Source organism: Gopherus flavomarginatus, chromosome 5 (assembly GCF_025201925.1).
Source record: "Gopherus flavomarginatus isolate rGopFla2 chromosome 5, rGopFla2.mat.asm, whole genome shotgun sequence".
Taxonomy (NCBI): Eukaryota; Metazoa; Chordata; order Testudines; family Testudinidae; genus Gopherus; species Gopherus flavomarginatus.
In genome coordinates, this window is record NC_066621.1 from 92,496,470 (window position 1) to 92,784,827 (window position 288,358).

At 45.1% G+C, this 288,358-nt stretch overlaps 5 protein-coding genes, 1 long non-coding RNA gene and 1 pseudogene across 11 annotated transcripts; 2 read left to right on the plus strand and 5 right to left on the minus strand.

Annotated features, from left to right (window-relative positions):
- Positions 1–9,686: 9,686 nt before the first annotated feature.
- LOC127051361 (deubiquitinase DESI2-like) lies at positions 9,687–92,052 on the minus strand. 2 transcript variants are annotated; one of them, XM_050953625.1, is made up of 6 exons: positions 91,680–92,052; positions 43,729–43,801; positions 39,919–40,012; positions 38,686–38,827; positions 12,870–13,092; positions 9,687–12,464 (listed from the first exon to the last, which is right to left on the minus strand). In XM_050953625.1, exons 1-6 carry the CDS (start codon positions 91,716–91,718, stop codon positions 12,412–12,414), a joined length of 624 nt encoding a protein of 207 aa, XP_050809582.1. In that variant the 5' UTR covers positions 91,719–92,052; the 3' UTR covers positions 9,687–12,411. The 2 variants fall into 2 exon arrangements, with proteins under 2 accessions (XP_050809582.1, XP_050809583.1); XM_050953626.1 differs by having other exon boundaries at positions 9,687–13,092.
- Positions 92,053–101,733: 9,681 nt separating this feature from the next.
- On the minus strand, positions 101,734–152,337 carry SYNJ2BP (synaptojanin 2 binding protein). Of its 3 annotated transcripts, none has more exons than XM_050953642.1 (5): positions 152,137–152,337; positions 145,109–145,245; positions 142,895–142,990; positions 141,361–141,515; positions 101,734–101,751 (listed from the first exon to the last, which is right to left on the minus strand). In XM_050953642.1, exons 1-4 carry the CDS (start codon positions 152,198–152,200, stop codon positions 141,375–141,377), a joined length of 438 nt encoding a protein of 145 aa, XP_050809599.1. In that variant the 5' UTR covers positions 152,201–152,337; the 3' UTR covers positions 101,734–101,751; positions 141,361–141,374. The 3 variants fall into 3 exon arrangements, with proteins under 3 accessions (XP_050809599.1, XP_050809598.1, XP_050809597.1); XM_050953641.1 differs by lacking the exon at positions 101,734–101,751 and adding an exon at positions 131,139–139,281; XM_050953640.1 differs by lacking the exon at positions 101,734–101,751 and having other exon boundaries at positions 139,341–141,515.
- Positions 112,320–119,939, plus strand: LOC127051378 (uncharacterized). The gene is made up of 3 exons (XR_007774488.1): positions 112,320–112,769; positions 118,238–119,048; positions 119,085–119,939. It is a non-coding gene; the product is annotated as an uncharacterized LOC127051378 (long non-coding RNA).
- LOC127051372 (non-structural maintenance of chromosomes element 3 homolog) lies at positions 123,214–128,884 on the minus strand (annotated as a pseudogene).
- A 6,804-nt stretch (positions 152,338–159,141) lies between the features above and the next one.
- Positions 159,142–161,496, minus strand: LOC127051311 (disintegrin and metalloproteinase domain-containing protein 20-like). Its single transcript, XM_050953505.1, has one exon. The coding sequence runs from the start codon at positions 161,494–161,496 to the stop codon at positions 159,229–159,231; it is 2,268 nt and encodes a 755-aa protein (XP_050809462.1). The 3' UTR covers positions 159,142–159,228.
- An 11,061-nt stretch (positions 161,497–172,557) lies between these two features.
- On the minus strand, positions 172,558–197,535 carry MED6 (mediator complex subunit 6). Of its 3 annotated transcripts, XM_050953608.1 has the most exons (8): positions 197,402–197,494; positions 191,166–191,325; positions 189,768–189,859; positions 180,781–180,863; positions 179,289–179,397; positions 178,486–178,601; positions 173,713–173,740; positions 172,558–173,055 (listed from the first exon to the last, which is right to left on the minus strand). In XM_050953608.1, the coding sequence occupies exons 1-8, from the start codon at positions 197,481–197,483 to the stop codon at positions 172,925–172,927; spliced, it is 801 nt and encodes a 266-aa protein (XP_050809565.1). In that variant the 5' UTR covers positions 197,484–197,494; the 3' UTR covers positions 172,558–172,924. The 3 variants fall into 3 exon arrangements, with proteins under 3 accessions (XP_050809565.1, XP_050809566.1, XP_050809567.1); XM_050953609.1 differs by lacking the exon at positions 191,166–191,325 and having other exon boundaries at positions 197,402–197,535; XM_050953610.1 differs by lacking the exons at positions 172,558–173,055; positions 173,713–173,740; positions 178,486–178,601; positions 179,289–179,397; positions 180,781–180,863 and adding an exon at positions 180,870–183,520 and having other exon boundaries at positions 197,402–197,495.
- A 39,818-nt stretch (positions 197,536–237,353) lies between these two features.
- Positions 237,354–274,119, plus strand: TTC9 (tetratricopeptide repeat domain 9). Its single transcript, XM_050953639.1, has 3 exons — positions 237,354–237,693; positions 265,249–265,431; positions 272,154–274,119. Exons 1-3 carry the CDS (start codon positions 237,393–237,395, stop codon positions 272,231–272,233), a joined length of 564 nt encoding a protein of 187 aa, XP_050809596.1. The 5' UTR covers positions 237,354–237,392; the 3' UTR covers positions 272,234–274,119.
- The last annotated feature ends 14,239 nt before the right edge of the window (positions 274,120–288,358 follow it).

Below are 288,358 nucleotides of genomic sequence, written 5' to 3' on the forward strand. Positions count from 1 at the left end.
ATGAGGTTAGTTCAGTCAGGGAGGGTGAGGCCCTCTTCTAGCAGTTGAGGTGTGAACACCAAGGGAGGAGCTAAGGACTGTAGATGATGGCCCGTGGAGTTCCGCTGGTTTCTTTCTTGGGCTTGTCTTGTAGCAGGAGGCTTCTGGGTACTCATCTGGCTCTGTTGATTTGTTTCCTGATCTGCCAACAGTGACAAAGGTGATCCCCATTGGCAGATCAAAAGAAACTGAAGAAGTTTTGATATCAACTCAGGCAATCAGTCAGCCTTTGTATGTATATGAGCCTGAAGAATAAATTTATGTCATAAAATAAAGAAAAAAATAGAATTAAAAATGTAAATTACAAAAGTGTGTGAGATGTGATTGCTGACGCTACTGGCAACTATTTAAATATGAATTACTATTTGCTAATAAAAAGCACAATGACATCTGCACAATGATAATGAAGGAACATGATGACATGCCAAGAGTAATAAAAATAGCATTTTAAAAACTAAATAATTTAAAGGAATGAAACTACATTTACAGTGCATTGCCTGAACTGGACTGCCTTTTTCTTGTAATCTGAACAGCAGCCAAGACAAATTTGTGAACTGCCATGAGGGTTCATATAAACAGATTAGGGCAGGAGCACCAGAAGCTTCCTAGAAGTGGGAGGGCAACTGTCACCCTGACCCCTGCTCTGCCCCTTCCCCTGAGGCTCTACCTCCACTCGCTCCTCTCCTCACCCCGTTGCTCGACCTTAAGGCAGATAAAAAGTGATGGGGTCATGGCCCCCTGGCCCATCCTGTTCCAGTTGTTTTGTTTTTTTTTAAGAAAAAACACTAACACCATGTATGACAATTATGATTTTTAGGGGTGGTGTTCCTGTAAAATATTTCACTGAGTCCAGTCTCTTTTAGCACCTCAATACGTCATTTCAGATAAAGAAGTGCAGTTTTATCTAGGCATTGGGATGCACTGTGCCCTTGAGAACCCATCCCTGGGAAGCAAGTGCTGAGATGTATCTTCCTGAAAGGGAGGAAAAAGCCCCTCTTTCCCCCAACATCCTATTTTTGCAACCACTGCAAAGGGCTCACTTCATTTGAGGTAACTTTTATCCCTTCTACCCTTCTCTATCCCTGGAGTTTTCCCTTCTGCCATTGTCTGGCAGGGCGATGACTAACCGTCATGGCACCTCCTTCTGGCCATCTCGGGAATTAGCTCTTTCCAACCCAGCACGCCCTCCACAGGCCGGTGTCTCATCTGCCACTAGCCCCGTGTCCCTCCCACACCCCAGTGCCCTTTGCCCAGGAATTTTGCCTACCACAGTACCCCCTCTCTCTGGGTCTCCCCTCCCAGGGGAACCCCCAACCCTCTAAACCCACCTTGCCTACTGTTTAAAAGAAAAAGGAAAGCCCTCTGTGAAAATATCTTGTTTTTCCCAGTTTACAGAAGATATCCAGAATGTCACATCACAAATACCAGTAGTCTTACTAATTATAAATCAGAAGTCTTAGTAATTAATTGAAACCACAATATGTGTAATGTCATAGAATTATGCCTTCTGGAATATTGTCAGTGAAGCTAGAAATACCAAATGCAGGGTTAGTTGAAATTTGCTTTGGTGCTGACTTCTCTTTCATAGCCAATTTGGTGAGGACATGTAGTACACCAATTTGAGCTAGATTATGGTGCTAGGCACAGCATTGTGTAAACGGGAAGGAGTTTTCCTCCAGGGCAGATTGGCAGAAGCCCTGGGGGGTTTTTTTGCCTTCCTTTGCAGCATGGGGCACGGGTCACTTGCTGGAAGATTCTCTGAACCTTGAAGTCTTTAAACTATGATTTGAGGACTTCAGTGGCTCAGACACAGGTTTAATACAGGAGTGGGTGGGTGAAATTCTGTGGCCTGCATTGTGCAGGAGGTCAGACTAGATGATCAAAATGGTCCCTTCTGACCTTAAAGTCTATGAATCTATTAGGAAAACTTTCTAACTGTCAGGGTGGTTAAGCCTAGGGAGGTTGTGGAATCTCCACCATTGGAGGTTGTTAAGAGCAGGTTAGACAATCATCTGTCAGAGATGATCTAGATAATACTTAGTCCTTCCATGAGTGCAGGGAACTGGACTAGATGACCTCTCAAGGTCCCTTCCAGTCCTATGATTATCTCTATTTGAAGATTATGTCATGTGATGAAACCTCCAGGAATATGGCCAACCAAAATTGGCAACCCTACCTGTGATGGGGGGATCCACTCACCACACTGGCACCTCCTGATGGCTGTCTTGGGGATTAATACTGCAGGTCGGTACATCTTCTCCCAATGGTGTCTCGCCCACCATCATGTCTGCTCCCAAACCCACATCACTCCAAGGACCACAGCATCCTCTTCATGACAGCCCTCCAGCCATGTCACAATCTCTGCTCCCCACCTTCCAGGGGCCTTGCAGTCAACTCTCCAGCCACTTCCCCAGTGGCGAGTGGGGTGGACCCAGGCCTGCCCGCTACTCTGGCTCCCAGCCTAGGGATCCTGTAGATGGCAGACACATATTGCATCCTCTTCAACTCCTCAATACATTTTCCTGGGCCACTTCCCCATGGTCCCAGCACCTTCTTCACCCTTGCATCAGGATGCCAGTCCTAGCAGCGAGCCAGGAGCTCCCTCTACTCCCCATTCCTGCCCAGCACGGCTCTTCCCAGGGAACTAGCTTCTCTCTATCTGCAAGGCACTTAGTCCACCCTTCTTAAGCTCCAAGGAGTAACTGGCCTTGTCCTGCCTGGGTCTCTTTTTATATGGCCTGTTGGGCCCTGATTGGCTGCTTCTCATAGCCCCTCTCTTATTGGCTGCTTCCTGCGCAGGCTCTTTAGGGTTCTATAAACCCATTGCATGTCAGTATGGGGCAGACACCCCATCACACTACCCATCCCTGATTTTGCACCTCTTCTTCCCCTGCCTCTAACTGCTTGACCCTCCTGTGTATTCAGGTTTTCCCTACACACAGATTCTGCCCATTTCTTGCTTCTGATTTGCCCCCAGTGAACAGCATGGAATACATTGTCATCCCAAGTGAGGATGCTGCAGAAGATATTTGCATGCTCAGTAACAGCAAATCAGCAAATTATTATGCTGGGGAGCAGACTGTGAAGCAGGGCCCTCTACAGGCCCGGTTCACTCACATTAGTGGAAATGCCCTGATGGAGAAGCTGGTTGCACAGAGAATGAACTTCAGCAATCTTCATCAAACTTCTGAGGGTGTGTGGAGCTGCCCCATTGTCTCTTGGGTTCATGCTGCACCTTCACCAACACAGGAGCAGGCTCCCCTATGAATCATTACAGACCTAACTTCCCAGCAACTCCAATGATGGGATTCACTCATAATAATAACAAAAGAATGTGGTGCCACCATGCATCCAGCTCCACCATATGGCCATGCAGAGCTTTGAGTGTTTTGTTTGCTTTCCTTCTTACTTTATTACTATTTGGGGAGCCAGAGAACATTTCTCCTGTGCTCTGTACCATGCTAATTGCACTGATGGTGTTCAGGTAGATACTAACAATACTAAAGGGGTATGAGCATGTTAAAAATGGTATTGTAAACAGCCTTTACCTTCGTTACAAGTATTGCCCTATTACAACTAAACAGATTTTGTAAATTCTGCTTTGCTTTTCAATGCTAATGCTATTTTGTTGATGTGTTTTCATTTCAGTTAATGGATATGAGTGATTCCAATAGCTTTTTAAGTACACAGTCTGAAAAGCCTGTGTGCCTCAAACTGGCAAAGAATTCACTGTCTTAACTCCACAACCCTGGGCCTCCTTCCCTATCGCAGCTCTCTAGGATGGGCACTCAGGTAGCTCAGGGTGGGAGCCATGAGGGAACATATTCTTAGATAACACCACCACATCTGGACATTTCATGTAGCTTAGGACTCACAAGAGTGGATGTGCATGGTTCACTCCGCTGCAATGGAGCATTTCAGTAGCTAAATTTGGGACTTTAGGAACAGAACAAATTAGACTGTTTATTGTACTAGTATACTTCCTGTTTCTCCACTAGATGGCATCAAACATCTGAACATAAGAATGGCCATACTGGGCCAGCCCAATGGCTCATCTAACCCAATAGCCTGTCTTCCAACAATGGCCAGTGCCAGATGCTTCAAACAGAATGAACAGAACAGGGCAATTATCGAGTGATCCATCCCCTGGCATACAGTCTCAGTTTCTGGCAGGCAAATGTTTAGGGATACTGTGAGCGTGGTGTTGCATCCCTGACATCTTGGTTAATACCCATGGGTGGACCTATCCTCCAGTAGCAAAATTTGGGACTTTAGGAACTGGGCAAAGTAACCTGTTGATTGTACTAGTATACTTCCTGTTTCGCCACTAGATGGTCTCAAACATTAGTGTAGTCACTTCACATTGTCTCCTTAGAAAGCTGCAGAAAATTTCTGCCAACTGTGGCAAGGGAGTACCAGAGAGTAAATAAGTCCCTGTCCACACAAATCTTTAATTAAGTTTGTAGCCACTTACTGGCATGGTCAGCTTTTAAACGTGGGTTGTGTCTGGACACCAGGAGGTTAAATCTCAGTGGCTGTAACAGCTAACACTGGGTCTCTGCATCCCTGCCTGGTCTGGCACAGGGGTGCCTTTCTGTAACCAAATTAGCACACTTGGTTGTTTAGGGCTTTTTGTTTGTTTGTTTTGCAATGCAGATAAGGACACCCCCCCCCCCAACTGTATAACAGTATTGGCCAGTCCTCCTTTCTCCCAGCAATCTTGGCTGGTGGACAGCCTAGAATGCATTGCCCTATGCACTTCTGCTTCTGCTCTGTAGTCAAGTTTTCTGGACCTGGAATATCCTACTGAGATCCCATGGGATAACTGCCTGGATTTTCCCAGAATGCACTAATACAAACATTGTTAGGCAGCACAGAAAATTTGTCAGCGTTGCTTATCACCTGTTAAAATGCCTGTTGCCTCCAACCAGCTGCAAAATCACAACTACAGTTATGGTATGGAGGGATTCAGTGATGCAGCAATTTGCAGCCACTTTCTGATCTTCCCCTCTGCCTCCAACTGAGAGAGACTGAAGATGGTCCCAAACCAAAATCCTCAATCCAAATACCCCCAAACCATTTGGATTGCATTATGGTCCTGAGCTCCAAATTCCCAGCTCGACTCCCCATAGTGTGCAAAACTCTGAGGCCACTTTAGTGCTGCTAAATACTGGTGGGACGGAGGGCATACAGGCTGATACTCTTTCACTTAGGGCCTCGCCTTTTTGTGCTTCTGTAGGAAATATGTGATAGTGAGACTTGGGTAGGACGAAGTGAGGTTCAAACACAAAGTCAGCGTCTTCTGGAGGGCTGAGTTCAAATGCCTACCAGGTCACAGATTAAATGCATTTAATCTCATCCTAATTCTCAGTGATTTTTTTCCACTTCCCCAGACCCACCCTGCACTTCAGTTTGATTTACAGTCTGAGTCAAACTGGGCCAAGAGGACTGAGACTCCTGACAAAGCTAGAAGAGGGCAACATGATGGGATTAGGAGGTGCTGTAGCTCAGGAGGAAGGTGATGCACTGGCAGAGCTGTGATGGAGAACAGGACTGGAATAGCAGAGCGTGTTCCAGTTCAGGATTGATGTGCACTGGGATACCCAAGGAGGAGAAACGTACAGCACCTGCCTGCACTATTTATAACTGAAATCAACACTATTAGTCCCTCATTTGATGTTCAAAACAGCAGCTTTTTCAATCAGATAAGGACAAGTTACAGGTGTGTTGTCAATTGGCCAAACATTGCTTTAAACTGTGCATGTGCAGTCCCAGCTGGCTTTCATGGGCGGATCTTCTTGCCTCTGAGGGCAGAATTTCTCCCATAATGTTTAACTGTCTATTAAAGCTCATTGACTAATCCAGTCCTCAGACTCCAGCTGCCACCAGTTTTTCATTTTAGCCACGCGAATCAACACAGCCTTGAGTAATAAAACAAGAGGTGCGTAACTTTCTGTAGGCTCTACAAAAATGAAAGTGTAGAGCTTGAACCATCTGTTATCATGGCACGAGTGTGCATTTTAGTTTAGATTAAGAACCACAGTGAATTTCTACTAGTAACTACTTGTGTGCGCCACACAGCACCAGGCAGTTGGTGCAAAATGTGTCAGGTGCTGCCACCCATGGAGTTGTATCACCATAAGGTGTTCACAAAATGTCAGCATTTCCCAGGAACACGATTGTGTTGTGCATGCTACTGCAGCAAAGGGGTTCAGTATACGCCAATGGATTTGAAAAGGGAATGAGTGGAAGTGGGAGATTAAAAGCTTCCTTAGTAATCAAATGAGACCTGCACAGCCTGAACATCTGGACAGCATCACAGCAAATCTAGATCACTGGTTCCCTGCATCATTTAATGAATTAATTACAAAGAATTGCTAAGTGCTTCAAACACAGGGCCAGCTCTAGCCACACGTAGCAGACATGAGTACAGTTGACAGTAAGAAGAGATGGTGGGATGGCATAGGGAAGAAGCTGCTGAAGGGGAGAGGCTGCAACCAGGAGGTGCATAGGGAAAAAGCAGAGGAGCTGCTGCATGGGGGTTGTTGAAGGGGTGCGGTGTGCACAAAAGGAACAGCTGCCTTTGAAGTTCTACATCAGGTCATGGCAGCGAGGAAGATGATGTGTCAACCCCCATTGACACTTAAGAACCTACTAAAATGCTAATCTAAATTTCAAGCGGATAGTTCAAGGAATTTAATGTCTCATATGAAGGGTCCCGGACAGCTTGGAGACCTGACTAAATACAGAGTGAAGAAGAAGAGAATACTATTGGGTGGAATCATAGCAGGGAGATGGACAGATCTATTGTAACCACTGAGTCCATCCCCAGGCTTGAAGTCAGGACTCTGGAATTCGACTCCCCCTTCTCTCACTTGTGTGACCTCAGGCCACTGACTTAGGCCAACATTTTCAGAAGTCGATATCTAAAATCAGGCATCTCAGTCCATGTTTTGGTGCCTAATTTGCCTGATTATCAGAGGTGTTGAGGACCCTCAGTTCTCCTGGCAGTCTGTCACTATTTATATTAGTAGGATTTTTACAACAACATAGGTGAGAATGGGGCTTTCTAGACAGATAAAAGTCACATTCCCTGTCCCAAGCAGGTGATAAGCTATGGGTTGCAGGATGAAGCCCTTATGACCCAGTCTTGTTCCCAAGGAACTCATGGTACAGCCCCCAAGGACTGCTAACGTGCATGACTGGACCCTTAGATTGTTAATGCCACAGGGCAAAGATTTTGGACCAAATTCGACACTGTTAAAGGAGAAGAGTGGGAGCAGCTATGCCAGAATTGAATTTGGCCCCTTGTCTACCTATGTGCTCACTAAGTACCATACACATCAATGGTACTATCTAAATAATAATTGTAAGAAGGATCCTGATTCATTGAAGCAACACTGAGCTGTAATAACAGTTCTGCACTTCAGTGGTGATTCCCCTTTTATTAAAGCCCTGATTGCTTTTCCATGTTAGACAGGCCAGGAGGCGGAGCATAAACAAACAATGCATGATGATCAAATATACAATCATAAGTAAACTGTAGCACATCTGGTGAAGATGTTCTATGCCGGGGTGGCCAGCCTGTGGCTCTGGAGCCACATGCGGCTCTTCAGAAGTTAATATGCGGCTCCTTGTATAGGCACCGACTCCGGGGATGGAGCTACAGGCGCCCACTTTCCAATGTGCTGGGGGTGCTCACTGCTCAATCCCTGACTCTGCCACAGGTCCTGCCCCCACTCTACCCCTTCCTGCCCCCTCCATTGAGCCTGCCATGCCCTCGCTCCTCCCTCTCCACCCCCCCGCCCAGAGCCTCCTGCACACTACAAAACAGCTGATCAGAAGGTGCAGGAGGGAGGGATAAGTTTATGGAGGGATACGTTTATGGAAGGGATGGTATGATGGGATAGCTTAATTTTGGCAATTGATCTTTGATTATCAGCAGATAAGTATGCCCAGTGGTCTGTGATGGGATGTTGAATGGGATGGGATCTGAGTTACTGCAGAGAATTGTTTCCTGAGTGCCGGCTGGTGAGTCTTGCCCACATGCTCAGGGTTTAGCTGATCGCCATATTTGGGGTCGGGAAGGAATTTTACTCCGGGGCAGATTGGCAGAGGCTCTGGAGGTTTTTCGCCTTCCTCTGCAGCGTGGGGCATGGGTCACTTGCTGGTGGATTCTCTGCAGCTTGAGGTCTTCAAACCACAATTTGAAGACTTCAATAACTCGGACATAGGTTAGGGGTTTGTTATAGAAGTGGATGGGTAGGGTTCTGTGGCCTGCTTTGCCCCCACTACTCCCCTTGGAAGGCTGTTCCAGAAGTTATTACGGCAAATAACTAGATGTGATGGGATGAAATTAAGAAAAGGAAAGAATTTAGGCTGAATACTAAAAAAAACTTCCTGACAACGAGACAGATGGAATCATGTCCTATGGGAAATGATGGAAGTCACATAACTTGGGTCTTTTAAACCAGACAAAGCCTTGGAAAGTATACTGTAGGGAACAATGCTGCCCTAAGCTGGATGGCCTATGAGATATTTCCAACTCTAGTATCAGGGATGCTGTTCTTTTTTAGCAGGCTAAAATCTTGAAAATTAAAGGTCATCAAGTCACTTACCATAAATGCCACATGTACCCCATTTCTCAACTGCAGAAGATGCAGGGCTGCTTAGCTGGGACTGATATCTTCACAAATGCTATTGCTTCTTGAAGTTACTGGCTATGCAAGAGAAATATGGGCCTGATTTTCAGAGGTCTTGAACGCTTACAACTCCAACTGAAAGTATGCTGGGGGAGAGAAAGGAGCCCCTCTGCAGCCAGGCCCTATGTGGTGCTGGGACTGGCACTTTGCACTGTGTTGTCCCAGTGCAGTGGTACAAAATTCAGGGAATTAACTGACAAAGACTCTAAAAGCAGAGCTACTGTTTTCTATGACCTTTAAGCATTTCAGAGCTGGGGGTCCCGAAATCCTGGATCAGGAGAGGGAAGTAGCCAAGTGACAAGGGCCTTCTGAAAGAAATGTGTCCCCAAATCAGGAGAGCTGGCATTATTGAAATATAGATTCTGAGAGCAGATTCTGTTTATTGCTTACCTCTCTTTCTCTTGTCCTACACTTTCCTAGAGGAGAAGTGTCCTCTTGGATGAAGCTAGTGTTCCAGCATTAGTATAACCATGCCTGAACTCTTATCACCTCATCTTTGCAAGGCCAGGCCCTCTATAAGAAAAATCATTCTCAGCTGTTAGTCTCAAGGTGCCAAGATGGCTCCTCTGAGTCTCCTTTTAAAAGGACATTGTCAAGTATTTTTGGCCCCAACTTTAGGTTTTGTAATTAAGTGAAAAAAGAGGTTGGAAGCAACAAAACATTATGAATTAAAATATTTTCCAAATGTACACAAACATATATTTTTTCTAGTGGAAAATGTTTGTATTTGCAACTTCCCTGGCAGTGTTAGGAGCCCAAAGAACAGCACAGAGCAGTGCGGGAGAAATAGGAAGTAAGAGTGACTAGAACCAGAAAGTGAAATCAACCAATCTAATTTCACTCTCTGAAGGGTAAGCAAAATGCCCAAAATAAACAAACTGCACCAGTAGGGTCCAATACATTAGATTTTAAAAACTCCATTTTAATCATTAAAATGTGGTTAATTACACAGGTAACAATATTGTTACTATACTTTTTGATTTCCACAGTGTTGTTTTTCTTTATTCTGGTCACCGTTGGTCAGGTAGCTTGGCCAGCGTGGAGAGGTAAGCAGCAGTCTTGAGGACTAGAACACATTTTGAGCTATGAATTAGCCATAATGATGGTTTGATTCTCTTTCACCTCCTTGTCCCCACTGCAAAAAAAATTTATCTTTTTATAGTGCTAAGAAGCTTGCACCAAAGGAGTGTCCTGCAACCTCAAGAATGTCTCCTCTCCCCAAAGGCTTGAATGGAGGAAGAATGCAGCTTGCCTGGATTAAAATAAAGCTGGTTATGTATGCTGTTTAGTAAAACATTTCGAGGAAGCATTTTCCTTAGGAAAGGTATGTCACTGGAGCCTTGATTCCACCTGGGACTTCCAATGTGATGCTTCATATGAGATCAGATGCAAGATGGCAGGCTGGGGTGATGGATGGATGGCAGTCGATCAGGGACTATTTGCTGTTACCGCTTAACCTGACTGCAATGTTCCCTCGCCAAATGAAAGCTCTGGGAGACCTCCACTCAGTTCCTTCCAGTCACTGCACATACCTGTGGTCACAATGCTGGTTTTTGGCAGCGACCTTGGGAACTTCAAAAAAATGGAGATTGCATGGCTGGTTTAGGCAGTGACACAAGTCACTGCAGGGCAACTTGAGTGTGCAGTACTGTATTGTGTAATGTTGTGTTTGGGTGGCAGCATCTCTGGCAACTTCATAATAATGGAGACAGGCCTGGCTCCAGCTTTTTTGCTACCTCAAGCAGGGAAGAAAAGGAAAAAAAGCTGGAATCGGTGGCACTTCGGCGGCAGCTGTACCGCACCACTTCATTCTTTCCTATTGGCTGCCCCAAGCACCTGCTTCCTGCGCTGGTGCCTGGAGCCGGCCCTGAATGGAGAATATGATGCTGATACTAGTATATCATCGTGGAACAAACCAGGGTAATAGAGAATGTGATGCTGACTCTGTACCAACTACACCAGGAACCCAGGATAATAGAGTGTGGTGCTGGTTCTGGTAGCTATGCCAAGAGCAGTGGAATAATTGACAAGGCGGTACTGATTGTGGGTACCAGCCAGGGGTAGCCAATGTTAACAGAGAATGTGACTTTGGATCTGGGCAGGGATACTAGGAACTACAGCTCTTTAATATTCATTGTAGAGATTATGAAACATTAGAAGCATGTTGTAAAAGTTTCATTGTACACATGTGCATCATTGTAGAGGGATGCGGTTAGACCACACTGTAAGGATTGAATTTCTGGCCATCAAAAGCCCCTAGAGTCTGCTACCATGCCAAGAATGCAGCAGTTGTCCCAACCTCTTCACAGGGTTCTAATTATTCCTTCATCTCTCTGGGCATATAGATACACACACGTACCAAACTGAGGCCATGTATGTACAGACACTAAGCATATCAGTGGGGATCAAACCCAGGACTTTCAATACCAAGCCCACAATTTCTATAAACTTGAGATAATGGAGTAGCTTGCATAGCAGGTTGAAATTAGCAGGCTGTTATTCTCACTGTGGCTGACCACCAGCAGGAGACAGTATTATCCACATTAACAGCCTGATTTTCAAAGGCACTGAGCACCCAGAGCTCCTCCTGTCTTCAACTGGGGCAGCTGGTGCGCAGCACTTCCAAGAATCAGGCCCTAAGTCAATACATTACACATGCATCTTCAGGCTATTTTGTCTTCCTCTTCTGCACAGTTGGTAGGGGAAGAGGGACCTGGATTTTCCTTTTCCATGCTGGTGTAGCCTCTGAACATAATTCCTGGTCAGGTGATTGAATAATGGAATTGGCGTACCTGCTCCCTTTTCCACCTTCCCTCCACCACAGAAACCATCACTGTGGGCATAATACATCTATGAACCAATGCTGGGGTGGTTGGTCAACCAGCTTTGCCCTTTTCTGTCTGAAACGACTGAAATAAAGAGAGTGTTACGTAACAAAAGATTCCATGGGGATGTACATGGTGCAGCATCCTCTACTTCCTGACAGAATTCCAAGCTGCCCTCTCCCTCTCAAAACAGCCTCTGAGGCAGGGGAACAAATGTCAATTCTTCTGATTTATTCTCCATCTAGATAGTTTTTGCCTTCCTGGCTTGGCTTTAAATTTAGACTGGGTGGATGGCTGCCAAGGGACCCATATGTTGGGTTCTGTGGTTCTGGGAAGAAAGACTGCAGGAAATAGCAATCTGCCCAAGGGATTCCCTCTCACCACCCTCTCACTCCAAAAGTCCCTCCCCAAAACACATGGTGCCAGAGGCAGCTGGCTAGCCAGCCAGAAGACAGATTTAACACCCCACTGAAAAGGAAGGGAAACAGCAAACAAGGGATGCAAAACTGGTGACTTGAGTAGGGGAACTAAGAGAACCAATCCACCAGAGGCCACCCCTGCATCTACTTAGTAGCTACCCCCAAGCATTAGCCCCCACCTCCTGTTGTAACCAAATAAAAATCACCATTACACATTTGTTTTCTAGGTAAATTTGGTATTGTTGTTGGGGGGAGGGCAGTCCTCTGATCTCTTAAATTCTAACACAGAAAACTGGTGGTCGTAGAACAGCAGTACCTTTCACTTGTCCTTTGAATGATTTAGAAACCTGGTAATTACAAAAAAGATCAGTAGGACCTTGTTGCTGGTCTTAGAGATGAGAAAGTCAAGCTGAGGTTCTGCTTCCTTCATTTGGTACGTCCAGGAGGAACGCTGTAGGTGGGGGGCAGCCTTGACAGAACTGGAGAGGAGAGAGAGGGGGAGATAAAAGAATAAAAACAGTTCCAGCCAAGGAACTTCACAGTATGGTTCCCCTCCAGTCCCATGCTCTTGTGCCCAGAAAGTTAACAGTTCTCTGTGTATCAAGGAGCACAGGGGGCCTTGGGAGGAGAATCCAGGTTAGCCACCACACTCGTCAGCACAATGCTGTAGTTCAGCATCATTTTGCCAAGCAACAGTAGTGACAACCCTTCAAGAAGGATCAGGAGCTCGTCTTCTCATTAAAGTGGGTTTCCCCCAATGTTCTTGGGCGAAGAAAAGGAGAAAGAAAGGTGCTGTAAGAGAGGAAATTAGGAAGAAATAGAAGAAACCCAGAGAGTGAGAGAAGGGAGCATGTTGGGCACAACTTAGACCCGGGTATGCCTACAGGTTCGCGAGGTGCCTGAGGCTGAGGCAGCCGCAGAAGTGGATGGGGACTCTTCATCTGTCGTGTCTCCCTGCTCTTCCTTGTGGAGGCCGAGGTTGATGTGGCTCTGCAAGGCTGCTGGGGTCAGCCACTTCTTGGGGAGGCAACTTTGGAGGAAAGGGATGCACGAGCTGAAGTAGGCTAGGCGATTCACCCAACGGGGGATCTCCTTCCCACACAGGATCTGCAGAGCAAACAGAAAAGGAACATGGTTACCAGCACCAAGGCATATGTATCACGAGGCTGCTACAAAGACCACCACCTCCTCCTCCCCAGTCAGTCAATGGCCTGGATTCCTCAGTGCTCAGAAGATTCCTGTTTGATTACAAGGGCTATCTTTTGAGGTCACAGCCCGCCTTAAACTCAAACAATGTAAGCTTCTTCTTGGGGTGCCTTAGGCAAACTCCCAAGTGACTGGCCAACCCAACCTGTCCCTCAATCAGCAGGTTTGGGGAAGGTGTGGAAAACTACTCCTGTCCTCTCTCTCTCCTCTGGCTTTTTGAGACCTTGTTCTTATTTGGGGCTCATAGATCAGTCCTGCAGGTAGCTCTCAGAATACAGTTGATGTCATTTTCACTCTGTAATGCCAAAAGATTTGGACTGACATTGCCCTGAGCTTCATTACGCTGACGGTTGGCCATAACCAGGTGAATGGATGATTGTGAGGAACTATTTTGTCTGCTCTCCACTTTCTGTAACATTGATGCAGTCAGGTTGATTAATCTACAAAGTAGATTTATGCCACAGCACCTTAAGTCCTTTTCTTATTGTAACTCTTAACCCCTCCTTTCTTCCCTATTCCTACTGAAATAGGAAAAAGAAAGCACCAAGAACAAATCTCAGTATCTTGGGGGTCCTACACATACCACATGCATTGTTTTGTGTATGCTCTCATGGCATGTATACTGCCATGTTTTGCTTTGCTTTGCTAAGAACCACACAAAATCTGACGTGATGGCATGGGATGGTTCAGGGGATTGTTTTTGTGACATAGACCCTTTCTCCCTTAGGCCATAAGTCCAAATACATTTTTACTGAACCACAGTAGCATGTGGAACTACTTTAAAGTTTAGAGATAAGTGTATGAAACCCAGGGCATTGGTACTGAGCATCAGAGAAGTGAATAGAACCATGTCCCTTGAGTAGCTCTTTTGCTGCCAAAATTACTTGTAAACATCCAAGTTATGTAGGAATCAGTAATGTTCTACATTTTCATTTTGGGAACAAATTCCTACATCAGTGACTTTCTGATGGAGTCACTACTCCTCCCAAATTTCTAAACACCACTGCCAGATCTTCTCATGGACCATACCCCTACTATATGGGTTTAAGAATAGTTAACAGGAAAGGATCTGTAGCCCAGACTGATCCACAAATCACAGTTTGAGAACCACTGAATAAGACTTTGTCAGCAGTCATTTTAGTTCCATCCAGGATCTTAAGAAAATTCATTTTTTTAATTATATTGTATAAATTTAGCCCAACATTCACCTTTGAAAAGCAAATATTTTACACATCTATCTCCTTGAAGCCTGACCAGTACCTCCAAACCTAGTACCATTGCCTCCATTTTTGGTTGCATTTCCCCTCAATCCCTTTTCCAGCCCCAGTAGCTCTGGTAACAGACCGCCTCCTTGGAAAATGAATATATAAAATAAGGTGCCGTTTTTTAAAGTATGCATTTAATTCTGGGGGAAGGCACTGGATCAAAGCTACAAAGGAATCATAAAAATACCATTAGAACAATGAACATGGTAGTGGAGCTTTTGGAGAATTAGTGCTAGGAAAAGAGCTGCAGAAGGAAGGAGTGGTTGGAGTGGCTGAATTGTTTGATTCCTTTCACTAAGCAGCTCAGAAAACTGTGATAATTGCTCCTGCCATTCTCTATGTGGAAATGATGCTGAGGGATTTGCTTTTATTACCTTTTTCACAGGGCAAATCAATTAAGCCAGGAGGATCTGTAAAACGTACTTCAGGACATGTGAGCATCAGGCCATCACTCACCAATTAGGACAGTTTATGGAGCTCGAGGGCAATGATGATACCTAAGATCACGTCTATACTAGAGGTGCTACAGTGGTACAGCTACAGCAGCTCTGTAGTGTAGATGCTTCCTACAATGACAGGAAAGTGTCACGGGGCAATCCACTGAGAGACCTTTCAAGCTTTAATCACAAACCAAAACCACTCTAGATCTCCTTTGCCCCCACCATATTGTACAGTACTGTGTTTTTCCAGCAGGCCACAGCCTGCAGGGTTATTTACATACATTTACAGTCCAGAGCCAGCTTCCCCACTTGCTTCAAGGGCAGGGACTAGTACTAGCAGCAGCCAGTCTTGCCTGTCTCTGCGTTCCTTCAGCTCCCTGCTCTTCCCCAGCACTGCCTTTCTGTCTGCTTATCTTATCCCAGGAGTAGGAGTTGCTTCCCCCTCAATCAGACCCTCAGCTGTAGCTCTCCTCAATGAAGTGGCACCCTCAGTCAACTACCCGCCTTCCAGTGAGGTCTCCATTAGTATATACTGGTGGGGACTTGAGTGACAGGGAGCCAAGTTAGCTCCTGACTCAGCACACCCTGTTACCAAGGGGTTTTTCCATAGCCGTAGGTAATCCACCTTCCCAAGTGATGGTCGCCAGGGCAGTGGAAGAATCCTTTCATCAACCTAGCCTTGTCTACACCGGGGGCTAGGCCTGTCTAACTACAGCACTCAGGGATGTGAAATTTTCATACCCTGAGTGCTTTACCTATGTCAACCTAGCTTTTAAGTGTAGACCAGGCCTGAGTAGTTCCCTTCCCTCAGACACACGTCTGTCTGAGTCTTCTCCATCACCAAAGCCACCTTGTTACTACTCCACAGTGGAATAGAAATCTCAACAAGGTAGCAAAAATGAACTTCAGGAAATCCTAACAGTAGTACAACCTTTTCCTTAGGTTTGAGCTGTCTGCTTTGCAATGTATTGTTGCGGAAGTAGTACACACCAGTCCAGAGGTAATAGAGAAAACCAGATTTTAATGAGATTAGACCAAGGGAACTTAATTAAAGCCATACAAGGAAAATGAAGAGGGAGAATTCCAATAATATCGGAATCCCTGGAAGCTCTGCCCATTGTAGCTCCCCAGGCAGAAAAATCAGTTAGAAACATTACATCAGGAGAACAACTCACCTACCCTGATGGCCAGACACTGTTTCCAGCAGTGTAACCTTTTCATGGGTGTCACGCATGCCAGACAATGAGGCATACTTTCCCACTCCCCCAACCCTGAGAGGGGCATTCCCTTCTGTGGAGAGATGTGTACATGTCCTTTTGAGACACAACAGGTAAACTGTCTTGGATCAGAAACACTGGTCTTGATTTCTAGATCAAAATAAACACCCATCATGCTTTCAAAAGGTACCTACTGGCTGCCCTAGGAAACTTTAAAGAGCTGTAGTGAATCCTCATCTGGATTGCTGTCAGGCTTTGCAGAGTCCCTGGGAGCAGGACAACTGTACTGAAATGTAGATGGAATAAGGAATGCTGTCTTCTCCCAGTTTGTCTGAGACTTTGAGAAGGCAGTTGAGGCTCCTAGCTGATTCTGCTAATTGGGACAGGGAGCCTTTTGCACTAAACAAGCCCTTTAAGTTGACTGTAAAGATGCTTATCCCCCCTTTGAAAATGAAGACAGGGAGCTATGAGGGCTGGACTAGGCTGCATCACACTGAACTCTGACAAGGAGCATGAGGATGCTTAGGCATCTATTTGAGGAAGATTACAGCTTGCATAATACAAATGTACCTCTCAAATGTGCCTCGATTTAAGGAATATTACACGAAGGCTTTGTCTACACTACCAAGTTTTGTCACTAAAACTGCCATTTGTCAACCCAAACAGTGAGTGCATACACATTGTGAGGCAACTTTTGCCTGGGAAAATGTCTGGTTTTGGTGACCTAATACATTCATACTCATGATAGATTTATGTCTTTTTCCTCTACATTTTTTTTGACAAAGTGCAAGTGTAGACACCATGCTTCATTGGGCCTCCAGGAGATGTCCCACAATGCCCATCCTGATTGCTTTGGGCAGCAGTTTGCACTCCACTGCCCTGCAGCCAGGTAAACAACCATCATAGAATATCAGGGTTGGAAGGGACCTCAGGAGGTCATCTAGTCCAACCCCCTGCTCAAAGCTAGACCAATTCCCAGACAGATTTTTGCCCCAGATCCCTAAATGGCCCCCTCAAGGATTGAACTCACAACCCTGGGTTTAGCAGGCTAATGCTCAAACCACTGAGCTATCCCTCTCTCCCCAATCCACCCTTCCCTCATAGATGCCTTGGGAATTTTTGAAATTCCATTTCCTGTTAGGGCTCAGCATGGAGAGGTCTCATCACATCTTCCCCAGTGACCATGCAAATGCTCTCCCGCCTGGACCACTGTGGAGCTGTTGGATCTGCTCAGTATATGGGGACAGGAGGCTGTGCAGTCCCAGCTGTGCTTGAGCCATAGGAACTGGGATACCTACGGGCAGATTTATCGAGGCGTCTGCGAAAAGGGCCATGATCAGGACATGCTGCAGTGCAGAGCGAAGATTAAGGAGCTGAGGCAGATGTACCATAAGGTGAGGGAGACAACCGTTGCTCTGCTGCTTCACCTAAGACCTGCAGGTTCTATAAGGAGCTGGATGCTATCCTCAGTGGTGACCCCATCTCCACTGCCAAGAGCCCCGTGGATACTTTGGAGGGCACGGAGATGGCGGAAAGACGACCTAACCCAGAGGACAAAGTTACTGATGAAGAAGTGGAGTTAGATGAGGATATGCAGCTCCCGGCGGGGTTGTCTCATGGGGCAGGGAGCCAGGAATTGTACTCCACTCCAGAGGTACCTAGTCAGCCTCAGCAGTTGCTGTCAGCAGTGAGCATGAAGCAGGAGATGAGACTCCTGGCAAGTGGCTGTGGCTTGTGTAGTGCAGAGGTGGATTCAGGGCAAAGAAATGTGGGAGGCTGGCTGTGTTTCTGTGAGCTGGACATTTCCCTGTGAGCTAATCAATACAGCAGAACAGGGTGTTGATGCATGCCACGATTTCATGGGAATCCTCTAGAGAGATCTCCAAGGAAGTTTCCTGAAGGTACTCAGTAATCCTCTGCTGAAGGTTCCCTGGCAGAGCAACTTTGTTCCTTCCCTCATTGTAGGAAATTTTCTCCATGCCATATGGAAATCACTTGTGTGAGGACCAAAGTTACACATAGATGAGCAGCATAGGGAGCAGGGCAGAAGCCACAAGCATGTAGTAGATGTACCCTCATTTCCCTGCTTACCTTTAGCAGTGAGATGTCTGCTAGAATTACCCCACGTGTGGAAAAGTGTTGGAGAATTTTAGAATTTGTTCCCTAGAATGCTGCACCATGACCCTTGCAAAGAGTGTGTGCTCTTTTCCCCATGTGGAGCTCCCCTTCCTCCCCACGCCAACACTCACCATGCTTTGGGTGTTCGCAGAGATGTGTGTCTGACTAGGGTCAGTGAGAAAGTGATAACAATGTTGCAAAAGGTGTATTTAATTAAAATGTTTCAATGCTGTGCATAAATTTAACAATCTCGCTTCTGTGCATTGTCCCCTGTGCTTTACCAGATGTGGCCTTCTGGAACACCCCATATACCCCTGCCAAGTGTCTGCACAAGAAAGTGCCCAAAACTCAGCAGAGAAAAGACAAGTTCCAGGACATCCTGCAATGCTCCAATGCAGAAAAAAGAGAATGAAAGGAGTGCTGGGAAGCAGGGCTGGTGCAACCATTTAGGCTACCTAGGCAGTCGCCTAGGGCACTGGGATTTGGGGGGCACCATTTTCTTCGGCAGCGACTGTGGTGGCCAGATCTTTGGCCGCCCCGGTCGCCACCGGCATTTAGGTGGAGGGAGCTGGGGCAGGGGAGCGCGGGGAGGACCACCTGCAGCAAGTAAGGGGGGAGAGGCGACACACAGGGGAACTCCCCGGCCCAGCTCACCCCTGCCCTGCCTCCACCCCGAGCATGCTGTGGCTGCTTCACTTCTCCCACCTCCCAGGCTTGCGGCGCCTAAGCTGATTGGCGCTGCAAGCCTGAGACGTGGGAAAAGTGAGGCAGCGATAGCGTGCTTGGGGAGGAGGCAGGGCAGGGGTGAACTGCTTCACTTCTCCTGCCTCTCAGGCTTGCGGCGCCAATCAGCTTAGGCGCCACAAGCCTGGGAGGTGGGAGAAGTGAAGCAGCCACGGTGTGCTTGGGGTGCTCGTGCTCCGAGCAGGGGTGAGCTGGGGCGGGGGGGGTGCCTCAGGGCGGAGGGGGGTAGCTGTCATGCGGAGGGCGGCGCAAGGTGGAAGTTTCGCCTAGGGCACAAAACATCCTTACACCGACGCTGCTGGGAAGCCAAATAGCATGACAGAAAAGAGAATCACGTGTTTGTTAAGGACACTACTGAGCAGATGATTAAAGTAATGGAGGAGCAAATGCAGATGCTGAAGTCCTTAATAATGCAGCAGACTGAGCAGATCAGTGCTTGACCTTCACTGCAGCACATTCAGAACTCTTTTCTGTGCCCCTCAAACTCCTCCCGCACATTTCTTTCCACCTTCCAGGACTTCTTGGTTTCCTCTTTACTCCACCCCCTTGGACAACTTCCACAATGATAGCTGAACCTATACACAGTTGTGAAAGTCTGCCCTTCCCTGGTTCCTCCTTTCCCACTAAGCATCTGTGTGTTTGTGTGTGCTTTTTCTTGTGCAATAAAAGCAAACTTTTATAACGGTAAATCATCTCTTTTTTTAATACAAGGTGAGATTATAGGCACTGCCAATACATGCATATGCCTTTTAATCACTTTATTACAGGAATATAATGCCCCAAATGTCACCATTGCCCCCTAGGAAAACTACATGTAATGTAACATTAAACCAACTCACACAGAGATATACGTTACTGGTGGTCATTGTCAAAGTGCTGCCTCAAAGCCTCCTTGATTCAAATAGCTCCCCTCTGGGCTCCTCTGTCAGCCCTGGTATCTGGCTGCTCAAAATCAGTGGCCAAGAAGTCTGCCTCAGCACTCCACCCTGAGCAAACCTTTCACCTTTAGCTTCACAGAGATTACGCAATGTATGACACGTGGCTATGACCATGGGAATATTATCCTCAGTGAGGTCCAATCTGCCATAAAGGCATCACCAGTGCACCTTTAATCTGCCAAAGGCACATTCAACTGTCATCTGGCACCTACTGAGCCTGTTATTGAACTGCTCCTTATTGCTGTCCAGGTGTCCCATGTAAGGTTTCATGAACCACAGTTGTAAGGGGTACACAGGGTCTCCAAGGATCACTATGGGCATTTCGACCCTCCACCCTCCCCGTAATCTTCTGGTTAGGAAAGGAAGTCCCCACTTGCACTTTCTGTACAAGCTGGTGATTCTGAAGATGCGTGCGTCACACGCTTTCCCAGACCATCCCATGTCGATGTCAGTAAAATGCCCACGGTGATCCACAAGCGCCTGCAACACCATGGAGAAGTACCCCTTCCTATTGATGTATTCCATCTCAAGGTGGTCTGGTGCCAAAATTGGAATGTGTGTGCCATCTATCGCCCCTCCACAGTTAGGGAAACCCATTTCTGCAAAGCCATCCACTATTTCACACACATTTCCCAGAGTCATGGTCCTTCATAGCAGGATGTGATTTATTGCCCTGCATACTTGCATCAACACAGCCCCAACGGTCGACTTCCCCATTCCAAATTGATTTGCGACTGACCAGTAGCAGTCTGGAGTTGCCAGCTTCCACACAGCGATTGCTACACGCTTCTCTACTGAGAAGGCAGCTCTCATTCTGATGTCCTTGTGCCACAGGTCTGGGGCCAGCTCCGCGCACAGTTCCAGGAGGATGCTTTCCGCATCTGAAAGTTCTGTAGCCACTGCTCGTCATCCCACACCTGCATGACGATGTGACCCCACCATTCAGTGCTTGTTTCATGAGCCCAAAAGTGACGATCTATCCTATGCACTTGCTCTGTGAATGCCAAAAGCTATCTAAAGTTGCTCCTATTTATATCGTGCAGAATGTCAAGCACCTGCGAGTCTTCCTCAGTTAGGGACTTCACAATTAACTGCACTGGCCTCTGCAATGTCTTCATGACAGTTAACAGAGCATAGGAGAGCAGTGCAGGATCCATCCCTTCTCACCAAGATGCCGGGGTGCACAGCAAAGAAGGGCCGCTGAAAAAATGCCACAAAAGAAAGCCGGAAGCCCATGGAGTTCTGGGACAGAAAGCAGTGCATCATGGGACATATAGCACTGTCCCAAGATGCGCCGCAATCCACTCCATCATCCCACAAGACCTAGCGACAGAAGGACTGTGGGATAGGTACCCACAGTGCATTGCTCACATTGTCAATGACAGTGCCCCCACTGTGAAAGCAATCTGCCGACAGAGGGAACGAGTGTGAACACGAAATTGCTATTTTTATTAAGTCAAATTTTGGGTGTTGACATCACTTTTGTTGACACAAACTGGCAGTGTAGACAGTGGCCATCAGAGAAGTACAGCTGCTAGAGAAAAAGTCCGAAATACACATCCCAGGAACAGTTTTTCTTGTTCATACAAACCCCCTGTGACTTGTATCCATTCACTGCTGTTGGTCCTAGACCTTCCACAGCTTCTGTATTCAAGTCTGAGCTATTCGTCTTGCCCCACTACATTTTGGTGCCATGGGGGTTGTCACTGCTCCTACAGACAGAGATTCAACACTTTGGGCTAGCAAGAGTGGGGATTGAGAGTCACTGCTTATCCCCATGTACATCCATGATATTCCTGCATCTTCCCCCAGCTCCCTTCTGGGAGAACGGCTCACACTAAAACCTGCATGTTTCATGCATTGCCCCCATTTGAGGCAGAAAACTTCTGCAGCAGCTATGCGTACTTACTGCCACCACTAGGGGGCATTTTACAGCCGAGAAGTTGGCTTTCCTTTACTAGAAGTTCTTCTGGGAGGGTTGGCTAAGAGCTGCAAATGCCCCCGCTGCTGTCTGGGGAGCCAAGTGGAAACACAGTTCAGACATATAGAGCAGAAGCCAAAAGTGAAGGAGAGATGGGAACTGACAGTCTGGGATCTAGTTCTGGAGAGCTGTCAAGTCCACACCAGTGCTTCAGCTCACCAATTTACAAGTGACGCAGAAAACAGAGAAAGCCTCAGAGCCCCTGAAGTCAGACCCATTTCCCATTCCCATCCTCCAATGTATCTGAGAGTTGAATTCATTTAAATGAAGGAAAATAGCAGAAATTTATAACATCCACCATATGCTTAAAGCACATGTTATTGCTGGCAACCGCATCCTTTACTACTGCTGAAACTGACAGCTGGGTAATCTGACCCACATATGCCAGAAATGCTACTTCACAGGCAATAGGAGAGTGACAAAAGGTGTGATAAAAAAATTTGGAATAATGCAACAGGAAACTATTGTCCCTAACTGGTGCTATGCAGCCACCTGAATAGTTCCCTAAATATCACTGGTATTTAGGTTTAGCCCAATATCCCCAAATACCCCTGTGATATTTGGGATACCTAGAAATGTATTGGAGACTTAAACATGAGAATGGGGATGAGGAAGTACCTCAGTTAGCAGGAAGGTGAGAGAAGAGCCACACGAATGATTAAAGGATTAGAAAACCTGCCTTTTAGAGATAGACTCAAGATACTCAATCTATTTAGCTTAACAAAGAGAAGGTTAAGCGGTGAGTCTATTACAGTCCATAAGTGCCTACATGAGAAACAAATATTTAATAAAGGGATCTTCAGTCTAGCAAAGAAGGTATAATATGATCCAATGGCTGGAAGCTGAAGCCAGACAAATTAAGCCTGGAAGTACATTTTGAACAGTGAGGGTGATTAACTATTGGAACAACTTATCGAGGTTCCTGGTGGATTCTCCATCACTGGCAATTTTTAAATCAAGACTGGTAGTGTTTCTAAAAGCTTGGCTCTAGGAATTATTGTAGAGAAGCTCTATGGCCTGTGTTATACAGGAGGGCAGACTAGATGATCACAATGCTCCATTCTGGCCTTGGAATCTATGAATCAGTGGCAAATAACAGACCACAGGATCTTCTGCTAAATTACTGATCAAAGCTTCATAGACTGAGAGAACATAGTAGAGGAATAAAGCTGACTTCACTGGAGTCACCTAGCTGAGATCTAGTGCCATGGACCACATTTTTGAACAATAATCTCACCTACCTAAAGTTAAGTTCTCTTTTAGTGACTACAGGGAACATCAGCCTCAGCAAGATTACTATAGCATGTCAATGAACCCTTCAATGGAAAAAATAAGTCTCTGGTCCTTTCCTCTGCAGCGATACCACTTAAAGTGAAACCTCATGGTTAGAGAGGCTTGTTAATGAAAAAAAGAACTTCACCAGTGCAAGGAGGTTCTATCCTGCAAATCCCAGGAGGAATGTCTCCCTCATCTACTCTCCTCCCATCCTATCCCCTCTCACCTTACACCCCCCCCTCCAATTTTCATATGCTCCTCCCTCTGCAGACCTTCAAGGTCTGCAGGAAGGGAGTCCTTGTCCTGCAAACCTTAGGACACCTGCAGGGGGATGGGACTGCAGACAACAGGAGGCCTGAGCCTTTTCAGAACCTGACAGACTTACGTTGGGGTTGTTGGAGGCCCAACAAACTCTCTAGACTCACTTGAGGCAGGCACTTCTTAGCAGTTTGGGTGTGTATTACCTTTCAAGAATGAGAGCTTTTAAGAACAACACTGTACAATCCCCACACATTATAAAATGCAGAGTGAAGGTTACACTTCTCAAACACGACCCCCAAACCATCTTAACTCTGTCTCCATACGTGGGCCCTGCAAAATCAGAAACTTCTACTTCTTAATCCAAGCACTACAGAATTTCCTTTTATCAGTGACCACAAAGACTAGAAAGCCTCAACATTAAGTATATAAGTGTTGTGCTGCTTCACAACCTTCTTAAGGATCATACTTAGAATGCACACAGAATTTTACAAATTTCTGATTAGACAAATAACACAGTGAAGGCAATCATTTCCCACACCTCATTAAGGGCCTGATCCAAAGCCTCATGAAGTCAATGTGAGTCTTCCCAAGGGCTTTGGCTCTGACGCTAAGGGCAGAATCCTGCAAAGAGTTGAAGGTATTCAGTACATTGTAGATGGTGTTCATCAAGCCCTCAGAACCAGGCTCTGTGATTCAATGTGGCAACCAGTTCTACAGATGCCAGGAAACACAGGCTAGCAGGTCTCCTTTTACAAACATATGCCCAGATTATGCTATTGTGCAAATGTCATGTGAAAAGAGAAAGATTTACTGTGTTGACAATGCAGCACAATTAGCAGTAGGGCATTCATAGTTTAAATTTTAGAATCTATGCTCTGTGGTGCGTGCTTTTAACGGTCTGCATGCAAAGGAGGGAAGATGGCAGCCTGGCATCTCTACGAAGGCAGAGTTACAGGAGCCTGGGTACCTTGTGGAGAAGTGCAACTTGAATTCCTCATTTCCTGGTTGTCTAATCTGAGGTTTGTTTGTTTCAAATAACATTCCTGAAAGGTAATGTACTCAAGCATGAAACCATAATTTGAGATGTAGTGAAAAATAATTTCACATAAGAGCAGCCATAATGGGTCAGCCTAATGTCCATCTAGCCCAGTATCCTGTCTCTGACAGCGGCCAAACCTAGAGCTTCAGAGGAAGTGTATAAAACAGGGCAATTTTTGAGAGATCAATCCCATCTTCCCCAGAGCTTCTGGCAGAGGTTTAGGGTTACCCCAAGCACGGAGTTACATCCCTGATTATCTTAGCTAATACTCATTGATGGACCTATCCTCCATGAACTTACCTACCTCCTTTTTGAACTCAGTTATACTTTTGGCCTTCACAACATCCCCTGGCAATGAGTTCTATAGGTCAATTGTGCACTATGTGGAAAAAATATTTCCTTTTGTTTCTACAGTAGTACCTCAGAGTTATGAATACCTTGGGAACAGGGCCGACTGGCTTTTTTGTCACCCCAAGCAAAAAACCACTGGGCTGGCCAGAGCAGCGAAGGGGAGGGAGGGACAAACAAACCTGCGAGCCAGCCAGAGCCGCAAAAGGTGAAAACAAACAAACCTGCAGAGCTGCAAAGGGAGGAAAAAAAACAAAAACAAAACCTGCGAGGCGGACGGAGCACAGGTGCAGGGGGACTCCCGGCCCTGCAGACGTGCCCTGGGCAGTGGGGGCGAGAGAGAGAAGGGGGGCAGCCAGGGCTTTCTTCAGTGGGGGGCTCGCCACACCGCCTGCCAGGAGGGCTCCACACCGCTCCAGTCGGCGGGCAGGGAAGGACACAGGCTGCCCTGCTGGGCTTGTTACAGACCTGGCACTACTCCCAAAAGGGCGCTCCCCTCCTCTGTGCTGCTGCCCCCTACAGAGCGGCCAAAGCAGCAAACCAAAAAGAAAAAACAAAAAAACCTGCAGGGGCGGCAGAAGCAGCAAAGCAAAAAAAAAAAAAAAGTGATTGGGTGGAATGCCGCCCCTTGGAATCTGCCGCTCCAAGCACGAGCTTGCTTGGCTGGTGCCTGGAGCCAGCCCTGCTTGGGAATGGAAGTTGTTTGTAACTCTGAAATGTTTGTTACTGAACAAAACATTTTGGTTGTTGTTTCAAAAGTTTACAATTGAACATTGACTTAATACAGCTTTGAAACTTTACAATGCAGAAGAAAAATGCTGCTTTTGTCCCTCTTAATTTAAATGAAACAAGCACAGAAACAGTTTCCTTGCCTTGTCAAATCGTTTTTTAAAACTTCCCCTTTTATTTTTTAGTAGTTTACATTTAACACAGTACTGGACTGTATTTGCTTTTTTTTTCGGTCTCTGCTGCTGCCTGATTGCATTCTTCCAGTTCCAAATGAGGTGTGTGGTTGACCAGTCAGTTTGTAACTCTGATGTTTGTAATCTGAGGTTCTACTGTATTAAACTTGCTGATTATTAATTTTTTGTTTGTGGAGAAAGCAAATAAAACTTCTCTATTCACTTTTTCCATCTCATTTATGACTTTATCTCTATCAATTTCTTCTTTTGTCTCTTTTCTAAACTGAACAGCCCTAGCCTTTTGAGTCTCTCAACATATGGAAGCCGTTCCGTACCCTGGATCATCCTTGTTGCCCTCCTCTGAACCTTTTCCAGTTCCATTATATCCTTTTAGATATGGTGTGTCTGGTTCTGGTCACCCTACACCATGGATTTATATTGTGGCGCATGAGATTTTTGGTCTTATTTTCTATCTCTTTCCATTTAGTTCCTAACATTTTGTTAGTCTTTTTGACCACTGCTGCACATTGAACTGATGTTTTCAGAGAAGTATTCATGACATCTCCAAGATCTCTTTCCTGAGTGATAACAGCTAATTTAGAGCCCTTCGTTATATATTGTATTTTTTCCAAAGTGCATAACTTTGCACTTATCAGTGTTGAATTTCATCTGCCATTTTGTTGCCCAGTCACCCAGTTTTGTGATATCCCTCTGCAACTCTTCACAGTCAGCTTTGGACTTAACTATCTTGAATAATTTTGAATACGCAAGCGTTGCCATTTCACTTTTCCAGATCATTAAATAATACGTTGAACAGTACAGGTCCCAGTACAGACCATTGGAGAATCTTGCTGTTTACCTCCTTCCATTGTGAAAACTGACCATTTACTTCTGCCCTTTGCTTTCTATCTTTTAACTAGTTACTGGTCCATGAGAAGACCTCCCCCGTTATCCCATGACTGCTTAGTTTCCTTAAAAGCCTTACTAAAGTTTTCATGTTGGAATTAATTGTAGTTGTTTTATAGTTACTGTGTGAACTTTCACCCCAGGGAGCGTAACTAGCCTGCAGAGATCAACAAAATAGACTGAGTGGCAACATGCTATAAAGTTCGGGCCAGACAACATTCAGTGTGCATGCACTAAAGGAGCAGTACTGTGAATGGCCTTCATCTCACAGCGTAGAGAACAGCTGAGACTAGTAAATGAGGATGAATGGACTCAGGAGTTAGGTTGTTTTCAGGGAATTGGTATCCTAAGGCCAGTGGAGAAAGGGTGAGAAGCTTTAAAATTAGTTCAAGCAGAGCTGTCCAGGATGTACAGATTCCCTCATGCAATCACTTTCTGGTCCACCCTAGGTATGAGATGGTCACTCATGGAGATTCTCTCTGGAATCCCAGTATCAGAGGGGTTGCCGTGTTAGTCTGGATCTGTAAAAAGTGACAAAGAGTCCTGTGGCACCTTATAGGCCTTGGCTACATTGGCGCTTTAGGCATTTCTCACTTTTCCCCTACACTTTCTGACCTCCAAGAGGTAGCTTTCCTTGCTGATGCATCCTTTCTTCTATTCCTTAGAGGCTTTCTACTTTCTTTTGATAACCTATTTGAGATACTTCTTCATCCAGTTTGGTCTGGAACCATTCCCTACAATTTTTCCTCCTTGCTTTGGATGCAGGGTTCTGATAGTTTCTTCAACTTTGACTTAAAGTAATTCCAAGTCTCCTCCACATTCAGATCCTTGAGTTCTTCAGTCTAGTCCACTTCCCTAACTAATTCCTTTAATTTTTTTTAATTTGGTCTTTTGAAATCAAGGATCCTAGTAGCAGACCTCTTACAAAAGAGATGATTAAGGGGGGAAGGGATATGACAGAGGTATATAAAATCGTGACAGATATATAAAAAATGACAGAGGTATATAAAATCGTGAATGATGTGGAAAATGTGAATAGAGAAGTAACTTCAGTAACTCAGCCAGAGGTTATGGGCCTATTACAGGAGTGGGTGGGTGAGGTTGTGTGGCCTGTGATGTGCAGGTCTGGCCAGGTGACCATCATAGTCCATTCTGGCCTTCATGTCTATGACTAAATTGAACAGCTCTAATATTTTTAGTCTTTCCTTATATGTCAGCTGATCCATACCCTTAATCATCTTTGTTGCCCTCTCTGAACCATTTATCTGTTAATCATTTTCATTGAGCTGAGAGAATCACTCAGTGCAGCCAAGAGTGGAAAGGTTAGTGATGAAAGAATAATCTCTTAGACTTTTATATAGCATCTTTCATCCCAAGAATCCTAAAATGCTTTATAAACTTAAACTGATGTAGAAGCTATTCCTAGAAATCTGCTCATTTCACTGCCTTAATGTAGCCAAACCTGAAATAAAACAGCTGCTGTATTCAACAGCAAAACTACACAACCTTATGGCAGGAAATAAAGAAAAATCACTTCCAATTGAAACTGCAGGAGGATTTGTGGATACAGAATGTCGTTATTAATGAGCTTCTGTGGAATGCTGTAAATCATCATGGTACTTAAACTGAGAAAAAATATACAGCCCCTGCCCCCAGCTAGCCACATTCAAAGCCCCCTGAAGTCAGTTGGAGTTTTTCCATTCACTTCAGGGATATTGGACCAGGAACAAAACAAGCAAACACTTGCTGATGATCTTTGTTTCCCTGTTATTTCTTCCTGCTGCCCATCCTGTCTCCTACCTGTCTCTGCCCCCTGCCAACCATTAACCAAAATAGCTCATATGTGTTTGCTGAACAAAATGCCATTCCCACAAACACATCCCATGGGCCTCATCTTTGGAGAACAAACCAACAGTAATCACCAGCTGAAGAAACCTTGGATACTATTTGACTAGGATATGCTCAAGTTCAGCTTCCAAAAGCAGCTGCATCTTCAAAATCGGACACCAGTGCATTCAGCTTTGGAGCTGAATTATTCACTGATAGCTAAAAAGCAGCTTTCTTGTTTGACCATTCCTTGATGCAGCAGACCTGCCTTGCTGACAATCAAACATTTTTAAAGAAAAATCAGAACACTGGGGTGAGTTTGTTGCACACATCAGCAGGTTTGCCTTGATTTAGAAAGGAAATACAGATTGCAAGAGGCCAATTAGTATGCTCCAGCCAGCAGCTCCTCAGCACAGCTCTACCCTCCACCTGACAATAGAACAAATTGTCCCATCTCGACATGGCTCCAACTGCCCTTATGAAGGATGACCCATTTACCCACCACATTGAAAGCAAAAAACATAACTCCGCCTGTCCACATAACAGGCATCTTAAGACTCCTTAAGCCCCACTCCACCATGACTTCAATTACACAGGACACAAACCTGTCCAGCATGATTCTATCAACCAGTGACAGACCTACACCCCCCTCCCTGCCACACACCACCACCGATCAATAGGGAGACCTTTGCCCAGAATGATAGGTGTGGGGTGGGGGACAAAATCTTGTATCCTGTCTGGATATGGCTCCACCTGCAAATCTTGTAGCATCAGGAATCACCAGATACTTCTCAGAGACAAGGTAATTGAGGAAATATCTTTTATTTACCCAATCTCTGTTGGGGAGAGAGACATGCTTTCCAGCTACACAGATGAAACCTGCACAACACTTTGAAAAGATGACCCTGGGAGCTTAAATTCATAACTTAGCTAGACACTAAAAATCATGATCTTAATACAGACACAATGTATGGTTTATTATAACAATCTGTAACCCCTTTCTGTGCTATGATTCCACGGGCGTTAACAGGCCGCTTCACCTTGAATGGTCCCTTAGAACAGAGGCGGGCAAACTTTTTGGCGTGAGGGCCACACTAGGTTTCTGAAATTGTATGGAGGGCCAGTTAGGGGAGGCTGTGCCTCCCCAAACAGCTAGGCGTGGTCCGGCCCCTGCTCCCTATCCGATCCCCCCTGCTTCTCACACCCTGACGGCTCCCACCGGGACTCCTGCCCCATCCACCCCTCCCTGTTCCCTGACGGCCCCCCCGGAACTCCTGCCCCATCCACCCATCCCCCGTTCACTGTCCCCTGACCAACCCTGGAATCCCCACCCCTGACTGACCCCCGCCACCCCATCCAATCCCTCCTCTCCTTCCTGACCACTCCCCCGGGATCCCTGTCCCCATTCAACCCCCCTTTTCTCTGCCCTCTGACTGCCCCGACCCCTCGCCCCCTGACCACACCCCTGAACTCCCCTGCCCTCTATCCAACTCCCCGCCCTGCTCCCTGCACCCTTACTGTGCTGTCTGGAGTACCAGTGGCTGGTGGCGCTGTCTGGAGCACCAGTGGCTGGTGCGCCGCCCAGAGCACCAGAACAGACAGCCGTGCTGCCCGGCTGGAGCCAGCCATGCCACCGCGCAGCACAGAGCACCAGGTCATGCTGTGGCTCTGCAGCTGCACTGCCCCAGGAGCTCACAGCCCCGCCACCCAGAGCATTGCGCCAGCAGCTCAGTAAGCTGAGGCTGCATGGGAGGGGGAACAGCAGGGGAGGAGCCAGGTGCTAGCCTCCCGGGCCAGGAGCTCAGGGACTGGGCAGGAGGGTCCCGTGGGCCGGATGTGGCCCGCGGGCCGTAGTTTGCCCACCTCTGCCTTAGAATATGTGATAACTACTTATGCTAAACTATCTGTCCAACCTTGTACTTAGCTATGATGCTCTGAGTACCTTTCCCAGACCTGAAGAAGAGCTCTGTGTAGCTCAAAAGCTTGTTTCTCTCATCAACAGAAGTTGGTCCAATAAAAGATATTACCTCATCCACCCTGTCTCTCTCATATCCCGGGACTGACTTGGCTACAACATACAGATACAACTGCATAGAGATACCTCCCACTAGATTCTATTTGCATGGTTTCATCAGGTGTGCCTGCCCAAGCCAGCTCCATCCGCCCCCATAATCTTGATAATCTTAACATGGTGCCAGCCACCAGCACCCTGTCTACTAGACTGCTAATTTAGCTCCTGCATGCTAACACTCACACTAGCCCTCAGGTTGCAATACCCTGCATAATCCCTCACTCAGACTCCATCTGACGCAATCTTAGCAATTTCAAAATAAGTGTTACTGAGGATGACAACCCCAAAGAATCTGGGGTTTGGATGTTTATCAAAGTTCAGAGAACCCAACTGCCTTTGAGAGTTTCTGGGCTAACCCTCATAGCAGGATGCTCTGAGTGAAGTGATGCTCAATCTTTTGAACCAGAACTCACAAAAGATTTCCAGCTACAAAGCTCAGTGGTAACTGGTTCTGACAAGCTTGGAATCTCACAGTTCAGCCCTAGTAAGGACATTTAAGTATTTTACTGCAGATTGAACTAAACCAGCTCAGGGGTTTAGGAGCCTCTCTCTTTTTCTTCTGGCAGCCAACTGAGGCCATCTAATAAAAAATATATATACTTTGCCCCTTAAAGCACCTGTCCTCAGAGGATCTGATGCACTTTGCAGATGTTAATTAGGCCTCACACTATGCCCAGGAAAGAGGGAAGTATTATTATCACCATTTTACAGACGGGAAAACGGAGACAGAAGTTTAGCAAATCTGTCCATTGTCACACAGTGAATCAGTGGCAGAGGCAATGGAACACAGGAATCCTAGCTCATAATCTCACGTTCTAACTGCTGACCTCATACGCACTCGCCTTCCATTCCTGTTGGTGTTGGTAGCTGCCAGCAAAGCATGTCTTTGATCTGTGGGCAATCACAGACCTAGCTGGGGCTGATAAATGTGCTAGCCTCCCCTCGTTCTGACTAAATAGGAGAAGCAATTAAGTTCCTTTATGGAGTAAGACAGATAAAACAAAAGAAGCTACCACCCAAAGGCTGGCAGATAAGCAGCCAAGCTTTTGAATGCTTCTCTAAATCAGACCTCTGAACTCTAGGTATTGGCTCATTACCAATTAATAGTGAGAATCCAGAGTCTGTATGAGCCAGTAGCTATGGCCCCAAGCATGTCTGAGCAGCATTGGTCTTGTGAAATTATGAGAACTGCCTAGTAGGACACAAGTTTCTTCAGTCACCTTCCTTTTATTCTCCCCAAGGAGACACTCCTCACCCTTTTTTTCCCTTAAGTAACTATTGCCACTACTCTTAGTCCCAGAGCTTTGGTCACCAAAGTGGGCACCATGTTCACCATCCCTAGAACCAGCTCCATATATGTACCCATGACCCACCAGCCAAAGTATCTTTCTAAATTCCCTCTCCATGATCCCGTCCAACTCCAGAGGCATCAGCAGAGAACTAATTCCTCAATACCATTCCCCACTGCCCATTTAGGAAACTGCTCTTTGGCTCCACTTCCTGACCCAATTTGGGTGTGAGGAAGGTGTGATCACATGATGAAGAATTTCAGATAGGGAGGGGAGGATTAACACTGCCCATAGACTGGCGAGAGGTGGCCAAGGGGGGGTGTGTGTGTGTGTGTGTGTGTGTGTGTGTGTGTGTGTGTGTGTGTGTGTGTGTGTGTGTGTGTGTGTGTGTGTGTGTGTGTGTGTGTCAGTCATAGATATGCATAGGTGGGAAGATCTTTCCACATCCCCACTCTACTTTTCCATTTGGCCAATTTTGGAACAAAGCAAAGCAGCTCTTTGGTCTGCTGGTTCCTAGATTTCCAAAGAAATCCAGCAGAGACAGAAGGAAGAGCATTTGGAAATTTTCAGTGGAGCATACTGGAATTTTTGCTAAGGATAGAATCAGGAAGTGCAACATCACTGAAGTCTGTGAAGGTGCATGAATTTGTCCCAACATGTTTAGATAATCAGTTCAGACTCAAGGTGCTAATCCAAACCAAACTTCTGAACCTTGCCAGGTTCCACTTGATCATTCCTCTAGCCCACACAGTGATGATGCTGGACAGATGGGGAAACTACTGGCTTGTGAGTGGAGGAATAAATGAGGAAAAAGGCAGCAGCAGGTGCAAAAGGAAGAGAAAAACTAGCCTGGTAAGAAGGGAATCGGTCACTGGGATGATTCTGCTTCCCACAAGTGATTTTTACCAATCAAATCTAAAGAGATAGTCTTAGAAATATAATTGCATAGGCGTTTGAACCTAATGTGCTAACTTCAGGATCAGTTTCAGTCTATTTAAATAGTCTCTCTAGGTTTAAAAAAATATGATGTGATAATTTAGGAGGCAATTTGGGATGCTTAACTCTCACCTCAGCATCCCAGAGATCTCTTTCAGAACAAAAACAACAAGGAGTCCTTGAGGCACCTTAAGACAAACAAATTTGTTAGTCTCTAAGGTGCCACAAGGACTCCTCATTGTGTTTGCTGATACAGACTAACACAGCTATCACTCGGAAACCTTTCAGAACAAGTTTCTCAATCACGCAGCTGAATTCTGCTATCATTGATGTAAGCAGAATTATTGCCCATTCACACAGGCATATGTGAGCATTGTTTGGCCCAATAGCTGTCAGGGATTCTCTGTCTGTGCCCCAGGAGATCTGACCTGGTTGGATTGACTGATTCAGCCTTTTTCCACTTGCCCCCATTATATAAAAAAAGCAGCAGCAGGAGGGTTTCACAGCAACTATAAGACAGATAAATAACTACAGGCTGGGAGGCTGCTACAAGATGCAGAAGGTTGTGACCTTTTCTGTGGCGCTTCAGATAAATTATGCATATAAATCTGAAAGAAAATCATTCTCCTTTCAAGAGCAAGGAGCAAAGAACCAATAAATGAACCAACTACTGGCCTTTCTGTCACTGCAGCCCTGCAGTGTATTTCCAACATGAATGTCCTTTAAGATTAAAACCAGTTTGTGGTTCTCAATCCAGTACCTAATTATAGGGACATCAGCTTGAGGATGCATCATCAAAAGAGACAGTTTGGAGCAATCATGCATGATCTATCATAAGGATCACAGAACACACTTTTCTACAGTTTAAGACTTGCCTCTGCCTGAGAAGAATTTGAAAGGACACCAGGTTATTCTTGCACATTCACATCTGAAAATCCCTGCTGGAGGCTGCCACATTCACTAATTTCCCACTCCCTTCCCAGATGAACCATTAAGGTACCACTAGGGGCAGCTAGGAGGGATCTGGGTTGCAGCTAGAATCATTTAGATGCCTAATATGTGGGTGCAGTCCAGCAGTTAGACATCTAAATGACATCAACTGCAACCACAGTTATTTGCATCCACAAACAATGGTGGGCATGAAAAGGCAAGGCAAGCCAAGCTGAGGCCTTGTTAAAAATAAATCTGTCCTACTGTAATAAGAGAGAGGTTGAAATCAACGCCTTTATACCCAACTTTACCCCTCAACTATCAAGTGTTCAGAAACTGGATCCAAATCTGAATGTTGTAGCTCAAATTCCTGTCTCAGATTGTAACTGGGCTTCTGTCTGAGGGAGCTCAATCAATCAGCTGAGCCCGAACAATGGGAAAAGTGGGTGTTTTATTAAGATTGGACTCAGAACCTAACCCATTCCCCATGGGGAGAACAGAGCTCCTACGCCTTTCTGTCCTCTTTCTGTGGCAACATGATCTCTGTCTGCTTAACATGCCACAGAGTCTGCCTTCAGACCATGTGACCAGATGGTAGCCTCCAAACTTCCAGCCAATCAGCCAATTGAGTAACATCTGTATTGACACTAATTAACAGGGCCACAGCCAAATGAGAAATTAAGAAGGCCAAACACAGTCAGCTAGCACACAGCTGTCCATCTAACTCTTGAGGCCCACCAGCCATATTTGTGAAAACTAAATGTTAACTCTTACATTGCCAGCTGGCTTTTGGGCTGTCTCAGCTCAGTCTTTCTGGCTGAGATAGTTCTTTCCCTAGCTTCATAGTGCCACCCCTGATTTTATCTGCACTGAGAGCACTACAGGCTGTGATCTCAAATATCCCAAGTAGTATTGGCCTGACAGATAGTAATAATAATAGTAGTAGAAGCAGGAGTAATACCTAGTTCTTATCTAGCACTTCTAATAAGTAGATCTCAAAGTGCCAGTATCATTATTCCCATTTTATACATGTGGAAACTGAGGCATACAGCAGTGAAGAGACTCCTCTAAGGTCACCCAACAAGTCAGCAGCAGCACCAGGAATAGAACCCAGGTCTCTAGAATCCGAGTCCAATGCACTATCCACTAGGCCACACTACCTCCAAGGAATGCTAGAGTGCTGTAGGAAGTGGCATTGATGATTCAGTAGGTAGCACTCTTGCTTCCATGTCAGAAGTGAGTCAAAGCCAAGCATGGTATAAGGGCACAGTAGTCTTGAAAGTGACATCTCTTGGATGAGAGGTAGCAAGACAGGTCCTGACCACATGTACCCACTTGAGCTCCCTGGGGATTTTTTGCATGGGGCTGTGTGTTCAACCTGGTGTCCCTAATCAAATCCCAGTCTGAACCAGTAATTACATTCTGCTGATCTAAATTCCCACCTCGATTTTTTTCTTGGATATTCTTCTTTACTTCCAGTTCTTCACTTTTGCATAATGTAGCTATGCATTATTAAAGAGATGCTGTGATCTGCCTCAGATGAAGAGGAGCCTCTGTGGGGGTGAGGTTGGATAAGAACAGAAGGGGAGAGGGATGGATAGAAGCAAAAGGGATGAATAAATTGGAGGGTACATAGTCTCAGAGGAGTGGGGGGACAGAAGTCAGGGGATAGGGGCTTGAATAAGGGGAGGAGAGCTGGAGGCAAAGTGCAGTAGGAGCATGGAAGGAAGGTGGGTGGAGAATTGGGGGTGGATAAGAGCAGAAGGATGAGAGCTGGGCTGTGATGGATAGGAGTACGGTGGAAAGAGACAGGCTGGGGGCATAAAGGTTTATAACAACTAGATTACATACCCCTTCAGAACCTGAAATTGAACTGAGGAGTCCTGAGTCTCTAAATGGTCTGCTCCCAGCCAATATCTGTGAAGCCTGACAGCAAAGCGTGTTTCTCTGCCACCCTCCACTAACTCTCTCTATAGAGAAGATAACAGCCTACTGTTGCTACTAGTTACAGCACTTTACTGTGAATGCAAAGATCCAAACCCTGCTGATGACTCCGGTGGGTGGTCAATATGGTTCCACGTGATAGAATTTGTTTTTTCAGTTTGTTTGTTTGTTTAATAGGAAGTAACATTAAAACCCACATGAAAAGAATATTACATCAAGCAGTCAAGCAAAGTTAAGCAGTCAAAAATTAGGAAATGCCAAAATTAAAGTTGCCTGCACAACCTTAATTTGGCCCCCTTGTGTGGGTGTGATTTGAGAGAGAAAGAACATATATGAAAATACAGACTTTATATAAACTTTGATTATTTTTAGTTTAAATTGGATTTATAATAAGAAGCTTTAAAGTCTTTCCCCTAGACAACTGAAATTTCCAAAGAGATAAGCGGCATGACCTGTCACCCATTTAAAAATAGGAAGATTGCCAAATTATCATGTTTACCAAAAAAGTCAGAGACATCTGTCAGAAGATGTTCACATGTAATTTTAATGTTGCTGATGGATGTTGAGAGGCTGGCATTTTTGCTAGGGTCTTTGCAACCAGCTATTTTTACTGAATTTTGAGCCCTCATTTTTGGTAAGTTGGTGCAAGATATCAGCGAAGGCTTTCTCCCCCAAAGGGACGGGGAAGAGAGAGAGAGAGGTTAACTTCCTCAAAAGGGGTCTTGCGCCTCTTTCATTTTGGATATTTTTGGGGGTGACAAACTAACCCCCACAGTGCTTGTAGTATGCAACAATAAATATTTTTAAAACTGCTCGCTTAAGCAGTGCTTTTTCAAACTGATGCTGACCTAAAAATTATCTAACCTCTGATCGAGGTGTACTTCAGCCTGATTTGCCCAAAGACCTCAGGGGAAGGTGCTGTAAGGTGGAGTGAACAAGAATAACAAACTATAAAAAAGGAGGTTAAAGCCATGGGCCTTTGTTCATCTGCTCAACGAACCAGCCGAGGGAAGATTGACACTCCTGGTATACAAAGCAGGCCACCTTTGGGGAAAGGAAGTGAAGACAACAAAAAACAGATGACACCAACTTTTGCCCAGTCTCCCAGCACCAAGCACTGTACCAGCTACACCATCATCTGGTTCCTTGACTGCAGCTCCAGCTCCTATTCCACGTTATCTTATGTATTTTATTTTTTCCTTTTTCTTTTTTTGTCTTATTTTATTAATTGGAAGATGTCCCAGCCTTTTAGCAGCATTTTAGAAGACAAAAGCGTGGCTGTGTGTGTGCATATGAGTGCCTAGAAAGTTCACATGGAGAAGGAACTGGAAAGAAAGTTTAAACAACCCTGAACTCAATCTCTTGAAAGCTACTGATTGAATGCACGTTCCATGTTCTGTGTAGAGAACTAAAACACTTTAAAACTGTCAGCTGTAAATTGGCAAATACGAGTTGTCAAATTTCGTCTTTTGCACTGCCTTGGATGAAGTTCTTTAGTTGGAACTTATAACCAGACAGCCACCTCCTGAGATGCCTTTTTATGATTTATAAGATTATCTGTTGTATAAAATAAATCTGATGATTTGACTCCCATCCAATATTGCTGTTAACTTGTTGATTTGGAAATTGTATTTCTTAATTCAGTGTTAAAAGAAGATTCCTTTTAGCGATATGCTTTCTTGATTTTATTTTTGTTTAATAACACTAATAAAATTTATATAACGGATACTGAATCTTCTTTCTTTCAATAGGCAACATGGACCAGAACCATTGAAAATCTGGGTGTATGTCAGCCAGTCATCAGCTCCTTCCTAAATTACCCTTTGGTTCTCACAATTATGACACTGCTTTTAATTACATGAGCACATACCATTTTCCCACAAGACCTCTGCCTCATTCGGTGCACAGGATGGACCTGCTGTGGGGATCAATCAAGACTGTGTAGTGACAGAGGCTTTTGTCTATAGGACTTCTGCTTCGTCTGTTTCAAAAGTTGGAAAGTGTATAGTGAATCAGGCAGGGGATTGCAGGAAGAGAAAGAGCATTCTCACGGTTAAGGCAATTGACTGGAGAACTGGAGTCTATCTCTGCCACAGCGATCCTGTGTGGCATTGGGCAAGTCAGTTAAACCAAACTTTACACAGATGGGCACTCACTGTGTGTTTCTCATTTTCTGGGTACCTGACTTGGACCCTGGGTCCGATTTGCAGAAGTGCTGAGTACTCACAGCCGTAACTGAAGCTGTGCTTTGAATGTATGAAGCACTCTATAATGCTAAGCACTCTGAAAAATCAAGTCCTGGGTGTCTCAAAGTGGGCATCCAAAATTAGGGGAAGCTTTTTTACCTTAATCTCTCTGTGCCTCAGCTCCCCACCTGTAAAATGGAGATAAAGGTGTTGTGAACATAAATTAATTAATATGCGTGAAGCACTCAGATACTACATGTTGTGCACCATAGAAAAGTCCGTAAGAAATTAGTAAGTCAGTCTTCAGTGCAGGGTACGATGGTGTGTGGGAAATAAGACCTGGGGTCACATACAGAATGCGGAGGATAAAAAGAGGTATCGAATAACTACCCATTCACTGAATGAGACTTGGGTCCTGTGGTAAAAAACAGGCTTTAATTGCATGATCACATACTATCATGAAGCATATGCACAAGGGGGCTGAATTAAGGTTGCATGAGCAGTTTAAGATTGCTTTAAAAAATTATGTACATTTTACATGCTACTTAAATATAGCCTTCCAGTTCCTGTTGAATGGCCAGGTACCCCTGCCCTACAGCACTATTCAGGTCCCTTCTCTTTACCACAGATACATAAGTTATAGGTGAGAAATACAGAAAATACCTACTTGCGATTAACCTGCTATATTGGAGCTCACTACCATCCTGATTGCATGCTTTGGAAAGCTTAAGAACATCAAAGGACTTTTGCAATATCACAAGGAAGATTAAAGCCAGAGATCAGAGGTTTGGTTATGGCTGTGCTGGCCCCAGTTCCCACATGAGCATTGTTGTGGGTCTTGAAGCAGTAAAGATAAGTAGAAAATAGCAATGCCAACCTCTGCTAGAGCGGTGGAGAAGTGATTGCAGTTCTTGTGCATAAGATGGTATGCATTGCCCTTGTACTCCTTGCCCAGCTCCTCCATAATCTTATCCACATCCTCTTCTGTGAAGTCAGTGGTGCCCAAGGCAACGGACTCTCTAGTTTAAAAACAAAACAGGAAACATGGGAAGACAGTGAAAAAGACTGAACGAACACAGGCTAAAGAGAGAGAAAACAAGACACTGGCAAATCATTTAGGCTTTACATTTGGCAGGATTGGTTTACATGTGCATAGTGCTGGTGAAAAGTTCCTACATGACAACACTGCAGGCTAATGTCCTTTATTTATCCACAAAAACAGATACAGTGCAAGCAGTGGCACTGAGACCTTGCCTACACACTACCCTGTAAAACTGCCTTAACTGTGAGTTGCAGAGACCACTTCTCCATCCATTAAGTCCTGGGTCCATCAGCTGAGACTGCCAAGAAGTGTACCCGTTATGGTGGTGGTTTCTATGATGTGGACTTCTGACAGTAGGAATTTGATTTAAAATTCTCCGCCCCCACCAAGCTCATTTGACATAGGCCATGGATCTCAGGGGGTAAAATCCTCTAGTCAGCCACTTTCTTCTGAGCCAAATTTGAATCAGTGATCTAGGGAAGACAGGCTCCATCTTCCATTAACTAAGCCACAGTCCCAGAATCTGATCACCTTGAATATTTTATAACGGGGCATCTAAAATCCTCCCACTTCTGCTCTAGAAAGTAATGTATTCCCACTCTGTCAATAGGGAACAGATAAAAGAGAAAACTTCCAATAGCCCCTGGTTTTTTGGAAAGCATAAAAAGCAACGTGTGATGTTCTTGTGCTCCTTCTACTGGCTCTGCAGCAGCTACCAAGGTACTAGTCTCAGAATTTTGCTGTATGGCAAAACTGGAGCACAAAAAGAAAACAACCAAGTTACAAAAAAAAAAAACTGTGTTCACATCAAACTGTACTTGACAACAGAGGAGGAAAACGCTCTGAGCACTCTCTCAGATATACTGCCCCACATCCTCGTGCACAACCTTCACCCACTTCAAGAGTCCTGTTGAACTGCTTTTGAGTCAGGAGCAGGTGGAAACATGGTGGGGGTAGGAGCAGGTAATGGGAATATGAGTCAAAATGGCAAGACAGGACTGATTTGTTGACCCTAAATAGGCTCACTGATAACTGCAAGATGAAGGGTCTGTGGAGAAGGGCCCTTACTTGAACTTAAAGGTCTCGCCAAGTTCTACCGCACTGCCAGGTGTGATCTCGAAAATCCCACTGAAAGGATAAGGATGCCCTCCATAGGCAAATTCTGACAAGGAAAGAAAGAGACTGTGAGTAATCAAATGAAGGCTGTATCGGGGAAAGTCCACAGCAGCTGTCTGTATGGCTTAACATCAGCAAGGGTGTTAGGGCCATTGCTAGAGTCAGTTTCAGTCAGGCACTAAAATTCATCCTCCTAGTCCAGTTACATATCAGCCCCAGGATACCCTCACAACCCCAATTCCCAATCATGCTCCATCTCTGCTAATGCTATTAGTTGGCCATAGTCCTAAACAATCTCTGTGTGGGGCTCTCTGAGCCTGCCTGAATGGACTTGGTCAGCAAGCCAAGGTGGCAGCAAAGCTTATTACTAAGGTGAAGAAATCCAAGTCTGCACCTGATTTTTAGAAAACTGAGCTAATTGCAGCTGCACTCATCTTTATGCAGGTCAGACATATGGAAACTATAGGACCCATCATGTCATGCTCCATCTTGAGTCAACTGTAAAAGCTTCTTGGTTCAAGGTGGACCATTGTATACTGGAACATGTAATCTGTCATGTGGCAATGGTAAAAGAAAAAAAATCACAGAAAGACAGACATTCTCTTCTAACACTGAACAAGGAGCTTTATTCATAGAAGAAAAAACAAAATTACCCCTAAAGCTATTCTCTCTCTCTCTCTCTGCTTCACTGAAGAGCTCCAGTCTAGAACCTTCCTTCCAACCAGCTAAAGGTGCTGCCTCTTTCTTCTGTACTGAGTACTTTTATCAGTTTCAGTCATGTAGGATCTCAGGCTACGGCTACGTCCAGTGACAACAGTTGGTGTTGTTCAACATTCTTCCTCATGTGGTTTTACCAGGATTGGGTCTCCTGGTTTAAGACTGGATAAGCTTTGGGCTGCATTCTAACAATTAGAGAAGAAAGCCTCTTAGATTTGGCACCTCTCAGCCACCACAAAGGATTTCTGTGGTACATATTCTACAATAGGTTTAATTCTCAAACAATGCATGAGAAAACTCTAGCATGTAAGGGGCACCTTTCCTAGATCTTTGCTGTTTATTAAAGGTCTCAGTGGTTTGTGGTTCATCTCGAGCATGAAACTGCCAAGACCCTACATGTACCATTTGATCTTCTCACATGCCCATATGCTTGCCAAATGTTCTCTCTCTGTTTTGGTTTTAGGATCTGAAAGCCATCTGGAACAATATGCTAAAGGCTCCTATCAGCACCCCACAGTAGCAGCTGAAATCTGTGGAGTCTGTAAACTTGGAAACATCATACCATATCAGTACCTGAGATGTGGTCAATAGATTCTTTAGATCCTCAAAAGCTTGTTTTTATGCTTGGTTCCAGATTCACTTAGAGATGGTTGTTTTAAGGAGTTCATAAAGAGCTTAGCCTTTTGAGAGTGGGTTAGATCTGAATTTTCTCCAGTTTGTTTTCCAAAATTTTCTCAGACCAAGAAACCACATCACTTTTGGTATATTTTAGGTGGCAACCTTTCAATTATAGCTTTAGCTTTTTCTGGATCTGCTCTCCCCTCTCTTCTAGCAATCAGAACTGTTGCTGGGTTTGTTGTAACATTGCCATCAGAAATTGTTGCAATACTGTATTATGCTATGTTCTTTCTCTGATTTCCTAGGAGTTCTAGTATCATCCAGAAAAGCCTCCACTCTCTTCAGGCCTTGCAGTATCCCAGTCCTTTTCCATGGGAAGATTTCTGGGTACTTGTGACCTTGACTGGGAAGCAGCAAAGAGCAATTCCTTCTCGTTAGTTTTGCAGAAAAGTTGGAACTGTTGGGGTAGAGAAGAACTTGTCTGAAACCTAGTGAAGAAAGCATTGTTGCACCCATTAACTTGGGGGTAGTATCTTCTGGGGTGAGACAAATATCCCTTTCACTCCTTACTGTTCCATTGAGCCACTTCAGATCTGTGCTAATAGTTTTCCCCCTTGCCTCATGACACTACTGGGGCACATCACTCCCGTGGTTCATTACTGCTCTTTATTGTGCCATTTCTCTCCTTCCTATCCAGTTCTTCATTCACTTTCAGGAGCAGTGGGATGGGCACTCTCCAGGTGGTACTGTGCACATAGGGTACATCCCCTCTTCCAGTAGGATCTGGAATGGTTCTGTTTTAAGCAGGCTCTCTGTTGAATACCATGCCAATGTCCAGTTTTAAGAGGGCCATCTTAATGATTGTGGTTTGGTCTAGTTTACTTGCAGTAGTCTCATTAACACCACATGCTCCTTGCCTCTGTAGGTAAATCTGAATTGACTGAGACAATGGATCTGTTCCCCAAGGCTATTGAACATTGTCCTGGGCTACTCCAAGTTAGGACTAAGGAGTATCTTCTTAAGTCTCTTTACAAGATAGTCATCTCTACCCCTGAAATCAATTTTAAATTTAACAAATGTTGCAAATCTTGAGATTAGATCTAAATCTATTCATAAATGATGCCTTTGGACACAGACCTGAGAAACATGAATTATTCACTCTTGCTTGTACTCCTTCCTTCCTTTGCTTTGATAGCTGCTCTGCTAATATCCCTGTTTCTTGCACTACCTGTATGTATCTCCATCAGTGGCTCCTAAGCATTACAATAATAAATAATAAAATAAATAATAATAAATAATAATAATAATAATAATAATCTGTCCTGTGCTCTCCCGGGACACACCTGCCACAGTTCTGTCCAGGAACTCAGCATTCTTAAGAGCCATTGCTATGAGGCTTCTTTCCCCCTCTCCCCGATGGGACCTTTTTCATTGCTACTTCTTGCACATTGCTCTACTGTTATCTTGCTGGGTGACTTGCATTTTCACTAGTTCAGATGGCCACATCTGTTGTACCACCTTGTTCCAGAGGACCTCAGGCCTGACTTTTTTGAAAGCTCCTTGTTTAAAATCCCATCTACTAGATATTCTCTTACGTGCTCTCCCTGACAGATACCAAAGTCATGATGCTCTGCTTGTTCATAAAAGACCTTTAGAAATGCCATAAAAGCATAGCCGTTCATATGGTACTTTCCTTTTTGGAATTAAATTACCACCCTTTTAAAAGGCAATGTAATAGTTATTCTTATTGATTCCTCATTGAAGGCAAGTCATTTCTAAACATTTTTAGCCTCATTTCCCACTGCATAAAATAATGAGCTCACTTGTATTTTACCACAAACTGTGTGGTAAGCTTCAATATCTAGTAAAGTACTCCTTCCCCTTAGGCCATTCCAGGGGCTTATGAAACTGAAAGTCTTGGGCAGGGTTGAATTTTGACATTTTATTTTTCTCACTGATGCAAAATGACTGAATTTCTGAGACCATGGCATTGGACAGTGAGAATGCCACTTTTCTGGGATTCTTTCTTCTAACACTGAACTAGGAAATGTATTAAAATAAGGGAACTGTATTATCCTTAAAGCTACTCTCTTTGTGTCTCTCGCTTTGCTTCACTTTGCCTATAATGTTCCCCAGCCCCTTCTTGCCTAACTTCCTGCTACAGCTTTGAAGAAACAGTACTCTAGCTTTGCAGACAGCACATCTATTTTGAAGAGGAGATTATTTGCAAGGTCCATGATAGAACTGCATGAGCTGCATACCATACTTTGGACATCCCGGTCTAAAAATAATTGACTGAATTTCTACTCCTCAGAGCCCCCTCACCCCAAAAGGAACAAACCTGGGCACCCCTTTCTTATAAAAGATCATAAGATCAGTAGGATTGTCCCTCCAGACTCAGATGTAACTAAAAAGAAAGCTTCATACCTCTGCCGTAGATCTCGATGCCGGAATGGAAGACCCCAATCCCCAAGGTAGAGGTGTATTCATTTATCCAGTACTACAGTAGGAAGAAAGGTAGATTTGGAAGCATTAGTGGAGCATAAACTAAACACAGGACCTTGGTCTATTATATATCTGGGTGTTAGGGCCAGCTCTGGCTTTTTTGCCGCCCCAAGCAAAAAAACTCAAAACCTGCAGCACGGGCGGAGCAGCAAAGTAGGGAAAAAAAACAAACAAAAAAACCTGCGGCAAGGCCAGAGCAGCAAAGCAGGAAAAAAAAAAAAACCTGCAGGGCGGCCAGAGCCAGGCTGCAGGGTGACTCCCTGCACTGCAGATGCGCCCCGGCTAGTAGGGGGGAAGAGGGCAGGGGAGAGAGCGGGGGGAGAGAGAGAAGGTGAGCAGCCAGGGCTTCAGCAGGGCGCTCGACATGTGGCCCTGCCCGCCACGCTGCCTGCTGGGCAGGCTCCACGCCGCTCCAGTCGGCAGGGAGGGAAGGACGTGGGCTACCAGGCTTGCTGCAGACCTGGCACCAACTGGGGCAGACGGAGCACGCAGCCCGCTCCCAGCAGCACGCAGCCCGCTCCCCTTCCTCCATGCCGCTGCCCCCTACAGGGCGACCAGATCAGTGAACCAAAAACAAAAAACAAAAACCACACGGATTGGGCAGAATGCCGACCCATAGAATCTACCACCCCAAGCACGAGCTTGCTTGGCTGGTGCCTGGAGCCGACCCTGCCTGCTGTCTTTTCCTCAAGGCTATTTCTCTGGAGCCTGGCAAGGACCAAAACAAACAAACTCTCCAACCGCTTTGGATGTGGGAGCTGTGCTTGCCCAACTGACGGGGTGATGTCCAAGCAAACTGTTCATCTGGACTTCATAGTGTGCGACTTTCCCCTGCATTTAGATGTAAATATACCCTCTGTACTATGAACCCACCAAGAACAGCTGCTGCAGTAGGGGATATGGAGTGGAGGAATGCATATTTATCTGTCTCTGCATTTTAATAACATTAGTTAACATAGAGTTAAGTTTGTTAACAACAATTTTTAAACCATCCATCCATCTGAAGATTTCAAAGCACTTTACAAACACCAATTTATTTAAGCTCACAACACCCATGTGAGTTAGGTAAATACTCTCCCCATTTCAGATTTTTTGTATTAAGGCATTTTGTGTGTGTTTACTTAGGTAGCAAGCTTTTTGGAGCAGGGAACATCTCTTCTCACATGTCTATAAAACACCATTCCCCACTATCTGTGCTACATAGGTAATAATTTTGCAGAACAGATGAGGAAACAAAAACACAGTGAGATGGCAAACTGCGGCCAGCGGAAGCTGTGATCAGCCGAACCTGCCGAAGCGGCAGGTAAACAAACTAGCCTGGCCCGCCACGGTGCTTACCCTTGCGAGCCGCGTTCCAGAGGTTGCCGACCCCTGATGTGACTATATTGAAAGTTATTTCCTTACGGTCTTGGAGTAACAGTGAGTCATCAGGGAATCATATATTTAAGATGGGCCATTCGGGTGAGAGGCAGTTGTCACCCCTGCCTGGTAAGTCAATTACATAATGTATTGCTCAGTTATCCACTATTACAACAACCAGTGCTTAATTTGTAATGAAAGAGGTGCCAGGGCTCAAGCAATTTTTTTACATTCATAACTGATGCAGCAAGCCTAGAGGTGCTGGGCCAGCTCAGTCCTGGCAAGTCTTAGCACAAATTAAGCACTGATAACAACCCAGAAAAGTCAATGGAGAACCATCAAAGATGAACTAAACCTCAAAACCACTTGGGAATGAAAAGGAAAAATATGACAGCAAGGGGATGGCCTTGCCTGAGAATAAAGATAAAAGACTGATTTAGCATATAACAGAGTGGAGAAAGACTCTCTGGATCCATTCACTGAGGAGGCACCTTGAATGAGCAGGGGTTGCTTCATGAAAGGTCCTAGCTACTTGGGGCCAGTAAATGCTGCGAAAGGCTGAACTTTGGAGTGAGAATGTACTTCATTAGCCAGAAAAGGTAATTTAGTAAGTGTAGGCCCCAGTTTGTGTTTTATGATTTGTTTTGTATGTAACCTCTTGTTTCCATCACTCACACTTTTTTCTATTTGAATCTCTGTTTTTTTAAAATAAATTTCCTTTTGTTTTATAATTGAACTCAAGGGCTTGGTGTAAAGCAGGAGTACTGGTCTAAGGTAAGACTGAGTCACTCTGTTCCTTTGGGCATGGATTTCTGTGGATCCAGTGATCAGGAGCTGGATACCACAAGTGGACACTGTGAAGGGATTCAGAGGCTGGGGTACCTCTATTGTCACCAGCAGGGTTGGTATAGCCCAGAGAAGAGTGCTTGAGTGGCTGACAGGCTGGTTGTTTAGGGAACTAATACTGGAGGAAGGTGACATCAAGGTGACTAAGAGCCCTGAGTGTCCAGAGAAGCATCACAGTAACCTCACCCCAGGTCAAGGAATAATGTTCATTGGTCTCTGACTAGCACATTGCTGTCTCATAGTTCTATTACATGGTGTCTGCAAAATTGGGCAGTAAATCCCAAGCAAATGGATTTAGGCAGTTCTGTCTCAGTCTCATCTGGAACTAAGACACACAGAAAAACCTGAAAATGAACAACTGAGGCAGTGGAGAAAGCTAACCAAACTCTAAATTTAGTCTATGGATCCAGATTCAGATTCCAAAAACTGTCCAAATTCAGGGATTTTTTGGGTTCCAGAGACTGGGTTTGAGACCAGTTCTAGCCAAAAACCTTGTAGTGTGGTTTGGTTTAGTAAGATAAATTTGGGGAGAAAGTTCAGACTGGTTCTTATTCTGATCCTATCCTCGTACCCATCTCTAGTCTTGCAGATACAGAAGTGAAGTGGAAATCTGAACAAGACATGATTTGAACTACGTTAGGCATCTCAGAAAAGTACAAGACTGAGAAACACCAACATTTTGATCGCTGCAGACAAGACTGGTCTGGAGAAGTAGAGGAGAATGCGAGTACAGATTACCTCATTTTGCAAGGTGTCAGGAAATGCGAGCACCCATGGGCTCCTATCAAAGATAAAGGTCCCAAGAGTAATTGCCCATTAACACCATTGCTCACATCTGCCAGCAATTCAATTTTCCATCACTGACTCTAACCCCGCTTTTTTAACTCAGACCACTATTCCCATCTGGCATCGAATGTTCAACAACGAGTCACAGAAATATTTCCTCCCCTCCTATGCTGGATGGTCTGGCTAGCTAACCTTTAGGGCAGGGATGCGGCCCATCAGGGTAATATGCTGATGGGCCACAAGACATTTTGTTTACATTGACCGTCCGCAGGCACGCTCCCCCGCAGCTCCCAGTGGCTGCAGTCCACCATTCCCAGCCAATGGGAGCTGCGAGAAGCAGCAGCCAGCACGTCTCTGTGGCCTGCGGCTTCCCACAGTTCCCGCAGCTGGGAACAGCAAACCACGGCCACTGGGAGCTGCAGGGGGCTGTGCCTGCAGATGGTCAACATAAACAAAATGTCTCACGGCCCGCCAGCAGGTTATCCTGATGGGCCACGTGCTGAAGGTTGCCGACCCCTTCTTTAGGGTATGTCTATACTGCAATATAAACCAAGGGTTCAAACTCAGGCTGAAGTCTAATCCCCCTTCTGTCTACATTCAAATTGTGCTAACCCAGGGCTCGGTCCCAGGTTGCCCTGGGGGTGGAGGGTGCAAACCTGAGTCAAATTGGGACCCAGGGTTCAAGCTCTATTGCTTTACAGCGTAGATGCAGCCCCAGTAGACTCATGCTCTGGGAGTCCACCAAAAATATCCCACAATCCCATGTGCTGAATTTCTCTGTCCTCTGGAGAGTCACGTTTGGTGGACAGTCAAATTATCCCACACTGCATCACAAATAAATGGTTAGAGCAGCCACATTTGGGAAGGGAGCTAGGAAGTCTGAGTTATGGGTGTGTCATAAACAGATAAGTAAGAGTTAATAGAACAAAACTGCTTCATATCTCTTTTGCCTGGAAACGGTTAACAAGAACAGTGAGCCTGGCTGTCACCTGACCCGAGGACCCATCAGAGGACAGGATACTTTCAAATCTTGAGGGAAGGAAGTTTTTGTGCTGTGCTGTTAGTTTTGGTTGTTGTTCACTCTGGGGGCTCAGAGGGACCAAACGTGCAACCAGGTTTCTCTCCAATCTCCCTGCTACAGGTTCTTATAAGTTCAGAATAGTGAGTACTAGGTAGATAAAGCGAGTTAGGCTTATGTTTGTTTTCTTTATTTGCAAATGTGTATTTGGTTGGAAGAAGTTCAAATGTGTATTTGGCTGAAAGGAGTTCAAATTGGTATTTTGCTGAAAAGATTTTAATTTGTATTTATATACTTAGGCTGGGAGGGTGTTCCCAGTGTCTACAGCTGAAAGACCCTGTATCTATTCCATTTTAAATTTACAAAGATAATTTTTACTGTTTTTTTCTTTCTTTAATTAAAAGCTTTTCTTGTTTAACAACCTGATTGTTTTTTTATTCTGGTGAGACCCCAGGGGACTGGGTCTGGATTCACCAGGGAATTGGTGGGGAGAAAGGAGGGAAGAGGGAGAGAGAGGCTGATTTCTCTCTGTGCCAGGATTACTTTCTCTCTCAGGAAGAGTCTGGGAGGGGGAAAGAGAAGGAGGGAGAAAGGTGAATTGTCCTCTCTGTTTTGTGATTCAAGGAGTTTGAATCACAGTAATCTTCCAGGGTAACCCAGGGAGGGGAAGCCTGGGAGAGGCAACGGTGAGGGAAAGGGTTTACTTTCCTTGTGCTAAGATCCAGAGGGTCTGGGTCTTGGGGGTCCCCGGGCAAGGTTTTGTGGGGACCAGAGTGTACCAGGCACTGGAATTCCTGGTTGGTGGCAGCGCTACAGGTTCTAAGCTGGTAATTGAGCTTAGAGGAATTCATGCTGGTACCCCATCTTTTGGACGCTAAGGTTCAGAGTGGGGAATTGTACCATGACAGGGTGGGTGGACTCAGGCCCATATAGTGCAGTGTAGACACTGGAGCCCCAAGTTGGGATCAGGGTTCAGACCCAGGGTTCAACAATTCCTAACCTGGGGTTACAAATGAATGTAGATGCTCAAGGCCTAGGATAACAAACCCGGGGACTGCTAATTCAAGTTTACTAACCCTGGTCTTACATTGCAACGTAGACAAACCCTTAGAGGCTGCAGTCCACACTGTGGACACGCATTGTGACTATACTTCACATATTTGCTCCTCTAAGTGGTCCATATACTAAACCCTATTCCCATCCAATACCCCACCATAGCTTGGATACCCCACTTTACCACATTCATCCTCCCATTATTGGTCAGCAACCCTACCTCTGCCCTTCCCCAGATCCATCTGAACATGCAGGCCACAAACCTGTTGCATGATATAAATGAGACCCTTTGCTTGATATAGGTTGGAAGAGGAGTGCATATTAGTGTAAACCCACTGAAGTCAAGATGAAGTCAATGAAGTGGAGGATCCATCTGGCCCTATATCACACTAAAGAGACAATACAAATGTAATTCAGCAAGGTTGCCTTTACTTTCTTTCATGTGGCAAGTGGAGAATAAGAAAGGGCAAAGGGGAGCAGAGCTAAGGCTGAGATCTGGATGTTGGAGGGGAGTAGGGAGCATGTAGAGGTACAAGGGGCCTGGCCAGACCACCTTGCACTCCAGTGATCCTCAGCCTCTGGAGTCTTCCTGCTAAGTGTCACAAGCTTCTAAAATGGATTGCACCTGTGCAACTGTTTGTGGTTTGTTTTAGAGCCATTTTTATTGGGAGCCAAATCACACAGAGCCAAATGCTGAGCCTTCCTCCTTTGCAGGCATAGATAGTCTAATACAATTCCACAGTGCATTGGCAGCACAGAGAGGGTCAGGCTGAGAAGAATGGGGGAGTCAGTGGCATAATAAAGGCAAACTGAGAAAGGACCTATCAATATGTGATACAAAGGTTCAACCTCTCCCCCATAGGGACCACACAAGGGTCCCTAGCTGCTATCACAGTTCATCGGCTTCACAGATGTTCCACAAAAGGTACCAGGTTGACAGGGAGATTTTCTCCCCACACCAGACCCTCTTAGATCCTCCATGCAAAGCTCACTTGCTTAGGCTTTGTGCAGGGATGGGAGGACATTTAGCGCACGCTGTGATATACACGGGGAGAAGTGTGTATATACACACTTGCATGTCTGATTGCATGTATGTAGTCACAAACACACCACAAGCATGGGGAAATCCATTAATGACATGAAGGAGAAAACCAGAAGCCATTATGAGAGGCAGCACCAGTTTGATTTAGCAGGCCAGTCAAGGGAGTGCTAAAGTAATGTCTTGACATTCAGTTCTTAGGCTGTATTGATCCAGATGTGAAATGTGATAGCATGAAAAAGGAAGACAGAGGGGAAACCAGGGAATACCACTTCAGGAATTCACTGAGTGAAATCCTGGCCCCATTGACATTGATGGCAAAACTCCCATTGATTTCAGCAGAGCCACGATTTCACCCAGTGTGTTTTTCCAGCATAGGTTAATGGCTTCCAGAACCTTTGCTTAGATCTGTGAAGGAGGAAACAGAGAGAGAAAAGCAAAGAAAATATTTTACTTCTTTGATATAAATGGAATGCTTCCGAAGAAGAGGCAAGATTACCCTGATTATAAGTAGGCATGACACACACTACCTCACAAACTTCTGCCAAAACACCTCAGCCCTGATGTGCTTCATCCACTAATTGTCCAGTCCTGGGCTTGCACATAGTTCTGTCAATATGCCTCAATCCTACTATTATTTCTATTCCAGTCCTGAAGCCCTAGGAGCAGAAATGTACCATCATGTGAAATGACATCAAATTACATAGCAGGTCTGATGTTAGCAAGTTCTCTCTAGCCATTGGATGAGATCCACGGCTTATTTCATCTGTGACTTATATCATTTTATACTCAGATTTCCAACGGTACAAAGCTTGTGAAATAACCATGTATAAAACCTTGCTTTTCCTAATGGTTTGGAAAACAGGAACAGATTGTAAGACACTATTAATAGCTGCTGTCAAAAAAGGATATTTCAGGAGGGAGTAGACAACTGAGATCTCCTTTTGGTATTTTTACCTGGGAAAAAAATATTTATGTTTTCACAATGCAACAGCTACATGTGATTTGCCTGGGTGGAGGATAGCTTCCAACATTAGGTCTTCAACATGGTTCCCAGTGTGTACTCTACAGTGCCTTTGCTTCATGGCATAGACATGTCATCCCTCAGTGGAGCATTCCAACTGGGGATTATTTAATCTCCTGAAATCCCATAAGTGAATTATACTTTTTTAAATCTGTTACAATGACTTTCATTGGATCAGAACATCAAACCACAACAAATAAATAAATATGTGGGTCCTTATTTACAAGTTACATCCACAGCTGTGTTCTTGAGTTCAGCTTCCAAAACAACTGCAGTCATAACAGCTACCAGTAAACAGGTCTTTAGAACTCTGCTACACAGAATGCACCACACAAACAGGCACCATCTCTGCTCTTAAAACTTCATACGCTACAGGAATTCACCAAAATGGTCTTTCACACGAGAACAGAAATGCCTGTCCTACTATACTAGAAGCCATGGGGAGTTCCAGTGTTAAGTCAGGTGACAAGTCAGGAAAGTTCATTGTTCCATATCAAGACCCCATTTTCAGGATCTCTACTATTATATGATCTCTTTCTCTGTAAACAAAAGGTGAACGCATGAAATCTGGTTGCCGGTGGCCAGAAACATTGTTTCTCTACTGCTGTCCTTGGGAACCACACTTTCAGAATGTCAGAAGTTGAAGTCAACAGGCAACTGGGGCAGCATTGTTAATGGGCTGCAGAGCCTTTCATCTCAGGTTCAAGTGGTGAATCAAAGTCAATGACATCTGATAGGTAGTTGGTGGCATATGCAGTATAGCTGATGGCTTCAGTCCAGTCTTCTAGTGGAGACAATTCCACCTCATAAAAACCACCACAGTTCACACTAATTTGGCTCTGACTGTTGGCCCAATTAGTCCTTGGCCTCTCTGCTGAGAATCCCATGGATGCTGAATTCCCTTTGCAGCCCTGGAAGGCGGACTTCTCAAGTTTGGGTTGAAGCATATTGGTAGGCTTTGTGGATAAATCGATAAGACTTCAGTCTGAAGGGCTCTCAATCCTGTACCTTTCACTCAATTCACTTTAGAAATATAATAAAAGAGGCTACTCATAACATTTTAATGCAAAAAAACTGGTTTAATATAGCAGTAACAGGTTTAACATAAGTAAAGGTTTTAATCCTACTAGGAGACAAGGTACAGAAAAGGAAAAGCTGCAAGAGGGTCAGTAGTTATAAACAAAGAATCAGATTCTCTAACTCATTTATGAGAAGGTTTTGTAGATATCAATGAGGGAAGAGAAATAATGCAAAGGGACCTGAAAAGTTTAGAAACCTAGGCAGAAAATTTAAAATGGCCTCGTCTACACTTAACTTCCACAGTACAGGAAATAAGATGGAATTTTGCATTGTAACAAAAAGCAATGCAGTTTTGGGCTACATATGCAAAGGAATCACAATCTAGATCTGAAATGATAGAGCAAAAATTAGTCAACTGGATTTGAGAATTATATGAAAGGAGAAATATATGCGCTTTTGTGGTTTGTAAAAAAAAAAACATTTGCAACTTGTTTGGGAATAGCTTTAGCGCCTGTGCAGGTGGTAGCACAAACTTGGCATTAGGCACAGCTATTATGGAGTCTCCAACAGCAGCAAGCATTTGGTCTTTAGTGAGATATTCACAACTCTGTGCCACTCAGCACTGGGGAGCTCTCAGGATACCTTGGATTTTTGAGGGTATTTGGAGCACTGAGTAATGCTCCTAGAACAGACTATAACACCTCACAAATCAACTTTTTCAAAAATTTAACTTAAGGTGTCATCTTTTTTCAGCATCATAGAGTCAACCAACCAACCAACTCCTCTCCTTACACTCATTCCCCATGCGGAAAAACTTTTAAAAAATTAAGGACTTGAAGTAAGGCAAAAATTCTGATTAACTCAATCAGTGCAAAGCTGCACATGGGCATTTAGGGGTCAGTATCAGCACCAATGCATTTACACTCACTGATGAATCAGAGCTATTGACAGCTAGAGACAAGGCCTTGGTCTACAAGAAACTTGGATGGGGCAATGGAGGTGGCAGTAGACAAGGAAGAGATTGGGGAAAACAAGAGGTCCCTCCTTAAGGTTTAGAGCAGAGGATAAAGACTTTTCATGGTTACCAGTTGGGGGTGTCAAGAATGGAGCTAATGAGATACAAAGGACAGGGATAGTGGTGAAACAGTCATATTGGCTCTACTTAAAACTTTACATTCCTGATGAAAGATGCTTTAATTCCTCAGCTTGCCTTTCTGTCCACGCTCTCAACCAGTCGCCAACCCAGATTCCTCAACCCTTATGTTCACATAGAGGGCTGGGGGGCGTGTTCTTTAAATAAACTGGGAAATTCCCAGACAAAATTCTTTGTTAACTTACAGTTAGGGCTGCACAAGAACATTCCCCTCACAAAACCACAACCACTAAAAAGACATAATAAGGCAAGACAATATTAACAAACGAGGGTTGCCAACTTTCTAAGCACACAAAACTGAACACTCTTCCCCACCGTGGCCCCACCCCTTCTCCAGGGCCCTGCTCCCCACTCATTCCATCTCTTCTCCCTCTGTTGATCGCTCTCCCCCACCCTCACTCACTTTCACCTGGCTGGGGCAGGGGGTTCAGGTGCAGCAGTGAGTGAGGGTTCCAGCTGAGGGTGCGGGCTCTGGGGTGGGGCCAGAAATGAGGGGTTTGGGTGCAGGAAGGGGCACAGAGCTTGGGCAGAGGGTTGGGGTGTGGGCTCTAGGACGATGCTTGGGTGCAGGAGAGGGCTCAGGGTTGGGGCAGGGGATTAGGGTGCGGGCTTTGGGAGGGAGTTATGGTGCGGGAGGGGGTTCTGACCTGGGGTAGGGGGTTGAGATGTGGGAGATGGTTTGGGATGCAGGCTCCAGCCAGGCAGCACTTACCTCAGACATGTCCTGGTTGGCAGCACAGTGGGGCTAAGGCAGGCTCCCTGCCTGCCCTGGCTCCATGTGGCTCCCAGAAGCTGCAACATGTCCAGCTTCTAGTCAGAGGGGCCGGGGGGCTCTGCGTACTGCCTGCAGCTGTAGGCACCTCCCCTGCAGCTCCCATTGACCGTGATTCCTGGCCAATGGGAGATGCGGAGCAGGCACTCAGGGCAGGGGCAGCACACAGAGCCCCCATGGCCACCTCTGCACCTAGGAGCCGGCCATGCCAGCCGCTTCCAGGAGCGGTGCGGAACCAGGGCAAGCAGGGAGCCTGCCTTAGAACCTGCTGCGCTGCCAACTGGACTTTTACCTGCCCAGTCAGAGTGCTGGCCAGAGCCACCAGTGTCTCTTTTCAACTGAGCAGTCTGGTAAAAAACTGAATGTCTAGCAACCATATTAACAATCCCGATGAAGCCAGTTCACCGCCATGGTACTCAACCATTCCAAACTAAGGGAGGCCCATAACCATGAGGTCTGCATGATTATAAAGGCCAGCTCTGACTACTTTGTTTTCCATCTATTAGCTGGTTTCTGATCTACACCAGCTCTTTTACACTCACTCGATAGTGACTCAGATTCCTTAATTGCCTCTTATGAGGGACTTTGTCTCAGGCTTTTGACATTCCTCATTTTATTATTCCTATATACTTGAGAACTCACAGTTGGATGATCCTATGTCAAAATAAAGGGCTTATTACCATGGCATATAAACTTTGTACATGGATTAAAAAACAGCAAGGCTGCCTGCAGGCAGCAAGAAATCTACTTATGTTTTGAATGTTGTGATGTGAATATTTTATTGGGCTGAAAAGGGGTCACAAAGAAACATTAAACACTTCACCCAAAGGGGACATTTGTGTGTTTTAATATCAAAATGACTGATTCCGTTGATTCAGAAATTTTCAGAATACATTCTAGATGTGAAGGAAACTTGACCCTAAAAATGTGAAAGCATGAGATTTTGGTTTGTTTTAACTTACAAGGGGGTAGGGTCAAAAATCAGCCTCATAATGAGATAGTGTTTGCACCCTTATCTGTGACGAGCTGACCATTCACAATAAGAATTTTGTTCTACCAGTTTAGGAGGTGCATATTAGCATAGCACCTCTCCTGTGGATCACCTCAGGTGTGCAAGTGGAGCAGTTCTCCAGTCTTTGCCTCAGGCCACATGTGCCATTAGCCTACCATTCAGAATGTAGTTAACTAGCTACACTCTGTGACTGCATGGGACACTCTGGCTGAATGGGTCTCCCCTGCTTGTTGCTGGATCACACAGAGGATATGGGCATGCTATTACTCACAGCTAAAGGAGCTACTCTTTAGCTCAGAAGTTTTGGGTTCTGAAGGTCTTTGTTTCTATGCTTACTGATGAACCATCTTGGGTTATTACACATGCAACACCTACCATTGTGGTAACTGCAGGATATTATTTGGGCATTATGAGAAGTGATAAGCCAGACTGTCAGCCCTATCTTCTTCGTCAGTCAGAACCAGGGCATAATGGCCAAGCCTACTGGTTAGCACAGAGCAGGGGGCCAGGTCCCCACACCAGCTGGGGTTCAGAATTAGGAGGTCAGTAACCAAGAGTCTGACACCTGGAATCAGGATGAGTCAAGAAACCAGGGGATCAGACAGAGATGGGTAAGCATTACAAAGCAGGGTGAAAGCCACTTGTACAGACAACTTCCTGTTCCTCCTTCCTGTTGTAATAGGGGAAGCAGGCCAATCAGAAGCTCAGGTGTTCAACCAAGTGGGGCCCTGGGGTGGAGTCTGCTATCTAAGATGGGCTTCAAAGAGTCCAGGTAATGCCAGTAAGCTACTGGGTGGAGGCCTGGAGTGTGATGACTTCCCAGGAACACCTGGAGACATGGGTTTGAGACCCAAGGTTCGTGACAACATTGCCTTGGCCATAATGCCACCCTAAATAGGCAGCTGATGATTCCCTCTATAAATCTTTTTCATCTGTGAGTATAGGGCTGTAAGATGCTTCCTGAGCTGTAGGACAAAGTACTAACAAGAAGCAACAAATCACTCTAGCTCCTGCTCCCTGTTCCCCACAGCTAGCACAGGAGTTTATAACATTCCCTCCCATTCTGTTAAGGGTCTTTGCTGGCTTGGATAAACCCTACCTATGCTTTTCACCTAGGCTGCAATTATCCAGTGTAATAGGACAGCATAAAGAATAGTGGCACAAATGTATTTTGCTTTATATTAATTAGCACGATATTTGGCTCACCTTTTACCCAAATTGCAACTCGTTTGACTAACTGCTCGTTAACATATATTAAAGGTGGAAGTAAAATAAAAGGAGTGATTACTATAGGGTAGATTTTTGCAGGCACTCAGATCCCTCATGCAGAATGGGACACAGACAGAGTCTCCTAGTGATCAGCCCCTGGCCACTCACCTCTTATTTGGGGCATGTTAGCAAAGAGAAAGGTGTCAGACTACTTCCCTGGAACCTGACATAATAAACACGGAAACTCCTTGGAGAGAACAGGGATGACAGATGCAAGATGAGAAAAGCTTTCCTCTGCCTTTGCTTAGATAGACTGCACTTGCTGGCCTAATATAGTGGTGGATTTGACACAGGTTAGGTGTCCTAGCAGGTTATTCAGTAACACTTTCAGAACCTTAACCCAAGGTAAAGATAAATTAATCCTTTCCAAGCCAACAGATTCATAGATTTTTAAGGCTGGAAGGGATCTCGAGAGGTCATCAAGTCCAGTCCCCTGCCCTCATGGCAGGACCAAATACTGTATAGACCATCCCTGATAGACATTTATCTAACCTACTCTTAAGTATCTCCAGAGATGGAGATTCCACAACCTCCCTAGACAGTTTATTCCAGTGTTTAACCACCCTGACAGTTAGGAACTTTTTCCTAATGTCCAACCTAAACTGCCCTTGCTGCAGTTTGAGCCCATTGCTTCTGGTTCTATACTTAGAGGCTAAGATGAACACATTTCCTCCCTCCTCCTTATGACACCCTTTTAGATACCCAAAATCTGCTATCATGTCCCCTCTCAGTCTTCTCTTTTCCAAACTAAACAAACCCAGTTCTTTCAGCCTTCCTTCATAGGTCATGTTCTCTAGACCTTTAATCATTCTTGTTGCTCTTCTCTGGACCCTCTCCAATTTCTCCACATCTTTCTTGAAATGCGGTGTCCAGAACTGGACACAATACTCCAGTTGAGGCCTAACCAGCGCAGAGTAGAGCGGAAGAATGACTTCTCGTGTTTTGCTCACAACACACCTGTTAATGCATTCCAGAATCATGTTTGCTTTTTTGCAACAGCATCACACTGTTGACTCATTTAGCTTGTGGTCCACTTTAACCCCTAGATCCCTTTCTGCTATACACCTTTCTAGACAGTCTCCTCCCATTCTGTATGTGTGAAATTGATTGTTCCTTCCTAAGTGGAGCACTTTGCATTTGTCTTTATTAAACTTCATCCTGTTTACCTCAGACCATTTCTCCAATTTGTCCAGATCATTTTGAATTATGACCCTATTCTCCAAAGCAGTTGCGATCCCTCCCAGTTTGGTATCATCTGCAAACTTAATAAGCGTACTTTCTATGCCAATATCTAAATCGTTGATGAAGATATTGAACAGAGCCGGTCCCAAAACAGACCCCTGCAGAACCCCACTTGTTATACCTTTCCAGCAGGATTGGGAACCATTAATAACTACTCTCTAAGTATGGTTATCCAGCCAGTTATGTACCCACCTTATAGTAGCCCCATCTAAGTTGTATTTGCCTAGTTTATTGATAAGAATATCACACAATACTGTATCAAACCCCTTACTAAAGTCTAGGTATACCACATCCACCACTTCTCCCTTATCCACAAGGCTCATTATCCTATCAAAGAAAGTTATCAGATTGGTTTGACATGATTTGTTCTTTACAAATCCATTCTGGCTATTCCCTATCACCTTACCACCTTCCAAGTGTTTGCAGATGATTTCCTTAATTACTTGCTCCATTATCTTCCCTTGCACAGAAGTTAAACTAACTGGTCTGTAGTTCCCTGGGTTGTTTTTATTTCCTTTTTAATAGATGGGCATTATATTTGCCCTTTTCCAGTCTTCTGGAATCTCTCCTGTCTCCCATGATTTTCCAAAGATAATAACTAGAGGCTCAGATACCTCTTCTATTAGCTCCTTGAGTATTCTAGGATGCATTTCATCAGGCCCTGGTGACTTGCAGGCATCTAACTTTTCTAAGTGATTTTTAACTTGTTCTTTTTTTATTTTATCTCCAAACCTACCGCCTTCCCATTAGCATTCACTATGTTAGGCATTCCTTCAGACTTCTTGGTGAAGACGGAAACAAAGAAGTCATTGAGCATCTCTGCCATTTCCAAGTTTCCTGTTACTGTTTCTCCCTCCGCACTGAGCAGTGGGCCTACCCTGTCCTTGGTCTTCCTCTTGCTTCTAATATATTGGTAAAAAGTTTTCTTGTTTCCCTTTATTCCTGTAGCTAGTTTGAACTCATTTTGTGCCTTTGTCTTTCTAATCTTGCCCCTGCATTCCTGTGTTGTTTGCCTATATTTATCCTTTGTAATTTGTTCTAGTTTCCATTTTTTATATGACTCCTCTTTATTTTTTAGATCATGCAAGATCTCGTGGTTAAGCCAAGCTGGTCTTTTGCCACATTTTCTATCTTTCCTACCCAGCGGAATAGTTTGCTTTTGGGCCCTTAATAGTGTCCCTTTGAAATACTGCCAATTCTCCTCAGTTGTTTTTCCCCTCAGTCTTGATTCCCATGGGACCTTACCTATAAGCTCTTTGAGCTTACCAAAATCCACCTTCCTGAAATCCATTGTCTTTATTTTGCTGTACTCCCTTCTACCCTTCCTTAGAATTGTGAACTCTATGATTTCATGATCACTTTCACTCAAGCTGCCTTCTACTTCCAAATTCTCAACGAGTTCCTCCCTATTCGTTAAAACCAAATCTAGAACAACTTCCCCCCAGTAGCTTTTTCAGCCTTCTGAAATAAAAAGTCTGCAATGCAGTCCAAGAACTTATTGGATAGTCTGTGCCCCGGTGTGTTATTTTCCTGACATATATCTGGATAGTTGAAGTCCCCCATCACCACCAAATCTTGGGCTTTGGATGATTTTGTTAGTTTAAAAAAAGCCTCATCCACCTCGTTAGGTGGCCTGTAGTAGACTCCTAGCATGACATCACCCTTGGTTTTTACCCCTTTTAGCCTAACCCAGAGTCTCTCAACACTTCCATCTCCTATGTCCATCTTCACCTCAGTCCAAGTGTGTACATTATTAATATATAAGGCAACACCTCCTCCCTGTTTCCCCTGTCTATCCTTCCTGAGCAAGCTGTACCCATCCATACCAACATTCCAATCAAGTGTATTATCCCACCAAGTTTCGGTGATGACAACAATGTCATAGTTGTATTTATTTATTAGCACTTCCAGTTCTTCCTGCTTATTACCCATACTTCTCGCATTTGTATATAGGCATTTAAGATACTGATTTGATCTTGCCTCCCAGTTTTTCCCTGACCCTCCTTTCTCTCTGCCATTATAGCCCACGTTCCCTCCTATTTCCGACCCATCTCCTAAGTCTCCATGTTCTCCACTTACCTGTGGGCTTTGCTCACCTGTCCCTGGCGAACCTAGTTTAAAGCCCTCCTCACTGGGTTAAACAGTCTGCGTCCAAATAGCAAGAAGCATTTAGTGATGATGCAGGTTTGGCCACCTTGACACTAGTTTGGTATCACATTAGTTTAAGATCTCATTCTGTTACAACAAAACACACCCAGCACCTTCCTACACCCCAAACCCCTCATCCCCAACCCCACTCCAGAGTCTGCATCCCCAGCCAGAGCCCTCACCCCACCAACACACACACACCAGAACCCACTACCCCGGTCCTGAGCCTCTCATCCCTGGCCTCACCCCAGAGCCTGTACCCCCAGCCGAAGTCCTCACACCCCAACCCTCTGCCCCAGCCCTGAGCCTCCTCCCACACTCAGAACCCCCTCTGTCCCACCCCCCCACATGAATTTTGTTGTGTGTCACACATCACTTCCATATTGGTGTATATAACAAAATTAATTCTGCACATGTGTGGGAAAAATTAGAGGGAACACTGGTCAGCAATGGTCTACTTATCACATAGCCCTGCCTTGAGTGCAGGGGACTGAACTAGATGGCCTACTGAGGTCCCTTCCAGTCTTACAGTTCTATGATTCTACCAGAAGTACTGCTTAACAGGGCCATTGTGTGCACCCTGAACAGTCTCTGTGATAGAAGGGGCAATGTCCCAAGGCTCAGGGACACTGGGACTCAGGCTTAATGCCTCTTGTTGTACACCACGGTTATCAATCTCAGTCGCTCCAAAAGGGAGTGTTTACCACTGTGCAGAGCAGCAGTATTTTTAAAAACATGGGATACCTGGGTGCTTTAAAAATGAGATAGAAAATAACACAATACCCTCAGCCCTGACTTTGCCTGGGTCCTGGCCCCATTTGCTGTGAAACTGAGCTATGCTCTGCACAGAGTCTAAATCCCCTGCATGAAAGGTGCCCTCCTCCCTGAAGAACACAACTGTACTTATTCTGCTGCCAAGGGAGAATCCATAACCGCAGAGTCCAGGGCAGAATTACCTCCTATTGAATAAAATGCTATTTTTGCCTTCATTTGGAGCCCTGTGTCCAGGACTCATGGTCACTTCATCTTAAGAAAGATACAGCAAAGACTGAAAAGGTCCAGAGAAGAACAACAACGAGTAGCACTAGGATGAGATTTACATGGGAAGAGAGATTTCAAACCCCCAGGACTGAAGAAGAGGAGAGTTAGAGGGGACTTGATAAAGGTATTCAAGGGCAGAGTGAAAACTACCTTGAACCCTCCTTTTTATGCTCCCCTAAAAAGGGACAAAAAAAGAGTCACCTAAAGAAATTTAAGGTCAGTAAACTTAGACCAAGTGAAAGGAAATACCCCTGTTTTGTACAGAAATGGAATCAACCTCTGGAACTGTAGGCCACAGAAGTGGGCTTGGGTTTTAAAAGAATTAGCATATTTCATGACTGCCACCACCACCATTTGTGGTTATGCATTATAACGAGGGTAATCAAATACCATGCTTCAGGGTGTAGGCTGATCAACAATGGGGGTCAGGACTGAATTTTCCCTGTCACTCACCATGCATTTACATAGGTACATGATAGGGCCTTCTGGTCTTCCTCTGGAGCATCAGTCAAAAATAGGATGCTGAACTAAATGGCACCAATGGTCTGATTCAATGACAAAGCAGGCCCACCTGAGACATTAGCTATTCAGAGGGTAGCTCTCTCCTTCAAAGCTATGGACACTGAACAGGTCCAGCTGAGGGAAGCCAGGAACTCTGCACAGTCATGGTGGTGGGTGGAGGTGAAAACTTCCCTCTCAACCTCAGGTTGTTCACTCAGGAGCCCTTGAGCAATAGCATTTGTTGCAATTATGAGCAGTTTCTCATTCCCCTGACCAGGATGAGCAGTGCCAGCAGATGATGGGTCCTGCCTACCATTATTAGATGCCACTACATTACCTTTGCAGTTCGAGGAAGACAGGAGAATAATGTGACCAGCCAAAGAGGGAATTTATAGCTGGCATAGGCTGATTATCCATCATGTAATTGCCACACAGCACCCCCATCTTTACACAGCACAGAGATACTGGACTCAAGGGACTGAATTATTCACAGTTACTGTCAGCTAAGCTGTCATCTGATCAGCATTTTACAATTAATGTAACTTCTTATCAGTAGGGCCTATCTCATGGGCAGGCAAACTTTTTTGGGTTTCTGAAATTGTATGGAGGGCTGGTTAGCGGAGGCTGTGTCTCCCCAAACAGCCAAGCGTGGCCCAGCCCTGCTCCCTCTTCAACCCCTCCTATTTCTCACCCCATGATGGCCCACTGGGACTCCTGCACCCCGCCCTTCCCTGTCCCCTGGCTGCCCCCCCTCCTTCCTTACTGCCCCCTAGGGACCTCTGCCCCCATTCAACCACCCTGTTCCCCACCCTGTGACTGCCCCAACCCCTATCCACGCCCCTGCCCCCTGACCACCACCTCGAACTCCCCTGCCCTCTATCCAACTCCCCCACTCCCTGCCCCTTACCATACTGCCTGGAGCAGTCGTGCCGCCCGGCTGGAGCCAGCCACACCACTGTGCAGCACAGAGCACCGGGTCAGGCCCTGGTTCTGCAGCTGCGCTGCCTCAGGAACTCACAGCCCCGCTGCCCAAAGCATTGCACCAGTGGTGGAGTGAGGGAGCTGAGGCTGCAGGGGAGCGGGGAAAGCAGGGAAGGGGCTGGTGGCAAGCTTCCTGGGCAGGAGGATCCCGTGGGCTGGATGTGGCCTACGGGCCGTAGTTTGCCCACCTCTGGCCTATCTATTTTTAAAGCAAGTTGAAATCTCCCTCTAAGAGAAGATTTCTTCACCTTCCTCCTCAGCTATTTCTTATGACAGCAGCCTGTTCCTCTGCAGTCCCATTGACATCTAGATTTAGTTTCATGGCTTGGAGTAATTGAAAACCTGCTCAGCTTCCTGCTTCTTTCAGTCACACTCTGACCTCTGTTTACTCTGTACTAAGGGAAGTGTAATCAAATTTCACACTTCAGAGCATCAGCCACTCACCTGCCAGGATCAGAAGGGAATGTCCCCCAAAACATCCACAAAAACAGTTATGTAATTAGTCAAGTGTTTGTGGTGGAGGGAGGAAGGCAGCACTTTCATGCATCAGGCCGTGACCAGTGCTAGGGGATGGGACTTGGCAGACATATGGTGTGATCTGCTACAGCAAAGTCTGTCTTTCTGAGGAGTGAGTGGGTAAAAGCAGATTCACTGTGGACAAGTCCCTGTCAGCATTATTTTGCAGAGACGCTGTCTGAAGAGCCTCACTCTGAAGAACCGCTGCACTGGGCCTGTGAGAGGATTAGGAGAGAATTTCTGAAAGTGAGGTGAGTCACAAAAAAGAGACCAGCTAAACTGAGGGAATTCAGCAACAAGTGACTCAGAGCTACAAATACCTAAAAAAGAAAAACAGATAAAAAGATAAAGAGTGCGCTAAGGACAGGAGGTGCAGGTTCATCCTCATCTGGATTGTTGCCTCTCTCTAGAGGAGGAGCAGAGCTCTCTGATTCAGTCCCTCAGGAGAAAGACACTAAAGAAAGGCTACTCCAGGGTAGATACTGAGAAATCATAAAGAGGAGGAGAATTCCCAGCCTGGACAGAAAAGAGGAATGTTGAGGTAAATGCTCCTTTATAAATTCTGAGAGAGAGAGTCAGTGGTTCCTTTCGTTCAGAATAGGGGATTAAATAACACTTTGCATCTTTATTTGGCAGTCCATCTGTGGGTTTTAAAGCACTTTGCAAGCATTAAACTGTTAAGCCTTGCAACATTCACATAAGGCAAGAAAACATTATAATCTCCATTTTAAAAACAAGAAAATGCTGGCACAGAGAGACTGCAACTTGATCAAGGTCTCCTAGTGAGTCAGGAGCAGATCTGGGGACAGAATGCAGACATCCTGACTCAAAGGCCTGTGTTTACCTACACATTCATACTATCTGTCAAAAGGGAACTTGCCTCAGCAAGGGAAAGTGTTTACATGGACACATGATGAGGTTCTATAAAGTTCAAAAGAATGAAGTCCTTCTACTGCAGTTACCCTTTCAAAAAGGGACGCCATACTGGCCTCCTTTGCCAAGAATAACATGATCCCATTGAAAGGGGACTTGCCTCCCTCAAATGGCAAGAGTAAAAGAGTGTAGGAGTAAAAAGCAAAAAACTCAATTTCATCAACTGTGTTGAGATTGTCAATTACATCAGTGGAATACTAGCCTTAAAAGAGCTAGTCAAGAAGAAAAGAAAGATTCATGCCTCTCACCAACAAGACTGCATTAGCCTCAGCATTCCTCTTGCATGCCTTACTAGATTCACTGAGATTTTCATCGGGGACAATAGTCTCTCAAAGTCTCAAAAAGGCAGCACCTGTCAACACCATGGAAAGAAGATAACCTGATAAAGCAACTCCCTAAGGACTCAGCAGAAGTCAGGAGTGACTACTTGGAAAAAGTTTAGATAGCAACCAAAAGGTATAGATAGCAACTATACTCATCACAAAAGGATAAGAAATCCCTTCCTTCATCATATGAGTCAAAGAAAGGGATAAAAATTGCACAGGCAATTGAATAAATAGTGTGTCTTTAGGGAAGTCACTTAATCTCTGTGTCTCAGTTCCCCATCTGTAAAATGGGGATAGCACTTCCCTACTCCACAGTGTTGCAAGGATATGTACATTTGAGATTGCCTGGTGTTCAGATACTTCAGTAATGGGGCCAGATAAGTACCTCAGATAGACAGAGGTCAAGAAAATGGGAGCAATTCCAGTGTGTGGCTACCCCAAGGAGATTTCTGCACCCTATGAAAGGCCAAAGGTTATCCACAGGAGTCTGCCATTTTAAAATGAGATGCATTCAACAAATGGTAGCTGAGAGTGAAAGGACTAGATGGAGCAGTCAAAGTGGACATGGTTCCAAATCTTCACTTCACACTTACAATCTCTTAAAAGAAGATGGAAAAATGGAATCTATTAGAACAGTTGTTTTCAATCTTTTTTTATTTGCGGACCCCTAAAAATTTTCAAATGGAGGTCAGACCCTTCTAGGAATCTTAGACAGAATCCCCCAAAGGTCCATGGACCACAGGCTGAAAAACCACTGTATTAAAAATCAACCATCAGACACAGGCAGGAGATGCACTCAGTAATCTCGGAGTGCTTGACCAGCTTTGATTACATTCTGCTTTGATCTTTTAGACATAGAAACAATGGGATCAGTCCCAAAACAAGAGCAATTTGGTGGTGTATACTCCAGGTTTCTTGTAGTACCAAAAGAGAAAGGAGGATTAATGGCAGTGCACTCTCTGCCTGAAGTCCCTGGGAGAAGGATGTCCAAGGCACCAAATTGCTTTTTAGGACTTTGGAAATCTCTCCCAGTGTTATCAGTCTCAGCAATCTTTGAAAGAGCTAAAACAAGCTTATTTACCTAGATAAGGCCCAGCCATCAGAGATTCCTGACAGGTTTCAGAGTAGCAGCCGTGTTAGTCTGTATCCACAAAAAGAACAGGAGTACTTGTGGCACCTTAGAGACTAACAAATTTATTTGAGCATAAGCTTTTGTGGGCTACAGCCCACTTCATCGGATGCATAGAATGGAACATATGTGAGAAGATATATATACACATACAGAGAACATGAAAAGGTGGGAGTTGTCCTAGCAACTCTAACAGGCTAATTAATTAAGAGAAAAAAAAATTCCTCAGAGTCACATACCAGACCTATCACTTGTATTCGAGATTCCATGCCATCATACTGATGCACAGAGATCATAACAGCAGAGATAGATAGAGCCAGGTCCCCAAGGCCTACACATTTTTGTTATTGAATGACATTTTGATAAAAGCCAGATCCCTACAGTCAGCACAGGACACAATAAAAAAGGGCCCAATTCTCCTCTCACATTGGTTTTACACCAGCATTACTCAGCAAGCCCAAATGCTTAAATTTCACAGAGACATCTCATCCTCTTTAGTTTTCTAGGTCCACTTTCTCTTGGCATGAGCATGTGCACCTGTGCAGATGGTGTTGAGGGCAACAGTCTTGGGGAAAGCCGAGAGTGGAAATGTACTCAGAAAGAATTCTGAAGGTCTGTCTTCTGTCCTGGACTCATGCCTGAGAAAGATATTCTCCATGCTGGCTTGGGTGGCTCACATTCAAAATGCCTCAGCAGTGACTCTGAAGGGGTTGGATGGGCGCCATTGTATGGAGTACACTACTGCAAAATCAGTATCCATCGCTAAGCTTCCAAAGAGGGAATCATTTTTCAGAATGGAAGGGGAAACCCAGCTCCAGTGTGAATTGTGATTCTTACTAGGAAGCATCTAAAAGCTGTGTTGATTTGCAGTGTCTGATCAGTTTAGCTTAGAAAGATATATGGGCATATAGATTTCCTCAAATACTAGTTTCTCCTTCATCTCCGTTTTCTGTCTTGTGTAAAGCTCCCCCCAACGCAGTCCCCATTGCTGCCAGCCTTGAATCTCCTTCTATTGTACTATATTTCCTATGAAGTTAAGTGAATACATTTTGTCATGACCACACATTCTCTCCTTCCCATATCACCCAATTACTGCATGACTGATTACAGCTAGACTGCTAAAATTCCAAACTGGATGACATTGGTTGGAAGGTGGCAACGATAAAATATTTCTGTGACATGGGAATGTAGATCCACCATGAGTGTTTTCCCAATTCTACACACACAAGCCACCTGAGTTGGCTGTTGGCAGTCTCAAAATGAAACTGCAAATTAAGCAAGAACACAAGTCACAGAATGTGGTTTTACTGGGTACAGTAACATTTGGTTAACTGGGAACAGGTTTGGTTTTTGTTTTTTGTTTTTTAATAAATGCTCCTTTGCAGCATTTGTGACCCTAACATTTCAGCACTGGGCTGGTGCATGAAAGCTGACACAAGAATGCCTCACAGGGGAGTAGTCGCATGTGGGGGAGAACTGAGCAGCAACTCTTCAAAAGGTGTGGCATGCGCTCCCCCAGCACAAAAGTAACAAGAAAGCAATCAGGGTGGGACTCTGGCCACACTGTGAAAATGGATTGGTCATACCTCCTTATGGCCTTGGAGTGCTACCGAGTCCATTAGGCCATGGCTACACTTGCAGATGTAGAGCACTTTAGGTTAAACCAGCCTTCGGAGAGCGCACCAGGGAAAGCGCTGCAATCTGTCCACACTGACAGCTGCAAGTGCACTGGCGAGGCCACATTTGCAGCACTTGAAGCGGCATTTGGAGTGGTGCTTTACGGGCAGCTATCTTACAGAGCACCTCTTCCCATTCTGGCGCCGTGGGTTGTGGGAAGGGAGCATGGGGTGCGGGGCATTCTGGATCCTGTCCCAACGCCCCATGATGCATTGCTTCACATCCCAGTAATCCGTGTTTCCATCCACATTTGGCACCATCTTTCAACGGTTTCTGTGCAAAGCGCACTTTGTCTTCTCTTTCGGGCTGTGGGAAATGGAGCCTGAACTGCTGCGGAACATGCTGACGAGTCTCGCCAACACGTCTCATTTGGCAGTTGAGTTACTGCTTAAGATCCAAAGTGACAGTGAGGAGTCCGACGATGATATCGAGTCATGTAATGCATACGACATGAAATTGCTTGTCTCATTACAGACATGCTTTCCACTGTGGAATGCCGCTTTTGGGCTTGGGAAACAAGCACTGAGTGGTGGAATCACACCATCCTGCAAGTCTGGGATGACGATCAGTGGCTGCAGAATTTTCAGATGAGAAAAGCCACTTTCATGGGACTGTGTGCTGAGCTCGCCTCCACCCTGCGGCGCAAGGACACGAGATTGAGAGCTGCCCTGCTGGTGGAGAAGCAGGTGGCTAGTGCAATCTGGAAGCTGGCAACTCCAGACAGCTTCCAATCGGTCACTAACCAGTTTGGAGTGGAAAAGTCAATGATTGGAATTGCACTGATGCAAGTTTGCAGGGCCATTAATTGCATCCAGCTCAGAAGAACCGTGACTCCAGGTAACGTGCATGACGACGTGGCTGGCTTTGAACAAATGGGTTTCCCAAACTGCGAAGGATCAATAGATGGGATGCATATTCCTATTCTGGCACCAGCCCACCTAGCCTCCGAATATGTTAACCAAAAGAGGTATTTCTCCATGGTGCTCCAGGCGCTTGCAGATCACCGTGGTCATTTCATTGACATTGATGCAGGCCGGCCCAGACACAAGCATCTTTCGGAACACTGGCCTGTTCAAGAAGTGGCAAGCTGGGACTTTTTTCCCCAGACCAGAGGATCACCGAAGGGGAAGTCAAAATGCCCATTGTGATCCTTGGAGACCCCACTTACCCTTTAATGCCATGGCTCACGAAAACCTACACAGGGAGCCTGGACAGCAGCCAGGAACAGTTCAACTACAGGCTGAGCCGGTGCCAAATGACTGTGGAGTGTGCTTTTGGCCGTTTGAAGGGCCACTGGTGCTCTCTTTAGGGGAAGCTGGACTTGGCCAAAGACTGTCTCCCCACGGTTATAGCCGCATGCTGTACCTTCCATAATATTTGTGAAGGGAAGGGTGAAAGTTTCACTCAGGCATGGGCCTTGGAGGTTCAACACCTGGAGGCTGAATTTGCACAGCCAGAGAGCAGGGCTATTAGAGGGGCCCAGTGTGCGGCTGCAAGGATTAGGGATGCCTTGAGGGAGCAATGTGAGACTGAAAGCCACCAGTAATGTCTGGTGCTCTGCACAGGAACTAAGTGCAGTGGCTGTGCTTGGTACACTGACTTGCAGTGCTTGTTGCTTTCCTGGGCTTTGGTATATTTTGCTTTATGCACTAAAAGTATATTTTCAAAGTAAAAAACTCCGTTTATTGAAAAGAAAATTCGTTTATTGAAAAAAACCAAAGTAACACAGAAATACCAAAAGAGCAAGTGGGTGGGGTGGGGACTGGTACACTCAGGCTTGAGTATGTCCTGATTTCATACTCTTGAATCCTGTCTGGAGTGCTGTGCACTGAGTGCTGCACTTCAGGATGGCTATAAGGCATGTTGAGAGGGGCTGAGTGCAGTGGATAAGGGTCGTAGTTTTCATGGGTGGGTGGGTGTAGGAGGCAGATGGGAGTGTAGGAGCTACGGGTGTAGGAGGCAGATGGGAGTGATAAGAATCCAGATGCTGGGGAAAGTGGGTTGGAGGGGACATGGGGCACAAGGTGAAGAGTTTTGGGACAAGTACTGCGGGGGGCGGGGAGGGCGGGTGAGCACAGTAGTGCTCCACCTGCATGGCGACGAGTGCCTGGATAGAGTCCGCTTGGCACTCCATTATGCTAATCAGCAGTTCCAGTGCTTTGCTGCTGGTGCATCGTGTTTTCCTGGCGGATCCTCCTTTCGCTCGCCTCCACTTCTGTGCCTTTCGATTCTCATTTACAAACTGCTGTGAGACTTCTTGCAACATGCCTTCTTCGCTTTTACGCGGCCTCTTCTGGAGTCTTCTCAGTCTGTCGGCCCATGAGAAGAATGATAGCTGAGATCTCAAGGTTCCACCTAGACAGGCAAAATGCAATACTTAACAGAGGCAGCATTGTACACACCAGACAGCAATGATTCCCCTGTACTTAAGGAGGGCAATCATAAAAACTATACTTTGCCTGTCCCAAAGGAAGAGCACATAACCCACAGGAGCACCAGAAATGGTGAGTAAGCACAGGGTCCATGGAGACAGATTGTTTCATGGCTGTACTGTCCTCTGGGTTTCTGTGCCTTGGGGAAAACCAACAGCTGCAGGGGGCACCTACACTGAACACTGTCCCAACATTCTCCACAGGAGTTCGTCCTGGAAGATCTCTCGCTGCCAAGGGTGACCAGAGAAGCAAGTGAGGGTCTTCTCCTACAATGCAGCTTCTGCCCTGGCCCATACACAGCTTGCCTGTGTGCAGCAATGGTCCCCCTGCCTTTCACAGCACAGTGGCACGGACATGTTGGCCTGACTGGGACAAGAACCACACTGGCTCTCCCAATAAACCTGCACAGGCACATTGCCCACATTCTGAGACTTTTGAAGAGATCACCGATGCCGATTACCAGAATGTGATAGACCACATCAATGCACTATTCCGCATCTAGGCATGCATGCAGCCCTTACCCTCCTCGCCCAGAAAGCCTGTACCTAAAAACTTCCTTCCCAAAAAGAAAGCCAGCCACTTACCAGGAACCTCCTCTGTTCGTCCTTCCCCAAGCACCGGATGCCATGATTGGCTGCCTTCCTCCTGGCTCAAGAAGAGGTCTTGGCTGCATGCATCTAGGGATTCCGGGGTGTCTCCCCCCACCTCTGCACCATCACTCGGCGCTTTCCTCCTCCCCCCCCCAACCCTTGCTGTGCTGGGCTCCAAAGTGTCCATGTTGGTTGTTGCAGTGGAGGTGGGATCGCCCCCAAGTATCACGTTCAGCTCTTTGCAGAATTTGCAGGTCGTGAGGTTAGCACCGGAGCAGCCATTTGCCTTGCGGGCTCTGCGGTAGGCATTCTGTAGCTCCTTCACTTTAACCCGACACTGCACCGCATCCTGGTCATGGCCTCTGTCCATCATGGCCCTTGATGTGTGCCCGAAGGTATCATAATTCCTATGGCTGGAGCACAGCTGGGACTGCACAGCTTCCTCCCCACAAGCACTGATGAGGTCAAGCACCTCGCCATTGCTCTATACTGGGGCTCATGGAGGCATGGCCACCTGGAAAGATACACTGAGAGCACTCCATGCCTGGCTGAGCAAACAGGAAGGGGATTTTGAAAATTCCCAGGGAATTTAAAGGGCGGGTCTGACACTTGGTCACCTGAGGACAGGGCAGCAGAGTTCAAAAGTGATGACCAGAGTGGCTAGAACAGGCATTGTGGGACACTTCTGGAGGCCAATCAGAGCCACTCAGAGCACATTAGGTGTCCACACTAGCACCGTAGAGCTCCAGAGAGAGTACAAACATTATTCTTCTCAGGGAGGTGGAGTACCAGGAGCACGGAGTCAGAGCACTCTACGTGCCTTGCCAGTATGGACGGGGAGTGAGGTAGAGCACTCTTGGCGGCTTTATTGCACTATAATGCACAAGTGTAGCCAAGGCCTTAGTCTGTCCTTCTAGTGCCCAGGAAGTGCTCTGGGCAACATTCTGCCTGGGACCAGAGTGAATATGCAAGAGGGAATGAGGGAGATGCTCCCTGCTACCCATGGTGCACTGGTCTCTCACACTGCTCTTCATTCCCCTGCACAGGACTAACCAGAATTTAAACTGTCCTCTTTCCTTTGTGACTATGGCTCTTTTTGGAGAGAGAGAGAAAGTGATGGGAAGAGGCCAGAGACTATTTCCTTTTTATTTAAAAGTGCACATTGGACTAAAAACCAACTAAAACCGTATCCTGCAAGTTCAACTGTTGACCAGATAGCAAGTGTCAAAGATTGGGACGAGTGGTGAGTGTGTGTGGGGGGTGTAAATAGGTGTCTGTGTGTGAAAAAGACCCAAAAATCAGGACTGTCCCTATAAAATCAGGACATTTGGTCACCCTAAACCATTGTAAGTGCCATTAAAGCCAATGACATTATGCCAGGGGGGATTTTGGTCCCCGGTACGTGTATGTCTCTCTTCTCTGTAGGAAGATTTCATAATATGGCACACTACGATCCACTTCAAGATGTCACTTTGTAATATGTAATTACTTGGCAATATGTAATTCCACGCTTATTGTCTCAATTTGTATAAATTTAGATGTCGGTAAAGCTGTTACTGGATCAAACTTATGCAGATGGAAATTTTAAAAGTTCGTGTAAAGAATAATTTCATAGCCTCTAACATGCCTCTAACAGGGACTCCACCCCTTCCCCCAAGCCCCCACCCTGCCTCTTCCTGCCCCCATGCCACCCCTTCCTGCCTCCATTCCACCACTTCCTCCAAGGCCCCACTCCACCTCTTTCCACCCGCTCTCCCAAGCGCATCCCATCCCTGCTCATCCCCCTCTCTCCCTCCCTCGCTGATCTGCAGTGGGCAGGAGGCACTGGGAGGGAGGGAGCTTGGCTACCGGTGGGTACAAAGCACCTGCTAATTTTTCTCTGTTCAATCGTCACTATACAAGCAGCTTTCCCCCATCCCTCCCTCATTCACACCATTTTTGCTAAAACCAGCGCTGGACATCACCAACATTCAGAGTTGGGTAGCCGGAGAGCAGCGGCTACTGGTCAGGTGCCCAGCACTGGAGGCAGCACCAACAGCAGAGAAGTAAGGATGGCAATACCATACCATGCCATGCCACTCTTACTTCTGCATCATGTTTGACCTTTGCACTGGCAGGGCTGGCTATAGAGGGGGCTAAGGCAAATTTTGGGGTGACTATAGTCCCCAAGTCCCCCTGCCAGGTGCCTTTGGCAGCAATGCTGTCTCCAGCACTGGACCATTCCATTATAACTAGAGATGGGCCCAAGCCAGAAACTTCAGATCCAGATATGGATCTAAAAAGTTCCTGGAGTTCAGATTCAGGTTCTGGTTGAGCCCACTATAGAGACAGGGATTCAGCAGAGGTGGGCAATTTAGTAAACTCTAAAATAAAGAATAACCACAATGTTTGCACTGAGATCTAAACTTCCTCAAACTTTGGGTGTTCTTTGATGCAGTGGTTTGGTTTTGGTTCAGGCTCAGCTCTAATTAGGATGATTCTGAAGGAGTGGAGAAAGAGGGAAAGAAGATACACCACCATGGTGTATGGAAGCATATATAAAAACAGACTAAAATCCTATGCTTTTATCCCTGGGGCAAGCCATCCTAGGGATGAATTTGTTCTCCTGGTCTGTCTCTGTAGGATCATTTCATAACATGGTACATTTTTAAGCACTCTAAAATGGGAAGGTATACCATACTCCTAGATCGGGGTTGGCAACCTCTGGAATGCAGCTCACTAGGGTAAGCACCCTGGTGGGCCAGGCCAGTTTGTTTACCAGCCACATCGGCAGGTTCGGCCAATCACGGCTCCCACTGGCCGCGGTTCACCATCCCAGGCTAATGGGGACAGCAGGAAGCGGCGTGGGCCGAGGGATATGCTGGATGCAGCTTCCCGCCACCCCCATTGGCCTGGAGCAGCGAACCGCAGCCAGTGAGAGCCTTGATCAGCTGAACCTGCCAACGCGGCAGGTAAACAAACTGGCCCAGCCCGCCAAGGTTGTGTGCCAGAGGTTGCCGACCCCTGTCCTAGATGATACAGAAGGACAGAACTACTCACCTTTATTATTCAAACAGTCTTAATCTGAAGTCTGCACTTGTCACAGCAGAAACGCCAATTAAACAAATTTATCCTCTGACCCATTTATAAAAGTTTGCCAGAACACCTCAAAAGGCGGTCTCTGTTAAGAGCCAGATTTTAAGTGAGAGTAAAAAGATTCTCCTTGTTAACTACTTGAGTGATCCATCAAGTACTGTACATAAAATGATCACACTGCATATAAGGCTGTGCACAGAATTTAGGTTTCACTCTATTGTTCCCATGGCGTTATTAGGATCCCAAGATGTAGTCTCCAGTTAGCTGTATGCTACACCGTATGTATCATCATGTATAAAAAAAAAACATGATAGATGATGTCTGATAGGACATTTATCTTTGTGAGTGAGGAGATGACAGATATCCAATGACTGGCATAGTCATAAATGAGCACTCATATTTCCTCTCCAGTCAAGATGAATGTCATAATCAGAGATCTGCCTTCATTTGTGTGTAATGACAGACAGAGCCATATACACAAGCTATATATGTTTTTCCTCCCACCATTTCAAATACAAAATTGTCTTTAATGGCTGTTGGAGAAAAATACAAGTACTTGGATTGTGTGTGAATCAATGGCTCTGAATACCACTAATCTTTATTAGATTGTGTCAGCCCACTGATGAAACTCATACTTGGGCCTTAATCTAAAATAAATGAAACCTGGGGCCCTACAAACTCCTGAGTTTTAATCCAGGCTGGCTTCAACTTAGTCTATGCCTTTAGCAAAACAAGTAAAGTTCTCTGCCTCAGTTTCCCCACCTGTAAAATTGGAAGGAAAACACTTTCCTCCCTTATGGTATGGGCATTCGTAAAATGCTTTAAAGATTAAAAGTGCTACCTGAATACTAGCTATTATTACATATAAAATATACACCTGCATAAATCCATGTAATTCTCATAAGAGTCAGGTGTTACAGCTGCCTGCCACGCAAGGTAGTGGCTCTTCTCCTCCCTCTTTTTTCAGAGATTCTGCGAATGCAAAGCATGTTAGTTTTCCAGTGCATACCACCAGTTCTTACCAGACTGGAGAATAGATGTGTTCTTAATTAAACCTCATTCTGAGGGCCAGTCCTGCTCCAGCTGAATTTAATGAGAGCAGAATCAGGCCCTTAAAACTCTACTCCAACTCTGTGACATGGGAGCAAGCTCTCTAATTAGCAATTACCACTCATTCTTTGGCTAGAGCTCACCACCCCACCCTCAGTTTTGCTGAGAGGTAGAAAGATTGGCAGGGGTCGGCCACCTCTGGCACATGGCTCACCAGGGTAAGCACCCTGGTGGGTCAGGCCAGTTTGTTTACCTACTGCGTCAGCAGGTTTGGCCGATCGCGGCTCCCACTGGCCATGATTCACTACTCCAGGCCAATAGGGGCGGCGGGAAGCCATGGCCAGCACATCACTCGGCCCACGCCACTTCCCACAGCCCCCATTGGCCTGGGATGGCAAACTATGGCCAGTGGGAACCACAATTGGCCAAACCTGCCAATGCAGCAGGTAAACAAACCAGCCCCGCCCACCAGGGTGCTTACTCTGGTGAGCCACATACCAAAGGTTGCCAACCCCTGATATATCGCCACTTGCTAAAGTGCAGCGTGGGATTCTCATTTCCTTTGGCATTGCCACTTTGATCTCTTTCACTAGAGCTTCCTTTTATCACTATCAAATAAGCTTTTCTGAGAGGCAACCCACACACCTGCTCCTGGCCCTTGTTTTCATTAGCCTTTGGCCACATATGTCAGATGAAGCATTTAGCTGCAGCCTCTATTTCTTTCACTAGCAGAGAGATTCACTGGGGCATGGGGATGGCTGGCTTTGTGACAGCTGAAGTTTGATTTCAGGGGGAGCTTTTTACTTCATTACACCAAGATGAGATGGGGTAGAGGAAGTGGGAGGAAACAGCTTCACCTCACTGCATATTTCATTTCATTAGCAAAGCCCAAGTAACTATAGATGGCTACTTGCAAATTTTAAATATATTTATGTTTTACATACATACACACACACACACACACTCACTCTCTAAAATACTCATTCATATGGTGATGAATTTCAAAGCTCTGTGGTCAGGAAATATCCTGACTATGGAGATAAATCATTGAAGAAAACAACACAGAGTTCTAGCTATCCCTGTACACCACAGGGCTTGAGCACCTCACAGTCGTCAATATATTTGTCTTCACAACATCCCTGTGAGATAGGAAAATGCTACTATCCCCATTGTACAGATGGGGAACTAACACCCAGAGATACTAAGATCCACAGATGGGACTAGACTTGCATTGCAACACCTAACTTTCATATTAGGTCTAGGCTGTTACTGGAAGATATGAATGTAACACGTGTAGACATACCCGTAGGCACCTACGACCTGGTGGAACCTGCAGCCGTGAGTTAGGTTCCCAGGTTCCCTATATAACACATCAGGAGAGTTAAGTGCCTAAGAATGGGATTTTAAAAGGCCAGCACACTGAGCCAGGAGCCACCTAAGCCAGCCAATAGAAAATACTGAGGAGAGGAGTAAGGCCTATGCCCCATTCCTCAAAGGGACTTAGGCACTTCAAGAGAGGTATCTTCCTCTGCCAAGGGCAGTGAAGAGGGGGATCCAGGCCCCACATTGTCCAGCTCTGAGCAGAAACTCAGCTGCCATTCCCTGCCCTCTTGGCTGTGCCCAAGACAGCAATGTGGGACAACCCCACATCCAGGGAGCTGCAACCCCCCACAGGAGGTAATGGGCTGGGGTGCCTGCATCCCCATCCAACAGAGGAGCTCCTGCCAGAGTCCTGGCCCTGAAGGCTGTGAGGGGAGGCCCCAATGCTTCCCTGAGCCCTCTGCCCCAGGCAGGGCAGTAGCAGGGAGGGGAGCTGCAACCCAGATGCTGGGACTTTCCACAGGGACAGAAGCACTTCGGGCTGTGCCCTGCCCTGGCAACAGAGGCCCAGACTTGGCATATCTGAGCATTTCTTCCCTAGCTGCAGCCTCTCAAATCTACCTGTGGCTGGCTCTGCTCTCTGTAAGCTGTGCACTGAGCCAAGCCTGTTGGGACTGGAGTGGGGTTCTCTCTTTGGGCACCCTCCTTAAAAATATTCTAGTTGTGTCCCCTGCCCAGTGAACTCTGTCCTCAAATCAGCATACATGCCAAACCCATGAAAAGACACAGAAACTAGGCTTGGTTTTGGCTTAATTGGCTTGTGAGTAGTTTTCAGGGGGAAGGCAGGGCCAGAGAGACTCAACATGTTCAGTGGCGGGGGGGGGGGGCAATAAGGAGACCCTCTGGAAGATGTTTGGAGGGGTGCTGCGTGCTGTCGTGCACTAAAAGTTCCCTAAGGTACTTTGATCTACCCCACTTTCAAATGGGAGTAGATCAAAATGGACTAGTGAACTTTCAGTATGCAGCAGCAGCATCCATATGGACAGTTAGTGCGCTGTCGGTTGGCACGGGACAGATTTACCTGGCAGTCTGCTGGGAACCAAGATGTTTGTATAGACAAGCCCTTACATAGTGGCATTACAGGGTGGGACTTACTGGAGGTGTCCAATGGCCAAGGCTACATGCAGACACATGCTCTGGAAACAGCAACCCGAGTGCACCCTTTGGGAAGGAAGTACTATAATGAAAAAAATTGAACTGTCAGTACACAGTGATATGGATAAAGATGCTTCTGCACTGCCACTAGGAAGCACCAATCATCTTTATAACCTTAGCATGTGGCAACAGGGAAAAATTGGTCCTGAGAATTATGTGGGTGGTGGAAAAAAAATATAATCCTAACAAACTGGAAGAGCAAATCCACAGCAGGCAAAGAGATTTGGATTTCCGCTCTGCTGGATGTGGATAATTGCAAGAAAATCCCTTTTGCAAGCAAGAGCTAATTGGTCAATTATGATTTCATCTAGAAACCTTTGCTTAAAATGTATCCTGGCTACTTGATGACAGGGACAGCTTCCTTCCCAACCACCCACAGAACACACATTGTCTACCAGATGGGAGCTTGAAATTAATGCTTTTCTTGCCCATTCCTTTCTGGGGGGGAATCCTCCTGCCATTTTCTCCACAGGTGTAGATGGTCCAAGATCAGGGAATTCATTTGCCTAAAATTATATATTTTTGCATGGGTTACACATAATACTTGAATGACAGCAAGCCCCCTTTTTAATGTTTTCACTGAACATCTCAACTCTCTAACTATAAGAAATGCCAGAGAGGCCATTCTTACTTTGTCTCTTGTATGCCTTCTGATCACTGCAGAGATAGTGTCCTCAGGAGATTCCCAGGCTTCTTGCCCAGTTTTGTAGACCCAAACACTTGGGCGAGGTCAGACAAATATCCCAGACATGCACTGTCTCTCTGAATTGAACCTTCAAACACGTGGAGGTTTGCCCATCCTTATTTTTTAGGTCACACTATTTAACACATCTCTTAACCTTTTTTGGCCTTATGCTCAAGTGGAGGCCTGCTGTCATGGCAAACTTGCTCACAATCCAAAATGTACAGAAGTGCTTCAGCATCCCCAAAAGGCCTGAGGTATAGAAACCTTTACACTCTCTCCAAAGGGTTCCCCTCAACACCCTCCAAACATCTTCCAAAGGGTCTCCTTATTGACTCCCCTCCACTGAAGATGTTGAGTCTCCCTGGCCCTTCCTTTCCCTGAAAACAAGCATTTTTTTTTAATGAATTAGCACCACAATTGTATAGAACACACATGCCTTCCCCAACCAGTTAATTCAGATTTGGCCTCCTTGCACTTATTTCACATTAGCTTTCTTCCCTCCCATCTTGCAAAGAGGAAGCCTCTGAACATACTATATCTTCAGTAAGAAAGGAGGAAAGAGGGGAGTGAGTTGAAGAGGCAGCAAGACAATGTCCACATAACACATGCCCACAAATTGCAGTGCAGATCAGTACCTCCCTTGAACACTAACGTAACGATGAGATAAGCACGTTAAAAAGGAAGATGAGATCATCATTTGCCAAAGAGAGAAATGCAACTTGGTAGGCGGCTGGTATTTATATATTCAGCAATCTCTCTTCATGTCTAGTTACAAGGAGATTTGTGCTGATGCAGGGGCAGGTCCTGCTGCTGCACCTGTTCTCACTGGCTCACATCTTACAAACAAGGAGGAAAGGAAAGATAATACAAAGCAAAGGAGATGAACCAAGAGGAGGATGGGAAATTCGCTTCCCTTTTGCATTCACTTCTCCTAACGACACTGCCTTCCACAGAAGCTATTGAGAGAGACAGGCTTGATGATTCCAATGTATTTCCATTGTTGCTGTGCAGATGAGTGGCTACGCTGGGAGGAAGGGAAGGGTTGTGGGAAAGTTGTTTCCATAAAGATATTTGCAGAGTTAAAAAAAGTGGCATTGCACCTTTCTAAACCTCTTTCACTCACAGCTTTGGGCCTGATTCTGGAGTCAGTTACACCAGTGTAATTCAGGAACAACTTCACTAATGTCCAGGGAGCTACTCCAGAAGTGTGGGGAGGGGAGGAGTGGGGGGGGACAAACAGGTGTATGAGATCAGACCTGTTGTCCAAGTCATTCTTGCCCATATAGCCTCAACACCCTGCTTATCATTAGTTGGACACCATGTTATACAATAGAAAGCTATGAAAACAGATATTGTCCAAAGCTAAATTATACAATCACATGATATATATATATATATATGCACACACAAATATTATGTACAATCTTCGTCTAAGTGTATCTGCTCCCAGAGGACAAGATACCTCACTCCTACTCACAGCATGCAAGAAATGCTGTACTCTGATACCTCTCTTATGTAACTTTCACTATCTCTATTACCATAGCATCTGGAATCCCCAAGGTATTGCCTAGGGCCCCATTGTGCTAGGTGCTGTACAAACCAGAACTAAAAGATGGTCCTTGCCCCAAAAAGCTTACAGTCTAATTTCTTTCAACCAATGGCTAAGCCTGTTGAATTGTCAGAAGAATGCAAAGAGGGAGAAGCTCATGTAACAACATTTTCTACCAACTTCCACTTTTCACAAGAAGGATGTGCCTCACAGATGCAGAGATAGGAGTTTGTCCTGAACGTATTATCCCGTATATAGTCTATTCTCTCTGAAGAGACAGATAAATTGATTTTACATGTCAGTGGCTGTGTACACTAGTGTTTATCTTTCACTGGAAGAGAGGCTGAGCAGGGCTGTGAGGTATTAATAGGTAGTACAATCAGAGAAATTTCACAAAGTACCAAATGCAAAATTGGTAGCACAAGAAAAAGTGTCTAGAAAGATGCAATCCAGTAATCAGGGGAGCTGATCTTATTTGTATGATAAATTGTTTATCTCCAGCAAACATTCATCTAACTCAGACTGAGACAGAAACATAGTGTGGGTAGAGAGACCAATCACAGATCTATCCATCTCACTAGGTACTTACATGGCTCCCACTGCTGCTTTGTCACCTCTCAACTATATAAAAATAGAAATACTCTCTCTCTTTCTTCCCTCCCACTCTGTAGGTTAAGTAGTTTAATTAGTTTATAGATTGTGTTTGTCTCTCACGCACAAATAAGCAAGTATACACAAACAGAGAGTGGGTGGGTGTGAACTCCCTGAGGGAAAGCTTAGTGGAAGAAATTAGAAATAACTGCAAAACTATGGCCATTCTTATCTCTTCTAGGGGTGAATTCCATAGTTTATGTCCAGCCCTTATATTATTACATGAAAGTTTTGTCTCCCATGCTCAGGACCTTCTCCTACTGGTTGACAAATTCATAGTGCCCATGAAGACCATGATTATGGAAAGAGATTGGTGATCTCTCAGGGAGCTAGGGCCAGCCCACAGAGGCCTTTGAACATCATGGCAGAGACCATTCAACAGGGAACCAGCATCAAGAGCAGAGCACTGGGCTTATGTGTGCCTGGTAACCTGTTCCTAAGCAAATGGGCTACTGTGTTTTGTATCAACAAGAGTGGGATCTTTTTCAGGGTGTGCAGCACCATCCCTAGACCTGAGTTGCAGTAATCATGTCTGGGAGCGGCGGTCACATATTCATGGATCACTGTGGGTCGGTCTGCCCCGGCTCATAAGATGAGGTGCCGTTGCCTGGCCAGATACAGTCGAGGTGGGCATCCATTTCCTGACATGGCCATTTGGGAATTCAGAAGCACTAAGAAGGCCAAAAAGACTCCAAGGCAGTGGACTGACTTTGAGGGTAGATGTCTTCAATAATGGGGAATGGTCTAGAGGAGACAAGGTTTCCCAAGGCCTTCTCGCTTCCTACTGCCACCACTGAAGTCTCCCTAGGGTTCAATTTAGCCATTTACTCTGCACACACATGCTGGTTTTGGCCAGGCATTTAGAGTGCTGGCAGATGGGGCAATTTACATATCATAATGAATATAAGGCCAACCCCTTTACACTAATATAAACAGGAGCTAAGATATATCTACAGTATGTAACGTAACAGTTTATATATATAAAATCATGTTACACTGTGAAACAAAATGATGAGAGAGGAAGAGAAAGTCACAGTGAAATTTATACAAAGGTACCACATTTATTAAGCAACCTCCTGTCTTCTGAAGTCACACCAAAGTATCCCCCAAAATAATGAGTATGTTCTGCTGTATCTTTATTAGATGAACCCGTTCTTGAAGAAACTGATTGACCACTCCTAGGGGAGTCATTTCAGACATGTTTCTAAGTATTTACACTTAGAGAATATACAGCGGTTTGCACGGCCAGTGCAAGGATGTTTTGTGCCCTAGGCAAAACTTTCACCTTGCGCCCCCACCCCCCGATACCAGCTCTGAGGCATCCCCCCTGCGACAGCTCCCCCCTGCAGCAGCTCCCCACGCCTCACTCTCTGCCCTGAGGCACCCCCCACCCCAGCTCACCCTGTCCCACCTCCTCCCTGAACATGCCGTGGCTGCTTCCCTTCCCCCGCCTCCCAGGCTTGCAGCACCTAAGCTGATTGGCGCTGCAAGCCTAGGAGGTGGGAGAAGTGAAGTGGCCACAGCATGCTCAGGGAGGAGGCGGGGCAGGGGTGAGCTGGGGCTGGGAGTTCCCCTGCATGTCCCCCCCTTACTTGCTGCAGGTGGCCCTCCCTGCGCTCCCCTGCAACAGCTCCCTCCGCCTAAATGCCGGCAGCGACCAGGGTGGCTGAAGATCCAGCCGCCGTGGTCGCTGCTGAAAAAAATGGTGCCCCTCCCAATGCCAACGCCCTAGGCGACCGACCAGGTCGCCTATATGGTTGCACCGGCCCTGGTGGTTTGGTTTGGAAGCTGTATTAGTATGAGTTTGGAATAGCTGCATTACTCAAGATAAATTGCTAATCCAGCAGGGAGTTGCATAGGTCAGCCCAAATGATGATCAAATATCTGTTTCACTCACACACACTTAAAAAAAAAGTCTCTACGTCTGCCTTATGGAAATTACACACACATCATTTGTTTGTGCACAACTTATTTTTACACATGTGGTACATGGCTTGTGCAATTTTGCGAGAGCCAGTACATAGGCTGTATATTTGAAAGAGTCCTCCCCATTTGATTTTAAATATCAAATTATTTTAAGCAGAAGTGACATTTCCATAGTACACAATGCTGCTAATTTGTTGCCAAGCAATGTTGCTAAGCATAATCTCTCTTTCAGTGATGGACGGGACACTGAATGGCATTGCAGTGTCACCCACGCCATAACACTCATTCAAGAAAGACTGAGAATTCTTTAAGTAAAGGAGGAAAAACCCACTTCTACACAATAAATTACAGCAAACTGCGTCACAATCACAAAGACTCTCCCACAGTTTTTAAGTTTTCCCAACCATCATGACATACTGTGCATATTAGTCACTCTATTGCAACTTCACATGATTAAGCACCCGTAAGGCAGCTCGTCATCATCCAACAGTCATATGGCAACTTATGCAACCAAGTAGAAAGGATGATTTAGGTTTGGCATTGGCTTCATTAATCTTAAACTGAGCAAGTATATATACACACACACAAGGCCAGCTTCTTGGCTGGGGTAAATTGGAGTTGCTCCATTTTGCATCCCAAGTGGCTACCAAAAGGAAAACTGCCAACTGTCTTGGCTAATGGATATCCATCAAAATTAAAATGAACAGCATAGCGGATGACGTTACAGCCAAGAACATTGAGCATTAAAACCAAAACTAAACTCAGCAAGCATGCTGGCGGGGGGGGGGAGGGTGAAGAGCAGGGGAGCGGGGAGGGATTATCTGGGATATAAACTATGTAGCTCTTTGCCTTTACAATTCCACTTGCATTGGCTTAAAAAGGCAGGGAAAAAACATTATTTGCCCATGTCCAGAGAGTTTCTCAGAGCTGGGATTGGAACTCAGAAGTGCCTAGCTCCCAGGCCTGTTCTCATACCACTAGAATATGTAGGAACTATATCCCAGGGCATGAACTGTACAAGGTCACACAGGGTCAGAAGACAGAACTTCTTGGCTTCCTGTCCCATCTCTCTCAGGAAGCCATCAAATTCAATGTTCTAATGCGTGGGGGAGGAAATAAGTACAGAGAAATGAAAATGGAGGGTCTTAAGTGTTTGCCCCATCCAAGAACTACCAGAAGTTCCTAAAAACAGACCAGGTTCAAACTCTCTGGCCTTGGGCAAATAACTGAGTCTGGTAGTATACAACTAGGAGTTATTTTCTCTCACAAATCCCAAGGAAATTCTCTTTATTGATCTATTGAGCTGCAGGTCATGCTATATTCTAAGAAGAGTTTCTGGCCAATTGTTCATACACTCAAAATCCTATGGCGATGATTAGTACTAGTAATGAAATCTTTTTTCTTAGAACACCAATATCTTATAAAAACTGCATGCAGAAGGTGTTGAGGAGAGAAACAAAGGAAATCTTATATCCCAGGGGAGCTGCTGATAAGACTGCAGAGAAAGAAGAGTGGCAGATCTGGGGTTAAAGGCCAGGAAGCCATGTTACACACAGTTCACAGCATGCTCTCGTTACTTTGCAGATCTGCTCCAGCCTACTCCCAATGACAGATTTGTCATAGCTATCTGGTAAGTGCCCTGTATTTTGGACTGAGGGAGTGGGCCACTTAAAAGCATTGCAGCCTGTCTGGTGTCATTCTGAGCACCCTGAACCTTGCTTTTCTCCAGAATGAAATGGGGCTCTAGGAAAACATTTTAACATGGCACTTTGCCCTTCCCTAATACTGCTTTCCCTTGTTCAATCTATACATCAATGAACCTGCCACCAACCCAGTAATGGAAGTTTATCTATACAGACAACATCTGCTGTGGGCTACAGACTCCAACTTCCTCTGGGCTGGAGAAGACCCTGAGTGATGATGCTGCAAAGCTAACTGACTACTGCAAGACATGGCATCTTCAACCTAGCACCAGCAAGACAGTCTCTAGCACATTTCACCTTCACCATGCCAATTCTAAGAGAGAACTAAGCATCATAATGAATGGCCAGAGGCTAAAGCGTGAAGCCTGTCCAGTTTACTTAAGCGTAACTCCCAACTGAACACTGACGTACAAAAGCCACCTGAGCAAGATAGCAGCAAAGATCAAGACTCGCCACAACCTTCTCAGCAAACTGGCAGGTTTTTCATGGGGAGCAAATGCTCTAACCCTAAGGACATCAGCCCTTGCCATCTTATACTCAATAGCAGAGTACTGTGTGCCAGTATGGAGTCAGTCGGCACACACCAAAACTTGTTGATATGTAATTCAACTCAGTGTGTATCATCACAGGAACTGTCCAACCGACTCATCTTTCAGGGCTTCCAGTTCTGAGCCACATTGCTCCCCCTTACATCAGGAAGGAGATTGCAACAGGCAAGCTGCTTGAGAAGACATGCTGACCCAAATCTGCCTTTTTCAAAGACCTTTTAAACCCACCAGCTACACATCTTTCATCACAACACTCATTGTGGTTGAGGTTGCCATGCCAGAACGTGATAGCGGAGTCTCTCTGGCCGGAAGACTGGTGTTTATCACCAACCACCAATCAGTTCCTTGTCATAGACCCTACTGCTAACCCGCCCAGTTTCGACCTGCCATGTCTTCAGTGGACCGTTCTTAACCCATTCCAAATTGGGCGAGGCCTCCGTGCAGCCAACTAGCACTGTTGGGATCTTTGAGCAGCTGTGGCGCAGATCAAACAAACAATGACACGTTGTCAAGGAACCAAATTCAGTAGTGGGCTCCAAGAGTTCCACTTGGCCACTAAGAACGCTATTGCTTGGCTCGGTGAAACGCAAAATGTTAAATAAATAAATATTGCTTTCCCAGCAGTGAACCCTAGATTACCAGCTAACAGTTTTCCACTCTTAGAAAAAAGCCCATGCTGTGTACACCTATAGAGTTTGCTGTGGCATAAGGAATGCCATTGATTCACAGACTTGCTATGTGAACCCACAAAAGGGAGTGTCTGCCTTCACTCCGCTAATAGTTTATCAGCCTCATGAACACGTGATTTGCATAGGATACGTCAATCTTTTTTCCAGCAATATAGGCTAGCTCAGTAATAAAATGATACAAAAACACAGGAACTTTACTTCTCTCTTTCCCCTTCCTAAACAGACAAATAAGTCCATTTTGGTGGCTGATTCTCCCCCTTGGCCCCCAAACCATCTCTCAAGATTCAGACATTTGCATCATCCTGATGAGCGCAAGAAGGTCAAAAAATCCAACCTTGATCAAACAAGAGAAAATTGGATGATTGAGGGCTAGCTAATCACAATTGGATGATTGAGGGCTAGGACACCAGTTTAAATTCAGCCCAGGTCACTTGTGACCCAATGTAGTTATCTGATAATATGGTGATGTGTGGTAACCTGAGGATTAACAGATACACCTGATGGATTGTTCAGAGACCCGGGGCAATGAGTTGGTGGCTTCATTTCAGTTGCTAGTGGGCAGGTAACCATTCTGCAGAATACTACAAGTTGCTGAATAGCACAGAAGCTAAGGACTGAATGGAGTATGAGCAAGTCTGTCTTGCTTTCATGGATTTGTCTCATATGTTCAGAGAATCTCTGCCTTCCCAGATGCTGATATAAATGAAAGTAACTATTGTAGGGTGATCCAAACCATAACCCCAGGCTGAATATTTCATCTGGAGCTGAACTTTGTGGGCCAGATGCTCAGGTTGTGTATGTTTAATACAAGCTCTATGTTATACATGGGGCCCAAATCAAACCCCTGGATCTGGATCCCCACCTGAACCCCACCCTCTCTAACATGCCAAATCCAAACACCCCAAACTTTGTGAAAGTTCAGAGCTGAGTTCTCTTCTTCCCATCAAAGAGATATGGGATCAGATCTTCAGCTGGGGTAAACTAATATAACTCCTTTATGGAGCTATGCTGATTTACACAACCTATGGCCCAGGGTTAGGGTGCTCTCCTAAGGTGTGGGAGACTTGGGATCAAGTCCCAGTTCCACATCAGGCAGAGTGAGGATTGGAACCTGGCTCGCCTACATCCTGGGTGAATGCTCTAACCACTGTTTAGTGCAAGTCCTGGTGATATAGGTAGAGGTAACACTTAGTTTGAGTATTCTGCCAGGAATTAGGTGCTGGGCATCAGCACTGAGATGGCTTTGCACATGCCCACTAGAAGATATTTAAGCACTTACAGGGTTAGGTGGTGGGAGCAGGGTGGTATGAGGATCTAACTTTTGGATTTAGGCCTGATGTGGTAGTTAGATGCCTAAATCCCTTTGTGGATCTAGCTTGTGTGTGTCCAAACAAGCTGAATGGTTGAAAGAAATTAAACAGCTGGTGTAAAAGCTTAGGGCAGTCAGCTAGAAGATATGGGCATAACTGGATATACCATGTACAGGTAGTTAACTTGTCACTCTGACGACAAAGCAGATTGTTACATTGATAATTGGCACATTTTCTGGCAGTTGCTAAGACAACAAAAATCCATTTATTATGCACAAAGGGACACATTTTGCTGTTGGACTCATTAACACAGACCATGACACTTACTCTTTTAGCCTTCTAACTGGTTTATTATTGTGCAGTTTAGATCAGATACTCAGCATGCTAATGGACTCAGTTTAACTGCTTTCTCTTTACTTTCCTTGATTGATTTCCTCTCTCAAATATACAAGAGATGAGGGATGTCTAGTTCCATTTCATCATTTTATCCAATGCCAAACCATGAAGAATATCTGGCTGAAATTGAATGGTGGAAAGACTAAAATGGTAAGCATAGCATGGAAAGAACTTACCACCTCTAGAATATCACCCTCCACTGGAGGCATCTGCCTTCAGATCATTAAGACAGTCTCCACCCTCAGTCTCCACCTGCACTCTTCAGGGCTTCTGAAGACACAAATAGCCATAGCTGTGAAAAATGCCTTTTTCCACCTACAGCTGGCCAGAAGACTGCACCCCATGCTGTCAGCTTCAGATTATAGAATCTAGCCAGAGTAGTTGATGCATTTGTGGCCTCTAGGATTGATTGCTGCAGTTTTCTGTGCCTACATATGAAACCAACAGCCTTAAAAAAGTGGCAACTGATATAGAACAGCAGCTCCTTACTCAGTAACAGGACACAGAGACTACATCAACCCAGAGTTAATCTCTTAACTATATTTCCTTTGAATACCACATCACTCAAAGTTTTGGCTCTCATCTGCAAGTCTAACCTGACAAACTGCCTCCCCCTGCACAATCATAACTTCCTACAACAGCTATGTTTCATGGGAGCAATGGAACGTAAGAGTGAGATTCATATGTACAGAAGACAGATTTCTTGGCAACCAACCTGTGCTTCTGGAACGGACTCCTGGAAAGGAGGATGATGACCACAAACCTCAGCACTTTCAGAGCAATATGCAATCCCTTCTTCAGCGTTGGCTTCCCACAATAATACCACGTTATATAAACAGACACACACACACACACACCCCTATCTAGGCCTGATTGACTGCAGTGGAGAGAAAAAATGTGTGTGTTCGCTTTGCGATTTCATGAGCCACTCAAATAGAGTGATGGGTGCCATATAAGAATCTAGATAAAAGACTCTGAAATTCTAGAATCAGCTAAGCAAATGAGAGACTTATGCATGGATTTTCAGAGTCAGCCCCTTGTTATCAATTATTGACTATCAGCCACTTGGATTACAATTGATTAAAGGATACCTGGAAAATGCAGAGAAGCCAATGGCTCCCCAAAGTGAAATAATTACATTCTGGCTATCATTTTGAATGTTGTGATCATGGGGAAAATGTAAGATCAAGTTTGCCTAGAACACACTAGATTCACATTTACTTCCATGAAAATCAGGAATAAATCCATTGAAAAAAGAGGAATGACACTAGTGTAACTGAGAGGAAACTCAGGCCCATACTTTCAGGAAATATAGAGATCAAGCATTACAGCTCTACATTTACTGCAGCCATCACACTGCACTTGGTGTAATCATTGGCACCAGGGCACAGTGGGTACCAAATGCCATCAGGCCAGTTGGTAGCACTTTTCTGCTAGACACAAGGTGCAAGGCAGTGGAGAATCATGACAATTTTAAAGATAAAGTAAGAGAGCAATGATATACATAGACAGCTGTTAATTTAACAGCAGACATGTGCCATGTAACTGACTGAAAACATTAAGGTCATCAGACAATCTCAATCTGTGCAAAACTGACTATTCTTTAGAGAAATGTTTTGGCATGTCAATGTAGTTAGCCTGTCAGAGTTAAATACTTTCAAATATTTGCAATCTTACAGCTTTGATTTAGTATCTTGATCGTTATTAAAAGTTAATTATGTTGATTTAGCTGATCATCCCAAAATAAGCCACAAATACTTAAAAGGAAATTCCCAGACATTCAATAGACCCAGAGATGGACTGGTTGAAGCAAGTTATCTTACAATCTCACTAATGTTTGGGCTGCACCAAGTAGTTTAATTTCCCCCTCCATCTTAATCTGAAAGGTGCCCTGATTTACCCTTTTAAAGGAGCAGTACTGTCCAGGCAGCAGCCATCCCCTTCAGAACTTGCAGAACTCATTTCATGTATCCATCAACTACACTCTCGAACAGATTCAAACTGGGCATGTGGCAGTTAAACGATTCTGAACCCCATGACCAGCTGCTGAGCCATGCAACCACTTCAGATTCACGTTTTGAAATCAGTAGGTTAACAGCCCATCTATTCTATTTTTAAAGTTTTCTGTCTCAATAGGTAAATTCTCCATCCTCCTATTTTTTTGTGCTCTTTAGAGTCATAGACTTTAGGCAGAAACAATATACAATACAATCCCCATCTATATTGTAGGTGGGTAGAATTTCTTTTACTGATAGTAAGTTGAGTACTTGGAAACACTGAACAATTCTTGCTCAATTATTTTGTGCTGGAAAAAAATAAGGCTTCTAAGTGTAGCTACCCACCACAGCTATTTGCCAAAGCACCTCATTAAATACCAGCATTACTTTCAAAAGAAACCCTGTATATATCCAATGGGTAAAAGATAAATGGCCATAATCGTTCAATACTCAAGACTGCACAAAGTGGATATTTCGTATCTGCGCAGAGGGTTCTTAACTGAACTTTTGCCCCAAAGCTAAGCTTTCTTGTAGCTAAAGTGCTCTCCGATGCCATGCTGGGGTCATGTTCTTTGTCAAGAAAGCAGAGCTTTAAATTCTAGTAAATTGTTATCCCCAGCTGCTTTTCGCCCCCTTTTATTAATGTCACTTTTAAAACAGTTATTTATGTGTGCAATTGTTTTCCTGCTGCCCCATAACTCCCCACCACAATGTAATGAACTGCATGGCTATATCCCATGCTGTGTGGCATTACAATCATAGCACCAGTTAAAAGAATGTAGCTCCAGCAGTTATAATATAGAAACTGAATTGTATGTGACTCGGTAATAAGGCAAACAGTCGGAACATGAAACCAGAATGGTTTCTATGTACAGTCATTAAGTTAGGGGTAATCCGGGGGTTAATAATGAGGTATGGAGACTTTCACAGTTTGGTGAAGATCAAAAATGTGTTTAGTCTAAATTAAATTTGTGGCCTCAGTGCAGTTCCCTGTTGACAGGCATACACATCACAACACAAAACTGGCAGAGAGAAAAAAGCTCTTAATAGGCATCTTTGGTGACAATCACAGAAGAATAGTCAAGGACTGAATGGGCCATGGAAACTGGGTTCCCCCCACCTTTGGAGGGGATTCTTTTAGCTCAGGTTTGAGGCATATTGAGAATGGGGCACCAAAGGAAAGCTTACACAGCTGCCCAAGCTATAACATTGGGAAGGAGAATCAGCAGAATTTACCCTGCAGGGCTGTCAAGCTGACACGCTTCTCAGGGAATTCACTTACTAAAAAATGAAGGAACCAAATGGAGGTGGTGTTGGTCTGAATCGAACCATCCTCTGAGACTTCACCATTCCAAGGCATTAGATAGAATGATTCTTACTACAGTCTCACAAATAAGGCACTGTTTTGGGCTGCCAACCAATTAAACATGGACTACAGCAGAGTGCATTCCAAAAGAAATGAATTTATGTCAGCGTGGTTCATAAAACAGAGAGAGCCTTCAGGTGACGCTCAGTATTGTATATGCCAAGTTAGTCTAGCTGGATTCCTCTGTGTCCTTAGATCTAGGTGTTACAGTTTAAATAGCACTTTTCTCCTCCAACAGGAGTCCTTTAAGTGATTCTCTGTCAGCTGGGAAGTCTTAATCTTTGCTGTAAATGCCAACACTTCATTTAAAGTGTCCCATTATTACTATTTTTGGCATTCATTATGAACCTCATCATAATTCATTTGGCATGTGAGTGTTATGTGTTCCATGGACTGTGTTAAAAGTTAGTATTAATTACCACTGTATGGAGTTAAAATGAAGTGTCACACCATAAATTCTTAAAGTGTGGGATTGGATAGTTATGATCAAGTCAGATGCTGGCCCTAATAAAGTGGTATATTCCACAGAAAAGTTAATTATAATAAATAATAATAAGAGATACCAATCTCCTAGAACTGGAAGGGACCTTGAAAGGTCATCAAGTCCAGTCCCCTGCCTTCATTAGCAGGACCAGTTTTTTTTGCCCTGATCCCTAAGTGGCCCCCTCAAGGACTGAACTCACAACCCTGGGTTTAGCAGGCCAATGCTCAAACCACTGAGCTATCCCTCCCCCCCCCCAATTAAAAATTGTGGGACTGATGGAATTTCATGTTCTTGGCTTATAAAGGACAAATGGGGTGAAATGCTGTCATAAACAGATAGTTAAGAGTTAATGTCTCTCTTACCTGTAAAGGGTTAACAAACAGGGACCCCAAACATCTGACCAGAGGACCAATCAGAAGACAAGATACTTTCAAATCTCATGGGAGGGAAGCCTTTGTTTGTGGGTTTGGCTTTGTTCTCTCTGGGTCCTGGACAGGACTAGAGGTGCAACCAGGTTTCTGCCAATCTCCCTGCTACAGTCTCTTATCTATTTAGAATTGTGAGTAAGAACAAAGGTGGTTATAGTCTTTTAATTTGCTTTTTTTTTCCCATTTGCATATGTGTACTTGCTGGAAGTAGCTTAAATTGTGTTTCTGCTGGAGAAAGTATCTTTCTATTGTTTATAGTTGAAAGACCCTGTAACTTTTACCATCTAAAGTGCAGAGAAACTTTTTACTTTTTCTTTCTTTCTTATTAAAAGTTTTGCTTTTAAGACCTGTTTAATTTTTTTTCTCCTAGTTAAGGTTCAAGGGAATTGGTGGGGAGAAGGGAAGGATAAATCTTCTCTTTGTGTTATATTCACGCAGCTTGTATTGCCTCTGGGTGAGGGGGAAGGTAACACTCCCCTGGGTGTGGTGATTCAAAAAGTTGAATCAGGCGATCTCCTAGTGTTCCCAGAGCGGGAAGGAGCTGGGAGGAAGAAGGGAGGGGGGAGGGAATGGCTTATTTCCCTTTGTTGTGAGACTCAAGGAATCTGGGTCTTGGGGTCCCCTGGGAAGGTTTTGGGGGGACCAGAGGGTATCAGGCCCTAAAAATTCCTGATTGGTGGCAGCCTATCAGATCTAAGCTGGTAATTAAGCTTAGGGGAATTCATGCTAGTACCCATATTTTGGACACTAAGGTCCAGAATTGGGAATTATACTTGACAAATGCTTCCCCATCAAAATGTCCCCACTCTGAATGCTACTCAATGCCTATCGTTTAAGAGGGAGCTGGGTACAACTCTCATGAGTGTATGGGGGAACCATAAATAAAATGGTTTGTTCAAAGCCCTCTTATGGTTTTGAGTTGTAGCATGAGTTTTGAGATTTCTGCTTTGTTTATTGATGTTAACGCAAATAATTCCTCCCCCCTCCTCCCCCCTCCAAAGGAATGGTAAGGGGAGCTGTTAAATATGCTGTGAACTTTAAGAGAACATTCACAGGTATGATCATGGAGTGCAGAATACTTCACTTCCCATGCCCCTTGCAGAAGCTTTATCAGTTAAGATTGCTTATTACTCAAGCAATTACTATTCACCTTAAAAAAAATTACCCAGGTCATTTCGTCAAGCCTTTCCCTAATGACAGCCTCTGTTCAACTGTTCCAAACATGTGAGATTCGGATTTGGGTTGTTAGTTTTAACAACATTAAAGGGATATTTTGGAAACTGTTTTTCCTCCCCCCAGGGCTCACTCTCCAGCCTGATGCTTGATAGCCTTGAAAGTCAAGGGCATCTAGCTCTAGGAATAGGAGAGGCAATCGCCTCTTTCTCTCTCTCTAGCTGCGACTTCATAAATTGAAAAGTCAATTTCACTAATCTACAGAAAATCCAGCAGAGTTTTACCTTTAATCCGCTGTGATGTGCTACAAAAAAGCCAGAGCCAGCACCACCCCCGTCAGCCAGAACAAGAAAAGCTTGGAAAATTCAGCCTCTCCGGGACTAGATGCCAGGTTCTGCTGTCACCCACACACCCCCCCCCATCATATTGTTTCATACTCACCATATCATACACATTCAGAATCACCGCTTCATTTGCCATTGTTGATTGCGGCGGACACTGGATTTAAACCCCCAGATCCTTGTCAGATGTGGCGCTGCCCCCAGGTACGCTTTTACCCTCAGCTACATAGGATGGGAAATTTCTTTCTGTGGTCGCCGACGAAAGCAGCTTGGCTGGGGTAGGGTAGGGGGCACACGCTTTTCCTGGATGCCAAAGTTGGGGGGTGTTTTTTCACCCCCCAACAGCGAAGTCAATCCTGGGGTTCCTTCTAACGCTGTCGCTCATCGGGGTTGCTGCATTGGTACAATACACTGCCCAGGCACCCTCCAGCCTTGTAACTGCCAATCCAGCCGACAGCCGGAGCGGGCTCTTCGCACAGAAAACATGCGTGGGGGGGTGACTCACTGGGCGAGGGGAAGCCTCCCAGGCAAAGCAGGCTTTCAAATGGAGCATCCGAATAGGTGGCAGCACCGCCGAGGGAGGCAGGTCAGCTGCCCATCGCTGGGCTGGCGCGGGTAGAATCAGGTCCAGATCGCTGCCCTCATCCTCCCGGGGTCACCGCTCCCGCCTGGGCCGGGCGCGGCGCGGCTTGACACGCCCGCGGGGCGGGGGAGCAGAGCCCGCGGCGGTGCTGCCGGCCCCGCGGCTCCAGGGGAGCTGTCCGGGTGCTGAAGTTCCTCTCCGGGGAACCCTACGGAGCCGAAAGGGCATCGGAAGCCGCACCGGGGAGCTGCGGCGGGACTCCGGCTGCCGCCTGGCTCGACTCTCCGGAGGGGAGAGGGACGCGCCGCAGGCCAGGCCAGCCACCGGGCTGCTCAGCGAGCCCTGGAGTTACTCTGCCATCGCACCCGGCCGGCGGGGAGCTGCCCGAGCGCTGCAGGACGGGCTGGAGCGCGCCCAGCGCGGGAAGCCTTTGCTCTTCCCGCCACTCGGAGCAAGCTGCAAACCCTACTTCGGGCTCCGCTTGTCCCGCAGGAGCCAGTCTGCAGGGACCGAGAGCTGCTGGAGCCCGCGCCGCTCTCTGCGGGGCCGCTGCATCCCCGCCCCGGGGGCGGGGGTACGAATTGGGGAGCGGGCTGAGCGAGCAGTGTCACTGCTGGCAGCGGCCAGCTGAGTCGGGAGTTGCCTCAGCCCTGGCCCTAGTTAGGCGGGCGCCGGGCACTGGCAGCTCCGCAATGCCTTGCGAGCGACTTGCAAACAGCGTTCAAATCCGAGCAAACGAGAACATCCATTGCGGTCAATCCCCCCTGCTCCTCCTTTCGCTTTAAGGGAGTCGCCAGGTCTGGGCTGGGGGGATGGGCGGCGGGGGGCTTCCTAGAGGCATCCGTTTCTCCGGGGAAGCAGCGAGCTGACCTTAATGCTGAGGCAGCGCAGATCTTGCCTGTAGTAGCCAAAAAGGGGAGCTGAGATGACCTCATCGGAGTTGGAGGCGTCGCTCAGGCTCTCTGCCAGCTTGCAGCCAACCAGATCTGAATGAAAAGTGCAGGGAGCCTGTTAATCAGCAAAGCCCAGCATTCCCCGGCCCTCCACCGGCAACAGCTGAATGCTTTCCTCCGCCGCATGGGAAACAGTAGACGAGAAGGTCTCTTGGGGGCGACAATATCCCCAGTGCTGATGACCTGGGAGTCAAAGGACTGCACCTGCCGGCCTAGATGGTTCATTATGCCATTAATTAGTAAGCCAGTGTGTGTTGGGGGAAGAGGGGTGAAAAAATAATTTGCTTTTACAATCTTTTAACCACCCTTCATTGTTCTCTTTGGAGGTGAACCTTTCACAAATTCTGTGTTAAACGGGGTTCAGTAGAGGTGCCTAATGTTTAACACCTTTTCCAGCCTGTAGTTTAAAGGGGAAGTGTTGTATTTTCAGTGTGTGTATATAAGGACTGCTGAGCTAATCAATTTCACACAAGTGCCCCCCTGCTTGCAGGGAAATCAGCAACGTTCCAGCTTGCCAAGAGAGGACTGAACACGTCAGATAGTTTGAAGTACTGGCCTGTTCATTTCTAGCAACACCAGCAGCCTTGTTTTTAACGGCCCCACCCTTTGCCCTCTGGGTAGGATACTTTACAGAGAAGCTAGTATTTTTGGTGGTTTTTTCCTGCTCCTGTTATTGCTGCAGTAAAGACTTTTTAAAAATATAATCAGCATTACTATATCACAAGACCTCAGAGTGCAGCCTAAGAGGCAGTGTCCCAAAATAACCCCTGGCTGTGACAGTAGGGGTGAGGCCAGAGTTGATCAGCTGTAAACTCTCAGCCAACAAGCAATTTCTAGTCATCCCTCTAGAAAGATACAAGTACAAACAAATAGAATTGTGTGCCTTTAGGGACAAACCCTGGCCCTGACTCTCTACCCTTCAGAGAGAGTCCTAGCAGAAGAATCCACTCATCTCTGCTGTGCAAGAAAGGGCAGGGGAGATGGAGGGCACATACACAGGAAGTTTTTATGGATTAAAAGGTATCAGAGCCAGGCAGACCCAGGGTCAGATGACCTGCTGCTCTAAGGAAGTCTTCACTCTATTCAGAAAGAAGAGAGTCCAGATTGATTTCAATGGGAGTCTAGGCACTTTTGAAAATCCCAATATGAATTTATCTGTATCCTTGGGCACCCAAACACCTTTAAATACTGGTCCCAGAGGCATACTGAATCTTCTGGATTGCAGTAGCAGCTGCTCCATGTGGGTAGGCGAGGAAGAGTCCTTCCCCCATTCATATCTTCCTCAAGTTCAGATTCTTGGTTTGAGAACTGAGAAATGGATTTGACCTGCAAGTTATTGCATGCTATTTAAAAAAAAAAAAAAAAAAAAAAAAAAAAAAGAAAGGGTAAAGATTCTATACTGCTAGTTACTGAGCATCCTAAGCTCCTAATGGATGCATTTACTCAACCTCACAAGGAATAGGGCCCAAAAAAGCAGCCATCACACTCCTGCTAAACTGGCAACAAGCCCTTGGGCTCACACAACATGAGTGTTCCAGTTTAACAGGGCACCTGCTACTCAAGCACCCCTCCACAAGCTGCAGGCACCTTACCTTAGGAAGCCTCTTCTTCAGGGCTTTTTAATAAACTCCATACAAAGACCAGTGCTAAACATGTGTCTTAGCCCTCCACCTACATCAAACAAACTTAACCCTTAGTAGGGATTGCAAGATTCCACTAAGAAGGTCCCAAAAAACAAAACCCTTCTTAAAAACAGCCTGTTCTCAGCCCCTTTCTAGGTTACCTTTGAGTAGTTCCCCTTCTTCTGGTATCAAACACTTGGCACCAGACTAGCTCACCTGGAATACCATTCAACTACAGACCCCCCCCCCCCCCAAAGCCAAGCAAGCCTGCCTGCCTACTGTCTTTCTGTTCCCTGAGTCCTTTTTTAAGGACCAGGTGCCTATGAAAGTATCAGCTGATCCCTCTTAGCCCCCACCTCCACCAGGTTGGGAAGGAGCTAATTAATTATGGCACAGAAGGGACCGGTCCCATTTCCTCTTAAACGGGCTCATCACTGTGTAACATATCTTATCTACAAACCATACTATGTTACTTGATAAAATAATTTGATGCACAATATCTGCTGCTCAGACGGACCCTGAATCAAAGTCCATTGAACTCAGTTAAAAGACTTTGGAGCAGGCCATATTACAAAGATGGATTCTTAGATATACTAAAATAGATTTAAAGTAAATTGATCACGGTTTGCAATCTTTTATACACTTTTATCCTGAAGACATTTCTAAAGATAACAATCATTTAGATTAAAAAAAATCTTGTAATAAATTAAATTAAGCCAATGGTTCTATGTATTTTTAAAGTAGATTAGGGGTCAGAAAAACAAGGTTGGGGAAATCAGATTTAAAGCTAAAAGTCTATCCTTACCCTCATGTGGTTACCTTTAGTGAATAAATATAATTGAAAGGTTATTTGCTATTTAGAGACTTTTGTAGTACTGAGATACAATGAATGTTAGTCTCAGAACTGAATTTCCTTGCATTTGTAAGTTGAGATCAGTTCCGTAAAATGACTTCAAACAGTTAGTTTCATTTCCTTGTGTTTTTGTCAGTTGTACTAAAACATCTTACTAACAAACAGAAGGTGTTTGCAACTTTAATTGGAATCAATGTGAGCTAATTTCAGCCTTGATTTAAATTAGAACATAAGAATGGGCATGCTGGGTCAGATCAATGGTCCATTTAGCCCAGTATTCTGTCTTACGACAGTGGTCAGTGCCAGATGCTTCAAGAGGGAATGATGCTTCGAGAGGGAATGAACAGAATAGGGCAATTTATCAAATGACCCACATCCCCTGGCATCCACTTCCAGCTTCTGGCAGGCAGAGGCTTAGGGACACCCAGAGCATGGGTTGCATCCCTGACCATCCCTGACCATCTTATCTAATTCTTTTTTAAATCCAGTTATACTTTTGACCTTTACAACATCCCCTGGCAATGAGTTCTACAAATTGACTGTGCACTGTGCAGAAGTGCTCCCTTAGGTTTGTTTTAAACCTGCTGCCTAATAATTTCATCAGGTGACTTCTGGTTCTTGTCTATGTGAAGGAATAAATAACACTTCCTCATTCACTTTCTCCACACCATTCATGATTTTTTAGACCACTATCATATCCCCCCGTTAGTCAGCCCTTTTTCAAGCTGAACAGTCCCAGTCTTTCTACTCTCTCCTCATATGGAAGCTGTTCCATGCCCCTGCTCATAGTTGTTGCCCTTCTCTGTACTTTTTCTAATTCTAATATACCTTTTTTAAGATGGGGTGACCAGAACTGCATACAGTGTTCAAAGTGTGGGTGTACCATGAATATATACAGTGACATGATCTTTTCCCTCTTATTATCTATCCCTTTTCTAATGATTCCTAACATTATTAGCGTTTTGATGGCTGCTGCACATTGAGCAAATGTTTTCAGAGAACTATCCCCATTGACACCAAGAGCTCTTTCTTGAGTGCTAATAGCTCATTTAGATCCCATCATTTTGTATGCATAGTTGAGATAATGTTTTCCAATGTACTCTACTTCACATTTATCGACACTGAATTTCGCCTGCCATTTTGTTGCCCAGTCACCAAGTTTTGTGAGATCCCTTTGTAACTCTTCACACTCTCTTGAATAATTTTTTACCATCTGCAAACTCTGCCACCTCACTTTCTCCCCCTTTTTCTAGATCATTTATGAATATGCTGAATAGGACTTGTCCCAGTACAGACCCCAGGGGGACACCTCTCTCCACTGTAAAAAATGACCATTATTTCTACCCTTTGTTTCCTATCTTTTAACCAGTTATTGATCCACAAGAGGACCTTCCCTCTTATCCCATGTCTGCCTACTTTGCTTAAGAGCCTTTGGTGAGTGACCTTGTCAAATGCTTTCTGAATATCCAAGTACACTACATCCACTGGATCACCCTTGTTCCCATGTTTGCTGATCCCCCTGCAAAGAATTAAAATAGATTGCTTTTGTAAAGGGAAATCATGCCTCACCAATGTCTTTTCCAACTAATTATGTTCATCTCTGTGTCTGATAATTCTATTCTTTACTATAGTTTCATCCAATTTGTCTGGTACTGAAGTTAGGCTTACTGGCCTGTAAATTGCCAGGATTGCTTCTGAAGCCTTTTTAAAAAAAATCAGTGTTGCATTAGCTATCCACTAGTCATCTAGTACAGATGCTGATTTACGCGATAGGTTACAAACCACAGTTAGTAGTTCTGCAATTTCATATTTGAGTTCATTCAGAACTCTTAAGTGAATACCAGCTGGTCCTGGTGATGTGTTACTGTTTAATTTATCAATTCGCTACAAAACCTCTTCTACTGACCCCTCGGTCTGGGACGGTTCCTCAGAGTTGTCACCTAAAAAGAATGGCTCGAGTATGGGAATCTCCTTCACATCCTATACAGCAGGGGTCGGCAACCTCTGGTATACAGCTCGCCAGGGTAAACACCCTGGTGGGCCGGGCCAGTTTGTTTATCTGCTGCGTCAGCAGGTTTGGCCGATTGTGGCTCCCACTGGCCATGGTTCGCCATCCCAGGCCAATGGGGGCTGCGGGAAGCAGCGTGGGCCGAGGGATGTGCTGACGGCAGCTTCCTGCTGCCTCTATTGGCCTGGAGCAGCGAACCGCAGCTAGTGGGAGCCGCGATTGGCTGAACCTGCTGACGCAGCAGCTAAACAAACTGGCCCAGCCCACCAGAGTGCTTACCCTGGTGAGCCGTGTGCCAGAGGTGGCCAACCCCTGCTCTACAATGATTTTATTTCGCTTCTCCACTATGTCCTTGTCTTTCTTGAGTATCCTTTAGCACCTGGAGCATCCAGTATCCCCACTGCTTGTTTGGCTGGTTTCCTGCCTCTGAGGTACTTAAAAATAATGTACTGTGTAGTTCCCTTTTTTGAAGTTAAATGCTACTGGGGTGGGTGTCTTTGGTATTTTCCCCTTCACAAAGAAGATACATTTAATTTAATTATTGTTATCACCAAGCAGTTCAGCTATAGTCACCTGTTGGACCTGATCCTATGTGCCACTTAGAACTAAATCAAGAATTGCCTCTCCACTTGTGGGTTCCAGGACTAGCTGCTCCAAGAAGCAGTCATTAATGGATGCAAGTCCGTTGACTTCATCAAGAATTGCCTCTCCACTTGTGGGTTCCAGGACTAGCTGCTCCAAGAAGCAGTCATTAATGGATGCAAGTCCGTTGACTTCAAGTAGAATTCAAATTAACACTGAAATCAATGGAATTGTGCTCACTAAAACCAGAGTCTGATTTTGGCCCATTGATTTAGATGAATTGTGTGTATTACATGAAAAGGTAGTAAAACTCGTGGTTAGGACCTTTGGGACTGGGGCTCAAGAGATCTGGGTTTGTGCTTGGTTGACCTCTAGTGTGACCTTAAGCAAATAATTTATACCAGAATTTTCAAACACGTGCCTAAAGTTAGATACCTAAATTCATAGTTAGGCACCTAAGCAAATAAAGACTACCAGAGTTTCAGAGTTGCTGAGCAGCCAGAGTTCCCATATTACATGAAGGGTATGTCTACACTGCAGTAGAAGACCCATGGTTGGGTCCAGGTCAGGTGATTCGGGCTCAAGGGGCTTGGGCTTTCGGGCTATAAAATTGCATTGTGTACTCTTGCAGGGAATTCTCTGCCAAAACATTAAATTCTGTACACAATATTTTAAAATTCTGCATATTTTATTGGTCAAAATAACACAATATAATCACACGATTTTCAATTATGTTAGTAATTTATTTCAAAATGCCTGTAAGCAAGTATGTCTGTAACAATACAGACAACAAAAAAGATTCAGGATTTTTTTTTTGACAAATAAATTCCTTCTTAGGCATATTAATACAGAACTAATAATTCATTTAAACTACAATACAGAAACATATTTCTTGCATTCCTCAGAAGTAGTGCAAAGGCTTGGGGGCATCAGGGGTAACAGAGAAGCTGAGGGAAGAGATGTAATTGCTGGGAAGGAGCCTGGGAGTGAACCTGGAGGTTGTTGGGTGTGGGAGAGGTATGGAATAGTTTTTTTGGGGGTAGGGATTGTTAGGGAATTGGGGATCCTTCCCCATGCAGACTCTGGCCTCTCCCATTCAGTCAGGCACATGTGTTCCTATCACCATTTCCCCCTGTACCCACATTCAGCCATTCCTGTGTGTCCCTGCACCCCCACTCAGCCACCTCTCCTCTCCTCGTCCTCATGTGTCTCTGCACCCCCACTTCCATTCAGCCTCTGGCTCAATACTGTCACCCCACTGGCTCCTGTGCTCCTGCCCTAGTCTGTCCCCTCACTAGCCCTTCTGAAACCCAGTTTAGGTGACTTAGCAGCAGACCCAGGTGCTCTGCTCTGTCCATCCCCCCACTCCATATCCTGTACCAGGGCACTGTAAGAAGGCAGCTACTGCCCCCTTCCCCTCCTGGCTGCCCTCTGTTCTGGTGCCACAGCAACCCCTGGTAGGTGAAGGTGTAATTGCAGTGCCTCCCTCTCAGAATCTATTTTCTGCAGGAAAAAAAATCTGCGAGGAACATGAATTCTGCATGTGTGCAGTAGCACAGAATTCTCCCAGTAGTAAGTGTAGACTTCCAGGCTCAGGTTGTAACCTAGGCTCCAGCCCAAACCCAAATATCTACACTGAAATTTTATAGCCTTGCAGCTCGAGTCAAGTGAGCCTAGCAGTTTAGCTGTGCCACAGCTCTATTATTGCAGTGTAGATATACCCCAACAGGAAAATTGTATTTATGTGTTTAACTTTACACAGCCAAGTTTGCCAGTTATGACTTTAGACTCTGTGGTTCAATTTCTGTATCTTGAAGCTGAAATAGTATTTATAAACTGCTATAGCACTACCCATTCATGAATATCAAAGAAGTTCAAGGTGTTAAACAATATTTAATGTCTACATTTAACAAATTATTTAAAAAAAAACAAGAATCAGACACTGAACTTCAGTAATTACCGGTACCTATTAATCTGATTAATAGTGTAGATGAGAGAAGAGGAACAACAATATTTCTCTCACTTGAAGTCATCCTCAGGTTCCTTCCAGATGACACTGCAGTGTACTAGCACACAAGTTTTTATATTTCATTTGGAACTAAAGGGACAACATAAGCGGGAGACTTTATGCATAGATCAGAGAAGATAATCACGTCTCTGTTACCAGTAGCAGAAGGTGCCTTGAAAAAATTTCTACATCTGTTCCACCAACCCACCATTAATGTGTCTTATAATCATGTCAGGTGGACTTCTCAGTTGTCCATTACTATTTTTGACAACTTGTCATTTTGGGATTCCACACAATACTCTTGCCTACATACAGCTGTCATTATTATCCCATTCTAAGTACATTAACCAGGATTCTATTTTTTTTAAAGCAGCATGAAATAGAGTTAAACACTGGAGGCAACATTTCATCAGATTCCCGAGGAAGGCTGCAGCGTTTGTGAAGGAGCAATATGTTGTGTTTCACTTATTCCATCTTCAGTAGTAAACCACCTGGTAGATCAGTACTTGAGCTCTGTAGACTGGCCCTTCGAGTGTTACAGGCTTCACTGTGATTATTTAAGAGATGTTTATATTCACCTTCCATTGTGCAACCATATATCTGTTACGGAGCTAGTTGATCTCTGACCTGAATCTTGAGTATGGGGTTTCTGACCAATATTGGGAAAGTGAATGGGAGTGGGATATCCAGCCAAGGACTGGGATGGTTTGTCTAGACCATTGTGAAAAGCAATATGTAAAATGTTGTGGCCTTTGGTCTGTACCAAAAAGGTCCCCAGCCTTTTATTATTGGATGGTTTCACAGTTTATGGGTCAGTTTGCAGGATTTTATCCAGGATACATTTTGTGGCTTAAAGTTAAATGAAGGACAGTGGTTGGGGATAAGAGGGCAGAATTAATGTTTGTATTGAAACCAGTGCTTAATTTGTGCCAGGACTTTGCAGGGCTGAGCCGAGCACCTCTAAGCTTCGCAGCTCATAGCCCAGGCAGCTCTGGGCTTGCTGCCTCAGTTATCAATGTAAAAAAATTGCTTGAGCCCCAGCACCTCTTTCATTACACATTAAGTACTGGTTGAAACCTGCACTGAGTAGTTCCAAACTTCAGTGTTTGAGTTTTGGTTTGTAATTCCAGCTACAGGTTCCTGATTGTCAAGAATTTGAAGGTTTGGGCTTTTATCTTTTTGTTTGCATCACAAGATTGTAATAAGGTTGCTGTAAATCAATAGATATATATCTCCAAATGAAAGTGGATCTCAATGATATTTTTAAATCTGGAAATAGACATATAAATGCTGAACCTTTGTATTAACACCCACTCCTGAACACCAGAAGTACATACTTCTTGATAATATTAATACGAATTCACAGCACAGACTGTAATGGTTTCAAAGGAGCCATCACAATTCATGGAAAGAGAAATTGCATGGTAACAATAATTCACACTACATATCACAGAGGCTGAGCAGATATATATTTTAGTATTTCTAGAGGTTCTTTCACCACTTGCTTCTTTGGATAAGCACAAAGAGGGTCCAGACAAGATCAGATCCTCATTGCAAAGGGCCCTGCACAAATACACAGGAAGAGACAGTTCCTGCTAGTAAAAGTTAGTAGTCTAAATATACAAGACAAACAAAGGCTGAGAGAAAGGAAGTATTATTACGGTTTTTCAAATGTGGAACTGAGGGGTTAAGTGATCTGCTCAAGGTCATACAGAAAGCCTGTGGCACAGTCAGCAAATGAACAGAGATCTCTTCAGTCCTAGCCCAGTGCCAGAACCACAAAAACATCCTTTCCTTGCTTCAGAGATTTTCTGTTTGAAGCTTCTCAGATTGACACTGTCCCTTTGAACTCTGCAGATTTACCAGTCTCCCAACTGCTTAGCTGGCATCTGCTCTATTTGACTCTCTCTCTGTTTCCCACTTTCTTCTCCTGAGCATAAAATCAGGCCAAGATAAACTTTCTTTTGTTATCAAATTCCTCCTTCTCCTCCTTCCCTATAATCTTGAAAGACCAGCATTTTCTCCAGAAAACAGGACACTTAATTTATCAATATCATAGCGGTACAGAAACAAAATCATACACTGTTGCTACTGTCTAGTAGCTTCTAGAAAAAATACAAGTCTTGAGTCAAGAAATATAAGTTTATGAGTTCAGGTAATAGAATTTCATTATTCCAAATACTACATCTAAAGTCTCTTTTGCAGTCTCTGCATAAAACATGAGTGCAGATGATAACATTTTAGTGGTATTAAATTCTGTTTTGTATTCTCATGACCATTCCTAATTTTCATTCTTTACCTATGAGAAAGAGATTTTACCAGCACAGGCAAGCATAAGATTATTTTTAATTTAGCATTTTGCAAGGAAATCCTGCAGTCCAGTAGATAGCATGCTAGCTCCATTTTTTCTCCTTCACTGTATATGTTTCTTGACAATCACGTTGGTGTCCAAATGTTAGTTTTTTCAGGATAATACAGTTTACTTCACTTTTCTTAGCAGGGCACTATTAGCAGCACCCTGACATTGCTGCAGCCTGAAAACGTCTGCAGGCCCAGCTGGAGACAGTTAACCTTTCCCTTGGGGGATTATGAGCAGCTGGGTGGTAATCATTAGACTAACCAGGAAATTGGGAGACTATACATGGAAGGAACAGGCAGCAAAGGAGATAGTCTGAAGGAAGCTGAGAGGGCAAGTTTGGGCTGAGTAGTAAAGGCCGCAAGGAAGCCCCTTGCCCTAAACCTGCATTATACTTTTTTCTTTTTTGTGAAAAACTGATCTTTATTTTCCAGAAATCTACACATTTATTCTCTCATTTCTCCATCTTCTTCTACTCCTCTGATGTACAGGACGTTGTTACATCTCATCAAAACTTCACCAAGGTGTCCTGACAATGCACCATCTATGTATTCTTCTGTGTTTGCAAGCTGAGTGTTCATGTAGCCGTGGACAGACACCAGGTAGCCCTTGTACTCCATCCCCCACTTCAGCTTCACCATCACCAGCTTCCCTGTCAGCCCATTCAGGAAGGGCTTGTTACTTTGTAAGAAAAGAATACACATCTTGGTGAAAGATAACAAGCTGGTGTGTGTTTGTGACCATGCAGCCACATGAACTGGGCAGGCAGTGAAGTACACTGGGTAATGACAGAGAAGCCCTATGACACCATTCCATAGCCTAGTCTGAATGATTATTATCCAATTTACACAATTACCTTTCCATGGATTTCTCCAAAGCTATTATATCACTCAGATAACATGAGAAATCTTTGAGCTGCTGCAGTCTCTGGTCAATAACGTATTGAAAAAATCCTGTTGGTGCACTAGTGACTCTACAGTTTCTTTGTAGAAAAGTCTTTCAATGTACTAAAGCAGGGGAAGGCAACCTATGGCACGCGTGCCAAAGGGGGCACATGAGCTGTTTTTCAGTGGCACTCACACTGCCCAGGTCCTGGCCACTGGTCCAGGGGGCTCTGCATTTTAATTTTAAATGAAGCTTCTTAAACATTTTAAAAACCTTATTTACTTATATATAACAATAGTTTAGTTATATATTATAGACTTATAGAAAGAGACAGTCTAAAAACATTAAAATGTATTACTGGCATGCAAAACCTTAAATCAGAGTGAATAAATGAAGACTCAGCACACCACTTCTGAAAGGTTGCCAACCCCTGTACTAAAAACTGCTAAGATATCCTATCCAACACCACCTGCTGCTAAATCTGTGTCAAAGCCAATTGGCGCATATATTTTCTCCCAAATTTTCCCCCCTCCCCAAAAAATCTTTAATTTTAGGGAATGAGATATTGATCTATATTTTCAAAGTGGCAGCCCTTGTTTAATCTCCCCCAAAACAAATACCTCACTTTCTGATTAGTTGGCCACAGAAAGCATGCAGCTCATTCCCTAGGGGCAACAAAAGAGATTATGCTTTCATCTTCTAGCTCCTTGAATTGATTCACAGCATCTCTTAGGGCATACAGCACTAGTCTGGCTTTAAAAGAATTTTGAAGGGCTTTTGTATTAACCTAGTGAGCCATCTAGGGTTATAATGGAAATTCTAATAGATGCCTGTGTATAATCAGTGATAGTGGACAGGTGACATAGCTAACAATTTGCAATGCATATATTAATTGGCTGATAGATGTTCTCTGCCAATCCAAAGTACACCAGCTAGATTTGCTTCCATACAGAAAGACCACTAATACAGGAGGAACAGTTAGACAGCAAGATCCAGCAGAGGAGCCTGATGAGGAACAAAAAAGAATTGTCCTCAAGAAGTTGAAATTGTGTGTCCAGGTGTACATAGCATGTATCTCTCTTACTCATATTAGCGGATACCACTATAATGGAAGCTGAAATTTGTATGAGAGTCCTAGTAATACTGTCTTGTACAATCCAGTTTTCCATGAGATCATTTTGCAGTGTTACTTTGCAATATAAAACTAATTAGAAGATAGTCCACAGCACAGAGGGCCTGCGGCAGTGTGCACATGATTTCTGTTCCCGTCTATTTTGTTTACATCAAAATATGGTGCCCCCCCTTTCCCCCCGCATAGGTTTAGCCTTCATTTGCAGTCATTCACAAAAGGGCTGTGTGCTAATTTCTTTCTGTGCTGAATGGAGGAGCATTACACTGCTCTACAGCCAAAATGCTTCTGAAATAAATGTAGTCCAACTTCACTAATTCTGGGTCACTGAGAATGAAAATGATGCTTAAAATTGTTGATTGGCTCTAGTTTTCAAGATATGCTATTGGGTCAGTATATACGACCCTTGACTTGGGAATGGCGGAGGATAAGTGAGTTATAAAGGGAAAGGATCTCAATTTAAACCAGAAATGACTAAAATACATCTTTGACTGGATCTATGAATAAATCTATGACTGGGTTTGGACAGTACTTGCTTTTTAGGCAAAACAATGAATGATGCAATCTGAAGCTGGTATTGCATCATACATGATATGAATTGCATCATGTTATTCCTAGAAGTCATGGATGATGCAATCATAATGAAGCTTACATCACTCTGCTGAACAAATTGCCCTATATCAGCTCTAGAAATCATACAGTGTCGTGCTCTCTTCTTTGTCAGTGTTTGATTTTGCAAAGGGACACATTTCTGTTTAGCCAAAGTGAGCAGAGATGCCTCGTACTTGTGTGAACAGTGCAGATAACTTCTGCTATGTTTGTGGTGAAGTGACTTTTGCATCACAAAAGCGCAGTCTAACCACTATGGTTAAGAAAGCCTATCACCTTTATTTTGGCAGCAAAATTGGAGATCAGGACAAGAGGTGGGCCCCACACATATGCTGCAACACTTGTACAACAAATCTTCGCCAGTGGTTGAACAGGAAAAGGAAATCTATCCCTTTTGCAGTGCCAATGATTTGGAGAGAGCCAACAGATCATACTAGCAATTGTTACTTCTGCATAGTGCCTCCAGTTGGGAAAGGTGTGTCAAAGAAGAAAAAGTGGACTGTGCATTATCCAAACATTCCATCAGCTATATGCCCAGTACCCCACGGAGGAGGACTGCCGGTTCCTGATGCACCAGAATCATTCTCACTTGAGTCAGATGAGGAAGAGGATGAAACTTCTGGTCCTGAACCATCAATGTCACAGGACCCACATTTTCTCCCATCCTCCTCCTCTGAACCACACCTCATAACACAAGGTGAACTGAATGACCTTGTCAGGGATTTGGAACTACCCAAGAGTAAGGCAGAGCTGTTGGGCTCCAGACTACAGCAGTGGAATCTCCTGGCAGGCTATCAGGGCAAATGGAGCCCATCAATGCTTGCAGACTATTGCTGGACAGTGACAAGAGATGCTCCATTTAATGAATACAAGAGACAAGCCAAGAAGCGCCGAGTAGACACTGAATAGGACTAAACTATGTACATAATAGTTTTTTGCTTTTTGTTTCATAATAAGTTTTATTTATATAACCCTTTTGCTGATTTTTAAAGTGTTACATAAACAGGACAGGTGAAATATCATCATGTAAAGCAACCATAAACACATGAAAAGACCTCGGATTACAATTTATGATTAAAACTCTATCTACGCAATATACATAGACATACAATGTAAAAACTTAAATATCTTAGAAACAGTAGCCAATCAGTTGTTTTAATTGTCATATTTGAATTCAGCACATCAAAATACATAATAAATAGCACATTTTATCTCTGAAGCAGACGACTTCTCAAAAATTGTAGACCAGTGTTATGGCTAATGAAGACACAATGAAAAGGTGTATGTCTGTTTCCACAGGACTGCAGGAAATCAAGGAGCCTTCTTGTATATGTTGTTAGTTGGTACGTGAAAGTTAATTCAGACATGTTGGAATTGTAAGTAAGTGCATTGAAGAGAAATGGATTGTTTCACCATATTTGACCCACTTTTTCTGGCCACTTAGTAAAAGGCTTGTGGCACTTTTCCCCTCAAGAGTAGGGATGCTAACCTGAGTCACCTGATGATTTTAATCTTGGACCCCCACCCTACATTCTCCCTTCACTTTAACTCTCATACAATATTCTTCATTTTCTGTTATGAAGAGCTATGAAATGTGGTTGTACGTTACTAACAATTTTGCCATTCCACCCCAGAGATGGATGCTTCTGATATGATTCCTATCACATTTGTAAAGCACTTGGGAATTAATCATGCTGAAAATATAATAGTCATACACCTTGTCTGCTTTCTTCCTTATAATTTGCTCAGTTTTGTGGATTTTGAGAATTACAGTAGCTACTCAAGAAATTTCCAAGTTTTGGAGTAAATTTCTCACTTTCTTCCTGTTTTTCAACCATGTAATAGAGTGTCAACATTTTTCAAAATATTGAAGAAACATTTTTTACTAGTGCTAATAAATATATTTTCATTGGGAAAGAAATGGTCCCATGAATATCATCAGATGTTTTCTCCCAAATATTCATACCACACTTATGAAATTTCCAAGAGATGAGAAGACAAGGAGGCTAGATGGCACTATAGGCTAATGGACTAGCTTTCTGTTATGAGGATAAATGAAGTGAGTTTGGTTGTCTTAACAAAAACTAGTGGATACATTAAGGTGCAGCCAAATCCTATAAACACACACACACGTAACTTTGTTCTCTTATCTAATGCCCATTAAAAAATCAGTGGGCCTATTCGCATACTTTACTTTGTGATTTTGCAAGCTCAGCCCAGAATGAGTAGTCAAGATAGGCCTGCTTTTCAGAGATGCTGATCTCCCACTGACTTTGATTAGAGTTGGGGGTGTTAAGTACTTCTGAAAAAACAGCCTTAACAGGGCCAGATCAGACACCGCAGGAGAGGCCAGAATTGCATGGCTTAAGAGACATGGGGAAGCTTACCAGTTCCTCATTATAGTCATGAAACACTAAAGCCACCACACTCTGCACCTAGAGTTTTAAATTATAACAACAACAATACATGCTAATTTCTGTAGCCATCTCTTTCCCCTTTGGCCCTAGTGGTTAACTAATAGTCAGGGCCTTGGCAGGTTGTTTGTTAAGCGGAAACATTGATTAAATGATTCAGGTATTCCTTTAGAGCAATCCTGTTGGTTCACAAAGAATGTACAGTGAGTCCTGTTTCCCTGAACACAGGAAGAACAAACAATAGCATGTAGTTTCCTTGCTCACATTTTCTAGACTCGCCTTTTCAGCCAGTCCCATGCCCCAAGGAGTTCTGTCTCTACTCCCTCTTTGTGCCATACTCATGACTGCTTCTCTGCCCTTATGGTTGCTTTAACAAAGACACACAGCTTGCCAAAAACAATCTAATAGCCCCATGTGTTTGCAATCAGTTCCAGGGAAACCCCTCACACCACCTAGCATAGTCCTGCTCAGACTTTGCCATGTTGCCAATTGCCTTGGGCAGTAGCTTCTATTGATTCACGTTTCATTCTATTGTTCCATAAAGAAGCTTAATTGCTCCATTTAGCATGAAAAAAGGATGCTTAGTATACTTACAGACTTTGACCAGGTTTGTGACTGATGTATAGATCAAATACACAAGTTATGGAAGCCATTAATACCTTCTAGCATAACAATCTTTATGCATGTGGCAACAGCTAAAGTTTTCTAAATATTGTACATATAGGAAAAGAGGCTTTGCCCTGAAGTGTTTACAATCTAAATGAACAAAACAAAGAACACACTCAAATCAAAGGAAGGGTGAGGGGAAAGGAGACAAGAGATGGTTTCCCCCAACAGTTATGCTGGCTTTTCATTAATCACGTGATTTTCATTGTTTCTAATGAGCTGTCAATTATGCAAATTACTGGAACATATAATACTACTTCTGAACATAGTGTTACATTCTCATCCTTTTAAATATTAGAAAACATGCCAATGCATTTTTTTTTAAAATTCAATTGTGGTGAAAGACACATGATTAACAGAGCCTGGAAACAGAAGCCCTCAGTGTATTAACAGAATTGGTGCAGAACAGGCTGTGGCAGTACAAGTCATGCCCAATGGTTAGAGCAGGAGTTGGTAGTTGGATACTAGAGCCTGACCCAGCATCAGAGCCAAAGTCAGGATTCACAGCTGAGGGTCAAACCTGGGTTACTTGAAGTGAGGGGGCGGCGTCCACTGGCTCCCTTGACGCCTTCGAGGAGCAGTGGGCGCTGTCTGGGGTTCTCTGCTCGGTGTCCCCATTAGGTTCTCTCCTTTGACCTCGCTCCTGTCCCTGTTCTTTTATTAGTTGTCCCCCGCACTCAGTGGGTTCTGTGGCCCTGTGGTTCCTCCCCTTAGGCTGGGGGAGGATCCTTTAGCAGTGGGCGGGCTTTGCCCGCCCACTTCCCAGACACCCAATAGGTACTTGAAGTGAGGAAAGGCAGGAGAGAGGTTGAAAAAAGCAGGCATAGGAGACAATGCTGTCACAGTCATAAGCTAATGCTTCAAGCAGCTGCTGAAGTGCCTCTGCTGCTACACTTAAGAGCTAGTCTGCTAACTTTTCCAGTCCTGTAGCCAATCAGGAAGCTTATTACAGGCCAGCTGCACTCAGGCTCCAGAGGCAGAGATTGGCTCTGCTGCAGGCTGTGCTTCCAGACACAGCCTGAAATTGTGGTCTTTAATTAGTATTGCTCCAAACTTAACTTTTACTAAAAAAGATGGGGAGAAAATGGCTCCCATCCCACTCACCCTTTATGAAAATTGAGAACTCAAAGCATTTCACGTGCAGCACAGATCTTAGCTGGCTAACATCACTACTACATAGTCTAGGGGTTAATTCAAGTTATCATAGTCATGCAGCTTTGTTTTGCTTATTTCATTAAAACCCTGTCAGTAATTAGAGAAGGCCTTAAACCTCAGATCTGAAATTCTCCAAAAGTGGAGATATTTTGATTCAGGGTCTGCTTCAAGACTATTAGACAGAGAAATCCAAACAACAGAGTTTGGATTCAAATCCAGATCCAAATTTCCACTAAATTTCAGGCAGAAATTGGGATTAGGATCAGATATTTGGATTGTGCCCTACTCCTGAAATCATATAAGGCCTCAATCTTTCTATCAAAGTTAGTAAAATTATATCGAGAATGACTTTTCTCAGATCCTTTTCACTTCAACAAACCCTAAATTTGGGGCAGGGTACCAAATATTTCCACTATATTAGCTTACTGCCTGTAAAACATTATAGATATAGAGATATATCTCTATATCTCTACACACACACCAAAATTGAGATCAATCCAAAATGAAGTTGCTCACAGTTGTGTTATAACATAATGCAGGTTGCCTTCTGAAAAACCAGCTGTTCTAGAGAGGGTCCTGGGTTTGACACAGAATCCTATGGCAACCAAAATGATGGTGAGCTTGAAACAAAGACCTGAAATAAATATATCTGAATTCAAATTCCCTAAGTTCTTGAGAAGTCTGAGATCTGAGTTTTACAAACTGGACCTGAACCCAGATCCAAGTTTTGCAATTAAGGCCTCACTTTATGTGTGAGCCAGCTAGAATCCCCACACCCCCATTAGTACTTATGCCTAAATTTTGCAGCTCAGGCTCTCTCTATCAATGTCTTTGCTTGGACATGATTTTTTTTAAGAATGAGTGAGACCCATTTAAAAACCAGTCCTGGTGTGTATACACCACTCTGTTTGGAGCTGATAGAGAACTTAGCATGAGTAATAGCTCATATCATTAAATCCAGCTACACTACAAGCTCAAAATGTACTCAACACAAATGTTATCAATTCTAGTGCAAGCTTCCATAGCACTACTGAATACAATGGAGACTCCAGCCTGCATTCCTGCCTATTAGGAAGGTTACCGGCTGCTTAGTTCCCTCCAGCTTTCCCTTTACGGTGACTTTTGATATTTGAAAGAGGGATAGATTGAGGCAAGGAATATGAGAGGGCATTTGTGGATAAAAGGATTTTATATGCCACTAGCCTTAAATACTCTCCTCCCTTGCACTGGGGACAATGCTGGAACAATCTTAAAATGGGGGAGATAACCAGATCAGCCCTAATAACTTCATGCTCTGTATTCATAACAGATTACAGTACCTGTAGTGGGTTCCAGGCCCCTTTTGCTATAGTATTATTATGGATTTCTTAAATTATTTGTGTAGGCAAAGCACAAGCTATTAGGATAGGAGTTCTTCCACTCCCTTCTCTGTGAGATTATTAGATTGCTTTTACTGGGTTTTTGCAGGCACTGTCAATTATAAAGGGTTGGCTTTGATTGCAATACAGTTTCAAGAGGCTGACAGAGTCACACAAAACCAATCAGTGATCTCACACTGTGATCACTGCTAGCCCCTCAAAAGAGTCCCTTAAAAAGAAACACACTGACTTTCAGAGGGGGACATTTTTGATCACCTTACTCCTGACATACAATAAAATGTTGATGAAAACAATAGTTTCTGACATTATAGGTTCTTCTCCTTCAGTACTTCTGCCAAAAACAGGCAGGAGAGAACTCCCAGTAAGTGGAGGTATTCAGAGAGAGAAGAAGGGATCACAAATCTCAAGTGGGAGCAGATCTTCAGGCGGGGGGAGCACTCTCAACCAGGAGAAAATACTTCATTTCATGATACATGATTTCCAATTAAGTTCATACATGACAAATTTCTGAATTTTTGGAAGACTGTCAGAAGTTTAGCTAACATCAAGCTCAACAGCAGAGAGACAGTACTATCAGAGACTGCACTATCAAAACAGGAGGTACTGGAATGAACTGATCATTTAAAAAGCAACAAGTCACCAGACCCAGATTTTATACATCCAAGATTTCTGAAGGAACTCAAGTCTGAAGTGGTTGAGCTGCTAGTAGAAATATTAAATATTATTAAAATCATCTATTATTCAAGAGGCTTGGAGAGTAGAAAATGTACCTATTATTTAAAAAAGGCACTAGAAGTGATCTGGGGAACTGTAGGCCAATGAGCCTTACTTATCTTCCTAATAAACTAGTTGAACTGATAATTAAAAATAGACTTATAAAACACTTAGCTCATGATAGAAAAGGGTCTAACCTGCACAGCTTCTGCACAGGAAAATCATGCCTCTCTAATCTATTACTATTCTTTGACTGTGTCAATAAAAAACTGTGAATAAAGGAGAACTGGTTGATATAAATTATTTAGAGTTTTAGAAGGTCTTCAACAAATTTCCTCATAAGAGACTACTAAAGTTACTAAGTAGTTATGATCCCAGAGGCGAAGTATCATCATGGATCAGAAACTATCCAAAGGACAGAAAACAAAGAATAGGAATAAATGGTCAATTGTCATCATGGGAAAAGGCTAACAATAGGGTGCCTCAACTTTCCATATCAGGTCATGTGTTATTTAATGATCTGGAAGAGGGGATGAGCAGTGAGATTCCAAAATTTTCAGATGACACAAAGTTATGTAGGTCAGTCAAGCCTGGAAAAGACTTAGAGGAGCTGCAGAAGGACCCTCAGGCTTCAGAGCATAAAACAACCTCTACCTATTGGGGAATAGGAGAAAACATCCCTGAGGAAGATTATCCCACAGCTGTCCAGGAGCGGTGCCAGAGTTTCTGGCGCCCTAGGCAGAATTTGGGGGGCGGTATTTTGTGCGCTCCCCATGGGGCGCGTGGGAGCTTCCGGTTCTACTCCCATCACACCGCCGAAGAAGGACCCTCTGCCGAAATGCCGCAGGCGACAGTGGCAGTCATTGAGCTGCTCAATTGCCTGCTGCTGTTTTCTGCGGCACATTGGCAGAAGGTCCTTCTTCGGCTGTGTGACAGGAGTGGAACCGGAAGCTCCCGTGCACCCCGTGAGGAGCACACAAAATGCCGCCCCTCAAATCCTGGCGCCCTAGGCGACCGCCTAGGGTCACCTAATGGAAGCGCCGGCCCTGCAGCTGCCTACAGTAGGGGACCCTAAATCTTTGTCTGGAGCATCTGGTACTAGCCAGTGCTGAATCTTCATCTGAAGCATCTGGTACTAGCCACTGCTGAACCACTGGTCTCATCCAGTAGAGCAAATCCTATCTTCCTTTCAGTGTCATAGCAACATACACCACAATGTCTCTGTAAGCGTGCGCTGTTGGGGTTCGCCCCTCTCTGGGGCAGCTGGGAGCCAGGTCGCCCCACTACCTGGGGCAACAAACGACAGGTCAGGGGCTCAGACCCTCAGGCAGGGGCTGAGCCAACAGTTTAGTATTCAAGCCATGGCCGTAGGGCAGGGCAGGGCAGCAAACAGTTTAGAGCTCAGACCCTCAGGCAGGGGCTGAGCCACGTAGCTCAGTATATAAGCCCAGGCCTTAGCTCAGGGCGGGGCAGCAAGCAACAATGCAGGGCTCAGACCCTCAAGACAGGGGCTGAGCTTCCAGTTCAGTCTATTAAGCCCAGGCCCTGGGTCAGGGAGGGGCTGCAAATAGCAATGCAGAGCTCAGACCGTCAGGCAGGGGCTGAGCAAACAGTTCTGCAAGGTAGGAAACTCAGGCTCTTGGGCCTGAGCGTCGGGGCGAGGGGGAGACTGCCACCCATGAGTGGGGTGGCAGGGGGGATGCAGGCCCGCCCACTCCTCTGCATCCCAGCCCGGGGCCCTAACAGCGGCAGGCGGCCTGCTGCTGTGTCAATGGGGATCCTGGCCGCAACACACTGACATTGGCTCTGGTTGTGCTGCAGCCAGACTAGGGTCGGCTGCCCCCGGGCTACTTCCAGACTCCCCCTCGGGGCTTACCTGGATCCTGGGGTTGTCCTCCGCAAGGTCCAGGTGCATGGGTTTGTCCCGGCTGGGGCTGGGTGGTAGGTCCGGCAACTCCTCCGGAAAGTCGGCCCAGGGGAGCTCCGGCATCTCCTCCGGATAGCAGGCGCGGAGGAGCTCCGGTAGCTCCTCTAGGTAGCGGGCACGGGGGAGCTTGGGCCACTCTGGGCGGCTACCCTGGGTCGCAGAAGTCTCCCAGTCCCGAGCTTCCTGAGGGACATCTGCTCGCTCCGGCTGCTGGGGCTTGACTGAGCTCTGAGAGCCCGCCTTTATAGTTCCGGGTCGGCGCCTGACCCTTTGCGGGACGGGCTCAGAGCTCTTTAGCTCCGCCCAGTCCAGCCTCCGGCTGGGTTCTTCGTCCTCTGGGGCAGCTGGGAGACAGGCCGCCTCACTACAACCCCCCCCCCCCTCAAGTCTGGCTCCTGTTCGGCGGGGCCAGACCCTTCCATGCCTCCCAAGCGGGAAAGGAAGTCCGCATTAGTGTGGTCCTTCCCGGCCCTATGGCGAACCGTAAAGGCATAGGGCTGTAACGCCAGGTACCACCGCTGTAGTCTCATATTATGGTCTTTCATTCGAGCCAGCCATTGGAGTGCGGCATGATCAGTAACTAACGTGAATGGGATTCCGAGGAGACAATATTGCAATGCATCACAAGCCCACTTTACTGCGAGGGCCTCCTTTTCCACTACCGCGTAGTTCTTCTCCCGGGGGAACAGATTCCGGCTGATATAGATGACCAGATGCTCTTCCCCATCGACCTCTTGGGAGAGGACAGCCCCGAGTCCCACCTCGGAGGCGTCTGTTTGGAGGATGAATGCCCGGTCAAAATCAGGGCTATAGAGGACTAGTTCGTGGCCGAGGTCTTGCCTTGAGTGTTTGGAACGCATTGTCGCACTCTCGGGTCCATACTACTTGCTGCGGGCTGTCCTTGGTCAACAATCCAGTCAAGGGGGCTGCAATAGCCACAAATTGGAGAATGAACCACTGATAGTAGCGGGCCTGTCCCAGGAACTGGCGTACTTGGCGTTTTGTGGCCAGCGGTGGGCAGGTTGCAATGGCCTGAACTTTTCCCACGAGGGGTTTTACTTGTCCATTCCCTATGGTATACCCCAGGTAGGTCGTTTCTTGCCAGCCAATATGGCACTTCTTTGGGTTGGCGGTTAACCCGGCTGCCCGCAGGGACCTCAGGACTGCTACTACCCACTCTAGGTGGTTTTCCCATTGGTGACTATAAATAACCACATCATCAAGATAGGTGGCCGCGTAGTCCCGATGGGGCTGAAGGTGGCGGTCCATCAGCCGCTGAAACGTGGCCGGGGCCCCATGGAGGCCGAAGGGCATCCAGGTAAACTGATACAGACCCGTAGGGGTGGCAAAAGCGGTCTTCTCCCTGGAGGCCGGCTCAAGGGGGATCTGCCAATATCCCTTGCTCAGATCAAGGGTGGTAATGTAACGGGCCTCTCCCAACCAGCCGAGCAGCTCATCTACCCGGGGCATCGGATATGCGTCGAACTTTGAGATGGCATTGACGCGTCTGAAATCAATGCAGAACCGTCGGGTGCCATTGGGCTTTGGTACCAGCACTACTGGGCTGCGCCATTCGCTTTGTGACGGTTTGATGACTCCCAAGTCCAGCATGGCCCGTACTTCCTCTTCGACGACCTGTCGCATCTGACATGGCATGGGCCTGGTCACACCTCGGATCACCACCCCAGGCTCTGTCTGAATTGTATGATGGATGAGGGTGGTGTATCCTGGTTGGGTTGTGAAGGTGCGGGGGAACGCTTGTAGGAGACACTGGGTCTGTTTGAGTTGTTCCGCAGTCAGGGTCTCTCCAAGCTGGGGCCCTCCAGGGTCCTCCGAACATGTTACCTGGGGACCCAGCTCGGGTTCCGGTGGGTATGGGTTAATTAACAGTCCCTCTCGCTCCCGCCAAGTTTTGAGAAGGTTCACATGGTAGCATTGCATTTTCTTGAGCCAGTTGGGCTGGTGGATCTCATACGTGACAGGCCCGATCTTTCGGATCACCTCACAAGGCCCTTGCCATCGGGCCAGGATCTTTGATTCACTGGAGGGGAGGAGGAGTAAAACCCGATCTCCAGGTTGGAAGTCACGAGTCCGCACATCGTGGTTGTAGGTCTGGGCCTGAGCCTCTTGGGCGGCCTTCAAATTCTTATGCGCCAGGGCCTGCGTAAGGCGCTCCTGGAGCTAGAGTACCTATTTTAAGAGGCCCTGGGCGGGGGACAGGGCTTGCTCCCATGTCTCCCTCATTAGGTCCAATAGGCCCCGTGGGCATTGACCGTACAGTAGTTCAAACGGAGAAAATTTTGTAGATAACTGAGGAACCTCCCGAACCACAAGGAGCAGAGGTGGAAGCAACTGGTCCCATCGGCGGAGATCTTCTTGGGGGAACTTGCGTAGCATGTCCTTAAGGGTTCAGTTAAATCGTTCAACCAACCCGTCGGTCTGGGGATGGTAGACCAACGTACGTAGTTGCTTGATTCCCAGGAGCTCATACACTTGCTGCAACAGCCGAGAAGTAAAGTTGGTGCCCTGGTCTATGAGGATCTCCCGGGGCAGGCCTACGCGGGCGAAGATCTTCACGAGCTCACCTGCGATGCTGCTGGCCGTGATGTTTCGGAGGGGTATTGCCTTGGGGAACCGGGTAGCATAATCCACCTTGACCAATATATACTGAAACCCACCAATGCTTTTGGGGAGAGGCCCCACCAGGTCCATGGCCACATGCTCGAAGGGGGTTTCGATCAAGGGCATGGGGACCAGGGGCGCCTTGGGGGTTTGTGCAGGAGCAGCCAACTGGCAGTCTGGGCAGGACTTACAGTAGTTCCTCACCTCCTGGTGTATGCCCGGCCAGAAGAAACGTGTCAATATCCGGGACAGGGTCTTCTCGTGGCCCAGGTGTCCAGGCACCGGGACGTCGTGGGCTAGTTTCATGACGGCTCGTCGATGACATTGGGGCACAAGGAGTTGGGTCTGAGACTCCCCCGTGTGGGGGTCCCTCTCAACCCGATAAAGGCGCTCCTGTCGCAGTTCAAGGTGTGGCCACTGGGCCACCCGGTGTGGATCCATGACGGTGCCATTGACAGTGGCCAACTGCTCGTATGCCCGCTGAGTGTGGGATCAGCCCTTTGATCACGGCAAAAGTCAGTGTGAAGCGAGGGCTCCCCAACAGCTTCTGGGGGAGAGTCCTTCGATTCTCCCGTCGGTTTGGTGGGGTCGGGTGCTTCCCCTTCCTCGGCCCTGGTCTCAGGGGGGTCTCCTTCCAAGGCTGGTGTGACACCTCAGGCGTTCCCTGGTGTTGCAGCGGAGGACTTCTGGGAACTCTGGCCAGTCCCGCCCCAGGATCACTGGGTATGCAAGGTGCAGGGCTAGACCCACCACTATTGGTCAGGTGACCCCACCTACTGTTAGCTGGGCTCGAGTACTGGGGTACAGCCTATGTCCCCATGGATACACTGCAGCTGGATCATCCCCAGGCGGGTGTTGGCCTGGGGGCCTAAGTTTTGGCGGATCAGTGTCTGGCCGCAGCCTGAATCAATGAGGGCCACCATTGGGTAACCCTCCACGACCACTGGCACTGTGATCTTGGCAGCTTGTAGACGTCGGGCACGGGCTTCCCCTGAGCAGACCTGGCCAAAGTGGCACTCCATCGCTGTGCAGTTCCGTTGTAAATGGCCATACTCCCCGCAGGAAAAACAGGGCCCAAGATCTGCCCGTCCCGGCCATGGACGTGTTCCTGTGGCTCCCCAGGGAGGGTTCCGGTTGATCCCTCGAGCAACTGGAGAAGGTGCTGGAGCTTGTCGCCCTGGGGCCTCTGCTGGATGGGTTCAGGGCTCTGGACCCCGGGAGGAAACCCATGAGTCAGTCTGGGCGGGCGCCCCCCTCATCTCTGGGTTAGGGTGCCCCACTCCAGGTGGGGCTGCTTGTACAGTCGGACTCACCGGTGCCTCAGCAGCTAGGAAGTCCTCCATCAGGGTGATGGCGGCGGCTAGCGTCACCGGGTGATGGCGGAGGACCCAGGCCCTTCCTCGCGGCGGGAGTATGTGGGTGAATTGTTCCACCTCCGGAGCTCGTCTTTCGGGCTGCAGCCACCACTTGCATGCCTCCCTTAGCTCCTGAGCCACCATTCAGGGCTGGGCCCCTGTGGGGTAGGCCAGGCTCCGAAACCGCCGCCGGAAGGTTTCTGGACTCACGTCCAAGGCATCTAAAATTGCGGCCTTTACCTGACTGTAGTCCCGAGCCGCCTCCGTGGACAGGCCCTGATAGACCGTCTGAGCGGTCCCAGTCAGGTACAGCACAAGAGGGTAGCCCATTGGTCCAGGGCCCAACCAGTGACGATCTCCACCCATTCAAACATGAAGAGAAAGGCTTCTGGGTCATCGTTGGGGCTCATTTTTGTTATCCGGATAGGCGGGGCATTGCCAGGTGGTCCTGGGGGCCCCACCGGCTGGTACTCAGCAGGATGGGGCAGCAAGGTCACCAACTGCTGCAGGCATTGTTGCTGGTGGTCGCGATTCTGGCATCCCAGTTCCAGGATCAGCTGCTGCTGCTGCGTCCCGAGCTGCTGGACGAGTTGCTGCTGCTGCTGGAGCAGGGTGGCGGCCAGCGGCTGCTGCTGCTGAAGCTGGGCTGCTTGCTGCTGCTGTTGGTTCTCTGCCAAAAATTTCATCAGCTTGTCCATGTCCATGGCTACCGCGGGCAAGTCTCCTCAGATCCCTTCTCACAGGGATCAGGGTTCGGGATGGAGGCTCCCCACTTCTAGTACCACGTGTAAGCGTGCGCTGCTGGGGTTCGCCCCTCTCTGGGGCGGCTGCGAGCCAGGCCGCCCCACTACCTGGGGCAACAAACGACAGGTCAGGGGCTCCGACCCTCAGGCAGGGCTGAGCCAGCAGTTCGGTTTACTAAGCCCAGGCCCTAGGTCAGGGCGGGGCAGCAAACAACAAGTCAGGGCTCAGACCCTCAGGCAGGGGCTGAGCAAACAGTTCAGTATATAGGCCCACGTCCTCGGTCAGAGCGGGGCTGCAAACAACAATGCAGGCAGGGCTCAGACCCTCAAGCAGGGGCTGAGCTTCCAGTTTAGTCTATTAAGCCCAGGCCCTCAGTCAGGGTGGGGCTGCAAATAGCAATGCAGAGCTCAGACCGGGGCTGAGCAAACAGTGCAGTTTATTAAGCCCAGGCCCTGAGTCAGGGCGGGGCTGCAAACAATGGTTCAGGGCTCAGGCCCTCAGGCAGGGGCTGAGCAAACCGTTCTGCAAGGTAGGTAGCCCAGGCTTCTGGGCCTGAGCGTCGGGGCGAGGGGGAGACTGCCACCCATGAGTGGGGTGGCGGGGGGACGCAGACCCGCCCACTCTCCTGCATCCCAGCCCGGGGCCCTAACAGCGGCAGGCGGCCTGCTGCTGTGTCAGTGGGGATCCTGGCCGCAACACACTGACATTGGCTCTGGTTGTGCTGCAGCCAGACTAGGGTCGGCTGCCCCCGGGCTACTTCCAGACTCCCCCTCAGGGCTTATCTGGATCCTGGGGTTGTCCTCCGCAAGGTCCAGGTGCATGGGTTCGTCCCGGCCGGGGCTGGGTGGTAGGTCCAGCAACTCCTCCGGAAAGTCGGCCCAGGGTAGCTCCGGCGGCTCCTCCAGGTAGCAGGCACGGGGGAGCTCCGGCGGCTCTTCCAGGTAGCGGGCACGGGGAAGGTCCGGTAGCTCCTCTAGGTAGCGGGCACGGGGGAGCTCCAGTAGCTCCTCGAGGTAGCGGGCACGGGGAAGCTCCGGTAGCTCCTCGAGGTGGCGGGCATGGGGGAGCTCGGGCCACTCTGGGCGGCTACACTGGATCGCAGGAGTCTCCCAGTCCCAAGCTCCCTGGGGGACATCTGCTTGCTCCTGCTGCTGGGGCTTGACTGAGCTCTGAGGGCCTGCCTTTATAGTTCCGGGTCGGCGCCTGACCCTTTGCGGGATGGGCTCAGAGCTCTTTAGCTCTGCCCAGTCCGGCCTCCGGCTGGGCTCTTCATCCTCTGGGGCGACTGGGAGACAGGCCGCCTCACTACAGTCTCCCTTTTAAAATAGAATTTGTTTTAGAGAGAGAGAGAGAGAGAAGGATTTTCCCCTCCCTGAAATTTACAGAAATTTCTCCACCCTTCACCATCACACTTGCTTTAAGTGAGCAATTTGGCAATGACTTTGTCTAGTTATTAAACAAAACTGATGTTCAAGATTCAGAAACTGACTCCACTGATCAGCAGAAAACTATTCTCTGTATTGCTAAACATCACCTGCAAAATGAACTTCCACAGCTCAGTTGTTCCATTCAGTTTCGTTATTGAGCAATCAGTTAACTTGAAAGTCAATAGAAATTGGAACACAGCAGGAAAGGGACAGGTAACAATTTGGCTTACATACCTACACCACTCAAACTGCAGGCAAGCTGAAAATACACAAGTCTCTTAGCAGGTTTTCCTGTTAAAGACTTAGGGTATGACTACATTCAAAACTTCAAAGCGCTGCTGCGGGAGCACTTTGAAGTGCAAGTGTGGTCGCAGCACCAGCGCTGGGAGAGAGCTTTCCCAGCGCTGCGCGTACTCCACCTCTCATGGGGATTAGCTTGCAGCGCTGGGAGCCGCGCTCCCAGTGCTGCTGCACTGTTTACACTGGGCTTTGCAGCGCTGTATCTTGCAGCACTCAGGGAGGTGTTTTTTTCACACCCCTGAGCGAGAAAGTTGCAGCGCTGTAAAGCGCCAGTGTAGCCAAGGCCTTAATTTTCCCTTCTGTTAAGTCTATAACCTTCTTGAAATGATTGCATAGCCATTTCAACCACTAACTCTCTCTAATGGGGACACTGCTGTTTAAATATCCAACAGGTTTGAATAAGCTTTCCCCTTAACTTTCTTAACACAATACAGCTTTGTATTTTTAACAGCAATGGGCTGTAACCAACAGTCACTTTGAAGACTGGCTGTGTTTCCTACCACACTGGAGAACAGCTTCCTGTAGCTAGGTTATCTAGTAGCTATGCTCTGATTTGATTCCAGGGACAATTGGGCCTCCAAAGCCTGAAAAATCTAAGGTTTGTTTTCCTCATTAGGGAAACGAAATGGAGAAGCTCATGGTGTCTCAGGGGCGGCTTCAGGTCCCAGCACGCCAAGTGCGTGCTTGGGGCGGCAAGCCACGGGGGGCGCTCTGCCGGCGCCGCAAGGGTGGCAGGCAAGCTGCCCTCGGCAGTTTGCCTGAGGAGGGTCCGCTGGTCCCGCAGCTTCAGAGGACCTCCTGCAGGCACGCCTGCAGGAGATCCGCCGAAGCCACAGGACCAGCAGACCCACCGTAAGCAAACCACTGGAGGCAGCCTGCCTGCTGTGCTTGGGGCGGCAAAATCCCTAGAGCCGCCCCTGTGGTGTCTGATGTATTTAATAATTTGGCTCCAGCAGACAACATAAGGTCTTGGCCCCTCAGGGGGTGTTCTTAAAGCCTGCATTGTTAATGAGGATGACCTGCAAGTATCTAGCAATAATTTCATACCATAGAACTTGTCTGAAGGTGTTCCCCAGATTCAGTACATAATACTTGCTATTGTGATAGAGTTCCCACCCCACAGACGGTCTCTAGAGGACACGTCTAAATCTCTGTCCTCTTGGGCATAGATTCTCTTAGTGCAGCTTCCAAAGGGCTACTTGATCGGCTTTTTATTGTGATTGACCAGAAGCAGAGTTTCCCGTGCCCTGCCTGATACAAGAATCCCCCAAATCATTTACAGCTAGAGCTGGGAGTAATTTTTGGGACAAATAATTAATTTGCCAAAAATGCAATTGGAAGTCAAGAAACTATTTACAAATTGACAGAAATTTACCAAATAGTTTTGGCCAAAAACATATTTTTCAGGCTAGTGTTTGGAAGCATGATTTAGTTTTGTAAAGTTGTTATTCAGTTTAGTGATGGGTTTGACCAAAACCCTGGATCCAAACACACCTGAACTTGAGCAGAGTTTGGACCCAAATCCCTATTTTGCAGTTGTCCTCTCCACCAGTTCCTACTGAGAGAAATGCCACAGGTAGTCCTCTTCTGCCTGAGAGGTTGATCATCCCAATACAGGGCCTTCAGAAGGGGAGAAATTTTATTTTATTCTTTTTAAATTGTGGGGGAGGGGGATAGAGAGGAATCCTCCCTCCTCTGAAAATAAAATAGTCTGGAGACCAATGGCTTTTCACCATGGTGTCTCCAACTGGCTATTTCTAATAGTCCCGTCATCATGGAATCTTAGGCTTGATCTACACTTAAAAGTTAGGTTGACATAACTACTTCAGTCATGGGTATAAAAAGCCCTCCTCCCTGACTCACGTAGCTATGCTGACTAACCCCAGTATAGAAGAATGTCAACATAGCTAATTTGGTCGGGCGGGCAGGGGGGAAGGTGGTGTTCCTACACTGATGGAAAAACTCCTTCTGTCAGAGCAGGCTGCATTTAAGCTACAGCATATGTACTGATATAGTCTGCAGTATAGACACAGCCTAAGTACCATAGTGGAGGCTGAGTGAGAAAAGAAAAGAGAATTTTCATGCAAAGCTGCAGATATATGAATGGTAAGATACTTCGGTCTCACTTATTCTTACACCATCTGTTCATTTCTTTAGATAGAGTTGCATTAATTCATATGAATCAGCTCAGCCAATGGAAAACAACAGAGCTCATCGCTGCATGCTGGCTTAGTGACATGTCACTTGTGTCCCTGTTGTTGCAATGGGTATTGGCAGCTGTGAATGAATGGCAATGATCTTCCACTACTGAACAGTTTGCATTGTGAAAGCCTGTGGATAAAGAAAATGGCCTTCAAATGATAGCCCTTAATTGCACTAGCCACCATAGACACCGACTCTGTGGGTATTCCAGCCATGGAGCACCCACAGAAAAAAATTAGAGGGTGCTTAGCACTCACCGGCAGCCAGCTCTCCCCCTCCCTCTCAGTGCCTACTGCCCACTGCCATCAGCTGTTCCGCGGTGTGCAGGAGGCACTGGGGAGCGGGGATGGGGCACACTCAGGGGAGGGGGAAAAACTGGGCAGAAAGTGGCAGGGCAAAGTGGTGGATTGGAGGAAGAGGGGGTGGGGCTTGGGGCAAAGTGGGGGGTTGAGCACTCCGGGGGCCCAGAGAAAGCAGGCACCTGTACTAGCCACCACTTAGGAGACAGCTCCTCCAACAATAACAGCTATCAGCACATCATAATGTGGTTGATCTTTTTAACATCTGCAACATAATTTCATTCAGATTGTTTAATCTACACTGTAGAGTTTTGTCATCAAAAGTCAGGCCATTTTAATTAAAGTGCTTTTATTAAAGTGCTGTTGCATGTCCACACTATGCTCGTGTCGGCAGAGTGCACCCACACTAGCAGCTCTTGCATTGACACAGAGATTAGTGAACTGTGGGTAGCTAGCCCACTATGCAACTGGCCACAGGGTGCTTTGGGAAGGGTTTACAATGCCTCATGGGGCAGGTACAGCATCACATGATGCAGGTTTCTCAATCCCTTGGTTCCATGGGCATCCTACTATATTGCCAGCTGCTTTTCAACTGAAGTGGAGGGAGGAGTGAGTGGGTGACAAGGAGCAGGGATGGGGGGAGAGACAGTGTGTTTTGGGGAAGAGAGTCTATGATTTTTTACCTTCTAGTTTCAGGGGGCAACTTCAGAATTGAGTTTTTGATCTAACTCAAGTGTACGGTGCTCTCATATCTCATGTTAATGATTTTTAAAATATTAACACATTAGAAGAAATCTACAAGAGAGATCATGGACCTTCATAAGATACAATTTCACTATAAACAGATTCAACTCCGTTCTGATTTAATTAAAGTTAGTGGGAAAAAGTGTACAGTTTGATCATATCCCTCAACATAATTTAAACAAAGAATTTTTATCCATCACTGCTAATTAAATCACGAGATTGACATAGCATCTAGGGAAAATACAAACACAGAGCAGAAAAAGGACACAATCATTCAGCTGTGGCAGATTTGAATTTTGTACAAATTTTGCAACAGTAAAAAGGAACTCTCCTCTCTTCTCCTGGAACATCAAGGGCCAGACTCTCAGACACACTGTTTTGTGTAGGTTTGTTGGTGCAAAGCAGCTATATACCCTAAGGAACTGAGCAGCATAAGTCTTGGACCACCTTAGCAGCTCCTGTAACACTGCCTCTGCCACAGCGAGTAGGGCTAGTAAAAGAGACATGACCAGGATGCTATTGTATGCCCCTGGTCTGAGTGAAGTAGCAGAGCATAAATAAAGCAGTCTGAAGGCTGCTCTAATTATACTAGGGACCTTTGTTTTTCCATCCCAAATTGTTCCTTTGCTCAGATCTTGGCTAAACCACAGGATCTAGCCTCAGAGCTTAGCATCAAAACATTTCTTTCTTTCATCAAAATCAAAGAAGATATTACATGTATTGTCAGAGCTTGAGTGTAAATTTGCATAGTAAAAGACACTAACCATCATGGTCACGGAATATCAATTAAATTACATTCCTTTTTCAACGAGTTTCCTCTTACAGTCTCTATTTTGTATTGCATTTGCACATTTAGAAAGATGGACACAATGCCCTGAAAATAAAAAAATTTTATTCCCCCTCTTTTCACCATTATAAGGGGGGGGGGAACACTTCCTACAACATTATGAAACATAATTAATGTGTAAAATTATTTTGAATTGCTGATACCCCACTAATTGATCTTGCTGTTTTGGAATCCAAAATATTCTTTGTACTGAAGTTATATGTTTAATAACCATTTCAACAGCTAAAATAGGAATTTCTTTAACATGATCTTCAGTTCCTTCTTGTAATTCCCAATACTCGCAACTTCTGAATGCCAGATTTCCTAATATCTCAATTATCCTACCTAAAAGACTTGCTAACCTGTCTGATGCAAGTCCTACTCTTCATTGCCTTATACCTTGAATGCTGATTTACATCTGAAAGTGAGTATTTTAAAATACTGCCCTTTTGACTGGGTTGAGTTATACATTCTGCACTGGTGTAAATAATTATTCAAGGTGAAAGAAGTGGAGGATCAAATATTTACAAAGATACACTAAGGGTAGATAAGTTTTCAGAATACCTCTCATTTCCCCTTACCATCACTCCCTGCACATCATTTCCATTTACATGATTAAGCGGGAGAAAGTGGATCCAGGTACTTATGCTTTCGCCACTATTAGCAAAAGTGGGGCACAGTAGGACAACTTCAGGGGCAAAGCAGATGTTGGCGAGACACAGAAGTCCCGGGACCAGCAGCCACAACTGGTGCAAATAAGAGCTATTTATACTCCTCCCCAATTTCTCCAAGGTCAGTAACCATCAGGAGGTTGGTCTCAGGAGGCCTAGGGTCAGTTAGCAGCAGCTGCCACTTTATTGTTTCTGGTATATCTCATATTCCACTCAGTTATAAGCCTGTTGAATTCCATGGTTCTCACTGTTTGGCTTTCATCCTCTAACAGATAAGGACTGGCAAATATCCCAGAAAACTGGGCAGCCCTTATCGCAGTCCTGCAGGTGGTAGAAGAAAGCAGCAGGGCAGTGACCTTTCTAAAGACCCACTTCCTCCATACTACTGGGGTCCATCAACTTTACCCAAAGCCACTGAACTGGAACTAGCCCCATCACCAGAGTACTAGTCAGGCGGCATCAAACATGTGGCCATGACTCCTCTGGGGCTGGGACCTAAAATGTTCCATGCCTTGGCAGCTACCTAGCCCAGAGAACGTGGATCTCTGCTGCCACCCAGTATAAATTTATAATAAGGATAAGGCCTTTCAGAGAAGACAGACTGTCTAACAGGGCCATCCTTACCCATACACAAAGTACGCTGCTGCTTAGGGCACTGGGAAATTTGAGGTACCAAATTTCCTGGTGCCCTGCGCAACTGTGCGCTGCTCCAGTCCTTGCTCCGGCTCTTCCGCAGGGCCCTCGCCCCAGCCCTGCCCCCAGTGGATTCCAGAAGTGGTCAGGCCTGCACTCACTGGTAAGTAGAGCCACCTGGCCCCAGCCCGCTCCGCTCTACCGGTTCCCAGCCATGCAGCCAGTGAGTGCTGGAAGGAGGTTCCCCCCTCCCCTCAAGCCTGGGAGCCAGGGGAGCTGAAAAGGCTGATGCTAGGTCACTCTACTTCCTGCAGGAAGTGGCCAGCCCCCTTGCCCCCAGTTCCCTGTGGAGCCCTGGGGCCCCACACATCCCCCATGGGGGGGCTGGGTAGGGCACCAAAATGGACGAGGGGCTCATCTAAACTACAAACGCTGTGCCAGCACAGCTATGCTAGTGGAGATGGAGCATATACTGGCAAAAGGAGGTCTTCTGACAGTAAACCACCTCCCCGAACAATACAAACTATACTGCCAAAAGGCTCTTTTGCTGGTGTAAGCTGCATCTACATGATGGCTTTGCCAGCACAGCTGGGTTGGCTGGGATGCAGTTTTTTTCACATCCCTACTGACACAGCGGTGCTGGAAAAATGTTTTAGTGTAGACCTGGCCCCAGAGTGCAGCTGCAGTGAACTGATGACTTTTAAGTGGTCATTTCATGACTGATTCAGGCTAAATGTAGCCTAGCTTGCGTGAAAGCAGGGAGTGCCAAGCCCACTTGTACATTCCAAAGGGGAAGACTAAAAAGGAAGAAGCTAGACACACCAAGTTTGGCAGCCTATTGGGAGTATGGGTTGGGATCCATCACCTTAATTTGATCTGTCTCTAACCCACTGTGGAACAGAGCTGAACGAATGAAAATCATGATCTGCTGACAAGTAACAAAAACAGCAGCAGCTTTTCAAAGGCAACTGCTTCTGTAACAGTGAAAAATGTAGGTCAAGCACACATATTAGGCAGGGGAAAGAACGTTTAGCAGAGTAACAGATGGCTGGAAGACTTACACTCCCCCATTCTTGTCATGTACTCAGGGCAGCAAGTCATTCAGGCCACCATGGCTGCACTATTTTTAGTCCACTAGCTTGATGAGAACTAGGGTGGTTATGTCTCCTCCAGCTGGGAACCACACCCCTTTTCAGTATAGACATGCCCTCAGATAGAGCAGCCCACAGGGTCTGATGTTAAACTTGTGACTCTCTCTCAGAATAGAAACTCTACCTCTAGAGTAGGTTGTTTAGGGTCCTACAGCCAGAAATGCTCTCTATTAGCGTGCCCTGTAGAGAATAATGGTGAATAATAATCCAATTCACAGAGGATTTCCTAGAAAACTAAGAGACCTTTTCATGTCTAGATTTCTTTCCACAACTTAGACCTTAATTAAAAACAAACACACACACAGAAGTAAAGTTGTAAAGTAAAGGTACCATTGTGACATTTCACTCCATATGATTTTATAAAAATATGCTAATGAGTGTGAATATAATGTAAGTGGAATATGCTTCATGCAAAAGGTCTCTTGTAACATATCATTACAAAGCTTATCTTGTATCTGAAACTAGAAATATGAAATTAACTCTGAGGTCTTATTGTAATTATGCAAAGTGTGGGCAATTAATGGGGGTTTGGAATCTTGATAGCTCCCATTAACCAGGACAATTGACTGTACCTGGTTCTATTTATTTGCAAGCCTTCCTGTGAGTCAGGCTAAGAAGAATGGAGGCTTGGGGTCTCCCAGGACATGTGACCATGTCACCTGGTACTGGAATCCATCTTAAACCTGGTGCTTTTCCTTTTAGAAGGAGGGGTGGGGATGCAGAGAGGCACAAGATTCCCACCTTGTGCTAAAGCTAATAAGGTGGTAGAAGAGAACAAAGGAGGTGGCAGTCATGAGAAATCCCCTAGCTATCACGTGAGCTGGAACTAACAAGGACTGTACTTGGGAAAGGACTGGGCCCAGACTAGGAAGAAGTCTAGTCTGTGAAAGAAAATTATTGGATCATCTCTGAGGGTGAGATTTATCTGTAATCAGTTTCTTATTATATTAGGCTTAGACTTAGATATTTTTTGTTTTATTTTGCTTGGTAACTTACTTTGTTCTGTCTGTTATTACTTGGAACCACTTAAATCCTACTTTTTACACTTAACCAAACAGTGATTTTATTATTAACTAACCCAGAGTAAGTAATCAATACCTGGGGGAGCAAACAGCTGTGCATCTCTCTCTGTGTTATAGAGGGAAGACAATTTATGAGTTTACCCTGTATAAGCTTTATACAAGGTAAAATGGATTTGGACCCTGTTAGGAACTAGGTATCTGGGTGCCAGGGACAGGAGCACTTAAGCTGTTTTCAGTTAAGTCTGCAGCTTTGGGGCACATGGTTCAGACTCTGGGTCTGTGTAGGAGCGGTGTCTGGCTCAATTCAGTGGTGGTGGGGGGTCCTTCCTGGCCTTGTGCCTGAAGCTTCTTCCCGGAGACACTCATCTAGGCCCCCTCCTACAAATAAACCCCCTTTCACACAGGCAGCAGGCAAGATGTGCTCCTGGCCTCCAGATACTCACCCCCTGTAGTTAAAATCCCACTGCAGAGAATTGCATACTCCACTTTATTTGAACGCGTCCTGGGTGAATCACAAGGATCAGAGGTCATACCAGTGCCCAGCTCTGACCCAGCCCCTGCGTGCAGAGGAAACGCACTCCATTGCAACTCAGGAGGGAGAGATTCACACAAGCTGCCTATACTCCCCTCCAGAAAGGTAAGGAGGGGTCTCTGCAGCTCAACTAATCAATATACAATGATCAAACTGCATTTTACAACCCATTTGTCCATGGGCCATGTCTCAGGTGGGCTGAGATCAGGAGGGTAGAGGCAGCTGCCACAGAGAACCCTTGGGTGCTGGATCAGGCTCAGCCTGGGCAGAGGCCACAGCTCGCCTAATTTGCAGGTCTGCTGATTCACAAGGCATCATGGGGCAGACCACCTGGGGGTGAAGCGGATAAGGCTCACTGGGTCCTCCTTTGTGCCCCCTGGCTGGCCCCACCAGTGTCTCCAGCAGTGCTAATGTCTTGGAACAGGCCCCCCACAGCTGCCTCCTCAGCTACCGCCTCAGTGTACTTGGTGCTCCAGGCCCTGGGGTCCTTGTTTTAGATCTTGGCGATGAAGCGCAGGATCTGCATCTTGGAGGTCTCCTTGGCAGCCCGGGCCCCCCACTGGAACTCAAACTCAGGTAGATCTGTGTGGGGTATGCGGTTGTATTCCAGGTACTTTTGGCGGACAAATTCCTCAGTCACCAATTTCTTGACATCCCCAAAGACCTTGTGTCTCACTCCAGGGTCAACTCACAGTCTCCTCAACAGCTCCCACACAGCAGATTCTTTAGCAGCATTGCCCTTCATGAAGAGGAAGCTGAGGATGACAGTGAGGAGGCCTAGGTTTGCTGTGCAATCATCCTGTTTCAGGTTCTCCACTTCCAGGCACGGCAGGTTGCTGACCAGGATATAGATGTGATGCTTGGAGTCTATCTCCACCAGCTGTAGCCCAAAACCCTTTTGATCCACCTGAGCCGGCAGTTTTATTTCCCAATTCCATCCAGGTGGTGGTGTTTAACCATTTCCACAAATTCCATGTTGCTTTCAGATTGCCTAGGCCTATTTGCACCAAATCCGCATTAGCATCTGCCTGTTCGTCTATAAGACTCTCCTGTAATTCTGATAAGGCCTCGATTTATTTCTTAATTACTTCTAAATCTACCGTATTCATAATCCCGGTTCCAAAGCCAACCCCTCCTAATATAGTATCTGCTACATCTCGCCTGGTTCGGCCACAGGGGCTTCAGTGTGTCTTTATCCATGCTTTCAAAAGAGGAAGGGAAGAGGGCAAACATTTTGGCTCCACTCTTGACACATTTAACTGGGTCCAACGCATATAAAATCTAATCTCTACTAGCATTGGATTCAGAAGGACCCTTAGAGGGTCACTTTGAGTTATAAACAACTTGGGCTTCTTCATCCTGATCAGTGCTTCTTCTAAACGTCATCTCTTTGGTCCAAATCTTAGCACATGTGTCTGAGAACCAAAGGTTTGAATGTTTGTTAGGTATTGGACAAGATCCTACCATGACAGTTAGTATTGTTCCTGTCTTAACAGGCTCATCCCACTGGGTAAGAGGCACTCCAGGTGGTGTCCCCACCCCTATTTCCCATTGGTTTGGTATTCCTGTGATGTTTGTAAGCTGAACCTTGAGTCCCACTTCCCCTTCCCAGGCATAGATCTCAGTATTCCCTTGCGGCTTCAGAATTCACTTTGTGTTTTTTATCACTGAATTCTAAGAGAATTCTAGGTTCCTGGATGGGGATCCATGCTTGATTGGCTAGAGTGGAGGTATTCGTTATCGAGGGGAGATGGCAGTGGGCTTGCCCCCAAAATCTTGAAGTGTCTGGGACACACAGGCCCCCAAGAACAGGGATTACCAAACCTTATTCTTGTCAATAAAATCAATCTGGACCTATCGCCAGGGCCCGAGTCTCTACTGGGGCATCATGGGTTGCCAGTGAGGAGGCCATGCTTTATGCTGTGCACACCATGTGCAATTCCTTACCCGTCTTCTAACATCATCCTCCTGGGTTTTCCATTCTGCAATTTGTTTCACCCTATTCAAGGTTCCCTTTACTCCCTCCTGCCTGAACTGATGGACTACATTAATCAGTTCCCGGCTCTCCTCCTTTCCTGGAGTTTGGGGATTTACAGCGTCATCCGTTGGTTCAGGGGCCTCAGTAAGGACGCCTTTAGCTTGGCTTCTAGTTACAACTGCTATAATGTGTTGCTGGGCTGTGTTATCTCCCCGACTGTTCCAGATGGCTTCCACGCTTGTTCCCTTGTTATGGGCTTTTACGTGCCAGATTTTCAGTTGCTTAGGATTCTCCGTTACCCACTGATAAATCCACCTCCATTCATCTAGAGATGCAATATCTTTGCCATCTGCCCCCTCCACTCATTTTTTTCCCCCAGTCCTGCATCCAGAACTGAATTCCCTTTAAACAAAAGTCGCTCTCAGCATAAATAGACACTGGTCATGGGGAATGCTCATATTGTTTCAGAACCTGATAAATTGCATGCAATGCAGCATGTTGGGCTGACCCATGGTCCAGCTGGCCCTGCATAAAAGACAGTTACTCGCCTTTGTAACTGTTGTTCTTTGAGATGTGTTGCTCAGATCCATTCCTATTATGGTGTATGCGCGCTGCATGCATGATCGTCGTAAGATTTTTACCCTAGCAACACTCGGTGAGTCGGCTGAGGCACCCCCTGGAGTGGCACCATATGGTGCCGGATATATACTCCGGTGGTCCCAGTGCCCCCTCAGTTCCTTCTTGCCGGCTACTCCGACAGAGGGGAAGGAGGGCAGGTTTGGAATGGTTATGAGAAACACATCTCGAAGAACAACAGTTACAAAGGTGAGTAACCGTCTTTTCTTCTTCGAGTGCTTGCTCATAACGATTCCAGTTAGGTGACTCCCAAGCTTTACCTAGGTGATGGGGTCGTAGTGAGATGTCGCAGAGTGCAGAACCGCTGAGCCAAATGCCGCATCACCCCTTGACTGCTAGACTAATGAATAGTGGGAAGCAAAAGCATGTACCAATGACCAAGTTGCTGTCCTACATATCTCCTATATGGGTACATGAGCTAGGAAGGCGGAGGACGAAGCTTGAGCCCAACTGGAGTGGGCAGTAAGGTGCGTAATTAGGACACCAGCCAAGTCATAGCACGCACGGATGAGTGATGTGATCCAGGACGAGATGCGCTGGATGGTCTGCCACAGCTACGAACAGCTGGGATGTCCTCCTGAAAGGTGTTGTTCGTTCGATGTAAAAGGTGAGGGCCCTGTGAACGTCTAAAAAGTGCAGCTGTTGTTCTTGTCGAGAAGTGTGCGGCTTCAGATAGAAGACTGGGAGGAAGATGTCTTGGTTGACATGGAAGGCAGACACCACCTTAGGAAGGAAGGCAGGGTGTGGTTGCAGCTGTACCTTGTCCTTCTGGAACATCGTATACTGTGGGTCTGACGTGAGGGCTCTAAGCTCCAACACACATCTCGCCGAGGTGATAGCTATGAGGAAGGCTGTCTTCCAGGAATAACAGAGGAGTAAGCAGGTGGCCATCGGCTCGAATGGGGCACCCATGAGTCTGGATAGGACCAGGCTGAGGTCCCACGTAGTGGCCAGATGCCGAATTTGCGGGTACAGATGTTCTAAACCCTTGAGGAACCTGCTGACCATGGGATTGGAGAAGACCGAGAGCCCATTTTCACCCAGGTGAAAGGTTGAAATCGTTGCTAGATGTACTCTGATGGATAAAACTGCTAGGCTCTGCTGTTTCAAGGACAAAAGAGAGTCTCAGATGGTAGGTACTGACACCTCCAGGGGGGGAGTATTGCTCAGAGCACACCAGCAGGAAAAACGCTTCCACTTAGCCAAATACCTGGACCTGGTAGAGGGCTTTCTGCTACCCAAAAGAACTTTCTGCACCGAGCGGGAGCAACGTAGCTCAGATTGAGTTAGCCACATTGTGAGGTGGAGGGATGGCAGGTCGGGATGACAGAATCGTCCATGTCCCTGAGTGATCAGGTCCAGCCACAACAGAAGCGGAATTGGAAAACAGAGTGGATGACGTCCGGGCGAATCGACCACTCATGAGCCCGGAAGGATCCGCTGAGGCGGTCCGCCAAGGTGTTCTGGACTCCAGGGAGAAGCGACGCCACCAGGTCGATCGAGTGGGCTATGCAGAATTCCCACAGGTGAATGGCTTCGTGACCAAGGGGGGACGAACGTGCTCCCTCTTGTTTGTTGATATTAAACATGGTCATTGTGTTGTCTGTGAAAACTGCAACACAACGGCCCTGAAGGTGCTTGTGGAACATCTGACACGCCACTGCTCTCAGCTCCCATACATCGATGTGCAGGGATCTCTTGTGTGGACCAAAGGCCCTGTGTGCGAAGGTCCACAAGGTGAGTGCCCCAACCCAAAGATGATTCATCCGTGGTTAGGGCCAGGGAGGACTGTGGGGTATGGAATGCTTCCCCTTCGCATACTGAGTTGAGGTTCAGTCACCAGCCCAGGGAGGTTAAGATTTCCAGCGGTACCGTGACCACTGTGTCCATATTGTCCCAGCCTGGACAGTATACAGTTGAGAGCCAGGCCTGAAGTAGATCAAGTCACAGTCTGGCATGTCTAGTCACAATGGTACAAGACGCCATGTGTCCCAGGAGACCGAGGCACGTCCGTTCCGTTGAGGTCAAGAAGCTTTGGAGGCCGTGGATAATGCTTGCCATGGAATGAAAATGCCCGTGTGGTAGGCACGCATGGGCGAGTCTTGAGTCTAGGACCACTCCGATGAAGTCTGTTCTTTGGGTTGGCTCCAAAGTGGACTTTTCGACATTGAGCAGCAGGCCCAGCTGTCTGAACAAGCTCACGGTGTACTGGACATGAGATTGTAACTGGTCCTTGGCTCGACCCTGAATGAGCCAGTTGTCGAGGTATGGAAACACTTTGTGGGGGAAAATTAAGCTAGCCCTATTAATCTAAGTTTTTCTGCTTGGACTAGGCCCGCCCTGCGGCTAACAGGCCACAGGCCTGAACCAAGCTAAGTGTTGTGCTCCCTGACAGTGGCGGCCAGAGGTTGAGACACAGAGAGGGAAGGGGGACTGAAAAGGAGGAGAGTGAAAAAGCCCCAGCAACAAGAATAATTTACAGTATGTGCCTACTGCTTTTGAAATATAATCACTTGTGTAAAGCAATCACTGTGAAGCAGTCATCTAAAATGAGTAACCATGCCTCCCCCTACCCCATTTGTGTAACTACCCCATTTGTGTAACTGTACCCCATGAAAGGCAATTATGTAATTGCACCCCATAAAAGGCAAGGTTGTAGCAATGCCGGAAAGTACCAGAAATACCCTAACTCCAATTACATTCATATAAGACAAGGTTGCAAAAGGGTGCTGGAAAGTACCGAAAAGACCCTAACTTGTGTATTGTATTCCAAATAAGGTAATTCTTACTCAAGTATGTGTAATTTGTTTGCGGTTTTAAGCTTTCAAAGTTAAGATGTGCCTTATTTCGAGGGCGCAGAATCAAAGCTGCTACCCCCAACGCGTTAGTGTGTGTTAATAAACGGGCCTCAGGCTTGTGTCTCTGAACTAAAATCACTGCGTGGGTGGCTTTTTCTGCGAGAGCTTGGATCCGATGTTGATGGCATGAGGCAGCTGCGACGGCCATACACTTTGTAAAGACCCTTGGTGCCATAGATAGGCCGAAGGGAAGGACAGTAAATTGGAAGTGCTGTTGGTTGACCACAAAGTGAAGGAAATGCCTGTGCGGCAGGTAAATGACTATGTGGGAGTACGCGTCCTTCATGTCGAGGGTGGGATACCAGTCTCCAGGATCCAGGGAAGGAATAATGGTCCCCAGGGAAACCATGCGGAACTTCAACCTTACCATAGATTTGTTGAGTCCATGCAGGTCTAGGATGGGCCATAGCCCTCCCTTTGCCTTGGGGACTAGGAAATAACAACATGAGTGAAACCCCCTACCTCTCAGTTCCTTTGGAATCTCCTCTATAGCTGTGATAGCTAGGAGCGTTCACACCTCCTGTAGAAGGAGTTACTAATTAGAAGGGTCCCTGAAGGGGGGAGAAAATTGAAGGAGGTATCCACTTTCCACCGTACGTAGGACCCAATGGTCTGATGTTATATGGAACCACGCATGGAGGAAATAGGAGAGGCGGTTGTTGAAAGGCCGAGAAGGATCCTGGAAGGAGACTGGTGCTCCACCCTCAGGCGCACCTTCAAAAATGTTGTTTGGACCCAGCTGATGGTTTTGGGGGAGCCTAGTTCTGGCCTGTCTCCACCTATCATCCTGGCCCTGTCTTCTAGAGGAGTCCTGTCTCGGTCAGGACATGCCCAGAACTGCTCTGGGATTCACTCCCAGGGAGTCAGACCCCCAAAGCCGCATGGTGACACATTCTGTTTAAGAAGTGCGCTCTGGAACCGCTGTATAAATCTCTGGCTCCAGTGGGCGTGAGTCCCCCAGCAGGAAGGAAAAGACTCATTCGTGTACAAATGGGAATAGGGGAGCTGAGCACATTGAGTTTCCAGGCTCTCCAGCAAACCAACAAGGTGCCAGGGGGGTCCCACTGAGATCTGACCTCAGATTACGGGATGCAGAATCCTGCCTGTTACACCAGGGGACCGGGTGGGGTAGCCCAGAGTGGGGACACTCCAGCCCCTGTTCTAAGTGACCATGATAAGGTTGGGGGTCGAGCCTCCCAGGAAGCCTGGGCCCAGCCTTGTCACGGTTATGAGGACTCTGCCACACACGAGAGTAGAAAGAGAGGCCTCAGTGTCAGGCAGGCCTCTGGGTAAGGGGGTGGAGACTCAGATCCTTTCGTTGGCCAATTCCACAGGGGGCCTGTATAAGCCTGGGTCAGACCGGTTGGCATCCAGACGGTGGCATCCAGCCTGATGTTGTATAGTGAATTGGAAAGATTGAAGGAACAGGAACCATCTGGTAGATCTTTACTTTCAGATACATAGCCAAAGAGGTGAATCATACACTCATGAAGCCAAGGATGACTGGAGTCAAAGGAAATGCTCTCTACACAGACTGCAGCATCAGAAGAAATTTCCTCTTTCCTGAAGTAAATCTCAAAAGCAAAAAGATGGGTCTCTATTTTGTTCTTCACCAAATTCTTCAATGGTTTTACAAATTTAGTGGCTTCTTCCAAAGGTGCTTCAACCTTTGCTAGTTTCTCAGTGTAAAGTTCTTCTTTCGGACGGCCAATTTCCTCCTCCTCCTCGTCATGGAGTTTGTTTCCCTTCCCTGGATGGTGAAACAGCCTGTCAGCCTACGCCGTCCTTGAAAATCAGTTCCCAGCTCTGCATTAAGCTTTCTAGGTAACTTTTTGAGTCTGAACACTAGATCTGTGCACATTTTCCTTTGGGGATTCCATTGATAGTGGCCCTGCAGCTCCTTTGCACCCTTTAAGGGGCCATAAAACAGGCATCCAGAGTCCCAGGGAAAATTCCCAGTGTAAGAGGCCTGAGCCAGCACTACACCCTCTCCTGCTGGGTGTGCTGGGGCAGAGGGCTTTTGAAGGTTCATGTAAGTGGAAGGAGGAGTGGCTGAAGCAGTGCTGCATTCCAGTGTGTCTGCACTGCAGCATAGGCCCAGTTCGGAAAGCCCTGAGGGCTGCCCTAGGCCACTTGGGGCTGAGAATTCCCCTCTGGGCAGTTGAGGAATGTGGACGGAACAGCATGTAAAGGAATCACTTAATCAGCTCTCAGAGCGTTTCCTTTCACTTCCGTATAAGCAGCTGTGCCCAGTTTGGATGGAGATAAAATTCTGTCACCTCTTCCACCTCCTCCATTGGCTTCAGTAAAAAACAGTCATGCTTAGATGGATGGAGGGAAGTTAAAGGAAGCTGGTTGCAACTCTACCGAGAGAGGTTATTCCACTAGAGGCAGAGGTAAATTGGTCCTGTAAGCTGCTCCAGTGCTTTGTCCAGTCATTTTAAACAATGTGACCCAACAGGCCCTTAATGCCAACTGGCAAGGGGGTTTACAGGAACATCCCAATACTGGTCTGCACAAGCTGGTTCACCAAAGAATGTCACGTAAGCTAAGACCACTGATGCCTATTTACGTATGAAGTCAGATGTTAGGAAAGTACCCAAGAAAAACAAGCTAGGGGTTGTTATCCTGTCTTTGAGTACAATGAACTTGGGAGGGCATACGTAAGAGACAAAGATGATGCCCCTTTATCCTTCACTTATGAAGTAAATGGGCAGTGCATTTACCGTCATTGAAAATGCTGAAAAGGACATTGGGTGAGGAAAAACTTCTTTATACAGAAAGTTAACCTGTTAGTTCTGTTTACTCTCTGGAAAGAGAGTGTTTGATTTTGTTTATATGCAGCCAGTGGTTTTCATTCTCTGGACTCTCTAGACTGTGATAACAAATTTGTTTTTACTATTAATATAACTTAGGGCTGTGGTGTTAAGCTAACCACTAGCCTTCAGCTGAATCTTACAAGCTGGTGTGCACACTGTTCCTTTAGGAACAAGAAGTCTGGTACTTCTGTGAGAAGCCAACATCTGTGAGGAGCTGGATATCACAAGGCAATGCTTCAAAGGGACTTCGGGACATGGGTGCACCTACTGTTTACCTGCAAGGCAAAGTAAGGGCTGGCCTAGCCCCAAGGAGAGCACGTGAGGGGCTAACATGCTGGGGCCATTAGAGAGCCAAAAGCCAGATAGGCAGAAGCAAGATTCCTGCTCACTGCTGAAAGGGGGTGATGATAAAGTGACTCTCAATGCAATGTACCCTGGGAAGTTACACATGCCTCCAGGTTTCCACCACTGCTGGAGTGATTATTCTACAGCCTAATACATCTTATGGAGATGCTGGTTATGATAGTCAGCTTTAGATTTTCTTTTGCCTTGCTTCTTGCCATTACTTCTAGCTGAGTTCCCCTAATCAATTTCTTTTCCTTGCTTGCATTTTTAAAACACTATAACAATAAAATTATTCTTCCTTCATCCTCTTTAACTCTGTGATGCTCTGTGGATCAATACACATAACAACCTCTTTACATTTTGCCTGAGTCCCTTATACACAGAATAAAAAGTTCTTTACTATTTACACAAACAGTGCACCTTCTCCTTGGGTGCCTCACTCAGATCAGATAAGCATTGACACTCTCCTCAATGCCTCACTCCGTATGGCCCTTTCCTACACTCACATGGTCTTGAAACTCACCACATAGATGGGGCAGGAGGGGTAGGGAGGATAACAGGAGACTTTCACATGCCTGCTCTTTCACTGCTCCTACTAATCACTTGTCCAGTCTTCATTTAAATCTAGTCCATATCTCTTCAAATTTGTAAACAACCACAGAACAAGCTGCTGGTTTCCACCCAGTTCTCTGTGACAGGCATTAATGTCACGACACCCTCAACACAACTGACACCACTTCAGACCTTTGTAAGCCAGTCTCAGTAGAGAGGGCAAAGGCTGACAGGGAATAAAGAGTTTCCTCTTGTGCCCACTCTCACTTTAGAGATTTCCCCCATAGCTCTGGCTTGATGCACACACTGGTAAAGGTCAGTGGGGGTGTAGCTATCACTATCCATGTTGCAATTTTTGGGGGGGACAGACAAGCAATTATTTTCTCCAGGATGGTCAGTCAATCTGTCAACATTCTTGACTATTACATGAAGATCTCAACACTGCAATCAAACCTCCATTGCTGGCCCATGCCAGCTGAATCAGCCTCACAAGGCTCAGGCTAAGGGGCTGTTTAATTGCAGTGCAAATGGTTGGGCTCAGGCTGCAGGCCAAGTTCTGGGACCCTCCCACTTTGCAGGGTCCCAGAGCCCCAACTGAGCAGCCCCCCAAGCCTCAGTCACCTGACATAGGCCAGCCACAGGTTTTTAATTGCAGTGTAAACATACCCTTGAGGTATTCAGAAGCTGATAGGTCTCCTTAGCAGATAACGGGGAGCCAGATAGATACTCTTAACTGACAAAGGCACATATTTAGAGACCCTACCCAATATCTGCTTTTAGTTGCATCATCTTTTATAAAAAGAAATTGCTTTTTGGTGGAATTTACTAACAATGGCCAAAGGAAAAAAGAGCAGCTGCCACAGGAATTGGTGGTACACAGCACTTTGTTCATGGGTTCAGTTCATGCCTGGTGTAACTCCAGCTTGCCCTATTACTCTCTGTGGGCCAGTATGTGTTGGATATACAACTGGAGAGTAGTTATAGGACATATTTCAGACTCCACAGATCACAGTTGGCCACAGGGAGGGGAAGGAAGGGCATTGTGTCACAGTTGAAGCTCCTTTGCTCTCCATTATCTCCTTATGGAACTATATCCTTCTTATGCCATTGCCTGCTGATACAAATGACTGTCAAACTAAGAATTATTTTGCAATTCCTGCTAGTGACTTAGACTGTAACACCATTTTCTTCTGTTCCAGCAATGGTTTGCCAACTGTTTGCCCATTTCTATCTTAGAATACCAAGGTTGGAAGGGACCTTAGGAGGCCATCTAATCCAATCCGCTGCTCAAAGCAGGACCAATCCCTAGACAGATTTTTGCCCCAGACCCTAAATGGCCCCCTCAAGGATTGAGCTCACAACCCTGGGTTTAGCAGTCCAATGCTCAACCCACTGAGCTATTCCTCCCCCAAGTACCAAACTTCTGTACATCCAGTTGATAGATTCATGCTCCCTGCAAGTTTCACAAACATAAAACTGTTGCTTTTTCAATCTAATCTGAAAAGTAGTGTTTTCTTTCCTGGTGAGAGTTTGTAACTTATTTATATTGTAGTTTCATTCTCATGGGTAGCTTCTACTGGTGAACGGTGCTGTATAAAAAAACAATCCAGTTACTAGTGGACATTCTTGTCTGAAGAACCATTAAGTTCAAAATGGCCAAGTTATTCTGACAGAAGTGCTACCTTAAACAAGAGGTTCTATTTCCTCTGCATGGACAGGTGGCCAAATGTTTGAGTAGAGATCTAGACTCACAAATGTACAGCCTTGATCGTGGTTAGTTGGGCACCTTGTTGTGGATAATCATGTTTATCTGCTTTGCATGCATAATCAAGCCATTGACCACGGAACTGCAGGCACAAACCATCCCCTTTGCACATACAGCTGCCAAAATTTCACAGTACTTTTAGCAAGAGCAGAGGTTTGCTTTAGGAACCTTGGGCAAACTTCTCCCTCATGCTCTCCTCTTGCTGTGCCTGAAGTAAGGGATGCTTTATGTATATCGCTGGTGCAGCATGCTAGGATTCTTCACAATACTATGGGAATGTCAAATACTATAGCACAAGGGCCTTCATTGAACCACTACAGAAGAACATCTCCAGCCAGTCATCCTGTGGCATTCTAAACATTTGTATAACAAAGTGTCCTGTAAAAACAGAGGAAGGTTAGGGATGAGAAAAAGTGAAGAGTGGAGAAGGCCTTCAATTCAGTCTCTCTTGTTTGTATACATATATTGCGTATGTGATTTTTGGCATTTATACAGACAATACATATCACTTGTCTTTTTGCAAAACAAATTCTTTCTGGGAGACAAGAAAAAACAGGTCTTACTCCACTGAGGTCAGCTGATGTGTTTAAAACCAGACAGAGTAAGGAGTTACAATCCTGCAGATAAAATCAATCACAGCTTTTGAAGAGATGGGCTCCAGCTTCACAGTCTTATTCACTAAACACCTCTACCACACACACATTTCTTCCAGGTACTGTGGCCTAACAAGCACGGTTCAGAGGCTACATCAAGCACCTAGAAGTGGTTTGTTCTACAGCCTATTTAAAAAACAAAAAATTAAAGTGCCTTGAAGCACGGACATCCTGTGCGTATTCTCCTCCCTGCTACCCCAATAGAATGACTCTGACTTCCTTCAGTCCAGCTACTGGCCAGCTTTACTCTCTCATAGGAACATGGTATTGCTCATTTCCCCCAGCATTATCACAGAACTAGCAGCCTGTTAAACACCCCATTAGGCTGAGTTGTTCTCCTTTGTGGCAAGGCATGGCATGTTTTTTGCCAATTCACCTTTCTTACCAAGCCTTCCCTGTCCCCCTTCTGCCCCCGCACCTGCAAGAAGAACCTAGTGTGGCTACAGAATACCTGCCAGGACTGTGCATCTTCCTCCTCCATCCCATGCTTTGCCCATTGGTGTAACTCCCCAGCAGCCATGACAGAGCTTCAGCAAGCAAGCAATAGCCTAGATCAGGGGTAGGCAACCTATGGTACATGTGCCGAAGGCGGCATGTGAGCTGATTTTCAGTGGCACTCACGCTGCCCGGGTCCTGGCCACTGGTCAGGGGGCTCTGCATTTTAATTTAATTTTAAATGAAGCTTCTTAAACAAACATTTACTTTATATACAACAACCGTTTAGTTATATATTATAGACTTATAGAAAGACCTTCTAAAACATTAAAATGTATCACTGGCACGCAAAACCTTAGAGTGAATAAATGAAAGGTTGCCGATCCCTGGCCTAGATGGACCAAGCCCATACCATGGACCACTTCACGCTAAGGTCTTCCAGGCTGCAGGACACTGCAGACAGCAGGTCAGCTGCTGTTGCAATAAGTCTGGGTAAAATGAGTGTTCTATTTCCATCCCCTGCCCCCCAAAAAAATATTCTGTAACCTGAGAGATGGGGCTTCTGGTAGCTCCATAGACTAAACATGCTGTTGGTTCACCTCTACTTTAAAGACCTATCTGCAGCTTCAACAGTTACTCTCTCCCCCCATTGGGCTATTTCTGATGCTATTGGGTCTCTCTCTCCAGTATCCTAACACTTTGTCAAAAGCCCCTTGCTACAATTCTTTGGTTCTTCATTCCTGAGCCTTCTATCCTTACTCCTTTCTCCTCCTACCTGAAGCTGCCTCCTGCCTTTCCAGGGCCAGAACACCACCCCACTGACACTGCATATTTATTTTACATCAGCAGCTCCTCTGGGAACTTTAAGTGGGAAACCAGATTAGATGGTATACATTTCTCTAAGGCATTTATTTAATCACCCCACCCTACTCAAAAGAAGAAAATAAAAGCAGTGCGCACTCCTCTTCATTCTTGATTCAGAGAGGTTGATCACTGGTTGTAGGAGGAATGAGATGAGAACAAGGAAATTCTCAAAATAAAAGTTTTGCTCTTAAAAACACACCCACAGCCTTCTCCCCCCGAAGTCACATCTTAAAGTACAGAATAAGTATTTGAAAGTTCATGGTGTGAGAAAAGGGATGGCAAAACTTCCATGGGATCAGTGAAAATGGCACAGTCGTTTACACACACTGATCTCACCTCCCCATTTAACTCCTTCCTCTGTCAACCCCACAAGAAAAATCAGAACACAGTGAACATCAGCAGCAGCTTTACAAGAGGCAACAATCCTTTGTGGCATTAGTCCAGGATAAAACTGTTGATTCTCTCTTTAAATTATAATGTAGCTATGGAATATAGATGCAGAGACCTTTGGGGAATCTTTCACATCCGCTGTCGATACCTCATGAAGGCCCACACTGTAACCACTGCAATGGCCAACACTGGCACCAAAATGACAGCTAGGGGAATACCATCTGGTTCTCCATCTCCTCTGTGACCAGCTGGACCATTCTGTGGCTGCAACTAAAAGGGAAAGAAGAGCATCAGTGGCAAGGAGACTGCGCACCATTGGGGCAAGACAGAAAACAACCCTAAGTGAGGAATGTGTGGTTCTAGAACCACACATGACATGGTCATCAGCATACAGCACTTGGGGCCTGGGAGGGTTAGAATGCAGAACCTTCTGCTCCAAAATGCATGACTCTGCAACTGGAGTCAAAGAAAACCTCCATTAGCTATGAGTAGTATCGATGCTTCCATATCCTCTTTGTAAGCCAGTAACTAGACAGAGAATCAAACACTTGAGACAGGTAAGATTCCATGCAGCAGATGGCAGTGGTATATGTACATACACACACACACCCCCACAATTCAGCATGACCTAGTCACATACTATTTCACAAGAGCTGCCCTAGTGATGGTTCAAGATGGGTCAGCACTTCTTTATCAACTTTAGTGATGGCAAGAGGTGCCAAACAGCAGTGGATTTTGGATTCCTCTCTGTCTCCAGAGCTAGTACTGGTACAGTTTAAGCATCAGCAGCACACGCTTCTTTCCTGACACTACACATATGCCTCAACTCTGGAGGGAGAACAGCTAGGGATGAGAGGGGAGTTCTCTCTCCTTTGGAGAATCTTTGGCCTCTCAGCTGAGACTGCCAACAAGGGGAACAATGAATGTCAAACATGGTGGGGTTTTAATTGCAGGGACACCTGCCCATTAGAACTGCACTGAGTCAAGCAACTCTTTTCACATAGGTACTGAACAGCCTACAGACTGTAACGTTCAATCACCAGTGACTGGGCCACATTTGAATCAGCAGCCTACCAGGAAAGGCTCAATAGCCAAACACCAATTTCAGTGCAACCCAGCCCCCTCTAGAGAGGTTTTACTCCTTACCTATAGAACTATATTCTGAATCAGGACTTGTCACACAAGGTCCCAACATCACTCCCACCATGGACAACATGGCACCAGAGATTAAAATAAGAGAGAAGACTTGGGACTTCATCTGACTGTCCGGTGAGACATATTTTGTCTGTTAAATGACTGGATAAGAGGGTGGGACCATACCACTCCAACGCCTCTTAGCAAAGAAAAGATCAAGAGACTCTACTTTACTAAACTTTCCAACCCCCTCCAGAGCATCATTAAATATGATGGATGGATAGATACTGCTGCTGTTCATTCACTTGAACGTTCACTCTAGCAGTAGAGTATGTTCATTACATAAATACAAACCCAATCCTCTACATCTCCCCCGCTCCAACCATTGTAGAGAGGAAGAGCAGAATTCCCAGAGTTTCAAAGCAGACAGGGATCTACAAGGAGTATCCTACAGTCTGACCCAAACCATGGTAGCAGGGCCTCAAGGACAACTGCCAGGAGCTGGCAATACCCACCCTGTGTTGAACTTTCAGAGAAACGTCGCAGCCTGCATTCCTAAACAGTTCCACAGCATCCTTGTGCAGCAAGTTCTTCAGGTCCCTGCCGTTAATCTAACACAGGAATAAAAAGGAGAACTGGTAGCTGTCAGATCAAAAAAGTCATCTCTCAGCACTGCAGAACAAAATAACAGCAGCCAGTTTAGGCAGTCAGAATTATTCCAAAATGCAAGAATTAATGACTGGAAGAAGGCACTAAAGTCACTTTCTGTTACTAGACAATTAAGCAGGACCTCTATATATGACAATTAGAGAGGATCCCAAACTGAAACTCCATTTCAAAGCATTGCTAAAAACTTTTCTAAGTTCAAAGTTGGTTCTGAACTTTTGTAGCTTGGATTCATCTCTAATTCTGATATACAGAGGGTGAAGCAGGGGCTTAATACAATAGAATCCCATTTATCCAATCCAGTTATAAAATTACATGCCCATTAGCTTACCTGTCTTATTCAGCCCCCTACTTACTTGAGTGGTTTTTGAGACTAAGTGGTCTGAAACATTTTTGAAATAAAAATGGGTTCTACTGTAAGTGTTTTTTTTTTTTAAATCTTTTGAAGGAGCAGAGCAATGTCAAAGGAATTACAGGATCTACTGAAAACGAAGTGGACCACACAGTGGCTATGTCATTCTGAAACTGCCTGTAACCCCAAAATTTCTTCACAAGCCCTTGTCCACACTGAAGACTAAGTCCATGTCAGGTATGAAGTTCAAAAGCTTATCTGAGTTAACCAAGTCTCTCTTTTTAAAAAAAAAAGAAAAAAGAAAAAAAGAAAGCCATTGGCATAATCTGAACTGTGTTTTCAGCTATTTGCAAAGTTTGAAGAAAACAGGTTGAACATTGATTTAAGATGAAGCATGAGAAATTTTAATCCAAACGAGAAGAGATGTGGAGAAAGTTACATGGAAGCAAAAAAACAGGAGGCCTGAGAGCAGGTGCCCTTGCTGGACCACTGAATGCACAGGTTGCCCTATACTGTGACATTAATCTACTGTCAAATGCTGTGGCATGGAATGCTTAATGGATGAATATTGATTAACAAATTCAACATGCAAGCCAAAATAAAAATCTGCATCTTCAGTTAGTGAAGACCTTCGCCCTTTTATTGGCTTTCAAGGATAAACACCACACTTTTATTGGAAATAAGGCTTGAAAAATGGATAAGACCCATTGGCTAGGCAAATATACCAATGGAAACCCAACCAGGGGATCTACCAAGATTACTCCCTACAATATATTCCATGGTGCTTTGTCCTGTCCAGTTTTAAATAATTCCAGTACTAAGGATGCTACTACTCACAAAATAATGTTTCAAAGCCTTGTAGATTTAATCATCATGAAGTATCTCTTGCTACTCAGCGTAAGGTGTTTTTTTTTGCTAAATTTCATCCCATTACTCCTAGTAATTCCTCACTGGATCTCACTGAACTATTCTTCCCCCTTCTCAGAATTTACATGCTTCAACTGCTTGTACACAGTTATTACACTGTTAGGATAAGGTACTTATCCATCACTCTTTGGTTCAGCAATCAAGCGCCAACTTACACAAGCCACTCTTAGTTTATTTATATAAACCTAAAACTGGAACACAAGTTTAAATATATATATTTATATAATTAAAATCCATTAAACATGGATCAAAAATGATCATATTTTAGCAGATTTCTTTGTTCTTCTTTGCTTGTTAAAGTGCTATCACCTGGTATAACTGACAATAGCAACAGAAAATCTTCAGACCATATCTAATCCACCTTAACCATGGTACTGGCAAGGAAAGCAGCCACTTCATAGGAAACCCAGCTCCTCCTGAGCAAAGGGTTAATAATAATCCCGATCACACTGACTAGTATGCTGGGGAGAGAAACCTAACAACTGGAAGATGGATTCTCCTCCCACATGGATATAAATCACAAGCAACTCCAGAAAAGTCAGTGGAGCCACAGTACTGAAATACCAGAATGAGGGGAAAAATCAGGCTATTGGTACCATAAAAAACTTTTAGATGAACATCACATAGCTGTGCAAGCCCAGAGGCCAAGGAATGTTTCCAAAAAAGCAAGGCGGCAAAACTGGATGAGGATGGTCTCTTGTCCACAGAATGTCCCATCTCATCTCCTTCCTGGCCAAAGCTCTCCCTGATCCCCCAAACACATGCCTTCCAGGGAGTGACTTACCGCTAAAATTTTGTCTCCTTCCTGTAATCGGCCATCAAGGGCAGCAGCCCCATCTTCTTTGATCCGGCTGACGTAGATGCCACTGTCGTTGGCAATGTACTGCTGATCCATCCCACCAACAATGTTAAAGCCCAATCCTGAGACAAACAGAAGACAGAGAATTTCAAGTAGATAAGAAAAATAGGTCCAATACATCCTTGTAGTTAGGGGGAAGAAGTTGCCCCAGTGCAGCAGTGCCTTCTCCAGTCCTCACTATCCAGAACACCTTCTCATCAATAACTGTTTCTTTCAAGGAAACAGAAAGACTCTACATTTCACAATGGACCACTCTGTAGGTCTAGCTTCAAGCAATAATTAATCAAGCCTCCAACACCTTTGTGAGGAAGTATTATTATCCCCATTTTATAGATGGGGAAGCTGAGGCACCAAGAGGTTACCTGACTGGCTCAGGGTCTCCGAGCCCACATCACTCAACTTCCAGTCCTGTATTTAACCATGATTTAAAGTCACTGGATCAGGCCCTAGGGCGTCCCTGGCCTCTGTTTTTCAGAGGGTGGAGATGGATGGCAGGAGAGAGATCACTTGATCATTACTTGTTAGGTTCACTCCCTCTGGGGCACCTGGCATTGGCCACTGTCGGTAGACAGGATACTGGGCTGGATGGACCTTTGGTCTGACCAGTCTGGCCATTCTTATGTTATGTTCTTAGAGTATTTGAGTGCGGAGTTTTACCCAAGGACATAATGAGTTGACAAACTTCTTACCCACTTCACATTTTACGTAAGCATCAGCAGCAACTGTGCAAGCACTTTGTGGAATCTGAAACAGGACAGGAAATGAATTCAAAGGACTAGGGTATTAAAAGAAAAGAAAAAAAGTCACCAAAAATTGAAATGGAAGTAATGGCCTGATTGAGGCAGTTTGGGGTTTTTTTGTTTGTTAAAAATAAAGTTGATTACAGAACTCTGGCTGTAACCAGCTGGCGGATTAAAGCACATTGGAAGATTAAGACTTTTTGCTTAGTCTAATCCAGAAGAACAGATTGAACTCAAAGGCTGGAGTCCCACGGACTGCTAGAGCACAGTCTGTAGCACAGTGCAACAAAATATTTGCAAAGAATAAATGATGAGGAGGGAGATGATCCGGCAGTATGAAACTTGGGAAGTCAGAAGCAGACAGACAACATCTGAGGGAGGGAAGGAAGAAAATAGTCTCCTTCTGACATGATCCTGTTACTCAGAAGCTACTCCAAACATGGTCTGAAAGCAAATCCCAGATGCACACTTAACAGGCTGATGCTCTCTCCTTCGATGCATTGGGTAGAGGAATATGAAACAGGAGATTTGTGATCAGAATGGCAAATGAAAATTAACTTGTCCTGCCTTGGAAGCAACTTTTTAGCTCAGTTATATGAGATCAGAGGGTCTGGGGTGAGCTATAGCATTCAGAGAGTGCCCCTACTGGCTGATAAATATAGCAACACTAATGGCAGCCTCGACATTCCCAAGCCTCTTTAAAAGCAGCAAAGAATCCTGTGGCACCTTATAGACTAAAAGACGTTTTGGAGCATGAGCTTTCGTGGGTGAATACCCACTTCCTCAGATGCAAGCCTCTTTGTTCCTCTTCCTGTCAGCTTCAAACAAATGGTGGAGAGGATGGAATTGCTAGCACGGTTTGGGAGAAGCGAGGCAGTGATGTTACTAATGTTACTTGAATGAGATGCCACAAAAAGTGTGTGGTAAAAACCAAACAAGCCCACAAAGCATTTCCCATGAAGCATAATAATCCTAGAACAGAGAAATCCGTGACAGAAAACTTGAGAGGAAGTCAAGATTTACCAGAAACATCAGGGGATCCCCTTCTAGTGATAGAAACACTAATGAACAATAACAAAAGTGAGATTTTCATAGGGTTTCAGCAATCAACGCAAAATGTAGAAGACTCATTTCTATCGAAGGATGCAGTTTGGGAGATGTGGAAGAGGGATATTTTTGGTGACCAGAAACAAATATAGTGGATTCCACTGATTAGCATCTCCTCCGTTGCCAGCAAAAAGTTGCTATTAACCAGCAGTTGCTAACAAGTGGAAGACAGGTTTGTGAGGCAGTAGCGGGGGGAAGGAAGTGCTGAGATGTGCCTTCTCTGGTTGCAGCCCACACACCTGCTTGCAAGTAGGACAGCAGCAGGGAACCACGATGCAGCCGGAATGCCAGGGCTTTCCAGGAAGCACTGGGAGCCCACGGAGCTGCATGGTACTTCTCCCTGTACTCTCCAGATTAGGGAGCTCAGCCATTCCAGCGCTTCCTTCCTTATGGAGTCCCTCAGCAGGTTGCAGCTGAGAGAGCACAGGGACAGAGAGGTACCATGCAGTTCCGGCACCTGGGCTACAGCTACCTCCCTTTACCCACAGCTTCCCTTCCCCTCTCCTGCCCAGCCACAGCCCTTATCTCCTGTGTGGCCCAATCTACAGGCAAGTTTGCAGACCTGCTCTGCCAGAAGGAAGTACTCGGATGAGCTGAGCATCAGCAACAAGCAGATCTGTGGAACTGCAGCCAGCTGATCTCTGCACTCCCCTTTCTGCCTGCAGGAGGAGCCTTTCTTCCAAAAAAAAAAAAAAAAAAAGTTGCTAATAAGCAGAATGCTGTTGCCAGCATCTGAATCCCACCAACATTCTAATCAATGGAAGGGAATTGGTTCCCAGCAAAATGTTGCTATTAACTAGAAGTTGTTAATATCCAGGTTGCTATTAAGCAGAATCTACTGTATTCAGAACAGGTGCACGTTTCACAATTCTTCCTTTTCAAAGAAGAGAGAATTGACATTGATCTTTCTACAGGCTCAGAAAGATATCAACTGGCAAAATATTGCCAGATGAATCTATAAAATAATTTGGCATTCCATAAAATGTAATTTTTGAGCAGCATAAACAGAATATATTTTTAAATATACTGTTCTGCCATTGTAAATACTTCTTCCTGTTCAACAAACTTTTGCCAGAGATGCGACCATACCCATCTTAACAGTATGCAAGCATAGTCAACATTCATATTTAATAAACGATTGAACTAAACAGGCACCTGAACTTTGCCAAAGAAGTGAATAATAAACTCTGTGATAAGTGCTTTGATATTATGAGGAAATAAAGACATCTTGGACAGAACAGATTACTTTGCTATTTAACTCTATAAAATAATCTAACCCTTATAAGAAGTGTATCAACAATCATAGCTAAGAGCCAGAGGCCCTAACACAAAGATACCAAGTGCTAACAAATCAATTCAGGTCAGAGTGTTCTCTAATGTACAAGAATAACTGCAAGTCAGCATGAGCCCCAAGGCATACATCTAGCAAGTTAGAACTTGATCAGCAGGTTGAATCATGCCCTGATGCTGACACCAAAGCAGCAGTGCTAAGACATCTGAAGCAGCACCAGGATAAGTAGCAGCCTAACAACTATACACCAGCCTCATACACCTGAATTATCCAGTTCAATTCAAGGGATATGTAGTCTTTCACCTTTTGACCATCAGATTGCACATATTCAAGGTCAGGTACTCGGATACTAATGTTATGAGCAGAGTACAAAGTTCTGGACAGAAATATTAGATAGGTTAGTAGTGACAAAAAGTTGTTACCATAAGTCAATGTGAAATAACTTGCTAGACTCAGGTCATACCTACCTTCAGTAAGGAATTAAAAAAACTAAGATTTCCTCTCTCTCTCTCTCATTTAAAAAAAACAAAACACAAAAATCAAACCTCAAAACATATATATCTTCTACTTTAAGGAAATCCAGAAAATAGCAGTGCTCATGAACTGACTTCTTCATGGTCTTCCTAAACTCCGTTTCCCTTCAGTTCTATACAGTGAAATGTTCTTATAGCTGTAGGATGATATCACCAAGAGAAATTAAGAAGAAGAAGGGAGGGGAAGATTTTGAAATGTTTAGATCCCCTCAGTGAGGGGTTGACGGCAGATACTGAAGTACCACCTTCTATAGTCAGTCACTTCAGTTAGGATCACAGCATACCAGAAGGAAAGATGGGGGAAGTTTTCACTACTGCTACCTACGAGGTTCCTGTTCCAGGTATAACTAGAAGATTTCATCTTTCAAGGATGTCAAGACAGCACCTTTCAGTGGAACTAGATTCACTTAGGGTACATCTGTACTACCCGCTGGATCAGCAGGTAGTGTTCGATGCATCGGGGATCAGTTTATCATGTCTCGTCTAGACACAATAAATCGATCCCAGAATCGACACCCGTACTCCACCTCGGCAGGAGAAATAAGTGGAGACAATGGGGGAGCTGCGGCGGTCAACTTGCCGCTGTAAGGACGGCCAAGTAAATTGAACTAAGATACTTTGACTTCAGCTACGCTATTCGCGTTCAAACCTCCCCTCCAGTGTAGCCCAGGCCTAAGAAAAACAGTGATACCTGCAACAGAGATGTGGGTGTTGCAGTCTCTGGAAAGGGTGACTGGAGCCAAAACTGGTCACTCGCCATACACAACACTGGTGTGGACTGAAGGTCTCGCAGATTTTCATTCATACTTATTTTAATTAAAAAGATGAGCCTTGAGCCATGCAGTCCAGTTCCAGAGTCAAAACTTCCACAATATTTGTGACTCTTTGGATTCAGGAGTTTGAGTCAGGCCCATAGCTAACTGCAGTTTAGATTATGCAATAAAAAATTCATTCTGGAGGAGGAAAAAAAAAAAAAAAAGGTTTGATTGGCCCAGCAATAGCACACAGGGCTGTAATGAAAAAACTACCCTTTCTGTATCCTTCACCCCACTCCCTTTCCCTCCTCTTAGCTACCTACTTAATTAACCCACCAAACAGCAACAGTAAATATAAAGCAGTTAGTGTGGTACATTGTCACCCTGATCAAATTTTTTCAGAAGTGGCCTCTGATTTTGGGTGCCCAGTGTGTCCATTTCAGAAATGGAGAGCAACCATACCGCCAGCTGAATTCCACAGGAGCTGGGGCTGCTCTGCACCTCTTGGGAAAACAGCACGGGTTTGTCCCTCAAAGCAGGAGGCACTTCTGAAAGTTCTGGGCCTTGTCCACTGTGGGAATGTGAGTCATGTTTTGCGTCAGCATACACCACGTTCTTTATGCTACCAGTATGCTGAGTGAATTTGTGTCTGCAATTGACACTTCAGCCATACTACAAAATTTCTTTAAATAAAGGCTTAAAAAGAAAAGACAATCCAAGTTAGAATCCTCACAGGCCCACTCCAGCTCCACAGGTACTAGGGGCCCAACATTCAGCATGTCTGAGGGTATTTTGTACTGCCCCACAATGAGTTTGGTGGGCAGTTTTGAGTAGAAAAATTATATCTCAAAGCAGGGCCTGGTTTTTATCCTCAGCTGGAGAATGCCATCATGACATGGATCAGGATACAAGAAACTACAGGGATGTTTCTAGTGGAGGACTATGATCAAGGGGCTGGAAATTGTTGAGCCATGAAGTGGGAGAAAGTGCAATTGGTTGGAGCCTAGGTTACAGGACGAGCAGCTAACATAATTTTATAGGCGTTTAAAGGAGGCTACAGTTGGTGCTAAGCAGCACTGTAAATCATGTATCAGAGAGTTAGCCATGTTAGTCTGGATCTGTAAAAGCAGCAAAGAGTCCTGTGGCACCTTTGTTAAGTCAAGATGTTTTCACCCTCCAGCCAAGTCTATACTACAAAAATCACATCAACCTAATACAGCAGACAGCCACTACAATTATTAAATTGTTTGTATGTCTGCACACTTGGCTCCTTGCATCCACAGTGCACGTCTTCACAAGGAGCACTTGTATCGATTGTATTGTCAGTGTGGAGCATTGTGAAATGGCTCCTGAAAGCCAATAACAGGTGACATAGGCACTGACACTGCTACATCGACCACAACTTTATGCTGCTCGTGGAGGTTAGATTACTAAATGGGCATTGAAAGGCACTTACATCAGCACGAGCCAAATTTGAAGTGAAGACTCTTCCACTGTGTAGCACAGACCAGGCCTTCATCTAGACAAAGCCAAAGCCTGAATTTTTAAAAGGCATTTAACCACTGCTGTGCTCCATATCGTGCTAACTGATTTAGAAGGCTAAACTCCCATCTGCAAATGACTTAAGCATTTAGGAATCCCATTGACAGTGCCTAAATCCCATTTGGAAATGAGATTTAGACTCCTAAAATCAGTTAGGCATCACAACACTCAGTGCAGTAACACTTAAATATCTTTAAAAACCAGGGCCAAAGTGCTAAGAATTAACAAGCAGCAGCATCTCTCTCATCTCTTCAAGTAAGTTAGGACTACTTCACTGCTGGCTGCATTATCTTACAACTCTAGGATTGTTCTCCCCGCCCCATTAATTGATCGGTAGCACAAATACACAGTTGTTCAACACCAGGGCTTCCCATTCAGCCTTGCTTTCCATGTTTGTTTTTAATCTCTTAGATTGCCCTTTGAGGGGAAAGAACCCCATTACAGTTTAAAGTCAGTATCTGGTTAAACCTCAAGTACCCCGTAGTTCTTTTTAAAAAGCAAAACCATACTTGTATTTCCTTGGAAGAAAATCCAGCTGCATTCTCTTCCCCTGTCCCAGCCCCTTTTAATTGTGGAGAGTTTATTTATAGACTTTTTTTCGGCTGCTGCACAAGCCAACTCCACAGTAGGAGGCCAATATAACTGAGCAATTAGCAAACTCCTTTAGAGGCATATGAATCAAAGTGCAATGCAGCGTTAGCCCCCCCCCCCGAGAAAAGCTGCAAGTACGTTTGAAAAGCAAAGTTTTGTGAGTTTTATTAAAACGAAACAAGACAGATTCCTTCTGCCTAGAGTTCTCTTCCACACGGAAGGTATTTGCAAATGACTTTGCTACTAGAAACTAGTGCCAGAATTACACAGGCCTCAGGCCGGACCTTCGCTGGCAGCTGTGACACCAACTGAGTTACAGAGCCGGGCTCCGCGCCAGATCACAAGTATCTAGATCCAGCAGACCAACCTCCCACCCCCATCTTTAACTCTCTACCTGACGGTCCTCTGGTGAGATCGATCACTTCTTCCGAAGGGACCCAGCCCACTCCTCCGTTCATGTCGCACTGTTTTAAAGCTCACTCTCTTCGTCTGCCTACCACCGCCACCTGATTGCCCTCCTCTCCGCACAGTTGAAGGTGAAATAATCTCTCGGGCCTGAAGCAGCAGCAGCCGCTCCTGCAGCACTTTCAGTTTCATCAGCCTCTGAACAGGGCGGGAAGAGACCCTGCTAAGATCTCTGGGATTTGTAGTGTTATCTGGAATTACAACTCACTTTCATTCTTGCTGGTTTCCTTCCACAGCGCCCTCACCCCATGTGTTTTGTGGGGTAAACTAATAGGATACCAGGATCCGAACCAAAACTACCTCCAAATGAATCTGCCTCTGGATTTAGTGGTAAATTATCCCAAATCTTCCCCATCCTGCAAATCTAATACGTGTTCATTTTAACCCTATTAAATATTTTAAATATATTTACTGTGTAATTTTCAAAAATCAATGAATTAAGCAATTTTATACAGGAAGGGGCTAAACAAGTTTTTTAAAGGGTTTAGATTTTGTGACTTTTTTCCAAGCCTTACAAACATTTCAGTGTCTTAATTTAAACCATTGTTTTCCCAGGGGAATTTTTTTAAAATATGTGTCTAAATTGAAGCTTGTGATATTTAAAAAAAACATTAAAGTTACGTGTTTAAAAAAAAATTCTGGGATGATCAGGGAAATATTTAAAAAACAAACCAATATGCAGATCAGAACTCCAGTAGTGCCAGAGCCACTCAGAACTTGAACCTCAAAAACATCAAGTTCTGTTCTAAACTTACAACTCATAATTTTCAGATGGGCTCCAAGTGAAATGAAATTAGCTCTCCCATCCTTAATTTTAACCAGAAGGTTTTAAAAGTCAGGTTCGAATCCTGAAAATGAATGCATATGTGTGGATCCCTGCCCCAGAGTCTGCTTGGGCAGCTGAGTTTGCTTTTTTCCAGCTCTTACAACCAGTTACAGTAAAGGGCCTGGACCATCTTTCACTTAAGACCCAAATCAGAGCTCACTGCAGCACTGGTCCCAAGTCCTGTGAATCTTACCATTCTATTCAATTCTGTTCTACTTAGACCAGTTATCCCCAGCGCGGTGCTCACAGGCACTATGGTGCCCGCCAGGGCATCTGTGTGTGTCCACGTACTGTCCAGTGGATGAGCATCCGCCAAGAAGCAGCGTCATCCAGAGGGGTCGCCGCTGAATCTTAGTGAAGATTAACTTACAGACTCTTGATGCACATTTTTGTAAAGGCTGTGAGCAAGTGAAACTAGGATTTTAAACAACAAAATGATCAGAATCTCATGTTTTAATGGCATCGCCACCAAAATGCTGCTGATTTTCGGTGGCAACGCCTATTGATGTTGCCGCTTGTCGGCGGCATTTCGACAGCGACACCTATTGACATTACCGCTTGTTGGTCACATTTTGGCGGATGCTCATCCACCGGCTACAGCCCTCAGTGGCTCATCGTCCGGCACCCACCAGACAAAAAAGGTTGGGGACCACTGACTTAGGCAGTTATTCGAGGCCAATCACCACTATTGTTAATTATTATTGATTTGTACTATTGCAGTGTCTAGGGGCCCCTGTCATGGACCAGGACCCCACTGTCCTAGGCACTGTACAAATACAGAGCAAAAAGATGATCCCTGTCCCAAAGAGAAGAGACAAATGATGGAAACAGAAAGACAGACAGGACAGCACAAGGAAACAGTGAGACGATAGTATCATACCACAGTATATTGACATTGACATTAATGAAAATTGAATAGAGTGCAAAAATATGGAGCTTTTAAAAAAAATATGGAGCTTCCATTAGCTCTAGGCTGCTGAGAAAAACATTCTGATTTTGCAAAGCATGTTGCTAAACTTTCTTTATTTACTGTGGGTTATTTATTGGTTTACCACTTCTTAGTATTGCTTTCTTTACTACAATTTGAAATAATTGATAAAGCTTAAATACCATCCTCCTCAGTTTAAGGTGCACCTATTGCGTCTCTAAATTAAACTTAATAGCATGACTGATGGGCTTTGGTGTCCTTTTAATTCTGAGGCTCTCAAGAAACAGAGAACCAGTGTCCTCCTGGAGTTCCTTTAGATGTTATGTAAGATGCATACACACTGACATTAGGAGTTTGAGTGGACCCAAGGGAGGTATATAATTATGCAAATGAGAAGCTCATAAAAAGGCGGCCATGGAAATGTTAATATAGTTAAGTAAATTCATCCTTAATGTGTTACAATTAAGTACTCCACTCAGAATGTTACTTGAAGACGGTATGAAATGGCACTTGGGATGAGTGGCAAGAGATAAACTTTTGAGAATCAGAAATATTGTCACAGAAGCACCTATACTTAAATATTTTGAAAATTAATATGGACTCTAAGATCTCAGTCTATGCAAGTTTATATGGTTGGGGGTAATGTCTTTCCAGGATAATTGGCAAGTGACTCCTGTTAAACTTGGTCCCAAGATATCAGATTTTACAATTACATTTTTATGTACGAAAAGCTCTTTTGGATACCTCATCAAGCTTTCTAAACTATATTTGTTATATTTTTCCTTTCTCTCTGAAGGCTGTATAATTGGACTAATGACGTTAACGCAGTCTGACTTTACAGGTGGAGAGACAGAATAAAAAATCAGATACAATCAAAAGATACAATGAAAAAACTAAAAATCTCTAAATTGCTTCTAAAATAGTTTTTCTTGTACAAAATATGAGGCACATGGAGCGTATGTGATGATGTGGTCTGCTATGAAGGTGTTATCAGCACTTGAGACAATCTGTATAACTGACTCATAGTTTTATTACCTGGGTGCATTGCAACTATCCTAAACTCATGACAATTAAACATTTAAACCAAAGTATACCATTTATAACCCCCTATTTTAGGCAAAATGCCTTTTTGGGTTTCTGTCCAAAATTGCAGAAATAATGTAGAGACTAGCACCTTCTCTTTTCCCCCTCACTTCTGGCCAGCTCAAGAGACGGGAGAATAAGGAAAAGAGCAAAGGAAAATGTAAATAACATTTTTACTGTTTCATATTTTGTTTATGTATCTGCAGGGTTCTAATTAGAGCAATACTGGGGAGTTAATGGATGTAATGTTGAGGCCTGGCGCTGTGACAGATTTGTTTGGGAAGCTATCATATGGAATATTGAGGCATGAATGTTCCTGGGTAATTCAGGTAAAAGGAGAGGTCTCTTTCCCACTTTGAACTTTAGTGTCCAGAAAGTGGGGATCTGTATGTCCCTTCTAAGCTTAATTTCTAGCTTAGATCTTGTAGTACTGCCACCAACCAAAATATAGTGTTTGGTATACTCCTTGTCCCCCCAAAACCTTCCCTGGGGAGACCAAGACCCAAACCCCCTGGATCTTAGAACAATGGGAAATAAACCATTCCCCTTCCCCTTCGCTTTTCCCTTCCAGATTTTCCCCTCCCTGGGTTATCCGGAGAGATACTGTGATTCAAACTCCTTGAATCTTAAAACAGAGAGGAAATTCACCTTCCCCCCGGCTTTCCCCCACCAATCCCTGGTGAGTTCAGACCCAGTCCCCTTGGGTCTTACACAAGGACAAAATCAATCAGGGTTCTTAAAAAGAAAAGCTTTTAATTAAAGAAAGAAGAAGTAAAAATTATCTTTGTAAAATCAAGTTGGAAAAATGTTTACAGGGTCTCAGCTGTACCTAGAGCGGAGGGACTCCCCCTCCCAGCCTAAGTATAAGTTACAGCAAACAGAGGTGAAATATCCTTCCAGCAAAATACACATTTGCAAAGAAAGAAAACAAACATAAAGCTAATCTGCTTTCTATCTATTACTTACTATCTTGAACCTGAAAGACTGTTTCAGTAAGATTGGAGAAATCTGGTTGCATGTCTGGCTTCTTTTAATCCCAAGAGAGAACAAAGAACAGAACAAACAGCACAAAACAAAGACTTCCCTCCACCAAGATTTGAAAGTATCTTGTCTCCCGATTGGTCCTTTGGTCAGGTGTCAGCCAGGTTCACTGAGCCTGTTAACTCTTTACAGGTAAAAGAGACATTAACCCTTAACTATCTGTTTATGATAGCAATATTGGGGAGTTAGTGGATGTAATGTTGAGGCCTGGCGCTGTGATAGATTTGTTTGGGAAGCTATCATATGGAATGTTGAGGCATGAATGTTCCTGGGTAATTCAGGTCAATGGAGAGATGCTAAAGAAGGAAGTAGATGTAAAATTGCTGTTAGGCAGAGTAGCAGCACCTAGACCCTGTTTTTCTCTCCCAAGTTGATCTAATCAGTTGGAATTCCACTGACTTAGGGAGCCCAGAAGAGGAAATGGTCTGATGTACTGGATGAGTCAGCTCTCATTAGTATTCCTTTCAAAGGCTGCCCTGGACTGGAGAGTGCTTGCTTCAGAAGATCCAATCAATGTCATCAATTTCCCATTCCCAACTTCTATGTGGTAGTTAGATCCACTTTCCTGTCACAGCAAGACAGCTTTTCCTGACTACACCTACATTTGCAACTTCCCTGCAACAGTCACAAGTTCATGAAAGCTGAATTAAGTCATACTTTAAATTATCTCAGGTTCAATAAAAAAGTTGCATTCAAAAATTCTCCATGTTCAAATGTCTGCTGTTAGGATCACTTTGGCCAGCTGATGTGCATATTTTAGGCCTCTCGATAGAGAAGAGATTATTAAAAACTCCAGGGAAATAAACTGCATGAGCAAATCCTCTGAAGCCTTTAAAATTCAACAAATTCATATTGAGAGGCAGGATGGTCTCTTGTGGTGAGCCCTAGATTCAATTCCCAGCTCTGCCACTTATGCCAGTTGTGACTGGAAAAGTCACTTAATCTCTCTGTGCCTCAGCAAAATGGGGATGATGGTAATAATTCCTTTCTCCCACCTCGTCTGCCTTGCTTATTCAGTGATAAGCTCTTTAGAGCAGGGACTGTCTTTTCCTATATGTATGTGCAGTACTTACTACAACAGGCCCTGATATTAGTTGGAAATATTTTAGTGTTCACAAGACCAAAAGGGGATTGTATTTGAGCTTTTCATGACAAAAGAGCGTCAACCCTAAGCAAGTAAATGTAGAGTAGGACCAAAATTTTCCAAAAAGGCTGCCTAAATGTACACCCGTATGTGCATATTAAAGTACCTAAATAAGTGGCCTGATTTTCAAAAGTGCTTAGTACCCTGTAGCTTCCATTGGTTCTTATGACACTTGGTATTCTGCACTTTTAAAAAAACAGGTCATTTACCCCACCACAGTGTTGAGGATACATTTATTATTTAGGGGTGGGAAGCTGATAACGTAGTGAAGGGGCCCCTGTAGATACTAGTGTAACCCCTTTGGGGTTTAGAGAGCATGGCCCCTTTAAATCTTTTTCCTGGGGGGAGGGGCAGAGTAAGAAAAAAGGAGGGAAATTCCAGGGGGCAGCGCTGGAGCTCCAGGGGAGAGGGGCAGGCCCTGCAAAAGGAAGCAGGGAGAACCTGCCTGAGGCCTGAGGAGGACAGGCCCAATCGGGGACACCCCAGGATGGGAGCCAGGAGGAGCACAGTGCCAGGCAGGAATTGCCCGAGGACAGGCCGGAGCTGGACCCAGCATCCCGGCTGCCCAGAGCTGCGTGGGGCTGAGTACTGGGGCATGTGACTCTGCATTGGGAAGGAGGGAGGTTGCTAGATAGGTAAGTGGGGAGGTGGTCGCTCAGTGTGGCTTTGCAGAGAGCGGCAGAAGAGGGCACCAGAGGGGTTTGCTGGGGAGCGTTCACTGGCGCTGAAGATGACCAGGAGCACCCAAGACTCACCACTGGACTGGAACTTTGCTCAAGACTCCTGAACTCTGAGTGCAGACACATTGCTCGGTGTCTGCCCTTCCAGACTGTGCTACCACTGGGCTGGTGGGGCCTTGGTTTGGATGCAGCCCTGTTTTACTGCTCCCCTTATATCTCCTCTTGTTGTATTACTTCTCTCATCCCTCTGTAAATAAATATCTCCCTTTGTTATATCCCCTGTACTTTTCCTGTGGGTGGGTGTGTTCACTCTGGGGGGGTTGGAACAGGTGCCCTTGGGGTGGAAGAGATTTCTCCTGCTGCATTCCTGCACGCGCCTTCTCTTGGCCAGAGCTGCCTACAGAGCAGACTCCGTCTTGGCCACGAGGGCGCTAAAGTTACACTTATGTAGATAGAACACTGTTAAATCCAGTGAGAGTTCCACGTGTGGCGAGTTTACGGGATCAGGCCTCACTATTAAAAGACCCTATGGGACAAGGACTTTGAACCAAATTCTGCTCTCATTTATACTTTTGCATGCTCATTAAATTAATCCCATTGAAAATAAGGGACCCAATGCTTCTGACCCAGCCACACACAAAAGGTATTGGAATGTTCCCAAAAAAGGATATTTTTGTGAAATGTTGAGCTTGATATCAACTAAATTGCTGATCAGTTCCAAACATTCAGAAGTTTATCAGCTGTGAACAGGGAAGTTAGGTCTCTCCAATTCCATGAAGTGAAAAACTTCCTGTTGCAGAGTGCTGGCAACCCAACCTTAAAAAAAATATACTGCCCTTGGTTAGAGTCATGGTCTTCCTCCTTCTGCACATCTGCTTCTGGTTAGGATTTATGGTCCCTTCTCCTCTCCATAAACAACTGCATCTGACTGGAAGGCCTGCTTCCCACCCAAGTCTCAGTGAGTCACTTCAGTGAATGAACATAAAATGGCAAGAACATTTTTATTTGAATCTTTTGTTGCATGTGGAAGTGTTCAAAACATTTCCTCCTCTTAAAGAGTAACTTTGCACAAATTACCACACTGTATCTGTTTACCTATCAGTAAAATGGGGATACTCTCCTACCGCACAAGGCATTCTGTGTTTGTTTCTAGAGCACTGAGATGAAAGGGGCTATATAGATACTCCTAATATTTTCCTAACTCCCTGAGTTTAGGCAGAGACCAAGTTCTTCAAGACACAATTGTAAAAGGCTATATCAATGCTTAAGACTGAATTTATTCTTAAGAGGTAAATATATTGTTTACACTTTATTTAATGTTACAGAAAATCCCATGCTTTCTCCATGGACTCTACCACAGGTTTTGACACAGTAGCAGTTGTCTCATGTGAGCAACTGGGAACTTCCTTTCCACCACCAGAAGTATCTGCTTGCTGTGTTGGGTGGAATCTGGTCACTGATGTTCTAAGCCATCCCATTAGTGCAGTTTTATAATATACACAAAGCCCAATCCCAAGAACAGCAGCAGCAGCAGCAGCAGCAAGGAATATTGGTATTCCAATAGCACCTCCCCAGAGGGCCTTCACAGGTGGAGGTGGTCCACTGTCAGTGCTCCCTCCATATCCTTTATGTTGACAATCTGGAGGTGCCCAGCCATAATTACAATGACAGTTTTTATGACTGTTGCATATTCCTCTATTATGGCACTTTGTTATATTACAGTCATAATTCAGGAGTGACACACTGACACAACTCGTGTTAACACAAATCTTTTCAGGACCACAAGATGTGCCATCTCTCACTGCTCCAATATCAGCTATATCCATCCCATGATGATAGTCTGTACCCCAGCACCAGTTATCATCAACTGGAGTTTGAAGTATGGTACTATGGTTCTCCAAAGATGGTATTATTTTCATGTTTTCACATTGGACCCTACCACATAAGGTATCTTCTACTTGACATTTCTTATATTTAGGATCACTATTAAGACCACAATTGCCAAACCGGTCACCTTGAGTATTCAATTCTCTGAAACAAACTAATGGAGCAACCTTTGCTTGTTTACCAAAAATCATTTTGCACTGTTGATCATGGCTAGAGCAGTTTCCACGATAGCAGTAGGCATTGTTCTGGCATGGGGCTCCATCTTGCACATATACATCTTTCTGGCACCACTCTGAAGTCCCATTGCAATATTCAGGAAGGTCACACTCATCAGTACTTTTTCTACATAGTTTTCCCGCTGGAAGTATCTGACAGTCTTCACAGCATTCTCCAAAAGCACAAGCTGCACCTGTGCTCAATGTACAATTGGGTTGGCAACAAGGATCCTTTTCACAATTAAATTTTGAGCCACAGTCACACTGCTCTCCACTTTCCACGACCTTGTTGCCACAGTACTTGAGTGTATAAACTTTCTCCGGTGCTGGAGGCTCAAGCAGACACCGTGCCTCAGTAGTTATTAAATTGAAATATTCGTTATAGCTGCAGTTACTGAACAGATCAGTGATGCTGTGGTATGCAGCCATGATGCACTTACTGCGCTTACATTTACAATAAACACCATCATGGCTCATGCCGAGGTTATGGCCCAACTCATGAGTAAAAACAATGGAAAATGAGTACAATCCCTCAGCCCTGAAAGAAAGAACAGCTGATCCCCAATGATGAGAACACACTGTTCCTATAAATGCTAATCCAAGGGTAACACCAAACCCTTTATACGTGACTAAGTGACCTGCATCATGGGGCAGCCGTGGATACAGTTCCCTTTTCCTCCAGTTGTTAAAAGTGCCAAGCAGCGCATTTATGGTATCACTAATTGGGATAAGGTTGTTTTGTGTCCAGATCTCCAGCCCCACTATAAACAACCGCACCCCCAGGGGATCGTACATCGAGTCTCCTATATTGACTATGTCTAGCAATTGCTGCAGGACGTTGGTTTCGTTTCTGCCTGACTGGACGAATCGTTCATTCTCCACCACGAAGACGACTTCCAGGTAGCGGGTATGTGTCCACCAGAGCCGCTCAGGCGCCTGCCTGGCCAACAGGCCCCTTAAGCCAGGGATCAAGGCTGCCTGGCGCTGCAGCTCCTGGTCGGTCAAGCCGCACCGCAGGCCGGCGGCCTCCTCCTCCACCCGGTACAGCACGTGCTGGAAGGTGGCGGAGTCCGGCACGGGCTCGATTTCGTAGCTGCCCTGCGCCGTGCGCAGCATGCCGCGGAGCCCGCCCGAGCAGGTGCTGAGGGCGGCCAGCGAGGCGGGGCTGCCCTGCACGTAGCCCTGGTAGAAGCAGTCGCGGCGCACGAAGGGCTGGTCCCGCTGGAGGGCCCCGCCCGGCCGGTAGGTGAAGAGGGCGAAGTGCTCGGGCACGAAGAGCCGTTTCTGCCTCAGGTGCACGACGCGGCCCCGCCCCTCCACCTCCAGCAGGTAGGAGACCTCCCGCGGGTCCTGCCCGGCGCGGGGCGCCAGCAGCCGCGGCACGATCACGGCGTAGGAGCGCCCGCCGCCCGGGGCCGAGCCGCCCGCGCCGCCCGCAAGGCTCCCCAAGCCCAGCAGCACCAGCCAGGGGACGCCCGTCCCCATCGCACCGCTCCCCGGGCAGTGCCTCCCTCGGGCCGCGGGGATGAAACCGCGGCTGCGGCCCCGCCTCGCCAGGGAAGTGGCTGTGGGGCTGGCCACGCCCCTTCGCGCGAGCCCCCTTGTGCCCGTTGAGGAGCAGGCGGGCGTCGGTTGAAGCTGGGGGGCAGGAGCGCGGGGAGGGCAAAGCACGGGGGAGGGGGCGGGGCCAGCCACGCCCCTGCCCCCACCCAGTTGTCATCTGTCTGGGCTTTGGCCCCGCCTTCATCAATAGCCCCTGCTAGCACAGGCGTCAAAGCCTGCTTCTCCCCCTTGGCTCTGCCCCTCAGCGCCCCTCCCACCCCTCAGCCAGCTCCCACCGCCAGGGGCGGGCATCCTGCACACTGGTGGGGCTGGATCTATTTGGCGTTTGAAAAATAGCATGCCCTCCCCCCATAAAATAGCCTTTAAATAACAACCGCCAATTCCAGCAGACACAAGTGGGCTCACCCTGCACAGCAGCTCAGTCCTGGGCTTGAGGATGCTCTTGACAACACAGGACACCCCCAGGCTAAAGAAAAAAGAGGATACTGACAAACCTAGCAGGGGTGCTGGAACAATTTGTATAGTGGTGGTGCTGAGAGCCATTGAACCAATCTGTGAACCTGGCATGTAGTGGAAACCACTTCAAGCCAGGGGATGCAGCAGCACGCCCACCATGTATTAAACCTAGTGGACTAAATTAATCCCTAGTGCAACTCCAGAATGGACAGTTGTTTTAAACCAGGCGTTAATTGGGCACAATGGCTACACCATATACATATGGATGCTTCCGCAATTCACCAATATCTTCATATATGTATCTATGGGCAGCCGGTAACCTGGCCGTTGGGGGAGGCTAGCCCCTGGCCCCACCCTTCTGCCCATCTGCCCCCCCTTCTTCCCTCCCATGCAGGAGCCCAGAGCATCCCCACCGCGGCACTCAGCACCAGGCGGCCGGGGGTGAGGCCCCAGTCCCAGTACTCTGGGCGGTGTGGCCAGCCCCGGTGCTCCGGATGGCAGCGCTCCCGGCCCCCAAAGCTCCAGGCAGTCAGGTGGCATGGCCAACCCCGATGTGCCAGGCAGCAGTGCTCCCAGCCCTTGGTGCTTCGTGTGGTTGGGCGGCACAGCCAGCCCCGGTGCACCAGGTGGTAGTGCTCCCAGCCTTGGTGCTCTGGGCGGCAGTACTCCCGGTGGCATGGCCTCAGCACCACCCACATGCAGTGCCAGCCCAAGGCACTCTCCCAAGCCCTCCCTCCCGCGCAGGGCTGGCGTTGCCCATTGCCCCTCATCCCAGCATGTTCCTCCATGCCTTGCTAGGGGTCATACCCCACTTTTTTGGCAAAACTATGCATTTGTCCAGTTTGCTCTTGCCAACTGATGGTTAGTTGGCAAAAGCAAAATAGGACAAATGCTCACTTTTACCAAAAAAGTTGGGACGGCCGGGATAGGGTTTAAAAAAGGGACTGTCCCAGTGAAAACGGGACATATAATCACTGTAGGGTAGGTGGAGAGGACCCAGCGATGTAGACAGGGCCTTGGGAGGAAGAGGCGGAGAAGGAGGTGGGGCTGAGAGGGAAGAGGTGGAACAAGGGTGAGGCTTTGTGGGAAGAGGTGGGGCCCTGGGGGTTCAGTTACCAGCAATTAGAAAGTGTGTGGAGGGGGGCGCGGCTGAGGTAGGCCTTAGCCCTCATCCTCACCCCAATGGCGGGGGGGAGTGATATGGGCTGTGGGCTACTTTTGGGGACTCTGGTACCCCCATAGTGAAGGTGGAGGGTTCAGGACTCCCCACAATAGCCTGGGTTCCCTGGGGGGCTCCTACAACTGCCCGGCTCGGACTTTTGGCTTGGACAAGGTCTCACGGGGAGAGGAGGAGCAGGGGCCAGGCTTTCCACACTTCTACTGAGGTTCCAGTACCTTTATTGCTGTTCCACTGCTACCCCTTTTGTACATCAGAATTGAAAATTAGGTCAGATTATGTATTCTGGAGTAAATATAACTCAGGTCACAGCAACTGTAATAGCAAAGTGCTATTATATAACCTAGACTGAAGGGCAATATCTCTAGTACTCTTTTTAAATTCATCTTTCTGCTAGGTGAAGCCTCGCATTAGTTTATCAAAGAGTCCCTTACTCCTGGGGCAATTCTGTACCAAAACATTAAAAATTCCACACAAAATATTTTAAAATTCTGCACTATTCTATATATTTTATTTGTCAAAATAATGCAATATAATTACTCTGGTTAAATAAATTACCAAAATAATTGAAAACTACAATATCATGGATGGCGACTGCGAGTAGGGAGCACTGGAGGAAATCCCCAAACCCTCTTGACTAATAATAATGTAGCTAGGTTTGACCCTTTTTTTCTGGTTATTAGTCAACAAATATATTCAGCCATATGCTCAGTGTTACATCATAGGCAACTGAAGAGCAAGTAAGGGCTGGGGGATCAAACTCACAATTTATATTGGCTACTGACCATCTCCAGAAAGGTCAGTAGCAAATAGTTCATGGAGCACCTTTTCATAGAAATTTTATTCAGTCCAAAATTTAAACCAGTTCTAATCACTAAAGCACCATAAGCATTTATAAGGCCATATTGTCCTTTATGCCACTCTGGCAATGTAAAGGAGCCTTAAAACTTCTATACCTGTTCTATACTCCTAGGGGAATTCACAAAGACAATGGGAACAATTCACTAAGCAGGCAGGCTGCTACATTCTGCTCTGAGGGGAACAGAACTTACCCCATGCTTACCTCCTCAGAAACACCCCATAGTCCTCTCCATGCAAAGTGTGCTGCAATAGCAAGCGAGAGGAACAGAATGTCTCTCTTTCTCTCTCATACATAACTACCCAGCCTCTGTGCCACAGCATCTCTATGAGCTGCTCCGGGTGTCCAGACAAACCTGCCTGCGCTGCCAGGGATCGGTGCATGACTGCTCTTGTGCCTTTTCCTTTGCTTCCCCACCAGAAGTCATTTTTCTGCAGGAAAGCAAAGAAATCCACAGGGTACGTGAAGTCTGCGCACGTGCAGTGATGCAAAATCCCCTCAGGAGTAGTCCCTGCTAAAGCCCTCTGCCAAATTGGTGGGATGCATGACCTGAAAATGTTACTGATTGCTTTCTGCCTCACTTTGACATGCAAGCCTACATATAACGCAAGAGATTAGTTCAGCTGTTGAACTCATAGCTGATTAAATGTTTGGTATTGATACGTGTGTAGGAGACTAATAATTCATGATGTTACTGTGCTGAGCATTTACAGTAAATCAAGGTAGGGTGACCAGATGTCCCAATTTTTGGGTCTTTTTCTTGTATAGGTTCCTATTACCCCCCATCCCCTTCCCGATTTTTCACATTTGCTGTCTGGTCACCCTAAATCAAGGTCATATCAAAGAGATTACATAATTGTGTTTCTATTACAGACTCATAGACTTTAAGATTAGAAGGGAGCTAGTCTGACCTCCTATACTTTACAGGCCACAGAACCTCACCCATCCACTCCTGAAATAGACCCCTAACCTCTGGCTGAGTTACTGAAGTCCTCAAATCATATATTTAAAGACTTCAAGTTAGAGAGAATTAAAAAAACCCACACATTTCCCCTTTAAGCCACGTCTGTCAGCCACATCATGATAAGTTCAGTAGATGGAATGGAGCAGCAGTTTTACTGTGAAGTCTATTTATAAATGTTTCCATAGGCAGCAAAATAATTTTACCCTTACCCTACCTTGATGCCATACCATATCAAGAAAAGCTCTTATGTGGGGTACTGGAAGGAAAGCATGTGTGTAGAATATGCTCCTAAGGAAATATAAATCTATATATATGAAGAACAATGAGGCAATATCACATCAAAGTTCTTGTTCAGACACCAACTGTCTATTTAGGGAAGGCTCACTTTTTTATTTTAATACCAAAACTGATTATATTTCATTCTGTCCTCCCAAAACTATTCATCCACTTGTATTTCAGTTTTGGGTGGCAGGAGGTAAACTTCTTCTGTTTTCCCTGCAAATATTGGAAACCATGCTTTTGCATATTACCCTTCAACTGTTTCATTTAATGGGGAATCTGTGTGCCTGGAAATAGGGTTAACAACTGTTTTTGTCAAGTATCAGAGGGTAGCCGTGTTAGTCTGGATCTGTAAAAGCAGCAAAGAATCCTGTGGCACCTTATAGACTAACAGACGTTTTGGAGCATGAGCTTTCGTGGGTGAATACCCACTTCCTCAGATGCATGTAATGGCTTTACATTGCATGTAATGGCATACATGTAATGCATACATGTAATGGCCATTACATGCATCTGAGGAAGTGGGTATTCACCCACGAAAGCTCATGCTCCAGAACGTCTGTTAGTCTATAAGGTGCCACAGGATTCTTTGCAACTGTTTTTGTAGATCTGGCTCTCCAGTAGTGATCAATGTGAGAAGCAGAGACACAAATGTACTTTTCCTGGGGCTGTTTGTTTGGGGGAAGAAAGAGAGGGAGCTTACATCTGGTGTCAAGCACCCTGATTTGACAGCTAACGGGCTGTGGAGGCAGTGGGCTCCCAGGTTTCCTTGCCTGGCAGGGAAGGTTGCTAAGGGTATGTCTGCACTACAGGATTATTCCGATTTTACATAAACCGGTTTTGTAAAACAGATTGTATACAGTCGAGTGCACACGGCCACACTAAGCACATTAATTCGGCGGTGTGCGTCCATGGTCTGAGGCTAGCGTTGATTTCTGGAGCGTTGCACTGTGGGTAGTTATCCCGTAGCTATCCCATAGTTCCTGCAGTCTCCCCCGCCCATTGGAATTCTGAGTTGAGACCCCAATGCATGATGGTGCAAAAACAGTGTCGCGGGTGATTCTGGGTAAATGTCGTCACTCATTCCTTCCTCCGTGAAAGCAACAGCAATCATTTCGCGCCCTTTTTCCCTGGATTGCCCTGGGAGATGCCATAGCACGGCAACCATGGAGCTCGTTCAGCTTTCTTTTACTGTCACCGTATGTGTACTGGATGTTGCTAACAGACGCGGTACTGCAGCGCTACACAGTAGCATTCATTTGCCATTGCAAGATAGCAGAGACGGTTATTAGTTGTTCTGTACTGTCTGCTGCGCCATTGTAAATTGGCGATGAGATGATGGTTATCAGTCGTTCTGTACCATCTGCTGCTGTCATGGGTGCCCCGGCTGAGGTCGGCCGGGGGCGCAAAGACGAAAATGGGAATGACTCCCCGAGTCAATCCCTCCTTTATGGTATCTAAAAATAGAGTCAGTCCTACCTAGAATATGGGGCAAGTGTACTAGAGAACCAGTGTACCAGAGAACCAGAGAGCACAGCTGCTCCATGTCAGATCCTGCAGAAATGATGAGCTACATGCCATTCTAGGGGTGCTCCTGCAACAACCCCACCCATTGCTTCCCTGCTCCCCCAACCATCCTGGGCTACCATTGCAGTGTCCCCCCATTTGTGTGATGAAGTAATGAAGATGCAGGAATAAGAAACACTGACTTGTTAAAGAAATAAAATGAGGAGGAGGCAGCCTCCAGCTGCTATGATAGTCCAGGCAGGACATTAAGCAGTGTGGGGGAGAGGAGCCCAGCATCCCGCTGCTATGATAGTCCAGGCAGTACAGAATCTTTTCTTTACACATGAAAGGGAGGCGGCTGATGGAACTCAGCCCCCATTTGCTATGATGAAGACGGTTATCAGCCGTTCTGTACCATCTACTGGGAATGACCGGGAGCCATTCCTATTTTTACCCAGGCGCCCCTGGCCGACCTCACCTGAGGCCAGCCAGGAGCACTCACAGGATGATGACAAGGACGGCTACTAGTCCTACTGCACTGTACCGTCTGCCACCGGGGAGGGGAGGGAAGAGGATACTGCTGTTCACTGCCGCAGCATCGTGTCTACCAGCAGCATGCAGTAGACATAGGGTGACATTGAAAAAAGTCAAGAAACAATTTTTTCCCCTTTTCTTTCACCGGGGGGGGGGGGTGGAGGGGGGTAAATTAACGAGCTATACCCTGAACCACCCCGGACAATGTGTTTGACCCTACAGGCATTGGGAGCTCAGCCAGGAATGCAAATACTTTTCGGAGACTGCTGGGGACTGTGGGATAGCTGGAGTCCTCAGTACTCCCTCCCTCCCTCGATTAGCATCCATTTGATGCTTTGGCTTTCCGTTACGCTTGTCACACAGCACTGTGCTGTGGACTCTGTATCATAGCCTGGAGCTTTTTTTCAAATGCTTTGGCATTTCGTCTTCTGTAACGGAGCGCTGATAGAACAGATTTGTTTCCCCATACAGCGATCAGATCCAGTATCTCCCGCACGGTCCATGCTGGAGCTCTTTTTGGATTTGGGACTGCATCGCCACCCGTGCTGATCAGAGCTCTACGCTGGGCAAACAGGAAATGAAATTCAAAAGTTCGCAGGGCTTTTCCTGTCTACCTGGCCAGTGCATCCGAGTTCAGATTGCTGTCCAGAGCGGTCACAATGGTGCACTGTGGGATACCGCCCGGAGGCCAATACTGTCGATTTGCGGCCACACTAACCCTAATCCAATATGGTAATACGGATTTCAGCGCTACGCCTCTCGTCGGGGAGGAGTACAGAAACCGGTTTAAAGAGCGCTTTATATCGATATAAAGGGCCTTGTTGTGTGGACGGGTGCAGCCTTAAATCAGTTTAACGCTGCTAAAATCAGTTTAAATGCGTAGTGTAGACCAGGCCTAAGATGTGTTGTATGTGAGGGTGATGAAGAGGAAATAGCGGCTCCTAGAGGATTCCTAGAAGTGTTTGGGAAAAGAAAAATATGAAGCCCCCATTAATTTGTGAATAAGATTACATCAATTTTTATTTCAGCTGCATCTCAGAATCCATTAGCCTTATCACAGTAGTGTCTGTGAAGAGGATTTCCCCCATTATATGATATATTCAATAAGACAAACTGATCTTCAGACTCTCAGTTAAATACTCTAGCCTTCAGTTTCATATTGCTTAGCTTCCAAAATAACCATTGTGCCAAGAAAGATTTGGAAAGCTAATCTTAAATCTGAATTGTCATTATCTAAGAGCACAGTGGACACAAACAGGGATCATGGATCCGCTATATAGCTCTCTCATCTTTCATGCACACACACACGGTGACTCACAACACAAATTCTGGAGCTACTTGCTCATTTCTCCAACACTTCGTGGCATTAGAAATATTGAATGCAGTCTCAAGGATCTCACATTTTGGTACTTAAACACCCCACTGATAGGTACGTTATAAATACTATATAGAGAGAAACTTTAGAATCTCATACTAAAAATATTATTACAGACAAAAGAACAGAGACTATGCCACATAGTTATTTCAAAGTGCATTACTTGAAGTTTAACTGCTCTATCTGATGTCACTTGAGAAAGTTCATATCAAAAGCCAATTTGGTTGATAAAATAATTTTGGGGGGATAACTTGAACGAGAGTAGTAAAGTTTGAAAAGATTTCATTAGAATCTTGCTTGACAAGTAAACCTGGCTTCTGGATTACTGGAAGTCATTGCCTAAGAAATGAAAGCTCTCACTGGTGGAAATGGAATCTCTCTTCTGCTTTAATATAAAGTACACTTTTGTCAGACTGTGAACATTCTTAAGAAGGGACCATTTTCACAAAAAGAGCATGTAATCTAACTCCTGGTATTACCACGCTTGTACATTAAAATCATTAATTGGCCCTGCAGGAGCTTAGATGCTGGCACTGTAAATTAGGCTGCCCACTCCCTCCAGGCGTGAGCTTGGACGGGTCACTGAAGGAGTACTCCAAGGCAAGTGAAAAGGTTGGAAATACTATTACAGTATTAGTACTCCCGCATGTCATATCTTTCAAAGTGGCTACATACATCTCACTCTTACCCAGAAGTAAAAGAGCAGAATGGCAGCCAAGTGTGGCTAGGAAGAAGAAAATACAGGATAAAAGCAGCTGTTATGCCACTCAGATTTAACTTAGGGTTCCACCATGTGCTTTGTTCCTTGGGTAAATGGGACTGCAAATACTATTATGGGAGAACATGTCACACAGGTAGCAAGTGCCTTTAGTTATTAAACTGACATAGGAATTACCATACTTGATTGGACCAGATTTCCTTCTAGTCTGGTATCCTTTTAAAAGTGGCCAGTACCAGATACTTCAGAGGAAGTTATAAGAACCGCATGGTAGGCAAATGTGGGGTAGTCTGCCTGCCTCCCCGATCCCCCTACCTTTAGGTTTTTGCTGGATCTCTACATTAGAGATCAGCTTAAACCCTGAAGCATGAGGTTAAATAATTCATTTTGAATGTGACTGCTTTTATTGTCATTTTGTTCTTGTGTTATAAGACCAAGAACAGAAGCTTCTGATTTATCTTCACTATTCCAGTCATCATTTTATATACTTTTGTCAAGTCCCTTCTTATTTATCTGCTTTCTAAGGTAAACAATCCTGATGTTTTTAATGTCACTTCATATGAGAGTTTTTCCAGGCCCCTCATCATTCTCATTTCTCTTCTTTGAGCTCCCTCTGCGTTTACAATATCCTTTTTCAGAGGGTGACCAGTACTGCATATGCTATTCCAGATGAGGCACATAATTTATATGATAGCATTATGATTTTTCAGTATTGTTCTCTATCCCATTCCTTATGCAGCTGAACATCTTTTTTGACTGCAGCTGTACATTAGGCTGTCTACAGTGATGCCCAGCTTCCTTTTCTCAGTTGATAGTTAATTTAGATCCTTGCTATGTGTCTGAGTTAGTTCCCCCCCTCCAATGTGCTTTATTTGTATTTATCAACACTGAACTTCATTTACCAGTGTATGGGCAATACACTCAGCTTGATTAGGTTTCTCTGAAGTTCCTCATAATCCCCTCTGGTCCTAACAAATAACCTTGTGTCATCTGCAGATTCTGGTACCTCACTACTAACCCCCCTTCCAGATCATTAATCAATGATACGTAGTATGGAATCTTGAGGTACCTTGGTTTTAACCTTTAGCCATGATGAAAACTGACACACTCTTGCCCGTTAATTTTGTTTTCATTAAGAGGGCCGTCTTTCCACGGAGATCAAGCAAGCCCACAGTAGCTTAACAGCTATACCAGCCCTCATCCTAACTTATTTATATTGCTGCAGGCAAGTCATTCATAGAGCAACTCCCCAGTATTACAGGATGGCTTTTACTGGACCATTATATGTTACAGTACAGTTTTCAAGCCAAAGCATAACCTCACCATCTTTGGGCGCTGGCAATGAATATAAAAACCTTAAAAATTTACTGTAATTTGTTTACATTAATACAATACAGAAATTTACATTATATGATGGGATTCAAAAGCTGCCAGGAGCAATCTGTCTATAGTAGACCCAAACCAAATAGGTAAATAAAGGAGGAATGTGATAAATCTAGATAGGAGATAGAATATACATTTATTTATACCACACAGAGGCAGGAAAAATCAAACTCCATTAATATCCACAATCTATATTCCAAACCTTGATATAAAATGAACTGTATTCTGAGCTTGTGGTTGTCAGTAAGCTCCACACATACTGATTATATTGTTTCCATAGTAACTAATGTATTTTGAAGTGGGAAAAATGGGAAAGGAAGATGGGGGAAGGACAAAAATATAAAGTCTAAATAGAACACGAGGGCTTACTGTGCTATTAGACTTTATTGCCAGAAGCCATAATACAGTCTACCCAAACCTGTGACACTGCCACGCCATCATCTATTCTACATATACAGTGCCTCCCTCTTCTGTCTTTCAAATTTGTTCCCATCGTTTTAATTAAATGGTGGACAATCTTGGTGCATAATCACAGCTAGCTTGCCCAGTTTGTGGTAATGTTCATGATTTGCTTCTGTGCAGTGTTGAGTACTGATTTCCCACTGGTTTCAGAGAAGAGTTGAAGATGGTCAGCACTTCTCAGCAGGATGCTGAGATAAACCTGTTCTCTCCTCTTTAGCATTAGTTTTATCATTTTAATTAGAAGCTCGTGCTAGTTTGAAATATCCATATGTTAAAGAAAAAAAAGAGATGTTATTAAGTGTAACAGACCAAACTCAACCCAGGTTGAATGGAGTTAAGCTAGCAATGAATTTGGTCCAACTACTACCCATATATATCAACATGCCAATTTTATATCTATAGATATATCAACAATATTTCCATACATATTCTAACATATTGAATATTAAAACCTTAGCTTACCAGACAAAATCAAATGGGCCAAGACAGTGTCATATGATCCTAAGTATTCTCCATTATTTCACTGCTACCGAATCAAAACTGATCATCAGTTATTGACACAATGTCACATGTCTCTGATAGCCTAGAGCTGAGAGAGGGAGTCTGACACTACAGTCCATCCAAGCACACTCTAGCCAGCATTAGAGTCATTTAAACTTTGTCCATTATTTAGGGCACTTTTCCTTGCTTTTCTCCTGTTCAGTATCTTGTCAACTATACTGTAAGAAAACTAGGAGAGTAGGAAGGAGAAAAGAAGCTGGAAAATCTTTTCCTGCTCAAAAAACAACTAGTGATCCACTAAATGAAAACAATCTTAAGTAAAGACCAAGAAGAGTGAGAGATTAAGGACAGCTCTGCCAAACAAATGAGAGACACAGGCCAGTGACTATTTCTTAGCACCAAATGGTTTAAAAATTCTTTTTCTTTAAGTGAAATGGGATGGCATGATAAGTATGAAGGCTAAAAATATTTTCAAAAAATCTGAGAGATAACTGAAGGTTGACATCCAATTACATGGATTCAGCCTTGCCAGTTATCAAACTTTTGATCTGTATCCCAGCATTCTAACAGACACAGCAATTTATAGCAGGCAGCGTAAATCCTTTAATGCCATAGGAAACACCTTCCTCAAGAAAGGTTAACATGCATAATATCATGGTACACCCTGACATTCAAGTGAAATCTACTACCAGCACACACAGCATATTCAGTAACCATTTCATAGATAATCAAGAGGGTAAGCAAGAAAGGCACTTCAACAGCCAAATGGTGGTGTACCAAGAATTCAACTTTTTATTAAAAAGTTCCTCTTTTTACATAGAAAACATAACTACCAGAGGACATGAAAATAAATGGAGTTTTATAAGGACGTTGAAAAATGCATTATTGTGAAATTCAGTCAGAAGCTAACATCCAAAATGGGGAGAAGGCTGAAAAAACCCCTCCCGGTGCAGCTCAAGTCTTTCCATTGGCAGCTTTTTAATAGGTTTCTGCTGAGAGAAGAAGCTGTTGCAAGGGCTTTAAATCCTGCAGTGTCACAGTCCTAAATGTTCAAATACAGATAAGGGGAGAGCAGGAGTCACTTGCAAATTCTTCTCCAGACGTTGAATCATCTAGATATGGAATTGTCCATCCCTTCACTGGAGTCTCATCCGTTTCTCTGGGGGCCCTTTAGTGCCAGCACTCTGTTGGGCAGTCTTTACAGTTTCCTTTTCCTCTGGCTTTATAGCTTCAGGGGCTGGTTCTGGCTCTTTCTTGATCTGATCCACTTAATAAAAAAACAAACCATAAACATAAATTATAACTCAGCTCTGAGGGTTTTACATTTCTTTTCAAATTCTTTTCAGGTTGTTTTGAAAATATAATGGACTTTAAGAGACTAGAAGCCAGTCAATACTTGTGCAGGAGACATTCAGGGCTGCCATGGTACAGGGACTGGGAGGGAAAGCAGCTTGCAGTTCCCCTATTCTGACATTGCTGACCACCAGCACAACCCCCTCAGGCAGTCCTCGATGTGCCCTAGCTTGCCGCCCTGCTGCAATGGCTCTGGTGCAAAATCACCAGGATGCAGAATCAACTTGGCCACTGGTCTCCCCAAGAGCATCTCCTGTTTTGAGGCCTCTTGGCTCAGCAGCTCCCTTAGAGGGGTGGGGCCTCTTGCACAGGGGATAGTCTCCAGAGGATAAGGGATGGGATGGAACATCTTACAGCCTAAGCACGGAGGTGAAGTTCCATCTGGAACCTTGCAAAATTAGGCCCATACTGAGCCTGATTTTGCTCTCATATTAGTCAATGACAAAACTCCCAACAATTTCAGCAGCAGCAGGAGTGAGCCTATTAGTTAGTTCAGCCTCACAACTGAACCTATATCACATCTGGATTTGGGCTCCTTTTTAAAATCTTGTGATAATGTGAGATCTCTTACCTGCAATGGGCTTTTCTCCAGGCTTTTGCTATCAAAAAAGAAGAAAAGAAAGTCAGATGAACTGGAGCTTTGTTATTATTATCCTTCACTAGCACTGACTAAAGTATCATCTTTTGCTGTAGAATACTTTTAGTAAGAGGGGTTCTGAGGGATATCAACAAGGGAAGGCCTCACGTGAGCAGGAACATCATGGGGATGTCAAACAAGAGAAGAGTGACGAGCAAGTCTTCCGGAAGAACTAATTAAATTATAATCTGTATGTAAAATTAATAGCACACAAAAATTAAATGTTTTATTCTCCAGTCATGCAAAGAACCTTATCCCCTTCTAGTCACTAATGCCTGTTTTCCTTGGCTGTAAAATATGGCTCAAAAGGTCTGAAAATCCAGCAGTGTAAAAGATAAATCTAATTTTGTAAAGAACAGGACATTAATTAAGACCATTTGACTCTAGAGCTAATTTTTTGGCCCATGCGGTTAGCTAATATTTGGGACTTTGCAGGGTAGATGATAAGTCAGTGACACAAGTCAGGTATGCTTTTTGTGTAATCTTATTTATTTACAAAAAATATACACAAAGTCCTGTTTCCATGAACACAATAGAACTAAACAGCAGGCAGTTTCCTTGCTCAGAAATCCCCAAGTCTGCCATGCCAGCAACCTCTCCCCTTGTGCTTCCTCTCACTACTCCTTATGCTGCTTTTTCTCCTCCAAAACATACACACACCTTTCAAAACAATGCCCAAGCCTCTATGTTTGCAATCAGTGAAACTCCTCTGTTCACATGGCTCAGCTCTGACCTGCCATGCAACAAATTGCCCTGGGTGCTCTCCACCATGGGACCTGATTGCTCTTTCTATTGAACCTGAAACAGTGTGTAGCATACCCATTGGCTTTAACATGGTCTGTGGTTGTCTTGGATCCTAGATTCACCTGATGGTAGCCATTAGCACCTTTCCGTGTAACAATGGTTCAATATAGATATATATATTTTTAGGTGTCTTGCTGCTGTTCAAACAAGAATTGGATTTCGGTACCGGGATACTAAAGTACATAGGACATCCCACATGAATTATGCTCTTTCTCTGCTCAAGCCTGCACTATGCCTGTAGTTCATTATTTTCCGTAATGGCCTGCAGTGCAATTTGCAGTGATCCGATCAGATGAACCAGTAAAGCAATGGACAGGGTCAATATTCTTCATTTCTTGACGTAAAACGTTGCACAGCATTGTTGCAACTGAGTTGCATCCCACTCCAAAGGTGGCTATCTTCAGTTGTGGTTGAAGTGATCCCTGTGTATCCTACTACCTGCTTCACACATATGGTGTAAAAACAAGGAGTCCTTGTGGCACCTTAGAAATGAACAAATTTATTTGGGCATAAGCTTTTGAGGGCCCACGAAAGCTTATACCCAAATAAATTTGTTAGTCTCTAAGGGGCCACAAGGACTCCTAGTTTTTGGTGATACAGATTAACACAGCTATCAACGTGAAACCTGTCACAAATGGTGTAGTTAATTTTTGTAAAATACTTAGATCTTTGGATGACAGGTGCCATGAAGGTATTTTTCTGTTTAAATACATTAAGAATTTAAAATGCAGTTCCCTACCAATACTGTCCTTTTCCACTGACCAAACACTGATTTTTCTCCCATGGTCTCTGAAGGTATTTGAATTTGGAAGTAGATTAGAATCTGGTCTGACCTAGTGCTTGCCTTACTTAAAGTATTCCAGAATATATTATAATAATTAGTTAGAAACTAGCCATTGCAGAGACTGAAGGCAGAATAGCCAAGTGCATAATGGCAATAGCTCACCCACAGCCTTGGAGATTTAAATACATTTTATTGAGTCACGAAAGTCAGTTGCACTGTGCATTTCCTTACTAATTTGTGCCTTAATAATATTATTTCAGAACAGCTTTGGGAATACCGTTCAGAATCTGCTGTTCCAGGGACAACAGATGAAGCACAACAGTGCTAAATATTGACCATGGTAGGCATCACGTCTAGTAGTTAGAACAACAGACTGAGAGACAAAACATATCAGGGGAATAGCTTGGTGGTTTGGGCATTGGCTTGCTAAACCCAGGGTTATGAGTTCAGTCCCCAAGGGGGCCATTTAGGGAACTAGGGTAAAAAAATCTGTCTGGGGATTGGTCCTGCTTTGAGCAAGGGGTTGGACTAGATGACCTCCTGAGGTTCCTTCCGACCTTGATACTCTATGATATCAATCAGTCTTTTTTTATAAGGGGGGAGGAATAGCTCAGTGGTTTGAGCATCAGCCTGCTAAACCCAGGGTTGTGAGTTCAATCCTTGAAGAGGCCACTTAGGGAGCTCGGGCAAAATCAGTACTTTGTCCTGCTAGTGAAGACAGGGGCTGGACTCAATGACCTTTCAGGATCCCTTCCAGTTCTATGAGATAGGTATATCTCCATATATTCTATATCTTCCATCCCTGACTGTCTCTTGCTTGCTGTTTGACATTGGACAAGTTATTTGACTTCTCTGATATTAGTTTATCCCTCAGTGTAGGGGATACTTATTAATCTTTTGCAAGAGACCATGCACTTACAGAATGCCTTTATCTGTTGATGTCAAAGGATTTTATTTTTAGGTCTTACAGAAACACTATCTTTTTTGTAATTTCTTGGTGACTGAGTGCTGGGCTTAAGAAGAGGAATAAACAGGCATGTAGAATCTAAAGGATGATTCCCCACCTAACTATTTTAACAATAGGTCAAATTTTGGACCTGAACTGTTGTATTTAATAGCATGTCCTTATATGTCTATAGATCAGTGGTTCTCAACCTATTTATTATAGTGTTATATGGGCCACATTGTGTTATATGGGCCACAGGTTGAGAACCACAGCCTGCCCCCACCTAAAATCTCCCACAGTATCCTATGCCTAGCACCCCCTGCTCAGAGACTCTCCAGAGAGCAGGGCCAGAAGCAGACCCCTGGGCACGGGGCCTGACAGCCGGACCCCAGACCCTGCCACGCACAGCTAGGCAGCCAGGATTCTGGACCCAGCAGCCAACATCCTAGGACCCTGGACACAGCACCCCACCGTCTGCAGCCAGGCAGCAAGCACCTGGACCCCAAGACCCACCACCCGGGGTCGGGCAGCCAGGACCTCCAGGGCCAGGAACAAAGCCCCACCTAAAACCTGGAGGCCCCCGTAAGCTCCAGCACCCACCACTACCTCACTGCCCAGAGCCCCACCCCTCAAACCTGCCAAGAGATCCACTCTACTGCCCTCTGCCCTCCTGTGGCACTAACCAGCCCCCTGGTGGCAGAAGCGATCCAGCAGGCTGCCAGATGCTGTCTCCCCGAGCCAGCCCCTGCCAGACCAGAGCAGCAAATTTTGAATATTTTTAGCACACAGCTGGGCAACAGCTGTGCGCTAATTGGGCCACATGCAGCCCGCAGGTTGAGAACTGCTGCTATAGGGCATTTCATCACAAAAGATCCCAGAATTCCTTACAGAAATGACTTCACCAACAGAACAGCCACTTCTAAAGTGGAAGGTGGCAATGACAGCTTAGGATAGGAAAAGTCCACTACAAATATGTGGGGCATGTATTTATTCACAATGGAATTTGGTCAGCCTGGTGGGGCTAACAATGTGTACCTTCCAAAAAAGTACCCCTACTTTACATTTAATCGAAGCAAGGGTAGGTTCCTCCACCAGTGCAGGGCTTCCATCACACTGCTGAGATACTGGTTCAATAGTAACTCAGAGGGAAGAATGCCAACTATTGAATCACCAGCTTTAATGAAATTTTTACCATGTCTCTTTAAATCAACAATTGCATACACAATGCTAGCTCTGCAGAAGTTCTACTTGTGAAGGAGAGTAATTTTTTTCCCCAACAGGCAAATAAATTGCATTTGTTAGTTTGTTCTTTCCCCATCAGACATCTTGGTAAAGAGTGGGTGAGTAGATTTTTAACTTGGTATCACAGGGGGAGCTGGCCCTGGAAGGAGACTGGGGCCAACTGCTCTCGTGCCAGAATAAATCCACCTCCCTGAATCAATGGAATGAGTCGGGGGTTCATGACTGGAGCATGCTGGGAGATAATAGGGATAGCGCGAGTTCAATGAGCTTACTGAGTTAGAGGGAGATACAAAGGAGCAGGGAGGTTGTGTGAGCTGCTGCTACACAGGGATACTCTTCTTACATCCCTGGGAGAGCAAGAGAGCCCTGCAGAGAAGCTCCTGCAGGTGATCCAGGAAGTGCAGTGAGAAAAAAAGGCCAGACTGGAGCTACCTGCAGTGAGGGGCAGGAACAACACTCTTGATAGAGGTATAATGGACTGCTGAGCCCAAGAGGGCCATAATAAACCAGTGAGCCTCTAGAAGAAGGCTGAGAATTTCTGGTTGAGCTGTTTTATGTTCCAATAAACTAGTCCCCAGAAGGTGACAGTAAATACAAAACATCAGTGGTATCAGTTTTGTTTGGCTGTGGTAATGGGAAAACTGAGGCAGCAGCAGGGTCTGACACCTGATGAGATAAACCCTGATCCACTTCGGTTAGTAAATTTTCATGGCATTTTTGCTAGGCTACAGCACGCACTTTTGGGTAACTCCTTCACCTATGCTAGGGAATCCTCCTCTACGTTCTGCATTAAGAGAACCTATTGTTTTCAAAGTTCCTATTCCAACCAATGCTACCGTTCCAACAAGTACAGTGAAGTCCCACAAGCTGTCCACCTGAGGAGCCCTGATGTGTATGCTGAAGTAACACTGCAGACACAAATGACTATTACCTGAACAAATCTGGGTGGAAATTTTTGTCTCAGGTCTAGAAGCAAAGCATCCACCCGCTGCCTCTGGAAAATAGAGCTTGGTTCTTCCTTCTTCTTGGCTTTTGGTTTGGCTTTATCTGCAAATCATATACAGAGGCTGAAATGCAACATCACATCAAATGACGGAAGTTCTAGTTTTCTTTCATCTGCTCTTTGTTCCTGGAGAGGGTTGTTCTTTCAGGCTTGGCCCCGATGCGGACCGGAGGAGAAGCACCTCTGCCCCAACCGAGGTTGGCTCCACTGCGGACGAGAGAGAGGCGCCCCTGCCCCAGCCCCAACGCAGCCCAGCCCCGGACCTGCCACAGATGGAGGAGAGGTACCTATCCTGCGGTTGCAGCCCCAGCCCTGTCGCAGTGGGGAGAGAAACCTCTCCCGCCACAGCCCAGGTGCTGCTGCGGGGAGAGAACTGGGGGGATTCCTCTCTCCCTGCCATAGCCCCAGGGCAGCCTGCACCCCAAACCCCTCAACCATGGCCCCACCCCGGAGCCCGGACCCCCAGCCGGCGCCCTCAACCCTCCCCCAACCGCAACCCTGAGTCCCTCGTCACCAGCCCCACCCCAGAGCCTGGACCCCCAATCAGAGTCAAACATCACCTCCATATTGGTGCACATAACAAAATTCATTCTGCACATGCGTGGGAAAAATTAGAGGGAACACTGGTTATAGGAGTTACGGATGCTAAAGTAAACCTTAGCTAAAAATTTAAGTATTAAGTCCAAAGAAAAGGAGAGTTGCTTAATGCATTGAAGGCCCAGGCATCATACCTCGTTCCTCCTGGTCTTTGAAATGCCACCAGTAGCCTTTGGAAGGGTGATATCGGCAGTATGACATGGCTTCATCAAAAGCTGATTGAATTCCATGCACTGCAGTGAGCTTTCAGAAGAAGTCAACATAAGAAAATGTTCAGAGTAATATATAATACAAACAGCCAATTCTATGCCTAGATACTGTTACATAAATAGTGACTGATAGAGTGTTACATGCAAAAATATTGTATGTTGGTAAAAAGCTAACCAAGTTTGTGAACTACTATGGAATGTAGTTTTACCATTAAAGTAGCTTTTCCCTCCATCAGGCAATTATTTTACAGTTGCTATTTGAAATATCATTTAGATTTTGTTTATGAGAGACTTTTACAAAGCCTAGTATGAACAGAAATAGTTTTGTGATTTTTGTATTCTTTGAGAACTGTTTGCAAAAATATTTCTATCCAACACAAGTATTGTAGCCTTATACTGGGGCATGAAAAGCAGAAAATGAAAATAACCATTTTAGTTTTAGTATCCAAGTTAGTAAAAGTGGCAACAGCACAAATAGTGAAATGCAAATTCCATTTTAACCTCTTTCAGTTAAATTAGCTACTTAGATTAAAAGATTTCTTTAGTAATTTTAAGCCTGACATTGTCCTTCTGAGTATTTTAAAATTTAATCCCTCTCTCCTTTTTCAGCCATTAAGATTCTTCAATCCCTCACAGCCTGTCAGAGCGATTAAGGCACACTACACTCTTCTGGGAACATTTCACTTTCATTGCAAATGTAGAGTACTCGGTATACGGTGCATTTTTTTACTAGTAATAAATTATTACACTAGTGAGTAAGAACCAACCAAGAATGAGGTCCCAGTGTGCTAAGTGCTGCACACACACAAAGTAGTAGACAGTCTCTGCCCTGAAGAATTTACAGTCTAAACAGAAAAAACATATACAGGGTAGGGGAAGGGGTAGAACACACATTGCAGAGCAGAGTGATCAATGCAATGGCAGCAAACAGTATGTTAGTTCCACAATGTATTTAGTTTTTGGTGAGGGGAAGTGTTAATTCAGAGGGGATCTGCTAAATGGAAAGAAAAAGTAAGGGAGGAGGGACATTGAAAGCAAGGGGGGTGAGAAGGACCAGGCAGAGAAGAAGAGGGTTTAACGAATTGTAGTTATTAAAAAAAAGATGAGTTATCTTATTTTATTAAAGATAATGTTAAAATTATGTAATACATAGATTAAGAGTGTCTGTACATTTGGGTATAGTGCCTAAATTATTCAAAAGTACAAAGGTAGGTTTAAAAAGTAATACAATATATATAGTACATGATCAGCAATAACCCAAATAAGATTCATAAATTTAACACACATCTCCTTTTCCCAAAATGGAGGAAAACAGAGAGGAAATTTCTTGAATTGGGTTGGGGAAACAATGTAAAGAAAAGTAGATATGAACTGATAACTGTTTTATAGCAACCAAATGCATAGTAGAAACACTTACCACTCTGGAGTTTATGACGGATCCCAAATCAGGTGCCTGATAAATCACTCCAGCAATAATATAGTAATCAGCTAATGGGATGACTGTAAATAAGGAACACAGTATCAGCTTAGTCAATAAACAGAGCTCTGGGGAAGCAAGGGACAAAGTTGTTTAATTTCACCGGTCTCCTGTTTCACCTGGTCAGGATAATTTGAACTTTCAATCTTTTCCTCTTCCTTTTCCTTTTTGTATAGCAAAGCATGTTACAAAAGTTAGTTAAGCCTCACACTACACCTGTGAGATAGGGAAAATATTAAGCCCATGTTATAAACAAGGAAGCATCAGTTTATATTCCTGTTCCACTGTCACAAACACAAGTAACAGAAAGTTAAACTGTTTTCAGTATCACGAGAGCACCCAGACTAGCAGTCCTGGACACAGTTCAAATGTGCTTTGCCATTCAAGGAAACCAAACAATAAGCTATGATATAGGAACCAATCATTCCTAACTTTCACTCTGACCTCCCCAGCATTACTACTTGACAATGTCTCACTCTGCAGACACTCATCTTTTTGGACTCAGGCCTTGTACTGTGGGTTTTCCTGGGAGGCCCAACTAATATGGTTCTCCAACAAACCTTGCAAAGCCCTGTCCACTACAGCTAAACCAGGTTGGAGGTGATCCCTTCAGGGTTTGAACAGCATTCTTTAATCTGACTGTTGAACAAGGTTTCTTTGTTGTTTTTTGAAGTTGCGGGGCAGACACAGAGCTTGTCTACACAGGAAGTTTAAACTGGATTCAGTCAAGATAATCCAGTTTGAAAATGCTTGCATACACGAGAAAATCCGTTATAACACACTAACTGCATTTATCTCAAACTCTGGAGTCCTCCTGCAAAGTGCACTAACTTTGCTGCAAATAGAGTTAGTTTGGTGTACTGTTTGTGTGCACATAATGCTGCTGAGCACTACTTTGGCAGTCCTCCAACAGCTATCCCACACTGCTTTGCGACTGTCACCAATCTGTCTGTTTACATGTGTGCCCTCTCCCGCTCTGGTGCCAAGTTAACCAGATGTCCCCTCCCCCCATTTAAAATTTTGCCCATTTCCCTGGATTTGAGAATATCACAATTACTGTGATATTACTCCAGAAGTCCTACAACATGCCCGAAGGAGCCATGCTGAGTCCCTGGATCTCATGGCCATCTGGGGAGAAGCATCGACGCTAAAAGCTCTTATGGCCAGCCACTGGAATAAAGATCTCGTTGTGGAAACTGCTAAGCAGATGTCCCAAATAGATCATTACTGGGATGCCAAGCAATGCCAGATAAAGAACAAACAGCTCGGGAGGACTTGTATTAACCCCAGGGATGCCAGGGAAAGCATCCTCTTTTGAGGCGTTGGAAAGGATTTTAAACATCTACATAACCAACACACTGTCACCTAGGAAGGTTGTGAAGTCTGCTGCCCACTCCCCTCTCTCCCGAGAACAAGCAAGGGTCATCGGGGATGTGCATGATGAAGCCAGTGTACACATTTCCTTGGAAAGCCAGGATCTTTTCAGGACTCAGGACCCTGAAACCAGCCAGGTAGAAGGTCGGCCTGATTCCTGCCCTGCAGCAACCAACCCCAAGTCCCAGGCACCAACTCAGGCCAGGACTGAGGAGATAGATCTTACCAAGGGAATCTCAGCATGTAAGTATCTCTCTTTACAACTGTGCTATACTGCCATGCTACCTTCTATTCTGGGTGCCCCGTGACCAGAGGCATTGTAGGCAGATGTGAGCTAGGAGCCCTTCCAAGTCTGAGGCTCCCCACCTGCCCTCCTTTCTCCCCCGACACTGTCCATTCAGCATCCCCATACACATTTCCAAAATGGTGGCTGCTCCAACTGGGCAACCAGCCTCTGTCTCAGGCTAAAGCTCCGGCTAGTGGCCATTTTTAGGCCCATCCCATAGACTGTACATGCCCATTTACCTATTTTTGTTTCCCTTTCCCTCACCCAGCAAACAATCCACTCCACTCCTCCCAAAAACCCCGTTGGCCAGTTCATAATGGTGGCCTGCAGCACGGCACAGCTGCAGCCTCTACCTTGCCCCCTTCTGCAGCAGAACTGAATAATGAAAATGGTATTTTGTGCAAAATTCAGAAGTTTATTGAGCTACTGGTTACAGAAAAAGAAATTTGGTTTGTATTCTCAGTTTACATGAGGTAGACATGGACACTGCAGACTCATAAAGTTACAAAGACCGCAGCTCCTGCTGAGGTAATAAACACCCTGTAACACATTACAGTACAAAAGCTTTACTGTGGGGATAGCAAACCTCTTAATGCCTTTCCACAGGCTCACTCAGGGTGCCTCCACACTGCAACAAAACACCCCACAGCAGCACGTCTCAGAGCTAGGGTCAACTGACTCTAGCTTGCAGCACTCAACCTGCGGGGCTAAAAATAGCAGTGTAAATGTTTGAGTTCAGGCTGGAGCTTAGGCTCCGGAACCCTCCCCCTTTGCTGTGTTTCAGAGATTGGGCTCCAGCCCAAGTGGGAATGTCTACAAGGCTATTTTTAGCCCTGTAGCTTGAGCCCTGCGAACCCAAAACAAGTTGACCCAGTCTTTGAGATTTGCTCCTGCAGGGTGAGGAGGGGGGAAGTAAAGAGGGTGTTGCACTGTAAACATACCCATAGATAACGACTGATAACAGTGAATGTTTCAGACAATCATTGCAGAATCCAGTTTTTCTTTGCACTTCCACCATGTCTACAGGAGAGATAAAGCAAAATCTACGACTGAGAAATTGCTCCACACTTGTCTGGACATTAATGAGGAACAGCTTCATGGTTACCCCACAGGAGTCGCTCACAACTCTCTTCCATTCCTGCAGCACTTCTGGGGAGGACCATCTTGATGAATATCTGTGTAGTGGGGTGGTTGTCCGCTCCTGCCCTGCGGGGCTTGAAACAGCCCAGGAGAGGGCTGTGGCTGGGGCAAGGAGCCTGGGCTGATTGGGAAAAGTAGGCTCAGGTGTGATCATGCCCCAATCAGGCCCAGCTGTCCCCTATAAGAGGCTGTAAGCCAGAAGCCAAGTCAGTCTTCCTCTGTTCGTAGAAGGAGAAGGGCCTGGCTGCAGGGACCCAAGCAAGACACCTAGATTGGGAGCAGGGCTGGGGAAGGGCCAGAGGAACTGGGAGCTCCGGCCTGGAAAGCCCCACGCTGCAGGCCTGACTATAGGCCGAATAGGTGCAGGGTTGCAACGGGGCAGCCCATGGGTAGGCAGAGGCAGCAGATCCAAACCCCTTTGCCTGTGATAAGTGGCTTATACTGCAGCCTGCCCCAGTGAATGGGGGCTAGATGGACATGTGTGAAGCTGCTCTAGGAACTAGCATAATTCCTGTATAATCAGTTACTCAGTGCCTTCCTCTGCTTCCTCATCCTCCTCTCGCTTCCTCTGCACTGAAGCTCCTGCTGCTGCTGCCACATCACCTGCTCAGTGATACAGTGGAAAGAGTCCAAAGGCAAATTCATCCTGCACTGAGTGCTGAAATACAGCCCAAGCAGCCTCTATTTATTTGCAATGGCCAGCATGAAGCATTGTTGGGCCCACACTGGCCAACAGCAATTTGCAGATGGTGCTAGCCTGCCCAGAAAGTATGGGGTGGAGACAGAGGAAACATGGCATTTAAAAAATGTATTGCTTATGCATCCCACAGTGCCCAGTGCAAAAAATCCCAGAATGCACACTGCTCAGCAGTGAAGCAAAAAACCATGAGATACCCTCCGAGAACGCCCAAGCTGCTGCTGTGTGTACACAATGATGCACATTGGGAGTGGGCACACTGTCCCATGTGCACACTATTAGTGCAGCTTGACTACTGCATGTTACTTGACGCTCATCAAAAAGCTGCGGGTTAACCCCTACCCACCTCGTGCAGACAAGCCCATACAGCACAACTACCTTTAAACAATGTTAGCCGTAGCACAGTGTCATAGTCGCAGTGATGACATGAGAGTCAATCCCTCCCAAGGCCCTGACCCTTGCCCGTGTTTGTTCCAGTTCCTCCATCTTTCTCAACACTTATTATTCCTCTGGAATCCCAGGACTCAGCAGGTGCCCTTGCTATATGAACCCTGGTCACTCACCCAAGGTAACAGATCACTGAGGGTTCAGGACAGTTGGGCAGGGCTCAGGCTGTTGCCCCAAAGTTCTTAGGAGCAAAGAATGGGGCAGCAGCTCCTCCTCAGTATCTCTGTGCAGATGTCACACTGAGCTGTTTGCTCAGGTGCTAATTTGGAGGAAGCAACAGGAGCACAACTCACCTCTGAATTGCTCCATTCCCCACCATTGCTATTCCATCACAGGTGAATATTTACCCCTCACCCCTAATTGCAACAAAATGGCAGACGAAATTCAATATTGAAAAAAGCAAAGTAATGCATGTTGGAAAACATAATCCCAACAAAATGATGGGATCTAAATTAGCTTTTACCACTCAAGAAAGATCTTGGAGTGATCATGGATAGTTTTCTGAAAATATCTGCTCAGTGTGCAGCAGCAGACAAAAACGCTAACAGAATGTTAGGAACCATTAGGAAAGGGATAGATAATAAGAGAGAAAATATCATAATGCCGCTATATAAATTCATGGCATGCCCACACCTTGAGTACTACACGCAGTTCTGGTCACTACATCTCAGAAAAGATATTAGAATTGGAAAAGGTACAGAGAAGGGCAACAAAAAAGATGAAGGGTATGGAACAGCTTCCGTCTGAGGAGAGATTAAAACTCTGGGACTTTTCATCTTGGAAAAGGGATGACTAATGGGGGGCTATGATAGACTCTATAAAATCATGAATGGTGTGAAGAAAGTGAATAAGGAAGTGTTATTTACTCCTTCATATAACACAAGAACCAGGGGTCACCCAATGAAATTAATAGGCAGCAGGTTTAAAACAAACATAAGGAAGTTCTTCACACAGTGCACAGTCAACCTGTGGAACTCGTTGCCAGTGGATGTTGTGAAGGCCAAAACTATAACAGTGTTTAAAAAAATAATTATATAAGTTCCTGGAGAATAGGTCCATCAATGGCTATTAGCCAAGATGATCAGGGATACAACCCCATGCTCTGGGTGTTCCTGGCCTCTGACTGCCACAAGCTGGGAGTGGATGACAGGGGATGGATCACTCAATGGTTGCCTGTTTTCTTCACTCCCTCTGAAGCACCTGGCATTGACCTCTGTCGGAAGACAAAATACTGGGCTACATGGACCATTGGTCTGACTCAACATGGCAGTTCTTATGTTCACAACTCCCGTGAAAAAATAGTAGGAAATAAAAGTGAATGTAGATCTCTAGTTTTCTCTTCCCAAAACATTAAGCAAAAAAGCACTTCATTTTCTGAAGTACAAAAGCAGCATGTTTCTTTACAGCTGCTTCTTTTGGCTTCCCATGGCTCTTCTGACTGGGAGAAATTCAGATGTTACTATTCTGTGTGGTACCAAGAAGACAAACATGAAAGTTCATCCCTTCCCCTGGAACCATAGGGCTGCAACAATGGGTCTCTAAAGCTGTTCTTTTGCCTTTCGTTCTCCCTCATATATGATGGCTTCTGAAGTTACAGCAGCAAGAAAATAAATGAAAGGGGCCTGCCTTAAAGAAATATTGTGCAGAATTTCCCTGTTAGATCAAGAGAAAAGACAATTCAGTGGTCCAAGAAACAGGATTGCAATAAACACTTTTCCCTGGCCAAAGGTTCCAATTCTGACAGGGTTAAATAAATGTCATGTGGTTTAAGATGCAAGAATCTTAGAAACTGCAGCTCTGATTGGTCTGCATAGGTGTTAAAGACCAAATTGCACTTTTCATAAGTGTAGAGCTTTGCCGTGGTGTCCTGGGCAGTGCAATGTTACTATGTGCTGGTCAGCTGTTTCCATCCACTCTAGCATTGTGGTCTCTATTATTCCTGCTTTTTTTACTCTTGTTGCTGATGAAAGTGCACTCCACCCAGTAGCCTCTGTAGCACTGGGATTAGTGATAAAGCTACATTCTAGCAGGGAGGGAGTTCAATCCCTACTTCCATTATAACAAATTTCTGTTTGTTTTTGATTATCACTTACTGCCCCAGAGCCAGTGCGGAGAGTCTCAATCAGTTTGGGAGATGAGGGTTATCACATGCTTTCAGCTAGTTTGTGAAGTGAGAGATGGTTCTGGGAGGAGGGAGATCAATGCACAGAGCTAGTTTAAAGAGGAAGAAGGAACTTTTGGTGGGCTCCTTCTCTGGAGTACCTGCCACAGGCACAATGACAAGGAGGGCAATGCTAGCTCCCATAGCTATTCTCATAGTCCTGCTATGATAACAGATGCAGCCAGAGTATCATTTAATCTATGGAATTCCTACAGTTGGATATAACTGAGGTAAATAACACAAAATATTTCCTTAAAGAATCAGACCCAGGAGTAAGAATAGCATTTATAGATTCAAGTAACCAGAATAAAATTATAAGGACTCTCTGTTCTCATGTTTCAGGGCACAAACTGACCACCTAATGAGGTCAGGAAGAACTCACCACAGTCAGCTGCATGATTTTTTTATTTATTTATTTTTTGCCATAGTTCCAGAGTTGATGTTTCATGAGCCTGTCCCAGTGCAGCAATGCTTGTGTTTCTAACTAAGCAACTGAGAGAGACAAGGTGGGTGACCAACTTCTGTAAATGAAAGAGAGAAGCTTTTCAGCTACACAGAGTTCTTCAGGTCTGCATGGTGTAGCTTGAAAGGTTGTCTCTTTCACCAACAGAAGTTGGTCCAATAAAAGATATTAACTCATCCACCTTGTCTCACTCGTATCCTGGGACCAACATAGCTACAACAACACTACAAATAAATTAGCAATTGATATTTCTCCTTAAATAGTATTTAGAGTCAAGAGGACATCACCCACCAGATTATACCCATTTTAACAAAGATCATACTCTGGGCCTAAAATACTTTGACAAGGTACTTTTAAAAGTGGAAAGTACACCTCTACCCCACTATAATGCAACCCAATATAACATGGGTTCGCATATAGCGCGGTAGCAGTGGGGCTCCAGTGGCGCTTTAAAGGGTCTGCGGCTCTGGCTGCTGCGGGGAGCCCAGGGCCCTTTAAATCACCGCTAGAGCCCTACCGCCACTACCCTGGGGCTGCAGCAGCAGGGCTCGGGCAGCGCTTTAAAGGGTCTAGGGCTCTGGCTGCTGCAGGGAGCCCCTTTAAATCACCACCGGAACCCTGCTCCTGCTACCCCGGGACAGCGGCAGTGGGGCTCCGCCAGCGATTTAAAGGGCCTGGGTTCCCTGCAGCGGCTGGAGCCCAGAGCTCTTTAAATCACTGCTGCAGCCTTGCCACCGCTATCTCGATATAATGGCACTTCACCTATGATGCAGTAGGGATTTTTGGCTCCCCACAACTGCGTTATATCGGCATAGAGGTGTATGAAACTGATGCTTCTGCAATCCCATGAGAGTACTGATTACCTATTCTGAAACTCATAAGCACAGGAGATAGGACTCTCTTCTTTAGCTGATCTGCCTTTAAGATCCTAAAACCTGTACCAGGCTACCAAAATATGAACAACATCCAGGGCAGGGAACTAAGCAATGTAACTACGAAATCTTACACAAACTGAAAAGAGTATTATTAAATCATTCTCTTCTAAACTCCCTACAATGAATGATCAAATTACACAGCTGAAGTCTGAATGTTTATACTGTAAAAGCCATAACTCCACTCCAGATTTTAAAAAGTTGGCTATTAAGGAACAGGAGAAGCAGGGAAGTGATACATTGGGCTATGGCACACACTTTTAACACCAATTTAGATTTTAAATTCAATCTAATCTAAGAAGCAGTCGGCTGCTCTTTTCCAATATGAATATAATACACTAAGGCCTCTGCCAGAAACCAAGCAAATTAGGAGCAGCACAAGAAAGGTATGAGTCCGTTACAAAAGCCCTTTCTCTTTAGAACAAAAATAAAACCTCACATTACTACATTATCATTTACAGATTATGTACAGTAAATACAGGACACACTTCACCCTGTTCTGAAATGTGGAAACTTTTTAGCAGTTCACATGAACACAGGTCAATTTAGGATAAGAGATGAAGAATATTGAATCCAATTGTATGTAATAGGGAGACAAAATGCAGTTATCCCAACTGGAATTTAGACACGGCACAGTGGTAATATCTCTACTCTCACTTAAAGTGCCATGGAATCTTTAATGACCCCAAATAGTTAGGACTTTGATTTTATGTCTAATCAAATGATGGCATCTACACTACCTCAGCACCCTCTAATATACTGGAGTGCTATGGTTCACCTACTGAATCACCAGTTTCTTTCCTGGGAGGTCTCCCAGTCATGTATTTACTAGAAGACCCTATTTAACATGGGCATCTGAGAAGCTCACAGTACAAAGTGGTAAGGCTGCAGAATAAAAATGGCATTATGTAAAGAGCAATGTAAATGTTCCCCATATCCTAATACGTGGAAATCAGAGATTTCCAAATTGTATGATAATCACTCAGAACGATTAGCATGAAATTTAATTTGCACTAATCAGCCCCATGGAAAGCACAAAATTAGTATTATGTTTAACTAATTAAACTGAAAACCTTATGTAAAGCATATCATAAATATAGGACATATCATGCATACTAACAACTATCAATTGCCCATGGCAAAATTTACAGCAAAAGCAGCACTTTCTCATTGCACTATTAGTATTTTGCCACAAGAGGGCAATCCTCTGCTATTATCAGAGTGCAGGTCACCCTTTGGGGGCAGCACTCAAAAATGCCAAGATGCAACACATCCTGAGACCTAATGCCACTATCTAAAAAGCAAAACGAGATTTAAGGCTAAGTAAAACCAGAAGGAAATTGTGTTGTGAACCCACAGAGCAAAAACAGAGCAGACAGAAAAGCACCAACATTGCCATTAAAGGGAAAAGCTGTGTGAGCCCTTACCTTGTGTTGGAGACTGTCTTTGCTGCTTTCGAATTATGAAGAGGATGGGCTCTTGAGCATGAAGAAGGATATATTCCACTCCAATCATTTGGCTAAAAGACAAGTGACCAGAATAAGTAACTCCATTCATTTGAAAGTTAAAGATACAGGATGTGAAAGCCCACCAAAACAACTATCACAGGGCCCAAAGATCACTCCTTGATGGGTCACAAGCTCTTGCATTAGGATTTTCCAAGATAAATAGCAAAACCTAGCCTTGTGCTCACAGTGGATTAAAAAATCCTGGAGTCAACCTCTTGGCAAATAGGTAGGTTACTGGCAGAAGAAGAAAAAAATGGAAGAAAAATTGAACTTATAGTTACAGATGTTGTTTACATATGGAAGTGACAGACCAACAGCACTGACCAGAATGTATGCAGATAATGTGAAGGCTCCTCCCCTCCAACACCAGATGCACACAACTTTACCAGTGAGCATTTAGTGTGATCTACATTGTCCCCTACTAGCTTATTCCTAGGTCCCCAAACAGTTCTGTCAATGCACCTCACTTCTGCCTGCAGTTACATGTGCCCCTCTCCTGCCAGGGCCACACATCAAAAAAAGCCAATTGCATGCTGTGATGTTGATAAATGGCCACTTGTAATTAGGACTGCCTACCCATTCATTTCCCCTCGGGCCCAAATTAAAAGTCAGACTTCTCATGCTGAATCTTCCTACGGTGGGGTATCTGTTTCAATAACTGCACCTAATTCAATCCGGCAGGAACAACAGGTTAAATAACAATGTAGACACTCATTCACAATTCTGTGACAAAGCTCAGAGTGTCCAGCTACAGTAGATCCCACTTAAGAGACATGAAATTAATCCTCATCTGATTACAAAATTAGGCTGAGCCCTTGTCCCCAAACATTGTCAGTTTTTATCCTGGCCTGTAGCTTATCTGCCAAAAAAAAAAAAAAAAAAAAAAAAAATGTTTCTAGCTAATTGGCTTTTTTGACATTTCTGTAAACCTGCAATCTCAGGTGTAAATACATTTGTTAGTCTCTAAGGTGCCACAAGTACTCCTGTTCTTTTTGCGGATACAGACTAACACAGCTGCAACTCTGAAACCTATCAGGTGTACCCAAGATCCTACCTACGGTGCTTCACAGGAAGCACCACAGGAACTAGGAGAATATAAATTGCTTCTGGCATCTGAAAGAGGATAGGGCCCAGCTGCAAGTGGCTGAGTAAATCAACCTCAGAAGAAGAACAGAGACAGGGAAAAGAAGCAGGATCACAACTTTCCCTGCACTCTTCAATTCAGCTGTTGGTGACACCCTTTAGAGGACAAGTTGGAAATTGCCAACTCAAAAAGCAATTTTTCAGGTTAATTCAGCATTCCTTACAGTAACTTACTGCAAGTGGTCCAAGGTCAGCCGTTGCATTTTGACTACTTCATTGTTACAAGTTCGGTCATAGAATGGGTTACTTCGCTCTGAGAAGTAGTCTAACACACTTCCGTTGTTTAATATAGGAATCCAGGAACTGTCAACCCAGGAAATTCCCAGGAGGTTATCTTGGAAGAAAACATTAAAATTAGCACCAAAACAGTCAGTACGATTTTGGATTCTTACCAATTAAGGACCTACTAATAAGAGCATGTCAAAAACAAAACAACGTTTTCATGAAAATTATTTCCCTAAAATTCAAAATTTTGACCAAAAAAAATCAAAATTTTCCTCCTCAGAGGGAAACAAGATAAGGTATGGTAGTCGCACAGACACCTTTATTTCTTAGGAATGCCAGTAGGGAAAACATTATTAGCACTTGCACTTATGGTCATACTGTACACGGTTTAGATTAACAGCAGCATTTGCCAAGTGGAATGGGCAAACTAAGCATTATCTTCACTTTGAAAGTGAAAGAAAACCTAATACAGTAAGTAAGCGGCAGCCAGCATTAAATGCCAGACCAAACAAAAGTTGTGGAGACAGTAGATGCCGTAGTCAAGTGATAAATGTACTAACATTTACTAGACTCTCCTACCATGGTTGCATGAAATTTAAAGGGTCTAAAAATTCAATAATTTTAAGCCACAGTGGCAATAATCTCCACTCCCGGGAGAGCAGGAAACACAATGACAAGGCATCAAGTTTTATACTGAAAAAAGAAAGAAAGCATGGGTGGAAAAGTGACTGAAAACTGCATGCAGGATTGAAACCCTTTCATTCTATGAATGTAATGGGCCCACTGCATTATTTGCAAATCGAAAGCTCCTACTACAGTCATTCCCTTGTAGATGTTTTACTTCAGCTGAAGTTTTGAATGCATAAGGAATGCAAGATTCAGACCCAAAATGTCACTGAATATATTATGAATCTTTTATGAAGTGAACCTAGGAGCTCAGCAAACCATGGTTAATACGACATAAATGAATAATTCATTTTTGCATTGTCAATCTCAGAGCTGCTAGTCTAGTTGTTACATAAAATGGAAAAATTAGGTTTTTATGTTATTTCACATATACTACTCTTTCCCCCATCATAAAAATAGGAGATCCTCCAGTACTAAATGTATTTTATTATTTAATATTTATATTGCAGTAGCACCCACAATATGCTAGATGCTTTCCAAATATATATGACAACAAGGCCTTTATCTCAATGAAAATAAGGTACCCAAACCTCTCAATATTCATATTCTTGGCAGGACACCTGCTCATTTAGTTTTTCAAGAAGCATGAAAAAAATCTCATTTGTGTCAGAGGAACAACTGTATTTCTGTGGACATTTCTCCCAGGTGGGACTGGAACTTCACAGTAAATATGCCATAAATCTGAATGTAAAGTTCCAACTCCAGGACCAGACTATTATTGGCCACTACTTCTGAGTAGTCCATTTATTACTGCTTTTATAATATACAACAGGCCATCCTCTAGGAAAAAGCAACCCTGATACCATATATCAATTGTTCCTCTTCAGAAGGGAACATCATCATTTTTGTGTGTGCAAAAAAATGTACTATAATTCCCAGTTCTTTCAAAAAAGGCATCTTATTCAATGCATTTAAATGGAGTTTGAGAAATATCCTCATCTTAATCAACAAATGTCTGTACCATTCCTCTCAATCTACCTTCAAAGTTTAATGTGAGACAGAGACTCAAAACTAAGGGACACAGAAGTCCATGGCGGTACAGTAAGCTAAAAAAGAGAGATCCCCTCTTACTTCCTAAACCCTCCCCTGCACCACTTTCTGTCACCACCACCAGTTTTCCTAGTGTCCCAGCCCTGTAACCTGAAGTTTGTCATCAACTCCACCCTCTTTCCAGACTTCATCTAAATCTTACCACTTCTTCCTCCATACATTATCAAGATCCATCCTTTTCTCCCTATCCACAGCATTAATATTCTCATCCAGGCCCCTTTCCCTCCCTCTCTCTCAATTACTGCATCCTCCCCTCTGGCTTTCCTGATGATCCATTCAAACTGCTGTTAAGAACATCTGCCCAGCCCATCGTTTTGGCCTTGTCACCTCATTCATTCCACTGCCTCCCATTTCTCCATGACTTCAAACACAAACTTCTAATCTTGACCCTCGAGGTCCTTTCACAGCCCAGCTACTCCTTTTTATCCGTTATGCTATTTTACCTGTCGTGTCATGACCTCACCACATTGTCAACAATGCCAGCCTCAATTGCCAATCTGTTTCTCCCACAAGTATCTCTGCACTTTCTTCCATGCTGACCCATATCCTAGGAACACCCACTCTGAACCAATTTATTAAGCCACTACTGTCTCCTCCAAATTCCTTCCCTACGCCCACCTCTACCACACTATTAAAAACTCTTGTTCATCATTATTAACATTTCTAGTCTAAGTAACCATATACTCTTATTACCCTCACTGGTCATCTGTGTGCTTTTCCCCACATGGTGCATCCTCTTTTTAATTACTCTGCATGCTCTTTGGGCAGGCACTGTCTTGTAGTCTAGGTTTGCACAGCACTCAGTACAATGGGCCACTGTACTTTATTGAACTTTCTGCACACTACTATAATACAAGTAATAATATTCTGAAGTGAGACGTTTCTCAAACGTTAATCACATTCCCTTTCTTGTTTTAATAGAATCATAGAAATGCAGGGCTGCAAAGCACCTCAACCTATTCTATATAGGTTTTTATACCACATTTATCAGTGCAGTATCTGAGCTCCTTGCAATAGTCCATTAAGCAACATGATTCTGTTGTTTGCTCTCACAGCTTCTCTCCACAGGGAGAAGCATCTGCAATTAAGTGTCTTGTTTTGGCAGGTTGTTTTTAAAAATAAAGAAAGAAATAGAAATTCACTTGTGATGTATTTATATTGGAGAAGACAGGTCAAAGAAATGCCACTTGCATGTGAAGCAGAAAGTGGAGAGATTTGTGATAGTCCTTAGTTTCTGGGGGAGTTTGTGCCCAGAGAAGGTTCTCTCTCCTCTCTCTTATTGTAGAGAGGTCCATCAAGCCAGAGGAGCGAAACTGTTGTCCACAGTCTTTGTCCTGGAGCTTTAGATCATTTTTAGGTATCCTGGGCCCAGGCAATGGAGTGCTTTGAAGATAAAGACTGAGGACCTTGAACGTGATTCAAAATTCTGTGGGCAGTTAGTGTGGAGAGCTAGAGGACAGGTGTGATGTGCTGTGATAGCTGAGGAGATGTGTTGCAGTGTTTTGTACTAGTTGGAGTTTCCTGAATACTAAAGGCTTCATGCCCAGGTATATTGCATTGCTGCGGCTCAGCCGAGAAATGACAAAGACATGACAAAGGCCAGGTCTTCATCTGCATGGGTGAGAAAGAGTCTCCTACCCAGCCAGAAATGGTGAACAGCATTACTCATGGCTGTTGCTATGTAACAAGTGATCATCAGCGAGGAATCCACGAGTACTCCTAGACTACAGACTGAAGTGACTAATTGTGAATGTGACCCCTCAACCAAAGGGAGATAACACCACGGCTGCAAATTCTTCAAAATACTTTCTTCTGTCCACCAGCATGACCTCTGTTTTGCTCAAGTTGAGCTTAAGCCAGCTGTTCTTCATCCAGGGGCTGATCTCATCCAAGTACTGTGACAGCTTGGTAGTACTGGTGCAGTCAAGAGGTCATCCAGTCCCCTCCTCTCACGCTGAGGCAGGACCAAATATACCTAAACCATCCCTGACAGATGTTTGTCTAACCTGTTGTCAGAAACCTTAAATGACAGGGATTCCACAACCTCTCTAGGTAATTGTTCCAATGCTTAACTATCTTTATAGTTAGAAATTTTTCCTAATATCCAACCTAAATCTCTCTTGCTGCAGACTAAGCCAATTATTTCTTGCACTACTCTTGGAGGACAAGGAGAACAATTGATCACCATCCTCTTTATAACATATTTTTACGTATTTGAAGATGGTTCTCATGTCCCCCTCAGTCTTCTCTTCTCTAGACTCAACACACTCAATTCTTTCAATCTTTCCTCAGAGGTCATGGCTCCCTAAACCTCATCATTTTTGTTGCTCTCTGGACTCTTTCCAAATTGTTAGCATCATCTTAAAGTGCATTGCACAAAACTAGGCACAGTATTCCAGCTGAAGCTTCAATAGCGTCAAGTAGAGTGGAATAATTGCCTCCTGTGTCTATATATGAAACTTCTGTTAACACATCCCACAATCACATTAGCTTTTTTCACAACAGCAATCTGTTGATTCATATTCAATTTGTGATCCCTATCATTCTCAGATCCTTTTCTGCAGTATTGCTGCCTAGCCAATTATTCCCTATTCATGATTCAACACTTGTGATTTAAATTTGATGAATCTATATACAGAGATGAGTACTTAAAAGTTGAAGATAATGCAAGCAGAGGTGTCAGCTCAGAATGTTTGGAAAACTTTAATGACAGGCAGCAACTCCTATACTGAATATTTTTCACTGCCCCAGAACTGTTTCAGGAAGTGGAAAGAAGCCAAAAAGAATGTTACATTGATCTAACCCGCAGATTTTAAATATCGAGATTCCCTCCGTCCTTCATCTGCTGAATTAAATCTGACAGGCATCATAGTACCTATCAATATACATAGACAGTGAAAGGGAAAATCAGATCTGCATGAAGATAGTCCACAGCATATTTCAGAATAGATTCTGCTCCTCTGTCTTCACAGATTCTAGGAAGCTCTACTTGTGGGTGGGGGTTCTGTCTCTCACTGCTCCTCCACCATCCTGTTCCCTCTTCTTTTTTCTCTCAACTTTTGTTGTAGCTAGGATCCGACAGTTTTGACAAATAGGGGGATGTTCTAAATACAAGCAGTCTTTAGCTTAATCAAATCTCATTCACTGGCTCTTTCCACAGGCAAACCTCCTCGAATAATACAATGCTTTTCTACCAAAGTAATAGGGCACTTCAGAAATACAATAGCTAAATCAGATCAAGTACTAAGCAGCTTGCCATGTGAGTGTCATTTGGCCATCCTGTCTGCTTTGTTCCACTGCATTTTCAATTAGAGTACATTTGCCTGGTGTGTGTGCCCATAATTTCTTGTTTCCCACTGTTGCAGGGTGACATGCATTGCTTGTCTTCTTGACTGCCAGTCTCTACATCACAGGGAGTTGGCTGAAATTCCACAATAAATGGAGTGATTTCTGTACGTAATTAGGGCACAATCCTGCAGTCCCTATATAGGCAAGATTTGCACTGACCTCAGTGGAAGTCTTGTTTGAACAGGAACTGCAAAACCAGGCCTGTAGCTTTTAAGTCACTCTGGGATCCTTTTTGGTAAAAAGTCACCATATAATCAAAGGTCGGTATTACAGACTGCAGAAAGGCAGCACTTCCAAGAAGATCTGACTATACATAAAATAACCCCATGGTAACATCAAGATGTAACAGTCCAAAAGCTCCTTTTCTCCTTGTTACATCTCTATGTATTTATTTATTTCGTGAAGAGGGGGATTCAGTTTCTTTGGAGACTTAAAGGACTTTGAGATGACAAAGATACACAAAGATAATACAGGTCTCTCATTGCCACCAGTTACAGGCTTGTTTCCCTGGACGACATGCCAATATCATGGCACATAACAACATGCCGCACAGCAACCACCGCTGCCGAGGTGCAGCAGTAACAGAAAGGCGAGAGCTGCAGGGCTCTGGCTGTGAGGTCTGTAACGGCAGGAAGGGTGACAGGCAGCATGTCAGGAGCTGGCAGGACAGACACACCAGAGAGACTGTGCTGCGGAGTCTCTTGTCTGGCACGTAGGGTATTCAAATGCCGAGGGGGCCAGGGGTGCTCAGAGCACCTGCTCCCCCAGCAGGGCGGAGAGATTAACCCACCAGCTCCAGCCACCCCAGACGGGTCGGTGCATGGGGCTGGAGGCTGGTACCAGGACTCGGCCCCGCTCCATCTCCGGGGACGGTTTGTACTTTACAGATGAGCCCTGGGTCTGGATGGGCCGAATCCCCCGGGACACCAGGGGCCGTCTGTAAAGTGCACACCCGCCTCACCGGCGAAGGGCTCCCAGCCGCCATGGCCTCGGCGGCCGGGCAAGGAGCCTGCAGCATTACAGCCCCCTCCCCCCGCACACAGCCCGCCGGCACGTTCACAGCGCTTTCCAGCCCATCGAGAGAGAGCGGGAGCCGGTACCTCGGATATCCACCGCCGCCATGATCCCCAGCACGGCGCACTTCCGCCCAGCGCGGGCTGTGCCCTCGCGGCAGGAAATCATAGAGAGCAGGAAGCGCGGTAGAGCGGCAGGAAACCATAGAGAGAAGGACTAGAGCGGCGACAGCCACTGTGCGTGGGGAAGGGAATGTGGAGGAGTTCCAGTGGGACTCAGCTCTAGTCGAAGCTAGACGGTGTTGCTGCGCGGCACAGGGTCATTTTTCCTTCCCAGCAGCCCCAGGCTTTCTGCAGGGGCAGGTGCACCAAGCCAGGGGCTAGTTGGCATCACATGGAGCAAGTCCCCTGGTTAATAAGGCCTGGGCCATGGGCATGCAGGACTCCTGGGGCAGCAGAGGATGCTCTGAGCGTTGTCACCCCCGAGCATTCATGAATCAGGATCCAAAACGAATCACAGATTGGCTCACAAATCACAAGGTTTTCCAAAATTAACAAAATGAGGTTCTTACTGTTTGCCTGCTGCTGCTGGTTTTCTTGTATGTAGTCCTCAGGGGTCATGTTTGCAAGCTCACCACCACCAACACACGGTAGAAACATCCTTTTTCCAAAACACAAAGCTCGGATTCTGACATAACAGCATGATTCCCAGAGCTGGGGCTTTAAGAAAAACACTATGCATCACAACACTTAGGATAAAATGGTGAGAACTGACAACATTGTGATGGCCAGTGCAAGCTGGTATCTGTCGCCTTTGTGGGCCACCTCTCCATTTTAAAGATGAAGGTGGCTACAGATACATTGTAGGTTCCTTTGGGCCACAAACAGGGTAGCCACCTGTACTTCAAGAATATAAAATATGACCCCATGAAAAGGGAAAGATAAAGCTAGTTTTCAAGGGAGAGCTGTCGCTGCCTAGCCAGTTCGTCACCATTCTGTATGTATGTAAATGATTGTTCCTTTCTAATTGCAGTACTTTTCATTTGTCCTTACTGCATTTCATCTTACTGATGTAAGCAGAGTCAGGATGAGCTCTACCCTGACATCTGGAGGTGAATTATGGTGAGTGTGCAAAAGAATTTCAGAGGCTGATTGTGTTTGCATACACACACCCATGCCACCTAGCATAGCCCACAGCAGCCTAAAATGGTTACTTTCACAGCTGTGGGATCCCCAATTTCTTTGTTATTGGGGCAGGAGGAATAAAGTGTTGTCACCCTGATTAAGTAAATGAGGAACTATGAAACTGTTTTATGATAAAGGGTTTCACTATCAACTAAATAGCACTTGCTAGACAAGGGACATGGGTTCCAAAACCCAGTGAATGGGGAGGGGGAAATAGGTATTTGTATCTGGTGATGTGAGTGCCTTGTATGAGCCAAAAGCACCAGTTCCACTTATTCTCTCTACTGTGGAATACCAGAGTTAATTTTTGATTCTTTTAAGAATCTAGATACAGGTTACTGAGCTGAACTCACTTTGGGCTAAGGGTGCACTAGCACTGGGGCTCCCCTACTGTGAGCTGAAATCACTAAAGAGCTAGAATTGCTGAGCTGAGAGCACTGAGTACTGTGCTAGCTAGTGGGGGAGCCTGAAACTATACAGCGGAGCAGAGCAGCTGGCAAAGTGGAGTGGAGCAGTTTGTGGTGTCACAGAGTGAGTGGAGCCAAGCAGCTTGTGGGGCCTGCTGGAGTGTATCACGGGACAGTTGGTGGAGTGGAGCAGCTGCGGGACAGGTGGAGTGGCCCATGGAGCAAGCGGAGCCGAGCAGTTTGCGGGGACGGCTGGAGCAGATCACCGGATGGCGGGTGGAGCAGAGCAGCTGGCGGAGCGGAGCAGTTTGTGAGGACGGCTGGAGGAGCAGAGTGGAGTGGCTGGTAAAGCGGAGCAGTTCGTGGAGAAGGTGGAAGCAGAACCCCACGGAGAGGCAGGGCAGTTGGCCCTGGACCACGTAAGGTGCCCGCTTCTACCCAGGCTGAGGGGAGGGACCTCTGCAGATAGACTCCTGAACTCTGGGGCTGCACTGACCCAGGACAAAGACTTTTGGATTGTGGGACTTCTGGGACTGTGGGTGATCTTTGGGTTGCTGGACTCTAGGGACATTTGGGGTATTGGACTTTGGAGTCTTCGGGTGATTTGGGGGTTGCTGGACTCAAGAGCCCAGGGAAAAGGACACGGCCCAATTTCCTGGGGTGGGTCTTTGCTCATGGTTTGGTCTATGAACTCTAGTTGAGGTGTTTTCCCAATTTAGTGCTTGTTGTTTATCTCATGTAATTAAACCTTTTCTGCTACACTGAGACTCTGTGCTTGCGAGAGGGGAAGTATTGCCTCTTCGAGGCGCTCAGGGGTGTGTGTAAGATTTTTCCCAAGTCACTGGGTGGGGGCTCAAGCTGGTTTTGCATTACGTTGTAGGGAAGGGACCCCTAGGTATTGAACCTGGCCCTTGCTGCTATCAATTCGGCCTGGCAGAAGGGTTACATTGATTTGAAGACCAATTCTGCAATTTATTAAGATGATTTTGAATTCTAATCCTGTGCTCCAAAGTGCTTGCAACCCCTCCCAGCATGAAGTCACCAGTAAATTTTAAAAGTGTATACTCCATCACCCATATCATTAATAAAAATACAGGTATTGAATAATACTGGACCCAGGACAAACCCCTGTGGGTCCTCCCACTTTGACAGCGAACCATAAACAAACTAGGGAAATAAAACCTATATGGAACTGCTAAAAGGTGGCTGCATAACTGGTTGAAAAACTATTCCCAGAGAGTAGTTATCAGTGGTTCACAGTCAAGCTGAGAGGGCATAACAAGTGGGGTCCCCCAGGGATCAGTTCTGGGTCTGGTTCTATTCAATATCTTCATCACTTATTTAGATAATGATAGAGAGTACACTTAAAAATTTGCGGATGATACCATGCTGGGAGCGGTTGCAAGTGCTTTGGAGGATAGGATTAAAATTCAAAAGGATCTGGACAAACTGGAGAAATAGTCTGAAGTAAACAGGATGAAATTCAGTAAGGACAAATGCAAAGTACTCCACTTAGGAACGAACAATCAGTTGCACACATAAAAAATGGGAAATGACTGCCTAGGAAAGAGTACTGTGGAAAGGAATCTGGAGATCATAGTGCAAGGGTGGGCAAACTATGGCCCCGGGGCCACATTCGGCCCTTCAGACCTTTTAATCCAGCCTTCGAGCTCCCACCGGGGAGGAGGGTCTGGAGCTTGCCCCCCTCCGGCGCTCCAGCAGGGAAATGGGGTCAGGGGCTTGCCCTGCTCCGTGCGTTGCTTGGCTCCTGGAAGCAGCGGCATGTTCCCCCTCCAGCTCCTACATGTAGGGGCAGCCAAGGGGCTCCGCACGCTGCCCCTGCCCCAAGTCCCTCCTCCGCAGCTCTCACTGGCCAGGAACCATGGTCAATGGGAGCTGCAGGGGCGGCGCCTGCAGACGGGGCAGCGCCTGCAGATGAGGCAGTGCACAGAGCCATCTTGCCACACCTCCACGTAGGAGCCGGATCGAGGACATGCCGCTGCTTCTGGGAGCTGCTCGAGGTAACCGCCACCTGTAGCCTGCACCCCTGACTCCCTCTCAACCCCCTGCCCCAGCCCTGCTCCCCCTCCTGCCCTCCAAGCCCCTTGGTCCCAGCCCGGAGCCCCCTCCCACACACTGAGCTTCTCATTTCTGGACCCACCACAGAGCCCGCACCCCCTCCCACACTCCAACTCCCAGTTTCATGAGCATTCATGGCTCGCCATACAATTTCCATACCCAGATGTGGCCCTTGGTCCAAAAAGTTTGCCCACTCCTGTCATAGTGGACCACAAACTAAATATGAGTCAACAGTTAACACTGTTGCAAAAAAACCAAATATCATTCTGGGATGTATTAGCAGGAGTGATGTAAACAAGACGTGAGAAGTAATTCTTCCACTCTACTCCACACTGATTAGGCCTCAAATAGAGTATTGTGTCTGGTTCTGGGTGCCACATTGCAAGAAAAATGTGGACAAATTGGAGAAAGTCCAGGGAAGAGCAATAAAAATGATTCAAAGGTCTAGAAAACATGACCTATGAGAGAAGATTGAAAAAATTGGATTTGTTTAGTCTGGAGAAGAGGAGACTGAGAGGGGACACGATAACCGTTTTCAAGTACATAAAAGGTTGTTAGAAGAAGGAGAGAGAAAAATTGTTCTCCTAAACCTCTGAGAATATAGGACAAGAAGCAATGGGCTTAAATTGCAGCAAGGGTGATTTAGTATGGACATTAGTAAAAACTTCCTGTCACGGTAGTTAAGCACTGGAATAAATTGCCTAGGAAGATTGTGGTATCTCCATCATTGGAGATTTTTAAGAGGAGGTTAGACAAACACCTTTTAGGGATGGTCTAGATAATACTTAGTCCTGCCATGAGTGCAGGGGACTGGATTAAATGACTTCTCGAGGTCCCTTCCAGTCCTTCAATTCTAAGACTGATAACTGTTCTCTGAGTACAGTCTTTCAACTAGATATGCACCTATATTATAGTAATTTAATCTAGATCATATTTCTGTAGACAACCAGGCCACAGGCAGTCAGGCCTAACGGTTGAAGTGAAAGTTCAACCTAAAGGTTAGAGCTGGGTCCAGGGTGGTTAGAGTCCAGCAGTGCCATCCCTAGCTATTTTGGTGCCCCACGCAGACCCCCCACGGGGGGGCTGTGTGGAGCCCCACGCCTTCGTGGGGAGAAAGTCGGGGGGGCTGCCCCAAATTTCCCTACACAGCTGCATACTTTGCATATGGGTAAGGACGGCCCTGGAGTCCAGGAATGAGCTGAAGGTCAGTACTACAGGCACAGAAGCCGAATGTCAGAGACAGACGGTAAACCAGAGTCATAAGCCAGAGGTGGAGCCAAGGATCAAACCCAGAGGTCAGAAGCCTGTGCAGGTGGTAGGTGGAGCAGGAGAAGGTTCAAGAACAAGGCAGGAGTAAGGAGTGGAAGTAGGCTGGAGCAAGGGCTGAAAGCAAGAGCCAGGCAAGCACAGCTGTGGGTGTGGTTCACATTCAGCAGCCATTGATCTCCTGTGGATGCCAGCTGTGCTGTGGCTATTCTGTCAATTCCAAGGCAGTGCAGTGGGGCTCATTGGTTGCCTATAGTGATGTTATTCAAGAAGTAGGCCAGCAGCTGATCCTAGCTGGTCTGGTCCTGACAGTACCTCTCTCCTTTTGGAGTTGCTCTCCAGGAGCACTTGGCCTGAGTTTCTTGGGGTAGACCCAATGGAAGGCGAGCAGGAGGTTCAGGACATGAGCGTGCTCCACATGTTCCCATGGCCACTCCTCCAGGACATAGCCATCCCAGTCAATCAGATATTGGAGTCTTCCCTGGACTCAGCAGGAGTCCAGAATCTGCTGGATCACATATTCCTCTTGGTCTTGCATGGTTATTGGCTGGGAAGGAGTAGAGCAGTGTGGGAAGGGATTTTCAACAAAAGATAGATGTGGAACACAGAGTGGCTCTTAAGGGATTCTGACAGCCACAATCAAAATATTACTGAGTTATGTTGTTCTATGATTGCAAATGACCTTAGTACTTGTGGCCCAGCTTCAGGGATGCACAAGCCAAACCTTTATCATTTACTGTGAAGTTGAGGGTTGTCTGATGGTGAGTGTCAGCATGGCATTTGTATGTTGTCTTAGCCTCTTCTAACTGGCGCTTGAGTCCTTGATGCACTTGCATAGGTGCTGGAACTAGGCGTGCTTCTGCACCCCCTGGCTTGAAGTGGTTTCCATTATATACAGAGTTTACAGCTTGAGTCAATTGCTCTCAGCACCCCCACTATAAAAATTGTTCCAGCAGCCCTGTGCATTTGGTGAATGTGGAGGAAGATTTTGAGGTGATACCAAGAGTGGGGCCCATAATTCGTGAAGAAAAGGGTCTGTTGATTCAGGGCATGTGTGGAGTTGTAGGTGAATTCAGTGTGGGAAATGAGTTCCAGGAAATCATCCTGGTAGTTTAGTAAGCAGCGTAGGTCCTGCTTCAGGACTTGATTGACTCACTCAACAGTTGAGGTATGAGGTTCGATGCCAATAAGATGCAGAAATTCCCACAAAAAGCAAGAAATGAACAGGGACTCCCAGCTGGATACTATGCTTGTGGACAACCCATGAAGGTGAAAGATGTAGTCTTTGAATAGACAGCCTATTTCCTGGGCGGTGGGGAGACCGCGACATGGTATAAAATGTGCCATCTTCATCAGGAGATCAACTACCACTAGAATCCTGGTGTACTCTTGGAAGAGCAGCAACCCCTGATTCCTGATACCTAGAATAATAAAAAAGACAGACATCTTTTTGTATTTTTAAAAATCTCAATAAATAACTAGATAAAAACTAGCACTCTTCATGGTGCTGTTATTTAATGATTTTTGTTCCTGGTACAATTATTATTGTTTTTTTCTATTATGTTAGTTCCTAGCAATCCCAGCCGGGAATCAGAGCACCATTGTGCTAGGCACTGTACATACATATAAAAAAGACAATGCCTGCTCTAAACAGCTCAGTATATAAAAGGTTTGATAGCCCTGGAGACTGCAGTCCTCTACCCACAGAATAGGTACAGCATGAGCAGTGGCACTGCAAGCCTCACTTTAGCTGTTTAGCAGATGTACCTAAACTCTGACTTGAAAGGACCACCTCTAGGACAAAAGGGAACTTTGGCTTCATGGCCCATGTAGATCCTTGGGCAATCTACTGACACTCACAGCAAGGAAGCCAATTAATGTCAGTCTGGTGGTAGTTTTTTGTGTATATACCTGCCATTAAGCACTAGACAACTCTCAACTCATTTCAGAGGCTGCTGAAAAGCTATCAGATCATAACAACCTTTTGGACACTACCCCCATGTGCTGTATTTGAACTGGCACCCAAATAGCGAGAAGCTCCATCTCCCTTTACCAGTCACACACAAGCACAATTCTAAAGTGTATGCACAGAGAGTACACTCCCTACACTAATGCAGAATTGCAAGGCTTGAATTACTTATGAAATATGAGTGGGTTGCTACTGGGTTTACAGTAAATGGTGCTAGGAGAATTCCTTGAAATTCTTCTGGCTTTAGAACAATATGAAACCATAGAACAAAGTACACACTGAGGTAACACCAAGTAACTCTGAAAAAATGCTGGGCAATGCACGGCAAAGATTCCAAAGCACATCACTGAAAAAAGACAGACAGAAGGGCTTGCCTTACAGGCCCAGTGTCTACTTTCACACTGGCCTTTGTGAATTTGTCAGACGTAGCATTAAAATAAGATGATAGTTTTGCTGATTGAATGTTCTTTTTGTTTAACCATAATTTATTTTAAATGCAGAGTATTTTCAGGGTATATGACAATGGTGTGACATTGCACTCCATATGTTTATGGAAATATGCTTATGAGTGTGAATATAATGCAAACTGGAATGTTTTATGCAAAAGGTCTCTTGTAAGATATCATTACAAAGCTTATGATCTACTACGTGTGTTCATCCTATTTGTATGTCTGTATCATTCTTGTATCTGAAACTAGAAATAGGAAGTTAACTCTGAGATCCTACTGTAGTTATGCAAAGTGTGGGCCATTAATGGTGGTTTAGAATCTTGATGGCACTCATTCACTAGGATGGCTCTGTCATAGTATAATTCCCAATTCTGAACCTTAGCGTCCAAAATATGGGTACTAGCATGAATTCCCCTAAGCTTAATTACCAGCTTAGATCCTGTAGTGCTGCCACCAATCAGGACTTAGAGTAGAGTGCCTGATAAACTCTGGTCTCCCCCAAACCTTCCCTGGGGACCCTCAAGACCCAAATTCCTTGAGTCTCACAACAAAGGGGAATAAACCATTTCCCTTCCCCCCCTCCCCAGGCTCCTGGAGAGATATACAGATTCAAGCTCCGTGAATCTAAACAAAGGGATTCCCCCTTCTCCTTTCTTCCTCCCAGATCTTTCCCGCCCTGGGTACACTAGGAGATTACCGTGATTCAAACTCCTTAAATCACAACACAGAGAAATCAGGTGGGTTCCCCCCCTTTCTCTCCCCCTCCCTTCTCCTTCCCTGTTAAGTACAGACTCAATTCCCTTGAGCCTCAACAAGGGGAAAAATCAGATGGGTCTTAAAAGCAAAACTTTTAATAAAAGAAAAAAAGAATAAAGAAAATCACTGTAAATTCAAGATGGAATGTTACAGGTCTGTCAGCTTATAGAAACTGGAGAAAAAGCCTCCTCCAGCAGAAATACAATTTAAAATACTTCCAGCCAAATACACATTTGCAAATAAAGAAAAACAAATAAAAAGACTATACCACCTTTCTACCTTTGTACTTACAAAATTGGAATAGAAGATTAGAGAGCCTGTAGATACGTGTGGTCACTCTCAGAGCCCAGAGAGAACAAAGCCAAACCCAAAAAAACACAAACAAAGGCTTCCCTCCACCGAGATTTGAAAGTATCTTGTCTCCTGATTGGTCCTCTGGTCAGGTGTTTGGTTCCCTGTTTGTTAACCCTTTACAGGCAAAAGAGACATTAACCCTTAACTATCTGTTTATGACAGGCTCTCCTTACCTGCAAGCCTTCCTGCGTATGTGAAGTGGATAATGAAGTCGCACAGGACATGTGAACATGTCACATGATACCGGAATCCATCTTAAACCTGGTGCTATTCCATTTAGAAGGAAGGGTGGGACACAGAGAGACCAAGGATTCCTGCCTTGGGCCAAAGATATAAAAGGAGGTGACAGAGAACAATGGAGGCTGCAATCATGAGAAATCCCCGAGTTACCACCTGAGCTGGAACTAACAAGAACTGTACCGGGGAAAGGATTGGGCCCAGACTGGAAATGAGTCTAGTCCGTGAAAGAAGCTTATTGCAACAACTCTGAGGGTGAGATTTACCTGTATTCAGTTTCTAAATGTATTAGGCTTAGACTGGCATGTTTTGTTTTATTTTACTTGGTGACTTACTTTGTTCTATTATTACTTGGAACCACTTAAATCCTACTTTTTATTCTTAATAAAATGACTTGTTTATTATTGAACCCAGAGTAAGTGATTAATACCTGGGGAAGCAAACAGCTGTGCATCTCTCACTATCAGTGTTATAGAGGGCAGATAATTTATGAGTTTACCCTGTATAAGCTTTATACAGAGTAAAATGGATTTATTTGGGGTTTGGATCCCATTGGGGTCTGGGTGCTGGAGACAGGAGTACCTGCTGAGTGGTTTTCAGTTAAACCCTGCAGCTTTGGGGACATGGTTCAGACCCTGGGTCTGTGTTGCATGTCTGGCTCCACAAGACAGGGTTCTGGAGTCCCAAGCTGACAGGGAAAACAGGCTCAGAGGTAATTTCAGCACATCAGGTGACAGTCCCAAGGGAGTCTCTGTGACTGAACCCGTCTCAAATAGTCTCACATTTCTATAGCCCATTCCATCCCAAAGGATTTCAGAGCACTGTATTGTCAACATGGAGGTGCTATTCTCTCTTCTGTACTCCTGAGTCCTGACATCTGATCTAACACACAATTCAATATACTTCATATATATAGCGCCCTGACCTTTTCATCTCTTTGCAACATCATACTATGTACAAATAATAATACAATATACATTGATCATTACATAAACTCCATTAAACATTAATGATTAAAACTAGTTCTATCTATCTTAATATTTCTGTTGTGCCTTTATTCTTGATATCTAAGCATTGGTTCATACAACATGCGTATGAAAGGTAATACATATGTTCAATAAAGACTCCTTCAGAGCTGTTATGTTCTGTAATGCCATTTCCTACTCCAAGACCCAGTTTCCCAGCATCTAACATGCAGACTGCTAATGTTGATCTTCTTTTTTCGTCACTGTCAATGGATTTGAACCAATGAACTAAGTGAAAAGCTCTGTGTTTACCATTGGAAATCCCCAGAGTCATCTTCCCTCCCAAAGACTCTGTGGACCTTAATGGGATAATATCTGTAAAGCATGTTGAGATCCTTAGATGAAAGCTGCTACAGAAGTGCACACTGTATTTGTGCCTATGTCTATACCAGGCCACAAATACCGTATGTCTTCTGAGTTCTGAACCTCACATCTATTTAATTTGCCAAATGTTCATCCCTTTTCCGAATAATTACTGCAGCCATTCAACCTGATGCTAGCTGTGGTGCATATTCCAATAATTATATTGATACAGACTCATAGAATTCAAGGTCAGAAGGGACCGTCATGATCATCTAGTCTGATCTGCTGCACATTGCAGGCCTCAGAACCTCATCCACTCATTCCTGTAATAGACCCCTAAACACTGGCTGAGTTACCGGAGCTGTCAAATTATAATTTAAAGACTTCAAGTTACAGACAGTCTGTCATTTACATACACTATGTATGCTGTATACATAAACATGGGTTGTGCAGGGAATTTTGTGCTCATAAACAGTGTCATGAAAATGGAGCTGGAGCGTTATTTTCTTTAAAAACCCTAACCTGTGAACTGGCTTATATCTTCCTTAGAGCATTCCCTTCAATTAGGCTGTTGTCCATGCATATAGTTTTCATAACTACAGCTAAAGATATGCATTGACTACAGAAAAGAATTATCTGGTTTGTGTCGTTCTTTTCTTACTAGAGCAGAGAAGATCTAATTGATATGGTAATTACACTGTTGACTGCAGCTGATGACCTGTCCAGATTAGAGTTCCCAACATTGCTAACAGTGTTGGAGTACAAACTGCAAAAACTTGAGGGGGGAAAATACTTTGGACATTAAAGGGCTCCTTGCCTGGCACTGTTAGAGTATCATCACACCCTCACAATGCTTTATTAGAGTCATCAGTTCACGAATTCATGGGAAGAAGGACAAAATCTTGCCAACATCTAACAAGCTTCCTGAAATATATGCAATATAGTTCTATATGAGGAAGAAAAAAGAGAAGAATTATTATAAGAATGCCAAACAGGTACCTCCATAGCAAGCGGGAGAGAATGTTGGCTTCTAAACAGAAAGTAATAGCTATTCTGTATGGCCCAAGCTCATACATTATAACCACACTTGGGTTCAGTCCCAAAGGAGGAACAGCGGATAAACAAAAGCAGGGAGGTCACTAGAGGTATGCTTCTTGAGGACATCCGGAATGCTACTGACAGTGCTGCAGCATTAGTAGAAGAAACACAAAAGCCCACCCAGTTGTTAATAAAGAAAAACATATACAGGCTCCAGCGGTGGCTCCATCTTAGTGGCACAGAAGGAACTGTTCAGTGAACAAGAATGACCATGTGATCAGAAAGCCATGGAGATTCAGACATAGTAGTGACTGATAGATGTGATCAGAAAGCCATGGAGATTCAGACATAGTAGTGACTGATAGATGCCCAATAAGAGGCAAAATAATCCTCTCCTCTGTCATCGGGGGGAGTCATTGACTGACCTCTGCCCTATTTGACTCCCTCTGTGGTTTATCAATTGGCTGGATTACTTTGTGGGCTTTGGTTTTGACTGATATTATGTTTTATTTGCTTTTGATTTTAAAAAAGAAAAAAGATCGCCAGTAGCCACTGGCCTCAGTGGAGCCAGATTCCTGTTTTATGGCAGGAAGCAGTAACTTTTTGTAACTGCGACCCCACATCAGGTAACTGGGACCAGGGAGATAAAAAGCAGTCTTTTACCTGCACTTGTGTGTATTGCACACTTATTGCAGTTGCCACACTGAAAAAAATAGTGATGATAAAAGTATCTGCAGACTCACTAAAAATCTAGCCATTTACAGGATAGTGTCAAGTAGGTCCCCATTTTAATTTTTGAGCAAGGCTTTAGAAAACCTTTCAGGATCAAATTGTGAAGTCCTGGGGTTTTATGCTGTTCTTACTCAGGCCAAACACTCACTGATTGGAATGAGTGTTTTGACTGAATAAGGACTTCACAATTTTGAGAAATAGAAATAGATTTTTTCATTTCTTTAATTTCAGTGAAAACAGCATTGTTGTTTGGTTTCAAGCCTTCCTCAGCAGCACAGAGCTGATAACCTAATTCAGCTGGCATGCACAAAACCCAGCAAACTGGACTGGATGCAGAAAGTGAAAATGAAAAGCCTAGTTTCATTGTTCAAGATGAATGAAAGTGCAAAATTAAACGAACAGCAGCAGTGGTGGAAAGCCAATGAACAATTTGTTTCTTTCCATTTGAATAATCAAAGGTATTATTAATGGTTAAGGTAAGAGATTTTCTTTTAATGCATAATTTTCATCTCAACTGTGCCCCTTTGTTCAAATAATTTCTCTGTTCTTCAGCACCTTCTACATACTTCAAACAGATTTCTTAACCTTCTATGGAATGTTAATATGTTAATTCCATCACTTTCTCAGCACCTAATTACTCGGGCAGCCAACTGATTGGAGGGTTTCCTCCCCACTGTCCTTTTATGTTATTCTTTACCAGTGCTTGTTGCCTGGTAACCCTAAGTCCCCTTCTTTCGCTCCCACTCATTTTACATGATTTTTTCCCTACCAACATTCATATCCTCAATGATGTCTTTCTTGTCTGTCTGTGACTCTGTAGCACCACCTCTTGAAGGTCGTCAAGTGACCAAAATGTTGATCAGAGCCTGTTTTATTTGTCACTCAGCAAGATTAGAATCACTTGTAATGACCTTTTCTGTTTAAATGAGCAACCACTTGCATAGCTGGATAAGCAGAGACTTCACCCTCCTACCCTTTTCATTATGAGCCCCAGGAGAGGCCAATCATTCTCTCCCTTGGGCCAACATGGAAGGCACCTGCATGAAGCTCTCCGTGGGGTCAGGAATCCATGGCTTGGGAGGAGTGGGTGAGGGCAGGGTGCTCAGCATTCCTACATCCCAAAGGGAATCTGGCAGAAAGTTGCCCTTCCCACCACTGTGTTCCCCGGGAGTCCGCTTCATTCCCATGTTCCCCAACCTCCTGAGCTCCCAGTCCTCCACCCTCCTATGTTCCCCAATGCAGCTTTCACCCTCATGCTTCTTCAGCCCCCAACTGCTTCCTTACATTCCTATCCTATCACATCCCCCATGCCTTGCCTGTACCCCACAGCTCTGCATGTCCCACTCTGATTCCTCCTGCTCCCCACACCCTCTCCTGTCCCATTTTACTCTCCTGCCACCACATATTCCCTTTCCTGCTCCACCACACACACACACACACACCCTCAAAGTGAAGTCCCTTTCATTAAAACAGCAACTGTTCATTTCCTAACATCCACCTTGGTACTTCAGAACAAATACAATGTATGTATTCAGTTCTCCAGCAGTGTAATGTTAAAGAAGCTGATTACACTTGTAAAGTAGAATATTATGCTGACAGTAAAATAGAATGTTAAAGAGTCCACTTGCGTGGAAGTTGGATTGGCTCATAAAGCACTACCAAACCTGAGGACAGAGTTAAGGTTGTTTGGATCCTGATCATTTGGATGTTTTCTGTTTAATAGTCTATGTGCTTGGTAGTAGGGTTGGTGTCAGAAATGTTCCTATAACATTAGTTAGTGATTTCCAAATGTTTAGGGCAGAGACGTCAGGAGTGTCAAAGGCGATCTTAATGCCTTCCTCAGACTTTGGGCCAGCCAGAGATGAACAAACAACCACCACAAGTTAGAGCAGCCTGTCCTAACCTACACCACCTGGAATGGCTCCTGAGGGACCAGTCCAGTGGTTGGAAGTTAGCAAAAGGCATCATGCTACAGCCTTCACTCTTCACCCAAAACATACCCACCCCACAATGGCCCTGCATGGTTGCAAGGAAGGGGTGTGATCAAGAGGTGGCAGTGAAAAGCCCATCACACCAACTTCACACCATTTCGGGATTCAGTTAGGGCTGGTGAGGGTCCCTGTATGCTGCTCTGCAGGGCAAAGACATCTTAAAAGGGATTGGGGTTCTCATCCTAATGTTCAGGTTTTTAAAATGTGTTTTAGTATTATTGATGTTATTGAATTCCACCAGCAATCTCAATTGTAACTTAATTCTTTTTATTATTATTTAATAGATATTGATAACGTTTCCAGAATAGAGTAGGTGAGAAAGTTAACTTGTACAGACGCTGTTTTGCATTGCCGCTTCTCGGCAGCATTTTGGCAGCTGCTTGCCCGGCAGCCGCGCTCCTCGGTGACTTGTCGTCAGGCGCCCACCACACTGAAAAGGTTGGGGACTACTGTATTAGACATATTATTTGGCATAACCTTTTTCCACTGATACCAACAGAGAATGACGTTTACTCTAATAATGTTGATGGAGAATGTACTTTATGCCACTCAATCAAATACCTTAACCTCTTATGATGACCTCCTGATTCCAATACTAGATCGAGTGGCAGCTCCAGCTCTCCACCTCCAAGCACCCAGGGGCCCCATCTTCAGGGCCTGTAGAAAAGGAATGAATTAGTAGTTGAAGATTAGGTAAGCCCTAGAGCATGGGGCTGGGGAATTTGCTGATCCTGTGAAACAGTCATATGTGCTATATTAACACTGTATATACCTGTCAGGGAAACCAGCAGCATCAAAGCTTTATTTTCCAGGTGATTAAAATTTGTGATGCAACACATATGACTACTGAATCATACTGGGCGTATAAATAAGTGAATAGAAGGAACTAGAGGGCAGAATTTTCAAAGGCTTGTGTGGGGAAACTAGCAATTTAGGCAGCTAAAGGAATTTTTTGCCTCCTTTGTCCACACAAGGCATTTTCTAGAAGAGGATTTGGTTGGTCACAAAGGGCTTTGTGCACATGGGCGGTAAGGCTGTGGCCTTATCCTCCTTTTCACCCAGAAGCTGCTGCACAGGGCTGGAGTTCCATGAATAGAGAAGAGGCTAGGCCAGGGGCTGCACATAATTTCCTTATAAAACCCACAGGAAATCCTCATAAAAGTTTAATAATACGGACTCTTATATGGACTTACTCCATGCTGGAGAACTCCTCTGTGCAGGGAGGAGAGTATCAGTGGAGCCAGAGGGTTGGGCCTGGAGCCAATGTAGAGGCCCAAGGGACTCTGTTCAAATAGCTCTGGCCTGCAGCTCATGGGAGATCCTCACTTTTGGGGAATGTTCTTCCTCTTTTATTTCCTAAAAGAGGAGCAAACTTCCCCTGACAGATAATTGTCTAGGAAATCCCACAAGAGGAACCTTGTGGAGTTTCCAGTCTCCTACCTGGGGTTTTGCCTGATAGAATAGCCTGGGCTTTTGTGAATACCACACCACTCAACCAAGTGTCATGTGATCAAGGCTGACACTTCCCCCTCTCTCATCTGCTGTGTAAGGATGCAATATTACTCTTGCAGTGTGAGACAATAGCTAAACTACAGCTAAAGTCGACATCAGTTATGTCGCTCAGGGGTCTGAATTAGCCACCCGAGTGAAATATGCCAACTTAAGTGATGGTGTGCATAGCGCTATTGCAGGGCAGAGCTTCTCCTACTCACATAGCTACTGCTGCTCGTGGAGGCTGGAGTAAATAAGCCAATGGGAGAAATCTCTCTCATCGGCTTAGAGCGGCTACACTAGACAGTGTACAGCAGCAGAGCTGCACCAGTGCAGCTCTGCCGCTGTAAGCTCTATAGTGTTGCCATAGCCTCAGCCTATAGATCTGGGAGAGACTGCAGATGTAAACCTACCCTCACTGTATGCAATTCCAGTAACAGTCCAGCTCAAGAGGTGAAGAAGCTGCCACTGGGATGCAGACGAGTGCTTTCCAATACATTTCACACATCAGCAAAGCTCCATTTGGTGACGTTCTCTCCGCTAGCCCAGATGGGGCCGGTTGCTTAGCATTTTACAGCAGGAGCTTAGGAGCAGGAAAAAAGTTTAATTAATTAGGCTTCCAACACAGAGAAGTGTGATATCCTCCAAGTAAATAACTAACCTGCGTTTACGCAAAGCGCGTCATCTGTATAATTAAAAGCTGCATAGAAGCTCTCTGCTTTGCACAGCACATTGAAGTTAGTTGGTATGCAGCTACTTTATAGTGTATGCTATGATAGCTGCACATCTGGCAGAAATCAGTCCCATTATTCTATAGATGCAATGGGACATGTAGCAAGGAACACTGTGGGGGCAGGGATAGTTCAGTGGTTTGAGCATTGGCCTGCTAAACCCAGGGTTGTGATTTCAATCCTTGAGGGGGCCACTTAGAAATCTGGGGCAAAAATCAGTAGTTGGTCCTGCTAGTGAAGGCAGGGGGCTGGACTCAATGATCTTTCAAGGTCTCTTCCAGCTCTATGAGATGGGCATATCTCCATATATAGGGCCTTATCAGGGCCAGTGCGAGGAACTTTCATGCCCTAGGTGAAACTTTCACCTTGCGTTCCCCCCCATTAACCCCATCCCCTGTGGCAGCTAACCGAACCCCCACCTGGGGAGCCTGCCACCCCCCCTGCCCGGGGAGCGCCCCTCCGCAGCAGGTAGCCACCCTCCGCAGCTACCCCTGGCCTGGGAGGCCCCCCCTCTGCAGCAGCTAACCCCGCCTGGGGAGCCCGCCCCAGCTCACCTTGGCTACACCTCCTCCGCTGAGCACGCTGGCGTTGCTCTAATTCTCCTCCCCTCCCAGGTTTGCAGCGCCGATTGGAGGAGACTTAGAGCGGGGGCTGTGTGCTCAGCGGAAGAGGCAGAGTGGAGGTGATCTGGGACAGGGAGCAGTTCCCCTGTGCATCCCCACCCCCGGTATTGCAGGCGGCGTCCCCCACCCCAGCTCACCTCCACTCCACCTCCTGGCCTGAGCGGGCTTTTAGGCGGCTGCCTAGTTTGCCTAAATGGTTGCACCGGCCCTGGGTCTTATTTAACTGAACAAGCAAAATGTTTCTTATGTGCATCTGGAATTTTTCTTCTGTGTTAAATATCTTCATTCATTAAGGGGAAAAATAAGACATGGAAGAGGCGATATATAACAAGTTACACACTATCTACTGAAGTGAGATGCACTGCTAAGCTTTGGGGTGGCAGGAGCAAGGGGTTGGTTCAGGCCCAGCTCTGCTGTAGGCACATCAAACCTTTCAGGGTATGGCTACACTGCATCTTGAAGGTGTAATTCTTCTTCGATTGATTGCTCATGTGTATTCCACAATAGGGTGTGCATGCTTGCCACATGCACCGGTGTCAGAAGTTTTTCTCCTAGCAGTACCCATAGGGGAGCACCCCTAGCAATCCCTGGAGTGGCATCTCCATGGCGCCGTATAAGGGGTGCTGCATGCTCTTCCAACCCTCAGTTCCTTCTTGCCACCAGTGAAGGTGCTTCAGAACTGCTCTGCTCCAGCTTTGCTGTAGCTCGTCCCCAGAACTCGTTTGGTCAGCGTATGTGACCTGTAGTTAGTACTTAATTAGTTTTAGTTCAGTTTAGCTAGTGCACCCGGGCTGGGGCATGCCCCGTGCCCCAGGTTTAAGTCATGCGACACTTGTAGGTGCCCGATGCCACTGCGTGATCCGCACGCAGACTGTTTACACTGTTTGGTTGAAACTCATCTCAGCGATCGCTGTAAGATTTGCAAGTCGTTTAAGCCTCAGACCAAGAGAAAGAGAGACATGAGGCTCTGGGCTATCCTCATGGAGTCAGCGTTGACCCCGGCTCCAGCACGCCGCTCCCAGTCAACACCAGGCACCGCGATGTCAGTGTGCGGCGACCCCCTGGTGCCATCTACTAGTCGGCACTGCTCCCCATCAATGAGGCATGCCAAGAAGGTTAAGAAGAGGCCTTCGCCGCCGCGGCAGTAAATCTGTGGCAGAGACTAGACCCATGTTGGGCAGTCCTCGATCCCCATCGGCCTCCAGGCTTCCAACTCAAGTCAAGCAGAGTAGCCCAGCCCATTCGGAGCAGACTTCCCCAGATGTCCAGATGTCCTCTACACCAGAGGCCCTGCAGGCGGCCCGGGACATCATGAACATGCTGGTGCTAGGAGCACTGCCAATGTTGGCCGCCATGCTCCGAAGGCAAGGCACCGCTGGGATCTCCACAGTCGCCTCCAACTCAGTACTGGTCTCGGTCGAGGGAACATTCCCAATGCCATTTGCCATTCAGCAACCATTCCATGTGTAGTCCATGTGGGTCGCCGTCGACTCCCACCAGGTTGTCTGGCTGGGTTCCATCTGACCAGACTCCAAGCATTGCTCTGTCTCACGGAGCAAACACCAACAGGACCGAGGCAGATGCCACCGAAGGTCCTCGTATCGGAGGGGCTATCGTAGCCCGTCGCAACATAAACGTCGATGCCATTCCCGCTTGTCGTCTTGCTCTAGGACCCTGCCACTGCAGCCCCAGGCATCGATCGCTGGCGAGTCGCTGTCGCGAATCTGCCCATTGGAGCCGATCACCAAGCAGATGTTACCAACGGTACCGGTCCTCCGTGTTGAGGTCGCAGGCTCGGGGTCGGCACCGCTATTGGTGCCACTGCTCCTCCAGGTCCAGGGACAGTGGCAGATCGTACATCAGCCCAGTGTCCCTTCGTATCCATCCATCGATGGATCAGGCTAGGCACCCTGGCGCCCAACACAGCCCTTAGTGGGAGTTCACTTGGTGGCGAGAGCCTCAGAAGGACCGTCAGCCTCCCTCTCCTGGCTTCCGAGGAAGAAGTCAGTGGGACGTAAATCCTCAGCACTGTGCCCGGAGACTGAACAGGTGGTGGATACACTGGTGCTGGTGGACACGAAAAGTATGGCGCCGGCCTCCTCGCCCCGCCTTGATGAGGCAGTTAGGGCCCCTCCTCCCTCCATCCTGCAGGAGGACTCTAAGGCCCACCAAGAACTATTAAAAAGGTTGGCATCAAGCCTCAACCTCCAGGCAGAAGAGGTGGAGGAGCCCTCAGACTTCTTGTTTAACATACTGTCTGCCTCAGTATCAAGCAGGGTGGCCTTGCCTCTCCACGAAGGGGTGGCGAAAATTTCAAATGCCCTGTGGCAAACCCCAGCCTCATTGGCCCCCCCATCTCTAAAAGAATGGAATGCAAGTACTTTGTACCTGCCAAGGGGCATGAATACACCCACCCTGCCCCTAACTCCCTGGTGGTCGAGTTGGTCAACCACTTTGTGCCTGCCAAGGGGCATGAATACACCCACCCTCCCCCTAACTCCCTGGTGATTGAGTTGGTCAACCACAGGGAGTGACAGGGCCAACCAGCCCCTACTGTGAAAAATAAAGATTCAAGGAGGCTGGACTCATTTAGAAGGAAAATTTATTCGTCCTTGAGCTTCCAGTAACGGGTGGCAAACCATCAGGCTCTCCTCGGCCAGTAATGAGTTCAGCCTGTGAGGCTCTTTGTCCAGGTTTGCGGACTTCCTCCAGGAGCATGACAGGATTGAATTCAAAGTGCTGGTGGAGGAGGGTACAGCGGCTGCCAGGGCAACCCTGCAGGGAGCATCGGATGCAGTGGACATGACCGCGTGGTCCATGAGAAGGGCGTCGTGGCTCCTGCTCTCTGGGCTGTCCAATGAGGCACAGACCTCCCTGCAGGAACTCCCGTTTGATAGCAAAGCTCTGTTTATAATAATAGTTAATAATTGGAGATATATCTATTTCCTAGAACTGGAAGGGACCTCGAAAGGTCATTGAGTCCAGCCCCCTGCCTTCACTAGCAGGACCAGCTACTGATTTTTGCCCCAGATCCCTAAGTGGCCCCCTCAAGGATTGAACTGCACTCAGCTGCTCTCCAACTGGATCACATCGTGCATCCATACCTGTTACAACCTGTTGGGAATCCTCCCGCTGTCAACTGTGAGGGTGCACTCGACTCGGGCGCAGGCCTTGTCGGCTGCCTTTTTGACCCACTTGCCCATCCAGGACATTTGTAGGGCTGCTACGTGGTCTTCAGTTCATACTTTCACCTCTCATTATGCAATTGTCTCCCAGACCAGGGATGACACCGAGTTTGGCAGGGCTGTACTCTGTCCTGAGAATTTTTAAACTCCTACCCACCTCCAACAGATATAGCTTGGAATCAACTATTGCACAATACACTCAAAGAAGAAGAGACAGTTACCTTTTCCGTAATTGGTGTTCTTTGAGATGTGTTGCTCAGGTGTATTCCACATCCTGCCCTCCTTCCCCTCTGTTGGAGTTGTCTGATAAGAAGGAACTGAGGGTTGGGGAAGCAAGCAGCACCCCTTATACTGCGCCATGGCAGTATCACTCCAGGGATTGCTAGGGGTGCTCCCCTATGGGTACTGCTAGGGGAAAAACTTCTGACATCGATGCACGTGGCGAGCACTCACACTCTACTGTGGAATAGGCATTAGCAACACATCTTGAAGAACCCCAGTTATGGAAAAGGTAACTGTCTTTTCCCAGATCAGGTAGTTGTATACACACTAGCTCTGCTAACGCTAGTGCTCTACAATAGCAGCATGGCTGTGATGGCACAGGCGCCAGCTCAGCCTAGCTGCCTTAGTATAAGTCCATCTGAGATCCTAGGTACATAGTCAGGTGGCTAGTCTGAAACTGCTGCCTGTGCGTCCATGGTCCTACTGCCATTTTAGCACACTAGCTCAAGCAGAGAAGTGCAGGTATGTTTACCCGAGTTGGGAATTACACCTTTCAGCTGCAGTATAGACATAGATCTCTTGTTGCAATTGATTCTTAAGACTGTCTTTTGTTTGTACAGTATTGTAACTGAGCGCAGACTCACCCGGCAGCACTTCCTACTGGTCATCTCAGGGAATTAGCTTCCAGGCTCTGGAGCACCCCCTGTCAGCAGATGTCACACTACCGCTGGCCCCCATGTCCCTCCCAGACCCCAGGTGACCCTTACACTGGGTGCTGCCCCCTGGCAGTACCCCCACTGTTTCTCCGGGTCTCCCCACTCAGGGGAACCCCCACCCACTACCCCCACCTCGCCTCAGTCGTAGGCTACTGCCAGTCACCAACTCACCCCCGCACACTGGGGCAGACTGCAGTGTCAGCCACTCATACTAGGCAAGGTTGGGTCTGGACCTGCTGCCTCTACCTGTTGCTGGGTTGCCCTTTTGCAACCCCAGTACTTGTCTTAGGCCCTCAGCTAGGCCCGCAGCCTGGGCGTTTTCCAGGCTGGAGCTCCCCAGCTCCTCTACCCTTCCCCACCCCTGCTCCGCTCCCAGTACCCTACTCTGCTCCCTAGCAGCCAAGCCCTTCTCTCTCTACAAGCAGAGAGAAACTGTTTGGGCTTCTGGCTCGCAGCCTCTTATAGGGACCAGCTGGGCCTGATTGGGGCGTGGTCCCAGCTGTTACTGCCTTCCCCAGTCAGCCCAGGCTTTCCTTCCCAGCCTCAGCCCTCTCCCAGGGCTGGCTTTAACCCTTCCAGGGCTGGAGCAGGTGACTACCCAGCTACAAGTACCTAGAACTACGGGGCCCTATTTGGAACTTTTAGGTGCTATCATAATCCAAATAACAAATAATGCTAATAGGAGAATTGGGAAAGGAATATAGACAAGCTATAAATTCTACAATGCTATCCCCAAATACACTCCACCCATACATAATAAAGACACGTTAATAATCTTGATGCCTACTGTAGAAGTGCAAAGTGTTGTTGGTATAAGCACAAGATACAAAGTGACAAGCAGGGCGATCAGCACAGTGGAATTTGATCCTGCATGAATGAAAGCACTGCTGAAGGACTGCCAGGTTATTCCTGCCCAAACATGGAGTAAGGCCTAATATAGAAATACATAGCTAAGTGTATGTCATTTGCATGATATGTATAACACGATCTAATTGATAGGCAGACTACTCCCTTACACACTAGACCCACGATTTGTAATGAGAAAGACAGTGCCAGAAACTGAGAAGTGGATGGTCAGGCCCAGTGCTTGGAGCAGCAGCAGTGAGGCCTAGTGGTCAGGCCAGGGACTGGAGCCAGGGGTCAGAGCAGGAACCAAGAACAGGGTTGAAAAAGGGCTGGGGCAGGAAGTCTGTCAGAACCACCAAATGGCAGAGGATACTTCCAGCCAGGTATCAATGTTGAGCAGGTAGGAGTGGCTGCTCTCTTTGGGAGCCTGTATCCCTGACCTTGAGGTGACCTGGTTAGACCCACACCTGTGGATTGGCTGATCCTTGGTTGATAACCTGGGGGCTCCATGTCACTCAGGCTCAGGGTTGACTCTTCAGGCTCAGTGATGACATTACAGAGAGCTTCAGGGAACCTTACAAGATTATACATCTAGTTTACCATTCCCAAAAATACACTGCTGGCACTTGTTTCATCTCCAAAGAGGCAGCCAAGGTATTCACTCATGCTGAATGGCCATTCCTAATCCATGGAATAGAAAGATACAGATTTAAGGAAGACTTTACTGCTAAATGAGTTTGGACTGCTCTAAGTCAATCCATTTATAGGCACTGTGGTCAGCTGGGCACCCTCAGAGACTTTTCACCTCAGTCCCTGGCCAAGGCTGGAATGCCTGCTTTCACCTTTCCCTCCCAAGCTAGCTATAGCTGCAGCAAATTGCTCTATACAAGTGTCATGAAAGGTAAAGGGAATAATGGTGGTAAGAGAGGAACATTATATACCTGCAGCTTACTAGCCTTTGTGACTAACCCTACCACATCTCTACCAGCTCTTATGAAAATAAGTGGCCACTTCAAATCATGTTTCAAGCTAGCATAAGTTACACTGAGGGTACACTGGCACCACAGCTGGGAGGGCGCTTCCTCTTATTGCAGCTCGACAGTCACATGTTAAAGCAGTGTCACTGGGGGTAGCAAGCTGCCTGACTACATGCACCCAGGGGGTCTGGGCAGTTTTGTACTTAGGCAGCTAGCCCAAGCTGCTGCCCTTCCTATCCCCAGCTACATGGCTATTTTTAACAAGCTAGCATGAGCAGAACAAGTGCCCATCTGTCTGCTTGTGCTAGGTAGCACGCTCCCATCTGCAGTGTATGTACCCTCGAGCAGAAGTTATGGCCTGCGGTTTTGTTTTGCTCTGGGTCTCTCACTCCTTCCAAATGGCCCTTAGATCAGAACAAATAACCTGGTGTAATAGTCTCCTTAGACTTACCTAAGGATTTCAAATTGAATACTGTCCCAATTTGGACAGCTATAAAGGTGGACATGGAAAGATGGACTCATTTACCCTTCTCCCTTTTTGGCTATGTGCCATTTGTTAAAATAAATATCCCTCCCCCTCATTCTTTTATACCCATTTAGTCTAAAATCTAATTTTTTCAGTCCACTTATTGGAAAAAATCCATGAATTTATTAGTTTCCCTGAGGCCTTGTTTTTCACCTAAAAGGTTTCAGACATCTGGGTCAAAGGAAGGCATTAAATTTCAAAATTGTACATATTTTTGTTCAGCCCAGTTGGCTTTCATAACTGATTGCATAGAGACTGCATGTGGCACGTGGTGTCATTGACACTAACTGCTGGCTCGCTCTCTCTTAATATTCTTCTGTATAACAACTTCCGCGGTCCAGCACCCGGTGCCTATTTGGAGCCATCTTCCTTCTCAGGTAACCCTGAGTTCTCAGGCAGGTGACTAGATAGTTTAGAAACATTGGATTTATAGGGAGCTATGGCTATGTCCAGATTTTCATCTCTCAAAACCCATTTGCAGAGCTACCCAGTCATAATGCCAACAGTATACATAGGTCAGCTGCTATATGAAATGGTTCTTGTGGTGTGAAAGGACACTGCTCTCCTTCAGCCTGAAGAGCATATATTACATAGATTTCTTAGGGGAGAGGGATATTTCTATTATAATCAATTAGTGGTGTGTTTCCATCAACTCCTGTGCCCTGATGGTGCTCTGCTGATTTGTTTCAACACAGTTTTCCTCACAATTTAAATGTCACCTCCTCTGTGTGGTAAATGCTTAGAAGAAGGGATATCAACCCATTTGGGTCTGATCATTCCCCTTCCCTTCCTTCCCCATTAAGTTTTTAATACATAATATGAATTTGCCATATGGCCTTTTGTTTACAATGAAATTAAATCTGTCCCGACTCCCCACCCTTCTGTAATAACAGTGGTTAAATGTCAAGCCTACATAAGCCCTATTCCACTAGATGGTGCTAGCTGATATGTACCAGGGACCTAGGTTTCTTGATGGGGCTGGTATTTATAATAAGGTTGCAATACATAGGAGTGTTGGTAAGAGATTGAACTTTAATCCTGGGCTCCAGTCATTTGACCTGAGTCTGAATTACAAAGGTTAATACCCCGTCATATGACAGTAGTGGCTACTGTTACAGGATTGATCATATTGTGGGGTCACTGGCAACCGGGTTTTGAGTAATCAACTAGTGGGGTTTGTTTGTTTGTTTTCACAGTGCCTCCAGCTGTCATCAGCATCTGTGTGTAATGTGTATCACCCTGTTTCTAAGAATGATTTCACTGAAGAGAGTGTAGTTTATGCAGCACTGTAAGTGTTTCGTAAATTAGGATACATATGAACACTTGTCCAAAAAAACACTAAAGGCAAAAAAAAATTATGATCAATAAAGCAAACATAACATTAAAGAAATTAGCAAGCAAACAAGAGGAAGGCAGTCCCCACATATCCCACAACTCCCAGCAGGTTGGCCTAATTCCCTGTGTCCCAGAGCATAACCCAAGTGTTCTTGCTAATAAGTGCAAGCAAAGCTAACAGTTCTTACAGGTCTACATATTTTAGCACTAGTTTTCAGAGTAACATAACCAGATGTGTGGTCAATGCAAGAGCAATAATCTTAAATAAACAATAGCAGAATGTCAAAGCACAATGTGAGATGCTTATAAACCTGCAAATGTTATGTAACAGAAAATGAGATTGATATTTGCATAATTAAGGCACAAGCCATCACAAGCAGTTGCTTTCACATTTTACAGTTATGCTGTAACAAAACCCAAATATGTTGTATTATTTTAGATGGAATATGGAGGTGCCTGCAATTGTGGCAATCCTAGAGAGTTTGATAGATTTCATATACACACACACACAAAGAAAGAAAGAAATGAATGTAAACTTCCAGATCTTAAAATGCATTGTGGCAATATGCTTGTATTACTTCCAGTGTTTAACTTAGTTAACCTAGAAAGTGCTAGAGAGAGGCATAAGTATTTAATAAATATTTCTGTTCTGTATTCAGAAAGACACAGGATGATGTAGTCATATCTTACAGTGGTAATGAGATACTTTCTATTCCATCAGTAACTAGGGAAGATGTTAAACAGCAACCATTAATATTAAAAAAACATATTTACTCAGCAGGACTGGATAACTTGCATCCAAGAGTATTAAAATAATTGGCTGAAGAGCTCTCTGAACCATTAATGTTGAAATCTTATTACACTGGGGGAGTTCCAGAAGAGTGGAAAATAACTAGTGTTGTGCCAATATGTAAAAAAGGTAAACAGGGTGACCTGGGAAAATATAGTCCAGTTAGCCTGGCGTTGATCCCAGGTAAATCATGGGACACAATCAATAAAGAATTAAAAGTTTGGTAGCATACTCAATATCAATCAGCATGGGTCTATGGAATAAAGGCCTCGTCAAACAAACTTTATATCATTTTCTGATGAGGTTTCAAGTTTGGTTGAGAAAGGTAATTGTGTTGACATAATATACTTAGGCTTCTGTAGAGGAATTTGACTTTGTCCTTCATGACATTCTGATTAAAAATAGAACTATACAAATTCAATGCAGCCTATAGAAAATGGATTAAAAACTGGTTAACTGATTGATAACAAAAAATAACCGTAAATAAGGAATAATCCTCCGATGGCGGTGTTTCTAGTGGGGTCTCACAAAGATCTGTCATTGGTCCAGTGCTACTCGATATCTTTATCAATGAACTGGAAGAAAATATAAAGTCATTGCTGGTAACATTTGCAGACGACACAAGAATTGATTGAGTGGTAAATAAGGATGATGAGACAGGTCAGTTATAGAGAGCAATCTGAAGTGCTGGATCATTTGAACAACATTCATTTTAATATAGCTAAGTGCAAGGTCCTTCATTTAGGAACAAAGGATGGATGTCACACTTACAAGATGGGGACTGGATCTTGGAAAGTAGTGACTCTGAAAAGGACTTTAGGGTCACAGCAGAGAACCCAGTTCAATATGGGCTTCCAGGGCAATGCTGTAGCCAAGGGTATGTGTACACCACAGTTGGGAGTGCACTTCCTAGCACAGGTAGACAGACATGCATTAACTCTGCTTGAGCTAGCACACTAAAAATAGCAGCATGGCCACGGAAGCTTAGGCAGAGGCTCAGGTAGCCACCTGAGTACATGCCCAGGAGGTCAGGTGGTTTTGTTTTCAGGTGGCTAACCCAAGCCGCTGCCTGTGCCACTGCAGCCACACTGCCATTTTTTGTGTGCTCAAGCACAGTTAGCGTGCATCTGTCTGCCCATGCCAGGAAGCATGCTCCCAGCTGCTGTGTAGCCATACCCTACGAGGGTGAACGTAATCCTTGGATGTCTAAGTTGGAGTAGGGAAGTGTACTTCCTCTATATATAGCATTAGTGACATCATTATTGGAATACTCTGCCCGCTTATGGCATCCCCCATTGCAAAAAGGGTGTTGACACATTAGAGGCAGTTCAGAAAAGAGCTAAAAAATTGGTTGGAGGTCTGGAAAACACGCCTTATGGTGAGAGACTAAACAAGCTCAGTCTATTTAATTTATCCAAGACTATGTTAGGAGGTGACCTGCGTGTGATCTACAAGTACCTACAATAAGAGGAGATTTCTGATAATATGTGGCTATTTTAGTCTAACAGAAGGAGGTAGAATAAGATCCAATGGTAGGATGCTGAAATTAGTGGGCGAGGTTCTATGTAATACAGGTCAGACTAGATGATCAGGATGGTCCCTTCTGGCTTTAAAATCTATGAATAGGAAATGCAGAATGTCAAGCAATCCTCAACAGCATTGTACTTGTGTTCAAAGCCAAAATCGTAATAGTATCTTATCTGTACAATGGAAAAGGGAGAAATCCAAAAGATCCATTCTCTTTTTGTTTTGTTTTATTTTTTACAAAAGCTTTTCTCTCTGACCTCAGGGAATCTGAATAGTGAGGTGTAGGCCTAAGAAATTCTGATAGAATCTTTCAAACTTGAAAGGGATTCAATGAGAAGTCTGAAAAATGTGGACATTTAATAAGAGGGGGATGGAGAGAATATTTGTTTAGATTTCTCTCTGTGTGATTGTCCAGTGAATCTAGATTTGGTTAAGCTAAATTATGAGAAAAGTGAAAGGAACAGATGATGACTTGGATGCACATTAGTGCCAGGGCTATTTCCTAGATCACTCTCTGATTTCAAATGAATTCCCCACACACAAAACGCCTGAGCCTGGCATGAGAAAAACCAGTAGATTGCTTCAATTTCCCTGAAGACATGTAAGAAAGCCCAAAGATCTGTTACCTACAAAAAAAATCAAGAGACTTAGCAGATTTACAGGTGGTTCTGTTGTATTATTTTAGATGGAATATAGGCTAAAGGGACATAACTCAATTACTGTCCAACATTAAAAAGTGTTACACTAAGTTTGGAGTTTGGTGCACAGAGACCTTAGCCTGCTTAGTACCATGGCAAACACACTATTAAAGATCCTTTTAACCTTCTATTAAAGACAAAGAAAATAACTTTTGCATACTTTTTAGACTTGCACTCCCAATTAGAGAAAATTTGTAGGCCCAATTATTACAACATACTCCCTTTTATGAATTATTACAACAGTTCCCACAAAGTAATGCCAGTGTGCTTGCACACATCAGAGATTTGCATACACATTCACCCATCAAGCATTTTGCATGCAGAGCTTTTAAAAATGGGTACCTTGTTAGCTTCAGGGGGAGCAGTATCTTGCCTTTAGTCTAAATGGTTTTTCGTCCTGTAGGTGTGATCAGGTGCAGATATGGTAGAACCAGAGGACTGTTACTACAATGCATTTCTCTTTTTATTTTTCTGGAACAGAAGCCACATAAAAAGATTAAACTTTCCATAGTTTCACCATTATACTCATTGATTCCCATAAAAGCAGACTTGGACCTGCCCAGTCCCCATAGTCCTTTGTCCCAACTTAGGAAACAAATGCTCTCCTCAAACTCTTCTTCTTCACTGTGACCTCCTCGGCAAATCTGATTATTCACAATGATGTAATATCTATATTAATTACTTGAATGGATCCAAGGCCTCTCAGTACAGCCTTTTCAATAGGTCTTTGTCCTTTCCCAAATTAGGAAACTATGATTGCATGCAATGAAAGTGGTGAGAGGGAGTACAGATCTGTCACAGGAAGGCCACAAGTTAAAGCTGAAACTGCTGTTCCTATCACAGAGATAGTTAGAAGATGATGTGTCACTTGTCTTGCTGTAAGATTCATTTGGCCTCTCCAGAGAAAGCCCCTCTAGATAACAAATCTCCCCTTGTAGGCATACTCCCAGTTGAGAGTAAGAGGTTCCTGCACCTTTTGCTTTTATATGCTTGAACTTCTCTGCTGATGAAATCCTCTTCCATGTTTTCATCTCCTCTCACCTTGACACTGGAGCTCCATGGCCTCTTCTTGTCCCTCCTCAAGACACCAACATGCACAGAAGATTTCAGTACGTCATCCCCTCACACCTTCAAAGAAGCACGGTTGCACTGCCCCCATTTCAAACAACTTCACTGACTCCCCATTCATTTTATGATCCAATTCAAAATTATTGTCTTGGTTTTAAAATTCTCCATGGACTTGCTCCAGCCCACCTCTAGCACCTTGTTTCTTTTGCCTCACTTCATACTTACTCTACTTCATCTTTGTTTCTTCATACGATCTCACCACTGCTGGTGTGAGAGGTTTCTCTGTGTATCCTGCCATCTGGAATATCTTTCCTCTAGTTCTCAACATGACTGACGCTACGTTTTTTCAAATCTCTGCAGAAAATGTCTCTCCCTTTTCCTTGGCTACTATTTAGTATTTAAAGGAAAAACAGAATGGAATAGTAAATCATTTACAATCTCCTGATTCAATGTAAAACATGACTAAACCAAAACCATTTATTTTAAATGTTATGAATATTAATAGTTTTAAATATGAAATAATGAAGTAGGAAGCAGCTAAATTGCTGGTTTGATTGCATGTATCAAGACAGGAAGATCAGAGTTGCAGTAAATGATATAGAAAGCTGTAGCATTAAATGCATGTAATAGTAGGTTTCCAAACCTCTTTTGAGATATGTTCTGTATTTTTTTTGTTTTTCCTACGTCAGTCTTCTAGGGCTCAAGCGGCCACATCACTGCAGCTTCCCAGCATTCTGGGTTTTCAGATATTTGCAAATACACCATTATAACTTCCTTGCTTACCTGGTATATTCAGGGCCAGCCACACTGGCCGCTACTCGGGAAGCTGGCCCAAGGGACTGCCCAAGCAGCGGCCGGTGCAGCTGGACCCAGGAACAGTCTGAGCAGCAGTCCTGGGGGCAGCAGGAGCAACTGCAGCTTGGCAGACCATGAGTGCCGCTAGCCTCAGGCTCCCCCCCCCAGAGCAACATCCCCCCAAAGGCACCACAGAGCAGTTTCCCTCTGGGAGTCCCCCAGAGCAGCACCCTGCCCCCCAGCTAAGATTTAGTCAGGGGTATATTTAGTACAAGTCATGGACAGGTCACGGGCCGTGAATTTTTGTTTATTGCCCATGACTTGTCCATGACTTTTATTAAAAATACCCATGATTAAATCTTAGCCTTACTTATTACCAATGACAACTAATGGAAATTCCCATTAAATACAAGTGGTAGAAACCTGCACTTTAGGAACTGAAGTTCTTGGATTCTATCCCCGATGCTGCACATGTATGGTCTTCTAGCTGATGACTATAATGTCTGCATATATGCAGCACTTACACTGGTCACTTTGGTCAGAGACTTTGCAAGCAGAAATGACTAGTGATGCATAGAAGAGATCAGTAGCGCATCAGTGAGTATCTAATGGCACAGGAGAGTTAGAGAGCATTGGAGAAGGGCCAGAAGTGAATGTAATTTGCAAGAGGGACTTTGGGGAGCATAACACTCACTGAAGGATGGCACAGGGGAATATTGAAACAGGCCAATAGAAAGTCAGGAATGTTATAGGAGCATCAAGGAAGACTGGGGAGCTCTGGGTGACTGAGGAAATCATGGAAAAGAATCTTGAGGCAGCAGCAGGGAGAAATGTAGAGGCCTCAGATAAGGCTCAAAAGCCAGAACTGCAATAAAAGGCTTCCAGTTGACAGGAAACCTTCCTTTCCTGAGCTGTGAAGTTCTAGGACCCAGGGCTCAGAAATTCCTTCCTTCCCAGGGCTCAGAAATTCTCTTGGCAGCTCCAGCGATGGAGTCTTCTGCACTTTCAGCTTTATGCTGCACTCAGAGAACTAAAGCTATAATGGCTGTTATTCACATTTTCCTCGGGGCATTGCTGTAATTTAGGCCATGCTTAATAGTGTACAGAGAAAGAAATACATTTTAAAAACAAAATTGTAGTGCAGTGTGTTGTAGAAATTATTGAACAAAACTAATGTTCCATAATACAATCTACAGAAGGGCTTGCTTAGATATTGGTAATAATCCACAGGTTGAACTCCATTTACGTACAGCATCCCACTATCAAATTAAGACCTTCAAATGTAGGTAGGCTTTTACAAACCAAGGGCAAACACATTAGAATTTCTCTTCTCTCTGCAGGATTCAGCAATGTTGTTTCTTTACGTAAGATTCACTTAGATTCCTGGCATACATAACATTATATTCTTATCAGGCTGGGTTGGCCAACATCCATCACTGCAGTCCCTTGGGAGGGGAGGCCTGAGCTGAAAAGCTGCTCAGATTCAGAACAGAACCATTTTTGCAACAAAAGAACAAGGCTGAGAGTGTTGTTTGTGCATTCCAGGGCTTTTGCTATAAGGATAAGGCTCAGATGGCAAGCTTGCAATCACACCACCTTGAGCAGCAAGCTCACCAGACCTCATAAGGTTGGGTCTGGTCAAACATTGGATTGGAGGGCCTTAGGAAACCCAGTGTGGTGCAAGAAGAGTTGTGTTGGCAATACAGTAGGCAGTGCTCTTCCTTCCTAGTTTTTTTCTCTTATCAACAAAAAATTTGCATTTAGAATTCTCCTAATACATGCACATGATCATAAAGATCTTAAATGTATACCACACCTTTCATACAAATGGATCTCAAAGCATTTACAAACTTTACTGCTTGTTCAAGCTATCTATAGGAATTACTTCACTCTAAGTGGAGCCATCTCTAGGGCGAAATATGGCATCTGTTTAGTGGTGTACTGCACCATCCCTCCTCACTTTAGGATGATAAGTGAGGATAAATACCATATCTGACTGAAAATGCAACGGGAATGCACCTAAATTCAAATATGACCAGGACACTGGGGCTTACACCTCTAATATTGCAAAACAATGACAAGGGTTCCTTAATGGTCAGAAGCGTTAAGAATGTGAGGCCTTGTTACACTACCACTTATGTTAGCAACACTTAACATAAAGTTTCACCAGCATAAGTGGTAATCTGCACAGAGCTAAGTCGGTAGCATAACTTCTCCTGCTGACATAGCTACCACCACTCATTAGGGGTGGTTTAATTATGTTGACAGGAGGGCTGCCTCCCATCGGTATAGAGTGGCTACATAAGAGATCTTACAGTGGTACAGGTCTGTCACTGTAAGGTCTCTAGTGCAGACATAGGGCTTGGCTACACTTGCGAGCTATAGCCCAATAAAGGAGCCCTGGGCACCCTAGCTCACTACCCGTCCTCACTGGCAAGGCAAATAGAGTGCTCTGACTCTGTGGCTACAGCGCTGCTGGTACTCCACCTCAGCGAGTGGAATAACATTTGCTGTGCCCCTGCTGGAGCGCCACAGTGCCAGTGTGAACTAGGTGTTCCATTACTGCGCTCTGATCAGCCTCTGGAAATGTCCCATAAGCCCCTTAAATCAAGTGGCCACTCTTGTCATTGTTTTGAATCACTGTAGGAATGCAGATATGCCCTTTGAAAGCTCCATTTCTGACAGCTGGGAATGCTGTGTGTGAGAGAGAGAGAGGCGGGGGGAAGGGGAGGTCTGTTGCTGTCTGAACTTACAAGACAGCATGCTGACATGCTGTCAGCCCCCCAAAAACCCACTCTCTCTCCCTCCACATACACACAACACAGTCCCTGTCACACTGCACCCGCCTCCTATTTGAAAAGCATGTTGCAGTCACTTGCATGCAGGGATAGCTGCCCAAAATGCACCACTCCCAATGCTGCTGCAAGTGCCGCAAATGTGGTCATGCCAGTGCGCAAACAGCTGTCAGTGTGGACAGACTGCAGTGCTTTCCCTACTGGGCTCTCCAAAGGTGCGTTTAACGCACAGTGCTCTACATCTGCAAGCGCAGCCATGCCCATAGTCTCAGTCTTATCTCTCTTCCAAGAGATGGCATCTCTAGCTGCACACTCTTTTCACACACTGCAGAGCAATTACCACAATCTCCTCTTCATGCTCAGTCTGGATAAAGTGCAAGATTCTACCCAGAATACAGAGTTGGTTAGACAAATTATAACTGCAGCCTGCAGATGGACTGTGTCAACAACAGGTCTTAGAGATTACAAGTATTTGTCAAACTTCATTTGTCAGCACTCCAGTTCTTCCTCTGTTTGACTGACTCTTTCTGCTGAAGCAAGCACTGATTTTAATTAAAAGTGCCAAAGAGAAAAACTGTAAGCTTAATCAACTGCCTCTGTGTTGGCCTATTGTTGCTCTGTTAGTCTTCTCAGCTAAGTACAGTGTTTAGCACTTTGCCATCATTTTTTAGAAAGAAAGAAAGAAATTGATCAAATATTGTAAAGCCAGTATTTGGGAGCATTTATTTGAATTCTGAACAGCTGTTTTGTTTGTCCATGCATCTCTTATTATTCTTGATCTACAAACATTTCTGTGAATAACATTTTGGTCACACAAATGTTTGTGGTATGGCTGTCACATAAATACCTATATTTGCCTGAAAACAATGACAATCACTCTTCACCATTCCTGTGTTACTTGTTATTCTTCAGTTTCAACATTTTCAGTCATCCAACCAGGAAGCATTAAACAATGCTACACGACCTAATAACCAATCCCAAACACAAACAATGAATAGTCAAAGTGAACAATTTGCAAGCGCATCATAGGCTGAAGTTTGTTTGCTCTTTGGTCCACAGTCAAATTAATCTTGCACGTTATCAGAAACCACCCCTTGAAAAAATTATCTTGAAAAATAAAATTATTTTGTATTAAATGTGGTAACACTTTCCTGCTTCTCATTTCACCTTCATTCCCTCTCCTTCCACAATTACAACCACACACAAGTAAAATGCAGACCAGGAATTTCAGAGAGGCTTCTCTGCTTTTCTTTCCGTAAGCCTGTCTCTTGCCTTGATCACAAATTCCACCTCTTCTTTTTCCTTTTCCTTTTTGTGGAGAGAGGGGAAGGTAATCTGAGGCGCAGACCTTGATGAAAGATTCAGAAATAAATAATGGATGATTTACTAGACTGGTGACAGATTGTAGCGATTCATAAAGCACTTAGTCAACGCTTCCATGCACACCCAAAACTTCCCTCAGAATCAATGAACTTTGAGTGCACCAAGAATGCAGGATTGAGAACACAGGCTATATGCTGCATTCATAAAAATTTCCATTTTAAAAAACGTACATAAACGTGAGGCATCCTGACTAGCCTTAAAATTAGTCAGTAAATACACAATACACTCAGAAAAATCCATCTCCAGCCAGAAATCACAGCACCAAACCCATTCAAAAGCTCATATCTGCCGCCCTCCTCAGAAGCCCTTTCAAATGCTTTTGCAGCATGTTCTGAAATTCAACGTCTATGCTATTTCTGACTATATTAATAATCATACAGTCTAGAAAGAGAGATACAATCATAGAAAAAAGGATGACTGAAGATACATCACTAATATTTCTTCAATATCTTTCAAATTATTTCAAGAGTTTTGCCCAGCAGCACACTTCCCAACTGCAAACAGTTCAAAACTTTATGACTCTTGGTTAAAAAGAAGTTAATTTGTTCAGGTAAATTGTGAGAGCAGAACATTAAGACACAATAAAAGGAGATCCCAAAATAACATTACCATGCATGTGATCCAGAGCTCCATATACATATCTCAGTAAGTGAGCAATGCAAATGTACACTTTTTGTCATATGCTGAAGGAGGAAAGACAGGCACACCCAGGGGCAACCAGACAAGCAGGAAGGCACACCCAGGCTGATACAAAGACAGATAGAAAAATTACTCACAGATGAAGGGACAGACTCAACAGCCAACATTAGACTGCACTGGGGCACTGTGGTGGCATTCAAGATAGGAACTAAACTTAATTGATGTGAATGGTGCTTTGTTTCCCAGCCCAGAGTATTAGCCCAACATCTTGTTGATGCTTTTGACTTCTGTCAGGTTTTGAAATACACTGGATAAAATCACAGCTGTGGCCAGGGGCGACTCCAGGCAACAGCGCTCCAAACGCATGCCCGGCGCAGCAAGCTGCGGGGGGCGCTCTGCCGGCGCCGCAAGGGCGGCAGGCAGGGTGCCTTCGGTGGCGTGCCTGCGGAGGGTCCGCTGGTCCTGCGGCTTCAGCGGACCCTCCATGCTTGGGGCGGCAAAATGTCTAGAGCCGCCCCTGGCTGTGGCAAGTCTTATAAGCTTGCGAGTAATTTAATTTTGATCATTGGAATTTCTGCTGGACCCTCATACAGCTGAAACACCTACATACCCGGATATCTAGTCAGCACCCATAAATAAATCTTTCCTGATTTGAGAAGGTGACAGACTCTCACATTTTTCAATGGAAGCCATATACACTGTCTTTAACATGAATGTTTTGCCATAGTGTTTCTGCACCTAACATTTCCCAAGGCCCTTTGTTTTCAGGTTTTATTTTATTTCAAATTTCCTGGGAACTTTTCAGTGTTTATTGCAAAAATTTGAAAACAGGTGAAAACCAATGCAAAAAATTAACTTCAGAGTTTTCTGGGTAAATATCAAGGTTAATACTGGGGTGGGAGGACAGAAAAAAGCAACAAATAGCGAAATGTAAGAATATTGAAAGTAAAAACAGTTTACTGCTGTGGTTTATCTAATGAACTGTACCTTAACGGTAAGTACGCATATGCAGGTGGATGCATGTGTGTGTATATTCCATACATTGCCTTACTTTAACAGACTGCCTCCTATCAACATTTAAACTAATTAATATAATGTATTAGATTTTCTTAACATAATCAGTATTTTCATGTATTTGACTAGCCCAAAATTCACTTGCAAATCAGTAAAAACCATAATATAGCTTTTGTAAAATTCAGGAATTTCTCAGTAAAAATCCATAAAAACTGAAAACGAAGGGCCTCTTAGATTTCACATGTTCTATCTTCCCTAAATATTTTGCTAAAAAACAACAGAATATTTAGCTGTGTGTAGGACAATTTAGCAAAGGAATATTGTCCTTTGCTAAATTGTCCAACACATATCTAATAGCAGATTTAGTGTCTCTATCCCAGAGGCATATTAGCAAGCTTTCACACTGAGGCATACGGTATTGTACCATACCCAGCTTAAGGTGCCCATAGAATGGAAAATCATTCAGGCACTTCTCTTGCTAGATATAGTGGGCTCCATATTGTACTGATCAGCAATTTATGATATTAGGAGAATATGGACCAATCTAGCAGAACTCAAAAATGTAAATCTCTATTGCATGCTGAGGCAATACTCTGAGATAACTCATATTTTCTTGTAAGGGTCATGGCTGTGGAAGAGACATCCTTTGGATCTTTTACAGATCTTAGTATATCAATAATTTGCAGAAACCCTGGTTTTGGCACTATCTGTGGCCATGCACTAGCTTCTTTTGGACCAGCCTTGACAGCAGCCACCTCTCTATTAACATTTCTAAAGGAAATGGGTCCTTTATGAGACAAACCTCAGATATCTATACCTTTCTTCAGTCCTCCATGAGGCCAAGTTAGGATTATTAAAGGCCATTCATAGGGCACAGGTTTCAAAGTTAAAATATTCTCTGGTCAGTGGTACTGAATCTGCCTTAAAAGATCCTCATTAGTACAGCTGGTCAAAAATCTGGAAGCTAAATCAATTTAAAAAATTGACACTTGGAAGTGGTTTCTTTTTAAGGGTTTCAGATGTTCCATTTTTCATGAAATTTTCCATGATATTTTCCACTAAAGTTTTTATCAAAATGTTTTTCACAATCACTATTGAAATTGTACTGGTTTTCAACAAATGATTATTTAAATTTAAAATATTGATTTAAATGTTGCATTTTTTTCTTCCAAAAATTGGAGAAATGTCAAAATAAATGTTGACAGTTTTTCATGAAAAGTTTTGTTTTCAAACAAAGGTAATTTTTGACAATAACATTTTTCGTGCCAGAAATTTCTACCAGTTCTACTCATTAGAACTTTGCCACTGACTCATCTTATTATTTAGTACTTACATTAACACCCAAAGGCCCCAGTAGAAACTGGGACACCATTGTGCTAGATGCTGCACAACCATACAGAAAGACAATGTCTCTGCCTCTGCACAAGGTTGGGATTAAAAATATTGATCCTTGTTGAAGATTTCAGACCCTGTGTTCTTTGGTATGTGTTCTGGGAATGCATCTGGTTACTAATGGGTTCTGGAAGGATACACATGCTAGCATTACTTTTCAAGTGACATTTACAACTATTTCTCTTTTATCAGGAGAAATACCTAAATCATTCAGATTCACAGGATCAGCAAAGAGCTGATGCCTACAGGCTACTTTAATGTCAAGAAACATGGTATCACAATTCTGGAAAGCATTAATAGCTCCATGGACGGAGCTGTAGTCTATCCATACTCATGCCTCTGGGGAGAGTGGCTTATAAAAGACCCAACAAACTGGGGGGGCTTAGAGGACTTACGGTCGTTATTTTGGTGATTATACAGAATAACTGTTGAGCATAGTTGATCTACCCTACTGGGATACAAACGTTGATAATGTTACGAATGCTGACATGCTAGTGTCTTGAATTTATATATTTTAAATGTTTCTAGGGTCTTCCCTTCCACTTTATCCTCCTTTCCTGGCAAACTGGTTGAAACTATAGTAAAGAACAAAATTGTCAGACACGTAGATGAGCATAATTTGTTGAGGAAGAGTCAACCTGTTTTTTCTAAAGGGAAATCATGCCTCATCAATCTACTAGAATTCTTTGAAGGGGTCAACAAGCATTTGGACAAGGGGGATGTAATGGATATAGTGTACTTAGATTTTCAGAAAGCCTTTAGCAAGGTCCCTCACCAAAGGCTCTTAAGCAAAGTAAGCTGTTATTGGATAAGAGGGAAGGCACTCTCATGGACTGGTAACTGGTTAAAAGATAGGAAACAAAGGGAAGGAATAAATGGTCAGTTTTCAGAATGGAGAGAGGTAAATAGTGGTGTCCCCCAGGGGTCTATACTGGGAACAGTTCTATTCAACATATTCATAAATGATCTGGAAAAAGGGGTAAACAGTGAGGTGGCAAAATTTGAAGATGATACAAAACTTCTCAAGATAGTTAAGTCCCAGGCAGACTGCAAAGAGTTGCAAAATGATCTCTCAAAACTGGGTGATGGGGCAACAAAATGATAGATGAACATGATAGATGAAATGATAGATGCACATTGGAAAACATAATCCCAACTATACATATAAAATGATGGGGTCTAAATTAGCTGTTACCACTCAAGAAAGAGATCTTGGAGTCATTGTGGATAGTTCTCTGAAAGCATCCACTCAATGTGCTGCAGCAGTCAAAAAAGCGAACAGAATGTTGGGAATCATTAAGAAAGGGACAGATAATAAGACAGAAAATATCGTATTGCCCCTCTATAAATCCACATCTTAAATACTGCATGCAGATCTGGTTGCACCATCTCAAAAAAGATATATTGGAATTGGAAAATGTTCAGAAAAGGGCAACAAAAATGATTAGTGGTATGGCATGGCTTCCATATAAGAAGTGATTAATAAGACTGGGACTTTTCAGCTTGGAAAAGAGACGACTAAGGGGAGATATGATTGAGGTCTATATAATCACGACTGGTGTGGAGAAAGTAAGGAAGGAAGTGTTATTTACTCCTTCTTATAACACAAGAACTAGGGGTCACCGAATGAAATTAATATGTAGCAGGTTTAAAACAAACAAAAGGAAGTATTTTTTCACACAACGCACAGTCAGTCTGTGGAACTCTTTGCCAGATGTTGTGAAGGTCAAGACTATAACAGGGTTCAAAAAAGAACTAGATAAGTTCATGGAAGATAGTTCCATCAATGGCTATTAGCCAGGATGAGCAGGGATGGTGTCCCTAGCCTGTTTGCCAGAAGCTGGGAATAGGTGATGACAGGGGATGGATCTCTTGATAATTGCCTGTTCTGTTCATTCCCTCGGGGGCACCTGGCACTGGCCAGTGTCGAAAGACAAGATACTGAGCTAGATGGACCTTTGGTCTGACCTGCCAGTATGGCCGCTCTTATGTTCTTTTCCATCTAGCTTTTCCTATACTAGTAAATCCTGCTGTGTTTGACAAAGTGTGTCATACACAGCCTTTCTTCCCTCAGGCATTGTTGGAAATGGCTGTCTTGCTGATGTGGACCGTGTCCAATGTGTTCAACACCTATTGCAAAGAAAGTACGGTTGACATGCTAAGACTATCTTTTTCTTTCCCCAGCAAGTAAATATTCTAAATTCAGTGGCATACACTGGTTTGGTTTAAATCAAACTACAATCAAATGTATCTAAAAGGAGATTATGTGAGTCATTTGAATTGACATTGAACAGTATTGCCACTGGATGGCTAAATATGACTCAACAGGAATTTTCCATCCTTAATTTGTGTTTTTCACACACACATTTCACCTCTGACTTCTATGAGTAAGACACACACTGTCCATCTCCAGTTTCCAAGTTACACAAAAACAGGTCCTCCATGTCTGATTTCTAAATCAGAAAGTATTTTTAAATCAATTATGCGGTGCCTAATTTGAGACAACAGAAAGTGCTGAACACCTGCCTCTGCAAGTCAGGCTCCTTGAAGATGCTTCAAGGGGAGTACTGTGATTTTTGAATACTTAGGGTTAGCAATACTGAATTACACACACGCACTGTCTCATTTCTACATGATACATCATGCAAACATCATATCTGACTGAGAAAAATGAGGTCTAACACTAAGCTCAATGGCATTTCTCTGTTTACCTAATGCAATAATTTTGACATGCCACATCCAATCAATTCCAAAATGTCCTGAAATGGTCTAAGCATAATGGGAGCTAGTGGACTTGGTGATGGGGCAAAGCAGAGACTTGGAGTGGGGAGAGTGGATGTGTGCAGGGCAAAGCGGAGAATCACAAATGGGGGAGGGAACGCAGGGACTCAGTGGGGGGAGTGGAGATGGGGAGGGGAAAACGGAGTCTCTGGGGACGAGGAAGAGACAGTGGAAATGGGGAGGAACACAGAGCCCTTGGCATGAGTCCCTGAAATGGGAGGATGGGAAGGAGACACACAGGCAGTTTGGGGGTGGGGGAGAAATGGCGGAATATCGGGAGGCCCTAATGGGTGTCGAGCACTTGGCCTGGAGAAGCTACCGAGTGTGAGCCCCTGCAGTAAAATTGGCGACCCCGCAGGAGGGCCAGGAAATTGGAGCTTGCGCCTTTAAGAGCCTGGCTGCAGAAAGCAACAAGGTGGCTTTTTGTCTGATATTTTTAAGGGGGGGGCGCCAGGCTGCAGCCTCCCCCCGGCTGCTCCGGACCCTCCCATCCCCATCCTGGGCTCCTGCCTGGCTGCGGGCTGCGGGCTCCTTCCGGGTTAGCCGGCGCTCGCTCTCCCCGTGCGCGGGGGCGGCAGGCCCAGCACCAGCCGGTCCGGCCCGCAGCGCGCGGGCGGGGGAGCGGCGCCCGGCCGGCGGCGGGAGGATGGGAGCGGGAGGCGGCGCGGCGCAGCGCGGCGCTGGGGCGTTCGGCTGCTCGGAGGCTTGAAGCCCGTTTCCCGCCCGGCGGCGGCGGCGGCGGCGGCAGCGGGGATGGAGGGGCAGAGCCCCGCTGCAGCGCGCTGCGCCGCGGGAGCCCAGGCTGGTGCGGAGCCCGGCGAGCTCCTCCAGCGAGCCCTGGAGTTCAAGAGCCAAGGGGCGCAGTGCTACAAGGACAAGAAATTCCGCGAGGCCATCGGCAAGTACCACCGGGCGCTGCTGGAGCTGAAGGGGCTGCAGCCGCCGGAGCCCAGCTCCTCCGCCAGCTGCGCCGCCAGCCCGCGGGGCCAGCTCACCGCGGAGCAGAGCCAGAGCGCGGAGAGCATCGAGATCGATTGTTACAACAGCCTGGCAGGTCAGCGGGGGCTGGGCGCGCCGGCAGGGACGTGTGGTCCCCCTCTGCTCTGGGGATCCTCGCCCCCGGCCCATCAATAACTTTGGCCGGGGTTGGGGGTGTCAGATCATGCCCCTGCTGGGGCTTTAGCCTGACTTTCCAGCGCCGCTTGCAAAGCAAGGGTGCAATGACAAGGTTGCTGTGCCCTTCCCCCTGCCTCCCCCCGTCTTTCCTGCCCCTCACCCAGGAGCACTACAGCAGAGCAGCAGTATTGACTCAGGGAGCTCTAAGGGCCTCCTTCCTGTGCAATTTTTTACCCATTTTTTGCTGGAAAATTCTCGGGTTTTACAACTGCTAGTATTCGGGTTTTAGCCATTTTACCCGAATTTTGGACCCCTCCAATAAGTGAAAATACTTTTTCTGTTAAGAAAATCCAATACGTTGCATTAGGAAGAAGTATTTCTGTTAATAAATTAGTCTAAGTGTAAAGGGGAGGCTGTTTAAAGTGAAGCAGTGTTGTGGAAGATACACGCACAGGCATGTGTGGGCATATGTGTAGGTGCTGTTAATGTACTTTTCATGCACTACACTGCAGCCTTAGACTACTTTTACATTAAAAACTATTATTTTTCTTTAGTTGGTGCTTTTTTCTACCCTCTCATCTCCCATATTAACCCCTCTATTCACCCAGAAAACAGGACAGTTAATTTTTTCATAATGATTTTCACCCATTTAAATTTTTTTATTATAAACACTGAAATTTCCAGGAAATATTAAAGAAAATAAAAACCAAAAACAAAGAGCCTTTGGTATTTCTTAGGGGGAACTATGGGTCTGCTTTATAGTCTTCTCCCTTCTCCTTCCCCTCCTCATCCTTTCTTATTATTAACTAGGAATCACATAGTCCATTCTACAAAATAAGGCCCTATATATTGTACCCTCAGTGATTCCTTTTGAGCATATGAAATATTATTTTCATATGTTTGAGAGAAGTATTTTTACTTTTCTAGAAGGGGGGGGGTGAAGCATTCTGCCAGTCCTTCCTTGGCAAATATAGAGAACACATCAAAATCTCATCTCTCTTTAGGGTTCATCTGCATTTTTACTACTACTCAACATATGTGCACACAAGCACTTTAATGTTTGTACAGCTGTTTAAAAATATAACTAATCCCTCATACTCCCTGGGAGATAGAGAGGTAACAGAATAGATGTTTGTATAGAGTGTTCAGATACATAAAAAGTACAATTCAGGAATTCTCTAAGATTATACAGCATTCTCTTCTTCAGCCTGAGATTGCCTTCAATCCTTTTACCATAGCTTGCCTGTAATTTAGAATGGAGGGGTCCTACAACCTCTGGTGTAAGAAAGGAAATGTCTGGAAATCATTTTGACAACCACAAATGATACTAGTTTTTGTATATCTGTATATAATCTTTTAGCTGTAAAAGTGAAAGGAAAATGTAGTTCTAGCTAGTTGCTAGATACTAGTTGCCACACTAGCCAATAGATGCTTGATCATCATTGCATTTGACTTGGCTTCCTCCCATCTGATTTGAATGAATACTCTATGGAGGAGTTAAACTACTTTATAGTTTGATCCTGCAGTCCTTACTCAGACTTGTGTTGACTTCAACAGGAGCTTTGCCTGGGTAAGAACTGCAAGATCGGAGCTTATTTTAATATCAAAACCCTTATTTTAATATCAAAACCCTTATTTATTATACTTACTAGGAAGCTCCAAAATCAAAAAAGAATCTTGTTTGCGTGTACATGGGAGAGAGTTAATAAAAAAGCACAATTTTAGATTCTCCCCTCTTTCCCCTTAAATCCTAGTCCTTTCCAAAATGATGCTTCCTCGTTACCTTGGCAAAAATTTGGCCACTGCCAGGACATTAGCATGTCAGCAATTACCTTCATTTTGCACTTGGCTTGTCTAGGCAGAGCTGGTTAGCTTTGCTTCTTGTGTTGTGCAGTGCTGAAAAAAATGGGGAATAAAGTAGATTAATTTTCTACCCTCACTTACACTCCTGCACATACACTGAAATCAATGGGGTTGTTTGAATGTAACTGAGGGCAGAATCTAGGTCCCTTTTAGAACACATTTTCTAATTGGATATATTTTGGTTCCTTCAATTATTATTTAAATTGCATATGGGGAGAGAGAAGGTGTCACTATAATATTGTAATTACTAAGTGTAATTTTGTCTCCCTTTTAAAAAAAAATCTGTGTTTATGGATGTTTGTTCAAATCAAACATCTTACTCTGGTTGTAAGGCTTGTTTAGATTGACAGTGTTATATAAAGAACCCATAATACCATTAATAGCTTAATGCAGTTTAATGTGTTCCTAGTCTTAAAACATTTCTAACAAGAAATATCTTCACTCTTAGTCCTGAGGTATAAACTAGGCATATATCTAGAAGGTGAATGGGTTTGGAAGGGATAGATGTTGTTTGCTTTTTGTTTATATTTCTGCTGAGTATACAAATTGGCCTTGCTGGAAATGTTTACAATCCCATTTTTGCTGACATAATAATAGCCCCATTTCATTTATTTATTGTTTCTGGTTTGGTTTGGGATTTTTTTTAACCATTGTTGATTGCCACTGTATATGAGATTTTAATACAATCAGACAACAGGAAAATGTGCTTACGGTTTAACCTAGATTTAAACATATTTTACTTAGCTTTAAATTGTTTCAACACATAAGGGCATAATTAACCCTAGAATCATCTGCAGTGTTTCCCTTGTGAAGACACCGCAGTAGGACAAATTCTACTCTGTTACACTTGCACAGTTGTTATACTCGTGTTTTCAGTGGGATTGCACATATGTAGCAGAGAGCAGAATTTGGCTGCAAAGTATATGATTTCATGTTTGCCCAATGTCATGTCTTAAAATGTAAACATTGAAAAAATACACAACATATTAAAGTGGAGTCTCTCCACTCAGAAAACTGCAGTGTCACTACTACAAGTCTACTTCTAGAGGTCAAATTCTAGCAGGATTCTCTTTGAACTGGTGTCCAAAAGGAAAAGGAGTGAGGTAAAGAGGAACTGGTCCTGAACTGCCATAAGGATTAGGATGTGTTACTAAAAGAATCTTTGTTGAAAAGAGCAAAAGGTGTAGCAGTAGGACTTTATCATATAACACTGAGGTTCAACAGAAGCCACTGAATTATTTACCCAGAGGACTCTAGCAAGGAGATATCAACATAATACATATCATTAGGGAAGAAATCAGTATATTTGGTGTGGGGAAGTAAGGAGGTGGTACAGGATACTATGCTGCTGAGCACTAGAATTGTATTTAAAAAAAATTAGAATAAATAAGTATCTGCATAGTGCTTGGACTATGCTAGCAGTATGCACCTAAGAGGAGTATGCATCAATTCTGAGTAAGGCAGTTTTGTTGGTATAATTCAGTGTTATCACCTGAGTGTCCTTATTATCAGGTTTTTTAGTGCTTCCAATCTCTCCACTAAGCTTAGCATTTTGCAAGTCCTTCTTTGCTTTTGCAATGTCATTTTTTGTGTGCCCACTACATTCTCCCATTTCAGAGATGCATTGCATTGTATATTGTACTTTCTGGGAAACTGTACCAGTCAGGGAAGCACATAGGCTAGGTTAAGTATTCACCGTAATACAATATTCCCAACTCTTTCAGTTTTATTGTATCTTACGATATTTGGTGGTTTTCTTAAGCCCAAGCACCTGGAGTCATGCAATCCAATTACTTTTTCTTCTTCTTCTTTTTCTGTCTTTTTTTTTTTTTAAAGTCTCTATGTCTACACTACCCGCCAGATTGGCGGGTAGTGATCAATCTGTCAGGAATCGATGTATCACATATTGTCTAGATGCAATACATCGATCCCCAAACGCGCTCCCCGTCAACTCCGGAACTCCACTAGGGCGAGAGGCAGAAGCGGAGTTGACGGGGGAGCAGCGGCTGTCGATCCTGCTCCGCAAGGACGCGAAGTAAGTGATTCTAAGTCGATCTAAGATACGCAACTTCAGCTATGAGAATAGCATATCTTAGATTGATTCCTCCCCTCCAAGTGTAGATCAGGCCAAAGTCTCGTTGGAGGTGGAGGGTGGGGGGGGGGGGCGGGAAAGCTGGAAAACATTAACCTTAAAGGCTCAAAAACCAGATAATAAATATAAAAATAACAAATTTTGTCCTAAAAAAAAATCAAAGATATAAAAAACTCCAATCTCATGATTTGGGGCAGGAGAAACCTTATGATTTTTGAATGTGTGGAGTTGGCAATACTGCTAATATCTCTTGCACTAAGCTACTAGCAATACTATGGTTTTTAAGATACAACAGTATGATGGCCTTAAAAGGACTCATCACATTTGTGAAGTCTAGTGTTGCAACGTTTTATACAGGCCTGCCAAAAAACCTCCTTTTATCATGAATCTTACTGATCAGTTTCACCAAAAAACAAGATTGGCAGCATAGTTTAAGTTCCTTGAAATTGCTAGGATAAAAAAAAATCTAACAACAACATAAAGCCCTGTAGAATAAACATATGATTACAAGGCAAACATAGCTTTAAGAAAACATTTCATTATGACTCATTGACAATCTGCAACCTTGAGCAAGTCACTTGACCTCTTTTTTTGCCTCAGTCAGCCCAAATGAAAATAGAATAAAGAACAGAAACATCAGGGAAATCCTGATGCTGCACTAGAGCTGAGCAAAAGGTTATTTTTAAAAAATAAAATAAATGTACGAGGAATGCATGCAGCAAATCTGAACTCACCAAATCTCATTAATACATTAATGACTGTCCCTTCCATTTATACTACACCTTTCATCTAGAAGGCTCTTAAGTACTTTATGAACTGCATACAAACAGGGATCACTCACTCACCATAAATTGAACCACCTTGTAGAACGTAATAGCCATTCTGTGCCAGCAACACTGCATAACAGTTTTCAATGGTGGAAAGGGCTATTTCTGCTCGGGAGGGGTGAACAGGTCTTAGTCCTTCTGAACACAGCAAAATGCTAAGAGTAGCATAATTTTTAATGTTTGTCACAAGTGAATGTGAAACAATGATAGGGAAACTGACAAGTGTTTGCTTACAATAGCAGACACGCTAGACCAGGAGTTCTCACAAGAAATTTTTTGGTGACCTTTGCGTGCGTCCACCAACTCTTGCTGGTGGCCGCTCTGACAGATTTTCCTAAAATTATTAATTAACTTTAGGAAAAACAAATGTGCACAAACACATGTCCAAATCATTGTAATTTATTTAGGTGTGATTTTTTTTGCAGACTCAGTAATAAAAATAATGTATAGTTTTGTCTGTTCTTTACTGGACCTAAATAGAATAGAAACAAAATAAGGTACTTTTCACATTCTTATATTTTGTTGTTGTTTGTTTTCCTTTTTTGACTTTTGTTTGTTTTTTTAGACTTGCTAGTTAGTAAGGCTGCTGCTCTGGAAACTATTATTTGTATGTATCACTTTTCAGAGCAGAATTACTAGCTAACTGGGAGGCAGTGAAAAGTGATATTAACAAACATACAAATACTGATTTTCACAGCAGACTTACACAGCCCTGGCAAGCCGGGATTAAGCCATGGATAGAGAGGTGGGTAAGGAGGCAGTGGGGGCTAGGGGTGATAGGGATGGGAAGTGAGCCCAGGATTGGAGCCCGAAGCCCTGTAACCAGAGCCTAGCACCCACCACCCCAGGGCTGAAGCTGGAAGCCTGAGCCCCATCACCCCTGGGAAGGTGGGGAACTCACACCAGCTGTCTGCTTCTCTGGCATTTGTGGCTCCAGAGGAGGGCTGGGCCCAACCCCTGCTGGCAGCCCCAGGGGAGGAGCTACTGCTCCTCGCCTCCCCCAGAGGCTGTGGCTGCAAGAAAAGTCTCTGGTGGCCACACAGGAGAAACACTGCAACCCAGCCATGGCAGGGGGAGGAGAACTTCTCCAGTTGAGTCGAGGGATAGCCATGTAGATTAGGCCTAGTACTGGGAGTCAGGAGATCTGTATTTTATGTCTGGCTCTGATACTAGATGGCTATTTGATCTTTAATAAGTCACTTCACTTCCTTAAACCTCAGTTTCCCATCTGTAAAATGAAAATACTACTACTTGCTATCTCTTAGAGGTATTGGGAGGCTTAATTAATTACATGAATGAAAATTATAAGGGTTTATATCTTAATTAAAATGTTGGTAAAGCACTTTAGGATCCTCAACTGGAAGGCACAATGTAGCTGCAAAGTATTACAGAATGTAATGATCTAAGATACAATTTAGCCAGTAGCATCCCTACTCTTGCAAAAAATGCCATGTAGTCTTTTATAACTATGAATGCGTCAGATCCTCCCTTTTCATCCGATCCAAAAGATGGCACCTCTGTCAGTATAGCAACCCCCTAGAACTACACTGGGGTATTGGCTCGTTGATGACATAAGGCTGGATTCTGCCACCTGTATTCATCATGAGTAGTACGTTGCTCTGGAAGGAGTCGCACTGAAATAAAAAAAAACCTAATCACCAAGGAAGTTACTGTTCATCATGAATAGGGATGGCAGAATTTGGCTGCTGGATTGCAATGAGCTAGTAGCTCAAACACCACTATCACTTCCTTGGTTTTCCTTGGAAGGAGTCCCTTCTGAATGGTGAGCAGACCCAACCCTTTTAGATTATAACTGTGGTCTGTAGAGCACCAGCGTCCTAGCTGATGATCAGAGAAGACTTGGCTAGTTGCCTAATGTTAACTCTTTTGGTCCACATGATGAGAGAATCTGAGAACCTCTGATTTATAGGTTATGATATGATCACAGCCCAAGGTGTTATAGGTGCAGGCAGGGAGTTGATGTTGCTTGAGTGAGTGTTGGATGTATTTAGATGATGGTCTCAAACATTGTAATATCGATCTTGGGAAAGGCAATGTTGTGAGCTATTACTGTAAAATACTTCTGCCATTTTGTTTGGGGTGGCAGGGCCAGCCTGTTCAGGCAGATGGAGTTACATATGTAACATATGCATGAAAAGGATGGGATGAAAGTTCCTCCAGATCTGGGTGGAGGTAAGCTGCCCTCTGGCCCCTTGCTAACTTTCTAATAAAGTACCTGTCACTGATAGCTTAGGAAGGGAAAGAAACCTGTGCATAGTACAGTGTGTGTATTCCTTGGCTCCCAAAAATCCGTTTGAAAATGGAGATTCTTTTGCAAGCCGAAGTGACATACTCATCCCCAGTTGTTTTTATATTTGAGAAAAACCTATTAATGCTGATGTGCCACCTATTCACTGTACAGCTGCCTGCGATGTGCTGCATTTGCTCTGCATGCACAGGACATCCTGTCCGACTCCCCTCTGGAAGAGTTAACTCAGCTAGCTGGTGACTGAGGAATGGGCAGACAGATTTAGTGGTAAGGCAGCAGCATGAAACTTTCAAAATAAAGTCAAGCAGGGGATGGCAAGAATCAGAAGGTCCATCCAAAACCGCTGGGCAGTGATCAACTTTTCTGCTCAAGATTTATTCATTGCTCACCTGCTTTGAGATGTGCATTGATATATTTAATGAAAGGGATTCACAATAGCTTTTCTTGTCAATGTCACCATATTCTCCTCTGAAATTCTGTTCATGAATTTCCTCCAGCAATTGTCCCCCAGTGAGTCACAACAAATACTCTTGCAAGTCCTCATATCCTAATAAATAGCCTATGTAGGGTGGGGCCAGACTGGACTGTATTAAGATTCTACACCCAAGTCCAGTAAGCTCTGCACTTAAAATGCAGCTCTAGTGAGGGAGAATGATAGGAGGAGAGGAAGAGCAAAGGATGCGTGAGATGAGGTATAATTAAAAAGGTGAGGGCAAATTTTGCCACCCTACCACCTTCTTCTTTTATGTGCAACTGAATAATAAAGTGGAAAGGAGGTAGCAGCAGCAATAACCAACGATTTTAAAAAGTTACAATTGTTTTAAACCGCACACTCTGTTCTTGTTCATTTTAAATGTGGATGCTAAGGTTTTGATAGTGCTGGAACCCATAAAGCAAAGTCCTACAAAGTAGCTGAGCTGTCCCTGGAATAACATTGAGCACTTCCCATCTTCAGAGCACTTAACATTCATGAGATAATTATTCCTCATAAGCCCTCTATGAGGCAGGAAGTATTATCCCCATTTTAGAGATGAGAAACTGAGGCACAGGGAGGTTCAGTGACTTACCCAAGGATACACAGCAAGGCAGTGACTGAAGTGCATTTAGAACTCAGGAAATCCTGACTCCTAGCCTTGTGCTTAGATCACACCTCTGAGTGCCAAACTTCTCCTGACTGTCCTGACACAATGTGCACCAAATATAATAAAGCCTCCCTCTACGAATAGCCTCTTTGTTCACATGTGAGTTGATCCTATCCTAAAACATGCCAGCTGGTGCCAATAATATATTGAATACATTGAACAGAGCTATTATACTCTAAACCAGTGGTCCCCAAACTTTTTGTGTTATACCCTTCCTCCCCCGTAATGTAATCTGTCCCTGTCCCCCTGGGGGTGGGGCTGGGAACTGGGCCAGGAGCCAAAGCCAGGGCCTCGGCTGGGGGTGGGGATGGGGCCGGAGCCAGAGTGTAACTGGGGGAAGAGCAGGTATGGGTGGTACTCCTTTCCTGCCCCCTTTGGGGCCTGGTCCATGTCTCCCTGAACATTCCTCTGCACTCCCCACACTTTGGGGACCATTGTTCTAAACAGTGGCATGGAGTTTAGAAAACAAGAAATCTAATAAAGGGAGGAACTTTATAATGAAGCAAGCCTGTTGTAACGGATTGGGTCACAGAAACCCCCGTGGGACTGTCACTTTGTGTGCTGAGACTACCTCTGAGCCCCTTTTGGGACTTCAGTATCCTGTCTTATTGAGCCAGACACGCTAGCCTGCTGCAAACACAGACCCAGGTCTGAACCACATCCCCCAAAAGCTGAAGAACTGCTCCTGTCTCTAGCACCCAGACACCCAGCACCCAATGGGATTCAAACCCCAAAAACATCTGTTTTACTCTGTATAAAGCTTATACAGTGTAAACTCATAAATTGCCCACCCTCTATGACACTCAGAGATATGCACAGCTGTTTGCTCCTCCAAGTATTGATTACTTACTCTGGGTTAATTAATAAGCAAAAAGTGATTTTATTAAGTATAAAAAGTAGGATTTAAGTGGTTCCAAGTAATAATAGACAGGACAAAGTAAGTTGCCAAGCAAAATAAAACAAAAACATGCAAGTCTAAACCAATACATTAAGAAACTGATTACATATAAATCTCACCCTCAGAGAGGTTCCAATGAGCTTCTCTTACAGACTAGACTTCTTCTTAGTCTGGGCCCAATCCTTTCCCCGATGCAGTCCTTGGTAGTTCCAGCTCAGGTGGTAGCTAGGGGATTTCTCATGACTGGCAACCCCCTTTGTTCTGTTCCACCGTCTTTTATAGCTTTGGCACAAGGCAGGAATCTTTTGTCTCTCTTGGTCCCCACCCCTCCTAAAAGGAAAAGCACCAGGTTTAAGATGGATTCCAGTACCAGGTGACATGGTCACATGTCCTGGGAGAACCCAAGCCTTCATTCTTCCTAGTCTGACTCACAGAAAGGCTTGCAAATAAATAGAGCCAGCTACAGTCAATTGTCCTGGTTAATGGGAGCCATCAAGATTCTAAACCACCATTAATGGCCCACACTTTGCATAATTACAGTAGGACCTCAGAGTTAATTTCATATTTTTAGTTTCAGATAGAAGAATGATACATTCATACAAATAGGATGAACACTCAGTAGATAAGCTTTGTTATGATACCTTACAAGAGACCTTTTGCATGAAGCATATTCCAGTTACATTATATTCACACTCATTAGCACTCATTTTTCATAAAATCATATGGAGTGCAACATCACACCTATAACATGAAGACCATCTATACCAAAAGGTTACCTAGCTAGTCATTTTCTTCGTTCTCTTTGGTGAGATTTCATAACTTCACAGGTGAAGAACAATCAGAGATGGAAGACACCTACGTCTGCATTTGTATTCAGTTTCAACTCACTTACATCCTCTCACCACATCACCCTGCTGTAAAGAGCTTGTGAGACTAGAACCTGAGACCAGTAGGATTTCAGATTACTGACACCTCTGCATTGCCACCAGAAGCTCAGGCAAGGCTTCTGCTGGTGGACCATGTGAAGCTAGACACTGCAGGCAGTACTGCGTGTCGGAGCTTGAGTGTCAGCTCCCCCTGCAGTCCACTGACTGGCCTATGCTGGTATGTAAACCATGAAGCCATCACAGAGAACTGTCTAAGCAAAGATGTAGGCCATATCCAGACTACCCGCCGTATCGGCGGGTTAAAATCGATTGCTCGGGGATCGATATATCGCATCTAATCTAGACGCGATATATCGATCCCCGAGCGCACTTATATCGATTCCGGAACTCCATCAACCCCAACGGAGTTCCGGAATCGACAGGGAGAGCCGCAAACATCGATCCCGCGTGGTGTGGACGGGTGAGTAATCCGATCTTAGATATTCGACTTCAGCTACGTTATTCACGTAGCTGAAGTTGCGTATCTAAGATCGATTTCCCCCCCGTAGTGTGGACCAGCCCGTAGACTGCCCAGGGCCGGCTCCAGGGATTTTGCTGCCCCAAGCAGCCAAAAAAAAAAAGTCACGATCTGCGGCAATTCAGCGGGAGGTCCTTCGCTCCAAGCAGGAGTGAGGGACCCTCCGCTGAATTGCCACCGAATACCTGAAAGTGCCACCCCGCTCCAGAGTTGCCGCCCCAAGCACCTGCTTGATAAGCTGGTGCCTGGAGCCAGCCATAAGACCGCCTGCTTCCTTCCACTCCAGACCATGCTTTGCTCTGAACCCCAGATTCCAACTCTGGACCCTGGCTCAACCTCAGCTTCGCTACTTGGCCCCGTCTGCAGCTCGGCACCCAACCCTGACTCCCTTGCATCCTGACCTGGCTTAACCCCAACTTCCCTACTCATCTCATGACCACGACTTGGTAACTGACTTGTGCACATAAGCCACCCATGGCCCGGCCCAGACAGTTATTTTCAGACCCTCTTCAGCCCCTTCCCCCCAATCCAACCTTCCTAGAAGATGGAAGGGGCAGACCGCCCACTGACCAGCAGTTTCCCTGAGGCTGAGACACCTGCAGGACCGAGTCACCCATCTGTGAGCAGAACCTCACACTAAAGACCCAAGCCTGCAGTTTGCAACCAAAGCATAGACCTTGTGCAAACTGTCACAGGCCCAGGGACACAGCTCACTGCCAAAGCCCAGACCCTATATGAGCAGCTAGCATGTTCACAGAGAAGCAGCTATACTACATGCCTGAGTAGACCATCCATTGCCTGAACAAGGCTGTGGTGGTGCCACGGCCCAAATGGGTTGACAGGGACCATCAGGAACACTGGGAGTTCCTGAAACAATACAGGCTGCTCTTCCTGCTCCACCCCTGAATGTACCCCACAGACCAGAGAAAGATGGGGCAAGTAGTCCGCCTTCTGGTGACTGGTGAATCACGTGACTGGTCTTCCACAGGTTGGAGCAGAACAGCCCAGTGCTCTTCAAGTACGGCATCTTCCTGCCAGCCTTCCCAACCATCTTTGATGACACAGCATCACGTCCGCTTCGCAGAGGCTGCCCTCCGGAAGCTGCGTGAGAGGCAGGGGCCGGCCATCTCCCACACCACTCATTTCCAGTGCTTTGCAGATGATGTTGAATGGAATGAGGCAGCCTAGACTCAGTGAGGATGCAAAAGATGAGCTAGCCCACACGGAAAATGCCACCTGCCTAGAGGCCTTTATTGATCTTACCCTGTGCATCAACTCTTGGCTGCAAGAGACATAGGAGAAAAGAAGGGTTACCCAGATGCTCCCACGTCTGCCCGCTATGTCAATGCCTGTAGAACCAAGTCCTGAATCCATCCATGACGCATGACCCCAGAGGAGAAATAATGTCAGTGGCACATTCTATGGGATGCCAGGATATGTCCTTGCCTCCTGTCCAGCTCGAAAGAGCTTGGGAAACAGACTAGCCCAGGCCCTTGCCCTAGCAGGGTACAGCCTGGGCAACACCAGAGTACTATGTTCTGGAGCCATTCCCTAACCCTCAGATGGAACCTGTTCTGGTAACCATGGGGTCTCCCTGCATTTCCAGGTGGTGCAGTGATTAGAGGTCTTGAGGGAGGCAAAGAAATTCCTCTACCACTATGACAGATAATGGGGCAGCTGCCAACTTTATAGACACTAAGGCAGCCCAAACCTTCCAGATCCCTTTCCGGCTAAAACCCACACCAGATCTGGTGGAAACAATTGATGGATCACTCCTGTCACCAGAACCAGTGACCCAGAAGACTGTTCCCTTATCTGCCACAGTGGTAGGACACCAGGAAATAAGTTTTGATGTGATCCACTCTCTGTTCTTCCTGGTAATTCTTGGCATGACTCATGTATCTCCCAGCAGCGGAGCAGCATTAGCGTCCCCTGTGAATATTGCTGGAAAGCTTGTCTTCAACAAATTGACCAACACCTCCCCCACCAGGTGACCTGCACTCTGGCCCCCGAATTGGTTAAGACCCTCAAAAGCAAAACCCTGGACAGCAGTGAGCTAACCAGAACAGGGGTGGCTCTAGACTAGAACCTCAGCCTCCCTGACAAGTACTGAGACCACATGGATATATTTGAAAGGAAAAACAGATTTACTACCCCCACATAGGGACTATGACTGTCCAATAGACCTACAACCAGGGACAAAGGTGCCCTATGGACAGTTATACACCATATCTGAACCAGAGCTGGAGCCCTATGCATGTAAATACAGGAAAACTTCATAGTGTTTCATTCAGAGTCCTTGCTGTGTGAAAAAAGGATGGGTCACTGTGCCTCTGCATAGACTATCGCACACTGAGCTAGGTGTCTATTCATAACTGGTACCCTCTGCCCCTCATCCTGGAATTGTTGGACCACCTGAGGACTGCCAAGATCTTCAGTAAACTAGATTTTCGGGAGGCACACAATCAAGTGTGCATAAGGCCTTGGGATGAATGAAAGATCACTTTTTGTACCCAATATGGGCACTTTGAATATCTAGTAATACTGTTTGGCTTAACCAGTGCCCCCACAACATTCCATCATTTCTTAAATGACATGTTTCGGGACATCCTGGATCAATTCCTGATCATCTGCCTTGATGATATACTAGTGTTTTCTGAGCGCCCTGAGTAGCACTACCATTCATGTCTGGTCCACCCTGGAGAAGCTGTGGATGCATACAACCATATGCCAAACTAGAGAAGTGCACCTTGGACCAGGCCACAGCCAAATTTTTAGGTTACGTTATTTCCCCAGACGGAGGGCATTCAGATGGAGTCACAGAGGGTTGAGGTCATCCACAGCTGGACAGCACCCTGGACCCTCAGAGAACTTCAGTGCTTCCTGGGCTTTGTGAATTTTTATAGCTGATTCATCACCAACTTCTCTGAACAAATAACCCTCTGATAAGTCTCTGGGAACTGAGTTTAGGTGAGAAGTCTGCTTAGGCAAAGATCGTAACTTGTTGAAAATAAGTTTTAGTCTTAGAAGCAAATTTTTACTTGTTTGTTTAACTCTTTATCTTATATTAATTCTATATCCCTTTTTAAAAATAAACTTATTTTACTTTAAATTAATGAACTTTGGTGTGGTTGTCTCTTTAAAGGAACAACAAACTTCATGACTTCTCTGAGTATTCCAGGAGAGGACTAGAGACTGCACAGAGACAGTTTTGTGAAAATTTGGGATGTGGGGGGAGGGTTGGGGTTGGATCATGCTGCAGCCAGTAACTGGGTAATGGAAGCAAGAGTCTGACTTGCATGCCATCTATGCTGGCTGTTGTTGCAAGGCTGTGAGTCACAGCAGCATAGCATTGCAGGCACACAGACAGGCAGGGCAGACGGTGACAACTCCTCACTGGTCTGGTTTGAACCTAATGCCAACAGAAAATCAGTCAATTTACATGTATTTCCTCTGTTTTAAAATTTTTTTAAAAGCAAATGTCTATACAAATTGTACATGTCCGATGAAATCCCTCACCTTTTGTATGTCACTTGTCTTGGTAGATTGTAAATTCTTGAGGTTAAGGACTCATGTTGTAGTATGTAATTGTACAGCATGCAGCACAATGGGGCCCTGACGACTACTGTGGCATCTAGGATTAAATAATCATCCTGATTAACTCCATTTGTACAGACCAACTTCCTATCATAGTATCCCAAAGCTGTTCACTACTGTGCACCATTCCTGTGTCAATAACTGCAACTGGTTAGATGCTGCTAGATGGAGATCTGTTATATAGCTGCACCTATGGACCACTGGGGAGCTAGCTGTTGACCTGGTGCTGGCTCCTCCTTGTAGTTTCCACCTGTTTGGATAGGCATTCAGGCTCTTCTTTGCAGTGAAGATCATGGATGCCCGTTAAGAAGTTCTCATCCCTACCTTGCACAGCCCCAGCTTTTCCTTTTTTTCATCGTTAAAGTGTAGTCAAAATCCTGTCTTTGTGACTGCTCAATCTGTTGCTGTGGAGGTCATTGTAACATCATAGATTCAGCATTCTATGACTTACTTACCTGCAGGCACAGATGAAGCAGCAGGAACCTTTTGTGTAAAACAAAACACCTTTGAAGATGAGTAAACATGCTTATGTTTCCATTTGCCAGGCATATTAGGGTTGGATGTGTTACAGCTCTGCCCTGCTAAGGCTGATGCTTTATTAACCGCTGCTCACAAATCCCCTCCCCCTTTTCTGTGCCATCCAATTGCATAATACCAGCATGCATTTGCCCGCAGCCAGTTGGTAGCAGGCTTTCACTTGGAAAGTTCTGCACCACTGACAACAGCAACCACTCTTGCCTCTGAACTGCAGGCTGCAGACATCCACTAATCATATCCATTGATCTAGTTCCCTAAGACCTATCTCTATATAGGTTTTTATAAATGCTTATCACCTCAGTATCCGAGCACCTTCCAGTAGTGCATTTGTTTGTTCTTGCCTTCTCTCCCCAGAGGGAGAAAGGTGCAGTGATGTCTTGTGGTAGGGTGTGTCTTTATATTTTAAATATACCTGTTACTATGTGTTTTATATTAAAGAAAGCAGTGCCAAAGTAATGCACCCTGCACTTACAGCAGAAAGTGGTGAGGGTTGTGGTGGTCCTTTGTTCCTGGTGGAATTAATTCCATAGTCTCAGACCACCACTGGAGAAAGTTCTGTCTCCTGCATAGATGAGCTGTACTCTTTGATTGTTGAGAGTTCCATTGTACCAGAGGAACAGAATTGTCAATGGCAGCCTTTATGGAGCTTCAGACAATTTTTTGGATAGCCTTGGCTAGTCCACGGAGCACTTTGAAGATAAGGAGTGAGACCTTGAACTTGATTTGAAATTCTATGGGAAGCCAATGTAGGGAGCAGGGGACAAGCTTGATATGTTTGCAGTAGCCTGTGTTGCTCAGGTGTGCTGCAGTGTTTTGAAATAGTTGGAGTTTCCTAAGTGCTGAAGGTTTCATACCCAGGTGTATCTCATTGCCATAGTCCAGCCGAGAGGTAACGAAGGCATGAATAATTGAAGCCAGGTCTTCATTCACCAGGATAGGATGGAGTCTTCTAGCCAAGCAGAGCTGGTAGAAAGCGCGTTACTCACAGATACTGCTCTGCGAGAGTTTAGCATCAATAAGAAATCGGAGCGCTAGTAGACTATGGACTGAATTGACCTATTGTGGGTGTGTATCTTCAACCAATGAAAATTGCACGTGGTTGCAAGCTCTTCAAAATACTTTCCTGTATCCACCAGTATCACCGCTATCACCTATCCTCTTGTTAAGATTCAGCTTCAGCTAGCTGTTAATCTGTGAGCTGATATTATCCATGCACTGGGCCAACGTGGTGGTGGTGGTGTAGTCCTGTGCGGCAAAGGATAGGTAGAGCTGTGTCTCATCTGCATATTGCATGTTTGAAGAAGGAAGGGAAGATTCCTTCACTCAGTGAAGCATGGCTCTTTCTGTCAGGAGTGGCACCATTTGGTCATGACTCGTTCACAAGCTAGGAAGTAGTGAGCATGTTTCCCTCAGAGTTTAACTCTTGACGGTTTGGAGTGCATTGCATCTCTGAGGGATTGACTGAGCCATCAGCTCTCAGTCCTGCTTTACTATTCCACCTTGGCCATCTGTGTGTGATCTAAGCCGACAGGTAACTTCCCTGCTTTCATGAAATCAAGTTAAGTGTCTGCCTTGCCATGTTCCCCTTGCTCCTTAAAGCAAGGGCTTCAATCCTACTCAATGTAACCTAATCAGGCAGTGGAGGGAGTTCTCCACTCATTTGCTGCAATCTTGAGACTCTGTGTAGCCTGTTGTGGCTGTGACTTCACATCTGCCCACTGGTTCACTCAAGGTCTTTGCCAATCTGAAATAGTCAGCTGTTAGGTCCAGGCAGCAGGCTACTCACCCATTTACTGCCTCCCAGCAAAGATGGGCAGGAGGGTCAGAGAATAGGTGCACTGCAGCCTTGCCTTGGATCCATCCCCCATATTCACTGACCAGAGTTGCTGAGCTGGAGTGGTATGGACCCCCTGCTCTGAGAAGCAAGGTATATCCCAGAGTCACAGTGCCTCCAGGGGCTACTCCTGCACTGATTCCCGCCCCGCCCCCCTTTGTTCTGGGCTATGCCCAAAGTCACAGTCTAGCCCACAGTTTTCAGTTCTCAGAGATGAGGTGTGCTCAATGCAGTGATTTCTGCCATAGTCCGCAAACAGCCTGAAGCAACAGCTCTGTGAGGTGAACTGCTCCATGTATCACAATGGGATGTTAAGACCTACAACTCTAGGTGCCCTGCCAATACCACTGCAGCAGAAGATTGTATACGTGGCCGCAGGAGAAGCGTGCACTGAGCCCTGCCTATCCACCCAAGCAGTACATCCTGGGGAGGTTTCCCTTCCTGCTACCCTGGTCTCTCTAGGACGATAACCATTCCAGCTACTTATGAGGGGGGCACCCCACTGCTGCTCCTGCAGGGAGGAATGGGGTCCATGCTACTGCCCCTGCCTCTACAGGGAGACAGCCCCTACTCCGCCACTACAGGGTTGGGTCTGCAGGAGTGAAGCCATGGAAAGGAGTGGGCCTCTATCATGGTGTCCCCAGGGTCTTGGATTGCCTTGACCTGGCCGTAGCCCTGAAAAGAGACTCTGGCCACTCTTTTTTGGAACTTCAAAACAAAAAATTAAATTGGAACCCACTCCATATCCCAGGCCATGATTCTTGTGTCAAAGGGTGTAGCAGAGAGTTACACTTCAACTCCTACTTCAGACACCAATTTTTATTTTTTTTAAACACAACTGTAATTCAAATCCCTGGCAACTATCCTCTTAAATTATTTGCAGTGATTAAGGGCTCAAGCCTTGACAGTGTGTTCATGCTCCAAGAAAACAAAAGCAGCATAATATCCAAAGCCATGTAGGAATCACAGAGAAGAAATATCAGAATTCTTTTATGTATATATTACTACATTCCCATCCCCAACTGCTCTGGTATAACTGGAAGCAAGGAGGGAGCCATGCCAGTTCCTGTGGTTAATAGATTTTTTTTTTAAAAGAAAGGATTAAAGTGTAGTAGTAAAAGGAAACACTTTAACCGAATGCATAATTTATCTGTGGAACTGCTTGTCGCAAGGTGTCATTGAGGGAAATAACCTAATAGGATTTAGAAAAGGATTAGACACTTACAACTAATAAGAACTTTCACAGCTACATTAGGCAGGATCAGAGTTTTACAATGGATATTAAACTTTGTTTCAGGGCCAAACTAACTTGCTTGGGATTATGTTGGATGCGCAAAGACTCAGGCTGAGGGCAGGTGTCCATGGCCAGGTGATTCCATAGTGGTTAATTATTGGGTTTCTTGTACCTTCCTTTGAACAACATAACTAGTCACCGTCAGAGACAGGATATTATACTGGATGACCTGTTGGTCTGATCCATTACAGCAGTTGCTATGTTCCTAGCTTCTGCAGATAAACTTTCTACTTGGGATAAAAACTTTACCAATATAACTGCATCTAAGGTAGGGGCTTCAGCTAGTACAAGTATGTTGGTCAAGAATCAGACCTCTTCACATCCCTGACCACCACAGCTGTGGTGACAGAAGTCTGCAGTGCAGACTTGGCCTTAATGTGGGAAGTCAGAGTACTAAAATGACCATTGGTACAGAATTTGAATGGCTCGGCGTTTAAATAAGAGGAGCACCTCTCCCTGTTTGTTCCTTGCTTAACACTGAGTTACATTTTAAACAAGGTGGAGTGTAGTTCAAGTCCTGGACCCTAGGTGAGAGCAAATAAATAAGCCGGCCAGAGTGACCGCATTTTCTATCCTTCATATACACTGTACCTAAAGTGTGTGAGAATTTGAAGGCCCTGGAGTCAGGAGAGGATAGGATCTAATGCTCTTTAGGGAAGGTCAGCAATCCATTGTTGTCCTGGCATCCATAGAGGGATGTCTAGGAGGTATGTCAATAATACAAAGGTAACTCTGTATCTGGTAGTAAAGAACAGGAGAGAAATTACAGCTGAACTGGACGAGGGACTGGTTGCAATCACAAAGGTACATTCCAGAAAAGTAACAGATTGTCAGGTGAAAGTGTTACTGCACTGCTGATCAGGACAAGGATGCCGAGTACACAATGCTCAAACTTGAGGATAGATGGTGAGAGCATTCCAGTTCCAATAGTAAATGCCATGATGAGGCATGGATGAGAGGAGGTCTTGAAGATAACCTGCTCCCAGTCTCTACAGAACGTTATAGATAATCATGAACACCTTCAGCTGTACCAGGATGAACGACATCCAGGGCAGGCAGGCTATGGAGCCCAGGTGTTGTGTGCCCATGTTAGCTTACTTGGTTTATTGGGCAGGATAATGCACCAGCTTTTAGCCTCTGAGTGATCATCAAGGGCAGCTCCAAATTGAACCCATTGGCAGAAATCCAGCGTGCAGGAAATAATGGCATGGATGACTGTCAATGACTTCATCTGAGGAGAAGGGTCATAGTCTTGAAGCCAGCTTTAGATTCTTTTCTCTCTACTGCTGTCACTTCCTCCAGATGCTTCTCCCTTCCTACCAACATCCCCCTATCTGGTCTTGAGCGTGTTTAAGCTGACCATCATTCATTCAGGACCCCTCTTTGGCCATGTAGCTATTCCAGCTATGCAGCACCTTTCATTGGAAAGGATCCCCAATAACTTTACACACAATATATGCTTGTAGAAGCTATTTGCCCAATAGATAGGTGTCCAGGACCTTGCTACCAAGGATCTGTTTTGTGGCCCAACTAAACTAGAAATTCAGAGAACTTTGGCCTCTGCAGCAAGCCTCTTGTTGTACTCTAAGCACCAGCCCTATGGTCATACTCTCTGCCTAAAACTCCTTCCTGGTCTCCGGAGTCATGGGTACATCTAATGAATTTGCTGATCCCTCTTCAGATATTATCTGCTATTGCCCTACAGAAATGACAAGAGACTAGTTCTACCAAAGCCAACCATGGGGCTCCAATGGGAGAAAGAAGCATTTTAATGGCACCGACAGGAGGATAAGCAACAGGGAAGGAGGATGTGACATGGAACTGGGGCTCTGGGGAGAGAAAGATTCAGTCTGGGTGGAAAAAGCTTGACGGAGATAAACAATAACAAAGGGACTCTGGAATAGATTCAAAAGGCAAAACACAGGCAGCTGGGCTAGATGAGTATTGACTTTAAAAGATAAAGCTAGGTCAGGGATTACTGGGCTAATTCTAAGTGAGGTCAGAAAGAAGGAAACCTCTAGAGGATTTAACCTGCCAGAACAACAGCAGCAACCATGACCAAAAGAGAGAGAGAGAGACAGACAGACTGGCTGCAGGGGAGAGAAATGTTTATGGAAGCAACATGACCTACTGGTTATTGCAGGGAACCAGGCTTTGTTCTTGGCTCTGCTATTTGACTCATTGTGTGACTATCACTGAGAACACAGAGCTCCTGAATCCCCTTTCCATGAAATTCAAAGGGGCTTGAATTAGAGGATCTTGTTTGGGGCCTCTTTCTACTGTCACCTTTTTATTTTGTTGGAACGAGGACTTATTGTTGCACATTTTGAGACGGAGTTTGCCACAAAGTCTAACTCGTCTGCCTGCCGTCATTTGACCATTCCTTTGGCTGTGTCCCAGCGGAAATTCTGTTAGGCTACTTTGGTTGGCCTGTGTTGGTTTCATTTGGAGGGCAGTAACTATAGGAAGCTGTAGCCCAATATACTCCTTGCTGTGCTCCAAAACTTACCAAGCCAACTGGAAGCCATGAGAACCAGTTGAAAACTTAGATTGTAATTCCACTAGGGTTATCTTTGCCATACAAATTTAGTCTTGTTATAAAGGAAAACTGCAACTTCATATAACTGAGATTCTTGTCACTGCAGCGAATGAAAAAGAAGCATAAAACATCTTACTGTCTAAAAAGATAACTTTTAAAAAAGAATAATTAGCATTCAAACAGGCCACTGCCCCCTTGTAAGTCTGATGAAAGTTTGAGACACAGAAGATCAAGTACAGCATTTGAATGCATGGGAAAGGCAAGAAACTTTCATAGCTGTTGTAAGTTAAGTGTTTACACATTCAAATGATGAGCTCCGTTTCCTGTATCTCAAACTATATCCTGATGCAGGACTTCCTGATAGCCACCATTTTACAGCTAATTCCTAGCAGGGAGACATAAGCACCATTCATAATTGTGGTGATAGGGAGAGGGTGACGTTTCTGAAAAGAGTTTAGAAAACTTATTTTTACAAATAGGTGAACTTTACCAATAAGGATTGCTCACCTGTGCCAGCCAGACTCTTACAGACAGCAGCACAATGACCCTTTGCATCACATGGCAGGAATATCCAGAACTCAAGCAGCAGAGAAACGGCCCATCCTAGAAGGTTAGGAAAGAGTCTGTCCAGGAAGGTTTAGCTGAGAGGAACTGTCAGAACTGGGAATGGAGAACTAGGCTGAAAGGAAAGGGATGGAGGCTTGGAAGAAGAGGCTACCTGGGACCCTCAGTGTTGGTATATCCACACCTCATTTAGCATTAATCAGCCCCTGCAGAGAGGGTGCCAGCATGTCATACAATCTGGATTTTAAATTCATATACAGTCTCCTGCATGTAGTAACAAGCAGGCATATTTACACAGCTTTGGTAGGTGTAGAGGAGTAAATGAGAGCTGCTTCTTATTAGAAAATTGTACTGTCACTTTAATTTTCCCTGCTCATCCCATTAAGGCAGTCCAGGAACTAGTCGTCAGCTAATCAGATTATTGCTAGACGTTATCAAGATGGCTATAATTAGCATCTTATTGGTGCGGAGCCAGAAAATCCCCTTTGTTTGCAGGCTTGGGATATGGAATATTACAAGGTCTGGAAACTCTTCAGATCCTAATGATTCGCTCAGATCTGGAGCGTTAAAGCATGTGGCATTTCTCTAACAAAGAATACTTCTAATCTTCACTCTTTGAGGGTATGTTGGGAACTCTGGCTAACATCTTTGAAAAGTGCAGCCCACTTGTGTGTAGAGGAAGAGAAGGATCTGATACAGCCTCTGTTCTGCCCCCATATTATAAAGCTGTCTCAAGTTCCTTTTCATCCCTTGTGGCGCTTTTTTCCCTTGCCAGTTTGGAATCTTGTCATAGAATTTAGCAGAGGTTAAAAAGTGAGGTTTACACGTAAGCAGGGCCCTCTGAAGACTAGAGATGGGCCTAGAACAAAACCCTGATTCCAAATACCGCGAACTTGAGGTTAGTTTGGATTCTCAGCTGGCCTGCTTGCCTCCCTCCCCTTCCATTTCTCTCTCTTGATATAGATATAAATTAGATAAGACACAAAACAACACTATTAAGGTTGCAAAATCAGACACTCAAGTTAGGAGATACCAAAATTAAAGTTTCTGTGCAAGCTTAACTCATGCATTATGATATACACTTTCATTACATGGTCACATACTAGTTCTTCCTCAGGAACCCTCAGCCACATCCCCACTGGCTTTAAAGCCTCCTCTCCCTTCCTGGGCTCCTCATCCAATCTCAATGGCCCTCTCCCAGGCTCTATGGCCTAGTTTCTCTGCCCAGCCAGTCCCAGTTCTCTACCTGCACCCCAGCTCCTCCTCAGATTTGTTTCCCCTCCCCTCTCACATCCTTCACTTCATCCCCCTGGTTCTCAGTCCCAGTCCCCTTTCCCAGCCAGTCCCTGTCTCCCCCAGCACCTCATCCAGTCTTGGTCCATCCCTCCAAATACCTACTGGCTCCCACTCCCTCCACAACCTATTTCTTTTCCCAGATCCTAGTCCTAGTCTCCTTGCTCACCCAGTCACAGGCTATTTGTCCACCATAACTTCCGGTCCCAGTTTTCCTCTGCCCCCTCCAGCCTCTGTTCCAGTTTCTGCTCTCCATCTCCCTCACCCCAAGTTCCTTGTCCCAATTTACTCCCCACCATGAGCCAGCTCTTGTCCCATCTCCATTCGACTCAGGCAACTTCCTAATCCATAAAGCCTGGGTCCAGGAAGGTGTCACGGAGCGCACAAGAGACAGTCTCCCTGCTCTCAGTTCTGGTGCCTGGACCCTGACCCAGACCTGGACCCAACATGAGCAATAGTCCAGAGCAGGAATTGCAGGGGAAGTCCTGCTTAATTTCAGGCTGGAGCATGTCCAGCCTGGACAGAATTTTCAAGGAATGTAGCAACTAAAATCTAAATTTTCTACTCAATGTGTATGAAGCATGTGTTTTTCCCAGGCTTGTTCTCTGAAATAGATGAACCATTATGGGTGGGGGCAGGGGGAGGGAAATCAGCCTGAGGCGAACACCCATTATGGAAAAATTCAGATGAAACTGTTAAAGTTTGGCAGTTATAACAACTGAAAACAAAAATGTTATAATGGGAAGTGCCTGGCAACATTAATAATAGGTAGTGGTACCAGCCCTGCCTGTAATAATGAACTGCCCTGAAACCACAGATCCAAACACCCCTGAAATGTATGAAATATAAATTTGTGACTCAAGACATTCTCTCTGGCAAAGCATTTTTTTAATCCTATAGGGAGAGTAGCGAGTGGAATCTGTGATAATGACTAACACCATGCACGACACCTGAGGAACATGCCAGGTGCATTGGTCCAGAAGGATAGGGATATACTAATCTGGTTTCTATAGTAATTTGGCTCACTCCGTTTACTCCGTTCACTCTGTTTCATAAAGGTGGATAGATCTTAGACCTGGTCTGCAGTGCGATTTTAGACATTGGTATAAATTGTGTCTATACTAGAGGGTTTGCTCTGGTGCAGCTACACCAGTGGCAAAAATCCCAGCATAGTCCAGACCTTAAACTTCTTTACCAAAACCCAGTATCAGAGGGGTAACCGTGTTAGTCTGGATCTGTAAAAGCAGCAAAGAATCCTGTGGCACCTTATAGACTAACAGACGTTTTGGAGCATGAGCTTTCGTGGGTGAATACCCACTTCGTCAGATGCATGTAGTGGAAATGTCCAGGGGCAGGTATATATATGCAGGCAAGCTAGAGATAATGAGGTTAGTTCAATCAGGGAGGATGAGGCCCTGTTCTAGCAGTTGAGGTGTGAAAATCAAGGGAGGAGAAACTGGTTTTGTAGTTGGCAAACCATTCACAGTCTTTGTTTAATCCTGAGCTGATGGTGTCAAATTTGCAGATGAACTGAAGCTCAGCAGTTTCTCTTTACCAAAACCCAAATACCCTTATTTTAGATTTCATTACAAACTCCTAACACCCAAAAATTCACAACATTTTGGGTTAAGCTGGGCTGTTTTGGTAAACTGGCTGGTTCCCCAAGGCTGCTGGGGAGATTTCGGTTGAAAAACAGGTGAAACATGACAGTTTCAGATGTGCTTTGCTTTGAATTTTTGGGGTTCCTCAAAATGAAACTCTAGTGTAGCTAAAGCCCTGGCCATTTTTCCTTTAAACTTCCTACCATTGCCAAGAGGGCCCAACAATGGTGCAAGCTGTAGATCTGGGTCAGCTCTGCTAGCATTTTAACCACTGTGGTGTTTAGTCCTACGCTGTGCAGAATTAGACAAATGAACCAAAGTGGCCACATTCCACACATCTCTACTTAGACAGTAACATTCAGTTGCAAAATTCGGTTGGCAGAGACCTCCCTCAGAGCTTTTGCTAGCAAGAATACCTTGCCCTCCTGTAGCATGTTTTACTTGATGATCTCAAAGCACTTTATGGACCATAGGTGCCGACTTTTCATTGTGCTAGAGGTGCTCAACCTCTGGCTCTGTCCCAAGTCCTGCCCCACTCCACTCCTTCCCTCAATGCCACACCCCCACCCTGCTCCACCCCTGCACCGCCTCATCCCCTCCCCCAAGCGCACCGCATTCTCATTCCTCCCCTCCCCCCAAGCCTCCCGCATGCCCCGAAACAGCACAGGGAGGGAGGCGCTGATCGGGGGGCTGCCAGTGGGTGCTCAGCAGCCACCATTTTTCTCCCATGGGTGCTTCAGCCCCAGAGCACCCACAGAGTCGGTGCCTATAGACAATAATGTAGAAGCTCAACCACCCTGTGAGCCATGGGTGCTGCTGCACCCCCTGGCTTAAAGTGGTTGTCATTATAAACAGGGTTTACAGTTTGCTTCAATGGCTCTCAGCACCCCCACTATAAAAATAGTTCCAGCACCTCTGCTGTGAGGTGTGTAATTTTATAGATGAGTAAAACAGAAGCAAAGAGGTTATGTTTCCCCAAGTTCACATAGTCACTAGCAGAGCTGAGAATAAAACTCAGCCACAATAGGCTAACCATTAAACAACACTGCTACTGGAAAAGATTCCCTACATGAGAAGTTGGAAAGAAAAGTACTTCTTCAAGAATGGCACATTCTTCCAAGCATTTAAAATGTATTGTAAAGGTTGTTGTGTAGGGCAGCACCAGTTTGATATCAAGGGAGAGGGAGGAAGGGCTGTATAAACCACAGTCTCTTTTGGTCTCCTCGAGAACAGCCTGTACCTGAAAAGGCCTCACTGGAGACCTATTCCCAAGAGAGCCAGGGTGATGAAATGTTTGATACCATAAACAAACATTGCCAGCCACAGATATACAAGTCTATTTAGGAATAACAACTTTTTAAAAACAATCCTTCCCTGACCAACTTAGGAAGAAAGTTTTAAAAAGATGTTTTATTAACAGCTTCAAGATTTACATTATAAACTAATATCCACAGTCATCTCTAATACTGTGGAGAAAGGAGATGGTTCTCAATGAAGCAAAATGAGTATAAGAATACATGTTACTAAATATTTGTAAGGGACACTCCCTTGAGAGAGAGAGTTAGAAAAGTAACAGTCAGAATGACCTCTTCTCACTCACCATAGTTATTTCCTGCACTTTCCTGTCAAATCTGCTCACTTTGCTGAGACAAACAAGTGTCCAGTATGTTAGCCCCATAGAACCAACTCCACTATGTCTTGTGCATCAGCAAAAACAGCAGCAGCAGCTAAATTATGTTTGCAGAATCTTTATTGCTAATGTCACAAGAAGGAGCCCAGCTAGGTTTTCAGAACACGGGTTGAGTTTGTGGAACTGCCAGTTTAAAAAAAAAAAAAAAAAAAAAAAGGAGCAAGTTTTACTATGGAATATTTGAGGTAGTCTGAGTAAATCTGTCATTTTTACAGAGACGCTTCTATTACTATAACTGGAGAGATCAAGGAGCGAAAGAACCAGGGACAATAAACTCCCCTTCCACTCAGTCCAAGAGCTGGTCTCTCCAGAACAGGGATAGGGCATGTTGGATGGGCAGCATGTGGGAAGCTACTCTCAGTGCTGTACCTGTTCAGTGGATAAATAGAGGACTCCAGTCTCCAGGGCTGTCAAGCCAGCACTGAAGTCACACAACCATTTTTATAAGAAGCTTTAAAAAAAGAAAGAAAAACAAGGCACATTCATTTCAAGCTGCATTAGAAACACAGAAAGAAATCAATGATGGACAAATAGAAAAAGACAAAACTGGACCAGGAAATACCTTTGCGCAATAATTTTACTACTCAAATAGTCGGTGAGTAGATGTTTTGAAATACACTATGTTCTCTACTGACAGCAGCTATCTGTGAGGAACACATGATTAGGAGTTTCTGCTTAGAGCCATGAGGCTCTACCAGAATATAGTGTTTAAATCAAAACTAACATACACAGGTGGTCCATGGTCCTTCCAGGTTTTTTCTGCATGTAGAATCAATTTTTCATCCTGTTTCGGGTGGAACCCAAATGTTGAAATACCGGAATTTCTCATGAGATGGAAATCCTGTTTGTTGAACAGTGCTCGTTCCTTCCCCTTACCCAGAGTACAGGTGGCACCGGGACAACATAGGAACGGGGAGCTCTGGAGCCCCTTTCATCCTCCTGTGCTTGCAGCTGGAAATGGTTGGAGTGGGGAAAGGAAGAGCGCTGAAGCTTCTGCCACTAGAGGGAGTGAGCTCAACACAGCTAGGGAGCGGAGGGGCAGCTTGAGAGCCCCATCATGGGTTGAACAGGAGGTGGGGCTGTCTCCTCCAGCTGAGCAGCCAGTCTTCATTGTCTGTGCCCGGTGCCTGCCAACAGGGCACACAGCAATGCAAGCCTCCAGTTTAGGGGAACTGATGTTGATGACTAGAGTAAGAGGCTGTTCCTGGTTCCTATTCCCAGCTCTCTACTGATTCACTCCGATCAGGGCATGTCCTGTATCATCTCTGTGCCTCATTTTGCCCATCGGTTAAGATGGGTATTAAACATTCCAGTGCCCGGTAGGAGTTTATATTTAATAATATGAGGCTTAATTATCTAACAGGCCAGATCGTACAATCCTTATTTATGTATTCAGCAAGCAATCAGTGGGACTTTTGGAATAAGGAAGGGTTGCAGGATCAGCTCCACTGTTTGGGCTTTCAGATCTTCAGTTGAAAGGTGCCCTCACAGGGATCAGTTCAAAGATTTCCATGCCATTAGCTTTGCTGCCTGACTCCTAATCCACTGGATAAGAGGCAGTTAAAGGTCACTGTCAATCATCATATTTATAAAATAGAGTCCTTACTTGTATTTTTGATAACCTTGGATTATTAAAGCTAAAAAAATTTAATCTAGTTTATTTTCTACTTTTATGAAGCAGGGTAATCAATTTTTGTACTTTATTGTGAGTGGACACTGTGTTTCTTTTTGTTTTAGTCAGCTTCACTTCTTGTTTCTCAGCCACTAGCACAAAGCTATTGGACTTGGAGTTCCAACTCTGTAGGGGGAGGAGTTTAAATCCCTGCTCCCCTTGCAAAAACAACCTATCCTCACTGAAATTGCAAAAGTAAAACCTTTATATTCAGTTTGAGAAGTTGGATTTGATGTTTAAACTATTTGACTGTGTACCTTTTGGAGCCATACCCCTAGCTCAACCTTTATCTTCCTCCCATTGGCTGTGGAGAGGTGACAGAATAAGAGTCTAACAGACCCTGTTCATTTCTCTCTCCCTGTTCTCATGTCCTGCAGCATGTCTGCTCCAGGCCGAGCTGGTGAATTATGAGCGAGTCAAGGAGTATTGTCTCAAAGTGCTTAAGAAGGAAGGCGAGAACTTCAAGGCACTCTATCGATCAGGCGTAGCTTTCTACCACCTTGGTGACTTCAACAAGGCACTGGACTATTTGAAAGAAGCAAGGTCCCGACAGCCAACAGGTACTGGTAGCCACAAGATTTTCACACTCACAGCCTTTGCTCTTCCTTTCATTGAGCCAAATCCATCTCTGGTTCAGCTGCATCAGTTTTACCAGGGATGAACATGGCCTACTATGTCTAGTTATATTTCCTTTCAAGAATTCATTGATAGCACAGCAGCTTTGCAGTGACATTGCCTGAAAGGTATTAGCTTTTGACCACTGCTGAGGCTGCAGCAGAGCCTGGAAGATGGTATTGTGAGAACCTCTTTTATGGGGCGGGGGAAGAAGAAGAGAAGCATGTGGAGATGTCTATCTCCCCACTGCTCCCCTCCCCTAGTCCCAGGGATTCCTGCATCTCTGAAAGTGACCATCTGGAGGACACACCTGCATCTTCTCCATAGGGAAATTAGGAGGCCATTGGTCGTTGCTAACATCCACACCTTCCATCATCTCAGTGGAGGCAGGTCTCTGTGCCCCACCAGACAGGCACCCTCATCTCCCCCACTCACCAGTCCACGTTCTTTAACTTTTACCATGGAATCAGTTAGGTCCCTGTTTAGGAACCCACCACCTATTTGCCCAGTAACAACAAAAACGTTTTTATTTTCTGCCAGCACGATGGTTGCATGATTAAACTGGCCTATAAGGTTTCTTGGCCCTTGTAGTAACGTACTCCAAACAAAAGTACGGGCTGTTGAGCACATGCCCAGGGCTGTTCGCTTCAGTAACACAGGGCAGCTTTGTCTTTCTGGCTCTATTATTCATGACTTACTGGTGCCAGCTTTGACAGCCCTTTGACACAGATATTTGAAGAGTTTGTCACGTCTCTACATAGGCATGGAGATTAAACACACCAAAGTATTTTTTTAAAAACAGTTCTGAGAAAATAAGGGAAAAGTTATAAGGATCGAAGGAAAACTTAAATGGAAATGGAAATAGATGCCATACACAAACATAAGCCAAGAGTGATTTCTCCAGCTTGTGTGGGGAAAGGGAGTTGGACTGGGCCCTGAGGCCTGGTAGAATGCTGCAGCTAGTGCTCTCTGAGCAGAAGAGGGAGCAGGGAGGCTGGCTAACACATCTGCCAGTGCTTGATGCCCCAGAGGAGTTGTGTCCAGCTGGAGTGAGGACATGGTCACTGCAGGAAAATGCAAGCATGAGTGTACAGTTGTAAAAATGAATAGGTGTAGTGAGTGCTGGAATCTTTCATGAGGCATTCTGCTTCCATCTGCCATGGTATGGACAGAGTGCCTCAAGCCTTTGGCCAGTACAGCTGTGCATGTTTCCCTTGCTCAGTTAATGTGCTTAAAGGCACAGTTTAGCCCATGTAATGTACAGTTTTCACCTCCTGCTTTCAGTTCCAGCCAGAGCCAGGAAACGCAGAGACTCATAAAAAAAAAAGGGAGGGGGCAGGCTGGGGGTCAAATAAAAAGCTATCCTGTTCTTTTTTAGGTTCAGCATAGTTTCAAATTTCAAAGTTTCCGTCCTTATATTATCTGAATTGGCTTCTCCCTAGTTTTACTGCATGCTTTTCTGCTGTTTATTCCCTGCAATATTACATGGTCTGGTTGCTCTCATCTCTTTATAAGATAAATACCTAAGTCTTCAACAGCAATGACCTCAGGCACCACAACAGGCTACAATGATACTTAGGTGATGGCCCAGTCTGCCCTTAATTCAGGGGAAGGATAGCTCTGGACCTGCACTCTACAGCCCAGATCCCTCTCTAGTATTAAGTATCAGAGGGTAGCCGTGTTAGTCTGGATCTGTAAAAGCAGCAAAGAATCCTGTGGCACCTTATAGACTAACAGACGTTTTGGAGCATGAGCTTTCGTGGGTGAATACCCACTTCCTCAGATGCATGTCCCAGGGCATCTGACATGCATCTGAGGAAGTGGGTATTCACCCACGAAAGCTCATGCTCCAAAACGTCTGTTAGTCTATAAGGTGCCACAGGATTCTTTGCTGCTTCTCTAGTATTATTTACCATTACTATGACATTTCAGGCCCTTATTCTGTTTTATTTATGGCTATTTATTGAAAGTTGGGGGATACAGTAGGGGAAAGGTAAGTAATCCAGAGCATTCATAGAAAGGAAGGAGGATGGGGTTGTTGAACCACAGTAATGGGAGTCAGATGACTTCAGTGCCAATCCTGACTTTGCCACAGTCTCACTATATGATCTTGGATAAGTCACTTAATATCTCTTGTCCGAGTTCCCCCTCTGTGAAATGGAGATGGCACTCTTCCCTATGTCTGAAGGGTCAGTTCATTAGTAGTGGGAAAGCACTTTGAGTATTAGTATGATCTTGTTCTGTGCAATGTCTCTGTCTAATAAGAGTGGTTTAGAGATCAATCACTGGAAAACTACTCTGCCTGACAGGGAATTTTTAAATGGCACTCAGAATTCACTCAGAGGGCTTCCCTGTTCTAAAGGCTTGTCAGTACAGCAAATCCCTTAAGGCTGTTTGTTCCCCATCAAAGGTTAGCAGAGCTGGGATTGGCCTTTCCTCTACCCTCCCACCTCAATCACAAGCAGAGCTGAAAAGAATAAAATAGAATTGTGTAACTCCCCTCATTAGAGGAGACAATTTGGAAAGGGAAAGGGGAGGCTACTTTAATTATGTAAAACTTATCTGCAGCTTTTCATAACTCTGTGATCAAAAGTTGGAAGGGAGCTCAGGAGGTCATTTAGTCCAATCCCCTGCTCAAAGGAGGACCAAATTTACCCCACTTCCCTAAATGGCCCCCTCAAGGATTGAACTCACAACCCTGGGTTTAGCAGGCCAATACTCAAACCACTGAGCTATCCACATAGCAGAGTTCAAAGTGGTTTGAACTTTGAAGCAGCCAAATATCAGTTTTACTTACAAGCCTCTTTGTTTTCAGAGGAACCTTGGCCTTACCATACATGTTGTTCCACCTCACCCTGTCCATCACTCTTACTAGTCACGGCATATAGAAATTGGGAGCAAAGAAGGAACTTGAGTTGACCTTCTGGTAACATCAAATGCCAGCAGTTAGGCTACATGGGCCCAGCCCCTTCTATTTGTTTCGTAGCAGGGAAATACAAAAGACGGGGAATAAAACCCAGTTTTCCAGCAGAGTAGAGTAGCGCTTTAGCCACAGAGTCTGCCTTCTGTGTCCTTCTATCTCTGTGATCTACAAGGACTGGGAATCAAAACAGATCACAGTCATGATACCAGAGAGTATTAACCACTAGGCTCTATCTAGTCACTAAACCAAAACCACAAGGAAAGCAATAGACTTTCCCTTAGAAGGTAGCTTTATAGACTAGCATGAGCACAGTCCTGAGAATCAAGAAGCCTGGGTTTTATACCCATCTCTCCTAATGACTTGTTGTAAGACTTTGGCCAAGGCACTTGAGTTCTCTCTGCCTCAGGCTTTGCCACTGTAAAGTCATCATTCGCTCTCTCACAGAGGCTTAATTGATTAGTGTTTATGCAATGCATTGAAATGTTCCAAAACAAGGAGGTAAAATGTGCAGAGAATTAGTTAGTTAGTACAGAGGTGGCCAACCTGAGCCTGAGAAGGAGCCAGAATTTACTGATGTACATTGCCAAAGAGCCACATTAATACTTCAGCAACCCCCCGCCCACCAGGCCCTGCTGATCAGCATTTCCCCCTCCCCTCTGATCAGCTGTATTGGGGCCTGCAGGAGGCTCAGAGGGAAAGGAGCAAGGGCATAGCAGGCTCAGGAGAGGGGGCAGGAAGGGGTAGAGGTGGGGCAGGGCCTGTGGCAGAGCCAGGGGTTGAGCAGTGAGCACCCTCCCCAGCACACTGGAGAGTTGGCACCTGTAGCTCCATCCCCAGAGTCAGTACCTATACAAGGAGACTCATATTAATTTCTGAAGAGCCACATGAGACTCCAGAACCACAGGCTGGCCACTCCTGAATTAGTAACAAAGGAAAGGCAGCGAGAGAAAGGGTTCCATTTGCTCTGTAACCAACTGCTGTGTATATTTTTCTGACAAAAGTGTGAGCTTGAGAGAAGATGTCATGACTTGCCTGGGAGATTTCTAGGTAACCTGCAGTAAGAATGTCTCCTGCTACATCCTGTTCTGCCCCTGGCTCCTGGGATATAGGAGAAAGCATTTGAGAAATTTTCCATGTGGGTGAATTTGTGCCATGGGTCAGTGGCTCCCTTACCCATGAGGCTGGAGGGAGATGTGGCCTCTGATTGCCCAATCATGCATTGAACTCTGCCTCTTCCCCTCTGTCAGGCATCCAGCTGGTCCTTCGAGCCCGGGTGGTGTGATTTCCTAGCATGCTTACTCAATTATCACTTATCACCTTCAGGGGGCAGACATTCAAGATGCAAGATGTGTGCAATAGGGAAGCTCATACAGGCTGTAACCCATCAGCTCCTGGAGCAGCAGAGGATATGGATATTTGAATGAGGGTGCAGAGGACAGAGAGGGTGTTTGAGCTGATATTATCCTCCCCCCTCTATTTGGGGTCACATACCTTGCACATTCACTGCTTTTCTTTTTTAGAAAGGTGGGTCAAAGCTGCAAAATTCAGATCCAGGTCCTCATCTGAATTTCCCAGTGTCTGAGGCTTTTAGATTCCAGGGTTTTAGTTCAGGACCAGCTCTAAATTTCTTAAAGGGTCACTCAGCAAGTGTGAAATATTCTGAATTAGCAGCCCAGGACATGGAAGTGCTTTATCCACAGAACAGATATAACATAGACAGCTTCCTCATGCTGCCCTCTGAATGTACCTTAGACCTGACCTGGAAGGGCCACTGTATAAGGTGAGGAAATAGTTTAGTCTCCATGACCACTGAATCCTTGGCCTCCACACCAGATCAGACAAACTGCTAGACTTGCAGCTGAAGATGACTCTTGGAAGGGGGAACCAATCCCACCTAGAAGAGCTTGAGAACCTCCCAGTGGGGCTCAGGTGCTGACTCCTACTCACCGGGAACTCCTTGGGGTATCTGGATGTGTCTTGTTTATCTCAATAGGCCTAGCTTCCCCTTCTTGTTTTTACAGGAAACCTGCCACCATAATGTTCTCAGTGCACACAACAAACTCACCCACCAGTGTTGGACATGTTACCTGTTCCTCTTTTCTCCCTTTGCAGGTTCCCTCTCCAGCTGATATAGTAGAGCAGTCTGGGCAATTCATGAGGAGAGGAGGTTGCACATGGAATCTTGGGCCTGGCGCACAGAGTAGCCTAATTGACTGATTTCACATGGCCTCAAATTTACTTAAACTGGCCTTGGTTGGCCTTACAAGGGAGACGGGCAGCAAGGAGCCATTTCTGAATGACAATATCAATGAAAATTGTCTCTTTTTGCATTCTTATTTCTCAGCCAACTTTGTCCTTGGTTGCTGTGTAGGTGAAAACATCCTCCCTCTCCTTCCACTAAGCCATTGGTTCCCCAGTGCGGAGGAACATTGGGAGGCATGGCTGGAGCCCAGGCCAGCCCCCATGGGGGGCAAGGAGGAAGCACCACCCAGCTCCGCTTCTGGCCCCAGCGCCTGCTGCTGGCCCTGGGCCCAGAGCTCCACACTGGTTGCTCTGGCTGCCAGCCCCACACCTGCTGGCCTCGGTTCCTGGCCGAGGCTTCATTCGCGGCCCCGCCCCTGCCCCTAGCTGTGGGCCCCAGCCTCAGCCCGCTTACCCCTGTCCACATCCCCTGCTCCCAGCTCTGGGAGGTGGGAGGTGTGGACAGGGAAAAGGGGGCGGGGACACTGCACTAGGCAAAGGCCAGCTGGCTACACGGCTGTAGGGCTTCACTGAGGCAAGTACTTCTAGAGGATTCAAGGAAAGATTAGCTACATATGAACCAGAATATTGTGTGTACTGAAACCATCTAGAGAAGTAATCGCACAGGATAGCAGTCCTCATGCTTCGGAGCAAGCAGATCTTCTCACAGCTGGGGTCAGAGATTAGTAACCACACACATTATACATGCTGTAGCAGTGCACAATTATCCAGGAAATAGGCTTTCAGTTTCTCACCTATACAGCACTGTAGCCTCACACAGCACTCTGCACATGGAGATCAAGACACATTCCTTCCCCCAAGAACTTACTGTCCAAAATAGACATGGCAGCAGAAAGAACAATAGTGCAAGTGTGGGGATTATTGCGGGGGAGAAGGTAGGAAGGATTCCCAGAGTGGGTTTGAAGGAGAAGAGAGGTAACTTGGTCAGCCAAAAGAGAGAGACTTTCTAGGCATAGTGGCAGCCTGGCAGAAAGTGAGCAACCAGGAGCTGAAGATAAACTGAACATGGGAGTTGAAAGTAGTAAGAGAAGAGATGTAGGTGGGCAGGAATGTATAGAGCTGTGTAAATGAAGATGAGCCTGAATATGATGCATTGAGAGACAGGAAGCCAGTAGAAAAAACTTGATCAGAAAGCAAGAGGAGATGATGACTTAACATATTGAATAGAGTGGATTGGGGAGAAGGCAGGTGGGAGAGGAGAAGGTTACAATAGTCAGGGCAAAAGCTCACCAAGGTCTGGACAAAGATTTTAGAGCAGGGATAGTGAGCAAAGAGCAGATTTCTGTTCCATAGAGGTGACAGGGTACTGGCCCAGAGGGCCTTTCTTGGGAGTGGGGAGGGCAGTTCCTACGGCCCAGTAACTTCAGGTGCAGTATTTATAAAAAGGAGACATGACGAACAGCAACAGGAGAGTGTGTAGCTGTTAAGTTTTTTACTGGAAGTTGTAATCATGGTGAGTGCTTGTGTCCTCTTTCCCTGCAGATACCAATGTCATACGGTATATCCAGCTGACCGAGATGAAGCTTAGCAGATGTTCCCAGAGGGAGAAAGAAGCCTTGTAAACAGGAACCTGCTTCAGTGACAAGGGGGACATTTCCTTCCCAGTTCTCATTGGGTGGATTTGTCCATTTACTTCACTCTGTCCCCATCTCTCCATCCTCCCTCGAGCGCTCTTAATTTAATTCCAGTTTTAGAAGAGACTTGGACTCTGGGTTTGGCTGCTTGGCAGCACAGTGGTCATAACCCAGTCCCCTCAGTGGGAGAGCACGGTGGCTGCAGCCTGCCTGATTCCAGGACAGTGGCAGAAGGTTGGAGGAAGAGATGAGAGGCACATTTTCAGCCTTGGACTGAGTGCTTGCTGCAGTTCTGCACTGAAGAAAACATCTGAGGCTATGATTTACCAATCAACAAACTGGACACAAGCATTTCCTACTGGTAGCGATCACTGGAATTCTACAGAGCCAGAAAACTAAGAGAGCTGTTGGCCACTTCAGGAGGGGAAGCAGATTCCCCTTTCACCAGTTCCCTTGTGCCTTCCTCTCCAGCTCTGTATTTTGAGGCCCTGTAGGAGTTCACGTACTCCAGAACCAATGCCAATTAAACCCAGTCTAAACATCTTTTTAATAAAAGCACAGAGCATCCTGTGATACTCCTAAACAGCAGTCCCAATGCTGGGAGAGTGAGTTCTGGGAGTGCTGTGGAACTCTGAAGGGTATGAGGTGCACTGCATAGGACAGGGATTGCACTGTGGAATAATTATCTGTCAGTAAAAATTGTGAATGGTCAACAATTCCACACATTACTTTTAGAAGGGGTTCCTGGGTTCCTAATCTCCAGAGAGGCAGCATGGTCTAGAGAAATAAGCATGGGGCTGGCAACCAGGAACACCAAAATTCTTATGAGCTCTGCCAATGCCTTGCTGTGTGGGCTTGGGCAAGTCACTTTTCCTCTCTGTGCCTCATTTTCCCCATCTGTACAATGGGGACAATAGCACTTCCCTACCTCACAGGGGTGTTGTGAGGATTTATTAGTTAATGTTGTAAGTAAAATTACAGTAATGTACAGTGCTAAGTATTATTAGTACACTGGATTGAGGTTGCAATCTGTCTGGCTTGTGTTAGTGCTTCCTGTGTTCTTTCCTTTTAGGAAAATTAATGCTGGTGAAAGGTGCAGGTTTGACCACCCTGGAGCCTGAAGACCTGTTTCTTCACTGAACAGGTACCATCAGTCCAAACTTCCCCAAATTCCCCCTCAGATCACCTCTGGGGGTCAGCAGGGAGTTCAGTCTCCATGGCCCATCAGCTCTTAGTCTTTTTGCTGAAACTGCCAACAAGGGAATCCTTTAGTGATGTGAACACACATCCACTGGGAAACAACTCTTCTCCCCTCCCTACAAGTGATTCCAGATGGTGCACTGAGCACCCCTCATACAGTCAGGGCTTTCACTCAGCGTGTGAACTGGCTGTTGTCCTCCAGCTGTCAGTATGGAAATGAGCCGTGTACAGCACAACTGATGGGTTTGATGAGGAAAATGGGCTCCAGTATCCCACACCCCATCAAGGGATACATTGCATCTTCTGGGCAAAGGGCTTGGAGGGTCAGGGTAGATAAATATCTAGACCAGCTGAAATGTATCCCTCAGGAAAACGCCCAATAGAACAGCACGATGGTGCCACCTTAAAGTCAGCACGCAGGATGCCCGCCCTACATGCCCACCCCTAAGACTGGCCCTGCCTCCACTCAGCATGGCTGGGATGTAAGGCGGTAAAGAGGCTGGAGCTACTGCCACCATCATCATAAGTCCAGGGTGATGATAGACTAAGGAGAGAAGTTCTTTAGATGACCCTGCACTGAACCTCAGCGAATATAGAGCAATATAAAGAGAGCTAGAAGGCTGGCTGGCTAATGTGCTGGAAGGACGTACAGTGCTTTAGAAGACAAGGTCCCTGCTCCCAGGAGCTTATACTAAATCCTCCACAGGTCTGGGGCTGCTGGGGGGGGGTAAAGGGGACAATGGCACCCACAGACAACCTTCAGGAGGCCCCAAATTATTGTCAGAAAGATCAAAATATGTACCATATCTACAGTGCTCATCCTTTATGTAAACTATGTTAGCAAAATACTGACCCAGTAGCCACATTTTCCTTTCTTAAAATTCTTAACATCCAAGGTTTCCCAGGGGTCTAACCAACCCCTGGACTCCTGGAAGGTTGTCTGTTTTTTAAATAGGGTTGCCAAAATACCCACTTGTCACCCTAATAATGGGACCTGACAACCAGCTCTGACCCTCAGTGAAACCTGTATGATACACCAGTTCACTATGCAAATGCAATATGACTGGGACAGAGATGGCAATCTGTTATTTATCCACTTATTTCACACACTGCCGTGGCTCGACTACAGCTCACTGCCCAGAACTTCAGAGGGCACAGCAATCAGGAACAATCCTGCAGTGTGGATGAACATCCCCTCACTGCCACCTGATAGGGGCTGCAGGAAAGCACAGAAAGGGTGTTTGTGTGAAGTGGGGTGGTGGACTTGCCAGTTTTAATGAGTAAGACACCTACTTTTGGTCCCTTCTGACACACTCAAGCCCTGAACTTGAACTAATGGGGTGGGGTACGTGCATTCACCCCTCCACACACTCTCAGCCCCAACTCTTTTGAGGTGGGCCTATTTGCAGGCAGTATATGAATACTGTAACTCAGTCACATTACCTGGTGGGAGGCAAGGGCCAGACAGAGGGAGATGGAAGCCAAACAGTGGACCAAGCTATTTGGGGGAAGGAGTAGGACCAGAGAATGAGGTCCAAGCTGGTGATGGGGAACAAATGAAGAAGCCAGCCTGTGGACTTAGAACAAGAGCTAAGCTGGAAGGAGACCAGACCCAGGGTCTAGTCAGATTATTTGCAGCTAAATAAAACCCAGTTTAATTGGCAGGATACACAACAGGGGAAAAGGACAATGAGATTAGAGAGGACTTTCCAGCTGTGGGGGCAGAAGAGACTTCCTCCCTTTGTCACAGAAGCATTTTTAAGTATGTGAGAAAATATTAACACAACAGGCTGCAAAATTTTTCTGAGCACATGAGGACCCTTACAATGGAGGAGAGGGGTCCAGCAGTGGAACAATCCTTCACTTAAAAATAAGAGGTTGCTGCTTTTCAGAAGAGAAAAAGTTGAGGTCTTGGCCACTCATGCTCATAGAAGATCTTGATGACTCTTTTCATTAGTCTGACGGCATTAACCCAAGCGTTTTGACCAAATTCCAAGCAGAGCACTTATATGCTAACCCCGCAGAATTTCCCCACCTGTTCCAGTTGTATACAACGTGCTTCACATCCGCTCCTAAACTGTAGCATAGTGTCACTGTACACTATTAGACAGCTGAGGCATTCCACCCCAGAGGTGGCTGCATTTTGGTGGTGGGTAAAGTGACATACCAAGAGTCTATGTTTTGTTCCACATTTAAGATTTCAGTTCAGTCTGTTGGTTGTTCCCTTTTCTTTGGGCTCAATGCAATCTTTCATGGGAGTGGCTGACCACATGGCCCTTCTGCCTCTACCCTCACTTGCCCCTTTGCAGACACACATACACAGAGGAATGTGGACATGCTTACTGAATTCCTGTGTGTAACTACATACTTAGTGCTGTGATTTGAAGAACTGGGCAGGGCTATTTCCACTGACAGGAGGTGTTGTGGGAGGGCAGCGAGTGGTCCCATGTGGGATGCCTTGGGGGGTGCTCCCTGTCATCAAGAGCCCGTTAATTGTGCCACACTTAATTAGCAAAGCTATTAGTATCACTACAGGCTTAATGTTACGCTACGAGGCTCATATTTGTGTCACTGCAACCAACGTTCGATCTTAGAGAAATGCCTGTTTGGATTCTCGTTCAGTTCCTAGGTTTCTAAATGCTATGGGTTAGGTCAGTTCTGACACATTAGGTTCTGTATGCTTGTCCTTACCTGGGTGATGGTGGTGAAAAGAGAGAGCATATTCCTGTCTGAATGAATCCCTGCAAATCTACAACATAAGCCAGGTGAATTCATAGCAGCTTGATGGGGATATAGTACCATGGTGGGGCCACTCAGGACCCTGCAGAGGCAGTGGGGAAAGACCTCAGAACCAAAACACTTCCAGAACCAGAGGCTCTTGCCACTTGAGCTAAAAGACTATTCTTCAGTTGTTGCAGTAATGGGCCCACCCAGCTGAGTATTTCAGAGTCAATCCAGCTGAAGGCAGTGGTACATACAAACATCAGTTCATTACAGTGATGGTTGTGGGGAGAGGATTCCTTTGGTGGGGAAGCAAGATACAACTGTGTACCAACAAGGAAATTAACTGGTTGGCCTAGTTTGTCTCATCCTCTTGGTTGCCTGCATTCCCTGGCTTAGGGAAAATTTTTGCCCTGCATTGCATGGATGTGCTGGAAGGCAAAAGGATATGGCAAACCTTGCCCCGCGCCTCGCACAACTGTGTGGGAGCAGAGACTGATACACTGAACACTCCCAAGCACTGACTGCTAGACTGGGGACCCAGCCAATAGGTTGGCTGGTCTTCCACAAACCAGAGCAAGGAGGCAGGGCCTCCAGGTTCCCTACATCCATACCACAAGGAGTAGCAGGCACTGGGGCTGGTTGGTTGATGGAGCAGTGCTCACTGCAGAGTGCCTCGCCTCAGGACCCCTCTGCCATCCTAGCAGGATGTCTACTGGAGCTAAAGCCAGGCTACTACAGCTCTGCTACCCTTGTCCCCTGGCACGCTTTTGGTGAGTTGGGGCAGGATCTAGCAAAGGGCTCTAAGGAAGAGAGCTCCAGTCCACACTCAGAGGCCAGTGCAAGGCTGCGTGTTTTTCATGCAGCAAAGTGGCTCTGCTGAATGCAGGTTAGACGGGAACAAAGAAAAGTAGCAGGCAGCTGCCTGCTCTATGGGCTGTAGCCTATTCAGTGTTCTGACCACTGTGCTAGGGAGTGAGGTTGCGTTACAGGAAGGGAGGACTTCATAAGAATGATCCCCAGCCTTCCTTGTTCCCTGGGCATCAGCCAAGGGTTACAGATGGTGGCAACTCTGCAATAACCAATTTTCACAGCCTGCTGCTTCCCCACTGCCCCTACTGATTCTCACTAGCTTCCTGAGTCTCCCTGGGAAGGGCTGAATCTCTGCCAGCTACCCAGCCCTTCTGACAGCAACCACTGTAGGGGAAGGGGAATGAAGCATACCATTGGAGCTGCACACGGTAGTTTGGGAGGCAGAATGGGATACTTGAATTGAAACTTGTCCAGGACATTGGGCTTAGCAACCATCCTCATGTAAAAGTACCAATGGACTTTCAATGACCACAAGTGGCCAGGACCTTGGTTTTATATCTCATCTGAAACACAGTGCCCCCAACGGCTCAGTGCCCCCCAGCACCTTGCTCATGCACTGGTGCAAGATTGACAAAGAGGGAATCACCAGTGTCACTCCCTGTATTCTCCTTGGGAGCTGAGTGTAACCCAAATGTATGTTGCCTTGTGTCTTGTCAGCACCACAAATTCACAATCATGCCTCATGACAAGTTGGCCGTTACTCACGTTAGACCCAAATTTACCTCAGGCCATGCAGATTGGTATTCATTACTGTGAAATCTCAACATCAGAAATGCAAAATCTGGACACTGAGATTATAGAAAACTTCTTACACATCTGAAGGATTCTGTCAAGATAAAACTCCTATAGTTAATAAACCTGGTCTAGATTATGAAAGCATAAACTGGAATTAAAACAGAAACCACTTTAACTGGCTGCTCTGTTTTCATCATTTATGACAGCATTCCCCACCTTGTGTGTGCATGTGCGCCAAACAATTTCATGAGGACACGAGTGAGGAGGAGGGGATGGGGCAGAGAAATTGGCCCATCCTCCACAGCTGCAGGTGACTCTGACTGCCTCCTATCTTCCCTCCCTGCTTCTGCAGGGGCCCCCAAATGCAGCTAACACTCAGGCAGCATCCTGCTGACCCAGGCATCTTTCTGCTCCTGCAGCAGAGAGCCCCCATGCTCCCCGTCAGCTGTGAAAGCATCTGCCAATTCCCTGTCGGGGGATGCTCAGACAAAAGAAGTGTTGGTAGTTGATTTATGCTGTTGGTTTATTTTCTGCATTTCACTCAGCTTGGACAGTGAAATTAGCCTGGTCAGTTCACTTTGCATTTATGGGCAATTTCAGTTTTCATGCATTAGTCAGTGCTCTAGTGTTTTGAGTTTTTGAAATAGCAGGACTAGATTTACATCCAGTAACCCAACAGTTTGCACTGAAATTAGCTGAGAGAAACTATATGAACCCATTTCTATTCATACTGAGTTTTGTTTAAAAAACACCACACATCTTTGGAGGTGGGGCCTAAACTACTTGATCATGTCCCTTTATAGGAAAGAGCTCACCCCCTCTTCCAAATGACTTGAGCTGTCTGATATTAAACATACCCATTTGTTTGCCTGTCCCTGTTCCACCTTAGGCCAATATTACACATTTGAATCTTGGGGATTTGTGAGTCATGATGCAATCTCAGTAGCTTGATCATAAGCAGCTTTGCTTTCACTGTCTGTCTCACTCACACACACATTCTTGACATGAACAGATCTCAGAAGAGTAGAACAGGTCTCCTCTCGCTCTACCTGGCATGACAACATTTTAGACATGAAAAGCAGCAAGAAGAAAAATCCCACACTCTAACTGGAAGGATATTGAATGTATTAAAAACCTCAACACCACCATGCTTTTGCTATAAGTATTTACTGCCTATAGAGAAGAAAGAGCACCTGCCAACATTAAATGATTTAATCTACTTCAGCTGAACTGATAGGCAGATTAAAAATTCCTATCTAGGAACCTTCAGTTTGTGTGTGTGCACATACAGCAGGCTGGAAACTTAGCCTCACTGGCTTGCCAGAGGCAAATGGAAATTCAGTTTTGCTGAGAAAAGGAGGGGAGCTACCTCTGAAGGATAGGAGAGCCCGTTTAGCACTTAGCCAGTGTAGCATCAGACCCTGCAATTTGAGGAGCACCCACAATTCCCATTGATTTGAATGAAATTAAGGGCACTTCATGCTGGATTTGCACTGCTTCAGCAGGGTTTCTATCTAGAACAAGAGTTACAGGTCCCACTGCAGAAGAGGAAGAATAGAACTATAATGTGGGTTTGAACGGCTGCTGAAACTACATCAGGTCACTGACACTGTTTCATGCAGAGGGAGCTGAAGGGGAAGAGTGCACAGGACAAGAGCGGCCCGTTAGTAAGAATGAGTGAAGATGATACACTGAAAATTAGGGCTGGGGCAAATCTCTAGTTACTGATGTACTGGGTCTCCCAAGGATTTAATTTTTGTATGGCAATCAATCTGCATTGGGCACAAGTGTGCTATTTAAATTGGGCTTTGTTTGTTTGGGCTTTTTGTGGTTTTTTTTTTTTTTTTGGTTTAGTGTTAAAATGTTTTCGAACTGTATATTGAAGTTTCCATCTGCTCATCAATAAAACAAGGAGAAAACCACAGGAGTATCTAAGAACCTGAAAACCAGCATCTCTGCCTGGTTCAGGTGAAGGAGATACAATGGGCATGGGGCTTGCTGAACATCTGTGAGAGGAGGAGGTGCCGCCACAGGCTGGAGAAAAAAGTCTTAGGGAGCCAATCCTTGGAGTGAGGGCAGGGAGATAAAGAGTGATGTTTGCTGCTCTGAAAGCTGGGGAGAGGCTGATGGGAGTGTCATGAGAGCCCTTGTGGGAAAAGGGAGAGTTGGTCTGGGAGGTATTGAGCAAAGAAGAACATGAGAGAAAAATCAGGGTAAAGAAGATGTGGTAGGAGGATAAGAAAGATGGAGGAGCCACCACCTGACCTGTCTCTGGGACCCAGCTTCTAGCTCTTTCTGGATGACTCAGCCATCTAGGGAATTTGTGCTACAGCTAAGGGTCTGTCCCCTGAAAATGTTGGAGGGAGTAGTCAGACAGACAGCTGCCTCCTTAGGGGAATGCATGGGGAGGTCACCTGGAGGAGGTAGAAGTCTGCTAGGTTTCTGCTCCAGGAGGAATTGCTAAAACAAGTAAATACAGGTTGAGGTTGAGGTTGAGGAACAGTTTGGTCCCGGCCATCTCCTCCTGAAGGGAAGGGTTGTGAGGTTGGGTATGTAACACAGCTGAACTAAATTTGGACAAGACATTTCTGATCTGCCACTGGTGATGAGTGACTGTTTAGGGTGGGGGGGTGACCTGTAACATTTTTGGAGCTGACTTTCCCCTTCCTAGTCTGGATAAGCAGCTAAGCTTGGTTTACTTTATCTGAAACAAACCTTTGAGTATAGTCTTTTTCTGTGCTTATGCATCCCTTTGCCTATTTTGCTGCTTTTTATTTCTGCCAACACACACATGAACTAGCATACCTCACTATTACCTGACCAGCCAGCTGCAGGAGATCACCAATAGGGATATAGAGCCTTTGCCTGTACTGTAGGTAAATTTGAATCCAGGACAGGCTGGGAAGTGAGGGGGAGCATTTAGCATTAGTTTTTCAGGTAGCTGTTTAGGGGGTGTACAGGAACTGAGCTGCTGGGTCTCAGTCCAGTTCCCAGGAGTGAGAAGGGAGTTTAGTCTCTTTGATCAATTCTAATTGCCACCACAGGGAGCAATTAGTGCCAATTGTGGGGGTTGGTTTTGGCAATGGGGATGCTTATCCTCAAGGAAGTGACCTGATACAGTTTGAGCAGCTGTTCAAACCCACATTATAGTTCTACTCTTCCTCTTCTGCAGTGGGATCTGTAACTCTGGTTCTAGATAGAAACCCTGTTGATGTTTCCATGTATGCTGCTGGGGAGAGGTATGAGACTACTCTTATACATGCAGTTTAATTGCTGGCAGATTTTTGCTTTTATCCGGCTTACCCAGAAAGAAACATATAGACAAAGCAAAGGCAGCTGTGGGATTTGCAGTTGGGAAGTAGCTCCTGAGCGCACAGATTCTCATCTTTCAAGCAATGTTGGCTGGACTGCAGCTGATTTGTCAGCCAGTCTTATTCCTTGCTGGGTTCTGATAACCTGAGACAGGCATCTGGCTGGATAAATTGTAGCAATCAGCTCAGGAAACCCTCATGGAAGTAAAGATTTAGCATTTCTTTACTCAGCCACATAGCATTGGGTTACAGTGAAACTTGCTGCAGATTATAAAAACATTATTACATCACAAAGTACTTTACCTTCCACCCCACCAGAGTGGCTCCACATGATGTTCACAGGAATGTAAGCACTTCCATGCCAAATTAGTCCAGTAATCCATCTAGTCAATATCCATCCGCCATGTCATCAAATCAGCAAGCTGTATGTGTTTGAGCCAGGGAGTTCACAGAGGCCCATGCCTTGAAAACAGCCCAGCAAGCTACAGCTGCTGAGCCATTTCCCAGGATCCTGCCCCATGTCATCAGCTCAGCAGCGATGCTGAGCCAGTGCCATGGCAAAGGCCGGTGCCTTGGCACCAGCGGAGCAAGCAGGGAATGGTGACTCACAGAGACTGGTATGTTGATTTCAGCCAAACATGACAGCATTGCCACCTCTCCCAGAGGCATCACATTGTGATGGTGCTTTGCTTAAAGCCTCAGCTGCTGGAATCCGGTTGTTTCCCCCCCTAAAAGTCAGTGTTTAGCCCTCACGGAATGTGAAGGAAAGCTTTAAAAATGTGATCCCTAAACACACCAGCATCAGAAAGCCAATGGCAAGAAGGTCAAATGTGTTTTTAAAAGTCTTCTGATTTTTGGAATGGGGGAGTTTGCTGGTGATTTTTGAATGTTTGGGGCTGGCAACGCTGCATATTGAAGCATTTGAGCTAATGATATCAGAGGTCTGTGCCTTGCATCTACCCTGAAAACTGGAGTACTGAGCCAGTAACCTGCTGCGCCCTGGCTTCAGCCCAACAAGCTAGAGGCTCTGAGCAAGAGACTGCACAGAAGCCTGTGCTCGGACCTCATCACACCAACGTAAAGGTGCTGAGGCAACAACATCAAAGGCCCATCCTTGAAATTGTCCTAGCAAGCTGGAGGTGCTCAGCAATGATCTCACAGCAGACGACCCTCTATCAGACCAACAAACTTCAGTCACTGAGCCAATAAACTCATAAGGCTCGTCTCTTGACATCAGATCAGCAAGCTGAGCTAGTGAGATCACAAGGCCTGTAACTAGGCATCACCCCGCAGCATTGCTACTTTTTACCTTTGCTAGCCCTGCCGGCTCATCATAGCTTTGGGAGAGCAAAATCTATTTTCTTTTGACCTGGCATCAATATAATTGTTTCCAAGACAAGAGAATGGGGTTTCCCCACTGTAAATGAGGGTAGACAATCAGTGGTGGCTCCAGGGACCAGTGCAGCAAGCACATGTCTGGGGTGGCAAGCTGTGGGGGCGGCCTGCCCTGCTTCAGCAGTGGGTAGCCAAAGGCGCAGTGCCGCCAGATCACCCGCAGAAATTCTGCCGAATCCCCATGACCAGTGGACCGCTGTGCTTGGGGCGGGGGAAGGCTGCCCCTGCAAACAATAATGCAGCTTGACTCAGCTCTGAAGTTGAGTTTGTGACGCTGTCAGTTCGAAACATCATCTTTTCATTTGGAGTGTGAGCACATCCGAATGGGAATCAATTAGAAAATAAACAAAGAGTCCTACAATGCCATTTTTATAGAGTCCCTTTGCAAAGCTGAATCTTGGTTTGCTTGCTCAAGAAAGGGAGCTCTCTCCAACTAGGATGCAGGCAGTCCTAGGCAAAATGTGTCTCATTTTTGGTTATCAGGGACATGGCCACCCTTTCTAGTTTCACCAGTGACTCACAGGGTGTCTTTAGCATGTCACTGAATCTCTGAGGCTCAGTTTCCTCCGCTGTGCTTGGGCATAATAATAGTAGCATACTTCACAGGTGCATTGAAGAATTTAGTAACAATGTTTGCAGAGCACTTTTGAAGGATTATATGAACATAAGGTATTAGTATTGTCAAAGACAAGAACGCAATCTGTTGCTGAATAATTCATTTGATGTGAGAAACAACCAAGTTGTTGAACAAAATTGCTGTACAGTGAAACATAATTGCAAAGTGGCTACAAAGAGTAGGATACAAATGGAGCTTTCAGATTGGCTGATGATGATGTCGTAGCCAAAAACAATAATGCCAAGTGAATGCACGTCTGTTTTCATACTTTGTATTCAGTATATTTATAATAATGCTTTGCCCTTCACTAGCCTTTCATCTCAGAATCTTAGTGCACTTTACAGATGTTAATTACACTTTATAATACATCTGCAAAATTGATATTATAATCCCCATTTTACAGATAGGTAAACTGATTAATAGAGAAATTAGGTGATTGGCCCAAGGCCACATAGGTGAGTGAGTGGCTGGGAAAAGAACCCCAGATTCTGGCTTCTAGTATCTTGGTCTAACTAGAGACCACACCTTCCTCCCTTCCATGGCAGCAGTTAGATCATCTTAAGCCACTATGAACTTCTAGAAGATGACAGCACATTGTAATCATTTGCCCTCTGCCTCGGGTCTTACAACACATGGCAGGTTATAGTCATCCAAAAGCTGCTATACCCTGCTGCTTCAGCGTGCAGTGAATTTATACTTCTGAATGATAGCTGATTGAAAGCCATAAAATCTGGAGTCCTCTATTTATGTACCAAAGTAGTACAGCTTGGGCAGCAGCAATGTCCGCTTCCCCTTCTCAGTTCCGCTGGTATGACTCAGTCCTGACCTAGAGGGGCCATCTCTCAGGATGATGGAGGATTTCAGACTCCGTGGTCTGTTTAGTCCTTAACCTCTCTGCTTAGCCTGCCAAGAGAGGAACTAATTAGTGCTGACTGTGGTGTGATGTTACTTCGGTTGTAACCTCTTTGAGGCAGGGACTGTGCTAATGCTGTATCTACAGTTGGTAATTTTGTTGAAATATGCTGGTTCGTTGAAAGGGAAACATTTCATGGAGACACAGGAGCAAGTTAGAGAAACTCCATTGCCTGGTGCTTAGACAGAGCACTGCCCTGTGATGTGGGAAACTCAGGTTCAAGTTCCTTCTCTTCCTGATTTAGTGTGATCTGGGATAAAAAATTAACTCTGGATAAGGCAAAAGCATTGTCTTGAACCTGGAGCTCTCTCAGGCCATCCTGGTGCCATATTCACACGTTTCAGCCTAAAAATGGACAATACTAGTGACCTGAACCAGAGACCAAAGGGTGAAAGGCTCCTTAGTTCATCACCAACCCTGTTTCTCCGATACTGGGCACAGTCAGTCACATCACAGGGGGGACGGGTGGAGGCAGCATATAGCACACTCATACAGTGAAGGTGGAGGTCTGTATATTAGTAGAAGTACCTCTCTGCAATCTTACTGTACACAGAGCACAGCTGAAATGCTTAGGGCTGTTTAATGGCTTTGGTAATGGTATTGATCTCCTATCCTTTTAAAAAGGGATTGGAAGATTAATCTGATCTGTAAGAGTGTCTCTTATTATTTACTTTGCCAAAGAAGAGGATTAGATATCAAAGAGGAACAGAAGAGACTATAGATTGGAAGTATGCATTTGCACTGCAAGATAAATGCACATCCACTTACAGTTCGCCATAAATGTGTTTAAAAGAACAATTCCCAAGAACTTTCCAGGAGGTTTTGGTTTAAAGAAATAAGACAATAGCAATAAATAGAGGGGAACTCAGTGATACAGTGAACTGGCTTTTAACCTGTTTAGACCCTAGTTCAGATCATCAACAATATTCACCTGAACTCCACCTGCAGAATCTTTATTACATGTTATAGCATATGAGGCAGATTGAACAAAATTTTCACAGCCTAGTTTGGATTTGTGGGGCTAGAAGAAAAATGAATTTTGACTTATGAGCTGGAAAAGTCACTGAGAAAAAATAAATTGAGAAACTCCATGATGGCATTTTGACCGTCACTTTTCAGAGCATAGAAACTGTTGGTCAGTGCTGCTTAGTCTGCAACGCCCTTTTAGAAATATTCAGGTTTCTTTTTCTTGCCACTTTGAGCCATAATTTTCTCACCCATATTTCAAATGGCTCACAAGGCATGCAACCTGTTTGTGCATCAGCACTTCTGAAGCAATGTTGGCACAACTCAGGAGTTGGAGAGTTTGTATGCTGGCTCTGCAATAGGAGTGAACAAAACATTGCAGGCTGACCACAAACAGTGACTTTTCTGTTTTTTTGTTTTTTTTTAATGTTTCAGCGTCTCTTACAAATCAGCAATACCTTCAAGGCTAGATATACACACACACAGAATCGATGCAATGAATAACCTGTGTGTTTTCAGCTTGCAGGAAATACCTAAAATGGCCACTGTAATTCCATTCAAACTGCATTCTAAAACTGCCCCAAAGTCCCACCACAGTACAAAAGGAAAGATCCAGAAACCACTGACCTCCACATGTCCCAGTCACCAGGTGCCTCCTTCCCATTGCTCCTTCCAATAATGGTTTGTTAAAAATATATATATATATTTTTTGAAGTCAGTCTTTCTTGAATTAATAGTTATCCATGTCAGACAGTACTTCCATCCTCTCTGTCAACCCTGATCTGGAGCTGCAGTTGGCCAGAGGTTTGCAATTGTCCTGCTAGTTGTGCAGAGATAATTATGGTATATTATCTTGGGTCTGGAGATTTCTGGTCAGCACCTCCTCAAATGCCCTGTTCTGAAATGAAGAAGGCTAATTAACCCAAAGTATCTAAGAAGGGGTTAATCCTTCCCTTTTCTCTCTATAACTACTCTTCCCCTAACATGCCAGATGGGCAGCAGGGTGAAACTCATTATGTGGGAAATTTTCATTTTGGATTTCAAATTATGTGCATCTGGGTTGGTGTGACAGAGCTCAGAGATACAAGGTGGGTGAGGTAATAGCTTTTATTGGACCCACTCTTGCTGGTGAGAGAGACAGGCTTTTGAGCTTATCCAGACCTGAAGAAGAGATCTGGGAAAACTCGTCTCTCTGACCAATAGAGGTGGGGCCAATAAAATCTATGACCTCACCCACCTTGTCTCTCTAATAGCCTGGGACCAGACGAGCTACAACAACACTGCAGCCAGCGCTCAGTAAATTAGAGAGCCCCTTAGACTGTTTAGAAAGCTACAGTGCAGTTGTCAGAGAAGCCTGAGAACAGCTGTTGTGGCTGTAGCTTGTGGATTTACAGAACTGCTATTGCTGGTGATGGTGCATGAAAAAGAGTGACCCCAGCCGGACTCCAAGACCAGCAGTTGGGGAGGGGCGAATATCCCAACTTGTAAAACAAATCAGATTTCACCCAGAAATCATTGGAAGACAATAAACATAGCACCCTGCAATGCCATGTCTACAGTTCCTATTAAGCAGGGGACAGCAGTGAAGGGATGTTATTTATAAGTGGTACACTGCAGTGTAAGTATTGCAGTTTTGTGTTAGAGGCTGGGTACTGAGAAATAACAGTATTCATAAAGAGACGAAAGTAAGGGATTCACCTACAATCCTGGGCTAGCGAAGTGCCTATGGGTGTATTCAAGAAGTTTCTACCTTTGATGTTCTGATGCAGATGCTGAAGGCAAATGGCAAACAGAAGCAGGCAGCCACTCTGAATATATCTGCTGGTTGCAAAAGTCCCCAGCAAAGAGCAGCTTGATCTAATAAGCGAATTTTCCTCTGACATTCAGCCACCGATTTAATAAAATAAATGAGTGGCTGCCGAGAAAGTGGCTTGTCATCAGTTGCAATAAAAAGAATCTATAGTTGATTGTAACTTGGCCACTCCTTCTGTGACTGCCGCCCACAGGCCCAAGAGCAGAGAACAAAACAGCTCCTTTCCCACGCTGCTGTTGGTTTGCCCACAGATATTTTGATCATCCAATATATTTTTTCCTTCAAGGTCAGAATCCTTTTCTTCCTGTAAGGCAAAACCTGCCAGGGCTTTTTCTGGAATTCCCCTTGCAGAGTTGAAGGCATTTCTTAAAAAGAGCTCCATCAGCTTTATACAGTGTTTGTAAGCCCTCATAGTAGTTAGTATCATCGATGTTGCTGACGCTTTTGACTATGAAAACAGAAAGCAATTTATAAGTCTAGTTTTCACTATCCTTGTTATTTTCCTAACTGCGGAGGGTGGGGCTGGTTACTTGTTCTCAGCTCTGGAGCAAGCTCTCCCAGGTAAGCAGTAAACCCATCACTTTTTGTTCTGATCTTGGTGACTAATGAGAATAATGGATCCCTGTTCTCTTTCTAGCATCCCTTTCTTCATTTGCAGACAGGCACATCTCCCCCTCAGACATCTTTTCTCCTCACCAACCCTTCCCAGCTCCTCTGGCTATACTCCTTGGTTTCAAACTCTCTCATTTTCTCTCTCTCTGCTGTACTCTCTACTTTGTCCATGTCTCGGAGTGAAGCCCAGAATGACGATGGAATTGAAACTAGGATCTAACCCCCCTCAAGCAGGGTGGAATAGCACTTCCCTTGCTTACTATGGACAGTCCTGTCAGCGCCACGTGACATAGTAAATCCCCTTTTTTTTGCATTAGCATTGCTCTGTTAATTCATATTCTTCACTCACTTTAGCCCTAGATCCTTCATTGCAGTTCAGCTGCCCACCCAGTATTCCACCAGTCTCTAACATGCTTTTGCTTATTTGTTCCAGTATGAATCAATCCAGCTTTATTAAACATGGCATCTTTCATAGCAACTGAATCCCCAAGTGTCTAATAGCAGACCATGAACATTATCTGGGATAAATGACTGCAAAGAGTAAATACACTGCAGAGTGAATGCATTCAGTTACTTTATATTTATCTTTACTAAAGCTCATGTCATTCCAGCTTCCAGAGCTCATACTGCATATCCTTCTCCTCCTCCACAGTATCACTGATTCCTTCCACCTTTCTCTCAGCTGCAGCTCTGATTAACACAGTCTCCCCTGCATCCTCTTGATCTGCTCATGAAAATATTATTTAGGCTGCACTTGTGACAGATACTCTGAGAGGCCCCACTAGACAGCTCTATACATGACAGTGCATCCATCTCATTAGTTCCACCTAATTATTATTATTTGTCCTGCAGTAGTGCCCAGTGACAACACGCCAGGTGCTGCACAGACACAGAACCAAGATCCCTTCCCAAAAGTGTCCAGATTTCGCTAGCTTTTCTACACAAGTATCATGTGGAG

Excerpts from the sequence above, each read along its gene's own strand:
- LOC127051361 (XM_050953625.1), bottom strand. The coding sequence starts at position 91,718 with ATGGCAAATGAAGCGGTGATTCTGAATGTGTATGATATG. Across the intron at positions 40,013-43,728 it reads CATCGAGATCTACGGCAGAG|AATTTGCCTATGGAGGGCAT; the intron begins GTATGAAGCTTT and ends TTTCCTTGTCAG. Across the intron at positions 13,093-38,685 it reads TCTCCACCGCTCTAGCAGAG|ATCCTGTGTGGGAAGGAGAT; the intron begins GTTGGCATTGCT and ends TTTGCTCTGCAG.
- SYNJ2BP (XM_050953642.1), bottom strand. The coding sequence starts at position 152,200 with ATGAACGGAGGAGTGGGCTGGGTCCCTTCGGAAGAAGTGATCGATCTC. Across the intron at positions 145,246-152,136 it reads TCTCACCAGAGGACCGTCAG|GATTGGGCTTTAACATTGTT; the intron begins GTAGAGAGTTAA and ends TGTTTGTCTCAG. Across the intron at positions 142,991-145,108 it reads AAGGAGACAAAATTTTAGCG|ATTAACGGCAGGGACCTGAA; the intron begins GTAAGTCACTCC and ends TTCCTGTGTTAG.
- LOC127051311 (XM_050953505.1), bottom strand. The coding sequence starts at position 161,496 with ATGGGGACGGGCGTCCCCTGGCTGGTGCTGCTGGGCTTGGGGAGCCTT.
- MED6 (XM_050953608.1), bottom strand. The coding sequence starts at position 197,483 with ATGATTTCCTGCCGCGAGGGCACAGCCCGCGCTGGGCGGAAGTGCGCC. Across the intron at positions 189,860-191,165 it reads CTGACCTTGGACCACTTGCA|CCAAATGATTGGAGTGGAAT; the intron begins GTAAGTTACTGT and ends CTTGTCTTTTAG. Across the intron at positions 180,864-189,767 it reads AAGACAGTCTCCAACACAAG|TCATCCCATTAGCTGATTAC; the intron begins GTAAGGGCTCAC and ends CCTTATTTACAG.
- TTC9 (XM_050953639.1), top strand. The coding sequence starts at position 237,393 with ATGGAGGGGCAGAGCCCCGCTGCAGCGCGCTGCGCCGCGGGAGCCCAG. Across the intron at positions 237,694-265,248 it reads TTGTTACAACAGCCTGGCAG|CATGTCTGCTCCAGGCCGAG; the intron begins GTCAGCGGGGGC and ends CATGTCCTGCAG. Across the intron at positions 265,432-272,153 it reads AAGGTCCCGACAGCCAACAG|ATACCAATGTCATACGGTAT; the intron begins GTACTGGTAGCC and ends CTTTCCCTGCAG.